Raw genomic sequence first — 240,152 nt, forward strand, 5'->3', positions numbered from 1 at the left:
TATATTCATTACAGTAGTTATCTATACACATCTTGACCTATTATTATGGCCTGGGCTTTACTCTTCAGGCCCCATGAAAATTTATTTTGGGTAGTAGGAGTTGAGAAAATATTTTGTGAGCTCCACTACACCTTGGGCAGTGATGGCTCATGGATTGGACTGGCCAGGAAAGCAGAAGACAGCTCTAAATCTTCACTTGACTACTTGACTGAAGGCAAGCTTTGCCTCTCAGGCATAAAGCATATTGTTATACTAGAATTTCTTCAGTAAGAGAGTTGTTTCTAAGGAATAAGCAGCTAGCTGTTCTCATGAAAATGGAATGAAAATGAAATAAAAAAAGTCAAACTCTTAAAATAAAGGAGGAGAGTACAGTCCTTGTGAGGAGAAACAATGCCAGTATTTATGCCACTATATAAGAATCTATGATTCCTAAATAAGCATTATCATAACACATTAACAGTTTACAAGTATATATATAGTTGTATGGGAGTCCCAGTGTACTTCACAGTCTATTTCTCAATCACAGCTGCAATGCAGTGGGTGGAACATTACAGCTTTCTGCATCCAAGAAGGTACATAGAAAATTTCAAAAGAAAAGGCATGAATGCTGTGAACTAGGAGAAACAAAACAAAGAAAAAAGAAGAAACAAGCTAGCAATGAAAATTGGAAGTTGGCAAGGAAATATGGTTGGGGAAAGGAATAAAATATGTTTTAATTTCTAAATATTAAGGTATAGCTTCATTTCTCCTCTACAAGATAGCAGCATGTCAGCATGACATGCAAATTTCATGTCAGCATACTAGCCTGAGGATCTTCAAGTAGCTAGGTTGTTTGAGGGGGAAGAAAAGGGAAATAGATAAAAGGAGACTGGGGGAGGGGAAATTTGAGATATTCTTAATCCAGGAAAATGTTTGGGAGAATGGTGCACATTGGAAAGTACCTTTCCCCCTTTCCAGGGATGCGTGGGGATTGGGATAAACATCAGATGCAATACAGAGGAGGGAAATTAGAGCCCAGAGGAAGTGGTGTCACTTGAAAGTTGGAAGGAATAACTGGTCCAGAAGGGATAGAGGAGGGAGGAACAAGACGCGATGCCACACGTGAAGGAGAAGATGTTAGTGTTTGGGTTTAGCACTTGGAGAGAGGGTATAGCAAAGTGTAGGGACAGGTAAGGACCTCGAGCTTCATGTAGTGGATCCTCAGAACCCAGTTTATCACAAGAATGTTTTTTTTTAATCTTATTTTTCTTTACAGAAGATTTTTATCAGTTTTCTGTTTGTTATAAATATTTTTGTAGCATTTACTACCATAGAAGTAGTATTAGCAGCAATAACATTTGTATTACACTAGTGCCCAGAAGCTCCAGTTGGTGTTGGAATCTATGTAAATACAAAACTGAACAAACAAACAACAACAACAGAAAACCTACAAGATCTTTGCTCTGAGGAATTTACATAATGAACCTTGTTGCAGCTAAATTATGTTTCATCCGTTCTTCTAAATCCAAATGCTTTAATAATGAGTAAATGAGTTATTCTGTAATTACAAGATCGCTGTACTGCATCACAATCTTTTTCAACTCCTTTCCTCATGTTCTTTTTTTTTTGTACTGTTGAATTTCATTGCTTTTTTCCCAAGAAAACCAGAACCAGTAGGATTCTCTCACCACAGATAATCAGATCAGTACAGAAAAGCAGGGGGTTTGTTTGTTTTCTGTGTGTTTTCCCTGTGAGGTGAATGGAATAATTTCTTACATGTAAACAGCACATTTAATGTAATTCCTACACAGATGACACACTTTCATCTTGATAATCTAACATGGGAATTGCAACAGGAATACTTTGTTCTATTCCCTTTGGCCAGTTTTTGTCTTTGGATATTATCTTATTGTCCTTTGTAATGATGGCTACATATGATGCTGAAGGTCATGCACCCCATATGGTATATGATTACTCTGTAACAAAACATTATTTCACGCAAGATATTTATGCAGGTCTTTTTGTGTCAAAAGCCAATGGTATATAAACACATCAGGCTTTAACAGAGGATTAGCATGGCTGTCACACTGCGTAGAAAAGATTGCTGAATAATGTCAATGTGAACAGTGCATCGGTCCTCCTGCCTCCTAAACTGCCATATAATCAATATTCTCCCAGTACTCTCTACCTTTTCTAATGGCCATTTAATGCAACGCTGTCTGTTCAACTAAGACAGAAGCAGCTAAGCTGCTTCCCTTTGGTGACTTTAACAAGGTGCATCAGGATGATTTTCTTTGGTTAACTGATCTCTTATCTTACTGTATCTACTTGTGGTGAATGTGGGAGTGGCAATTTTCTGGGTCTCTGATCAGCAGTTGTGATTGAAGAACAGGGATAAGGCAGGATAAAGATGAAATTTTAGAATTCTGTAATGAGTACAGGAGTGTTCAAAAAGAATCTCTGACATTTCATTTCTTTTCTGTTCATTTCATTTTCTTTTCAGCTCTGAAGAGGTGCTACAGCAAAGGTGAATGATGCTAGTGGGCAACTACCCATCCCATCCATACGTACCCATATGCATGAATTTCTTACACAAAAATATGCCCATGGAAACCATGACCAAATATGATCAAACTGAAGACAGGAAGGACATCAGTTTGCAAGGAGATGGAAAGATTAGGAGGAACAGCTATTAAGGATGAAGAGCAGCACAGAGAAGCACAGAGTAGTTCTGAGCTGAGGCTCTTAATGAAGCAGAGAAGTTGACTAGGTTAATGAATTGTTTATCATGCAAATAAATACTTTCAGTTAAACTCAAAGACAAGGAAGGAAGGCTTCTCCAGGATTAGTCACACCTCAGCAAACATATGAGTGCCGTTAATGTTAATGACATAACTGTTGGGCTGAGGAGGTTGGGATCAGTGTCCTGATGAGCCTGATGAACTGGTTGGACAGAGGCAAAATCAGAGAATGAACCAGAGCTAGACAAATATAGTCGCTTACTGAGGAACTGCTCAGAGAATTCTAGCAAATAAGCTAGTTCCTGTTAAGCAGGGTGTTTGTATATGAAATTAAATCAGCATGCTATTAGTTTGTTGTTTTCAAGTAAATACTTTGTTTTTAATTTTAGAAATGAACCATATTTGAAAATAGTTCATTTGGAAATGAACCATATGTGAAAAGAGCAGAACCCAGCAGGCACACTAGTTAAGCATAGCAAATGGGCAGGTATTACAGTATCACATCAAGCTGTGTGAGAACTGCACTACTCCAGTCTGGGAAAAGTCATAAGGCTCGACATCAGAGAGCTTCTCTTAGCATGACCAGCCAAAGGAATGAGGAAAATTTGCACCTATACTAGATAAACTAAACGGATGAGTTCTATAGCTATTACATTTTAAAGAGAATGATGTACTTCAATTTTATTTGCATGCCCATCCAAACATCAGCATGACCTTTGCAGCTCCTTGAAACCAGATTTATTTCTGAAAACACCCTTAATTTCTAGTGAATTTGATATGACACTGAGTTCAATATAAGGGGTCACAAGATCATACCCAATACTCTGTCTGTTAAATGAAATTAGGATTCTTTGCGCTGCTTCAGTCATATGTGTTTTTCTTTATTTTTGATTCTTCTGGTTTTTGGGTGGTAGGTAGTCTTTCTAGCACCCTTAGTTCAATGTCTTTCTCTAAAACTACAGGTAAGTATATTTCCAAAACAAGTAAAGCATTTTTACATGTATGCAGTAATATATTATTATTTTTTAAGTTTCTGTTGGAAATATTTGTGGATAGACTATAGTTAGAGATGTCTTTTCTGACAGAAAGATTCTGAAGGAAGTATGACTGGACAGTATTTTATCTTGTTAGTCATACACAAATTTGTTTGGTTGCTATGACAAATGGTCCAAAGCCACATGTGACACTGAGCTTTCATAATATGAATGAGAGAGGGCAAGGTCGAATAAAATGAAGAACAAATAAAATGTTTACTGGTCTTCATTGTCTTTTCAAAGCAGCATATCCTCACTTTGCCTATTTCCTCCATCGTCTAATGTTTCTTCATCTGACCACTGTGGAACAAAACTGGAAAATGTCTGGTGTGCAATACAGAATGAGCCAACATAAATTTGAGTTAATGCATAAAACCAGGCATGCTGTCCTTTCTCTCCGCACAACCTGCTACTTTTTCTTTCCAGTACTGCTGGGGGAAGAATATTTTTTGTACTTCTGAGACACTTCTTGGGCGATTCCTATTTCAAAGTACTAAGAGTATCTTTTCTAATAGGCAAGTGAGTCAACTTGTACAGACAGTTAACCATTTTCTTATTCTCTAAGAAATTTTAGAAAAAGACAGAAGACCACCTTATGTATTCCTATTCTGAACAAACACAAGTTTGTTATATCAATAGAAGATGGACTAAAAAGCCAGTAACTTCATTTAGGAAGAAGGTGGCCTATGACTTTAAATGAAAGTTAGTTGAGGAAAATTGGCTTTCTAGGAGGCAGTCGAAGTTAAGTATGCAGTAGAAATCCTTCACAGTGAATAGATATTCATAGCATTTTTGTGTAAAAAGCATAGTGCTAAAGAAAACAAATCAAAAAACCACTAAGTCGTCAGGTCTATAGGGTTCAAATGTTCCAAATCTTGCAGACCAAGTTGGCAGTTGCTACTCAGAAGGTAACCCAAGAGTGGAATATCATATGGTGTTAACTGTCAGGACTGAAGTGTTTTGGTAGCAATGTGTGTGGGAAGCCTGCACAGAGCCCGCTTGCAATGTGCCTAACAACCAAAATTGTTTTGCATTACATTCACCCGCAAATTAAAAATATATGCAATATTTATTCTAGTATAGCTTTTGGCAAATATTACACCTCTAACACTTTGAACAATTTAAGCAAGCCTGGGGATCTTATAGAGGGCAGTCAATTAGGACATTTTGTTTGTAGAAGAAGGATTTGCTGTACTCCACTGTAAAAGCCAAGCCAAAGTTGAACTATGTCCTTTAAAAAATAAAATAAAACCTTTTCATAGGATAAACCATCTCCATCTAGAAAAGAGTTAAATACTAACCTTACTGACAGCAGCTGAACAAACTTGCCACAGAAAAATGTGTAATTTTCAATGTACTTCAATTATGTTTTTATTCTCATTTTATTACTTTATATAAATATATTTCTATAACATATATAGTCCCTCACTGGCATTTAAAAAAAAATCTTGGAAACATTTTCTAATGATTTCAAGTTTTTCAGAAGTTGCTTTCACAAAACCCAAATTCTGAAGTATATTTGAACATTTCTGTCCTTTTAAAATAATATGTATGTGAAGATACAGACCGTGTTTTTGACTTTGAAAATCAGAAAGATGTTTGTACAAACAGAACCTTCTTGCAGTTTGGGTGGACATGACCACTTGAAACTACTGACAGCAAGAACCACTGCAAGCTTTCGAAATTCCGAGTGAAGTTCTTAAAACAAGGAAATGAAGTTCGACCTACTTCTGAATAAAACACATCAAGGCCTTTGGTGCTATCACAGAAATAGCTGTTTTCTCTACTACGTCTTATCCAAAGAGTTTTCTATCTTCTCTCTACTGTAATTTACATTACTCCCATTCCTTGATGTGCAGATTTTTATGAAGCCCCTGTGAGAAAGAAAAATACCTTTATAATCTCATTATAGGGTAACAGAAGCACTGTAGAGCATTTCCCGATTTTTTGCAATATATTCTGCAGTAGATCAGGAAGCTGACCCAGAATCAGTTAACCCCCAAATGGAGTGAATCAAACATTGCACCATTTATGGTAACTTAAGGAAAAAGCTCTGTTTTCTGGAGGAATACACAAAACTTTTTCATTCAAAACCTTACTTGGTAAGAGTTACTATGATTTTGCAGCAAAAGAGAAAAAAAAAAAAGAAAAGAAAAGAAAAAAAAAAAAAAAGAATAGGAAATAAAACAAACCAAAATAAAATAAAAGCCTAATGCTCAAACATAAATTACCACTTCTGTTGTAGAAATTGTTCATCTATAATGTTGCAATTCATAGCAAAAGCTGGGCAAGCAGAATCTTGAGTGGATCCCAGAGCAGATCAAACTGTCATCATTTGTTCCTGGCAAATAGGCCTTCTCAACTGGAAGCAGACACCCAACACATGAGGTAGTCTTTCATATTTTTATCCTGACCTAAGACTGTGTTAAACTTACATTCTGTGAGAGGAAAAGTTAAACAATGTGAGAGAAAAAGGTTAGTGTGTTCTGTCTTCATCTTCCATTTAAGGAAATATAGTTCACAGAGTTTAGTTATTTAGCATGGTTCTAGAAAGTAATATAAAGACCTATATTCTCTGCATTTGCATTCTGTTAAACAGCTGGTGATATCCAGTGGCAGAAATTTGAGGTTGGGTGTGTTCTCTGTAGCACCCAGAAAAACCTTCATTTTCTACAGATGTTGCTTCCTTTTTTAAATTAAGTTCAGTCAGAAGAAGCAAATGGCAGTGTTTCCCTCCAGTAATATGGAAAACAGGCTGAATACTTCAAATGTATTTGGATTTATTAGATTGCATTTGTTTTGTTTGGTTGAATGGCAATTCCACATAGAAAGCCCGGCAGGACATCACACAGCTCAAAACCATAGTACTTCCCTCTGATTCTAATTTATACTACTACCATTCAGCCATAGGGAATCCTAGCCAGAATGAGGAAAGTACAATGGAGAAATCGCTAGCAGCAAGTTAAACCTGATCTTTCTTTGTATGTATTTATCTAGAGTGCCGTGGAGAAAAATAACTCAAACAGTCTTGTTTAGTTGTCCTTTTCTTTTTGTTTCCAAACATTTGTAAAACATTGTTTGTCTCAATGTTATTACTACGATTAATTGTGCTAATTCAAAAGTAGGTTTAAAGTGCATAGCAAGGAGTGACAGAATTTTGGAAACCGTTGGAGTCAGTATCTATCATTACACTGATGTGTTTTGAGATTTAGAACTGCTTGCAGCTATTGTAAATGGATTATTGAGACAAGATGGCAGCAACTTGGAGAGGTACCCAAGCTGGCTTGACATGAGGTGTCTGAACACCAGCAGCAGCTTGGCTGTGGCATTGCAGTGTTCTGCATGGCCTAATTCATCTTGTTCTTGGCTGCTTTCTTCCTTGCCATCTTCCAGTCTCTTCTGCAATAATCCAGATTTTGTTTTAATGTTCCTGTTAGTCATAATTATTCACCAAATGATTTATACAAACAAATTTCAGCTTTTGGATAGCTTTTTCTGTGCTCACTTACTTGAAATATGGTATCACTCACTGAGTCACATTATTGTTTTTGTCCTCTGAGTTGATACATAACATTGCTACAAGAAAGACTTAATAAATAATGCATAAAAAGACAAAATGCAAACAGAGCTCATTTGTGTAAACTTTTGAATTAGTTTTGGGCCTCAGCACTCTTCAATGAATGAACTACCAATCCTCTGAATAGCACTACACTACAAATAAATAATAAATAAATAACAGCAAAATGTTCTGTTTCAGTTAAATCTTGCCACTTTGAATGATAAAACTCTCACTGATTTCATGGAGGTAATGCTTTTAGTGTTATTTATGACAAATTTGCTAGGACTATTGTATGATACTGCCAACCTGCTGACATGGTGATTCACTGGATTTTTCTGTTTGACGGCATAGTACAACAACATTAGTTATAGTATTTTTATTTTTAATGAAAATTAAGAACATTCTAAGCATCTTTCCATAACTTACAGCTATTAATAATATATAGGACTGTATGTTGCTTTTATTTGCTTACTTAACAATTAGCAGCAGTGACAAAATCACAAAGTAAAGAAAGACTGAGACTGTTTTTGAAACCTCAACAAAGCTCTGCAAGGAATGCTCAGCTGTTTTGTTATGTATAATTGCAGATGTAGGTCTGACACAGTTGAGCATTAGTTATCAAAGCTAGAAAACTCTCTTCTTTCTACTTTTTAAAATGTTCCCATTTGAGCTGTAAAACCACGAGCCAAATTGAGAACCTCTTTTATAGAAATGTAAAACATATTACCAAAAGGATAGGCTTTAACTAACACCTAAGCTAAATCAACATGCTAGGGATTTTCTACCGGCATTATGAGGCCAAGAAGGAAAGGTGGTCCACATTGAAGAGGGAGAAGTGAAGTCCTGGTTTGGAACCAAGCTCAGTCCTCTTGCATATTGTAAATGCTGACAGTTCTGTCTCTGTTCAACATGTGGTTTGGAGATGTGGAGATGTGACTTCACTCCCTCTGCAGAAACCAACATTTCATCAAAAGACATGGGTCAATGTGTCCTTGTTCCCTAGCACCAGGAGCTGGTTGCGTCTTTGAGTGTCCTTTCCTCATTCAGTTAGCAAAGTCAGAAAGGTCCAGATATCTGTACCACAAACTTCCAGGTGAAAATCCAGACATGGCTACCTGATAAAACATAATCACCTTTACTTTTCAGTGCTCTGTGAGGATGGTAGTCAGGAGTCTAAACAAGACAACCACGTACCAGATACTTCTGTTCAGAATGTATTCTGCCACTCCGTCCAAAACAAGAGGTTTACATATAGTCAAAGACATCTCTGAAGGTATAGGTATGTATCTGAATGTTTAAATCCTTCCTATTAGTTGTCTTTATTAGATGAATATAAAAAAATCTATCTTGCTTTGTAAGTTTCCAGGAGATTAAACTAATCAGTCCTAGAGAACCACAGAATATGGTGAAATATTAACATTTCTCAATAGTAAATATAGTTTATATACTAATAGCTTTTAAATTATGGAAAATATGTGGATATAATCTATCTATAGATGCTAGTATTTTCCTGTGTTCTGAGTACTAGGTTTCAGTCACACCAAGTACGATGGTTGGTTTTATGACAACGATTTTAAAAGTGATTAATAAGCAGTAGGTTATGGTTCCAGCAAAATAATTAATGAGGTTGGTTTTTGGCAAAGTGGGTGGTCGTATCTCTGCCCCGATAAAAGTTACACAGTTTAGGTGTTGGAATATCTTTAGTTGTGGATGAATTAGGCACCTAGTCTGACACTTAGAGTAGCCAGTTTCCTAGGCATAGGGAAGCCTATCCTAGGCAAAAATAAATAAATAAATAACCAAGCATAGGGAAGCATCAGAGACAAAGTCTCTTGCATCCACTTAAATATATATTTGAAGTCTGTAGCTAGGCATTTCTGTTGAAGCAGCAGTCTGATTCCTGCTGCAAACAAGCAGACCAATTTCTATGTGCTGAGCTGCAGTTACAGGTTTGAAAGCTCTGCAACTTTTTGTTTGTGGGTTTTACTCACAGATGGTACTCTCCAGGGGAATACCTCCACCCCCAGGCTATGGGGTAGCTTGCCATTCCTTTTGAACTGCATCTTCATGCAGCCAGAATATGAAAAGGTGGGGCTGAAAGGGCAGCACCAGATATCAAAGCCCATCTCCAGCTTTGTGGTCTGAGCACTCAGCCAGGAAGGAAAGGGGCCTGGGATTTTGGTCCCTCCTCTAGCACATGAAGGACTATAACAGACACCATACTTTTCAACCAAATTCAGTGCTATGCCTGTGCCATGTTCTGAGCATACTCAGCAAACTGAACTCTATGGTAAGTTTGGGCAGAGGTGCCTGGCTTTTGATCTACCAAAGACTTTATTTGAAATTCTTAGCACCTCGGGTATTTTTTGTAAATTGCTCATCTGACTTCAGATGCCTAAAATGGTATTTTAGCTTCTCAGCTTACTGTTGGATCTGGCCCTAATGTCTGTTTTGATAATACAACAGTAGGTTCTCACATCTAAGATTGCAATGTACTTAGTATGTTGGCTTGAAAATAGGTCAACAAGATGTAAGTTCTGTAAGAAGCTTGGGAGTAGAGAACTGAAAAAGTCCTTAGGCAATTTGGCTTCAGCATAACCCATTGATTATAATCAAATAAGGAAGAAGTTAACTCATTATTAACATAATGCAGTAACAGATAAGCAAGTAAGTTATAATCAGCCCAGGCATAATCTTAAACAAAAAGTGTTTGGAAAGGGTCATAAACATTTCTTAAGTCTCTGATGTTACAATTTAGTTATTGCTTATTAAAATATGCAAAATAAATGTTAAAATAATTATTTAAAATCACCTGTTAGGAACAGAAGTTAAAGCTGCAGACCATATTTCATCTGCAAAGCCTCTTAAATGGATGAAAAATACTGCAGCAAGGCTTACTCACTGTCTAAAAATCAGCTTGAGAGAAACAAACTGACAAGTATGTGAAATAAAAATCTTCCTAAGTTAACTTGAGGCAGATCTACCAGATCAGTCTAGACCAAAACAAGCGCAGTACTAGTGTTACAAGGGCAGCACTAGTCTTCTTTCCAGCTCTGTAGCCATCACTGCAGAGAGCCTGGCTCCTGCCAAGTCTGTGGTACAGAAATGACACCTGGAGCTTTAAAATGTTCCCTTACTGGTTCAAGTCAAAAGTGCCTCAGGAGCCACTGTGACATTCAGAGTGAAGCATCCTGCCTGTGCACAAGTTTGGCTACACAAGCTGTGAATCAGGCATAACCTGCTTTTAATGTTATGGCTTGCATGTTGCCCAAGGCACCTAAAAATACCTTGAAACTCGCACTCTCCAGGACAAACCTGTAACTCTGGAAAGACCTCTGTGTTCTTGTCATAGCAGTCTTCATATTTTTTCTCAAAGTCTAGAAAGCTTTTGACTGTATCATTATAAATCCAGGATAACCTCGCTAACATTAAGTAGTCTAAATTACCCAAGGCCAAACTAATGTGATGCATGCAACTCTCAGGAACACTGACAGAATTGCAGAGATAAGTCAGACACTGCATACCTTTCCTCCTCATTCTGTTATGTGTGCTGTGAAATTTCTAGGTGTTGTTGTTGTTGTTGTTTGGCATTTGCATACATCCTTTGATTGGAAAAAGATTTATTTATTTATTTATTTATTTAGTCTTGCCCCAAAGAGTGAAGATGACGTTTAGACGTAAGCACAGGTTTTCCTGTTTGGAAATTTACTGTCTGGATATGTAATTTGACTACCATTTTTCTATTGGAACAAACTTGGAAGAGGACAAAAGCGTTTGCTTGTTTTTAGTAACAAAAAAAAAAAATACTTTGTTCAGTTTTATCCTGTGTTAACCTAAGGCTTCTTTTAGATTAGTGTACTGAAACACATGCTTTTCCATCTCTCACCCCAGAGCTCAGTGACATCAGTAGAATAGTTCTGGATTTACAGCAGTATAACTGAGACCAGAGTTTGGATCTGAATCTAGTTCATTCAGTCTTTCATTATAATAAACTTTCAAGTTCATAAATAATCACTGTTGTTCAAATCCTCTTTCACTAATCCTCACAGCTCTGTTTATTGAAGCCTCCAGAACTATACTTAAAACAAAATTAATGGGTGGAATATTACTAATTTTAGATACAACTGAATGAATTAAATTGTGCAAATACATAAAATTAAGCAGTGCTTAAGTAGTCCAGTGTGTCAGATTGTTGGGTGTTGTATGCAAGACTACTTTAAAGTTATCTCTCTGTATTTAAGTGACTGAAAAATAAGATCCTTGACAAATCTGTTAGAGGACTGGATTCAGATACTTTGCAATACCTTTGATCACAATACTTAACATGTACTGTACTTAACAAACTGGAGATTTTAAATAAGGCCAATTTCACAGTATCCATTCACTACTTTAGATCATCTCTTCACCTATGTTTCATAGTAGCACAGTAACTGAAAGTCATGTTATCCTTGGTAGTGTGTTTTTTTCTGTATTCCTTTCTTACGTGCTGTTTGTTACCATTCTCAATAGTTACATTTCATGTTTCTCCTTCTGCTTTATGTGTAAAGTTGCATTTTCTTCTCAAAACTGTAATGCATTTTCTTCTTTGTATTCCTGTATCTTTAGTTATTCTGCCTCTGAATATTATTTCTCTGTCCCTGTAATAGTCATAGTATCTCTCAGTTGTGTCCACTATAAGAAATTTTACATTATCTTCTCTGTTACTTAAATCATTCTTGACTTATTTTTATGCTGCTCTTATTTTAATGTTCCATATCCTTTTAGAATCATAGAAAATCCCATGTTTGAAGGGTCCCACAAGGATCATCTTACTGTAGAGTAAGATTGCCACAATAAAAATGAACTGTCTCTTCCTCTGATATTTTATATTTATATATATCTATTTTTATTAATTAATTTATTTTTTTTTTATTTTATTATTCATTTTTATTAATCATCACCTCATTTGACATGGTTCATGCTGATGTTCTGGCAGTCCTCAGAGCTAGTAAGAGATTCCAAGGTCTGAGCCCCTTCACGAAGGGACAATTTGGTAGATATGGCTCATGGATCTACCTAAGTTGAACAGTTCATAAGACTGGAGGATTAGAACTAATCTCTTCTTCTTTGTCTTTAAAGTACTGTGATTATTAATGACACTGTGATGGTAAGTGATTCTGAAGAGAGACAATAAACAACAGTTATCCACAACATAGATTTTTTTTCTGTCTAGTTTTACATCAGAGGCAAAAAAATGGTTTGCATGTTACACTGAAATAAAAATCACTTCCATTGTACCTTCTGATTTCCAAGAACAAGCATCACTACGTCTCCTTCCCGGAAGTGTTTACCAAATGCTTGGATGTGCAGACCAATATACAGCCCCTAGAAAATCCGGAGCAACTTCTGTTTTCAGTGTTAGAATAAAGAGGTAGGGGCAGGGGCAGTGACTCATTTCAGTACTTATGGGAGCTGATATTGATGGCAATAGAGGAAAAATAGAAAGAAGCACTAAGGAAAGAAAAATCATTTTCACCAGCTGGGAAGAGAGCTTGAACTTTGCACATCACATCACAGTGCTGATGAAATGGAAATGTCCAACTTTTTTTATTACTATTGATGGTGGCAGTTTCCAGCTGTCTCTAATAGTGTCCAAGCACAGCAGAGAATAATCAAAAAAGGCTGGTCACATACTGCAAGAAGCCCTCATAGATATCAGCAAAACGGATCTAGAACTTGTCCTGGATTACTATAGAACTTCAGCAATGCAGGAAGAAAAAAATAATGCAGCAATTAAAAGAGTGAAAAAACTAATTCAGGCAATAATAGGTCCGACAGATCAACATCAATCCTGGGCAAAACAGTGGAAAAGTTGGAATGGAACTCAATTAAAAGAGGCTTATTTAAATGACTAGCAGTCAAAAAGAGTATCTGGACAACAGGCCTTGTCAAAATATTTCTTTTACTGAGCTGCTAAGTTTAGTTTATAAAGCTAAGGTTGATGATTGTGTATACTTAGGTTCCTGTGAAACATGAGTCAGTCCTGAGATAGCACAGTATTTTTTTCTAAGAAATTATGATGCTACAAATTACTGTTTTATCTGCTAAATGTATTAAAACTGAGCAATAGGTGTGTGTTAGATGGAGTTGTAAAACATCTTTTTCATACACTCAATTTTTAAAAAGCATCTATGATTCAAAAAAAAAAAAAAAAGCATGAATTCAAAGAGCTAAAGGGCTTTATGTCAAAATCAGCACAGACTTGTAGCCTGGAGTTTCTGCTTTTGATTTTATGTCTTAACAGTGCATCAGGCACCCTTCCATTCAGATGTATGTCAGATGTGTCCAAAACATACATCTAAATTCATGCAGCACTGTATAAAGGATGAAAAATAAATGACCGCATTTAGTTAGTGCACACAAGGACTACTGCAAAATAATTTGGCCCAGTCATAATTGCTCATCCCTTGCTTTTCTGATTCAGAGAAATTAGACACCATAGTTACTGCTTAATATGTTAGTTACATATGTATACTGAAAATATTTGAGAATGGCCTTCTCTCTTAGTCTTTATGAACTTTTCTGCAATAGTATTACAAGCTGATGAATATACAGTACTATTTTAAGGAGATAAGATTAAATAAATTAAAGATATGTGTCTGAAACAGATAACCCTTCTCATAATGGCCCTCTACTGTCAGTGGGTTCAACTTACTGAAGTACTACTTTTTCCTCAAATCACATAATGAAAAGAAAAAACGTCAGAGGGCAATTCCAAGAACTACAAGCTAGACAGGAACAGATTTAGTCTCTGAACGTTTGCAAATCATCCCTTTCAATGAAAGCAAAAGGCTGCATTTTTCTTTTAGCAGTAAAAGAACTCACAATAAATAGCAGAAAATACACATCAGTACAGCTGTTTCTGTATTCTATAATGATACTGACTTGACTGTGTCTTACATACCATAGTATTCAAAATGATTTACACATCACACAGCACAGGATGCAGCAAATACTGATGTTATGGTGGTGAAGCCAAAGGTAAATCATGCCAAATTTAAGCCAAGTGCCTGGCTTTGCATTGTCTGTTTTGGAAGCAATAAGACACTTTTGATATTAACTCTTGGCAATTGTAGTAACTTTATGTATCACATCACACCTATGATGTAGAAGTCACGCTAGAGAATTTGAGGCCCATCAGATTATAAATACCAGAAATCAGTAACAAGCTTAATGTGCAAAATTACGTTGTTGATTTATTCAAAACATCATAACATCTTCCACAGTCTGCCAGATATTACTTGAAGAGCTATCAGTTAAGGACTTTAAAATGCAACTTCCTGGTCAGAAAGGCCTACATTTATGAAAAGCAGAGGAGTTCAAATACAAAGTGATGAAATATATTCCTCTGTTCTGAATTGATCAAGTTGAAGGGGCTTCAGCACATGCCTATAGCCACTGAATAAATTAACATGCCATTTACTACATAACTAAAGGAAGTAATCCCACATTTTTTCCCAAGATAGGAATGTTGTAGTTATTCTAGACTTTTCTGCACCCAGGTTTGCCTTTGCTTTGAAAGATCTTGGGCAGGAAAAGGTGGAGAATTAAGCTATCAGGAAAGTGACTGACTGCCCATCTTCTAGTCTAGCTGAGACAGCTCCAGGACTGACTGTTGAGCAACTCTGGTTGTTACTTAAACCTGATTTTGTATGGAGACTTTGCAACACTCAGTCTATCACAGCCCTGACAACAGGATGGGAAGAAGTGGCTTCCCACAGGATGGGAAGAAGTGGCTGGGGCAGTATTACCAGCTTGCTGGTCAGGTGCTGGAGGAGCTGGGATAGCACCAAGCTACATTTGAAGAGCCAGAAGCAGACCCCACAGCTACTGTGGTGACTGACACCCTGCCTACAGGGCTGAGGGAACTTGTGCCCATCAACTTTCACTCTCTTCAGAATATAGACAGACAGCTTTTCACTTTCACTATGTTGCACTATGTTTCACTATGTTTTACTTCATATTGCACTCTCCTTCTGTTCTTACATTCATTGCATTCATGTAATTTACATTCCGTAACTAAACATTACATTCTGTAACTAAATAGTTAAGAGTGCTGATTTTTTAAAATACTATTTACATGAGGTAACAGTCTTGCAATGAATGGGGCTGTTCACGCCTCAGAGCATGTTTTTTTTTAATCATTCTGCATATTCAAAAAATTAGTAATGTTGGGTACACTTGGATCTCACTGTAAGTATTTAATTTGAAAACCCAAGAACTAAAAACTTTTTCTTCATTAGTAAAAGCAAGGACAATAGGCAATAATGAAGAGGCTTGTGTATATAATCATTCTGTCCTTTGCCAAACAATGTTCCTTACCCCTTACATGATGTGTAGGGAAAATACTGCAAATTGAGAAAAGTCTGAAAGCAAACAAACAAACAATCAAGAAATGTGATTAAATGAAGGCAATCTATACATTTTGTTGATACAGAAATATATTAAATGTCCAGCAATCATTTGAAAATTGTTAACCAGCCATATTACAGGTTAGATTTCTGTCTCTTCCCCTTAGAGGCTAATTCCAAAAGTCATCATTCGCAGCTACAGTTCAGGACAAGGCAATCATATCTGTCAAACCATAACAACAGGAACACTAAATCCTTAGCTCTTCTCCAGGAAGCAAAGAAATGCTCATTTGAAGTTCTGAAGCTCAGCCAAGTTATGAATATCAAGATTTTATCTGGTAGACAGGCAATGGAGGAATGTTCAAATGTAATCAAAGGCATTTGCTAAAGTCATAAGATTATCTTAGTATGGTTGGTTCTGTTTTTAACTAATCAAACTTAATTTTCAATTTAGAAAACTTTTTGTTTCTCCATCTGAAATACTGAACAACAGTGTTGACAATATTTATGGTGTACTTGCTAGACTCAACAGAAAGCCCAACTGGTATACCCCTGCTGGATTTGCTGGAAATCATTACCTAGAGAGACTCATCCAAAAAAACTATCATGAACTTCATGCTGAAGTAAAGGTACTTGGAAATAAATAGAATTATTCTGAAATATTTGGTCAGAGCATGTTTTAATTGAATGCAAAGTGGGAAAACAATAAAAGTAGGCTAGTACAGTACTATTATTGAGAATTTCTGGTCTTAAACAGTATGAATTATTAGGCAGTCAGCTTATAAGAAATGGTTAGTTTTTTGGTACAAACCTTTGGCAGAGATAAGCATATAGGCCACAAAGTTTGTTTAAAACTTGAGTTTGTAGCTGAAATAAATTTGTGGCATGAAACAGCACATTATACCTATTACTTCTACTAATCTGTAAAGATTATAAGGAGAATAAGGTAGGGTTGTTTGTTGATAAGGTGTTTTCAAACACTCAATGGCCCAGAGTTTCTGAAATTTACAGTTATTAAAAGAAACAATGACTTTAGAACTTGACTTTCCTCTGGAAAATAACAGTTTCTAACATTATGATATGATATGAGTAAAGGGGGAAGGCTTAAGGGGAAAAATGGTATTATGTATTCAAGAAGTAGCCTTACTATTTCTCCTATGAGACTTCATGTCTGGAATGTTAACGTCTGAATATTCAAAACAAAGAATTAAGCAAGATAAGTGGTAAATTTATAACTACACAAAAGCATAACATGAAATCAGCCTAAAGAAAATTTCTTTTAAAAAATGTAGCTGACTAGCAGATTATTGTATTTTAAAGATATATTAAGCCTTAGAAAGGAGTCCAAAAATTCCTTGCATGTTCTTTGTTATGAATAGTTTCATATTCCTATTAGTCCACAGAATAACAGGATATCTCAGACACCATGCTAAGTAATCTATTTACGTTCAGTTTAGTTAATTGATGCACAGAGAACATGCTTAGGTTCAAGTCAGAACTGAGAATGCAGCTCTACCTCTATTGTGAATTACTAGATATTTTACAATGAGCTTCATCGTAAAATAATGGTGTTTGAAACTAAAGAGAATTATTCTGAAATATTTGGTCAGACTAAATTTAAAGCTAATACAAAGTGGAGGAAAAATTACATGAAAGTAAACAAAAAGAAAAAATCAGGTTTAATTTAAGATGGTACTTTTTGTCACATTTAGTATGCAAATGGCAGACATAATGAAAGTTTTTTTTTACTAAAAACAGCTGCTCTGGGTTAGAACAAAGGGCCATCCATCTAAATAAGTACTTTGAAATATAGCAAAGAGTAGCTTGCTGACTGATGCAGGAGTGATTAGTTATGCAACAGGTCTGTAAACGTTGTGAGGCAGAAGAGTTCACCGTCACTTGATCACTGCTATACACTATACTCAAGATACAGTTGTATCTTGAGTTTCTTTAAAACTTTCAAGCAGTACCACCTGGGCCTTGTGATTTGCCAAAATAAGCATTAATAATTTGTTCCATAATCTCATTTAGTGAATTGTAAATCTGAGCCAGATAATCTGATGGGTCTGCCCTGAAAAGATACCTTTCAAAGTGACAACTTTCTTAAGCTCCTCTACAGTGTACCTGGATGCAAACATGAATGACATTAAATAGTGTTTTTTGTTGTTGTTGTTTGTTTTTTTTTGTTTGTTTGTTTGTTTGTGTGGGGTTTTTTGGTTTTTTTTTTGTTTGTTTGTTTGTTTTTGCTATGACTTTGTCTTCTATTAGTACTTTTAGAAGCTTTACAAAAATACTTTTTGGTTACTATTTAACTTTTGCAAGCTGTTTTTCAAGCTGCTTTTTGGCTTGACCATCTCACACCTGAATATGAATCATTCAGTCCCCAAAACATACTGGTATATGGTCTTTTCAGCAGATAGCATAGTGTTCTAAAGCTGTTTGGATATTTATATAATTGTTTGTTTACCATACGTTAATACCTTCTATGGTTTTCATGCACATACATACCATGCGCTATCAACAAGAGGGAGAAGTTTTTCAGCGTATATATTACAAAACACTGGAGAAAAAAAAAAAATACAAAACATGAATCCACTCGATCCAGAAGCTAGAGAGAATGGTTACCATAGAAAAACCTTGTGTCATATCATGGCTATAAACCACTAGCAAATGTCACAAGAAAAAAAGCCAACAGTAAGCCAGACTAATAAATAAGTAAGAATAAACCTAGGTAGTTCATCTTCTCACTTTTCCATTGTTGTTTTTTGATGAACCAGAATGGACCATCCCTTTTCAAGGTCACATTGCCCAGAGAGCTCCACATAAATCACTTTTGTGCATACAGAAAGGTTGTGGTCTTCATCTGGCAAAAATTCTGGTAATTTGGGAATAGAAAGTATTTATATTTCCAGCTGGTCAGCCTGAAAATCTATAAGAATTTGAGACATTAGGAAGGTCATGAGGAGGAGCATGACTGATGTTCTCTCAGCTAACATTAAATCCCACCTAAAGAAATTTTAAATAATGCCAGGCTAAAAAATATTAACCCTTCAATAAGAATTAAATGTCAGTCGTATATTCATTTCAAAATATATACAAACCTAACCTCTACTCTTCATTTCTGTCCATAGGTGTAGACATATTCAGAGGCTCTACCTGTTTGGAGAATTACTTTATTGGAAGCATGTTAGATTTCCAACTTGTAAGCTTTAATTTCAGTTAAAGGCCAAGAGCCTTTGTGTAATACACAATAAGAAGGCAATCCAAGAGATTAAATGTGTTGTCAGAATTTCTGAGTAAACCAAAATGGTTTGAACGACATATGCTACTCTAATCACTAAAAAAAAAATAAAAAAAAAATAAAAAAATATTTCTATTCTTCTGCTGGTGTTGTTGGTGAAATGGTTGAAATTCAATAAATTCTTTGACTTCTTATGAAATGTTTTTTTTTGTGTGTGTTTTTTTGTTTGTTTGTTTGTGGGTTTTTTTTTTTTTTTTTTTTTTTTTTTCTCCTGTCTCCCCCTATATTTCAATTTAGCTAAGAATTTGTTCTGTGTTTAAGAGTAGGCCTTATATTCAGCTGTTTGGGGCTTTTTGTTTCCTCATTTTTATATGTGTTAGAATGTTTTATTTTTTTTAATAATGGTGTTTTGGCTTTCTATCAGTATTTTGCAGACAGATTGATTTCCAATTTTAGTATTTCTTTGTTTGCAACATGTATCACATGTATCATGTCTGTATTGCAAACAATGTTATCTCCTGGACAGACCACCCATCTACATGTCTAACCATGTTCACTATTTTGGATAAATTGCTGTACCACTGTGTCTCTTTCTCAGTCTGTAAAACACAAGACAGTAAGAATGATAATGTTTGAATACAAGCATTTCTTGATAACTTGTAATAAAAACACTATATAAAAGCACTGGGGAAAAAGCATGGAAATATTTAAAAACAGGTATTTAAAACAAGACCGAACACCACAAAGTCAAAACACTACAGAGTATCTCATATTTAGGGATGATCTATGAACATCCACGAGTTCCTAATTGAACTGGTTTTCTTTCTATATTAAGTTGAAACTGGCACTTTGCAATAAGAATCCACTCTCATTGTACTTATTTCTCTAATATGTTAGTTATTTTTTCCTAGGAGCTTTGCTGATTTAACGAAAATGGATTAACTAATTATTTCTCATTGTAAAGATCAACTCAATTCAGCACCTGATAAATCTAATTTATACATAAGAGCATGTCTCAGCATCAGGAACCACAACCTGATGAATTGCAGGCTGACTAGATGGCTTAGGCTATGAGATAAAGAAAGGAAGAATTTCCCTTGTGAATTTCCTCAGGGACAGGATAAAAACATGCGGTTTGCAGCTGTATTCCACAGGCTGTGCTCAGAGTTGCTAATTACAAGGAAGGATTCCTCTGGTGCTGTGGGGATATTCATAAATGCAACTCTAAATTAAAAACACTTGTACAAAAACTCCAGACTTGGTTTTGGAGATCCAGGGGTGGTTGCTTTATGTTGAGACAGCCAGCACATTAGATATAAATGGAAGGATTTATTCACTTTGCCTTAAGAAAAGTGGGTGGAGTCTTTCTTTCCCTCCCTCCCTCCCTCCCTCCCTCCCTTCCTTCCTTCCTTCCTTCCTTCCTTCCTTCCTTCCTTCCTTCCTTCCTTCCTTCCTTCCTTCCTTCCTTCCTCCCTCCCTCCCTCCCTCCCTTCCTCCCTTCCTCCCTTCCTCCCTTCCTCCCTTCCCTCCCTTCTTCCTTCCCTTCTTCCCTTCCTTGATTTTGTTTGTTTTCAGAGGCTTGATTATGGTTATTAACTATTGGACAGCACCTAGGCAATGTCAGTCTGCTCTGTCCAGTGTATAATACATATGGTATTACATGCACAGATGCACAGAAAGGCAGCATCTGCTATCCCATCATCAAAAAAAAAAAAAAAAAAAAAAAAAAAAAAAAAAAAAGTTTACTAGAGTAATGGGAAAACTCTGTGCTCTCTGGTTTGTGTGCCTGTAAGAGAGAAATTTGGTTTGCACATGTGCAATTATTAGAACTATCTAGTCAGCTACATCACAAAGTGGAACAGAAAGAAAAGCCATGGTTATTATCTGACTGTGTTGACTGATCTACTTAGAGCTTTCAGTTGCATTCCTGATATGTGACATGTACTTTTATTAAGGTGCCTGATTCAGCTACAAAGTGTGGTGAAAATAGTTCTGTTTCTAGTTATCTTGAAAGCCTACCCCAAGTAAAACATGTAGTAAAAAATAGAGTCAGGGTTGTATATTAATTAACAAGACTATCTCAGAAATTTGATTGCGTTTCTTGGAAAAAAAAAAAAAAGGAGTTGATCTAATCAGACAATGTCTATAATAATAATAATAATTAAAAAAAAAAAAAAAAACAGGAAGGAAGATCAGTTGACTGTACTGCTCTTGTTGCTCTGTCTAGTGGTTGCCAAGTGTGATTTACTGCACCCATGAAGATGGGTACAATGCATTTGAAAACTGAGCTGCTCTCAGGCAAATCATGCAGTAGCCTGGCACTAGCAAATTTCTGCTAAGTATTCATGCAGCACTCAATTTAAAACTCAGAAATCTCTCAAGGCAATACACAAGACACAACATGAGAACTCTACATGAGTTCCATGAACATACTGGAATCACACAAAGGAGAAAGAGAGAGAGGACACCATTCCAATATCATTTTTTCCTCCCTTACAAAACATGTTTGGAATCTGCATCTTGCAGTTTCCCCTGGCAACTCTCTAGTATCACAGGGTACAATGCCCCAAGGCTACACTCCATTACACTGCACCATCTTTTTTCTTTTCTCTTGCTCTGTGAGCTTTAATGAAGCCCATCAAATTTGCACAAGTGCCCTATTTACTGTACAGAGATTACGTCAAAAGAAATTGTGTTGGCTTCCTTTTAATGCCTGAAGATTGGCAAACGATCATGAAAGTCAATTGCTGTTCAGCTTGCTAAGTGATGGCATGTACTGCTGTCTTGCCTAATTACAGCAAATCAGATGTTTCCTGTTGTGGAAAACAATACTAAGAAATTACTAACTCTTGGTGTTTTAATTAAATAGTATATGTTGAGAATCAATTGAAACCAAGCATTAGAACATTAATTTCTGTTGATGTTTTCTCATCAGCTTATTATATATTTATAGATAGGTAAAGAAGAATTCAGGTGAAATTTTCAGTCTTTCAAATATACATTACTGATCATTTACATCCAGAGCTGAACTTGGACAATTATTTTCAGAAGGCTTTCTCCAAGAATGGTCTGTCAGTGGGTTATAAGGAAAAAGGTATGTCTGGTAAGCAGTGGACTAACATACAGGATGGCAGAGATAATCTACAAAGAATTTGCTGGGTTCACATAGATAGATGGAGTTGACATCACCACAAGAAAACCAACATAAACTTAACCTCTGAGATCTCAGTGCTCCTATTGGAGACATTTCTGTACAGAAACATATTCTCTCAATCTCTGAGACAGTAGTTCCCTATAATGTGTTCTTACACTGAGGGATTGCTGGGACAGCATGATAACTCCTACAGACACTCTTTGTACAACTTCTATATGTAATTTCAGTTGTCCTAGTTTTCCGTCTAACTGTAGTTAGTATGACAGCCTTTGACTCTTTATAAAGGATGCACTGATTTCCTTCACTTGTCATTTCACTAAGAGGAGGGCTGGATCGATCAATCAAATCTTTACAGAGTAACATGAAGAAAATATCTATTGTTTAAGGCTCATTTACAGTGCAGAATTAAGCCTGGAAAAATGCCTTCTAACAAAAACCTAACTGGAAGACTCGACAAGCAAAAAGTCTGCAGCTTTTAATTTCCTGAGAATGAACTGAATTGAATGAGTGAAATTAAAATCATACTTGTGGCTTCGTGTTTGAGAAATTACTTATTAAATCATAGCGTTGCCCACACACCACTGATTTTGCACTTGCAGCTCAGGTAAGGAAAAAATGCCATGACAAAAGCTTCAAGAGACTGTCTTTAATAAATATGCCAGCAGCAAATCTTTGCTAACTATGAATGTGATGAACACTGGTATCAGTGTTTATCAAAATACATACCTGCTCCTGCAGAAGGCTCTAGGCAGAGGTGTCCCCTGGCATCTCTGGAGATTTCCATCCAGATTCAGCAGCAGGTGAGCTGAGGAGAACTTGAGTACATCAGGATTAGCCCTTTACTCATCTTCTGCTGTGCTCTGCTGATCAGAAGCTGTGGAGAGTTTACATGGAAGGCTTCAGGCCTTTTGGGGAGAACTGGATTTAAAAAAAAAAATGGTCTTTGAGCCTAGAATGAAGACTGAGTGGAAGACTGAGTGGAAGCATTTGGAGCACTGGAAAGAAGACTCCTGTAACTGCCATGCAGGCTTATTTGTAGCCAGAACAATGCAAAGTTCCTGGAAGGACTGAGAGATATAGGGTGTATATCCATTGAAAGGGATTTTTAGTGACAAAGTCAGGTCTGTTCAGTTATTTTGTTCCAACCAATTTCCCATTCTGTCTTCTTATTCGTGATCAAGTCCTCTGTGTTTGATCTCAAACACCTGTGGTTTACTCTAAAACCAAAGGATTACAATTTCTTTATATTTTCTTTACAGATTCCATACATAATTTATTTCAGTGACATCAAAATGGAAAAAAAGTTGAAATATCTTCCTGGCTGCTCCTATTTAAGACAGTTTTGACGTAAATATTGTAGACTCTCCTTCCTTCCACTCTGCCTCACATTTCCTTCCTGTGCACTCCCCTTTAATATTTTCTCCTCTCTCCTGTATCCCTATCCTCAATCCAGAGAAGTCAAAGTGTCTCATATCCTGTTCTCTGAATGCTGTTCATTTGCATGACCTCTACCACTCTTGATTACTGTAATGAGTGTCTTTAGTAATTATGATCAACCTTTTCTATTTTTCCAGAGCAATTCCTACTTTACTGAGTTTCAAATTTATAAAACATGTGTTATACTAGCAAAAACTTAAATACTTCCTCTCTTCCAGGGCAATGCTTGTACATGTCTCCTAATAAATCAGTAGCTTTCTACAATGGTCTTGAATAAACTTACAGTTGACCTGATGGAAATGACTCAGCTAAACTCAACACATCAACCAAACAGTGGTGTCTTACCGTCAGAGTGGTTCAGACACATCTGTTGAACTGTTGTACAAGGAATTTCTCTGTCCCTTGCAGCCACTTAATTTCATCAGAACCTCTGCTTTACTTAATAAATATATTCAGTAAAATATTCAAAAGCAAAAGAATTAATAGAGTCTTGAATGTGCATGCTTATTACACTTTCAAATGTTTTCTAACTACTAATTATGGATGAAATTCTCATCCTATCAGGAAGTTCATCATGCAATGAGAGAATGGAGCTATGAAGTCAAGAAAAAATGTCTGCTTGTTCCTTCTGTTAGTTTGTGAGTCATGGCCCAGGATCTTACAGTGATAGGTGCTGAGCAAAAACAAGTAAAATATGCAGCCTTCTGTTTGAGACAGCAAACAGTTTCAAGTTGTTGGCAGTGCTGGTGGGACATACTTTTCTTTTAGAAATATTTTTCAGTATTTTAGCACATTTTAGACAAAAATATTATGAATCTGTTCCAGCCTTTGGCCATTACTAGTATACACTGAGTATTATTGCTGGGTCTAACAGATTTTTTTCCAGAAAGCAGTTGCCTACAGCAATGTGGACACATTGTCTGCAAGAACTTCAAAGGAGCCACTGATTTCCTAGGACCAGCTGTCAGCTGAATCCTGCCTCTGTGGAAGATGGCAGCTCCTGCCGAGCTGCAGCTAGTGCCATTATTCAGAAAAAAAGCCACTCACTCTATAAGCAGCTATACGGTACTGTACAAAGATCTGAACAGCTTGAAGACTTAATGAAGTAAGTCATAAAGTCCCACTTATAACGTTGTGTATAGATCTTGTCTACCTGGACACATTTCTATGATTCTTATGTCTAAGCTTGCTCTTTCAGCAGCAGCATGAAACATGGGCAAAAACAGTGTGGGTGGTATGAATGTCTGTGTTGACATGGCTTATCACACATCACACTATCTCCCCCCCAAACTGTGGGGATTTCTAAATTCCGTTTTTCTACAGATTTCTAAATTCCACTTTTCTATAGATTGGGAATGAGCTAGAACCAGAAAACCTTATGTCTCTGTTAGATAAGGAGACAACAAGCACCATAGTTGGCAAATTGATGGTTTGGAAACCTTGTCTCTGTTTTTTGAGAAACTTCTGGGAACTATCTGTGTGTCAGGTAGCAGAGGTTAGCTCTGATTTCAAATGTATACAAAAAACAGGGAGACCTGGCCACCCACTTCTTCCCACCATATTTTGTTATTTGTCCTCTCTACCCAAATCTATTCTCTATAGAACTCTGGACCTGATGGTGAAAAGGCATTTACAAAGTGGCAAGGACAAATGTGATCAGCAGGCCTCAGAGAGTACAGGAGGTGTTCCACCTGTCCTTCTACAACGTGTGGGAAGCCTGGGAAAGCATCATTGCCTCCTAAAAAAAGAGCACCAAGCAGTGGTAGGAATAGATACGTCTGGTAGCAGTAGGGGAAAAGCAGCATGATGAGCAGACAAGGTGGGATCTTCCTGCAGGCAATAACAAATTCAAGTTCTAGGGTGAATTCATCACACAAGCCAGATTTCTGTTCCTCTGCCTACTGATTGCTCTGCTTGCTCCTCTTCTTTTAGTCTGTTTACTACCAGAAGCAATGACATTTCATTTCCTAGAACAGCAACTGTACCAAAGACTCATTGTATACAATTCAGCTGAAAAGTTCAAGTACAAAACATGAACATACCATCTGATACAGGAATGGTGGCAAACTTGAATAGGTTCTTCTGCTTCTATAGGTCTTTAGTAGGGTAGAGATGTAACATACAGCAAAACTCAGAAATCAGTGTTCCTTCTCTGATATATGCTCATTATTTACAAAGTTGTATCCAAGTTCAGCAAGGCAAGTCTCTGGGCTTTTCATGTTTGGGTAGAAGATGCTTTCTCAGAAGATTTCTAGTGCTTCTGCCCCCAGTGATACTGAAAATTCTTTCTCAACTTTTCAGTTTCAACAAATAAAAAACTTACACTATCTGTTTTTGCTTTTGTGACTAACATATAAGGCCCTGAATCTGGGTACTTATTTTTTTTGTATCGACCTGATTGTCAACTGTTGTCTCTGCGTATTTTGCCCAGTGCCACTTCTATTCCTTAACAGTAGCTCAAAATAAAATTGTAATTGCTTATTGCCCCTATAAATGTTTATTTGGTAATTACAAATCTAATACAGCAATGAAAACAGAAGTTGTAGATAAAGACACATTGTCATAAGAAGTATAACAGCATCTTGTTTTAAAGAATTGCCCCTTCGGTCACCGTCAAACATTTTTAAAGGGAGTTTAATTTTGAACTAATTCTCTTTTGACATGCACTAACTTTGTAGTAAATTATCCTGTCCTCCCGTGACCTTGAAATTCCAGAGATGGGATGGTGTAGCTGATGGTAAACCAAAAACAATGTTTCCAGCAGGCAAGTAGCCCAGATGAAAAGGAGCAGGTAATTTTATCTGTGCCTGACATATTTGTTCTCTCTTTGGAATACATAAAGATCCCTTGGATTATATAATGGTGAATACTGTCATTTTGAACAAGAGTAAGAAATCCATTAGTGTATGTGTTTGTGTGTTTGTGAGTATACAGAGGAACAGTCCAGAGAAGATTTGTGTGTAAGTAGGGAAATCTATGTTGGGACTTCAAAGAATAAAATCATTGTTTGTGTTAAGAAATCAGCCAAACTCATTAGACCAAAGTGTGTTTCATAGTCCTGACCAGATGACTGGATAGCTCATGTATGAAAGAGGTCTGTAATGGTGCTGTTGTTTTAACCAGGCATTGCCTATCAAATCTCTCTTGATCCTTACTGTGTAGCTGAGTTAATCTCTGAGCATTTTTGAGCTCATCTCCTTCTGTGTGGTAGTGCAGGTCATGTGCTCGGTTTTGCCCTTGATCTGGGTCATGTTTAGCCTGTTTACGTATCTCATGCATGAGATATTTTGTGTTTAAGATTAAAAATTAGGCAGACAGCGAAGACTTAGGACTACACATAAAAATGTCTCTCTTCTCCTTAATGCTTGTTCTTTCTCAAATTGCCTCTCTTTACTACTCATTTTTGCTTTTTAGTAGCTTCCATTTATGTCAGTTTTTCCCCTATTAGAGGGAAAAACTTGCTTTGTTTCACTGTACTAGGCAATCCTACTCATGACATTAAAAAAAAAAATCACTTAGAAAAATATCTTAAGGGGCAATTGCAGTAGTTCTCATGACCGGTGTTCTTTAAACATTGCAGTTTCAATTCCTAGTATTTTGATGCCATGTTTTCACTTAGCAGCACAATAACTTGGAGTTTCAGATGCAAACCAAATTATAGGAGGACAGGATATGTATCAATACCTCTTAATTGCATAGAACTGAAATTGCTTTAAACAATCTTTATTTAGCTATTCTTTTAATGTGTTTTTATTAATTTTAAGGATATGGATTCAATTCCCTAGTTTGTCTTGACCTCTGTTCCTAACAGCTACTCCTGGATTATAATCAGAACCATGTACATGTATTGCCATGTATTTAGCAAACCTTGTGACTCTGAAGAGGAAACTCAGACAGTACACCAATGACAGACAAATCAAAAAGAGCTGCACTATACGTACCTTGCCATTGCAAGAATCTGGAAAGGGGACTGAATACTTTAAAGGCACAAAGCTGAGATGCCAAGCATCTGTTTTGTGGGCTGGATCTGCAGAGGTCACAGGGAAAGTTGTCTGCTCACAAAACAAAAATGTGTGTGCAAGAAGAGGGTGAGTCAGTAGCAGTAACAGGGAATATTAACTGAGGTCCTATTTGATTAAAATAATTTAAAATCAGCCTAAATCAACATAAAGCAAAGCTTTTTACTCCAAACTACAGAAGGCCTTGGTAACTGTGTCCTATCTTTAATGTAGTTCAATGGCTAGGTGCCATAGTAAGTTAATAATTACTGATGTGCTAAGAAATGCCTTAATATTTATTAACTAACTAATGTTAGTTAATAGAAATATTCATAATGTCAGATCTGGTGGGCTACTGTAGGAAGAGTTTTTCTACCCTATTTGTGTATATTTTTTTTTCATCGGAGGTTTGCAGTGAAAGTACAATATACTGCATATAGTCCGGAAGAAAATATATTTATTAAGCTATTACTTACAGCTAGTGTTAAATGCTGCCTTTAAATTATTTGAGCTTACTTTTCAAACGTCCTATCAAAATTATCCACTGATAATATTTCTACATGAAAGAATGGAAAAGCTGATTCCTAAAATTTATAGGATTTTATAGGAAAGGAACCAACTTCTCAAATTATCATTTACATTTGTGCTTTCAAGTTTGCAATATATGTGTAAATGAGATAGTATTAAACATAAACAAAACAGAAAGATTTGGTAAGTTAATCAGTGCCTACAAAAGACCAGTGACACATTAAAACAAGTATTTCTATATGTAATGTGTTCAATTAAGTCCTTACATTTGAAAATATGTCTTGCTGTACTGTTTATAATAATATCATAAATGTCTTCTAAACTGTATTCAAATGTTTAAAGGATGTGAGAAACCATTAAACCTTAATCATAGAGAGCCTATGATAAACTGTATTGCAGTCCTCTTGTTAGATTTCTTAGAACTAAGGAACTAAGACATTTCTCACATTAGTTCTACTGGAAGATGCTCCTATTGATTTGCTATGTGCATTGGGACATATTACATTGGAGATGACAATCTGAGGAATCCATTTATTAATCTTATGAAATTTATGGGACTGAAAAATATAATCTCAGATGGATTTCTTTGTTGGATATTAATTTACACAAGTCTGTGAATTTATCTGTCAGCCAAGAGCTCATAATATCAGATAGCATTGTGTTATTTGAAGAGAGAAAAGCAAAATACTTCCTGAAATTAAAATTCAACAGTTAATGAAAACATTTTTATTCCAACTAATACAGGACTCCAGGGTACAGGATGGAAGGTGCTACCAAAGTTGTTTCACTGTAGTCACCAGCAAAAAGATATGTCTAAGAAAAGTTGGATGATGGATGATAGATTCCTTCAGTAGATTCCCAAATTAACTTTTTGTGACAGAATGTCTCATATGAGATGATATAGGGAAGGGCAGTAAAAGAGAGCTCTCTTCTTCCACAGCATTTTCTCCACAATTTCCAGTAACCTAGGTTTTTCTATAACCTGAGTTTTGCATCAACATAATGTATTCATGCATTGAAATCAGTCCACATGATGAGATGCTTTTCACTGTTGTCACATTGAAAAAATAATAATTAATTAATTAATTAATTTAATTATTTAAATTTCAGCTATACAAAGGAGGCAGCCTACAGCTGGTAGCTAGCACCAGGAGCTAAGATGATAATTACTTCCATCATCCAACTTCATATGCTGCCTGCAGTGCTAGGGGAAAGCTTTGGTCTTGGCTAGGGTCTGTAAAGGCATGGATCTGAGTTGTTTGGAGTTAGAGGTTTGACAAAACTGCATATGATTGGCACAACATTGAAGCAACCTGTATTTGTCTTCAGTGGGTCTACCTTTGCAGGAAGGACTGAGCACATACTTATTTTGTGTCTTACCTAATGATTTTGTGTGAAGAAAATGTAAACATTAAGAATGATTGACACAGCTTTACACTGTTAACACTGAATATATTTCCCATAAATGTATCCTTATAAATTTTAGCAGGTATAATCCATTAATGTGAAAGGACTCACATGACTTCAGCCTAACAATTTTTGTCCTTTATGTATCTTCAACACATTCCAACAGTTTTCAAGACTCTTGCCTATCTAACAGGGCATTAATGTCTTTTACATTTCAATGACTTCATTAGCAATTTCAACTACTTCTTTTAAAAAGTTTATAATTATGGTGCCTTTACAGGTTCAAATTGTTTGCATGGAAAAACAACACAAATCACTACTCTTCTTTTAAAGCCACCAATTTATTGCTGCAGAAATGTTATTGATTCTATATTGCTAGATATGCTTTAACTTTGCATATTGTTTTACAACTTTGTGATGGAAGAATAATTACGGATTTTTTTTGCGAAATGCTAAGGAAATGGAATTTTGTGACCCCAACAATGTCTTTCCTCTTCAGTGAAAGATATTGTTTTCCTGGCACTTCAGACAGAACAGCAGTGAGACATGCAGTCTGATAGAGATTAACATTGAGATGATCTACTGAGAAATCATGGTTCTTTTGTGTGCCTGTAAGAGAGAATTTGTCCCTGTAGCTTGCCTTGGGAGCATTTTTGTTTTTCATCTTTTACCACTTGGCTAATTTTAATTAATGGAAAAAAAAAAAAAAAAAAAAAAAAACAAGAACGTTTGGAAGAATTTAGTGAATTCTCCAATATTTGTCAAGAAAACATTTATTTGTGTGTTTATCTGTGTAAAACAATATTTTAGATATTTGGAAAAAAAAAAAAAAAAAAGAAAAAAAGAAAAAAAAAAGAAACTTGGGATGGAAATCACCATATAATAATTTTTCCTGCCTCTCTTTACTTGTTGGCCATAGAATATAAGACACTAGACTGAACAAAAAAGGATTTTTTTTTTTTTCAGTATGCTTCACTGTTTTTGGTATTTCAGTGCAGAATTGCATGTGGTTAGTTTCTCTGTTGCTTCATCTATTGCTTTTGGTTTCTCTCTTCTTTCTGAACTGCCCTAAATGCCAGGAACCACGTTAAAGAATTCCCTGGCTGAAAAGAAAGAGATGAATTAAAATACATATATTTGCAAAGATTAGGGTTGGATAAATCTGGGGACATAACAACAACATCAGCAACATTAAAAATGTTTTTGGATATGCCGATCTTGCTACTTTTTAAGGCTAAAAGATTTTCCTGCATGTTCTGATTTGAGAGGTAATTCATGCCACCCACCTATAAGTGAGCAGAATGCAGTTAAAAGTTCTCATCACTGGTGAAACTAAATTGAAGTTTGTCATCTTTCAGATAAGGAGGAACGGTAAAATTTTCAGCTTTCTGTTATGAGTTTTCCTGGATTTGAAATCAAATGGTATATTAGGACGAAGACAAATGTTTTTTATACTCTCTGGTCACTCTCACTTGTTTTTTTCTCACCCTTCTTTTTTGATGCCTGGGAATTCCAAATCAGCTTCGTAGTTCCAGATAGTGAAGCTTATGTACAGTATCTACAACAACAGTACAAACTGTGCTGCACTTCTGCCAATATGGCTGTACTCGGACAATGGGGGATTTACCACTACTGTGTGCACTACTGGTCAGGAAGCCTACTGCTACAGGAAGAGAGCAAGTTAGTGGCAGCTGTGCTGTGGTCCTTTTTACTGGTAATCCAACTGACACCTTTTGATACTCATGTAAATGTTGTAAAACAGAAACCAGACTATGACTAAACCCTAAATTAGTTTACAGTACTCATGTATGCATTTATTTTTTAAAGTAATTTAGGAGTTATGTCTGCTGAAAATCAAGGTCCATGCTACATTGCAGATCAGTGCCACAAGTTAATGGAAATTTGAAACTCTCTTCCTGATGCTTTCATCATCCTATATTATGCTTGTTGAGCTTACTGAATGTTGTTTATGTGAACTACCCAATGCATAGATTAGAAATTATTTCAACACTTTCACAATGGAATAAAATTCCATTTGATTAGGGATCTTTCCCATCACTAATATCAATGAATAAGTATATAGAAGTAAGTGGAGATGTTTTCTAAAAACTTAGTCACATTACATAACTTCAAAAGTTCTTAGGTTAAATAAAAGGGGAAAAAAAAAAAAAAAAAAAAAAAAAAAAGTTAAAGTTCTGGAACTTTACTCCTTTTCTATAGATTTTAATATAATGGCCCATAAAAAATATAGAGCAGTAATGTGATCTATTAAAACTTTATAAACCACACATGTAGCCTTTTATCTAGGTACTTTCTCCCTGTTCTTGATAGAAAAATTATCACCAATCATACATAAATAGTCATACCTAATTTGCCTATTATTAGGCACTTTCACGCCCCCAGATCAGATAGCACTCCCTACTTCACCTACTGTGTAAATTTCTTTCTTCCTTTAGTACACTGCTTACCTGAATCCTGAGGGTATGTATGCATGGACACCTAAAGCTCTGTATGTGCCTAGTTGTACCTTTCTGCCCTCTGAAATAGGAGGCTATTCACAGATCCACAGAGCTGACCCTCTGCCCAAATGCCCTTATGTACTCTCTTATGAGGGAAATGTCTGAGGCCAGCCCAAATTACCTGGGAATCAACTATAATAGCTGGGCTCAGATCACAACTATTTCCATAACCACCTCCAAAATGAGATTTTTAAACCCTATTTGAGCTGCAGCAAATGTTAGGAACCATTCTTTCTCTATTGCACTATCCAGGAGAAAGTGATAAAGCTAACAGAAACAAAGTTATATATAGAAAGATTTTTACTTTTATTTTTAATTTGGTGTTTCAGATTAAAGCAGATGTTCAATGGAAAGGAGATAGGAAACTCTGCTAGGGCACAGGGGATAGTTAGAGAGAAGTTATTTGACAGAAACAGCTGAATTTCTAGATCATACTGGAAAAGATTTCTGGCAATAGGTAATTAAGACCAAGACTAGAAAGTCAGACAGAATAATGGACAGATGAGTTTGTGGGAGCTGGAGACCATTCCCTTGTTGCTGACACTCAGGAGTGGTGTCATCCTTGTTACAACAGCAGCCAGATGAAGTCAAGCCCTGCTATCTATCATGCACCAACACACCAGCTTTTTGGGTCAGATAAATGAATCCTATGGTCTCATCAGCAATCTGTCTTCTTTTTGATATGACCTTGCTCAGCAACATCATGCCCTCACCTATCTATATGCTTGTCTGAGATGAACTGCCCCCTGCATCCTGCCTGAGTAATCACAGAAAACCCTGAACCTCAGCTGATCACTAGACTACAGCATCTTCAGACATCAGACTGTCTGAATTCACTGAAAAAAATGCACAGATCCCAGGTGAAGAAGAGAAATATAAGGGAGTGTGTTCCACAGATGTCAAACAAGGGGTGCTCAATCATTCATTCCCTCTGTAACAAGGTTAAAAAGCTAACTGAGGGCATTAACTTGTAAACAAGCAGTCATAGGATGTTCTCTTCTAGTCACTATCAAACCGTTCCATGATTCAGTAAGGAGAAATCTATCTTTAAAAGTTTCCTACTGGAAACATACCCAGTGTAGCATATAAACTAATCTGCAAGTGTAGTGTATCCGTCTTCCTAGAGTGGGATAGACATAAACTTTCTTTATGCTACTCTTCCACTGTGGTTGTCCACCCTGTCCTTCTTCTGTTTTCATGACTACAGCAGACTGTGCCTGTACACTAGTTCTTCACCATTACTGTCTCACAACAAAGAAAGCTGCAACAGACAAAGGGCAAGTTTGATCACAGAGTCTTCAGCCTCTTGAGACTTACTTGTTCATGCCCTAAGGAAAAGTAGCAATACCTTTGAGAATTACTATAACATCTACAACCTTGCAATTCAGACCAATTTCAGGACAGCTGAGGCATGTGGAAGGAAAATCAGGCATGAACTCTCTCAGCTATGGCAGCAGGTTACTAAGCATACCTCTTCTTGATGCATGATTCTATGATTCTTCTACTCCTTATTCTCACACTCTGAAACTGCTTAATTCCCTCAGATGTCATTGATAGCAGTGTGAAGAGAATACATGGTCCCATGCTCAAGCCTTTCAAAAAGATGCCCAAGGTAGAAATAAAGGATGGAAGAAAGTGGAAGGTATCTTAGGAAGGAGGCGTCTTTGTCCACGCACAGTGCCAGCCATCCTATTCTGTTCAAACACAGTTGTTACTGGTTCTTGGATGTATTTATTTTCTTTAGGTTTCACGTAGTATGTCTGTCTATAAGAAGTGTGTTTTGGGTGAGGCAGATTAAGCAGCTTCCCTAATAAACAGGTTCCTTTCTAAAGACCATGATGGATGGGTGTGTTAGACTGTTGAGGGTTTGAGAAGAGGAATGCCATCCCATGGTAGGAAATGTCTTGGTGTGCCACCTATGCTGAGAAGGGAGAATCACTAAAGACCTGTAAAGTGCCTCCAGTGCTAAATCAGGACTATAAAAGGAAGGCAAATAAATTACTTAGAAAGGCAGGCACATAAATCTGTTGGATTCCCAAATGTACTCTGAACACTTATTCTAGAGAGAATGAACCAAGGTGTCTGTGCCTAGCTCAGCTCTTTTTTCAAGAGTTGCATGATTAAAATCTCCCCTTATGGCCAAAATTTGTGCGTTAGACTATCCTGTTAATTGCTAAGAAAAAGTGTTATCCACTTGATCTTCCTGGATGTGCTGCAGATCCTCCAACAATGTCTATATTCTTTCCCTTTGTATTATCACTCAGACTTTCAGTACATGTTCTCCCACATTTTGAATACCTATCTGAGTGAGATGCATAGCATAATCTCCTTCACCTTTTTCCCTCCTGTTGTTCCTGAACAAGTTGTGCTCTTTGATATTAGTATTCTGGTCACATATTCACATGACTGTACCCTATCAAGTTTCTGTTATGTCAATTAAGTTGTAATTTTAATCTTGCATTAAGGTTTCCAGCTCCTTCTATTCATATCAATGCATTTTACATTTATATAGAGACATCTAGGCTGAGCATAAGTTGGTTCACTTTATTTTTCTTCTTCTTCTTTTTCTTCTTCTTCTTCTTCTTCTTAGGACCTTTGATAAAAAATCATAGACTTTCCATTTTTTTGCCTAGGCCTCTGTGTGCCAGGTTTATTTGACAGACATGTCACCTGCCTGTCCATATAATTTAGTGCTTATCTGATTGGATTATTAAAACTGTGCTAAAGCGTTTCTCTCTTTCTTTGTGAGATTGAGCCCATGTCTTCTCAACAGTCCTTCCCATCCTATCATGGAAGCATGTAGTTATGCTGATGAAACCAAATTCTTTGTAACACTGTACACAGACATGCATTCTGTTTTTCTGTTTTCCATCACTGCATACATGTACTCATTTGAGATTGTCTTTCTCTAAGTAGACTGCAATCTTAAGTGCAGCCAGGCTACCTTTTCACCCAAGAAGCATCTACGTCACAAAAAACACAGTGGCCACTTTTTGTCAGAGGGCCATATGATTCCCAGAGGCTGTTAAGCTTTAACTTCCATAGGAGAGAGACAGTATCTGTCTAAGACTTTGTGTAGACCTTGAACATACCAGGACCCTGACTCAAAAAAACACAGTGTAATATTAATAATAAGATTGATGCTAAAATGCAGAAGATGAGAAAAAAAAATGTGGGGGGGTGGGGGGGGATTGGAATAGACATTGAGAAATCACCTAGTCTCTATACTTAAAAGTAATACCTAAACCAAAACTGCTTGTGAAAGATGTTTGCTTAACCATACTTTTAAAAATAGCCAGTAATTGGATACTCTGGAGTATCACTGCCTATCTATTTCAGTACTTCAGTCTCCTACCTTTAGTTTTTCCCATGTCCAACAACTTCCCTTTGCTGTATTCTACTTGTTCAAACCACAATGAATATGGCCAAAAAATGATTCCCTTCCTCTTTGCCAATTATCTATGTCTGTACTAGTAAAATAAACATAGCCAGAACACAAGCCTGGATGGTGGACCCCGATTACTTAGAATACCTTATTAAAGCCTTAATAGTAATAATAATGCCTTAATGCTTAAGAGTGGGCCCTAACATAATTTTGGCACTCTCCTAAGCAATGCCCAAACACAGTTTGAGACTTACTATATAGTTACATACATGTTGTCATGAAGCTTCTAAAAGAGATTAAAGGCCAGGTAATGTCTCCAGGCCAAAGAATAAGTGCTATTATTTTTTATGTGCTTGTTGGTTTTGTTTTTAACTTTAAATAGTTAATAACTGTTATCAACTCTACTTTTTTTTAGTCTAAGTGATATCAGCTTATTCAGATCTGATCATTCTCACTGGAACCAACCCACTGAACCATATCATTTTCAGCTGATGTTTCCAAACTAGTCCCTGAAGTGAAATTCCCAAAGTGCAATACTTAGCTGTGCCGTCACCAATGCTGATTGAAGTTAAACATGATCATTTTCTTTGTATTACAGATAGTATTGCTATTTATACATACCAGATTGCTTCATACAGATCTCTAAGTACAGTCAGATGAAGATAATGAGCTCTAATTGATTTTGTAAATCTCTAACATATTTAATACTTTTTAATATGTTATGCCAGAATTTACAGCATGACAACCCTTTGCATTTCTGCTGAAACTGATTACATTAGCAGTGATACCCCAAGCAGACCTTTCTATGAAAATATCATTAAAAAATTTGGTCTTTCCAGTACAAGGTTTGATAGCATCAATTGGTTGTTATGAGTGTATTGTCCTGGAGAAACTTCTGCTACCTCTACTAGTTTTTTACCTGATCTCTCAATCACTGAGTGCTTTTAGTCTATCCACTTTCAAAAGCACTTATATGTATTTTAAAATTAAATGTTAGACTGTTAAGTCAATAGTAGCGAACCATGTCTCATAAGCCAATCTCTTTGAAAAGAATCCCTAGGAAAGCAAATCAATAATATTAAAACGATGAAGATAACTAAACTGTTAGTGTTACCAACCGATTTCCTGTCAATTATCTTGTGCTGGTGTGGCCTCTCTTGCCCGAGCTAATTGACCTTGGCATGCTGCTTGTTTCTTTCCTGCTATTTCAGCTGTATAGCTTCTCTTCTGACAGTGATACAGTGACACAAGAAGCCAGGCTTTACCATTGCCTCTTGCCTTTTGACACAGACTGGTATGCAATAAATCCCCTGGGGTGGTCCACAGCAGAACTGCAAGGAGAGCAGTGCTGGACTGCGACCAGTTGATTGAAAGTGCTGGACTGCGACCAGTTGATCGAACGGATGTTTGCTCAGAGCAACAGACCTTCATTACTCTGACGTAGTAATGAAAGAAGTTTGTTAATTTGCAATCTAGCTAGTGCTGACTGATAAAGGGATGTGTACAGTAGTCTCAGTCTTATCGCTTTTGCCAGGTTTACACTGGTGTAGCAGCACTGAATTTAGACAAGCAGTTCCTGATTTACTTCAGGGAAAGGGCAGAATCAGGTCTGATTTTGCATCATAATCCATACAAATAACAGGCCTCCCTGGGAAATATCTTATATCTTAGGTATATTTAAGAAAACTTCAATTTATGTATGTATATTTATAGCCTATCTCCATTTTGTGTGAATATTTTGGATCTTCCTGGTACCTTTCATTATAAAATATTTCTAAGCTAAATCCAGGACAGATAAATTATGACTCTGGCTTCTTTTAGTAGGGTAGCCTGCCTAAATCACTGCCACATTCTTCCCATAGTAGTCGTTTAAAATTAATAGCACATGCAGAGGAAAAACTAAACCCTTTGACGTCACTCTTGAAATGAGGAAACATAAACAGAAAAGGCTTCACTCCAGCGAGCTGACAGTGCCGAAGCGGATTGGTCTGCTTTCCCTTGCCTGTGGCAGTTGACAGCACCTCCCAGCCGTGCACGGCCTTCTGCTTGCTAACACAGCCAGTCTGACTGCAGCAAGCTCAGCTCTATCCCAGCCCTTACACTGGCAGAAAAGTGCACTCTCTTTCTGATTCTTTTTGCTTCTTAAGGTGGTTTTATTGGCTGGGTTGGGGGACTTGGGGAGGTTTTCCTTTCCTTTTATTTTTCCTTTTTTTTTTTTTTTTTTTTTTTTTTGGTTGCTGTTGTTACTTACTTGTATTCCTAATCCTGGATGCAGTTACTGGATTCTGCAGTACAAGTCTTCATGAACAAGCTGCACCGCTTAGAGATTTCACGGCATTCAAAGGTCACAGAACTGCCACTATGGTTAAATGTCTTGTTTAATGGTTGAGGTATGTACAGCAAATCTAAAAGAGCCAGCATGATGATTTCTGAAGGGGAACTAAAACTGTGAGGGGGAGAGGGAAATAATACTATTATTTATTGGAAAAGATTTTTACTGATGATTGTTACTACAGCAACAGGATTTTGAATTTCCTCCCTTTTTCTCTTTATTCAAACTAGATGAGAATTTTAACTTATGTTGGTTTAACTGTTTGATGGCAAAAAGAGATTGCAGAGAGAATCTGTTATTGTAGTCCTTTCTGATCCGCTGAGGAAAGTGTGATTGTTTTCTCTATGTGTTTTCCGACTGCTCTATGGAAGGAGAGGATACCTGTGACTTGGTTGGCTTAGATGAAGGCAGAAGATAGCAGAAACTTATTCATATCCTGAGGGTGCTGTGAGTTCATCTGAGAGTTAGAGCAGAGAGAGAGAAGGAGTTTGAAATAAACAGATCAAGCAGGAAAGAAAGTCAGTCTCATATTTAGGAGTACATGTACCACATCATTTTTTTTCTACATGCTTATGCTGCTTTACTTGGTTTGGATTCTGAAGTTTAAAATTAAGAAGCTTGAGCTTTGACTTATGAGCAGATCCTCAATGTGAGGGAGGGAGCTGCTCAGCTTATATTAACACCAGTTGTCAAATATCTTTTGCTACTTAACCAGAGAAAAGTGGAAATTAATTGGAAGTTGAAGTAATGAAGCCTGACGTCTGTTTAACAGCATATAAGTTCAATTCATATTTGAGCTACTGATCTGCCTTGAATGAGTATTGCAGCAGCACAGTGGACAGTGTGTGCTGCAGGAAGCGAAAGCAACTGCTAGCATAAAACTAACATTGTTTTCAGGAGTGTGATTCTAACATACAAGAGGAGGAGCCACTTGTCAGAGCTCGTGTGTGTGTGTGTGTGAATGATCTTAAAAACAATTTCAGACAACATAGCCAATGTCCATGATTAATTAGATTAAAATACAAGTTTTCTCAGTGACTAGCAATCTTCGTATTTTCCCAGTTTTTGAAATGAGACAGCTCTGTTTGAGATGTTACTGTAGATATAAACTGTCTACAATGTGAAAATCTTTTAGTTTAACTTTAAAATTTATACCTGATAAAACTATTCATATAACAAAGAACAGAAAATAAGTACATCTACCTCATGCAAGGCACCTCAAAGGGTTACAAAAATTAGGCATACTAGGCTCAAACATGCTAGCTTAAGGACTGCAAAAATATTAGCTCTGAAATGCAGAGGATGTGATATGTGCTGTGAATGGACAATTGCTATTCTGCAGTGCCTAGTGGGAAAACAAGGACTTTGTGTATTGCAAATGCATAACTGCAGCTCCTCCATTTCCTTTGCTGTATCTTCACCGATGGCTGCAGAAACAAAGAAGCTTGTCACAGATAAACTCTTTAGTGCCACATCTGTTTTGAGGTACTTAAAGACAATTTTTTTTCATGTCATCCAACAACCCTAAGTCAAGCTTTGTTAGTTGAGCTATTATTCTGTAATCCCTGTGCCGTTCTGTCCTCTGCAGCCCTCCCCAAAGTCTCATGTGAAATGCCAGCTGTTTTTAAAAACTAAAGCTTTGCTTCTCCAGTTCCAAGTTTAGAAAGGTTAATACAGTATTTGTTCAATGATTAATTAGTAAATTTGATCAAAGGAAAGCCTGAATCTAGAGGGACTGTCTTCAGTTCTGCAAGGAACAACCCTATAGCTACATGAAGATATCCAAGTTTCCAAATAACAGTCTGTAAAACATTGATTTACTCTCACTTCCTAGAATTAAATCATTTACCTTTTTGATAAACAACATCTTCTTTTGAGAGAAGCTTAGCTTTTAACCTCTGAAATCTGTATTTTGTAGCAACAACTACTGGTGATACAAATAGTAAATATGCCAACTGGACTGAGGAAATGACATTGTTTTTGTACTTTACTAATGAAAGTTTCTCTGCAGTGCTTTCTCTGAACATTCTCAGTTCAACATCAAGAGCAAAATACAATTTAAGTTTGGCCTTTCTGTAGCGGATAAGAATCTTAGTATCATTTGGAGTCATATTGTGTCAAAAAGAGTTTGTATTACAAAAGTTTCATGCAATATAAATGGCTGCTATTTCTCAGGTTATTTCTGTAGGGTGGACAAGAATTGTCACCAGTGAAGTTCTAGTGATTCCAGGAGAGCAATGCATATTCTATCGAGTCTAAGTCAGTGTACTGCAGATCACTTTTAAACTGTACAATCTTTAATTCTGTAACCTAGTATATAAATATACAATATAGCAGCAGCTGTTTTCTCCCTTACCTCCCCATTTAAATGCTTTCCCTTCTGAAATCCAGCTCTCAGCTTGCCCTTACCAGACCTCTAGGTAGGTCTTTGAAGCAGACTGGTTTTCCAGTGTCTTCGTTACAATTATCAAGTATAACTGAGACATTCAGTCATACGCAATTCTTCACCCAATGGTTCTTCTACCAATAGTTGAAGCATATTTTAATGAGAAGCCATCTGAAAATTGACATATATATGGTTTTCTTGTAATTTTTCAGTCTCATAGGAAAAAAAATTCTCTTGTATTGGTATTTTCCTTTATAAGAGCTGTCTGAAGCAGAAATGTCAGCTACTAACCAAGTCATTGGTAACAAAAGACTAAGGCCTGATGCCTCTTCATTTCATCATATGAAGTGTTTAAAACCTAATCTGTCATTTAATCTCGTAAATATATGGCCAAAAACTCTAGATGCAGTTTGTCTTGCAGAAAAGCAGGTAATTTGGAGCAGCCAGAGAGACTTCCCATGTAAATGAGCATTTTAGCAACTCACTATTGTTCATTTTTTTTCCATTTTAGTGCTTGAAATTTTACAGCTCACCATGTGTTTGTCACAGGGTGAAAGTGAAAGGGACAGCTGGGGTCTTACCAGCTGCCAGAACAAAATTAAGTGTTTTGTAATGAAATGATGGCTCGGTATTCCTCCTCCCACAACCATATTGGTGGAAGATGGGTCTCTCTGTGTTAGAATTACAGTATTCATTTTTCTTGTTCCTCGGCCAGAAAACAAGCACACCCCTGCAGGAACATCAGTTTTTATACTTTCAGTCAAATCTTGGCTTTACATTCAGTGTGAAAATGGCACTTTCCAGCCATACGCTTCAGGATGTGGAACTGATGTTATTTAGAGTTTATGCCCTGGGGTCACTGGGACACATAGACATGCAGCCTCTGTATCCATAAGCAATTCAATAGTTCTGACGCTTTTTCTTTCTCTGACCAACATGAGGTGTAGCTATCTAGGCAATGATAGCTGTAAAGCCAGGCACCACAAAGGCCCTTATAGGCACTCAGAAAAGTGGGGCTGGTAAACTTATCCTTTGGTTCAGTAAATGAGTGGAAAAGCAAAAAATCTGTCTTCTGATAGTTGCAAGTATTTGACAAGTCTGAAGTCTTAACTTTGTGTAAATACTAAGGAGGTAGGTAGTATTTGTTCTATTTAAGTAAATTTATTTAATTTATTAATGTATCTGAAAGATAATTTAGCAAAAGAATTCTTTTGACATACTGAAAATTGTTTAGAACATTTTAAAATTGTATTTTTACTACCATACCTACTGCAGCAGCATCCCAATAAAATTGCATTAAAAACAGTATTTAATCCTTTGAAATTTTCAGTTCTGTTTTCCTGTAGTAGACTATGTCGGATTCAGAAGGTACACTGCTAGAGTATACAATGCTCAGACCTGGGCTTATTATTATCTGTTTTAAGGCCACCAGTTTTAAAATAGAAAATTAAGAAATCAGAGCCAGATCAGATAGAAGAGAGGGCAGTTCCATAAGCCAAACTTCAACAGCAAATTTCTAAGTGAAAAATTTAGTGCAGGGACAATTCACAAAAAGCAAAGATTAAATGATTTAAGTACTTCTCTTGCACATATTTAATAGTGTGGCATGTGCAGTCCAATGATGCTGTGATTTCAACACACATTTTTCATTTGTTCTGTTCATAGAAAGTGAAAATTCTATAGCTATTATGTAAACAGTGTTGAACTATAGGAATTAAACTAATGAAAGGGCCCAACTGAGTTATTTTCTTATTCCGTTCTTACTCCCAGTGGGAGCTGTGAGTGAGGATGGATGAGAACTGAGTTTAGCTACTTATTTAAGCCACATAGTCTCATGGTGGTATATGATATGCTTCTGCTAGCTTGCTATCCAGCCAAATAAGACATCCAGGTTGCCTGGATGGATAAACATAGCTGATGATCTCTCCCTCTTAGTAGGTGGGGGTTGAGCAGTTAGGATTCTCTCAGTCACATAGAGAGACAAATTTGTTATAGTTTAGGTAAAGAAGACTTGCATGCAGACACAAACAGCAACATTTATTTTTCTTTGGGTATGTTATATTAGAAATAGGAAACAAATATTTAGCAGAAGATAGTTGCAGAGAGATTTTTTTCTGTAGCTGGTAGGTTTATACTAGTTACCCACAAAAATTCCTGGTATGAGAAAACTCACCAACTAATCTCTCACTGCAGCGTGTGTTAATGCCAGCAGTGTAAGGTTTTTAAAAGAACAGCACAGAATCTCCCCTCAAACTAAGTTTAGCTAATTGTCATGGAGGCATAAACACACTTATGGGGCAACTGTTGTCAGGACCTGTATATCATTCTCCATGTGGTCGTTCAGAGCAAAGTTGATGATACTAACCCATCTGGATGTAGCAAAGAGGTTTTGGAAAGGTGTCCTTTCCAAACACTACCTTTCCAAGAATAAAGTGGGAGGTAGGCATGTTTTGACTGAATACACAGCAACTGGTTCAGAGAAATGCACATCTGTAAAAGTGAAATTAAGAAACCTCATGTTTAACTAGAGAACTGAAGGATGATATTGAGCTACCATGTAATTGCTTATGCTGTCTTTGGAAATTAACCATTAGTCCTTCAGAAAGAAAGGGTCTATACACTCACGTTCTTATTCTCTTTCTCTCTCCCATTCCAACCTTTCTCCCATAGCTCAGGTTTTCCAGTGCTTGTGCAGGCTGGCTAAGCTCTGGGGTTTGCCCGTTCTACACTTGCTAATATAGGGTGGCAGAGCTGCCATTAATGTGCAAGTACTTATCCCTTGGAAAGAGAGATGATGATTCCTAGGTGTTTGTTGTGCTTTAGAAAATAACATTTATTGACATGAAATGCCTTAGTACTTTCCCAGGCATTCAGCTGTCAGCCAGAGCATGTAGATGTTTTCCAATTTATGTATTATAAGCCTGGTATAGACTTGAGGGTGCTGCTTAGACAGTCCCAGAGGACAGCATCTGCTTAGTATTTCTGTAGAAGAGCACCACTTTCCACCAGAATCTGAGGGTGTAGCAGTGCTGTGAGCTTCACTATGTATGCAGATGCACACTGAAATATGGGCACATCTGACGTTTGGTTTCACCTTTCACTCAGTTTGCCACTTATGCTTAGCCTTAAGCCTCTGAGAAGGTTAGGTAGAATAAGGACTTCCTGCATATCAGCCTGCTGGGGCAGATGGGGAGAGCTCACACAGACGTCAAGGGAGAGATGAAAGCAGATGCATGACATCTTTGTGAAGGTGGGGTTCTCTGCTTTCCATTAGTCTCCTAGCATACTTCTGGCTTTGTGCTAACTGATAACCATATTGAAACAGGATACTGCCCATTTCTGGTTCAAATGCTAGGATATGACTTGGCTCTGTCTGACTTATTCATAGGCATCTCGGTTTCACACTGCTGTAATATCTGAGTCTCTATTAATAACAATGTTCGAGTGGCATCAGAATGGCCATCATAAATTTAATTAGGCAGTGTATCTCCATTTTAATCAACATGGCCATTAGAAGACTGTAAGACAGCCAGGAAAACAATAATTAGTCCTGATTAAGAAAGGAGAATTTGCACACATCAGCAAAGGATAGGAGGGAGCTTTGCCTTCTTGAGGATTTGAAGCATGGTGAGTTCCTTTCTGCTGTAGTAGATCTGAGGACACAGATACTAAAAAGCCCTTTGTCAGTACATTGAAAATACCCTTACAAGACTAGATGAAGTGGAAAATAATCCACTGTAGAAATAGAATTATTAGAGAATATTTTCAAATTCTATTATTCTGATTTTTGAGGGTTTTTTTTGTTTGTTAAAAAAATCTTTTTTTTTTTTTTTTTTTGAACAAACTAGATGTCCCAGCTGGAAAGATAAAACTGGAATGTATTTATGTACCAAGCAAATTCCTCAGGTTCACAGTTGCTTTGTTTTTGTAGGACTGCTTTAAAAAGCAGAACCACTGAAAGATAAAAAGAAGATTCAAATTGGATTGGAGTGTGAGAGTGTAAAATGGTATAGTTCCACTGAGATTAATAGGACTCCATCAATTTATATCTCTGAAAGATCAGACCCACTGAGCTTTCAGGTCTTATAAACACTCCTCTTCACTAGCTAGATCAAATTTTAGGCTCATTAGCCTTTATAAGAACCTATTTTATACTACTGCTTTCCACAGCTTCCTCACAGTTGAGGTACTGTCTAGCTGCTTTTGATGGCTCCACAGAAACTGTGATGCATTCTTTCCTTCCATCACCTCCTTTCTCTCCTCTTTTCTCATGAGAAAAAAAAAAAAAAAAAAAAAAAAAGTTTACCAGATTTTATCTGAAATCACAACCTCACAGTTAATTTTTAGTTTATGTGTTAGCATCTGCAAAAGTGCATATATTTATAATACAGAGGGAACTGATCTTTTTGCATTCAGTCATTCAGTATAGACCATAATGCTTCAATGACACAGCAATGTAAGTAATAATTTATAATGTTGATAAACCACAGGGAAATGGTAATTTTGCCTAGGGACCAAAATACACTGATCTGTATGTATCACAAGGTATTCTTCATGTAGCAAGGCTGTAAACATCCTGTCTCTTTGAACCATGAAACTATAGCTGTTATAATAATATCCACCGCCAAATATATATCTTCTCTGATAGCATGGTAACAAAAAGCAATGCAACGTGAGTATGTTGACTGAAGTTCATGCTATATATCATCATCAAAGCTGAGAGGCTTGGTCAAGCTTTCAAAACCTTCAGTCCACTCTAGTCTTTAATGAAATGGCCAGGTCTAGAAAACTGCTGTGCACTAGAGCTTTTCTGGGAAGTGTTTTCACCTTCTTCTTCAAAAAGAAATAGCCAACAACCTGTGGTTAGTGCTCTTAAGAGGATATGGGAGAAAAATATTCAAGTTCCCTCTCTGCTTGTGCTGACTTCCCCAGGGTGGATGGCCACAACAGTGGCCCTCTGTATTTGTGGGGCCTGGCAGACTCAAACTACACCCCCTTTGCTCCATGCAGAGATGTGGCTTGAAACTGGAGCTTTGCTATTGCAATAGTGGAAAAGAATGAATTCTGTTTCAGACAGGTCTCCACCTGCAGGTCGATAAACTCTGTCCTGAACCAAAAGACCTTTCTAACTGGTGCTTTGTCCAAATGGGCAATTCCTCATTGGCTTTCATTCCAGCAAATTGTTGATTTTTAGAGAAAAGCACAGGTGTATTTTGAGGGAAAAGAAGAAAAAAAAATCTCACCACTACTGAAGAACTCTGACTTTGCCTGTGAGGACTGAGGGGCACGGGGACTTTTAAAACCCAGTTGCTTGACATGGGTTCCTGTTATCAGGAAAAGGTGGTCAAAAACCTTGTTCCAATCTTGTGATCATTTTGAAAATCTGCTTAAATCTTTTTATTTTATTGAGCCTGAATTAAAAGTTCTAAAGGTCACTGAAGCCTCTGATTTCTTCATCTTTCAGCAATCCTTTTTCACTCTTCCTCCAAAAGGCCTAGTGCTACCGTATTTTTTACTTTGAAAGTGAAAAAATTAACAATACTTCATGCTTTATTTATTTAATAACTGAAGAGCTTACTTCTTCATGTTAAGATTTCCTTGTAGCAGTTGCAGCTTTTCATCTGTGGAAGAAACTTGTTTTAAAAAGAGGCTTGCACATGCACCACAGATGTATTCTCCTTCTTCTTGCCCTTCCCCCAAATGTAGCCCTTTAGGATTTCTGTAGCAGAATAAAGGGGTGTGGGATTCTGTTTTTCTAAACATTTTTATTTTTATTTACTTGCTTTAACACCATAGCAAGCATGATTTTATATCCAATAATGAGAGAAAGGGAGGATTATAATGTTTAAACATGTAGACTGGTCAGAAAACTGCTAGGGGGGGAACCCCATAATCATCTGGACCACCTATTATGCAACAACAATTCAGTTTCTCTGCATTACAATTTTTAATTTGGTTTAGTTTAAAAATATGTAAGGCATCACTTGGCTAATCCTTTTTATTTTTTTTTAATTCTAATCACATTCACTGGTAATGTGAACAAGACAGCTGACTTCTATTGTTTTCTAAGTATTACTAAAAACTATTTCATATTTCATAAAAGCCAAAAGCAGTTAATGTCAACCTGTGTTTGGCGCTGTAGCTTTTTATGATAGCTGATGAAAATCAGTTTGCAAATAAACAATCCATTCTCAAAAAAAAAAAAAAAAAGTCTCAGAAGGTCCAGATGTTTAAAATGTAGAAAACAATTAGCAGAGGGGTTTCAGTATGTTGTAGACACCCCTTAATTGTCAGCTGTTGACAATAATTTGACAGCTGACCTTTCTCAGCTCTGATTTTAGGAGAATTTCAAAACCGCTGAGCTACTCAATTTCTAGAGACATTTTCTGGAGAATTATATTAAAGAAGAATGTTCTCCCTTTTACTCTCTTATCCTCATTTTCTGCTGAGAACACTTGTCTAAAAATTACCTTTTCATCACACTGATTTATAGGTTTTGGCATGGGAACTAATGCTGTTTCTCCCAGTAGCAGACTGAAAATTAGTCACAATCTGATGTTAACAACTTCTTCATTACCTAAACTGTTTTACACTTTATTAAGTTCAACACAGGCAAATCTAATGCCTTTGAACAAACCATGGACTTCTTGTCCATGTTGGAAATATATGGGACAATAATTAATTTATAAAGTCACTACTGTAAGTAAGCCTCTGGCAAACTGGAATCTGAATTCTGATGCCACTGAATTCTGCAGAGAAGTGCCACTTGAGTGCAGCAGAGAGAAAAAAATGTTTTAGCTAATTTACATTAAAAAGTCAAGTATGAATAACCCTGTTGACATAGTTGCTGTAGTGGTTCCTATGGGGAGATAAGATTCAACAAAGTTTACCCTCACATTTGACATACTACAGATTTTTCTGTACCAGCAACAAATAATCTACACTCTAGATAGTGGTGGTTCTGAAGTATAGGGTAGCTGTAGAGTTCAGGAATAGAATTTGAGAAGAGTCCGTCCATCAGATATTTCTACCCAAATCACCAGTGGTGTATTTATTGGCTGGTCACTTAAACTGCCCTCATTTCATTTGTCATGAACATACGCTTATGTTCCTTTGCATCTTTTCCATGAATCTCAAGCAGTCCTTCCACAGTCGCATGGGAATGGAATAGGAACTCATTGGAAAGTCAGTTCAGTCATGCCATAGTCTTAGCGAAGGCAGTCATGAAATTCAGTCAACCGAAGCTGTGACATCATGTACAGTACAAGAAATGCTAAGACTTGTTTCATACATGCAATGACATTCGCTGTTCTAAAAGATTCTGGTATAAAAGGATACATTAATGAAAAAAATAAAATAGTTCAAGGGGGTATTTGTGAACATTTCTGATGAATACAAAGCAAGCAAACAAACAAAAAAAATCTATGGGCTGTTTTTGTTTGTTTTTTGAGAGGCTTTATTATTATTATTTTAAACATAGATGCACACTTTCCCTTCAAATGAAGATTACTTTAAGGACCATATTAAAAATGAAATTGATGCTATTTGCCCTTCATTAGAAGGGGCAGAGTTATCTTCCAATCACCTTCTACTCCATAGAACAACTGTAGGATGCCTGTTGGGGCAAATATTTTACATCCACCACTGTTCAGAAATATAAAACAATTTTCTCTAAGTGGTGTGTATTTATTTATTTATTTATTTATTTTGACTTCATGCCATCTTTCCTCTTATGTCTGTCCTTTAGATTACATTCACAGTAGCTTCTTCTAAAAACATGCTTTTTTTTTTTTTTCTTTTCCTGCTTTTTTCTTTAGGGAGTAAAAAATCAAAATCCAGCAAAATGGACTTATCTTGTTATTTAGTCATTTGTATATTTAAAGGAAAAAAAATATATTTCTAACTATTTTTAAAAAATTTAAATATCAAAGGAAATAGACTATTTTGTCTTCTGATTCTGGAATGTTACATTTACACTGTTCTCTGAGCTCAGCAGATCATTGCAGGAAGTTGATGCACCATCTTAAGGCAGACTTAGGGGCAGGTATAAGGGGCATAACCTATTTCGTAGGTTACCATGAAACATCAGAAACATTTCTAATAGGACAGGATGAAAGAGAGAAAGGCAAGTAGAGGTGATCTCAGAGACTTAAGATCTCAAATAGGAACATGATATCATGTTCAGACTCATACCAAATGAAATGCTAACCTAGGAAAACTTGCATTGAGCTAAGAGATTATTTAAGGCTATTGCTCTATGATGCAAAGCTGTGTGGCATATGAAAATGTTGCACACAACATATTAGTAAGATCAGTAAGATGCAGTTAAGTGAGATATCTCTGCTCCCAAGTAGTAGCACAGAGGCTTAGCAGACTCAAATGTATTAAAGGTTACTTTTTTGAAATGGCTTCCCTATCTGCACATAAGGAACCTATATCTTAACCATTTAAGAGTTGGAGATTCAAGCTTCTGTCATACTAGATTTTCTAACTGAGACAGAAATTAGTTCTTGTTTAAATGTAACATTTATATCTTCTATTCTTTGTGTATGAATTTATTTATTTGACTGCAAAACAACCTAACATTTATATAAGCACTTTATTTTGACAATCTTCTATTACAGAAATTTGGTCATTTCTATTACCTTTTTTAAAATTTATAGTAGTACAAAAATTGTAATTGTGAATCATTCACAAGTTATTAAATATAGAGATGAGGGAAAAATAAGAATATCTAACTGAAATTCACAAAATGAAAAACTGTACTAATAAACTATGACTGGATGTTCCCTGTCAAAGGGTCTTGAAAAAATGCATGATATGGGAAACCTAGTAGATACAAGCCAAACTGCTTTTTCATATGTGCAAGAAGTCTGCTTAGCTCTGTGGTAATATTCCATGTATGGAAGAGGGTTGTATATGTTACAGAAAGAATGTAGCAAGATTTTTAGGATTTGTATTCAGTTTACATCTGAGTCTGATAACGAGAAAAATCCTGCTCTTCTGTTCTATCAACCCAGCCTTGCTGCTTTTGCTTTCTGTATGTTGCAGGTTATTATTCTGACAACTAATGTCTACTGCATTTTATTTTGAAAAGCCAAAACATCTAACAGTTCAAGATTTTCTGGGGTCTACCCCTTTCTTAATTTCTTCTTAATTTCTTCACCTGGTATCTTGTATTCTGATATAACAGATATATTCTGACATAATGCAGCAGTTTTGTAGGCTTCATCATATCTCCCAACATGTTTGTGCACAAACAAATTAGTCCAGCAAAATTATCTTCCTGTCACTAACACATCAGCAAATCAGGCTACACCTCTGTTTAAATTCCTGCTTAATGATCCTGAAGATATCAGTACAAAATTTAAATAAATTTGCCTACAGGCATCTGAAATTATTGGAACCATTGAAAAACGTTCTACAAACTGCAGAAGTTGCTTTGCAGTTGTCACTTAGCTCTTGCTCTAAATACATATATCCCTCAGTCACTGTTGCTGTAGTGTTCCTGTGCTTGTGCTAAATTTTCTGATGGTGTCCTTCACTTTCAATGATTGCCTTTTGTGTATTATTGGCACCAAATGATTTACAGCAAGCTGTATTCACAGTGTTGACAGCCATCCCAGGGAAGCTGGTCTGCTTTGGTGGTATTTGGTACATGGGAATTCCAGAGTAAGGAATAGGCAAAGGTTACCCTATGTTTTACATCGCTGTTAGAAACATCAAACTAGACCACTAGTGTTTGATTACAAACAAAGCATTAAGCCTCTAGGCTTCATGGTCTGATCCTTATTTTCCATGTACTTATACCTCCATTCATAGCAGCCACATTGAAATATCACCTGTGCATTATTCTTGAAATATCATGCTATGTTACAGGACATCTTGGAAATCTTGGCTTAAAACAAAAAACAAAACAAAAAAAAACAAAAAAAAAAAAAAAAAAAAAAAAAGATTTGTGTATTTCTAACCCTGGACTTTTCTAGTCTTTCCTATTCTGAAATTTTAAGAGACTCATTTTCAGCCTTTCAGCCTTGAAGTTATTCTCACTGTATTTTTTAACAGCAGATCTTGTCATTCTTCATAAACAAAATTATCTTATCAAACAGCCACAAATATACAAAATATATATGTGTGTGTATATATATGTTGCTAAAAAAAGGAAGAAAACTCATTTTTCACAATTTCATTTTTATGTTGAAGTTCTAATTATATTTCTGTCCACTGCAAGTTTAACCTACAAGCCTGTTTAGCTGTGTCTTCTGGTGGTTGTTTGTGAATCAAATGTGTTCCCTGATTTGTCTGCCTTTAGACCATTACTTCATGAAAAGTCTCCGTAAATGTGCCTCTGGGTGTATGTAACAAGCCATCAAGCATGCCAAATGTCATTAGTGTATTTTGTTAGCCATTGCTGGCCATCCACAGGAACTGTTCTGCCCATGACACAGTTATAGAAGTCCTTTGATATACTAGGGTATATCATTGTTATTTATTACTAATGTCTACCTAATATTTTTGAGAGATTTTTTTCTCCTGCTGATGAGGAAGATCCTGTAATAGTGAATTAGGATGGCCAGCTGAAGAACATTTTTTGCTGAGTAACCTCAGAGATCAACATTTACTCAAGTGGGGTGGAGAAAGGACTAATTAAATGCCAGGGGAGAATAAGGAAAAATATTGGTGGTGCCATTAGTTCAGACTCTACTTACTAGTCATCTCTGTACAAGCTCAATAGACTTTGATCAGTACCTGACCCTTCTATTTAATACTCAGATACAGAAAATCACAGATCACAATTGTAATTTTAAATGAGAAAAAAATTATGTTCCTCTGATTTCACAACAATGTCTGGAAATTAGGTGTTTGTTTTTTGTTGGTTTTTTGTTGTTGTTTTCTTTTGTTTTTGTTTTGCATTTTTTTTTGTTGTTGTTGCTTTTTTTCCCTAAAACATAAGGTTGTCCAAAAATTGTGTGAAAATATCTTTAAGAAGTAAATACTTACAGCAAGTAAGTCCAAATAAAGATACTGTAGTATAAATATATATACATTTGCATCAATACTAGGATTAGTGAGGCTAGCCTTCCAGACCCACTTAGATTTCTTCTTATTGAATTTTTATGAATTGATTTGTTACTTACAGCAGAAAGATAATTTAGAATGCAAATGGAAATTTTTACATGAATGAACTGATCAGAACTCTTGTAAAACCAGTATCTCTAAACAGAGATTCAATACCACAAGAAATAAATCACTGATCCATAACATCCTTTTCTGTTACGACATTTAGGAAGCCCAAAGTGCTGATTTGCAAGTATGGAGTAAGAAAAGCTTACCAAATCAGACCTATCCATAACATCTTTTTACCTCTGGTCTTATTATATATCATAACCATGTCAAATTAGCATTTCCAATATCCATTCAGGAATGCTGTTCCTGTTAATTCAAACACAAATGTCAGATTGCCACATTCTAGTTATTAGAAGCTTGTTAGAACAACAGTCTGCAGGAGCCATCTATTTCAAAGCCACAACTCTTCTCTGTAGCATCTGGGTTCTGCAGAGCATATTTGTCTTGCTTCAATCCCTTCATTATCTTTAAGGTGAGGAAGTTCTTACTGTGAACAATTTTTTTAGTATAATGTTTTTCTACGTGAAGGATAGACTTGAAAACTAACAGGAAAATGTATAGATTCCAAGTAATTACCATCTGATGATGATTTTGCTACTGGAAATACATGAGAGAAAAGCTGTAATATATTTGTGATATTTGCAAAAGGTAAGGGTAGTAAATTCACAATTGAAAATATGAGTTTGTGTTCCACGAAATCAGAAATAAATTTTCCATTACCAAAACCAACATGTATGACATCAAGATATGAACAGATATCTCACGTGTTTTATCTCTATGTGAATAAATCAAAATTATCTATTCTCAGAAAACAGATATCTGATCTGATGTTTTTGTCATCTGCTGTGGCTTTTCTTAATGTAATTTCTTTATTGGACAGCTTAATGAAACATAGACAAATATTTGTCAGATAAATTAATTCTACTCCTATATTCATCAGTAAAAATCATACAATAGAAATAATCTAATCAACACTTTAGTAAACCAGAGAACCTCTCTATTGTAACAAACTGTTTTCCTTCTTTTTACATCTATTTTATTGAAAGCTGATCTCTAAATTGTTTCAGGATATCATAACAAAGTCTGTCTTTCCTTTAAAATACAAAACTAACAACAGACTTGCATGAAATATAAGGGAATATTTCTTAGCATTACCCATTTTATCTTTTTTTACTCCTTATATATTTACTTGCATTATAGTTGTGCCTGAGTGCTTCCCTCTGACATCTCCATGGTGCCAGATGCTATATAATCAAGGTGCCACACAAAGAAAGACACAATCTTTCAGATGATGAAATCAAACTTTTTCAGAAGTCACATTATTTATCAGTGGTAAAGATGTTAACCTTTATACTTACTTCATAGCAGAAATGTAACTGAGATTATCTCTTTTTGAGGAATTCATGCTGTAGCTTCATTAGAAGTTGATCTTTTCAGTGCATACTTGCTGAGTTAGATGAAGTTGTGAGCCTGACTTTCAATCAGACTTGATTAAATTTAACAAAAAATTTGTAGGCCTTCTTGCTTCTCAAGTCTTAACAATTTTTACTGAGATCATTAGAGGTTAATAGTTTGTTAAAAATCCATGTTATGAGGCCATATCTAGAAAATTGCATTCAGCTTCCCAGTGTAAGACATGAAGTTTCTGAAGTGCCATCAGTGAAGGGCCACAAGGGTGATTAAGGACTGGGATGATCCATCATACAGAGAAAGGTTGAGAGCTGGGATTGTTCATTTCAGAGAACAGAAGGCTTGGTGGAGATTTTATCAGTGTGTATAAAAAGCTGATGGAAAAGTGCTTGAAAGACAGAGACAGACTATGGACCTGGTGATCTCCAGAGGTTTCTTCCAACCTCAACCATCCTGTGACTGATCAATGGACAAGGCACACAAAACCCAGTAGGCTGCCAAGCCCTTCAGACATAATAGGACTGCCAGCACACACCAGCTATAAATGCAAATGGCAATAATATCATTCAGGGAGAGGACAGAAGAAATATCCACCTATTAACAGATTTTCTGTAACAAGGAGGATCAAGCTAACAAATTATTTCAAGAATAGAAATTCACAGAATCAAAGAAACCCAGAATGGTTGAGGTTGGAAGGGATCTCTGGGTGTCATTTGGTCCAACCCCCTGCTCAAGAAGGGACACTCAGGTTGCCCAGGACCATGACCAGATGGCTTCTGAAGATCTCCAAGAAGGGAGACTCCACAACCTCTCTGGGCAAACTGAGCCAGTGCTCTGTCACCCAGTAGAGAAGTGCTTCCTGATGTCTAGATAGAACCTCTTGTGTTCCAGTTTGTGCTCATTGCCTCTTGTCCATGGGCACCACTGAAAAGAAACTGGCTCTGTCTTCTTTGCACCCTTCCTTCAGGTACTTGTAGACATTGATAGGATCCCTCTGAGCCTCCTTCAGGCTGAACAGATCTAACTCTTTCAGCCTCTCCTCATAGGAGAGGTGCTCTAGTCCTTTCATCATTTTCATGGCCCTCCATTGGAGTCTTTCTAGTATGTCCATGTCTCTCTTGTATTGGGGTGCCAAGAACAAGACACAGTATGCCAGGTGCGGCCTCACCAGTGCTGAGTAGAGAGGAAGGATCACCTCTCTTGACCTGCTGCCTATATTTTGCCTAATGCAGCCAAGAATACTGGCAGCCCTCTTAGCAGATGTCATGGTTTTACTCGGTTGGGCAACTGAATTCCAACACAACTGCTCTGTCTCTTCCCCTCCTCAAGGAGAAGAGGGGAGAAAATATGATGGAAAAGGGCTCAAGAGTTGAGATAAGGACAGGGAGATCACTCAACAATTTTCATCATGGGTAAAACGGACTCATCATAGGGAGATTAATATATTTTATTACCTATTACTAACAGGCTATAACAATGAGAAACTAAAAGCAAACTATAAACACCTGCCCCCCCCCATCCACCCTCTTCTACAACTTCCCCCCAAGTGCTGCAGGGGAACGGGGAATGGGGGCTTCAGTCAGTCCCTAATGCTTTGTTTCCATCACGGTCACTCTGCCCCTGCTCCACATGGGGTCCCTCCCACGGAATGCCGTCCTTCCTGAACTGAGCCTGCGGAGACTGTCCACAGGCAGCAGCTCTTCAAGAACAGCTCCAGTGTGGGTCCGTGACATGGGGTCTGTCAGGAGCAAACTGCTCCAGCACGGGTCCCCCACGGGCGGCAGCTCTCCCCAGACCCCTGCTCCTGCGTGGGCTCCTCTCCACGGGCTGCAGCTCCGGCCCGGGGCCTGCTCCTGCGGGGGTTCTCCATGGGCCGCAGCCTCCTCCAGACCACATCCACCTGCTCCACCGGGGGCTCCTCCACCCACGGGGGGGCTGCAGCGTGGAGATCTGCTCCATGTGGGACCCATGGGCTGCAGGGGGACAGCCTGCTCCACCAGGGGCCTCTCCACAGGCCGCAGGGGAACTGCTGCTGCCTGCCTGGAGCACCTCCTGCCCTCCTGCTGCACTGGCCTTAGAATCATAGAATCATAGAATATCCCAAGATGGAAGGGACCCACAAGGATCATCAAGTCCTGCAGGGCTATTTCCACTCTCCTCTCTCTCAGCTGTTGCTGTGCAGCAGTTTATTTTTTCCTTTCTTAAATCTGCTCTCCCAGAGGTCCAACCACCTTCTCATATTGGCTTGGCTCTGGGCAGCGGGGGGTCCCTTTTGGAGCCAGCTGGGGCTGTCTCTTACCTGACGTGGGGCAGCTTCTGGACTCTTCTCACAGAGGCCACTCCTGCAGCCCCCCTGCTACCAAAACCTTGTCATGTAAACTCAATAGCGCAGCCACGGCCCATTGCTGACTCATGTTTTGTTTGGTGTCCGCCAGTACTCCTAGGTTATTTTGCTGCAGAGCTGCTTTCCAGCTTGCTGGCCCCAGCACGTATTGGTGTTTGGGTCTGTTCCTCGCCAAGTGCAGGACTCTGCATTTCTCCTTGTTGGACTTCATGAGATTCTTGTCAGCCCACCTTTCTAGCTTATCAAGGTCCCTCTGAATAGCAGCATGGCCGTCTGGTGAATCAGCCACTCCCACAAGTTTACCATCATCTGCAAATTTACTAAGGGTGCACTCTACTCCATCATCCAGATGATTAATGAAAATGTTAAACAAGACTGGACCCAGTATTGATCCCTGGGGTACTCCACTCATTCCTGGCCTCCAACTAGACTTTGCACCACTGACCTCTACACTCTGGGCTTGGCTGTTCAGCCAGTTTTGGATCCACCTTGCTGTCTATTCATTCAGCCTCTATTGCAGCAGCTTCTCTATGAGGATCTTGTAGAGGACAGTGTCAAAGGCCTTACTGAAGTCCAGGAAGACAATAATTGACACTAGCCCCTCATCCATCAGACTTGTCATCTCATCTTTTGCTTTTTAGCAAAACAATGCAGATAATTTAAAATTTGCTTTCACTTAGCTTCAGAATACTTCCAGGATATTCTGTGATGATTGTTGCTGTTTTTAGTAGTTTGATCAAATTCTGTTTCAGTGCATTTTATCTATTAATTCAAATTCAGGAAGGTACCGTTTTGCTAGTGGGTATTCAAGGCTGTCTGTGCTTTGATATTTTTCTGGCACATCCATTAGTATACTATTAGTGTTCAAAAGTGATAGTAAATGTTTCAAATCAAATATATGCTTTCATTCAGTATTTATGCTTCCGAAAATAAACAGAAATTGCATTTCTTATAGTGTTCTAAATATTTTCTACTACAGTTAGTTTGAGGGCTTGATTTTATTTATGTGCATGTATGTGTGTGTGTACATACCCAGACATTGCTACTTGTGTCTCTTTCAAAAGCAGAGAAATCCACAGGGAAGCCCCATTGTAATCTGCACATATTTTACTTTTACAACTTTTAAATTTTTTTTGGAACATCTGATGTCTGTATTTGCTAGGTTTATTCACAAGGGAGAATATTTCTGAGCCCATTGATTAATATATTGTATTAAAGGGATAAGGCTGTATAAAAGAGGTATAGAGAAGCATCAGCTATATGTTCTGTACTTTAATAGACTACTGTTCCATTTTTTATAACTAATAATGAATCATAACTTATAATTGAGAGATGACATCCCTGACATTTTCTAGAACACTTAACCAATATTATTTGAAATTTAGTACAAGTGAGGAGAAAGGCATGAATAATTTTCAGTTTAGAAACAACCCTGGAAAACATAGTATATTGTCTCATTCAACATGGGTAGAGAAGAAAGCCTTCTTTTGTGTAACAGCGCTGAGTAAAATTCTACATTTAAAGATGATAAGCAACATGTCATTCTGTGAAACTCATCTGACACAACACATTCCAGGTCCCTTGTTACAGTTATCTTTAATTAATATTTTAATTGAAGTGTATCAAATTAATGTAATGAGTTCAGAAATAAATCTCCTGTGAACAACAACAGAGCCAAAATTTCACAATAACCCATGAGGAACTAGCACAATAATAGGAAACAAAACTCCACAGAATTCATGAAATCTTCTGACATGTACCAATCTGTTCTGTTTGATTAACACAATCACCCATGTGATTATCTTGATCAAGAAAGGTCAAAGGATCTTTCAGCAAGATTATTTTACACTCCAGTAAAGTGGAGATCCACTTCTATTATCACAAGGTATCTGAGTCAGATTTGTTATATTCACATGCAAAATTTATTTTTCTCCCTAAATATTTTCTCTTTTCTAAGCTCATTCTTTTACTGTGCTTATTTTCATGGATAGGATTCCTTTAATTTGGCTTCAGTGTGAATAGTCAGCCAAGAAACTTCTTAACAATGTAAGAAGTTATCTGGATGCAGCACTACAAACAGGCCTGTGGAAGTGGTCAAAATGTGGTATTCTGTCACTTCTTTGTTGTGGTGGAGTCATTTTTGGTAGTTATACGCTGAAAATATACCTGCACAAAACATCTGAGGGAAATCACACATCTGGATGATGAACTTACTGCTTAACTTCTTAAACTTTATTACAAGATGTAGATTAATTACATGTCAATGTTTGGCCACCTGCTGGCAATAATTAACTTAGGCTTGGTGTTGATTTTAAGGAATATTTTTGTCTGTAGCACTGGTAGGGGATGCAGCCAATCAGAAGCTGTAAACATATTTCTTTTCTGTTTAGCGATCAAAATTGGTTCAGCATTCAGTTTAATGAAAATGAATAAGTATGCTTTGATTGATGTGTTGTCTTTATGCATATATTCTGCTGAAATTTTAATGTAACACAGACCTATTTGGAATCTTGTCACATTAAGATCAGCTACAACCCGGATTTTGTTATGAAGTATCATGGCTTACTTATATTTTTCTGCCCAATTTCTTACAATGTTCTTTTAGCAATAGAATATTTGAACATGCCATAATTTATGGACAAAGAGCTTATTTTCTCATCTTGAAGGATCTTTAATTATATTACATTTGGAAACTTATGTGGATCTTGTTTATTTCACTGAACTACAGAAATCTGCTGTCACAAATATACAGTATAGTGGTATCCCACTTGTTTGCCAGAGACAGAAGAATACAGTAATGCTACAAAATAGACAAAAGTCATGCCAGAATATGAATATGCACTTTAAAAATTTCTAAGCATTTTTAGTGCATTATACTACGTACTGTTTCTATTTCTTTAAAATTCTTATTCTCAGGTGCAATGTTCTAGGTAATTTAAGGGCAGATCCAAAGCACATTAAAGTACAAGGAAAGTCTCTCCTATACTTCAGTAAACTTTTACTTAAGCCTCTTTCTTCTGGGCATTTCTCACAGGTTCCTGGTAGCAAAAAATTGTCTGCTCAGTGCTTATATTGCTTCTCACTAATAGTTGTCATTTGTAAATGACGTGTAAATATTGTCATTTACCATATTTGCACAACCTAGTAATAATATTTAATGTTGGGCACACCCATTTTATTTGCCACGTGTGGCTGCATTTACACTGACTGTTGCCACGTAACATTTTGTATTTCCGTGTAAGAACTGCAAAGACTGCCTATGCAAGAATGGGCCCTTTACCTATTATTTGAGCCCTTAAGGTCTTACTGGCTTTGTTCTGCATCCTAGCCTCTGTCACATTATGATATCACTGTTTATTTGAAGTAAGACTTGCAGAGGGCAGAAGGAAGGATTGCCATTGCTCTATCATACCTGCTTGCTAGTATTTGAAGTTTTGTGTATATATTTGTACACCTTACCCTAAGCGGGAACAAGAACTTTATCTGGCAGGGGTTTGTGGTCTCACATTTTATCACAACTAGTTATTGCCATCTTTTCCATTTCTCTGTTTCTATGTACTTCAGAGTTTTATTGTGAATATACATATCCTATATATTTACATGTACTAGCTTCTTAATACTAACAGCAGGGCTGCTACCCTGATATATGCACAGACACATTTAACTATAAGCCCGTACTGCAGATTCTTGCCGAGTATAACAAATACTTCTATATGGCAATCAGCATGTGTCAGGTGTCCGTGATTCCATCTCCATCACGTCTTTTACCAGCTATAGCATTTAATATTTTCATTTTTTATTTATACATATAAATATACATATACATTTAATAATATAATATAATATACATATACATTTAATAATTTCACTTTTCAGATTTTATGGAAGTATTCTCCTGTGATTTCTCTGAGATTTGTTTGTTTTTCAGTATTGTTACAATTTATTTATTTATTTATTTTCTGGCAAGCAAAATTCCTTTGTCTTCCTTGTCTTCATTGTGGAATTGCTCTTCTCCTACTTCCTCTTCCATTTTTTAGGTACTTACATCTTCAGTATCCTGCTTGTCTAACATGGCCTGTAGTTTCCTAAGACAGGAAACTGTCTTGCTGTTCAAGGGTAAGCAGATAAGCAAATCAGTAGAACATCACTTATAAAATCTGAATCAAAGCTGAATCCTTCTAAGGTTCAAGCAGCAGAATCTTCAGATCTGACATTCCTTGAATTTGAGCATACTGTGTTGTGGTCTTCCCCGTCTGATATGCCTGGGACTTAAATTTCCAAATTGTTCGTATTATTTAGAACTTCATATCTTAAAAGCTGATTTCAAATCTAGAAGAAAATATTTAGATTTCTTAAAAGAGGGCCCTTCATCTGAATTTGGTCCCTGAGAAAGCAGCTAACATAACTTCGTAACCAACTTTAAAAAATGTGCTTAAGGCATTTGTAAAGCTAATGTATATCTCATCTTGAAATCCCTGTTGGTGCCTATTTGCATCTTCATGAGCCAAAGTAACAATCTGTCCCTGTATTACTCAGTGTAACCCAGGAACTCTGTGGGAGAAGCCGGAACAGAATCCTGGATTTGAGTGCTGGTTAAAACACAGTGCAGTTACTTGTGTGATAAATCAGACAGAGGTCCACCGGGAAATAGACAGGAGGTGGTGAATTAGATATTTCTCAGAATACATTCTCACAGGAGAATGTGGATTTTTTTGTTTTTGTTTTATCAGAATTAAACAGACTACTGGCATTTTTTTCATTTAAATACTTGATTTCACATTCTCAACAGAGAAAGGAGGACAGATTCCTACAACTTTTAAAGAAACAAACTTAATGTAGAGAGTTCCTATCTGCTATGGACATGATTCAGCAAGACAGCAGTGTCTAGACTTCCCATACAGTCAATAGAATAGCTCCTCATTGCATATGAGATCCCCTCCAGACAACAACAAACATCATTTTCAGAAGGCTTGGAAGACATATTTCGTGACAGCAGGAACAAAAATGCAAGGGGGCTTCATAGTTCCACAAGGGGAACCTGAGAGTGGACACCTTCAGCTCATAATTCTAGTTTTACTAGCTGTAGCTCTCAAACCAATCACTGCATCTACATTGCAAAATACCTCCCACACGTACATACACACACAGTGTTTGCACACAATACTTATTTTTTTTCCTTTAATGTGTGGGAATAGATTAGAATCTGAGATCTTACTGTGGAGAAAGCATGTGATGCTTAGTTTAAAGGGGTAAAGATAATACAGCTCCTGTAATTTGATCATGCAAGTCACAAATGGAAGAGGGAATAATGCAAAAAGAACAGTTCCAGCAAATCCAGGTAGAGTTTTACTGCAATCATTGGGTCTACATGACTCTCTACAGAAGATTCTCTTCTTCTTACGTTGCCCAGTGGTATCCATTAATTAGAAAAGAGACTGCATAATCAGAGTTGGATGATATGAGTGAGTACAAATGCTTGTATATTATCATAAGTGAATTGTACAGAAGAAAAAAAAAAAAAAAAAACGAGAGAGAGAGAAGAATCTGAAAATACTTGTAACTTAGCTTTGTTGTGAACTCAGAAGCATGGAATCTTCTTCTCTGCAATCTGAAGAGTTGGCCTAGAGATTTTTCAAGAGAATAGGATTTTCTAATAGTACCTGACATTTTAAGCTGGAAACGTTTTGCAGATGTATGTTGACATTTTCTCATCAAAGTCATTAATCAAATATTTTTCCAAGTATGGCTCCAGTCTAACTCAGTTTTATTTAATTAGCTCCTCCATTGCTACTATCTAAGCACATAACAACTCTAGAGGATGCTTGGACTTTTCACTCTTTCCAGATATGGTACTGTTTATTCCAGTGTAGCTACAAATCCAGTGCAGAATCATGTCTCACAGGCTACTGTGTTTTTATTTCAACTGAAGAAAATGTTCTTTTTCTCAAATCTGACAGCTTTTTTCTTTACAATTTTTGTTGTAGCAACAAGACAAAGTACATATAGTCTACAATTCTTGTTGGATGAACTCCTTTAATAATATTTTATGAAAACAGTTTCAGTGCTAGAAGGATGTTCCCTAAAGATGTTCCAGTATGAAATTTCTGAAGAAATAAATTAACACTTTAGAATAAGTAGTACTCAATGCTTCTTTAGATGGCAAGGAAAACATTTCCTTCTTGATTTTATTAATGCTGTACGGCTGTTTTAAGTAGCATCTAAACAATGTCCATTGTGGATTTAGACTGAGTACAGCATTATGAACTCACCCAGTTCAAAGCAGCAGATCAGAGGAGGTTGCTATTGATTTGCAAGATCCTGGCAAGCATAAATGATTCATGCTCAGTGGTACTTGTCCCACTGTAGGTTGAACAAACAGAACTAAATGTACACTTTTTTAAAGGTATAAATTAATGTTTCTGGGATCCTACTGTGTCAGTCAATGTGACTGGAAACCTTAAATATACAGTAAAGGTACTTTACTCTTGTCTGTTGAAGGAAATGTTGTCACCTTCATTGTATGTGACAGACTGAAGAGACAGTACTTCGACACAGGAATGGAAAGTCAGGTACTGCAGTTTAAACACATCTCTAGGTGACAGAAAGAAACTTAATAATGAGATACACTTAGCTCTGTAGAAATAAGAACAGTTCCTGCTCTTTTAGGGGAAAGAAATAACACAAAATGAGGTGGCATAATCTGGGAACACATGCATTATTCATTGTTCTACTGGGGACAAAGACATCTTTTCCTTTGGAAATCAACCATAGAATTGGAAACAAATTCCTCCGCAAAGGATCTGCATTATATATTACCTTATTCTTGATTGGAAGGCAAACTTAGTTGGAAGATGTGCAGGAAAAAATTGTTTCTTATTATCTTATACTGTAACACTTATTACACCTGAAGTTGATTCAGTTCTCTTAACTTAGCCTTAGCCATGGTGAAGCTGATTGTCATTAACCATGCAGGAGAGTGTCTACACAAAATCAGGGCATCTGCACTTCTCTTAGTGACCTCAGTTGTTTGTGCCATTAGTAGGTACTCAGCATTTTTTGTCTAAATGTTTGGAGGTCTTCACAATATCATGTCAGAAATACAATTCTTTCCTCACAATCAATCTTATATTTATTTATTTATTTATTTACCCCTCTTTTCTCTATTTAGCTACTGAGATCCTAATGCTCTGTTTCAGGAAACTAATCAGGCTATAATTAAAATGAAATCATGTCCTACATGCTGCTCAGTCATTTCAAATTAGAAAGAAATATAATATTTGCTTACATTAAGACTGAAATAATATGTCGTGGAAAATGCCTTGGCATTAAGGTCTTGAAGAACCCATTTGTTCATTGTGATTGTATGAGGCAGCAAGGATTTCACAAAACAAGTGAATTGGTGCCTGAAATATTCTTGCACCATACATAGGTTTTGCACTCACATTTGGAACTGGAAAGACACTGGTTGCATTAACAGATGATCTTTTCCTAAAAATTGTGATAAACGAGTGTTTCCTAAACTGTTCAGGCATCTAAATGTCTTTGATATTGATCAGTTTCTATATTAGAGAAGGATTGTTTCTTCTAGACAAAATACCTTTTGATTTATATGGGAATTTCCTCTGTGAGGGGTATTATAATGTAAAATTATTCAATGTTCATCTTGTCATCCTTTCTGTTCAGCATATACTGGGGTCATTAAGGGGGATCTTTGAGGAGGTGGTCTAAAATGTGAAGTGTGAGTGATATTCAGCATTTTATTTCTGTGTAGTCTTCTTATCCAATTCATATCTTGAATTTCTAGCCTAGTACTTAAAGTCCTCAAGAAAACTAGTTGAGTGAAGTACAGCTGAGTGAGGCTGAAGTGATATTGGTGCAGCATATGGAGCAAAGATTCACCTCACAGAGTGAAGCTAATGTCTTCTGACTCAAGCAGTGCATTCAGTTGTTGTTTACAAATGTGGGATATTGAGTCTTATTGATAGTTACTGATATGGGTTGAAAGTAATCTTTTGCCATCCATGAAGGACTATATATTTATCACTTCCTCTGTTGATATGTTGTTCTGATTCCTACAACTTATTTTTTGTGTAGCCCAAGGGCTACACTCTGGCCAGTTTAAATAGCTGAAGTAGCATCAAAGGGTATGAATTACCCCAGCATTGACTATGGCAGAAGTTGTGGCTGATGTGTGCTCTGCCCTGGCATCCCAATCTATTCTAATTTTGATTTAAGATTCTGTTTTATACTTTCAAATTCTGTTCTGAATACTGATGTTTTTTGAGACCTGCTTCTGTTTAGCTTGTAAAGAGGCTCCAAGTCAGAAAACCTTATATGAAATAACCCAACTATGCTGAAATTCAGTATACAATGACACAAACATTTATCAATAAGGCTGCTCCAGATGTGGAGTTCTGAAGGAAATTAAATGTATAGATTTCAGGAGTAGATAGAAAACTAATTTTTATCAGAAATATATAGAGCTATGAATTTATCTTATTTTACATTTATTTTATACAACTAATTATCTGTTTGGCACAACTAGAAATGTTGCTTTCTAGGTGTTAAATTATACATTAAAAACAAAATACTGAGGTTAATTTATTTCTTGTTTGGTAAGAAGGAAAATCATCACAATAATTACTTCAATAGGACTGGATTAAGAAGAGAGAGTTAAAAATTACAAAACAGCTAGCAGTATAAAGCATGTAACTGTATGCATTTTTTCATAAGGAGCAAAATTTAAAATTAGCCAAGCACAAATGGTCACATCTTATATGGTTTATGATTATTGGCCAGTGGATTTTAACTCGACTACAAACCTTGAAAATTATTTCCTTGAAAAAAGGAAGAAAACAAGATAACAGGTTTAGGTGGCAGCCTGTTAATTTACCTAACTTTCTATGTTCATACTTAAACAGAGAAAGTTTTTTTGGAGTCTATAAACCATTTGTATTATTTGGTCCATTTGCTTTGCCATAATTTTTCTTTGAAGTTGAAGTAACTTTAAATTATTTTACCAGAATGAATTTTCTAGGTCTTAATTCTGGTCTCCTTTAATCTAAACTTATGACATCTTCTCTCTACAGAATTTGAACACGAAACAAGTCTAAATTACAGTAAAGAGTTCTTTTCTTTCTGGTTTAAATATGTTTTTTTCTTTGGATGTCTGAGGCACCTCTGATTGATTAAGCAGCAATTTATTTTTTTTTTTTATTTTGGTTTGGTTTGGTTTGGTTTTTTGTTTTTTGGTTTTTGTTTTTTTTTTTGGCCAGCAGGGACAAATAATTCATTCCATGTAGCAGGAACATTCATATCCATTTAATTTAAGGAAATGCACCAAGAAGTTTATGAGTGAAATATAGGTTCAGCTACAGGTATGCTGCATCTACAGGTATATTTAAATTAAAATTTCTAAACCCCAAATGATAAATTTCATCACACAAATAAATTGAATAATTAATTAAAATATATTAATTGGATAAAATGTTATATAACTAAAGGACATATTTCTAAAACTAGATTCCTGTGGTGACAAAAGATGAAAGAGAAAGTCAAAACAAACAAACAAACAAAAATAATTTTTGAACCTTAAAAGAAAAATGTGAGGTACTTTGGTTTCAGTACTTAGCAATAGAGGAATTAAACACAAATTCTGGGTATGTGTTTAAGAGTATGTTTAATGGTAATTGCAAGTTTAATCACCACCACTTTTTAAATTTCCTTTGCAACGTTGCTTTTCTCTTTTGACTATCCCTATACTGTTGCTTTACAGGGCAGTATCTGTATGACTACACTTCAGATTGCTTTATGCTTCTCGTGTCTCTCCTCTTCATCATCTTCTAGTTTCCAGTGGCTACAAGTGACTGCCAGTCAGATTTTCTGAGAAATGTAGGGAGTTCCTCTTCTCTTAGTTCCAATTTGCTTCTAAGAACTAGCTTTCCTTTTACAAAAGGAAATTCATTTAGAATTCATTTAGAATTTATGATGACTCTGCAGCAGCCTCAAATTTGCCAACATTCTGTTCTCCCATTTTCTGTGTCAAATACCAACCTTATCTGCTTTGTTATAGTCAGCACGTTTTTGCTACTACACTGTTTCTTTTCTGTTAGATTAGTATTCTCAGTATTTTCTTTCTCATCTTTTTCTGCATTCTGAATTCTGCAGTCTGCATCAGTGAGATGTCATTGTCCATGTATTTTGAACTGTAATAAAATAATGTTGTATGTTTGAAGCAACAAGTGGGGCTTTTCTTCACCATCTGTTACTCTTCCAGGTTTCTCCATACCTAGTACCACAGCAGAAAGTTCCTAAAGCTTGGCTTATGGCAACCCTTAGTACTGCTAGGATTAGATCCAGGAAAACATTTTGTTTCCACATCCGTGTGTACTTTAGTGTTACTTTCTTTGAAGTTGATGACAAAGACAGTTCATAATTACTCAGGCCAGTTTTTGTGCAACCAGAAAGAAATGGTTTCAAGATTTGTAGTTGTCGACAATTTCACCCTCTTTCCTGAAACCATGTGTTCCAGAGACGTCAGTAATGTAATTGAAGCATGGATTGTAGCAGAGAACATACTTAAGCAGTTGGTTGTACCTTTTCACATTGGTCTTAGTGATTAATGAACTTCTCTCAAGAGACTCACAAATAGGCCATATTTGTCTGCCTTCCATGCTGTCACAGGAGTGTGTTGACATGGGGGCAAAAGTTCTCTAAATAAACCTTTTTTATGATACACTTGTATAGCTGATGCCAGGAAAGTCATGTAAATCCAGAGGCAAATATTGCTTACAGAAAATTATTTCAAGCCTGTATGAATGAACTGCTATGGTAATTCCTAACAGTCAAAGCTAAAGCAGTGTCTTACCAGGAAGACTTCTTTCTCCTGATTAAAAGGGAAGAGACTTCCCTTCCCCCAGACACCAAATAAGGAACAGACTAGGAGTTTGTTGCTTTGTGGACATTGAAAGATATTATTAAAGTACTATTCCATGGAATTAGGCCTCAGAGGTTGTCCCCCTTTATATTAGATTTTGGTAATATTCTAAAGAAAGAGAGGGAAATGTAATTCTTGATTTCCCCTTCCCTAAACGCTCAGTTAAAAATAAAGGTGAAGTAGTATCTAAGAACCAGACTGCACTGCAGCACTCAAAAGGCAAACCCCTTCTATATGAACCCTCTTTTGTAGAGAGAAGTGGTGATGGACATTAGCATTCTTGTATCTCATAGAAAAATGTGTTAAATAATACATGTAATTTGGCCACATTATTTATTGCCGTGACAGGGTCAGGCAGCCAGTCTGTCATTTTAACCATATTTCAATGCAGTGGGGTTTGTTGACCTGTGTAAATGGATTTGTATTCCAGTTTGGAAAAAGCAATGGAAGGGAAAGAGTGATAAGAGAGAAAGAGAAGGAATCAGCAGGGATCTATAAGTTTCATAAGGTATGGTAATTCAACATTTTTCATAACACAGGAATTAGGAACACAAAATGAAAATGTCAGGCAGCAGAGTTAAATAAAAAGAGAAGTACTTTTTCACACAAGACATAATTAAGATGTGAAACTCATATCCAGAGGATGTCAAGGAGGACAAAAGTACAAACAAGTTCAAAAAGGGATAAGGCAAATTCGTGTTAGATAGACCTATTTAAATGCTGCTGTACAAGATGGCCCAGATGCAGCCACCTCAGGAAATCCCAGTACTGTTGAATTTCAGAAACAGGACATGTACTTACCATGGGGAGATTACTCTGTCTTCTATTTTTTATGGTCTTCACCTAACTATCCACTGCTGGTCATTGCTAAAAATGGATTCCAAAGCAGAAGGATCTTTAATGTGATCCCATTTGGTTTTATTTTTGTTAATTTTGAAAAGAAACTTATTCAGATACCTTGGCACCTTCAGAAGCAGGGACAGGCAGGGATGAACTGCCATGAAGAATGATAACAAACTCCAGGATACCCAAACATTCCTATCTTACAAAGTTTGCAGTAAAATCCTGTGCAGTGCAGCCCTGGTACATCTGTGTTCTGCCCCTAGCTAAACCAAGTATCCCAGTGGGCATGTCAGGAATAGATACTATCCTTTCCTAAAGTCTTTCCCAGCTTCAGATTTTTTATAGAGACAGCCCAAGAGAATATGATGATATCATATGGCTATTTACATATCTGTTTGGGTTGACACTTAACATACATGTGGCATTATCTCAAGAATTTTCCACAACTGGGTTTTACCAAAAGGCAAACTCCTGGAAGCTTGCTTTTTTTTAGGTGGACAGAAGTAGGAAAAAGCAAAGGATCTGTGTCCCATCCATACTGTACCCACTGATCACTCTAGAAGTAGTCTAGATAACCTAAGTGATTACTTGCTAGTTTGCAGGATGTGCTATATTCACTAAATGTTCGTGCTTACTTCTATAGATACATAACTTTATTAACACAAAACTTGCTGAAGAAGTTTTCAGTAGAAATATATCATTTCAACAGTTTACAACCTTTCGCTACTTTCTTTTGATGACAAATTTTATTGGAAAGCGTCCATTCTCTTTGACTGCACTTCATCAGGAAATTGAAAACTAAATGTTTTCTACTACAGGTTGGGGCAAAAACTAATTTTTTCAAAGAAAGCTCAAAGGAGTGCTGTAAGTGAGTTGCCCAGATACAGATATCATGGCCAAGTTGCACCTTTGTCTGAAGCCTGATTATTTTAGTTAGTACTCTTCAGATGTAGATATATTTAGATCCGGCATAAGTGTTTGCAATTCCTTGGAACTCCATGGAGCAGCAGCTGCTTGGAGCATTTCTGAGTAGGTCAGTGCCCTCCAGCACAGCCTATGACCATACCTTCCACAACTTGATTACCTCTTTGTTCACCAGACTTAAAAAGAAGAGACCAGCAAAATAAAATAGTGGTGCAAAATGACGTATACTTTTTTTTTTCTATTTTCATTTTTTTTCCAAACAAGAAAAGAAGACAGCTGTAAGGGAGTGTTATTAAGAGTGGCTGATGTTTTCAAAATTTTTTTCAAAATCTTCTCATAAATTATGATTTTGACCAATGATATTTTTCGTGCAAGAAAGAATCTTCTCTTTTGAAAAAAAAATATATTGCCTAAAAAGATGTATTTATATTGTATAAGACTTTAGTTCTTTTTTTTTTTTCTTTTTTTAATATCTCTCCTTTTCCTAGTTTTCTCTGAAAAAGACAGGAGAAAGAAGCAAAATGTGATAAAGCAAGAAAAATGACTGAAATATTTGCCTCATACATTGTTCTGCTTGGAAGAATCTGGGAAAATTAGTTTATTAGTTTTTGAGCAAGTTTTCTGATGACACCAAACTTGGAGGAGTTGTGGACTCGAATGAGGGTGGAAAGGCCTTGCAGAGGGATCTGGATAGGTTGGAGAGCTGGGCGATCACCAACCGCATGAAGTTCAATAAGAGCAAGTGCCGGGTCCTGCACCTGGGACGGGGAAACCCTGGCTGCACGTGCAGACTGGGCGATGAGACGCTGGAGAGCAGCCTAGAAGAGAGGGATCTGGGGGTCGTGGTAGACAGCAAGTTGAATATGAGCCAGCAGTGTGCCCTGGCAGCCAGGAGGGCCAACCGTGTGCTGGGGTGCATCAAGCACAGCATCGCTAGTAGGTCAAGGGAGGTGATTGTCCCGCTCTACTCTGCGCTGGTGCGGCCTCACCTCGAGTACTGTGTGCAGTTCTGGGCACCATAGTATAAAAAGGACATGAAACTGTTGGAGAGTGTCCAGAGGAGGGCTACGAAGATGGTGAAAGGCCTGGAGGGGAAGACGTACGAGGAACGGCTGAGGTCACTGGGCCTGTTCAGCCTGGAGAAGAGGAGGCTGAGGGGAGACCTCATCACAGTCTACAACTTCCTCATAAGGGGGTGTCGAGAGGCAGGAGACCTTTTCTCCATTAACACCAGTGACAGGACCCGTGGGAACGGGGTTAAGCTGAGGCAGGGGAAATTTAGGCTTGACATCAGGAGGGGGTTCTTGACAGAGAGGGTGGTTGCACACTGGAACAGGCTCCCCAGGGAAGTGGTCACTGCACCGAGCCTGTCTGAATTTAAGAAGAGATTGGACTGTGCACTTAGTCACATGGTCTGAACTTTTGGGTAGACCTGTGCGGTGTCAAGAGTTGGACTTGATGATCCTTAAGGGTCCCTTCCAACTCAGGATATTCTATGATTCTATGATTCTATGATCTGCTTGTTTTAATTTGTGAAGGAAATACCAAAGACGCTTCTTAAAGTCTTTTTAATTTTATTGAGAAAAGACTAAAATCTAGCACCTAGCAAAAAAAAAAATAAAAAAAAAAAATACAGGTGATAAATCCGAAACACATTTTGATATGAAATTGTTTTCTTTCAGAAAATTAATTATTTCAAAAGTTTTGTTTCATGGGAGAAATATTGAAATAATTTTAACATATTTAAATTGTCATCTTTGTTCATTACTTGCCTGGGGATATAGATGGGAAGATCTTAATAGTTTGACAAGCTCTAGACACTAAGTTGTTAACACAGGATGCTTTTCTTTTTATAAATTAACTTTTAAAATATTATATTTTATTTAATCATTTTGATTTTTAACAATTCAGCATGTTTGTATAGTGTTGAAACCAAGCATAAAATTTTGTGCTACTGGAGCAGAACCAGACAGTCAAAGATCCAGAACTGAAACTCATACGTATTTCTTATAGTTGTTTATCTATCAAAGTTTAGTGTAGTGCTTTCTAATAAAATTTCTGTAATATCAAAATAATGCTGGAGGCAGCAGTAATCAGAGTTATTTACATATTGAGCTAAAGAAACACAGACTGTGTTTTTATTTTATTTTTATTATTTTGAAAATGTATGTACATTTTTTGTATTACTTTATAGGGTTGCAATACATTGTCATATTCAAAACTCACAATGGGGTGTCTATGTTTAATATGGACATGGACAAATGCATATCTGAATGTGGTATATAAATGAGATCATAAAAATTAGCTTTCTTTGTTTATAGGCCTGAATAGCAGTCAGCTGTATTGTGTTTCCGCCATTTCCTGAAGTGAAGCTAAGTAGGGTCATTGTGCTATTTTCCAGATCAACAAAGTAATAGTGACACCAAGAGTACTTCTGTTTTGCACAAGAGTGCCATTTGTTTCCTATTTCAATTTATTTCCTATTCTATTTTGTAGGGGAATATATTTTGCATTGTCTTTTCTATTACTGACTTAGAGTTTATAAATTCTAGTATTTTTAATTAGGGGAAGTTCTCCATCTATATGGAGATATAAGTGGCAGAATTATTTTTCACACAAATTCTTAAATGTTAAGAAGTTACAGGAAAGCTCTTGAATCACTAGGCCTCTTACAACCTGGATGACTTCCTATCATGCCTACCAAACCTGTCCTTGAGTATTTTGTGATGACACCTACGATTTCCTTCTCTGGAATTTCTGTCTCAGTGACAGGTCTTTTGGCTGCAAAACACTTCTTCCTGCCTTTACCCTGCTTTTCTTAGGTCTTTAAACAACGGGTTTCTACACTGAGACAGTTTCCCCTGACTTCATGAAGTCAGCAGAGACATCATGTTACAAAGTGTTTCCCTGCTGTGGTGCAATCACATTAAGGAAACATTGGTAGATGAACTCAGTAAGCATTCTCTTATGCCTCTGATAAGCAGCTATTCTCAGCATTACTGTCTTAATATACCCACAGGCTTTTACTGTCATTATAGTGGGCAAGCACATATATTTGGATACTTCATCTCTAAAAGGTTTCACACAGACTAACTATGAATGAGAAAAATGGGCAGGCTTACTTTGATGAAATATATTAACAACAGAAATATCTGGAATACATGCATCTTTAGTACTACCTGTTCTTTGTCAAAATGTTCACCACAAAGTAAAAAAGCTTATTGCATCAGATGTTTAAAACTGCACTGGAAAATATATGGGAGCATGTCTCATAGCGAACTTTCTAATGTTAAATGAAAAATAAACAGGTTTTTACTATTTCTCAATTTGTCCATTTCAAAATTAACCATAACAGATCTTTTGTTTGTTTGTTTGTTTGTTGTTATTTTTTTTGTTTTTGTTTTTGTTTTTGTTTTTTTTTACTGTACTAGTTACTCTGCTTGAGGACTTCTGCTATATTTTGACATTTGCCTACCAAGATGTCTGAAAGAAATTCTTAGTAGTTTTTAACCAAAATGTTAGGCTCAATGATTGCACTTTCCAGTAAAAAGTAAGTTTCCACATATAAAATGTGAGTATTATACACGCATTTGGGGGGTGCAGAGGGGAGCGCCCACCACTTACTTTCTTTACTGTGGAAACACCAGCTCTGTAGCAAAATATTCTGTCCTGTTTCTGCTGATAGAAGGATAAAATAGTCTATTTCAAAAAAGAACAGATATGTTATGATTGATTCTGTTCAAAACTAGATGGGGTATGTCCAAGTTGTATTATGTTTAGGTGGTGAGTGGCTATGTTGAAATGTTGAATATTTTTTCTGGCAGGCTTTCTTCTGCAAATATTTACGATAGAAACTTTTTAGAGCTGAAAAATCAACATTAGTCAATTTCTAACAAACCAAAAGTGTTCCTCTGGCAACAAGAAAACACCAGAATTAGAAAACGTGAAGGTCAGTTGTATGGAGGAGCAGTCCTTGTAGGGCAAGACTGAGAATGTGATTTTTGTGGGGTCATTTTGTGGGGTCATCTTCCTAGCAAAAGTCATCTACCAGCATACTGGGGGAAAAAATTACTACTCTAGAGCACCTTTTTGCCTCTATCATAATATAGCTACTAAAGAACTTCATAGTGTCATAAACAATGGATCAGTTTGGGAATGCCAGGTAGATAAAATCTTAGCACGTTTACATACTGAATATTCAGGGGAGATGCTTTTCTGAATATCAAATTGTTAGGTGTCACTGCTCTTTTTAAGTGAGTAGAGGATTTTCTACAAATTTGGTTCCCAGATTTCAATGTTTTCATTTACATTAAACAAAAAGAGTTTAATTAGGGACAACGGAGAAGGTGAACTGTAATTGTAGGACCACAAGTCAATATTGGTTCTCCTAAATGGGAGAGATCTTGCAAGAAGGAATCTGGAGGCAGTCTAGAGATAGAACATACGTATCAGATGTACAGTGCATGTTATTTTATCTGGTGTGGCTTGTTTAAAGACATCACAAGTACGTTACCTTCACTGTGACAAAATAAATTAAATGTTTATCTTATAACTTTGACTAATAATCAAAGTGATCATGATGTGAAGCTGTTACACCCATAGTGCAATTTGTTCTTACAAGATATAAACAAGGCAGAGAAATGTACAGCACAGAGATAGTTTGGAGGGTTCTGGTGTAGTGTCATGGGCTTCATACTGCAGTATGAAATTTAGTCTGGAAATTGGTGATGACACCATCGCAGCTGTGGAGATTGGTTTATTTCATCTGGTGATAATACCTCACTGAGGAGCACTTTGGAGGACAGAAGTGAAAGGTTTGTTATACACAAAAATAATGCCCTCCTTGGGCAGTCCATCTTTCAAGGAAAAATTCTTTCTTAATCATTCTGATTTCACTTCTGTTCTTAATTCAAATATCACAAGATAAATAGTGAAGTAAAATCTAAACTAAAATGCAAATCTAGGCATGAATTCAATAAAAGTTATCCCCTTTACCATTCTTTTTTTTTTTTTTCAATTTTAATTTTAATTTTGTATCTTGAAGTCTTGAAGTCAACATGAGCTTTGGTCCAAAAAAAAAAAAAAAAAAAAAGTGGATCTGGATTGAGATCAAATATTTTCAGCCTTTTTTTTTTTTTCCATCTGTAAAGAAATGATAGGTACATGGCAGTAAGCATAAATTCATATAAAGAAGAAAAATGGTTCACCATGTCACAGTATGTAAATAGAGACTTGATTCCTTGACTTTTGCAGAATTCTCTGCAAAATATTCTAGACAATAGCAACAAAAATTTTCTTCAGCTGTCTGAAGAAAAAAAAAAGGCCATGAGATTTAAAACTGATAAATTTGCATCTAGTGATTTCTTTAATCTTATCATGTGTATTGTCTTTTTGTTTATCAATATGGTCTGTATTTCTTCTAAAAACCATTGCAGCAACCTGTCAGCAATTTGAAGCCCCTTATGATGTAGTAAATAAGGTTTTTTGAATCTATGGAATATATTTAATCTAAGATTTGTGGTGTTCACATATCAATAATTAATTAAGACTGAGAACATTTCTGGGAGAAATTAGTTTCATCCTAAATGTGTAGACATGAGGACAGAATTGATAATTAGCTGAGCCTCCTGCTTTTAAATTTAGAAGTAGATACTGTACTGCCTTTGCTCTTATGTGTTCTGATTATATATAACTAGTTGCAGCACCAGAGCTCCAATTAACTTTGTCAACAACTGAGTCCAGAAGCAACATACACATATGTATTTCCACATATATTTTTTGACATTCCTCTTGTAACCATAGTTTTAATTTCCATATATGTCATAAGATGTTGTATTTTTTGTTGTTGTTGTTGCTGCTTTTTTTTTTTTTATTATTATTAACTATGTTAAGAGACATTTAAGTTGTAAAGGCAAAGATTTAAACTTAATGTCAATGACAAACTTGACAAGCCTGAAAGCAGTGACATTTCCTTAATAACAAGGTTTAATGTTACCTTAATGCCACTCCATCATGGACATATATTACTTGGACTTTAATGACATCACAAACTTTCTGACATCTTTTTAGCAAAGATTTTTTGTATACTTCATCTCAGCTTTTATAAAAGAAACAAAAATTCCAACCAAAATTGAAATCTGTACAGTCTGCCAGCAGGACTGGGACTTCTTATGGGGGTACAGGTAACCCTAGAGGACTTAGGTTATCTATACAGAATAGCCACAAAAGTTTTATGAAATATTATGCCCAAGGTTTTTGCAGCTATGTTGCTTACATTTTAGGGATGAGTTCAAAGTCAGTGCTTGAAAGTTCTACATGCTCTTACTCTTCCCAGACTGCCTCTTGGTTCTTGGCCTGCATTTTTTTCTATATATGTGAACAAATAAGTTGAGTGATTCTAAGCATTTGTGTCTTCCCTTTATCTTTCTTCTTATTTTTATACTGCTGTTATCATGAAGTAAATCAGGTTGCTTACTCCTTGTCCTCTGCAATATGTTCACTTCCACCTGGATAAATTCTTTATGGGAGAATTATATAACAAATTACACTTGAGCAAGTTGGGAAAGAAAAAAACATTCTATTTAGTAAGTAGGAAAATCTACCTGTTCATGAATAAAAAGTGTCCTTGAGATGAGCACCTCTTTACTTGCATTTTGCTAGGAAAATTATCCCTGCTTTTTAAAACCATCTCAGAAAGCCACGGCAAGAAATTTCCATCAGCATGAGTCTGATGAAATTATATCATTGTGGTATTTTTGTTGAACTTTATATTCTAATAAACAAATCTGTGGTGCCAGTTGCCACAGGACAAAAGTTTTTCTAAAAGTCATTTTCATAAATGGCCCATGTAACTACTTTTCCATTGTTCAGCTTTGATGCTTAACAGTGGATAAAAAGTACAAATACTTTGTGGATAAAAAATTGGATAAAAAGATAAAAATACAGACAAAGTTTGTATCCTGTTTTAAAAGCTCCAATATTTATCATAAATAAAAGAACTGTTGGTCTGGAAGTACTGGTTGTAGCTAGGTATTGTTTGTTTGTTTTGTTTGTTTTGTTTTGTTTTTAATGCATTGGTGACCAAGTGCAACTTGTTCTTTCCCTTCAGCTTGCTTGAAACTCAGCAGTTTTTGCTTAACTGTTACTTATTTGTGCTCATTTCTCTTGATCAATAAATCAGATCAGCTGTTGTGGTAAGAATGAGCAAATGCTACTATGGAAATGAAATTGTTAACTACGATTGCAGAAAAAAGTACATGGTAGAAGCTTGCAAAGTCTTTGTGGTTTATCCCAACAACATAACTGCCTCATGGTTATTGGCATATCTCCCAACTTCCAAGATGTTGTTAGTGGCAAACAAAAGTACAGTGCAGCTTTATTTTGTGAAGCATCTGCCATGTAAACATATTCTCACATACTTTACCCAGTAACACATATGCAGTATGGAAAATGCAAGTAAAATAATACTTTAGCAATAACATTTTAGTTTTATTGAAGAGAATTCCATACAACATCTTTCCAGGGTATAAGAGACTTTACTTGAAAAGCAGAATCAGCTGTCGAATAATTTAAAATATCAGCATTCACCATTAATCTACAGTTAATTTTTACAAAATGTTTTTCACAGGGATCTTGTTACTTATAGGAACTAAGTGCTCATGTATTGTGCAACTGTTCTTTCCCATGATTACTAAGCAAACATTCAGGATTTTTATATTCTAGTAACCTCTTATTTGCTTCTTTCTAAATTATACATCTATCTGCCCCACCAAACTCTTCCTTAAACTATTTCCCCACATGTGCCACCTTAAAAGTTGCTAATTAGCTGTTAATAAGTCTTTGCTGTCCATGATTCTAATGACTCCTTCTGCGTTTTCTTTACCATATATAATAATTATGCATCTGAATCTTCCCAGAGTGTAGACTTCTAGTTGAAAAATATTTGAAAGCATTTCTATATGCTAGCAAAAAGGGGTGATTCTCTTAACACAGTTTTTTCTAGGCTTATATAAACTGAGCCAGTTATGTAAACTGAGACACTGCACTTCCAGATAGCAAGTGGGATACATAACATAAAAAATGTGTCTTGAGTGTCACCCTGTTCATAGACTCACTTGTCTACCTCTCTACAGCAGGCACAACACAATCCCCTTTACTTGTTAGTTTATCCTATCTCTGTTGAGAAACTGAATAACCATATGTCTGTAGAAGCAGTGAAAGACATCTTAACAGCATTGCTTTTTGACTGTAAGCAATGGTATATGATACACTGCTAAGAGCTTACCAATAAGAACATGTCAGAATTCCCTGCCTACCCTTAAAGGCTTCTGCCGAAGGGATTTTTTTCACCTTGCATGTGTGGCATGGTCCCTCTTTCAAGGATTTCTTTACTGTTTCTGCCTCTTGGATAGCATTCAAAAGGTATATTAAGTGTAATTGTTTCTCCACCACTGATTTCAACACTCGTTACGTATAGAGGAAGAGGAGCACATCCTGGGAGGTGTTCGCTGTACAATGATTTTAAGCACCCTGTTGCTCCCAAAAGGCAGTGTTGTCCCTGGAACACTGAAAAAGGCCATGAGCTTTTCAGACTTGGACAGGATGAAAAAGTCTTTTGTTCTGTGGGTGCATCTTCTGAAATATTCAATGTCTCTTTTTCCTGTCAAAACAAAAAGTAAATTTTCTTTTTTTTTTTTTCTTTTTTTTTTTTTTTGACAAAAACTAGATCATTAGAGTAGCAAGACAAGAGTATATCGATACCATTGTAACTGTAACATCCCACAAGTAAGTGGTGACTCCTGAAAACAAGCTTTAAAACCTTCACCACAACTTTTATATCTTATCTAATCATAAATGTACAGACTAGTAGAGCAATACCTAACTAGGATTATCACCTTTTTCCAACACAGCTGAATGTCCTCTGGCACATGTGATATAAGAAAAATTGTATTAAACTCTTCTTACCCTTAAATTCTGACATTCCATTTTTCTTTATTTTCTGTGCCATAAAATTTCCATCCTAGTGCTGGGGGTTGTTACCTTAGGTTAAGGTTACAACACATCCCAAGCAATCCCCATCTCACTAAAAAATATTAACTGTGTTCATCCTGTTTTGGTCTCCTGGTGTCTGGAATTATTTGGCAGTAAAGAGAATGAGTTGAGAATTTTTTTTCTTTTCCTTCAGGCCTTAGCCAATAACACTTCACAAATAACAATGAAAACTGGAGTTCTGTCATTAGCTTTGAAAGGTGCATATATTGGGATGCTGTTGTGATTCAGTCTTCTCAATAAATTTGCACATCTCAGTCTACAAGACATAAGCCTCTAATTCTAAATCAATTATGAATGTATGTAGGAATTAGCAATATAATCAGTATCAGCCTGTGTCATTCACTTTCTTCAACATTGATGATACTTCACAGAGTTTTGGTCCCATCTTCTGCTTAACCAAAGAAAAGAATAATAATTTAGTCTTGTTTGGCATGTGCTTGCAGAATACCTGACTGTAAACTGCACACATATTTTTTTTCAGCATTCTTCCTTGTTATTCTCTTGTATCACCTTCTTTTTCTCCATAAATATATTATCAAAACTCCATCTCATTGAGGATTTCAACCTGAAACTACTCTCATGTTGTGTTGCCAAATACATGCTGGACATTAGGTCGGTTTTCCTTTTTTAAAAAGGCAAAACTTACAGGAAAAGCTCTTAGGTTTGCCTCCAACTGGAATCTGTAAGATATTAGTAGAAAGTGTCTTCTTGGCTAAGTCTGCATGAAGTCTACTCTTAAACTACTCTGGTGAAATGCCAGAGCTTAAACAGTGACCTTTGCTGGTCAATGTCCTCAACTCTGAGATGTGCAAAGCTGCTGTCTGGAGCAATAGTCACACCTTCACTGGTTTTCATGACATTTCTGAGTTCTCCAGACATCATGCTGCCTTTGAACAGTAAACCTTCAGATTTTATTCAGCCTGAGATGCCAAGCACTTCCTTCCACTAAATGGTGGTTAATCGAGAACATGGATTGTATTCTCCACCAGTGAAAATTTTACCTATGAAGCAAATTAACTGCAGCTTTCTCTATGGATATAGTGAATTATTTGTATATATGAACAACGGTTACATGAATGTATTTATAGAGAACATACCTCAAGGGACAGCACCTGTAGGCAGGTAATCTTTCTCTGCTATTATATTTTCATTAATAGCAAATCATTGTCATGGTATACTATTTCTGAACCATGCAGCTCTTCTTTGTTATATACAATTTAAAAATATTGAAGTTTCTATTTTCAAAAATTCAATTTTTCTCTAAATGAGAAAGACATCAACAAATATCAATTTAATTTCAGATCCATTTCTGATATTAGTTGGATTGTTATTCATAAGATTTTTGCAACTACTTTTTTCATTGCAACTACTTTTTTCAGTGCTTCCTTTATGTTAAATATATTATTATTCATAACATTTTTTCTTATTTTTAAAACAAAATTCAGTTTTGACAATAGAAATTCTGGGCATCTGTTAATTTTTCACAATTTTTGTTTTCTAGGAACAAGCTTTTTTTCATGCTTTAAAACTTTTTGTGACTTCTCACATCATGTTCATTCTATCACATTCATATCTACACCTTCACTAGGGACAGCTTGTTCTAACTGTAAATATAACATACTAATGTAGGTATCTTTACAGATTTCAGTAATTGCACAGAATTTCTCATGAACTGTCCCCCCTCTTAAATTTAAAAACTGTGATATCTATAGTCAGTAAGAATTAGTATTCAGGCATCCTTGATGTTTTTGAAGAGTAGAAGTTGAGTTGTTTAACACTATAAGATCAATTAAAGAGAAAGGGAGCTGGGTAAAAGAAGTGTTTTTCAGAGTTTGCATCAATTGTTATTAACTCTATTCACAGAAAATCAAACTAACGTGATACTGGTGCAATTCTGTTAATTAAGGGATGATAAATCCAGTGTGAATTTAGCCTCTCTTTTGTGCCATTTTAGCTACCATCTACAGCTGACTCCTTCCTAAACTCATGAAGGAGTCATAAATCCTTCTCCTTTGCAGCACCTGGCAATGCAGGGAGGCTTCTCCCTGTTGGCCCTTGATGTAACTCACAGTGTAATTCTACCCTGTATTCCACCTTGAAAGTTGGCTATGAGGTACCACTCTCTGACCAGCTAAAACCATTTTGGCTTGCATGAGTCTCTGCCAACGGAAATTGTGCAGAGGATTTAAAAATAGGAATCAGCCACCTCCTGTAGAGTCATCCAGCTGGTTTTAAAGCATAGAAGTCATATCATTATAGCATGGGTAACAAGAAATAACAGAGAAGGCTGCCTTACTTGAGTATTAATGAAATGATAGAGGAGAGTTCAAACCTTATGGATTGCATACATTCAGATCAGATTTGGACCAGTCTCATGTTCCTGTGCTGCACAAGTGCTCAAAGTGCTTCCTGTTTACAAGTGGCAATGGCAGCAACAGGCTAGCTTATTCTAAGACTGAGAGAGCCAAATGGTCTAAATGGGAGATATGCTGGGATTATAACTATGTACCTACTTAGGCTCTCAGGATTCAAAAGCCAGAGACCAGCTTTCTGCAATTCCAACACTTTTAATACATTTGAGCTAATGTAGAGAAGGTAAAATGGAGATTTAAATAGTATGCTTTTTCTCTTTTCTGCAGGGAATGATTAAAGTAACCAATTTTTGTCTCCCACCTTTCTCTGTTCCCCAGGGAGGAGCAGGGTTTTCTGCTGCTTAATGGGCATAGATTTTTCTTGCTGGTATCTCTCAAAGCTGTCAGACAGAAGTGTGCGGTCAGTGGACCGTGATGCTCCTCTAAGACTTCCTCCCAGCTGTCTGTAACAGTAGCAATATTGTGCCCTGGTGAACAGCCACTATTCATGCTAGATACTCTGGCTCTCCCTGCTTTCTGTGAGCACACAGTGAATTCCTCCACACACATGTACAAGTATCACTGTAATAGTCACTGGTAAGGATTGCTACAATTCAGATGAGTATTATTTCCCTTAACGTTTTCACACATGTTTCCTAAGCAGTCTCCTTGGGAGCTTAAACTGTCCAGAGACAGCACTGAGCTGAAAATCCATGCCACTGCCTGTGTGTATGAATGCAGCATCTATGCCAGGAAGTAATATGCAATAGAAAACAGCAGCAACTTGTAAGCCATCTGTAAAAGGTAGTCTACACAGGGGCCCTCAACACAGTTTATACTGAGAAATGACTTAATTCATTGCAAGGCTGAGCTCTCTAAATGTCTGCAGCCACAGTGCAAAAGCTGCCAGAGTGAATTACAAGGTAGGAACCCAGAGTTTGATCTCCTGTTCAGTCTCCACTTCTGTGCCTGGCTCCCTTCCTACTGGCATGTGCCATACAGTGCTCAACAAACATTACTTTGCAAACATTATGTAGGTGGGCCTCACAACATCTCAGTGAGGTAATTAAACACACAAACCTCATGTTGCGAATGGGGAACTTGGCTTTCTTGCCAGGCTTGTGGATAGAAGCAGTCTCCCAGTATTTCAGAATGTTTCATAGTCCATTAGTATGAAATGGTTGATGGGCAATGTTTCTTCTAAGATTTGCTGACCCCCTCTTCACTGGGAGTAAAACTGTTTTTCTGGCAGCCTTTGAAATATCAGTGTTTTGATACAAAGCTTATTGGTGTTCTTTGTTAGTTTTCTCTGCAGGAGGTGCGGTAAGACAGTTCATTTCCTTTTGCCAAGTGACAGATCTTTGTTCTCAAGTCCCCCAGGTGTCAGATGTGAGATACAGGTAGCCAGGATTCAAAAGTATGGTTGTACTACATTTTTCTAGACAGTTAGGAAAAACTTCAGAGGGATACTTTTGGACTGCTGTATCTTGGCTGGTCTAGCTACAGAGGGTTGAGAACTTTTTAATAACTGCTCTCCTTTAAAAAAGAAGGAAAAAAAAAAAAAAAAAAGAAGCCATGAATTTGCACTGTCCTGGTTTTGGTAAAGATAGTTGGAGAACTTCAATTCCTAACAACACACATTCCCCATTATCTCTCTCATGGGTATTTCACAAGTAGTCCTTGCACACTCCTGATTTTACCTTTAAAAATACCATATTAATCCTTTATGTAGCTATCTGGTGGGTGGAGACATCCACGTCCTGGCCACTTGTGGTGAAGGTCAACAGAGTAGACAAGGTTGTGGTATTTTGTGTTTGTTTTGTGGAAACATTCAGGAACAAAATTGTAAAATATTTATTTTATGTATTGTTTCAAGTATTATGCAAAACCAATAAAAGTAAGTTGAAAGAAAACATCAGCATTTCTGATTTTATATATCAAAGGACAGGAAATTCTCCATCCTTGATTTTCCATTGGGGTTTTAGTGATTTACTCTTTTGAAATGCCCTGCTTTATTATGATATAACGTGTGAAGGATAAGCAGGATGACATTGAATTTAAGCTTTGTTTGATTCAAGTCAGAACCCTCATATTTATCACACCATTGTAAGGTGACATCCGTGGACTTCCAAAGATATCACAGCCTAAACACTTTTTGAAACTGGATTAACATCCTTTCCACGGGAGAGATACAATTTTAATCTTTTCCAGGCTTCTGTATTATTACAATAGGCTTTTTTTAATCCTTTCTATATTGCCTCCAGATAAAAATAAACATTGAGTCTAGCAATGTTGGATCACCATGTTGAGAAAAAAAAGTGAGTTTAAGGCAGAGGTTTCCCTCCTAAAGAAGTATAGTGGTTGGAAAAAAAATGTATCTCAAAATACTAACTAGTCTGGCTTATGTCATATTTTAAGATGCTGCTTTTAGTGAGCACTGACAGAGCACTTTATTACTCATTAAACATCTAATGCTCAGTAGAGGTGAACAGTCTTAAATGAGGGGCTATTTCATCACAGTAATGTTGAGAATGCCACCAATGAGTGATGATTTTGATTTTTGATGGACATTCAGCGATGTTAATTAACCTGTTATTTAACTTGCCTGTGGTTAAAACAGCAGAAGACAGTAGTTATGATGGTTTAGGAATTAGGGGTTGTGTGGAAAGCCACCTTTCTGCTCTTGGGATCAGCGCTGATGATGCTGACCAGTCTGCATGTCAGGGATGCAGACTGTTTTCCACATCAGTCCCTTTGGCAATTACTGGTTGTGGAAGTTGGAATTTCTAAGCAACACTAGCCCAGTGTCAGTAGACATCCTAGTTCAGATACAGCATGACTCCCCATAGCCAAAGAAGGCTGTCTGTCATCTAGATTAATTTAACGATGCCTGGAAACACAGCTACTCAAAGAGCCAACTTCTTATGTTACAGGAGTTAGATTTCTGGCAAACAAATTTTCCATTTACAGAATCTAATATTGCAATGGATGTTTCCCAATGTGCTGAGGAAGGGCGCTCTCATTGGTGAAATACCACGCTGAATTAAAATATATATATATTTGAAAACCCACACAATAACTTTGTTGTCCTTTTCTTGGATTACTTAGTCTTACTTAGAGACTTTTTTAACTTAACAATTTGTTGTTTGCCTTTTTGGTGATTGATTTTAAAATTAGAATCTCTTTTGTTTATTATTTTTATACCACGTCTGAAACAGATATTTCAATGGGGTGAAACACTTCTATGTTTCCCCTTGAATGGAAGTACTGAGAAAGCAAATTCCATCTCTATATTCATCCATACTCATCTAGAAGTCCACTTAGCTTCATGTAAGATGAACATGTCAATATTAAACACAGAACAGATGAACTGATAAGCAGAGCTGGCAATGCTCACTCTATTCTTTAAATGTATCACAGTTCCTGTTGCTGCCAATGTGTTATGCTGGCTGATACTCCAGAGATTCAGCCAGTGGCTTTCAGATGTGGAGGGAGAAGCAGGGAGTGATCCAACTTTAGCTAAAGTATCCCTGTTGTTCCAGCCAGGATGTTTATACTCTTCACAGACTGGAGACAAACAGACCCTCTCATACACTCATCAATACTTTACATATATGTGTTGAATTTACTTACATACAGGTTCAAAAGGAAAAACTAGATCGTCAACAAGCATAGGGCTGATTTAGTAACTGTAGTCTTACGTCAAAAAGGTGCCTTATAGAAATAAAATCTTCACAGTGTTTCTGATCTAATGTGAAACATTTTCAAAATATCTCCCCTCAAAGATGATTTTTCTGGCCCAAATTGCTCAGTTGACTCAGGTGAAACTGCTCATCAGTTTGCATGATTAGTTCCTGTATTTACTCATCCATTACTCAACAAGATAAATGTAGTCATAATGTTAATGTAGGAAATGGTACACAGAATTAGAGGCAACTGGAATGTTACTCCCTCTTCTTCCAGTAGGTTGGTGACCTTTAGAAAGTTTGTGTAATCAGTCCTTTCCTCCATTTCCCATCTGTAGAGTATCTAAATGTAAATCTTTGCCTGCCTCAAAGGTGAAGTTAAATAATGTTGCAAAAAAAAATTAACATAAAAATTAAAAGAACTAAGAAATAAGAATTAAATTCACAAGCACAACGAATGTTTGCCACATGCAGAAAACTGTTAAAACTTGTTATGCTTTTTGTATCAGTTTCATCATGAGACTTGCCGCAGTCACATTATTCAGCAGGTTAGCATTGTATGGCCAGCATTCAGATAACAGAAATGCATCTGCATGCATAATACAGATGTGTCTGAACCACAAGAGTTTAGATCCAAATGCAAATTTCCTGTGTTTTCACATAAACAGGAGGTACTTCAAAACCTCTTTTAATTGGGACCAAACACATTTTCACTGCAAAGGTTGTTTGCACTGAATAGAATTTTCACCTTAGTTATTAACCAGCATCATGTGGCATAAAATGAATAGTACCTTTCAGTAAAATAGTCAGCCAAGATAATTAGATATGACCTTATCATTTATGTATTATGTAAATTCTATTTCAAAAGAATTTTGTAAATGCTAGGAAAATCATTTAAACGAAGTTTCTAATTGCTACTGTAAAACACTTCATTGTGCGTGATCTTTCTTCCTCAAATGAGATAGATGTACCACTTGCAATATGTGCAGTTTTATCAGATTCACGTGGCTCAGATACATTGCAATATATGGGAAATCGTGACTCATTTGTTAAAAATGACAAGTGTCATATGTAAACACTACAGATACATAATAGTGTATTAATGTTTTAAAAAGAGAACTTTTACTAAGAGGTGCTTTCAGATTCTGATGTGAAAAGTGCTTCTGCTCCTTTCTCTTGATCACTGCACTTGACAATTTTTAAATGTACCACTGCACCTCACAAAGTAGAATTCACTCAGCAGTCTTTACCCCCTACGGGTTTTAGCTGTCTTTTCTACTTCATTATAATCATTACATGTTAAACACAAAAGTGTGTAACAAAGTAAAATATGAAAACTGGAAGCATTATTTTCCCTACTGTTTTATCATTGTGTGAGAAAATAACAGTATTTAACTGTAACTTCAGAAAAGATAGTCTGTTTACTGTGAAAAAAAAAAAAAAAAAAAAAAAGTATTTTGCTTTAGTTTGCCTTTAGTTTGTGATCCTCACAGCTGTACTGCACAATTCACATTATACTCCTCCAAAGCAGTCCAATAGTCCTAGTAGCTACAACCAGAGGAGTATTAAAGACATATTTTTAATTCCTTCACAAAAATGCTATGAATCCAGAGTTGTTAAAAAAAGCCATGCTGGCCTTGTCCACTATGACAAGTACCTCTATGACCCAACCTTCTAGATATCCCATGGTGACAGCATTCAAAGTTCCCTGTAACATTTCTTCTTATCTGCCAGTCCTGTTGCTGTCTTATGGCAACTGGGAGAACTTTTCATCTGTTGTGCAAATCCAGCTTCTGTCATTCAGGATTAACACTGATTTTAGGGTCCAAATGTACAACAGTTGTTAATGCCCACGGAGTCAGCTAAATCCTTCTAATTATAATTGATTAAAAGTTAGGCATCTAGTCTTTCTCTGTAATCAGGTGGACTGAATCAATCTCTAGGATTTTCCATTTCTCTTTCTTTATGAATTTAAAAATCTTAGATCATTTTCCTCAAGTGAGATTCAAAAGGATAGTTTTAAATATGATACAGATATTGTTCAGGAGTTTTACAGAATGCACATCTTAATTAATTTAGAGAAATAACTAGGCAGGACATTCAATATCTTAGCATTTGTTAAAAAAATATATGAGGGGGAAATATTTTCTTGAAGCCTATCGTGTAAAAATTGGAAAATCAAGAAAAAACTTGAAAAACAATTGTTCTTGGGAATTGTTTTTCAATCCCACCTTCTTTAATATAAATACATAATAACAGTCACACTTAAATAGTACACAACAAAAACAAACACATCCAAAAATAAAATCCTTTGACAAGAAAACACTACATAACACACACAGTTTTACCCTTGAGGGACCAGATAAAGAACAAGCTAAATATGGTAGATATTAGTCAAATTACTTAATACTCCTACTGCAACAAATTCAGACTTATGGTGATAAGGCTGGTAAAAGACACTAAATTGAAACGATGCCATGCATATTAGTCAGAACCAAATTGGTTAACACTGAAAATCAAAGATGTTGACTAGCTTGGTACAGACTAGTAGGGGATATATGATAGAAACTGCACAAGTAAAATGCTCACCATGTTGGCATTGGCTGCTTTGAGTGAAAGATATGAGCACAACATGGCCAAAAACAACATAAGATTATTCCCATGAAATTCCAAGAAACATTATCAGGAGCTTAGTCCTTTCCTTTTGCCAGCTAAAGGATAGGCATTAGGTAAAAGAGGTTATAACCAGCATTTGTTGAGAGGCAAGAGAAAAGAGAAGCTTTGTGCAGCACTTGTAAAAATAAACCTGTTTTGAAGTGATGCTTTCACACATTAAATAGAAAAAGAAAGGGGGGAGAGAGAGAGAGAAGAGGAAGAAAAACTACTCTAAAAGAAAATTTGTGCTTCTGCGAATTATTTTCAGAGAGAAATTTTGTCTTTTTAGCATTTCTCTGAAAGACTGAAACCTTGGAAACTCTGACTAATATGTCCAAAAAAAACCATGAATTTCCATGTATCTGGAAATATCTTCATAATGCATATCGCAAAAGTATCTAAATGTTTTCTGATAATAATGGCTTTTGTATTACTCTAGATATGTTATAAATTGCACTTTGAAAGTTGTTGAAAATATGTTTGCAGCAATGCAGTTTCTTTTCATGCAGAAGATGCTCTTCCCTAATACGACATTGTCTAATATGACAATTTTGAAATACAAATTTTTCTTGTCAAAACAGCACAAGCTGTTTTTTAGCTCCATATGTTCTGCATGCAAAGATTAGCTGTACACTGAGTGTACTTGAAGTTCTAAAGGTCATTTTTGCAGTGCTGAGGTTACTTAGTTATATGAGTCCTTCTAATAGATTGTTTTGACTGTAGAAGGATGTGTTGACAGGCTAAAATGCCACCATAGAGGCTCATTTTTACAGTATGTGTTTGGTCACATGCTGAACAGATGCCCACAAAATTTTTAGTTACGCTATTGGTACAGAACAATTAAAGATAGTTAATATGCAGTTGTATAAAATGTTTTCACTACTTATAGTGGCAAAAAAGTTTAAAATAGTGTATGAAGCAAAAGAGCTCAAACATCTTCAGAAGGATGACCGAAATGAAATATGGGAGTACAGGTGTAAGTGGTTGGTGTTAAACTCAGGAGATACTGTCTGAAGTGAGGATTTTGTGCTGTGACATGTTGATATCATCTATACAACTAATAAGACAAGGACCAAGGCCGTTATTTGGTTGCATCTCTTTTGCACAGCAGCTGGGCCTGGGTTTCCTTTGGACGTCACAGAATGACAGAATTACATGTATAGTATCACAGAATGTTTGTGATTGATAGGCAACTTAAATATCATCTAGTTCTAAGTCCCCTGCCATGGACAGAGACATATCCTACTAGACCAGGTTGCTCAAAGCTCCACCCAGTCTGATGTTCAACACCTCCAGGGATGGGGCATCCACAGCTTCTCTGGGCAACCTGTGCCAGTGCCGCACCACCCTCGAAGCAAAGAATTTCTTCCTAATACCTAGTCTATATCTACCCTCTTTTAGTTTAAAACCAATATCCCTACTCCCTGATAAAGATCCCCTCTCCAGCTTTCCTGTAGGCCCCATTTAAATACTTGAAGGCTGCTAGAAGGTCTCCCTGGAGCCTTCTCTTCTCCAGGCTGGACACCCCCAACTGCCTCAGCCTGTCTTCATAGGAGAGGTGCTCCAGACCTCTGATCATCTTCATGGCCCTACGCTAGACCTTCTCTAATATGTCAATGTCTTTCTTTTGCTGGGGGTCCCAGAGCTGAATACAGTACTCCTGTTTGTGTCTCACAAGAGAGGAATAGAGGGGGAGAATCACCTCCCTCATCCTGCTGGCCATGCTTCGTTTGATGCAGCCTAGGATAAGGTTGGCCTTCTGGGCTGCAAGTACACATTGTCAGCTCATGTTCATTTTTTTTGTCCACCAGTACACCCAAGTCCTTCTCCTCAGGGCTGTTCTCAATCCACTCATTGCCCAGACTGTATTCATGTTTGGGGTTGCATTGTATGATGAAATGGTATTGCAGAAAGAAGTTTGCTTGGACAAGTTTTACTTGCAAAGTCTCTCACAGATGGCAGGCATCAAACACAAAGCTGTCACAGGGAAAGAGCAAGGAGAGAGAGAAAAGAAAGCAGAAATTTCATTTTCAATGAGACAATAAATTTTGCATAGATACCCATGCAACCCTACTACTTCAGGTAAATACAGTGTGGTACACAAGTGAGGCTATCAGTGAAGCAGTTTCCTATCTTCTCCTTATAAGTGCTCTGTTTTCAGTCCTCCAGGTGGCTGCTTCACTAGACTTTCAAAATACATGTTTTGGAGATGTATTTGATTTATTTAACAGTCTGACGAGAATCTTCACACAGTTATTTGTTTCTTGGAAAGAGCAGTATGTCAGTCAGTACTTCTGAGGCTTTGACCCTTCCTTTGATCCAGTACATCAGTGGAAAAAATATGAGAAATACATGTGTTGAAGTGGAGACCTAAATTCTCAGAAATTAACTCTATATTTTCTTCCCATTACATATTTCAATAAAAGTGAAAGTTAAATGGCAGTGACCATAGAAAACAGAAGAACAGCTTAGCTCTGCAGCTCCTAGGAGGAGGAAAGATAATTTTGTGGTCCAGAAAATGTTTAGGTACAGAGAACTTTGATGTTTCACATCAGAGCAACAATAAATAGAGACAACGAATTTGCCTTTTCCCTAGTATCGGTATTTTCCACCCCATCTTTCCTCCCACTTAGAACTGTTTTCATGGTGGGAGGATCCATTACGTAATCTACAGATGTTTTACATTCTTTAAAATATAAGCTTGAAAATGAACAATAATATAAAACCATCCCACGAGGGCAAAATCTAGTCTGCTCTTTAACGTTTCTTGGATGATAGTACCCCTCAGAACAGGCCTACAAGTTATGCTTTGCCTGTTAATGTACACTCAACTATGTCTTACTGCTCATTAAAATCCAACATTGTTATTGCTTAATAATTCTAGATTTGGCTCACAATGCCCATGTTATAAAAACTTAAAAAACAGGGATGCCATATTGAAACACTGACAGATTCTCAGGGGGGTCAGGGCTACTGACGCCTCCCTAATGAAGTCACACATTGTTAAACGTTTTTTTCCTGAACTGAAGAAGAAAACAAAGCAGTTAAACCATTGTACCAATTTTCCAGCAACATTAATCCATTTCAAACCATTCCGAACCATAGTAAATGACAGGTTTGTGAGAAAATGAACTGCCTAAAGGTTTGCTTCAGGCTATTTAGCCCACAAACAAGTTGCTGACTATTGGCAATAGTGGTTGGTTGGAAATTATTGCTCAATTTAGTTATAACTACTTCTATTCACTTCTAATTACTTGGTTTTTGTAATTACATTTTGTGTGTGTGTGTGTGTCTTCTGTTTGCACTCGCTGAGGGTCTGCATCACGGTAAATTCCAGAATAAAATGTATTGCCAAGGTGCTGCTGGGTATTGACACTGACAGTGTTGAAAGGTTATTTGAGCAATGTGTTTTCACTTCCTGGAGGGAAGTGAGTGAAACCTCGTCTTTCACTGGGAAAATTTGTAAGGGGAAAAACTCTCAAAACAAGATTGCCCAGGCATAGTCATTTTACTCTGCAGAAATTCATCCAGATGTTAAAAGGTCCTGAATTTTCAGTTTAAGTATGCCTCAATTCTGATACAAAATAGGGAAGCTAGAACTTTACCCATGAAATATGGTAAAACTGCTATATAATACTGGTGGTAACGTGTAGAGAAGCAAATGTAGTATTCTGGCTGCTAATAGTATTTGAAAGACAGTTGTCAGTATGCTGTGATTGTGCCATATTTATAAATGGGTGGGCATACATGCAGTATATACCAGTTCAAGATAAGCATTCTTTTTTTTCAGCCCAATTTAGTGCAACAATTAACTTGCTAAATGCAGGTCTACATGTTTAGGTAAATATAAGATGTGATCTATAATCATTATGGGAACTGTTAATAAGCCTCAAGGAGGTAATATGCAAAAAATTACAGGTTCTTTTTTTATCAGTCTTGGATAATTTCATTGGCTAAAATATTCTAGTGTTGTTCACTTCCGCTGGAAATATTTATATATAAAATTTTCAACTTGTGTTCATTATACGCATATTTTCACGTAAGAAAGACTAACTAAAGTTCTTGAAGAACTCAGGGATGGAAATTCAAGGTCAGATGAACAGAGTGAGCTTTTTGCAACCACTCACTCCAGAGAAACACGACAAAATGTGGACCTGTTAAATTTAAAATAATGTGTGATGTAGAGAAAAGTAGCTGTTGTCTCTATACAAGTAAAAGCAATTACTTCATTGCCTCCGCTGAGACCAGCATATGTAATAGCTAAGGTTACAGCAAAATTCAGAAGTATTTGGTGTGTAAGTATATCTCAAGAACATGCAGAGTATTGGAAAGGAATTTATTTGTTTTACTTAAACATTAGTTTTAATCTCTACCAGAGATTGTCACAAGGCTTTCATCTGAGGGGAGGTGACTGAGGAAAGTCTGCAGGCAGGGCAGAAAACTCATGTCAGCCTGCTGTAATAGGTCCTGTACTTTCTTTTGCTCCTGTCAGAGAGGGGACATTGGAAATACCACAAGCTTAACAAGGCGTTGGAATTCCTACTGTTCCTACACCCTGATATTGCATCAGCACTCAGGATGAATCCACCTTAAATGTACTTTCAGGAAGCCTGAAGCTGAAGGTCATGAGGACTGACTCCTAATGAAATATTGCCCTTAATTTTCAGCAACCAGTTGTTTTTCTAAAATATTGCTAAAACTTTTGAAGCATTGCTGCATTTCACACTAGCAGACTTTATATATATAAATCATTAAGTAATTAGAATGATGCTTTTAGATACTAGAGAACTTTATTCAAGTACTTTTTAAAGGTGATGGGGAAAGGAATGCAATAGAAAAACAGAAATATGAATAAAAGTAGCACTGTGGTGTTTTTTTCCTCTGAGATCTTCCAGTTTTTGATATAAGCACAGAAGCTCTTTGCTTTGCCTTAATATTTTTTTAATCAGATGTGTTTGTGAGTATAGCTTTTAATTCTGATTTCATAAATTGTATGTAGTACTCTGAGAAGGAAGAAAAAGCTCTTTTACCAAAAAATGTTGTTATGCAGAATACAGTTCCTTCCACCACTGGTAACAACAAACCACATTAATTTAAGATTACTTTTAAACAAGAAATCAAATGAATTCTTGAAAAATATTGGACTTAAAATCAAAGTCTAATTAACATATATTTGGAGATATAGTAATTCCTGTCACTTGCAAAAAGATTATCCACTGATTACTGTAATGTTTGGCTGATGATGTATATTAAGTACCTAATTTTATTATTGCAGAAAGTACCTAATTTTATTATATTGAACACCATATTCAGGACATGATGAACAGAACAGAGTAAAGAAACCTATAAACATCATTCCTACTTGAATAACCTTTTAACTGATGAAGCTGGCTTTTCAAAACTTGGTTGTCTGTAGCTTAAAAAGGTCAAAATTCTTCATATTCAAATTTCATGCCAAAAAAGAATTATTACATTTTTAAAACACTATACACTCTAAAATTACTAAAATAGTTAAATGTTAATTATATGCATTTAATAAGTAGAAAATTAACATGCCACTTATTGCAATTCTAATGACAAACATTTCAGACCTCTACTTGCTGAATTTTGTCATAGTCGAGCCTGTTTATTTATTTCAATTTCTTGATTTGCATCTCTCAGCTTAGAATGTGTAATGCACTAACTTAACTTACAGATAGAAGTTAAATTTAATGACTTCAAAAACTTTTTTTTTTTTTCTTTGCTAGAAATCATTTTCTTCACAGCATAAAAAAAAACTAAGGGCATACAGGGCATACTCTGTCTGGGTATATACACTCTTTATTGCTACATATCTCAAGTACTCAAATGCAGGTGGTGTGACCTCAGGCATGCTGGAAATGGAAACCCAACCTATGAATGATCACATAATACTGGAAAAGTAATATGAGATACATAGCTACATTAGCACAACTGACTAGGGTAGATTTTCCATCCACTCTTGGCGTGAACGTTTTTTTCTACCAGTTGTGTCCTACTTTTCTGCAGTTTTGCTTACACTCCTTTGGCATAGAACTCCCGCAGAAGACTTCCTATATTCATTTGTAGTCCACATAATGTCCTGTAAAGAGGTCATCTTGCCTGAGAGATCCCTCCTCCAGCAGTTTTTTAATACAGAAGATTGTGCCTGTGTAACATGGTATTTCCTTTTTCCAACAGGTGGTACTGGGCCATCAGAGCCAAGCAGGCTGGCTTCAAGCCTTCTAATTTATCTCATCAAAGGAACTGAGTTCATTTCATTTTTTATTTTTTTTTCTGAATATCATGTGCTTTCATCCCTGTTCTCTGACTGCAACTATTTCATTTTTCTCTCTTTGTTTTTTAAGCTCTGTTTTTAGCAGCTCCAAGCTGCTCTTTTTACCATTTCAGTTTACCACTTTTCAGCTTATGTAACAGATTCTACACCAGGGTGTGTATCTTATCTCAGGAAAGGGAGTTGAGAGTAGAAAATCCATTAATTTATTTTCTTATCTAAACATAAGTACTTTCTCACATGTATAATGAATTTGAGGCTGCAATTCTGTGTGGAAATGCATCCATGTTACTGAAAATGCTATACTGAAAATATTAACTGAAAGGGGGGAAAAAGCAACCCACCATCTAGTCCAGAATTCAGTGATTCAAGAGCTATGAAACTATAATGAAGATTTGGAGGGGTTGATTTTACTTGTATTTACCCATTTCTTTGTTAAGAAAAAAAATAATTTGATCGCTTCCAAACACATCAGTATTTTGATTTTCAGCAATAAATCCTCCCTCACAAGAATATATGCTATAGTACTTCAGGGGAAGTGAAAGCTGGTGGTATTATTTACAGCATGGAATCTCCTGTAAAATCAGCAGTCCAGCATCCAGGGCTACTTATAACAGGACCAGTCCCATCACTGCTTAACAGTCCTAACCATGAAGTCCACATTGAGATTTAAAAATTCCCACACTTTGAGATCATTTAGATCCAAGAACATGATTTATCATATTTTAGAGAGAAAAACCTTGCAACTTGAATGTTGTTCAGTTATAGGTTAGGTCTATGAATCCATCTGCATTATACATTTCAAGAAATGAAGTTCAGAGGTTGCTGTCCTGTTTGAGTTTATGCTCTTCCTAACTGGATAATATATTTCATGTTTACAGCTCACTACTGATACTCTTACTTATCCAAAATGGGTAAGGAAAACCGATACTTTCTTCCAGACCTGATTGATACGAGTATCAAAACTGCTGCCTTACAAGCAGTAGCTTTGCAGAAGCACAGGATCGCAGAAGTTGTTCTAGGAGCTGTTTGGCCAGACTTTAGAAGGGAGGTCATATTTTTCTCTCATCTTCCCCTAACAGATATATATGGTGATCTACATGCATGCAATAGGTCTGATATGTCCAGAATTATTCTTCCTTTACTTTCTGACTGAATGAATTTAAAAAGTAGAATAACCAGCATCTAATGTCAAATTCCTATTCTTGCTCTGGTGGGTCCACTGCTGACTCTGCAGACAACTTAGAAGTTTACAGAGGAGAATGAGCGCTGCTTTAGTCCCAGTTTGGAAATGGATAGGGAGTGGAGACACTCTTGGCCTCGTCTCTCAGTACCATCCCGGCATACAAGCAGGTGGAACAAACCCAACCCAGAAAGGGAAGTGAGCTGGGCCAGGAAGAAGCTTATCCAGCCCTGGCAGGAATTCGTAACAGCAGTGACACAGTCTCAGTTTAATCCTGAAAATTAAATCCTGAAGTCGGTCCTTACCCTCTCATTCATGGAAAACATTTGGTAACAGCAAAAATGCCTCAAAACCTCTATTTTTCAGATGAACAAAAATGAGCTCCTACTGCAATTCTGTGCCACTTTACACACCCAAGATCCAAACAAATCTTTTTCAGATGCTTTGAGGAGTTTAGTAACAGCTTATTTTTCATCCTATTTATGCACACCTATGAGCTTTCACTGGCATCAGAAATAAAATTGCTGCAGATTTTTTTTCTTGTGATATTTCTAGCTGCAGGGAAAGGAGTAAAAATCTCTTAATGTAGTTGTTTTTGCATGATTTTCAGTCAATTGTGTGGATTGCAGGGATTGACGGAATTCAGATAAGCCTATGAACTTTTATACACTTATCTGAATCCTACTTGCAAAGTTTTCAAAGTTCATCCATCATTATAATAGATCCTGTGGGATGTTAGTGGACTCTGTAGAACATTAGCTGTTTTCCCAGTTTCCTAATACTAAGACTGATAAGTATTGCTAGATATTGTAAGACACCATTTACCAGCCTGAAATGTGATGTTTATGTAAATATGTCTGGAACATACAATACATCTGAGGGACTAAATCAAAAATAACCACAAGTTTTGAAAGAGTGGCTTAAATTCTGGGCTGAGAAAGACAGTGAATTTTGAAGTGCTTTCTTAAATCTATGTTTGTCAAAATATACTGATGGTCATGAAGAAAACACAGGGAAATGTGGAAAAAAAAAAAAAAAGAAAGAAAAAAAAAAAAGAAAAAAAAAAAAAAAGAGCATATCTCAACACTCTTCCCTGAAGAATAAAAAGCAAATTTCTTTGTCGCCTGAGAAGGAGCCTGTATAAGAGCATTTGTAAAAGTAACTTTGAAATGTTGGATACTGTTTCTTTTTTGTAATATGTATGCTCTCCCACCTGTGAAGGCTAGTACAGATGTCTGTTTTCTCTTTTTAGATGTACTGATATATAGAGAGACTGTGCGTAGGAGATGGGCCTTTGTTTGTTTGTTTGTATTTGTTTCAGTATGAGGGAGGTGAAGGTGATTTTAAAAACAGCGAGTTCCAAGTGTGTTATTCACCTATGAAGCTGTTGTTGAGTTACAACTTCTTTGAATCCCTGTTATTTTTTACTTACCTGTACTTACTTTACTTTAACATTATCTGCTGTAAATGGCACTTTTTTAAACCAAAAATAAATAAATAAATAAATAAATAAATAAATAAATAAATAAATAAATAAATAAAAAAGGATGGGAATAACCATTTTGTCTTACATAAAACAGAAAAGCATAAGTGCAGAAAAACAGAAACTGTGTAGGAATCAAGAGAGAAAAGAAGAGAAATGGAAATGGATATTTCTCAGTGATTTTCCCAAACTTGCATCACTGTTCTTTCATTCCTACTTGGTTATAGGTGCTAAAAGCATAAATGAAAATGAACAAGTATGGACCACTTTTATCTATAGAATATGAAGCTGTCCTATATGAGGCTTTTACCTGTAGAATATGAGGTTAATATTAAGCCTATCACAAACTTTGAGTGTACTGATAAAAAAAAGAACCTTTTTTTGGAGAGCCTGAGGCAACCACTCCTGAACTGAGTGGGTTCTGTATGCTGACTTTAATCGGAGCTGGATCAGACCCATGAGCCACATCAATTATGTTCCTGCTGGCAGCTAAACTGACATATCTGTCTGCATAAAAGACTCACAAATGATGCCTCATCTTTGAAAACAACCAAACGTTTTGTATTCTGACCCTAAATCTAATGATGTTCCTTCACTGGATTTGTATCAGGACAGAACATCAGCCCTGATCAAATATATCTACACCTGTGAATATTGTTTTTTAATATTAATTAATATGACAAAACACATTAGCATAGAATCAGAAATTATTTGCACTTTACAAAAATTGGTTTTACTCACATGTGTTACAGAGAGCTCAAATTCAGCAAAATGACAGTTTTCTTTAATTTTAAGAGCTATGTTTTTAAAATAAGCTAATTCTACGGAAATAAAATTTGTTGAATCAGCTTGGCTGAAGAGATGGTCTCTGACAGGAGGGGTTAAAGAATGGACAGTGGAGTGGACATTGGACCAACCATAGTCAAAGCAACAGTATGGAGTGGAATCCTAAACTTAACTGTTTATACACTGAAAGGCTGTGGCTTCATGCTCCTGTCCCTGTCAGTGGCAGATCTGATATACAGGTGATTCACTGTCCTGATCTGCTTGTTCTCTTCACTTGTCCATGCCAGAGATTGCCACATCCTCTACCTTTCTATCATTTCAGTCCTTCACAAAATGATGCTCTGAATCATGGTTAGGAAATGACTGCATTTTTAAAGCCAGCCAAAATAAAAGATACATTTTTGTTTTGTTTTGTTTTCAGCTGGATCATTTCACAGCTCATGGTTAGGGTGCAGCCATGCGACAACTAAATCAGTGTATGGAGGGGGCTGCAATACCAACCAGTGGTAAATGAGGGCCTCCTGCATATTTTGGACCAATGCTAACAAACAGTAACAGAGATGAGGCAGTTGTTTAAGCCATATGTACCTGGTGAATACCTGGTGAATTCCATAGCGTACAGAGTTGACCCATCTTTATCTATTAACAATGTCCATTTTTCCTCTAACTTTGACTACTTGAAATTATTCTGATTTTTGCATTTTATCATCATGTCTCTGAGCATTTCTAGTGCCAAACATAAAGAGATGTATCAGAGGATGAGGATTTAACTAAATATATATTAACTAAATCTTTTTTTTTTTTTTTCCAGAGGTGCGGAGAAATCTCATTTGATAGTCCTGATCAGAATGCCAAATGTGTTCGCATGCTAGGTAAGAGTCTTTTCTCCTCTTGATAATAAGAAGTGTGTGGAAATATGTTTACTTGGAGATTTCCCCTCAAAAGTACATGATAAGTGTTGCGGCATTTATATAGCTAATCCACATGTAGTCCTCATTAATTTATTCCTTACAGGCAATTTTCTGTTACTTAAAGTATATATATATTCCAGTAGCGCCCATCTACATAGATGAAAATACAGCAATACCACACTATAATTGTGACCTCTGATATACTCAAGCCCAGAACCCATATTAAAAAGCTGAAAATCTCTGTAATAGAGCCAGATTTTTGAAATCACCCTGGGGATAATGTGAACTTTTGTAGACTGCACAGCTTTAATATAATGGAGCATTTATGTGCTTTTAAAAAGACTATTAATTTCACAAATATATATCAAAAGCCTCTAGGTCAGGCCTTCAGCTGCATCAATCAGCAAAATTCGCATCATTGTGATCTTACAGATTTGCGCTGGTGTAGCACTTTGCCCATCATTTGCAAAAATTAATATTGAGCAGAAGTGTCTATTCTTTGGAAACAATACACAAATGTTCTGCTATGCTTCATTAATTTCTGTGACCAATTTTAGTGTATTTGCTTGTTCCATCTACAATGGTAGCACTGAAACATTAATAGCACCATTAGTATCACAGCAAAAGTCAGCAGCAAGTGTCTAAAAAAAATAAAAGATAATTTTTTACTCAGAAAAAAATAAAATCATGGAACATTTGCAGGATTAGACTTTAAATTCTGAGTACCTTTCACCTGCCAGGACTGAGATAAATATATGTGGTAAATTAGAGTATCACAGTTAAAAACACAATGACTGAAATAGTCACAATTACAAAAGCTGCAACTGGCAATGCCTAGGAACGTAATTCCCATCTGGGTGCATAGCTGTGTTCTGTAATAACAGATTATGTGGTTTGTTGTTTATATTCATTAAATCCTATTGTCACAATAGACTATAATTGCTGCAGAGGAAATCTGTCATGCCTGTAGTGCACAGATCCCAACAGATGAACTGACACAATGGACCGTAATGATCTGTTACATCAGTGATCCATGGTTAGAGGTTCTTAATGGCACAAGCTGACAGAAAAGATACACTTTTGATCCTTTATCACGTCAACTATAATCTACAGCTAAAATACCGTTGAGTGCATAATACTGTAGCTCTAAGGAAGTTATATGCATGCAAATGTTATTAACCATTAGAAGAAAGAAAAAAAAAAAAAAAGAAAAAAAGAAAAAAAAAAAAGAGATATCAAGAAGAAAAAAAAAATGCCTACAGCTGAAAGTCTTCACAAGTTGGTTTGTTATTTGGTTTGGCATTTTTATAACATTTTGGTCTGAAACTGGGGAGTTTGTCCTTAGTGCAATTTATTCTTTAGGAAGAGTGAAGAGAACGTGATCTTTTTTCCAGTAGACATATTCTTATCTATGTCATCTAGTACGTACATATGCAAGAATAAGAAGTTATACTGTACTCTATAGGGGAACTGCTAGGAATGTAAAATGACTCTAAGGGGTTACACCAAAAGTCAGACTAGCTAGTGGGACTTTCTCAGAGGTGATATCTCTTGTATTTTAAAGTATTTCTCCTGTTAATTTTATGCATCAGTGTCTAATAAATTAAGGACCTTAGTATCCAATATAATACAGGATATTCTATTTCATCCCAAGGTATTCCAAATCATGTACAGAGCTGAGGTTATTCTAAGAGCAAGGGAATACCCGACAACTGGCTCTGTAAGAGGTATGGGAAGTAAAAACTAAATTTGCTCTGAGGGCAGCTGCTGGAAACTAACTTCACTGTCTTGATTTGCCAGAGAAATGTGTGTGGTTCTGGTAGTGTCACAAAGCCAGAGGGGTCCCATGCTGATACTTCTCCTCAACTCTGTGAGGAAGAGCATGAGCCAGAAAATGTAAAAGACCTCAGACTTTGTGTTGAGTGCGTCATGCAGTATCCAATTTCAGATTTTACAGGGGAATTGAATTTCCAAGAGAATGAAAGAAAAATTTTGTCACTGATCAATGCAAAACTGACATTATAACATCTGTGGGTATAACTAATGAACAAAGCACAACATGCCCTCAGAGAGGGGTATCTTTGTTGACTGCACGGTCTTTGAAATGTGCTGAAATCGTCATGCTGTCATTTACTGTAACATTGGCACAGTACTGAAAAAAATCTAGAAGGGCAAGTCCCAGCAGCTGCAAGAGGATAATTATTTTGTACGAAAAGAAAGACAGGAATCTGGAGCACTGACTCTATTTCTTCAGGGATCTTTGACACAAGACCAGTCCATACTTGCAATGGTATATTATCAAGCAGTATTCTAGAATGGTAATAGATGTTTTTGTCAGAAAAGGTTTATATCTGGTTTACACTAGTATTTCTGAGCTTGCTTCAAATTTAAAGATATTTGGAATAACACTAGGCTTGCTAGCATGATTCCAAACTCCTTGAGATTATGGATTGATATGGGTTATGTGAGTGAGGTTCATTTTCCATAAAGGCTGAGGAAGAGAGGTTTTCAGTGAAAGTCTTATTCTATTCCTATCTTCTCACTGTAAATAAGAGAAATAGTAAATAAAGAAATGTCTAAATGCTTACAACGGCTACAGTGAAAGCAGGTAACTTTTCAATGGACTGAATTGATATTGCTTCACATGAGGTTAAGAGCAAAATAATCAATTTAGTGTCTTGTCTTTTAGTATTGGAGTGATGGATATTTATAATCCAAGTGTGAAAAATGACTTGAACAGATAAATTAAATGATCTTCTTAATTTCTACTTCCTGACGATATAATACGTAATGACTGCATGTTATACCCTGGATATGTTTGTTATCAGTGTAATTACATGAACTCAAGTGTTTAAAGAATATGATGTATTCCCCCTTACACTTTATGAGATACAAGTTTCTTTATACTTCTGCATGTTGTACTAGTTAAAGTAAAACAACTTTTGTAACTGTTGCCGAAGAAAGTTGGTCAGTGGCCCATCTTAGCCTTTTGAAGACCTAAACTATCAGATCCTAAACTATCACAGATTTCTGGGTTTTGGCATTTGGCAGTTGAGAAGAATACCATACTGTCAGTATAATTGTGGTGTCAAAGTTTCCCTGGAAGCTCTGAGTCTCTCCAGAGCCTCCAGTAACTCATCAGCATTTCCAATGAAAGGTAGAAAATCTGTACCATTCTGCTTAAATTGGAGTGGTTATCAAGTTAGTGAAGTTGCTTTACCGTGACAAAATTGCTAGATAATTCTGAAATGGATGTCAAAAATCTTTTGCTTTATTCTGCATTCTAGAAGTTAGAACCCTGGGCTCCTCATGCCCGTTACTTGTAATGATTTTGATTTTTCAAATTTTTTTTAATGGTAATTGGCAAATAAATAAATAAATAAATGAGAAAATAACAGGGTATTCTCTATGTGGTTATTAGTTCAGATATTCATACTGTGAACGGCAGAAGGGAACTATCCCTCTCCCTGGAGGGCCCACTGTTGTTTTCAATGGCACAACCTGCAGTAAATTTTTCCCATATGTAGACAAACATTTTCTGGGCTCAGGCATGACCCAATGACGTATCATGCGGAGATAATTGGGTTAGTTTGCTGTGAAAATTGCTGGTTGGATGCCTAAGCTAATTAACTCTGCTGAGAAGAATTGCATACTAGCTTGGAAGAATCCAAAGTTAAGACAACTTAACTTTGTCAGTCTCTAAGATTGGTACAGAAGGACAATGCTCATTCTGAAATATTTTACAATGGTGAAACTTACATTGTGGTGTCTATGTGAAACTTGTTTTACAGTGTCTGTGGTAATTTTGCATTTTCCTCTTAGTCCTGCTGTACTCTATCCTTTATTGCTCTAATGCTATACTTCTTTTAGAGTGGTGTGAAAACTTAGGACAAGAAGCATGTACCCCAGAAATAATCATTGGGAAAAATTGTCTGAGACTTCTGAGAGATAAACATGATTTTCAAATTGCCTGGACCTATGAATTTATAGCCTACAGAGGTGGTCAGCTACCATACTTGCCTGCAAAACATCCATCTATTATGATGCAGAAGAAAAAATGTAGGTCACATGGCTCTTCCAAAGCATAGTGGTCACCTCAGTCAAAGTCAGTTTGTCACTGATACATGACAGTATATTAACCACTCCGACCTAGTAATCTATTTTTTAACTACTCATATTTCCATTTTGTGTAAATGTCTGCAAACTGGAAGATAAACTTCAGTGTATAAATAAATACCAGTTTATATAAGATAGACAGTTATCTTTATATTTGCTATATAGAAAGCAGGCAGGTACACTCATAATAACACTTACAAAATTACATCATCCCATCAGTTCAAATTTGTTCACCCTTACAATGAAGGAAGTGGGATGGAGGATGAAAGCATAATGAGCATGTTACTCTGGTGGACAGTCTCCCACTACCAAATCTGGTCTTTGCTTCTTACTGGAACACTGGGTAGATTTTGAAGAGGTCATGTCTCTTGCTGGTCAACTCTGCTGTCTACAGCAGGTTTTCCAGGGGAAATGTGAATTGCCATCCTTAAGGAACTAGTTATTAAGATGAACACATAAACCTACCAGATGCCCCACGGCAAAAGTTGAGGTGCTTTCTTTTCATTATTGTTAATTCCATACAGACAGGAATAATGTGGATGAGTTTTGTTTCCCTTTTGGTGTAACATTAATCCTTGCAGAAGTAGACAGATTCCTTGCCTAGGAAAAAAAAAAAAAAAGAGCTCATTTTTTGGTATACTTCTGTTATTAAGTATAAGTATCTATTAAGCATCTAAAGAGACTTACAGATAAAGAAATCAGCATTTGGCCATGAAATGAGTTTCATGGAACCAGCTTCAGTGGTAGTGGCACTTTGCCCACAGCAGAAAACCACCACACATTTGAACAGAGTTGGCAGCTGCAGCTTAAGAGAGAGACGTTACTGGAATAACAACTGTGTTGAAAGCCAGGACTGAGGGGTACTGGCAAGGCTCTGGCTGGCTGGCCTCTAGCTTACATAACTACTGAACTCACCTTTGCTGGGAAAAAAAAAAAAAAATCTATTTATATTTGCTTTGAGAAACCTAATCAGGTGAGTAACCATATTACTGAGTGGAAAAATTAAATATTTAATAGTTAATGTGTCGATTCACCTTGAAATAGAGGGAGAAAAAGAAATGAGACAGCTAATCAAATGGTTCTGCAATGGTCAAAGTTTACAGCTTTGAAAGCTTTCTGTAGTCCGCACTGACATAATGTGAAATGTGACGCTATATCTCTTGTACATGCAAAACTTCTGCTGAAACTGATAGGCATTCATGACCAATGGTGTTCTAAATAGCCAAATACACCAACTATTTATATCCCAGTCATCGAAGACTTACACGTGCACTTGACCTTATGCAGACTAAGTATGCTGTCTATGCAAGTGACTTGAGAATAAGCACATGAATTAATCATTGTAAAATTGCAATATGTTATGGGAAAAAGGCCTCAAATCTTCTCTGACTAGCAAGATATCTTTATTTGTTGCTAAGCTGCCTATTGGGATTAATCAGAACTTTATGTTTGGGGGGGGAGGCTTAGGATGTCTGCTACAAAAAGATATGTTCCTATTCCATGAGCAGTTTTCAACACAGAATGAATGGAAGACATTTTTTCCACTCTAAAGCAATGGTATGAATGTGTACAGAAAGATAAACACAATGTCTCTTTTTGGTATCTTGTTAATGTAGATAAATTCAGAAGTAAACATAAAAGCCCATGCGAAGAGCTCTTCACTTGTATTTTGTACTGTAACTGCCAAGGAAAGTCTCTCTACTAGAAATTTATTAGGATGAGAACAGTACGATGTAGGTACGATCTCTGGAACTGTAGTTCTTCCTCAGTCAAGTAGACAAAAGGTAGAGATTGTCAAATATTGCAGTGTATAAACACACTTAAAAATAACACTTAACTCATGATCCAGCAATTATGTTTGTACACACATTCAAAAAGTGGTATCTCTGTAACCTTACTCCCATCAAAACAGAGGCTAACTGCTTCTCTGTGCCACTTCACTTAAGGCCTCCTCCCTGGTTGATTGTCTCTTCCCGAAATGCAGTATTTTATGAGTCTCACCTGCTTTCTTCAAGAGCACTCATTATTTGTTCACCGCAGTGGTGCAGAGGAGGCTACATGCATCAGGCTGTGCCTTGTCTGGAAGGCCCTAGTCGGGATGCCAGGCTGCCTACGTTTGAGAGTAGCTTGGACACAGAAAGCGGCAAACTGGTGGGCACGAGGCTGCAACAGAGACTCTTTTGTCAAGGGGTTGACAGTGTACACATGCTGTCATGGTGCCACTTCATCACTGTGTTGTGGTTTCATGCTAAACAAGTAGGAACTCTTTGCCTTTATTTATCATGAGTTTTATGCCCCACACCACAAAGAATGTAAATATCAAACCCATCTTCTAGTTTCATGACAATTAGATTAACTTGGTTAAGAAATTATAAAAAATATATATATGTATACAGATAAATTAAATTTTCTGAGGTCCTTAGAATATTTTTTGAAAGTTTTCTAATTCCATGTCAGTATTGCAGTAATTTTGATTTAATTACTATTTTAGGTGATTATATAGCCTGGTAGCTAAGTGACAGCAATCACCTGTTTATCCTGTTCTGTCCTGTAAATCAGGTCAGACTGAAACCACTTGTCTTGACAGTATTACACTTTTCACAAGGGTACTGAAGGAGACAAAAACTGACATTGGCATTTTGTGTAGGCATATAAAATGCTTTTCTAATTTTTTTTTTCCCCAATCACTTAAATACTAACTTGAACAGTTACAGATCTATCCTATGTCTGAGCTTGGTACATTTCTCATGGGGGTGTCAGGGGACCTGGAGGGAACACAGTAATAAGGAAGTCATGCATTAGGATTTGACACTGACTTTAGGATGCAAACATACCACTATGGCCTTCTGTAAAAAGGGGAGTTGCTCTGCTGCTCGTGTCTACAGAAGCCATTCATTGGAACCAGAGGATTCAGCTGAGGTACTAAAGCTCAAGAAATGATCACAAAATTAAAAACATTCCAAAAAAAAACCACAGGACCCACTTTTTTCTTTGATGGGTACACCAAGCTAAAGGCAACACAGCCTGGGGTTAGGCACTGTCTGTTCTACTGTTCTACCTATTGACCCCACACAGGGAAAAATGATGGGTATAGCTCCGGGAAGATAGCAAATAAACCTATGGCTAGCACTCCGCCTGGGGGAGCACATACATGTAACACAAGGAAAATCCCAAGTTTTGCTTCCCAGACCCCCTCCCTTATTATTACCTTTTTTTTTTTTTTAATAGACACTTCTTAGATAGAGTAGAGAAACAGTTGCTTGACTGATTTACAAATGATGATCTCATATCTTATTTCATGGTATTTGTCACATGAGTTACTGCTTATCCCCTGCTGGAAAAAAGATTTCAAGCACCTATTCAGTTTGCTGCTTCACAGTTTGATTTTTTCTCATGCCTAACCTTGTGCCTAAACATGGACTGCATTCACGTAATTTCCCATCTTCTTTGTCCAAACTGTTATGAGTGGGATGTGTTCACCCAAAGTACGTGGTGTACAGAAAAGTGCTGTGACTAATACTGCTGTAATAATTCTCTCTCACAAAATGGGAAAGTGGATAAGAAACAATTTAGAGATGTTAATGGGACCAAACTGGAAAGTAAAACACTTACCCACAGTTTTGCAACCAACTATGCCTTTATGATAGCATAGGTATAATAATATGTCCATATGTAGTATTTCCAAACTTTCATTTAAATTGTTCAAATTCGTATTTTGTGGTTTGAACTCATCTCTAGCAATTAATCTTTGTTTCTTTAATTATTACTTCATGATACCTTGTAATTTCACAGTCTCTGCAATTTCCTACAGATTACTAGGTAGCTACCCTGAGTAAGAGTGATTTATGTCTGAGAAAGCCGTAGAGTTCTTGTGCTCACAAGCTATCAGTCCCTGGTTTTAAATGTTTGTAAGCTTCTCAGCTTGAGAATACATTTTCCCATATTATTCTCTGCTCTATATTATAAAAAATGTCTCATTGTATCTTGGACATAAACAAATTTGCTGTTCTGAAATGATGTTAATAATTTTATCATTCTTGCTAAGAACAGGGAGTATATTATTTGTAGGATTTTTTTTTCACCTTTAATATCATAAAGAAAAAACTACAAAATCAAATGCCTGATATTCTTTGGCCTTGCTAGCTAGGTAACTAGCTTTCCTTGTTGTCTTTAGTTTCCTTTCTCTGTTTTATAAAATTATAATTTCTAATCTATATCTGTTTCTTTCCTATGCATGTCATACTCCTCAAAGCTTTAAGTTGATGTCTTAGATCATCCCTTGATCATCAAACTACTTAAGCAAGTATTTACATATTCTTACTGAAGCCAAAATATGCGTAGGCTGAAAAATGTTCCAGTGCACGGATCAGTCACAGTGTCTAGCACTGTGCTTGCTCAAGCCCTGATCAGATCCAAATACTTAAGGCTCTGGGCTCATGAAATCATGGAGTGTGACTCTGAATATTATGAGAACTCGATTTAGCAACAAGAAATGGAATTTCTGAATCTCAAATGTCCATTTCAAGAGATTACTCTATTTCTTGCAGAAGACTTTGGAGAGTATCACTTTATTACTGTATTTCCCTTATAGGGCATTCTTCTCACTACACAGATGAAATAACGCTAAAGATGGTTGGGATAGTTGTCATCTGACAAATCTATAAATAATATTAATAATTAAAAAAAAAAAAATCTACAGCCAGCATCTGATCTTCCCTTCTGTAGTCAGAAAGAATAGAAAGACAAATTTCCTTAACACTCAGCTCATTGCAAAGCAGATGTCTAAAACTGGTTCGAGGAATCCTGCTGAAAGAGTGCCTGTTTCTCCCTGCTACTGCTAAGGAAGTTTCTAAGTTTTCAGCATATTTGTAGTAATGTAGATAGCAAATTGTATTTATTTATTGAATTATTTTTTTTCTCATTGCTTTTCTGAAGTCTTAGTTTCTCCTTCTCTTGTGTGACGTAGCTGGAGGATCTCCCCTGATATCTGAATAGCTCCTGAATTTTAGTTGAATAAAGTTGAAAGCATGATAAAAGACTTTTCAGAACTCTGAGGGGTGTAAATTGGCCTGATGGTCACAATGTCCTGTGAGTAGAAAACTCAACAGTGTCACAGAATGTTTGGATGTGAAGACTGAATTCAACCAATAATATGTAAAATATGTTTTTGATTTTCACACCATTTCAAACGCAAATGTTATCCCATGGAAACTTTTCTAAGGATGGTACTCCATAGCCTGTTGTAGATGGTGTCTCTACATTTGTGTTTTCAATGTTACCCCAATTTACTTCAGCCTTCTGTTTGTATTGTGGAGCAGTCTCTTTATGCACAAAATGGACTCCTTTCACATGAAATAAAGCAAGCTACATGCTCTAGGAGCGCTTCTAGTGCATTCTAGCTGCTGGTAGATGTTTAGTCCATAGGAATATGTTAGAAATAGGCCAAACTAAATCCTCCAAACCATATACAGCACAGACATTGGGTCTTCAGCACCAGCTGTTTGATTCTGCTCTTGTGTTGTTCTGCTTGTTTCTATGAACCTTGCCAGAGTCGACATCAGTTGTAGCTCTAACCCTTGGCTGCTCTAATACACAGATTCCTGTATCCACACAGTGCTTTCAGGACCATTCACTCCATTCAGCTATGGTTTAACTGAAGATGCAAAGAATGTAGATAAATTGTAATTTAAATGGGCTTTGAGCATGTGTTTTCCTGGATATTGCTTACCTGCTTCCGGTATACATGCCATCAATTTGTGCATGCAACCTAGAACCTAATTAGGTGTTTCTTGTACTCTGAAATGAGGACAAGTTCATGAGGAATGGCAAATGTGATTTAACACAATGTGAAATGCTATCCTTATTAAAACCTAAGGTAAAATGTCTTTTAACTGTAGGTCAGGATTTCACACCAAGTTTATAGATGAATACAGAGCAAATCTAATTTAACACTTAATTCAAATGAATTAATAATATTCCAGGCCTTTGTTTATTGGCATGAACTAATGAAATCCTCACATTTTATGCATGCATATACAAGATGTAAATTAATATTGTAGCATCTTACATATATATATTTATATATAACAAACAGTGCTAATGAAAAGAACTCAGAAATGCTAGCATCATACACTTTATAAGTAGAAATTTCTTGAAAGAAATTTATAGAAAGAAAGCAAGGACTAATGGTCTAGAATTGACATCTCCCTCTGAAAATAGAGTTGGTCATATACTGACATCAAAGTCATATAACATCATCAAAACAAGAAATATATTATCATGGTGATAACAGAAGAGAGATTTATTTTCAGTGTCTTTCAACCAATTAGATAACAGTAGATAAAGATAGGTTCTACAGATATAAGTATTTTTGTCCTGTTGTTGTTATTAAGTACTATTTGAAATCACTGACATCATCTTTAAAGGAAGCTTCTGTATTTTTGCTCCATGAACTGTGTTTCAGGTTTTTACAGAAGTAGAAAGACACATTTATAGTTAAGGTACATGACTGGGCACTTCATCAAGTCTCAGAATGTGCTGGCACTTTGATCATTGAGACAGGCATTTATCAAGAGACAGGTCATTGTTTGTCTAAGGAAAAGACAGAAAATGTACCTCCCTCTGTTCTAACAGCCCTGAAAGGACTTTCTAATGGAAACTAATGTCTTTAACTATAGGTTTCCACAATTTCGTATTTACAGACTTGGGTCAGTATCTGCCATGCAACAAAATCATAGTTAAATTGGTATTATCTTGCTTTGCTATGGAAACCTCAGGTCAAGTTGCCAATACATCCGGACATTCTGTTAATGTTCAAATAAAATTATGGAATGAGTTGGGAGGATAAGAAAGTAAGCAAAGGGGTAGAAAAAATTGAGTTCTCAGTAGCCACACGATGCAGCATCAATAGCAGTCACTGACAGAGCTCTGCTGGAAAAGGAAGATGAATGGGCAGATGCTCCATTGTAATTTCTTCCTATCAGCAGAGAGCATAACACAGGCATTAATCCACTGGTTTAATCAGAGGTAATAACATGTCCAGGGAGCTACCACTTCCAAGATGCAAGTGCAATTGCTGTCATTGTACATTTGTTCTAAAGGGTTCTTTAGGCAAGTGCATGTCACAATATTTTAGAAGCCAAAAGAATCCAAGTTTATGTGACTTTAATTATTAACATATTTCACTTTTCTTAAAAAGAAGGAATGGAAGCATCATAAATCACGATGTCTAATCTCATTTATTTTCTGTTGTTTGAGAACAGCACTCAGGGTGTTTGAAGTCTGTGTATTATTTGTTTCACGGGAGAAAATGACATTATAATAACCCTCAGAACAGTTTGGAGAGAAAATTCTGTTGGTTTTGGATATTTTTTATTTTAATCCAATCCAGTTTCTCTGTGCCAAGAAAGAATCTGTGTTTGGTTTAAGCAGAACCATCTTAGATACCACAGTTGCTTCAAATTGTGCAGCTCATTGAGACAAAACAAAAAGTCTCTTGATAATTGATGACTGAATAAACAAAGAGGAAACTGAAGGCAGATGTGTGCTGGAAAGCTTTTTGAAATCCTACGATGGGATGGGGGAGAGTTTGATTTTGTTTTTAATCAGAAGCACCACAATTCTCTCTTTAGCCTGAACATTTCCTCCTTGACATTTTTTGTTCTTAATCTGTGTTGGGGAGGGCGTTGCTGATGTTTAATTTTAAGTGAATTTCCAGTAGTAAATCTAGAAAGGTTTTAGGCTGGCAGCTGTGCAGATTCAAGCTCTCCCTCTGCAAAACAGGCTCTGAAGAGGGAACAGCATAAATCCTTCTAATACTGTCCTGCCAGAAAGCTTCTTCCTCGACATGGAAAGATCATCTGTAGGAATTACTAAACTACTAGCATCTTCATCTGTCTGTTTTTTATATTCTTTCTGAAACTGCCTGAAAAGTAGTGAGATGTGCTGCAGGATCTCCTATTATGGACACATTGAAATCCCTTGGTAGGAGCAACACCAGAAGGACAGGTCCACATAAGCACAGGCCACGATTCAGCTCCTGTCTTCATTTCTCCTGCCCCTATCCCAGCTTCTCTTCTACTCAAAAACTCCCTTGCCTTTGATACATGTCTAAGCTGTCTGTAAAAAGTTTCTTCAGACATAGTTGACAAAAACTGTCTTCTTGAAATTGGATTGTGTTATTACACTTCAGTAAAAGATGAAAAATTGAGAGCGAAATGCAACAACTTCAAGTGAAAAACCTTTGGCCAGTAACTAGATTCAGACTCAGAAGAGTGCTATGGCATTTTACTGATGTGGTCACTGTTTGGTCTTTTATGTGGGATGTGCATCACCATGTCTGTCAATGAGTTACTCCAGCATATGACAGGAGCCCCTGGTGACACCTCACAGCAGGAACAGCTTGTCTGAATCACATCAGTCACAGAGGAAAACAGGATAATGACATAGACATGCTAAAGTTCACCTGAGGAATTCCGACGGCATCTCTGAGTCAAATTTTACCAGGTGGCAACTGAAATTTTGTCTGTGGGAGTAAATGAGGACTAGCTTTCTCTAAAAAATAGAAACAGTCACTGCAGAGTTCAGAAACTTTTGACTATATATATATATATATATATAGTAGCCAAAAATTCAGTATTCCACCACGTTTCTTGTTTGAGCTTTTTCACAGAGATCTAGTAGGTTGGATCTTTATGCAAATGCAGTGATCCAGCTTTGTGGTAATAATTTACCTGACATTAAGTAAGATGGAGTTGAGTTAACACATGGACATGGATGACATAATGGGAATGATGGAGTTGATTTAGAAAGTGCCCACATCAATGCTAGGTCAGTGCTATTGTGTTGTTTGTGAGTGCCCTACTGATGGAGGAGCTGGCTGCTAGATGAGATAAAAACTTTGCTCTTAGTTCCCTGTGCTCATTGATGACGCTGTGGTATATATTTTGTGAAAGCAGCTATTATGACACTCTAAGAAAGGACTTCTTCAGTTGTAAAATAAGTAACTTGGTCTTTCATTCTCTTTATTTCTTGGTGCAATGTGTGGCAACACATTATTCTAAATCAGATTAAATTGGGCAAGGGACAAGAATGAAGGAGGGTTTTAGTCATCCTACCCCCTCTTCAATTGGCCAATGCAACAGCTGCTCCCATGTTCCTGTGAGTGCTGCTGTACGAACACTTGACAGTTAGCCTTTAATTATAATATATAAAAAAAAAAAATAGGTTGTTTTTAATCAGCTTTCCCAAAGCTAGGCTATCAAAATGAGTGCATCAGCCTTGGTAGAACAGTTTTTATCTGTATTTTCCCCTACCCTCATAAAGCTACCCTAAGGTCTTGGCTGGTATGTAACACAAGACTTTGTGGCAAGATATTTGTAATTTCTCCTAGGGGAATTATCACATCAATTTGTCTCTAAGTCCCAGCGTATCTGAGACATGCAAATGTCAATTCAAAGGGTAAGCTCAAATATGTATCCACCAAGTAAAGTGGCAAAACTGGAATGGGGAATTGGCAGGTTCTGTCTTCTATAGTTACCAAGTATTGAAACAGTCACTCTAGTCACAGCAGGGCTTTGCAAGCATCTGCATATACCTTATCGGCCAATTAGGGAAAGAATATGAAGAAACTAATGACAAACTGTCCCTGTTCACTTGAGGACTCTCACTCCTGCATTTCATTTTGCTCACAAGCACTTGACCAACTGTTAAACCACAGAGAGTTACTGTAAATTCAGTCTAAATTGAAAATAAATAAATAAAATAATCACTTTAAAAGACAAAAAAAAAAAAAATTAATTACGGCATAATCTGTTCCAAATAAAATTCCGTACTACTGAAGAAGCATTTCTACACTATGGTCTCTGAACCTGGAGTCCCCATAAAGTCATGTAATGAAATGCAAGAGCAGCCTGTGAAGTACAGATGAGATACCCATTCTCCCACATCACAACTGTGACACTACAGTCTTCACACTCTTGCACATATGTACAACACAAACTTTGAATTTATGTTACACAATGACACAACATCAGCAGGGAGCAGACAGGGTGGTCCTGCTCAGCTCACTTCACATTTTGGTGGGAGCTACAGGTTGTGGAAGAAGCATTGCCTCAGGCAGAAAGTGAAATTGAATCTGTCCCTCCTCATGGATAACTCATGAAAATCATAGAACAGGGTGGTTTGAGTTGGAAAAGACCTTAAAGACCATTAAATTCCAACCCCTTTGCCACTGGCAGGGACACCTACCACTAGGCCAGGTTGCTCAAAGCCCCATCCAGCCTGGCCTTGAACACTTCTAGGGATGGGGCATCCACAGCTTCTCTGGGCAACCTGTGCCAGTGCCTCACCACCCTCAGAGTAAAGAATTTCTTCCTAATATCTATACTAAATCTCCCCTCTTTTAGTTTAAAACCATTTCCCCTTGTCCTATCACAAAACTGCCTGACAAAGAGTCTCTCCTCAGCTTTTCTGTAGGCCACCTTTAGGCACTGGAAGGTCACAATACGGTCTCCCCAGAGCCTTCTCTTCTCCAGGCTGAACAACCCCAACTCCCTTGGCCTGTCTTCACAGGAGAGGTGCTCCCTTGATCATCTTTGTTGTCCCCCTCTGGACTCATTCTAATATGGGCTGCAGGCCCCAAACCTGGGTGCAGGTAGAGTCTCACAAGAGCAGAGCAGAGGGAATTACCTCCCTTGTTCTGCTGGCCACACTCCTTTTATGCAGCCCAGGATACGGTTGGCTTTCTGGGCTGTAAGCACACATTACCAGCTCATGTTGAGCTCCTCATCAACCAAAACCCCAAAGTTCTTCTCCTAAGGACTTCTCTCAATCCATTCTCTACCCAGCCTGAATTTGTGCTTGAAAATTCTTATCTACTATGTAAATTCCATGCGCAGTTTTATTATTATATAAATGGAACATATTTTTATATACAGAATGTTTGTGGGTTTTTTTTTCCTGATCATATTTTTAATGGCCACCACTGGAGTCCGTGATGAGCTGCAACTTGTACCTGGTGTGCACCAGCCAGGCTGGACTGAACACAAGTAGACTCTGATAGATGAATGCTTCATGGCTGATGCAAGTAGGATGCAAACAGGAAAATAGCAGTATTTTCTGAGATCTGCCCCAATTTGAGATGCTTCTGGGCATACTTATATTCAGATCTTTCAGACACCTACTGGGTTTTATGGTTAAAAGCATGAAAGCAAACAAGAAATTTGTAACAGGCACAGTGATGAAGCATTTTCAATGTCAAACAAAAGCTAAGGGTGAATTTTCAGGGTCTTACCCTTGGATTTAATCACAAAATCTTATCAGGAATTCCTAAGTCCCATTTCAGGAACATTTTTTTTTGATCTAGTCCTTAATATCTTGATGGCCTATTGCATGCTTTCACAGTCAGTAAGAAACAGACAGATAGGTCTCATCTGCAATAACTACACATGGCAGCTGTAGAATGCTACTGATCATCAACAGTCTTCAATTATTAATAAAATTTTTTTTAGCCATTAGTTAAAAGCTTCTTTTTTTCTGGGAAAGGCCTGGGAAGATAATTTTTCTTTCTAGCAGTGGATGTTTTTAAAGTAATAACCCACAATTTAAACCAGATTTAAATATATTAAATGCAAATCCACAGATAATTTGCACATTATATAGCTAAATTGCTAAATAAATAACATATCAAATAACTGTTTCTTTTAAAGAATATCCCAAAAACTTCTGTCAGGATATTCATGCCTTGTTTTTCTACTCTATAAAACTGTTCTTATTCTAACGCAGTACAAAATGTTTCTGGACAAACTTCATTCACGTTATCTGCTAATCCATTCTTAGGAAGTTTTTTAATGATAACACCTGCTGTTATAACAACAATTTTCAGTCTTTATTACTTATGGGATCTAGGGCTAATCAGAAATGTAATGTTTCACTGTATTTGAAAGTGATTGATCCCAGTATATAAAAAGAATTTTTTTCCCCACTGCAAGATATTTCAGCTTTTATACTTTGCAGCTCCTGGTATTAACAAGAACCTGGAATGAAATCAGTGCAAATCAGAAATATGCACTGAAGATTTCCTATATGTATTTGCTGCTTTGTCTCTCACAGGAGAGCCTGCCCCTGCATTCCCCAGCTACATTATCACACACTATAAAGGAAGAAGTGCAATGAATGCAGTCAGCTTATTCCCCCCAGGAGTTCCCTCTGGTAGAGTATGTCAAAGTACTCCCAGCCGTCAGTCTGTCAGGTCTGCTTGGATGTTTTGGAAGACAGCGTGCTCTGAATGAGAATGCAACAATAGCAGGCTGATTTTTCAGCAGCAAGCACTGATAACTCTGATAAACAGTCTTCTTGAGGTAAGAAGTGACGCATATCAGAGGTTCCTGCCTTAGACGCCAAGGTTATTCGTCATGTAATTGGATATTCTCGGAGAAAACCATAATTAACCCAGATTTAAAGGCATAAGGCAGTCTTGTTTATAATATGTGGTCAAAGATAATCATTCTCTGCTGAATCCACTTTCATCTTTCCTATTCATTTATCTTTAAGAGATGTGACCTAACCAGGTCCTACTTAAACAAAGTTGTGATTTACGGGCTTCATGATTATTGCTAAATTACAGACCTGGGACTCTTGGAATTTCATTGCTCTGTCAGGGTAAAAATCAGACTCTGCTAACTCAGAAGTTCAGGAAGTTATCATTTTACAAGAGTGTGGGACATGTACATCCCCCAACAGATGCAGAAGTAGAGTAGCGAGCACTTACTAGTCAGTAGAAGTAGCTGTAGTGAGTACTTGCTATTGCCATCAAGTTCTGCCTACACATTGGCTTATTTCATCCTACAATACAATAAGAACTCCAGATGCCATACAGGTGGAGTCAATCATTAACTGTGACTGAATTTGCCAATTTCATGCGACCCTGGGCTGCCCAAATGCTGGGAAACCTCACAAGACCTGGGGAATCTGTTACTCCTGTCCTCACCTTCCTCTGGTCTCCACTTCAGCTCTCTGGCTGCCCCACTGTCCCTCTGCTGAAATTGTGTTAAAGCTGAGTCCCTAGGGACTGTAATGAAAGTTTTTTTATCACACCACTCATTGGCTGACCCAGGGGATTTCAGGAAGTAGCAGACTAGTCTGCTCTGGTGTGTTGAGGCAATTGGTCATTGGGTGGGAGATCTGCTGCTTCCAGGAAGCAAAGGACTATCACATCACAATAGGTTCTAGCTCCTGCCCCCAAGGGAAACAAACACACAAAAGCTCACAGTTACACCAGACAAAGTAATTCTTCTGACTCCAGCCAGCTGCAAATCCCAGTAGCCTTCTCCTTCACTTCTTTTGGCACCAGAAAATTGATACCTATCTCCTCATTCAATTCTTTGCTGAATCACACGATAGGAAGCCAAATTCCATACTGTGCTCACTTGCTCTCTCTCTCATACGCTAAAACACATTTTGTGTTTCTCACTATAAACATCCGCAAACCATCCATATACGCATTTTGAAACCTTAATGTAAATGCTATATTTTACCTTTAAAGATAGGGCTTTTTTGTTTAAACAGCTTCTTGGTTATTCATTTTCTTTTTCAAATTCTTAGCATGGCAACCATACATATAATACATTCTTCCCTAATGGCTACATAAATAAATGAGGCTTTGGCTTTTCTCCAGATATTTTCCCATTGTTAGAAGGAATATCTGTTTTTAGACCCTTTCCCGTTTTTCCGTAAAGGTAGCCTTATCTTCTTGGTTCATCAGTAACACTTCGTTACTGATGTGGAACTCAGGCTCTTTGAGGTAACCTTTCCTGTAATTACTGTTTCTGTCATCAATTGTCCCCTGAAACTTGGGCTATGTAATTCCTTAGGCTTCACATTAGGATTCAATGTAATTTCTTAGGTTTATATGGGGGGAAAAAAATCTACTAGAGCTCTTAGGAGATATTTCATTTTGTTGTCTTATCGTTATGGAATAGCTGTTAATATTTGTAAGCCCTTTTAACATCATTGTCTGCATGTGGAAATAGATAACCCTGGCTGAAGTTCTAGATTGGTTTTGGTGAGTTAAGTCAGAAAAGAGTTTTAAGAGACTGATACTGAGCCAAAATATCAAGACTCATATGATTCTAGGCTTGTTTAGTCATGTTTATGCATAGATCCAACATACTTTGATGCATATTTTTTCACACATAGATTCAACATATTAAATACACTTACAAAAGAAATTATGGAACTCTGTAATAAAAATCTCCAGTTCTGAAGCCTGAGCTGTATTCTCTCAATTCATTAAATCACTACATAAGAAGGAGAAGGAGAAGGAGAAGGAGAAGGAGAAGGAGAAGGAGAAGGAGAAGGAGAAGGAGAAGGAGAAGGAGAAGGAGAAGGAGAAGGAGAAGGAGAAGGAGAAGGAGAAGGAGAAGGAGAAGGAGAAGGAGAAGGAGAAGGAGAAGGAGAAGGAGAAGGAGAAGGAGAAGGAGAAGGAGAAGGAGAGAAGGCAAAAAGATTTTTAAAACAGGAGAAAATGGGCAAAAAATGACATCAGAAGTTAAAGTATAGTGGTGGAATTAAAGAATACAAATGATGGGTCTCAGCTCTAATCAAAGAATATATATTGCACAATGCTGACAGTAGTAAATTCTGTTCACATTCTGGGCACATAGCATCTTGAGGTGAGCAGCAGGCTTTCTCCTTACCTCTTTTGTACCTCTATATGTCCAGAGTAAGAATGTTTTATCGCTGAGGCTTTCTGACAGCCTACAGAAAGACACAAGAATTTTGAGAGCTCTTTTCAGCTCATAGTATAGCAGTGAAAATACCTCACATAAATCACTGAATTATTTGTGTTTGTTCTATTGGAGCCACAGGTGATTAGCTCAAGAGTTTCTTCTATGAAGAGAAATAGGAATGAGAATAAGAAAGGGTAATAAAAGAGGGTATTAAGAATGTGAGAGGGCTCATATGTGAAGAATCAGATAACTGAAACATTTTTCACTTGTCTGCTCAAAATTTTCTTATGCCAGTCTACTGAGGAGTTGTATTTAAAAACAGCACATCCTAATCATAGGGAAGGAAAAAAAAAAAAAAAAAGAAAAAAAAAAAAAAAGAAAAGTAAAAAATAAAAAAGAGAGTTTAAAATACTTGATTGCAATGGGTGTCCAACATCCAGTTTGTAAAAATAAGCAGAGGTAATTCAGACAGAGGAGTAAAGAGGGAATTTAGTGTTGCCTCATATTTATGGTTTTAATTCTCAATGTCCTACAAGTGCACGTGTAGGATTGAGTGGCTTTTTGCCTTGTCTTTCCATGAGTGCACAACATACATACTGCATATACATGAGCATCAGTAGGGGGATATGTTTTCTAGAAAAAATACAGTTCTCATTGAGCAGTATTGAATGAATAAAAAATGAATAAATGAATGAAGAAAAATCACTCAATTAGACATGCTCTGTGAATGCAGAGACTATTCCATGATGTGGGAGGAATTAGTCCAGCCAAGAAACATAATACTATATATTTAAGGAAATTTGGCTCTTTAAGGAATGATGATGCCTTTTACTCAGCTATTATACCTTTTTCAGCATAACTTAAAACCTCAGGCAATGATTTTATGATACCAATGTGTAACTCCTTAAAAAGATATCCTTCTTAGTCAGATGATAATTATTCATTAGTTCCTGAAAATCAATTAATTTGGGTACTTCAGAATGGGTTGTCTGGAATAGGGACACCCAATTCATCAGTCCTCTTAGAAATTTGCAGCTTCTATATTTTAACATCTATTATCTTATAATGAAAAGGGATTAAATACATTTACATATTTTTTAATGTAGCACAGTTGGAGGATTTCTATGTAAGCTCTCATCAAAATTTAACAATAAAATGAAACAAATATCTTCTGTAATGTGGAAAATATTATACATAAATGCATGAAAATTCTTTATAGATATTTATAATGACAATTTTTCAAGTTCATTAGTATTGCCCAGGAATGAGCCACTGTTGCTGGCTGGAGCAGAATGATCACATACAGGAATTTCTGCCTCTCTACCTTAATGTTTTGCAGCTCTCCATACAGATTAGTTTATGTTGAAAAGTGTATCAGTGTTAGCTTTTCCCAGAGATTTTCCCTTCACTCAGCAAATAGGCTTACCTCAGCATCAGCAACATTTTTTTGGTAGTTAGCTAAGCACAAGAATCAATAGTAGGTAATTTCAGTACTGCAGCACGCAGTGCTTCTGATAGGCCAGGCAGGGTACTTTCTGACAGCATGAGCGGGTCTGGCTTCCAGAGCCTCCAGCCAGGCCTATGGCTTTGCTCAACACAGGCTGAGCTGCAAGTGAGGGCTGTGGCTGCCTTTTCTAACAGCTTCTATTCAGTTGACCTATCAGTCATAATTGGGGCTGAAATAAAAGATGAAGTAGGTAAGCACTCTTCTCTGTGGTAAATTAAGGGAAATGTCTTGTCCCAGACAATACACGGGGCCCTCATTACTTGTCACTATTAAAGATTATTTTTAGAATTGGTCCTTAGCCCACTTCTCTGACCAAAATATTGCTTTGGTCACCATACTATTTTAAAATTTCCCTCAGAATAGAGCCAAGTAACATGGATAAAAATAGCCTTTGTATCCATCTCTTTTCAGTAGTGGCCACTCTGCAGCCATGGGTGGACAGTAGAGCTGGTAGCTATTACCTAATTTGTAACAGCCTCCTCATCTAATAGGCCAGATATTATCGGCAAGACAACACAAAATAATAGAAGAGAAAAAGATGTTCAAGTGCAGAAGGAAAAAAAAAAATATTTAAAATACTTCTTCGGAATAAAAGCAGCCATAGATGTTATTGACTCTTGTCAATAACAAATGGACTGACACCTGGACATACCTAACACCTCTTGTACCTGCTGCTGTGGATTTCAGCAGTGGTTGCAAGCACTCTGTCCCTGTCCACACCTGGCCCAGGAGAAGGCTGCACACATGTCCTGCAGGCTGAGATGCGGGCATGGAGGTCAGCTGGGGATATAACACTTTCAAGGTCATGCAGAGCTGCCACTGCTACCTGTCATGACTCACAGGCATTGCAAAGTGATAAACTCCTACTCAGCTCCCTGAAGAAAACACCACCATTTCTGAAGTGGGCTAACAGTGTTACATTTCAACATGCATTTGTTGTTTGTGCACTCCTTCCAATTACACTTAAACTCTAAGGGTGACCAGATAGCTATAAATCATAATAGTTCAGAATAGCTGTCTGAAAACAGGTCCTTAAAAATATGTCAGCATCTAAGAAGAGTTATAAAGCCTCTGTTACGAAGCTATGTTAAAGGTTTATTGTTCATAGTATATTTATGTTTGCTTTCTTCCTCTGAAGTAATACTATTCCCATGTTAACCATAAGAAAACAGTTACGGCTATACAACATGGTAGGTATAATACTCTATAAGCTGCCTAGTCCTGGTTTCCTAATCAGCCAACATTGTCCAGTGTAGCATGGTGCTTTTGCAGCTTATATCCATGGTCTTCTTCACAGAGAAATCAGGTCAAGAGAGAAGTGAGAAGTAGGCTCCAGATCTCATCACAGTGCTGAGCTATCTCACATCAAACCTGGAAGTTTGGAAGAAACCTCCTGAGTTTAGGCGGCTTAGATATAGCCAGAGGAATTTCTTAGGATCCTGCAAGCAACATGTGACAGAGCCTTGTATCTGATTACTGAAAAAAAAAAAAAAAAAGTACTTGCTGAGGATGTATGTAATGTGTGGCATATCTTTTGGATGCTCTTGTGCTGACATCTATAGGGATGTAAGACCATTAGTAAAGCACACTTCTTTGTCCATTATTTCCCCATAGAGGCTGTCTAAAGGAGAGGGAAAGGCAGTAAATATCATTAATAAAATGAACCCCCCTAAATAAGAGAAATTATTGTGACAACTTCTGAAAACAAGACTGTTTTAGTTTTTCTCTTATGAATATTCATACGGCCATTATCACTGCTGTTTTTTAAAGCTTCGAAGTCTGAGCTTGTTGAATTTATACTTTCATAGAATCACAGAATCGCATACTGGCTTGGGTTGGAAGGATCCTTAAAGATCACCCAGTTGCAACTCCTCTGTCATGGGCAGGAACGCCACCAGCTAGATCAGATTGTCCAGGGCCCCATCCAGCCTGGCTTTGAACACCTCCAGGGATGGGGCATCCACAGCTTCTCCGGGTAGCCTGTGCCAGTGCCTCACCACCCTCTGAATAAATAATTTCTTCCTTACATCTAAATCTCCCCTTTTTTAGTCTAAAACCATCTCATTATCTGCCCAAGTAAAAAGATGTTCTCCATCTTTTTTTACAAGCCCCCTTTAAGTGGGCTTATAGGAACTGAAAGGCCACAATGAAGTCTCCCTGGAGCCCCTTCTGCAGGCTGAACAGCCCCATCTCTCTCAGCCTTTTTTCCTAGGAGAGGTGTTCCAGAAACTCTGATCATTTATGTGGCTCTTATCTGGACCCACTCTGACATGTCCACATTCTTCTTGTGCTTGGGGCCCCAGACCTGGATGCTTAACTCCAAGTGGGGCCTCACGAGGGCAGAGCAGAGGGGCACAATCACCTCCCTTGGCCTTTTGGACACTCCTCTGTTGATGCAGCCCAGGACACAGTTGGTCTTCTGGGTTACAATCACTCTGTGCTGGCTCATGATGAGTTTTTTGTCCACCAGAACCCCCAGGTTCTTCTCTTCAGGGCTGCTCTCAATGAATTCTTCTCCCAGTCTGTGCTCATGTCTGGGATTGCCCTAACCTGGGTGTAGTACCTTGCACTTAGCCTTGTGGAACCTTATTAGGTTCACATGGGCCCACTTCTCAAGCTTGTCCAGGTCCCTTTGTTTGGCATCCCTTCCTTCTGTTGTATTGACCGTACCGTACCACTCAGCTTGGTGTCATATGCAGACTTGCACTCCATCCCATTGTCTATGTCATTAATAAAGATATATAAACAGCACATGTCCCAAAACAAACCCCTGAGGGACAGCACTTGTCACCAGCCTCCACCTGGACATAGAATCATTGACCACAACTCTGGCTGCGGCCATCCAGACAATTCTTCAGCCACTGAATGGTCCACCCTTCAAATCCATCACTCTCCAATTTGGAGATCAGGGTGGCATGTAGGACCATGTCAAAGGTCTTACAGAAGTCCAGGTAGATGACATTGGTTTGTCTCCCCTTGTCAACTGATGCAGTCACTCCATCATAGAAGGCTAACAGATTGGTCAGGCAGGATTTGCCCTTGGTGAAGCCATGCTGGCAGTAGCAGATCACTTCCTTCTCTTACATGTGTCTTCACATTGCTTCTAGGAGGGTCTATTCCATGATCTTCCCAAGCACAGAGGTGAGACTCACTGGTCTGTAGTTCCCCGGGTTTTCCTTTCTACCCTTTTTAAAAATGGGAGCGATGTTTCCCTTTTTCCAGTCACCAGGGACTTCTCCTGACTGCCATGACTTTTCAAATGTGATGAATAATGGCTTGGCAACTACATCGACCAGCTCCCTCAGGATCCTGGGATGCATGTCATCAGGCCCCATAGACTTGTACCTGTTCAGTTTCATCAGGTGGTCTCTTTTCAAGCAGTATCACTGATATGTTTAAGTAGATAACTTGCAAAGCTTCAAAGCTTTGGTGAGTCCATTTTATTCAAAGAAATATTTAAATTTCTGAATGTTTATTGTAATTTATCTTAGCATCTTGGAATTCAGACAGAAAACCTAAGATGAGGATTTTCTCATCAGATTCTTTTGCCTGGAAACAACTGAAGGGTAGCACTTTCCGGACTGTTCTCATCCTTCCGCTTCTGATCTCCACAGAAACTGAGGATCACAGCTGTCTCCAATATTTATTTATTTAGAGAGCAATGGAACATTTTGAACCTCAAAACAAAAAGAAGGAAAGTTTGGTTGTTTGAATTTCTGCCAAAGATGTGATGAATTCTACTAAACAATTGTTAAACAGCAATTGTTATAATTTAGTGCATTTAGTCTGTGCCAAATGCTACTCCACTATGCATTATTGTAATTTAGGGTGCAAGCAGCCTACCCAAATAACAGCACAGAACTTGGCTGGTTATATTATCCAGCTATTTGCACAAGGCTCCTCTTTGAGCCAGACAGAAGACACAAGCTTTGAGATACAGATATGAGTTTGGGTACTTTGAATTGTATCTTCAGTGACCATCCCATTCAAGATTTAAGTGACCAAGCTGGGTATCTAAAGTTGGTGTTGTAAAAGTCTCCCTGTTTCTTACACTGAGTTTTGAACAAAAAGTGGAACCTGTTTAAAACATCTAGTAAAACGAGGCTCTGACCACATAGACATCTGTTACCAAACTGATCTAATCCAAACTGATTTGCACACCTACATACATACTGAAGTATATTGGCATTTAGTAATCAAAATAAATAAATAAATAAATAAATAAATATTTAAAAAAATAATAAACAATTAGGAAAGTTATATTTGTTTAATGCTGCAGGGAAGTCATAAAAATAACTTAAAACTGATGTATATGTTAAATAAAACTTACAGTTGCCTTTGAGATTTAAATTTATAATCTACTAAGAGTTTTTCATTGTCTTCTCCATTAAACAAAAATAATTAACTGTAGTAGACAGCTACAAATCACTGAATGTGGATAGCTCTCTTTTACCTTTCTTTCACTCCTGACCATTTATCTCTCCATAGTTTAAAACTCGTTCAATGTGCAAAATTCTGCTAGTTCCTCTTACCACGGTACATCCCAAGCTATTGGTTGCAGCCACAGGAAAAGGCATTAAATTCAGAGCTGTTAAGTCTGTTGTTTTTTTTTTTTTTTACCACTGTTGGTTCAAAGTTATTTCAGAGCACTACAGAGATGCTATCAGATCTTCCTGTCTCTTCCGTGCTCCATATAGCATACCTGCAAGCCACTGATGTCTTTACCCTGCATTAGCATTGTCCAGTGCTTACCCTTACTTCCATATACTTTCAGATAAAAAATGTTCACTAAGATTGCTAAAGCTAGCTGAAAATTTTTCAGTGGAGTAGTTTTGTATTAGAAAAAGCAGTGTTAGTTTTTTTCAAAAAAAAAAAAAAATATATATATATATATATATATATATATATATATATGCATAAACAACTTTTTCAGGGAGGAAAAGTTGCTTCTCATTTCTCATTTTGTTAAGAAAACAACCAGCACCACATTCTGACCTTTTCTGGTAATTTTTGTTCCCTATTGTTTTGTTAATTTATTTAGTCTTTAATATTCTAACTTGTTTATTCAAATGTTATTCAAATACCAGGTTAAATGTTATTCAAATATCAGGTTATAGAATCTGTTATTCTAATGCAGTGTTTTAAAGCTATCTCAAGAGAATATTTGCTACATCAAAAAGAAAAAATACTTTCTCAGAAGTAATTTACTGAAAGGTTTTTAAATTCTGTCTGATGGACATTTGGTTTTAACTTCTAATTCCTAATAAAAAAGAAAATCTGGCATTTCCATGAAACAAATTCTGCTTTCCAACTTGCTACCATTAATACTGTTTTTATTATGCTAGCGATTGTATTCTGAACTAAGGAACTGTGTTTTTTAAAATGTTAAGGAACCAGCAGGCAGTCTTAGATGAGCATGCACTTCTGTTTGCACTGTGACTAGAAAAGGAAGTACATGTTCATGCAAAAATTAGACTTAAATAAGTATTTCCTATTGGAGTTATACAAGCACATGTGATGGCATAGTTGGAATCCTGAGATTTAGCTGTTAAAAAAGCAGCTGATGCAGATGGCAAATGTCAGCAAAGGAGATTCAGTTCATTTTCCAATTCATTGGCATAGGAAACTAGTGGTTTAATAGGGTGATAGGCCAACTGATGTTTGATTTTTTTTCCACATAGTCACACAATCTGGTAAAAGTTACATCACTTCCTTGCATGCTAGCCCCACTAAATTGTTTCCTGTGCCAACGTTCCAACCGAGGCTGGAAATACCAGAGGATTTCTTTCCCTTTCTGAAAAGCCAAAGTTAATGGTGGTTGAAACCAGTTTCATCTGGTATTACTTCAACATTGATATTATATTTTAAAATAACAGCAAAAACTATGTAATGGGTTTCATTGAAGTGCATAAGAAGTTCCTGATAAAAATAACAGAAATAATTTTACTTCAGTTACTTAATATATGCATAGTATTCCACTAAAAACGAGCCAACATTAGCAAGAAGATAAACTAGACCATCATTTAAACTTTTTTTTTTTTTTTGTCTAGTTTTAGGACACAGTAACAAAGATTCTGTAACATCTTCAACTTCTCAAAATGCTCAGGTTTATGAATAGAGCTAAAAGTGAATACAGAACTGGGGAGTAGGGTTGTCCCTGGCTCCTTTGAGCACTGAAGTTTTCTTTCCTTGGCTAATGGACACACACAATCTTTCAGTAAACTGCTCTGAGTGTGATCGGTACCTTGCAGACTTCAAAAAGTGTGACATTTTGCTAAGTCTGTGCTTATAGAGACAAGACACTGCCTATCATTCTAAGAATCTGAGCTTGGTTTCTGAATAAAGCATCTTCAAAGTGCAAAGGCGAGTAGCTGAAAATGCATGTGGGAAAACACTCTCACATTTAGCTCTTTCATTCCCCCAAAGATTGATGAAAAGTTTACTGTTGTTCTTATTAGAGGTTTTCTGTCAGCAGAGGGCAAGCTAAAGAGAACAACCCAAAAGTCTTAAAATTCTGCGATGAAGTAACTGGCATGTCTTCCAATTGACTTGGCATATGATATTGTGGACCTCAGAAAAACAGATCAAGCAGAGGCAGATGTAGTCCCTGGGCTGGAAAGTACTGAGCAGATAGTTAAAGGGAAATGGAAATTTCTTCCTGATTCTCCCACCTGAAAACTTCTGAAGTCACTTCTTCGCTACTGATGGAAAGAGTTGTTTATGGATGTCAATACTGTGACCAAATCTTACATCTTGATGCCTTGCTGAGGTCTGGAAAAAAAAAAAAAAAAAAAAAAAAAAAAAAAAGGCACAAAGTACAGCATTTGCATGACTGTCTTGTCAGAATAACCTTAATACTTTCTTCTTTTACCACAATTTTGATCAATCAGGCATTTTGTTCAAATAAAGTATCTTACAAGCACTGTGTATCTAGATGTATATTCCTATCATAACAGCTGGGCAGAGCCCTACAAAATGATGTGTGATTGTCTGGACTGAAAAGAAAATTGTAGCAGATATCTTAGGAAACACTGGAAAACATTTATGGTTTTACATATGGTCAGGATATCTTGGAAAGCATACTACAGCTGGAACTACATTATTGAAAGCAGCCTGCCCAAATAAGTCTGAGAGAAACAGATTTTCCAGAAAACCTCCTTTCCATCTGCAAACCTAGTGGATGCCTTTAACCAGTTATAGATACTACCTACACAGTTTTTTTCTTTCTGCAGCATCAAGATTACATTTGGAATGGAAGCTCTAGTGAAGAAAAAGGACCAACACATGTTTGCATGACTATCAATGGGGTTTGATAGCACAGTCATAAAATGCCAGCACAGTTGTGACACCAGAGGTCCAAAGTTGCTAATACTAGTGTAGCTACATTTACACAAATGCATTTGTAAGAAACGCTAAGAGCTTGATTACAGTAAATATGGCCTGATTTTGCAGTCAGGAGAATCTAGGTCAGAGGGAGCTTAGTTTATTCACTGTTTTGTTTGTGCATCAGTTAGACCTTTCCCATGACTTCTCATCTGTATCTCCTCTCCATCCCTGCAGCAAATTGCACACGCTGCTGTTATGCATGATGCAAGCAGGGAAAAGCTAAAAGGAAAAATTTAGTGATCAGATCTTGCAATATCTGATTTACAAGTGAAGAAGCAAGCCCTATTGTTCCTCTGCATTTATCACTTTATTTATGTCCCATTTTTTCTTACTATAATATGCTTTCTTTGACAAAAAATTAAACTAGATAAAATAGATAATGAAGATTTTTTGGCTAATCACTTTATTTTCATAACGGCAAAAGACAAGAAAAGACAAAATCATAGTTGCTAGTGTTTTCCATATACCATAAAGGGCAAGGACACAATAGGCTATACAGCCACTAATACAATCTCATTAAGGTAATAAGCGAAAGAAGAAATATTTCAAATGTGACACATCTCTCATCTTTCACATTGCTGCCATAATTTTTAGATACTTATCTTCTAATTGAGAAAATATGTATGCACATGTTCAACTTTAAAGACAGCAGCAATCCTTTTGAATTCATTGAGACTGTTCAATATTAGTTATGTATTTAAGCGATATGCATCTCTCATCTGGTTAGTCCCCTTTTCTACTCAATCTTTTTTTTAAACTGTTCTCAAAAAGGAATCCTGCAGGATGCTGTAGTTACTACTGTTACAGGATTATTAAAACGATAAATAGCATTTCCACTATCCCATGTAATAAGTTATTATTATTATTTTTAAGCCTACCTGAATTACTATTTTAAGCCTACCTGAATTCTACCTACATTTTCAACTCGATGCAGCTTTCTGAACCTCCCATTCCAATATCCATGTTGATTATTAAGCATCCAATATAAAACCATTACAATGATCGTTGCATAAGAGCTTTCTTTGGGGATGGCAATGAGTTTTTTCTAACTGTTTATAGGTGATGCGACTCTATTATCTCCTATGTCTGTTATTTTCTTTAATGCTCCATAGAATGTGGGAGATTTGAAGCATCATAGTTAATATGCTGAACTTTTAATTCTCCAAAGCAAGCAATGGAAAAATTACACAACCTCACTGTTTCCAATTAGTTATGGACTTCTGTTTATTCCTTTACCACAAACATTTTTGCTTAGTTAGTACAAATTGTTAATCATAAAAATGTGCTATCTCACATGTGCTAAGAATTAAAAAGAAATTGACTCCTTGCCCTACAGAACTCAAGTGATCCTCAGTCTTCCATTTCCAGAACCTTTTCCCAAGGAGTCTGATCAAGTATCCACAATAACTGTAAGATTACCATGAACCTATAGTACTGACTGTGTTTAACATTTCCCACTAGGTGAGACTCTCAAGGAATGATGCTGCATACAGCTCAGGCAATAATAAATAGTGCATCCTACCATTCCATTAGAAATTCATCTCACTACCCTTAACAGTGGGTTGGTAGCAGATAAATGAAATCTCCTACTATGTACTTTGAGTACGCATGAAAATATGTAAGTACATTGTTAAGAATTCATAGTAAAAATAATAGATTAAAATTATGTTAGGGTTGGGGGAAAAAGTTCTGATGCAGAGCTTAGAGAACTTAGCATGTCCAGACTGGAGCAAAGATACAGTAATTGTCTTCAAATAAATACAAAAATATTCATATATAATAAGGTACCAGTAATAACAGAGGGAGGTAGCTAAGAGCAATTGTTTTTATTAATAAGAATAAAATTAAAATTATAAACATCTGGAATGAGACAAATGTGGGGTAAAGAATAAGACAATTATACTAAGATTTTTAAAGCAATGAAGAAGCAGGAGCTCATTTTTAAAGCAGGAGGTCATTAGAAAAATTTGTGTAAGCTCTGCACAGCTCTGCCTGCTTATGTTTCCTCTGTCATAACCTCCAGTCCTCTCCAGCATTCTTTTCCCTTGTCTTTTCTGAATGTTATTTGTTCACACTCTTATGTTCTCTATTGCCCCTTTTATGCTGCCCTACAAAAGTGCAGCACTTTTTTTTTTCTTTATGTGTAACAATGACATACCACAATTTGAAATCTTTTATTTTGTTAAACTCACATCACACCCCTGAAGCCTTCTAAAGCTTGATGCCATTGATGGTATCATCACTTGGTTCTGACCCTAGGCAAATGCCTGTCCTATTGTCTCTGTATGAATCTGTGACCCCAAGGACAGAGGCAAAGACATAGTTTTCATAAGTGACTACTAACTTAAGCTGATTCTGCTAATGAGTGCCATCTAAAGACACATGCTTTACACTTTCTAAAAATCACTATCATAAGATCTTTGAAACTGGTCTCTAAACTTGGAGCACTTAACTAATCACTTCTGAAAAAATTGGCAGTCTGTTTTTCCATTAATTTTAATAATGTACTGTATAAATGGACAATATCAGATCTTTTCAGGTATCTAGTTGGGAATGCACTAACATAAGTTGTGACACAAAGGTGGTGTGGGTTAGCTGATAGACAATTTCTACTAGTGATGAATCTGCTATCCTAACAATTTGTGTGCCATTTTTTCGAACATTGGCTCTCAGATAAAAGTGCCAGGAAAAACAGAATATGACTTGTCCTTTACATTGCTCTTCTAATACAGAAAGGCACAGATGCCTCTACTCTAAGGAAGCTGTCAGCAAAGTTGTAGACCGGAGATCCCAGCATCACTGACAGTACTGGCAAGCAGGAGGTCACTGCTGGGCAGTGAAGCTCGGGGAGGGAAGCAAAAGGAAAAGGCTGGGGGGCTAGAGGGGAGAATCAAGGATCTTTCTTCACCATTCTTTTTTTACAGCTTTTGTGTGTCTGGCCTGATTTGTTGTGGGAGAGCTGCTGGAGACAGTGTATTTGGCACAGGCCAGGGTAGCTCAAAGCCAAAAGGATGGTGCTATTGCCAGTTTAAGCCATGGCTTTTCTTTTCTTTTTCTTTTTTTTTTTTTCCTCTTTCCCCCTCCCTCCTTTTTATTTGAAGAAGGGAAAAGAAAAAAAGGGAAGAAAGGGACTTGCAATGAAAACCAGAGCAGTGGGCTAACGAAGGCCCTGCAGGCTTCAGTAGACTGGAAAGATACACGAAGCATTTCCTCTACCATCTGGCATGCACTTCTGCTGCTGCTGCTCTGGGTGCATAGCTTTGGAGTGAATAAGCAAACAAGTAAAACTTTTTAAGACACACCAATTATGAAACCCCAGCTATTAATCTGTCAGCTTACTCCCTTCCCTTTTCTCCCACCGCAATATTCCTTTCCTCAAGTCTTTTCCAGTTCTCGTGTCTACCTGTGAAAATAAGCACTGCTTTGTCAGGTTTTCAGAGCTGACTTCGATCACCTGTCCACTGGCATTGCTTCTCAAGAGGAAGAAGGCCTGGAGCCAACATATTTATACTACCATTGTTATCACTCATGCTTCTTTGACTCAATAAATGCAGTTAGAAGCAATGAAGTGATCCATCTCTGTTCAAAGATTTCCTTCCAATTTAGCTGGAGTTGAGAAGGCAAAAGAGAAGTTTTAGGTGAGCTAACCTTGTTCAAGGATTGCTTTAAATACAGTCACAAATGGCTGGGTACACTTCTGTGTAGGAGTGTTATGTTTTAATTCTGATGGTTTTTCCCAAGTGCCTTGGGAAAGTGAGAAGTGTTATGGCGAGGTCACATCTTCAAGTTGCATAAATCATTACAGCACAGCTGAAGTCAGAGAAACATAGAACCTGCAAATTCTGATGATTTTGTCTCTTGAAAGTCTCTGAAAGTGATGCTACAGCTGATTTTTGATATCAAAAACTTCATAATCAAATATAGATCTTTCAGGCTTTCTTGTAAGTAGGGCTGATCTGGCTCCACTCTTATCACACACCAAAAAAAAAAGACAAAAGGAAATTCACTTAATCACAGCAGAAATCTTAGATGAGTTAAGGATAATTAATCATTGGATCTTGTACAATTTCAAGGCACAAGTTCAGTAAGAATCAGATGTATTCATTTACAGGTAGACTCATTAATGCCAGACATTTTTTACACAACTTATTTCTTTTATTTGCAACTGCTGATCCTCAAACTGACCAGAAAGCAGGAAGAAAGAAACTACAAGCTATCTAGAGCAGCCACTCTTATTTGACACTATTTGACATCCCCAGAAAAAAAAAAAAAATAGACACACCATCTGCTACATTTATTATGTAGTTTCTTGAAATAATAAATCTATAACAACAGATCATGTTTTCACTTTGGTTTTTTTGACTGGCCTCCTGCTTTGCATCTGTAGACTGTAAATGAAAAAAAGTCTCAACAATTGACTCTTCAGTTCTGACTGCCTGAACGTATCCACAAGGCAGGTATGTGTTCAAGTGACCCAACTACAGTCAACACAAAACTTTCCACAAATTTAAGGATATAAAAAGTAGTGTAGATTTTGAAAACTCAGAAGATTGCTTATTGCTACAGTCAGGAGATTTGGTGGTTAAGTTTGGTTAAGCACCTAAATGTTCAGATATTCATCTAAACATTGGGCTGGGCATGTATCTGTGAATGCATTCTCTTCCAAGATATCTGGTATTTTTTGCATGCAGTCAAGCTGGAAATGCCACAAGGATAGCCTTTCTTTCACGGTATTCTGGCACTTCTGGCACTTCTGCTTCTGTCCCAGCGGGGAGCAGGAAGTGCAGAGGTAAACAAAGATGAAAAACAATAACTGAAGAAAAAAAAAAAAAAAAAGTTAATGGAACTTCTTGTACATCAAAACCAAAATAAAGTAGTTTGGGGATAAGGTCTAACTCGCTCAGTAGGTGAGTCTGTCTTCAAGCAATTTGTACTTCAGTTGCCTAGTTTATCCCTAACAGAAACAATATTGCTTTAAAAAGTAATTGCACAACATGTACCAATATGAAAAACCTAATATATCCTAATAAGCCATATAACATAAAAACAGTAAATTTTGACTTTTCACAAGATTTATAACCATACACTGTATGAATGTGTTTATGCTTCTGCTACTGTATTGTGTATCATCTGTTTGTTTTCTTTGTTCTTAACCCCTTTGTTCCAAGAGTCAGGATATCCTGACGCTAAGGACTCTGCAAAATAACAGTAGGACAACAATGGTATAATTCTTTGGAAGCACTTCACGATTTTCAAGACAGAGTCACCTGCAAGTGTAGTGTGCTAGCAATGCAGCACTGCAGCCTACAGTCAAAATAAGGCTGTTTTTTGGAAAACTAGTATTGGAGTTGCCAGCTTGAGGTGGGAACATTCAGATAAGTGTGGCAGACGGCCCTAGAGCAGAGGAAACACCATGCGTGGAAATATTATAGTGTCCACTAAAATGTAATTAGCTCTCCTGTGAATTTACTGAAAGCTAGGCGCAGGTTCACGAGACCATCTCTCCTGTTGGGAGTAATGGCTTGGGGACAGACCAGCACCAACAGCAACAGCCTGTATAAAGGCAAAATAAAACTTCTGAAAAGAGGAGGCACCTCGGGGTCCCGGGCGACCGTGGTGCTGTCCCGCAGCCCCTCCACCCCGCTGCCTTCCCCCCGCTCTCCTATTCACCCCCTTATCTCTGCCGGCAGGGCCGCCCCGCACAGCCACCGCCGAGCTGCCCGCTCCGGGACGCGACCCCGCGACCCCCCGTGCTGCGCTCGGGAGGCCCAAACCCTCAAGGGCCCCGCAGCCGGGGCGACCCGAGGGGCGACCGCCCGGCCCCGGCCCCGGCCCCGGCCCCGGCCACTGCCGCTTGGGGCTCGGTCCGCGCTGCGCCAGCCCCCGCCGGCAGCAGCGGCCGGAGCCCCCGCCCCCGCCCCCGCCGCGGGGCTCGGCGCTGCGCGGCGCCGGCATGAGCCGCGGCTCCGCGCCTGCCCGGCAGCCGCTTCGCCTGGCGGCGGGCTGAGGGCGCGCACAGGGCGGCCGCAGCAGCGCGGCCGGGGCCGGCGACCCGGGGAGCCGCGGGCAGCCGCGGGGAGCCGCGGGGAGCCGCGGGGAGCCGCGGGGCCGGGGCCGGGCGGCTGCGGGGCGCGCCCCCTGCGCGGGGCGGCGGCGGTGGGCGGCCGGGCGCCCCCGCCCCGCTCTGGATGCCCATCGCGGCTGCTCGGGCCGGGGGGTGGCTGCGGCTCCCCGGCGGGGGGCGCGGGGCAGGATGCCGGTGCTGGAGCGCTTCTTCCCCGCGGCAGAGCCGGGCAGGAGGAGGAGGACGGGGGAAGAGCCGATGCCCCCCTTTCCCATGGGCAGCCTGCCCGGTTATCAGCAGGGGACCCTGGCCTGGGACTTGCCCGAGATGATCAGGATGGTAAAGCTCGTTTGGAAATCCAAGGGGGAGCTGCGCGGGGCGAAGCACAGAGGGGTGCTGGAGAGCGACGATGCCCTGGGCGGCTCGGCAGGTAGGTCTCCCTCGCCCCCCTACAAGGGGGCGCCGGGCTGCCGGGGAGCCGGCCCCGTCCAGCCGTGGGGCAGAGCCCCGGGGGGCTGGAGGGGGCTCAGGGGCGTGCTGCCGGCGGCTGCCTTCCCCCCGGCCCGGGGATGGGTGCCGCGGGGTTGGGGGGGTGCCACCGCCGCTGCCGGAGCGGGGGCGGCCGCAGCCTCCGTGCGCCCAGGGCTTCCCCGGTGCTGCCGCCTCGGCCTCGGCTCCCCACGCCGAGCTGCGGGCGTGCGGGGCTCGTTTCAGGCGAGGCTCCCTCCCCCGGGGGCGTCCCGGGGTCTCGGGGGGGCCCCGCGCCGTGCCGCTGCCTTCCCTGCAACACCTCGCGGGTCGGTGTGCTCCTAACGCGGGACCATATGGCAGCGTGCCGAAGGCTTTACTGAAGTCCCGATCGGACTCTGTGCCTTTGCAGTGGGTACAGACGAGCTGTCAGGTTAGCCTGGCGCCTCTTACTTCCAGTTAGCTGATGCTCTGTTCTTTCCCCGTGCCCTACCACATCTCTCGCGGTTCAAAACCTCATGCCGCCTATTGAAGTCGGGCTCAGAAGCCTGCGACTGTCTCAGCCTCAGTTGATATTTCTTTTATCCTCCTGTCATCACGCCACCTTGACTTAATGGGCCTGCTGAAAGTTTGTGGCTTGTGCCTTCCGAACTCTGGCTTCTCTTATCTCCGCAACCTGGTCACCGACCTCTTCGGGCGCCTTCAGTCTTCAAAGATCACATCTTCATCTTCCTTTGCTGCTCCACTTACCGAGACCTTTATCTTACAGTATTTCATACCAGAATAATTTAAGTTCTTACGTACAATAACATCACTGCAGATATTTCAAAGTGCTTGTGTATGTGTGTGTGTGTATCTAGCGTGTGTGCATGTAACTCTGCTTACAAACTTGAAAAGTAAACCTGCGTTTGTGCATCGCTTTTGGCCAAGGTCGGCCAGTTGGTCGTTGTATGTTCATTATTTTACATGTTTGCAGGTAAACTAAGAAATGCATGGTTTACTTGTATTCTGAAAAAGGGAAGAAAAGTTTTTAGGCTCAAAGGAAAATCCTTGGAGAGAAGGAAAAACCTGCCTCCCTGCTGTGCGGGAATCACTTTGGTTTAAAAGAATAATAAGTGAGATTGTTGTGGATAAAGCAAGGGGAGGTCAAATTGCTCTTTAAGACTTGGAGCAAATCAGCTGGGAATGTTAAGCAGCCAACCAGGGAGATTGAGGTTTGTGTGGTGAATGGTGAGCGTTCAGAGATGGACCCTAATCAAACAGAAGTTGAGAAATGCTGCATTGGTTGCACCTCATGTATGAGTAATAGTGGTTTTTCAGTATGTTTGTGTTATATCTAGTGAAATTAATTTCATTAGGTAACAAATGAGATTCGCCTTCAGATTCCTGGAGGCAACTACAAATGTGCATGAATGTACAGAGACAGATTATTCCACTAGCAGGATATGAGTAACTTGCATTTACTCAAGTGGCTATTACTCGTATCCTGTGAAGGGACAGTCTCCTTCGTGGTGCCAGATCCGATTTCATAACCTCGGTTGACTTGCAGCACTGCAAATCAGAGCAGAAGATGACTGTAGCCCTCAACACTTTAAATACGAATCATCAGACAGTTCGAGTGAACCAGACCTGGGTTGCTGGTTTTTCCTCCTCAGCAACAGTCATCCTAGTAGTTTTCCCTCTTGTGGTTTCATTTTAGTCACTTGAAGTACACTGGAGTACGTGGGAAAACCAGTAAATGCTGAAATCCCGTGTACTTAAGTAAGTGCAAAATCAGAGATTGTAGCAATAGGGGGGGAGAAAATCATTTGGAAGGATCAGTAGTTTGAGGTGCTTAGCTTGGTGGGTGTTTTGTATGCGTTAAGCTCCTTAAAAAAAAAAATATTTAACTTGCATCTTATAAAAAGGTACTGCTTCAGTAGGAGATCAGGTTTTCTTCAGGTGAAGCTAAAGCAAATAACTTCTGCTTGAGGTACTGCTAGTTAGGCAAATAAAGGTTGATTGTTCAGCAGTAGAGTTCACAGCACTTTCCACATCAAGGGCTTTTTCATTTAAGTTTGTAAGTGTTCATGTGATAACTCATGTTCTGTTATCACATGCTCATGAAACTATTTTGCTTACAGTAGAGGAGAAGGAAATAGATATGGATTCTGCAAGGAAACTCTCAGGATTTCTGCCTTTCTTGATCATGTTAATAGAGATTCTTCAATCTTAGCAAAGCAAATTCCTTTGACCTAGCCTGAGTGATTGGACCTGGCTTTGGGCTGGCATTTCAGAAAGGAAAAACCTTCTTAACCATAGGTAGTGAGGGGGAAGGAGAGCTATATCTGGATGTGATATCAGTTCTGTGGATGTCTTGGGGACCCATATAGCCTTATACCACATTCCTATTTCCTGAGGTAGCTATTACAGAGCAGAGCTATCTCTGTGTCCTGGGCTCTCAAATTCAAGAACTGTATCTGGGCTCTTCATCGTATTCAGAACTAAGAATAAGGTACTGAATGTCCCTGAAAAAAAAGTCTTTGCAGTACATCATGCAGTTTATGGTTGGGATAAACGAAGAACCCAGATCTCAGAGAGACTGACTGCCTAGGATTTCTGGTCTTCTTTCTTTTTTCCTTTCCAAAGCAGTAAAATTCACATCTTGAGCCCTCTCTTATTGCTGCATTGCTTTTTAAAGTTAGTGTCAATTAAGACTGCAGACCTTTCTCCTGCTCCTGGCCTGCTGTTGCTTGGTAACTCTTTTCTTTCCCTGTTTCAATCCCTGACCAAATCAGTACAAAAGTGTGGTTTGGTGAGGACTCTCATCAGCTGTGCCACAAGCCATTTAACATTCTCAAATTGGACATGTGATAGTAAGAAAGTGCAGTAATGGAACATAATTAATTTGAAATGCATTGGGTGGGAAATGGGTATAATTTGCTGTCATTCCTTGCGGTGCTTCAAAGATTATTTGCAAACCAATGCTTTTTACCTATATATATATAAATAAAGTCTTGATACTCTTACAACTGAATTATTTAAATATTTCTGCACTGAAACCATGTTGATGCCTAGGAGGGAAATGTGTTCTGTTTATGACCCTAACTTTCTTATCACCTTCCCTTACAGTTCAGCCACAACTTTGCAGATTAAACAAACCCAATCAAGGAACAGGTATAGCTCTGCCTGTAAGACTCTTCCTCATGAAACCTCACAACCTGTTAGATTTACAGCGATCATCCCAGATAACTCCTGTGAGACTTTCTGTACTGTTAGAGCCTTGCACATGTGCAGACTTGCAAGGCTTTCAGAGAAAGTACCGTGGTACTTAGAATTATCGAGGCCATTTGAGACACTGATCTCTGTGGGTTTTTGAAATAACTCTGAATGTTTTTTTCCACCTATCTCTCTCTGTCTGTAGATGTTTTCTCAGAAATGTAGGTTCTGATTCATGCATGCATCACACTCATTGTTAACTGATGAGTCCCTTTGCCATGAGGAGGAAAAACAAGCAGTACCACACATCAGTCCTATCACAGTTTGCTGCTGGGAAAATTTCCCCCAGTTATTGGTGTGTCCAGTTACTACCCCTCTTCAGTCAACTGCCTTCTTCCCTGCTCAGCAATTTATTTGAACTTCTTGCCATCGTCCAAACCTTGCTGCACAACAGGCCTTGCTCTTTCAGATCTTACAGCTGTTTGCTGAGCGACCCTGTGATACACCTGCTAGAGAGGTCAGAGTTAAATCGTGTGTGTGCTTCTTCGGTGACTGCTCAAAGGACTTCCCTAAAGTTGTTCACAAGACCTCCAAAGACTTAGTTCTTCCATGATAACCAAGGAAACCTGCCTTCCGCTTCATTTTTCTTTTGTGGTGAACAACTCTTAATCATGCTGTGCATGTTAAAATAAACTTCATGCTTCCCCATCCTGTCATTACTTGCTGAATCATTTTTAGTAGTGACGTCTTAAAACTCATGCATGCTTTTATAGTCCCATTGCAATAATTAATAACCATAAAATGATTAAATCTGAATCATTTTATGCCAAATGGTGGGTTAGCTTGGAAAGTTCATCATTTTGTGTAGTTGCTGTTGAGCATGTAGGTTCCACAGATGTAGATCCCAGCGATAAATAAAGCACAAAAACTATCAAGTGGCATTGTCTCAGCATCTGACCAGTTTCTTCTGTTATTCCTTAGATCGAAAACAACTTTGTGTCCCACTGAGAGGTGCACAGCAGGCAGAAGGCCTGCTTGCAATGTCTTTCTGAAGTTAGGTTTTCTTTTCTTTTTCTTTTCTTTTTTAAGGCTTATGTTGAGACTTGTTAAATCCATTACACTTAGTAGGGACAAAGAATGTGAATTTGATGGAATCAAGGCTACCTGTGGCAACCTTGATTGCTCTCCAGCTGTTGTGTTGAAATTCCAGCACCCAAGAACAGAAAATGTGCTCTTCTGTATTCTCGTGTAGAGCTGGTTAAATCAGTGGAACCGTGCATGGTGGTCTCACTAAAAACAGGGAAAATTAGATTGTATGGGGTATAGCTATCATGTCGGGTGTGTTTAGACCAAGTGATAAAAGACTTAAAATTCCGACCACATCAGTAGGTTGTGCTGCTCAGACGTAACTCTTCAGTTTACTGGCTGAACACAGGTCAGTAATATACGTAATTTGCGCTTATTTTTGTCCAAAATGCTGTGCTAATTAGAGAATTGTCTTCAAAGATCAAAAAGAAACCCTTTTGAGACATTAAATCATGGTCACTGTTTGAATTCTGGCCCTTTTTTAGCACCTATCTTAGGAGTATTTTAAAAATGCTGTTTAGAATGAAAAATTGAACTGATATTAAGAGACTTTGGTTTTGCATCTGTCAAAATGAGTTGATATGTTTGCCAGCCAAGCTCTGGATGGATTTGTTTTGGAAGTGAAACTTTTCACTGAACTCTACCTTTAAGAGCTTTTTCAAGGATTCTTTCCTACTAAATTGTTATGTAAATTTTCTGTTGTGGATTTGTTTGTGTTTGGGGATATTTGGAAATAAGTGCTAGACCTAAAGTAAACAGAGAAGAAATAATTAAAAATCTCAACAATTTCTGAATGGTCTTTCACTTTGGCCTTGCTGGCACAATTTTTGTTTGCTTTATTGTGAATGTCGGAAAACAAAATTTGTTTGCAGAAATACTTGGAAAAGCTCTTCAAGCAGCTGTTCAGCTATGTACATCCACAACAGAAGGAAGATTACAGTATATAGCTAAAGTTAGCAGATAAAATGTAATTGCCCAAGTTGGATGTTGGCCAGCACGCAGAAAGTAATGCTGCCGGTGTGCTGGGAAAGTGACAGAGTTTTTATTGATATGTCAACTAGAAACAAAGAAGCAGTCTGCTGAAAACTATAAACACAAATAGAGCAAATTCCAGCCAGTTGTAAAATGGTGGAGAAATCTGTTGCTGTCAGTGAAGCTGTGCTAAATATCAGGAGCCAAAAGTAGGGCTTTATATATAAAAAGTATTTCAAAAGGAAAAGCTGCTGCACTGTAATACAAACATGCTTCTGGAATTTTTATTTTTGTGTGCTTCTTTGTTTCACTCTTTTATCTTTGGTAAATTAACTCTCTAGTGCTTTATATGATATGAAGAATTAAACTGATAAATGGCTACCAATAGAAAGCAGCAGTGATATTAGCCATGCCTGGCTAGTGGTGATAATTTTCTGATTGCTTAAATGTCATGAGGGAAACATTTAAAATGCATTGTGGGAGCCTTGGTACTGCATCTAGCTTCCAGTGCTTCTAAGACAGGAATAGAGCACTGTATGCAATGTTTGCTATTTTAGCTCTCCTTCATGATAAACTTACTGCTTGTGGTCTGTCATATTTCTTAAAACTATTTCTTGGAGACATGCATCCCAAACAGCTTTCTGTAGTCCTGCTTCAGGAAGTGCAAGTTTGACTTTCTTGGCAGGACAAGGAAACGGGTGCCCATTTCATCATTTTCTCCACTATTAACTATTATGATTTCCTTCCCAGAGCTCTGCCCTCAGAATGTCCTAAAACATGTTAGTTACGATTGCTAACATGATGCTTTGCTGCTGTCAGATTTCTAAGGGATGTCTTCCCAAATGGACAAACTTGGCTGAGTCAGAGCTGTACTGCAGGAACAGTGCAAGTTTTAGGTAGACTGACAAAACTCACCTGACCTCAGGCTGTTTCTTCACAGCAATTATGCACCCAGTTTGGGCTGTGATGCTGTAAAATATGCTAGTCCTGCTGTCTTCTCAGTCTGGACTAGAAAGTGTAAATATGTAAAAGAAACCCTCTTGAGACTTCCAGCTTGAAACATGCCTTGACATTTGTTAAAAACTATTTAAAGTCCTAACATTTTTCTAAAAAGAGCATTTAAGCCTGGTTAATCATGGGATAAATCACAGTAACTTATGAAGTACTTTTCAAGTTCTTGATGTAAACTTGCAAATGCAAGACAAAAATGTCTCACCTCTTCATTTTGTTTCCTCAGCTTGCAGCACATAATTTCTTATATCACTGTTATGGCTACAAACAAACAAACTCTGCATGACAGAAGGAATAAATCCTTTTTATTGACCTCCTGGATAAAACATTCTTTCTGCTCTTCTGTGGAGAGCCAGCTATGTTTTTCCTTCTCTCCTCCTTATATCACCATAAGATTATACAGTTTCCTCATCTTAACCTGTAACCTGCTAGAAGGAGATGTTCTGTGAAAGTTACTGATGCTGCAATGCTGAACATGGTTTGGTGTCAGGCGTATACAAAGAGGCAGTTCAAAAGCAACAAGGGTTTAGCAGGCTCATCATCAGTAGTATTGCCGTCAGATCCATACATTATTACAGTTAGCAGTTGACAAAGTCCTTCTACTGCTCTTTGAATAGAATATCCTGAAATTCAGGTATCCACAAAGTTCTCCCAGCAAATGAAACCTTTGAAATCGGTTAGCAGAGGCTGCTGGCATTCCCTGTGAGTGCTCCCTGGTCCAGGAACACAAGGACATGGTTCAGCTTTCTCAGACACCAGGGAGAGCCTTTGCACTGAAACATGTGAGTTTTGCTCTATACCAAGATGCTCAGTAGCATGAAGCCTGCAGAAGGCTTCATGGTTTTTACGCATCTCTGTATGGACAGGGGACCTTTTGGAGAAACTGCTGTAAACTTCCCCAGCTGTGATCCTTTCTGAAAGGGAAGTGTGTAAAGTTCTGTTTCCCTCGGGAGAACATGAAATCCTTTCGTGTTTCCACAGCCAGCTCCAGCTCGTACAGAGGCAGTACCCTTTGTATACTGTTAATCTCAGTGTTCTCCTGCTATCACTGACATAAGATACGGGCAAAGCATTACCTTTAAGGCCTACTTAAAAGATTCTCTGTGCAGGTGCAGTTAAAGATGCAGCAGTATCCTGGAGGGTTTTGAGAACACACTGTGCTGTGATGGGCACTGGTTCATTCCCAGTTGCTTAAGCACTGTCTTGGGATTTAATGTTTTGTTTTTAGCTGCTGGAATTACAAATCAGTCAGATTAACTCTTAACTAAGTATGACACGGTAGTGTTTTAACTTTGCTCTTGAAAGTTAAGTTGTAAAGTAGGTTCAGCTAAGTAGAAGGAATTGGTTTGAAGCTTGGTGGAGCTATATACCAAAATCATCAAAAAATAGTGTGCTACACAAATGTGCCATGTAAGTATTTGATTAAAAAGTAAGCAGAATAATTGGAAAATGCAGGCAGAGAATAATTCTTAAATTATCAAAACTTTGAAAGGTGCAGAAAAAATTTTAAGTACACAGTCCACTAGTCTGTTTTTAATAGCTGTTGACTAATTTCTTCACTTTCTAGTGCTTCACTCTAGTGAAGTTCTAGTTCTAGTGCTGTACTCTAGTGCAGAAAAAGTGCTTCTCTGAACAAGCTTTCCATTAGTTAAGGGCAGTAGCATCTATTTCTTTTAGGATTATCTATACCTGTATCTTGATTATCAGTAGAGCTGGTTCAGTGAAGCACTCAGGTGCTTATCCAAATAGCTGTGTGTTTTAAACTTTGTTTGTCTAAACATCTTCCAAACAGTTCATATGTGCAAAACTTAAGCTGGAAATCTTGTAATTATAGGCTTTCATGGAAGATTTTGTAGTTCCTGCTTCCAGCCTGAGTGGATATGCTGCAGGAACAGCTGCTTTCACAGTAATTCAGCAATTGCGTTTCTAATTCCAAATGGAACTGAGAGAATAAAGGAGTAAGAGAGACTGGGCTCCTGTGAAATGCCAAAAAGAGTGATTTGATCCAGCTTGGGTTTTTCATGCAGGTTTGTGTCCCTAAAATGAGGGGGGGGGGAATAATTCTGTACATACTGTTTGCAGATTACTTTGTTCAGATAATGCTCAAGCACATTAGCAGTGAGAAACTGAGAAAACTGCTTTTGAGAGATGCTGAACTTTCTACATACTGTGCAACTAGTCTATTACGCTTGCTTTCTCTTCTTCCTGGAAGCCCTAGTGAGCATACATATCATGCTCTCATTTGGGAGCCGAAGCTAACTGAATAAATTAGTACTGGCAATAGCTCACGGCCTTTCTTGAACTCAAGTTCAGTGTGTGTAAAAGAGGTGTGTTGCTTTCTGTAACCACTGGAAAAGAGACTAAACAGAGAAGAATTTACTGCACAAGGGAGGCCTGCAGCCCTAAAATGGCAAAGGAGGGAGGCTTTAAGGTGAGACAGTGTCAGCACATTTTTCTAAGCAAGGTCAGCCTGAACACACTGCTTAGAATCAGTAAACTTACAGCTATGAAGAAAGCAGGGCAGCGAGGAACAGGGGGCATTTCCAGAAGACTTGCAAAGGGTAGTTGAAAGGATACAAGCGGAATTTTTGTAGTGCTGTACAATACACTAGGACACAGCACTTAAGTTTCATCCTGAGTTCCCTCCTTGTCAGTCTAGAATAAGATAGCTATCACTGCTATGTATCAGTGCTGGCACAGCTTTCCCCCCACTGTCTTTCTGTCAAGTAGTCCTGCCTTCTTACTGGAAACCATAATTGCAGCTGTGGATCAAGGGCAGGGTGACACAGATAAGTGGGGCTTGATGCAGTTGTGCATTGACTCTCAGAGACTTTTTTTTAAAGGAACATCTCGCGAGTTGTGAATTACCAGCTTTTCCTAGCTTCATGCATCTCAGCTGAAGTGACAGAAAAGAGCAAGGATAGCAACTCAAGTTATGGCAGTCTGGGGAGCTCATGTTGAAGACAAGCTGCAGTCAAAATGTTGAAAAGTTAGGGTAGAGGAGCAGTTACAGAAACTACAGTAGCTCAGCTTCATGAGTAATTAGAAGGTTTCAGTATGAGAGCTTCTGTTTCCTCCTCAATGCTAGTTAACTTAGTGTGGTAGAAGTAAAAGGGATGGCAAGATTTAACTGGCTAGTACAGATAACATACTGTGTGCAGGGTGTAGTGCAGCAAATAATATTAAGTATCTTAAAACAGAAGTGTGCTTCAAGACCCTGTTTTGTCTGGAGAAAAAGTAAGAGAATCGTGTGGAAGAGATTTTTCTGTCCTAAGTAGAATGGCGTGAGTGCAGTGGTAGGTCCGCTGTTCTCTTCTGCCTGGCTTACCTACGTGATGTACTCGATAGAAATGTATGATCTTTGACAAGATTTCACAGACCTTTGGTAGGACCTGGATGCTCAGTCTTCACTAATAATTAGGTCTGAAGTTGTGGTTCATTAACATACAGGTCTGACTTTAAGTGTCTGAGAAGCTATCCGATTAATGTCAAATAAATGCTTAAGCCACCTACAGAATCCAGCATTCTGTTTTTCTGACTTGAGAGATCTGTAAAATGGGATCATAAAATGAAAGTGCGTAGCTATTAAATCGTAATTATATTAAAGAAATGGAATTCAGAATAAAGTTATAACTTCTAACTAGGCAGACTCCGCAAATTCATTTAATTTCCCAGTGGAATTACATTAGAATGGATCTTTCCTACCCCCATTGCCAGCAATGTACATCATTAAATATGTACTTAGTCTCTGGCATAACAGACTGAAAGTTAAACTAACTTTGCTAATAATGAGCTGGAATTCTCATAATGAAAATGCAAGGTACCTTATTTAAATGTTGGCCCCTTGACAGAATCTGTAAACACAAGCCTCACAAGACTGTCACTAATCTTTTCTGTAGGTGCCCCGTAGCCAAAAATGTGCTGATGTCTGGCTTTGCACAGACTGGAGACCTGGGAGATTATATGTTTTGAATAGGATCAAATGACTAGAAGAGGAAAGCGCACTATACTTAGCTGTCTTGTCATACAGACAGAAAAATGTTTTGCATGTGACCTTGTTAGCAGCATGAGTTAAGAGCACCACTACAAAGTAGAGGCAGAGCTACTGAAGCTTACTTAGATTGTTATTGTGAATCTATGTTTTTCTGGTCATCTGTTTAACTTTTTTTTTTCCCCTGTAGTCACATTTAATCTTAGTGACTTCGAATTTCATGCTGACTTTAGATCAGATAGAGAGATGAGGGTAAGAACACAGAGGAGAACTAGATGCAATCTCCTGGTCCAGTTCTCCATGTTAGAAAGGCACAGCACCAGTTTGTTACAGGATTCCTTTTTCAGCATCATTAGCAAGTCCTGCTTTTCTCTTAGCAGGCATTTGTTCTCTCCTACTGCAAAGTCTGTCCTGGTGTGCTCGCCAGCTGCCATGCCTTTGAGCATCCTTCCAAATTTCTGTGACTAGGCTGACCATTACAAATTAATTCTCTTCTGTTGCAGTACACACCTCTGTCTCCAGCTTAACTGACTCCCACAGTATCCCTGCAGTCTTATTGCCTCTTCTCTGGTTTAGATATCCTTTTAAATCTTCCTTTCCTGCAGTCTTCATCTCTCTCTAAAGCAGATTTTCACTGATCCCCTTTCAACAGAAGACTGACATCCCTTACACCACCACCACCCCACGCACATCTCTCCCTCCTTGTTACAGACAGAATTTTATTTCCTCATCTTTTCCTTCACTGAAGGATGGCACGTAGTAGAGAAGACTGTCCTGTTGGAGTCTGCAGGCAGTTAATCTCCACAAACACAGCTTTCACTGCCTGTGTAAACAGCTTGTGAATTGCCTCAGAAATATCTGGTCACTCACTCAAGGACCCATATTTTTACCAAAGTATCATTCCACACCTCCTTTTAGTTACAGCAGACAAAGCTACTGGAATGATTGTCAACATGTGAAGGCACTCATGCTAACAGCCAGCAACTATTTAAATTAGATGTCTAACCCCTGCCAGGAGGGGGACATTCTTTTCTGTGGGGGGAGCTTCTCTTTCACCTTTGTCCCCTAGGAGAGAGTAGGTACCTAGACTTAATTTTCTGTGGAAACCTCATTGTATTATGGATCTTGAACTTGGCAACCACCAAAGCCATATGGCTTGTAGGAGTCAGCAGCTTTCCCAAGTGAACTGGTAAGGTGCTGACAGTAGAAGCTTCTTTGGCTTTAATAATGTTGCTCAAAAGTTCTGTTCCTATTCCCAGAAATATTTTTTTTTTTTTATCAAGAGAATGTCCTCAACCTCTTCTGAGCAAGCACAAGTGGAAAACAACAGCAAGACTTTGTGTCTCTCCCATGTTGGTCTTACGGTTTGAGGCCGATAAAATAACACGGGACAGTTTGAGCCACACACAGAGGCAGAAGTGGAAGGAGCAGAGATCAAATAATACGAAGCAGCATGATAGTAAAAAGAAAAGCATGTAAAAATATGAATGCCAGACAGATGTTTTGGGGGAGAGTGCAACTAATCCATGGGAAATTGGAACAGTTGGATGACTATTTTAAAATCTTTTAAAAGGGTTTTAACTTTTAACCCAGCAGTTTGACTATACTGGGTGGAGGAGAAAACAAAAATAATCAGCACTGAAATGAGGAAAGAATGGCTTCTTAAATGTTACCCATGTGTGTTAAAGGACATCACACATCTAAATAGCCTATTTTACTTAAATGCTATATAAATCAAAAACTTCTTTGGAGGGAAGCGTATATCACCTCCACTGTAGGCTCTCATTCTTGAGGATGACATATAAAAATGCTTGATGCAGGTGAATAGGTGTCTCTGGCCTTTTGGAGGAGGAAGAGAGCAGTTTATTCTGAATTTACTGTTTTGGGCAAACTTATGAAAGAAATAGGGGTTGGCAGAAGGTAGGCAGTGTACAGGAGACAACAATGCACAGAAGAGGTGGCATGCTGTCCTTTGGGGACAGCACTACTATTTTTTGTTTGTTGTTTTTTTTTCTTTGGGTGGAAAAATTAAAACTGTTTTCTCTGTTGGTTCTCTCCCTCTGTTATCAAATGTAAAATCTGCAAACACAGAAGTTACAATGGAACCAGGGAAGAGCTGGGCAAATATTTAATTTTGCTGTCTCTGTTTACAGGATGTTTCCACAAATTAAGAAACACGGGGGAAATTATACAAAAAAAATAAAATAAAATAAAAAAGCTGCCTGCCAGGTCCTGTTCTAGAGGCTGGAGTGGTGTATGTATCTTCCTGCCTGATTTGGGTGGAAAGCCACACGCTGCATGGGCAACTGCAAGAGGCAAGAAGTCAGGCTGGCTGAGCCGCAGAGCACGATTATCCTAAATCACCAGTGACAGGCCCCGAAAATGCAACCTGCAAACTGTTACCAGGAGAGCTGCCTTTCAAAGGGCAGCCTCCGCTACTCGAAAAGATAGCTGGGAGAGGAGGGAGGCGAGTGGGTGACCGCTGCAGGTTTTTTTTGCTAGTTTGCCCTCAGATGCAGAGTGGGGGAGGGAACCGACTTTCTTCTGCTTCCTTTTTAGCTGCTGAAGGCATGAACTGGTTTACAGGAAAGGTGCTAGGTTTTTGGGGGGATGGGGAACAAAGACTCTGTGTGTAACTTAATGCCTTGCTGGGGAAGTCAGCTAGTAGTTAGAGCTCTCAGATGCCAGCGTGCAACAGATCAGAAATGAACGTGGAGTGTCAGCCGTCAAAATACACGCAGAAACCACTTTAAGGAAGCATGAATTATGGATGAGGCTCTCAGGAGCTGCTCAGGGCTAGCAGTGTTGACATGTCACAGGTGATCTGTGCCTGGGATCAGTGGTGGTCTGGTGGAGCCTTCTTGCTGTGTGGCACGGGGTTACGTCTCCTGGGCTACAGGAAGACGTGAAGATTGAAAGCAGGCCTGCATCTCCAGCTCAGGCTGCTCGGGTGCATCTCGAATAGGTTTGCACAGAGCTGATTGGGGCTGCAAACGGGGAATCAAAAGGAACAGTCTTCTTTTCGTGCTGATGCAGACCTCTTTGTACAACTTCAGGCAGGAGGGACTTTGAGCTGTGGTGGCACCCTTCCAGGAGCTAATAAGAACTTGAAATAGAGCCCAAGCCTTAAACACACTTTATTTGCTCTCAGAGTGGCGGCTTTTCTTACTTCTGTAATTCAACAAGAAAAAGCCTACAATCTGGTCTTCAAGTTTCTAGCTTTGAAACTTAGAGAGCCTTCATATTAATGAAATGATAAGATGGGGGATATTCCTCCTCATTCTGGACTCCTGTCAGGGCTGCTCTCTGGTGCAGAGGGTAGGCCAACCAGTGAAGTGAAAACAGAGTTTTTCCCATCATGTCCTATGAAGTTCACGTCCAAAACAACGGTGGAGAATGAGGATATTGATGCATAATAACTTTGGAAAACACTGTGGTAGTTTCAAGTTACTGCCCCACAAGTTCCTTAGGTTAAAAAGCTCATTCTGCATTGAGGGAGTTGAGAAGTACTTGCATGTTCCTTCAGCCCAGCAGAGCTGCAGGGTTGGGGCCTTCGGCAGAACAGCAGTTACATCGTAAAACAATATACACTTTGAATACGATCGCCTTATCTTCTTCTGCCTTCAAATAAAAACTTTATCCTTGAAGTTTGGTGTCTGCCAAATTGTGCTATTGAAAGCAGCGGCCTGTTAGGAAGACCAGCTACAGCCACGGTTGTTGTCACAGAACAGATTGGGCCCCATATTTTGTAACTGACTCAACCTAGAAACCTGCCCAATTTCACAGTTTGGCAATTCAACCAGAAGGGAAAGTTTTTCACCATCTGACCCCATTTTGGCTGCTTGAGACCCAGTAAATCATAAAGTAGAGCCAAAGTCGTGGTTAAGAATCACTCAGCTGAAGCTCTGATCCTTCCTTAGAAACACTTAATTTACTGATGTTATAGCAGTAAAGCAAATAACTTTTTTTTTTTTTTTTAATTTTACTTTTGAAAGTTTTAAAACAAGGAAGAGTAAAATGGCAATTGGCCAGAAAAGCTGAGATCTCGGCTAAAACAACACACAAATCATTGTTGAGTTGCTACTGAAGTAATTAATGGTGCTCATCCCCATAAGTTCACATGTATATCTAACTCACTTAATCGAATATTTACAGTATCTCTAGATTGCTCATCTGAAATTTATGATGTTTGTAGAGATGCATCTTATCCTAGAAAACAAGTTCAGAAAAATTGTCAAAGTTCAGGATAATTGTTCAATCTTTCTTTAATAAAGGTTTCTCCCTTTCAGCAGTCTGTTCAGTAAGGCCCACTCTGCTCCACTTCACGCTAGCAAATGAGGCACAGAGAAGAGCGGAGCCTGCCAGGGCCTCTTGGAGTTTCATGAGGAACCGAGGCATGATTAGAAAGTGGAAAAAGGAGAGACCGGGAACTTTTATGTGTCAGTGAGAAAGGATGGGAGTTTTAGAGACGCGTGTGTGTGGAACTCGAGCCAAGAAAAAAAAAAAAAAAAAGGGTTTAAGCTTTTGAAGATCTAGCTTCTGTTCTTAGGCATGATAGAAATAAAAAACCTAATTGAGCAATAAAACGTGCTTATTGGAGTTGGCTGGGGTGTGATCTGTTGTAAAAGATTACTGACAAAAAGATGAGGGTTTTTTCTTCAGTGGCAAAGGAAACTACAGGAATGTAAAATAGGCATCGTAATACAGTCACAAGCATTTGAAATGCATGTGTATGTAATATCCTCTTTTGTACCCTTTACCTTCTTTCTGACTTTTGATATCATAAAACATATCCACAAATATGGTGAAGAAGGGAGAAACAAAACCTCAGCTTTTGGGACAAGCAGTAACTTCACTGTCACTTCTGTGTGTCAGTGTTGCCTTGGGTGTTTTCAATCAGTGGTCTTGTTTCTGAAAAGCTGATAAATTGTGTCAGGCGGGACTTTTTGATCTGTGACAATCTTATAGCTAAGGATAACATCCAAAGTGAATAGTATTCCTCATCCCTTACAGTTCATATTGCTGTAAAACCTGGTTATGGATATTGCTCTGTAGTGCATCCTATATATTCCTATGTATGCATGCTCTATCATGCTAGCACAGGTGGAAAAAAAAAAGTTACTAGGTTCAGAAGACTGAAAAGAAAATCTAAATTAACAAATGTAATCAATGGATGTGTTTTGAACTGTTCTGAAATAACAGTTATGATTTGTAATACTAACCACTTTGCTGAGCAGTAAGTAGTTGCAGAACTGGATTTTAAGGAAAGACTGAAGGAAACCAAATTGCTCGACTGCCACAAATATCCTGCTCTGTTCCTGTAAGAGAACATAAACCAACAACTAATAATAATAATAAAAAAAGTTTTATTAACTGTTGGAAGAATTATTTCTATCAGTGTTTCCCAGTAAAATTGAAGTGACTTAATTCCCAAACTTTCTTTCAAAAAAGGCATTTTTTCAGACTGTTGGAAGTTGGCCACTATGTGTGTCTGTAACACATTAGGCACTGTTTTTCAAAACACCTTGTGGACTAATTGGGGTTTGCATAATACCGCAAAATTGCAGGCATTCCTTTGAAATAAGTAGGAATGAAAACTGCTTTTCTGGAGTAAAAGAAAAAGGAATTTTGTATTTTTAACAAAAAGCCCTGACAAAAATTCTTTGTTCAAATATATCATAATTATTGTTTGTTTTTGTTTCCTGAAGAAATAAGAATCATTTGAGGAAAAGTTTCTAAGCAATTTTGAGTTAACACAAGTTCAAGGGGGCCTTGTACATACAGTACTACTGTTCAGGCCAAACGGTAAACAATTATGAAATGCCTTTGAAATGCAGGGTTGGTGAGGCTTTTCAAGGTTATGTATTTTGTCACTGAACACAACAGTAAGTTGTTGAGAGCAATCATAAGTGATACTTATTTATGCACAGATGTGTAAATTAAAAAGTTATGAAATTTAATAGATAGGGGTCCAAATTCCTGTTATAACACTCTGTTGTAGATTTGACTTACCCTACAGTAATCAGATTTGACTGGAGCAGGATTTTTTTTTTTACATTTATTTTTATTATTTTAATTAGAGCGATAGACTTGCTTGGTCAAAATTCAGACTTAGTCTGCTGTTCAGTTGGTGAAATCATGTGCATATCAGGCACATCCCTACTGCTGATTTAGGGCTGTACTGGGTTTGGGCTTGAAGGTGATTTTATGGTAGAAAGGGACTGAAGCATAGCTGACACAAAAAAGCACCAGGCTGCATTCTCTACTTCTGTCCTTTCTAATTATCTGGTCACTTTCAGCTGTGGATCCTTTAAATGTCTTTGAATTTTCAAAATGTAAGCCCAAGCAAGCTGATTTTGGTTGTTTCCTAAGTGTCAAGCAATTCAGTGTTACAGGACAGCAGTGGCAATTCTTAGGAAGGAGAAGCTGGAGAAAGCCGGTGTTGAACATTGCCGGAGAGGAGAGTACTGGGCTTGAGCAACACCTGCTACTGGAGTCATACCCCTCAAAGGCCGTTTAGAGCAACTACCAAGCAAGCCAGGTGAAGTCCCACTTGGTGTACTGCATCCAGGTCTGGGGTCCCCAGCACAAGAAGGACATGAGTTTGAGTGGGTCCAGAGGAGGGCCACAAAGATGATCAGAGGGCTGGAGCACCTCTCCTATGAAGAAGGGCTGAGAGAGCTGGGGATGTCCTCATCTCCCAAGCTGCCTCTTTTGAACCTGGCACTATGCAGAGCCTCCAGTTTTGCAAGCCACATCAGTGATGTCTCTTGCTGACTGCACAAGAGAGAGTCCTATCCAATTAACTCATTTCTCTCCTGAAATCCTAAAAATGCATTTGCAACATCTCATCATGCTCTGGGTGATGTACCCAGCCTGAAAGCCTGAGCATTTATTTCCAAATCTGTTTCACCTCACTGTATGATTCTGTGTTAAATGAAAGAAACAAAAGCTTTTAGGCAAGCAGATGTGCTGGATACAAATAGAATTGGAAATTTAAACTGCATTTGCTAACTAGAACAGTCTTTTATGGTCAGAAGCATGGTACAGTAAATAATGTTCTAGCTTGGAGAGCAGAGAGGTGCAGGGTAAAGGAGAATTCTTTGTTCTGAGTGTCAGGTTTGACAGTACTTCGCTTTATATCTAATAAATACGTAATGCTGATATCTAAACCATGGTATTTCAGATTTTCATAAAGAAGGTTTTAAATGAAAAGTACACATCCTTCGCGTTAATCAGTTACACAAAAATAAGGAGAGAAAATTACCTTTTGATATATGTGGAGCACAGGAGGAGGCGGCAAGGATAGATTAGTAGGGTTTTGTTCAGCAGTGCCTGTGTTTGAAATAAACAACTTTTGACAGGAAGATTACAAAAAATGAAATCATGGAAAGAATCTGTTGCTAAATGGTAAGCATGAATTTCTTTTATTTACCCACCGTTTTCCTTCTGTTTAAACAGAGATACATTCAAGTTCTCAGAGATTTTAGTCATCTATGAGCTGTTGAAAACTTTGTCACTGGCATAGTAAACACGTATTTTATTTAGCTTGAATATGGAGGATGCAGTGATAAATGTAATGATTATCAAAACCTTGCCTGTCCTTTTGCAGTATGCCATAAACTGCACTGTACCAGTGATGCCGTGGTGCGGGATTTGTGCACAAAGATGGCTGGCAGCACTAAACAGGTAGCACGAAGTATCTGATGCTGTACATTTTTAACTCTGTACAACTCTCTTGATAAGAGAGAGGTGAACAAAGGAAGTACAAGAGGCCAGAAGTGGATGAGAGAGAGATAAAATCCTTCTTCTAATGCAAGTTTTTGTTACTGAGCCACTGAACTCAGAAATAACACTGTAAGTGCTCATAGATATCTACTAAGCATAGAGTTTGCTTTAGATTAAAAACAAAAGCAAGAAGAGTTAAAAAGTCTCTCCAGAAAAGCACAGCATGTACCTGTCTCTTTGCAGCACTGATGAGGAACTAATGAACCTCTCCACAGAGAGGTCGATTTCTCGTAAGTGTAAAGATGCGAATCACAGAAAATATTCATGTAATGACTTAAGCTTTCCTTTCTTACAAGTGTCTTATATTCTCTCATCCTGATATAACAGTATAACGAATAAATTATGTAATAAAAATACACAGGAGGTAAAGTACTTTTGTTCATTCACTTACTCTTTCCATAGAAATGTATCTGCTAAGAATTACAAATAGGGCAGATGCTAACAATTTTAATTAACTGGAGATATTATGCCAGTATTATGTCAGTATGTCTGCACTTTTTAAAAACTGCCATTTCTATCAATTTACTATAGAATGACAAGAAAAAAAAAAAAGCCTAGAAAAAAATTAGAAAATTAGATGAATTTGTTTGCTATCCAAAGAGGTGTATTTTGCAAAATTTATATTCCAGTGCAGTTTCCAGTTGCAGATGCACCCATGCTTCAAAAATACTCTGATATATTCTTTCTTATTTTAGACCCATCTCTTGAAAATTGTAGGGGGGACCCCAAAACACTGATAAACCATACAGAGAACAGCATCTTCTAAGGCCTGAAAGAAAGCGTTGTTGGTTTTTTTTGTTTTGTTTTGTTTGTTTGATTGTTTGTTTGTTTGTTTTTTATGTTTTGTTGTTGTTGTTGTTGTTGTTGTTGTTGTTCTTTTTTTTCCTAGTGTTTTCATATTTCCCCTACAGTTTCTGGGCTTCGCCCACACTAGTTTAAATGTATACTTACACAAAAATCTGCAAAGTCCTATCTCAATATTACTTTGAGGACATGAAGGCTGCTGATCATGCAAGGACTGATTATGTGGCTCTTGACTTGATTTGGACCAAACTAAGTGGTCTGCATATATATATTGCATATATATATATATAAATAGGTCTGCATAGAGTCACAGCCATAGATGTTAATTTGCATGCTTGTAGAGAAATGTCTTTAAGTAATTTTACTGCTGACCCAAAGGTGGTAAGTTTGTTTAATTTATCAGAGTAAATTAAAGTTCTTTACCTAAAAAACAGTGGAAGCTGAGCAAAAATGCTGTGAGATGGAGTTTTCTCAGTATTTCCAATCTAGCCAACGTGCAATTTAACTTTCTTTGTGACTATTTGCCAAGACCAAAAACATCACCTTTCTGTTAGCATACTAAAGGCGTGAAATTAAAGCAAAACCTTATCTCCACCGATGAAAGCTGCTCATTCTAACACTAATTCAATTATGCAAGCAGGACTTCGTATATATATATATGAAAATTCACTGAACACTGCCTAACCTTTGTAGCATTCTTCAGTTGGCTGTAAATGTCATGCTGACTCAAATCACACTTTGCCTCCCCCTCCCCCCCCACAACTACATTACTGCATTTTGAAGATCCCTTTTTCATTCGTGTATTGCTGAAAATTCTCAGTTTCTCCTGTTGCATATGGGTGATGTGCGGGTGCTGTGAATTAGAAGTATTAGAAATTCACGAGTGGTGATTTTTACATTACATTGTGGGACTGAATTTGGAAAGACAACAGGAGCCTTTAAATTAGTATTCAGTAGTTTCAGACAACAATGATTTATAGATGTAGTCTAGCTGACAAAGGATGTTTTCCTGTCTTGTAATGGGTTTGTACAGCCTGAAAGTATCTCAAATACTGCTATTCAGGAATGTATGAGGGTGTAGTTAATGAACTGTGGTAAGCTGTAAGTTAGTAAATATTCAGATATGGGCATCATACTGTGTAGTTCAATGAATTTGACCACAATTACAATTACTGTGGTCATGACCAGTTTCTGAGTATTGACTTCACAAAGCATAGTTGTGTAGTTTTAGTATTTGGTTGCTAGGGTTTAAGTTAATTAGTCAGGTTTAAGCATAGCTTGCTATGAAAAGCAGCGTTTTTATGATCTTACGGTTTTCCTGAGTTGAGACTGGGAAAGTAAGAATTTGCAGTAAGATAGCACAGTGCAAACTAAAATGTTCTTGGGTAATATTCAGAAAATAGGTTTCTGCTGAAAGCCTATTGAAATGTCTTCTTTTCCCTTGATACTGTTGAATTAATAGCCTTTAAATCAGGTTAGTTTTGTGTCAGATATCATTTGAAAATATTTCATCACATCCTTTCCCCAAACAATAAGGTGCACTAACAGAATTTTCGCATTATTATAAATTACCCCCAGCATTTAACATAGTTATTTCCTTTCTACATGATTTGTTCCAGAGTTGTAGTCCTAGAGAATTTTGTTCCTGGTCAGTAGGGGTCGGTGAGTCAGCTCCAAGTAAAGATGCTTAAAGGTGTTGTAGTTAGGTATGTCAGCTCCTGTTACAGCTGGTGGAAATCTAGTCAACTGGACATTTTTCTGGGCACCACTACCTGTAATGGATAGCATGTAAATGCCTGCATTTCAATATTTGAGGTAGTTGAAGTCTCTCTCAGACTCCGCTACGCTGCAGCGAGGTTACTTTCTGATGGTCTGATCTAGGGCCAGCTCAAGGTTTCTCAATGGAGAGGGCAAAACTGGATTTTGCACTCCGGGAACAATGATATGGGAACTCATATTTTGTCCTTACCTTTGATGGCAGCAGAGCTCAGTTTTTTGTTGCTGGTAAAAGAAATTCAGCACAAGGAAAGTTGAGAAAGACTAGTGGAAGTTGCTAGGCCTTACAAAGGAGTGGAAACTGAGAGAAGCAGATAACTATGTAGGAAAAGGGGCTAGGAATGCTCAGTGGGATGTATGGGCTGTGAATGAGCTTCTTTCCCTGGAATTGACCTCCCCCAGAGATTTCATTGGAAGGCTGGGGTGGGAACCTGGAAGCTCTCACCTTGATGGCAGGACAAGGCATGGATCAGACACACAAGAGGAACTTACATCTTAGCTCCTTACTCTGCCCTCTTCCCAAGCCCTCTTCCATTTCTTACATTGCCAGGGTAAGAGCACCCTGGAGCTCTTGCATACCCACAGATGCCTGGCCCCCAGCCTGCTCGCCTGCTCTGTTGCCAGTGCCCAGCAGCTCTGAAAGCACAGAGAACCAGGCAGAGAAACAGCAAATACAGCCCTTGTCGCTTACCCCAGATCCCTTCCATTGCAGTCACGGGGAAGGGGAACAGCCTACTTGTGTAGCTCTGTGGGATAGGCCTAAATCTGCCTGTCCCCTCGTCTGCCTAAAAGCTTATGGAGTTTTTGTTAAGGATTTTTGCCAAAATAATCTTTGGTAAAGTTCACAGAATTAGGATTTGCTCTTTTGCCAATGCTCTTAGCTCTTCATTTGTGCAACTGTCTTTACTTTAGTGTGATGTTAAACAGTAAAAATAGGAAAAGTTTTTAAAAAAAAAAAGTTGAAATTTCCCCTCAACTGAGTGATGCCTGTGTGTCACTTAACTTGTTATGTAGTAAAGGTTAGCAATTAAAGCATGCTTTTGATGTCTCTCCTAAATATTTACTGTGTGGAAATGTAGACCACAATCTTGAAGTGTTTCCTCATTCCAAATAAATGATATTATCCTTCCATATGCTAAATCGCTAAGGAAACATCTCTGCTGTGCTAGAGCTTTATACATACTTTTGTTTTGGGGAAATTTGGCGGGGGTTTTGTTTGTTTGTTTGTTTGTTTGGGACGGGGAGGAAGGAGGTTGGTGTTTTATTTGCTTGGTTTTGGTTTTATTGGTTGTTCTTTTAATTTGTAATGAATTACAATCTAAAACAGTTCTAGCCTTCTACATTTCTCATTGTCCCCCTCCTCAGCAAGGAAACAGTCTCACAGTATTTTCTCTGCTTACTTTGGCTGATAGGGACATATCTTGTGTTTCATGTAGTCTGAAACCTCCAAGAATTGTTGTTTTTTTTTTTTAATTTTATTTGAAAAATTTCTACTTGGCATTTCTTTTCTTTCAAGTAGGATGTTCTACCCTTGACTGGTTGTTATGGACAGCATGGAGCCATTAGGAGTGAATTGCTCCATTCAGTCATGGCATGGCCACTGGTTACTGCAGCTGCTCCCTTTTAGCTCCCTCTGCGTGATTCTGTCCTGATCCACAGTGTGATCCTTGGAAATAACAGTTCTGAGAGCCCTCACAACTCCCTACTAATCTCTCTGAGAAGTTGACCCAATAGTGTAAATGGTAACAGTTGTTTTATGACATGAAGACTTGGCTACAGAGATATGAATGCAAACAAACTTATTTTTAATTACTTTTTAAAGGAAAACAGATTTCCTCTATAGTGATAATCAAGGGGATTTATGTTTGGAAGCAAGATGGGTTATTCAAAATGAAAATGAATCTGCCTAGGACAGTTTTCCTATGGATCTTTCTCCTATTTATGTCCCTTTATGTTTTTATAAGTATTTCCTGAATAATCTTCTCTAAATGTAAATTGAAGACACACCCATACTAAAAATATCAGCCAAGGTCTACATTTACTTTAGGAATAGTTTTATAAGCAGTAGTCTGGTTGTGTCAGCCAATGCCTTCTTCTTGCCTTATATTATTTTCCAGAGTGTTCCGTTTCCATATCTAAATGGCAATATGAAGGACTTCCTTATGTATTTCTTTTAAACTCTTGATCTTTCTGATTAGACATCAGCACCATTTTTAACTACACTTGTCAATAATGCAGCACATAGGCTGGGTCTCTGGGCTCTGAGAGGACACTCTTAAAAAATCTGTTGCAAGCACCAGCATAATCAGCTTCATTAGCTGATCATCACCGACTGAAGCTTTTTCGGCAGCCTGGGTTCTTGTACTCACCAAGCTCAAGGTTATGCCATGTAATCTACAAGAGCTCCTTTAATATCAGGATGCTTATTCTGAATCTTTTTTTTGGTCCACTGCCACGCAGGGTTGGGTACAGCCAGGACACTTTAGCTCCAGCGTTTGCTTCTTCTCTAGGCTTGCAGCTGGAAACTGGAGGCACTCATGATCTATTCTCTTCCTGGCAGCTTTGAGGCCTTCAAAAACTTAAAGCCAGTTTTGGTACGTAATCCTCAGAAGTGCGTTTTCTGAAGATAAACTTTGGGATTTTTTGAGATGCACCGAAGCTGCAGGAATTAAAAACATCACGTTACTGACTTTCCGAGTGGAGTGACAGATTGTTCCGCCCTGTCCTGGTGCCATTGTCTGATACAAAAATCGAATTCTTCACTCCTCACGACATTACTTTGGGTGCAAAAAGAAATAGAAAGTCTTCATAGCTAGAGCTGATTAATGTCAATTCTGTAATGACAAGATATTTTGAAATTGCGGTCTCATGCCCTTTAGGTGTTTTTTTTCTGTTTAGCAGTCTCCTCTGTTAGAACATGTTTACGGTAGGTACTCTTTTAAACTTGAATTTCTAAAAGGATTCAAAGAAAGAAAACAGGGAAATTGCCTTGACATTCAGTGACAGCTGTAATATCATGCAAATCTTTACTAATGGAGAACAATTATGAAGTGCTCAGAGACGACTGTAATAGATTTTTCACACAAAGGAGAAGGGATGTTGGACCTGCTGTAGAACTATGAAGAAGTAATTACATATCATCTTTCGTACCTAACAAATGAGATATTTTTAAAGATGTCACACTAGCCGTGACACACCAAAGAACATCGTGTTCTAGGCAGTGGGGTGTTTTGTTTGTATTTACATCTTTCAGAGCAGCCATCTGTACTGCAGCGTTTGTGTGCCCGCAAATTTTGGGTGTGTGTCTCTGTTGCCGTTTTCATTTTGTGCAGTTGTTTGGTAGCCTGTTCTTGGGTACATTGTAGCCATTTCGGATCTGTACTGGCTATTGTCTTGCCTCAGCCAATGTGCGAGTTCTTTTTCAAAGCCATTCCTGTTCTGCTTAGCAATGTGACCTCCTTGGGACCAGTATCTCCTATAAAGACTTCCTGTGAAGTTCATCCTAAGTTCTGAGAAGGTTTCACAAAATGTATTAATCTGAGGTTCAAAACTCTAGTGATAGGTAATTATCCATATCTTACGATGATGGAGTAGAAGTTATTTAATGCTTTCCTGGTTCAAGAACGTAATGCAGCTTTCTTCTAGCTATTCTGTTAATTTACGTCTGATTTTCAGTTCTCTGAATCAGCACTTCCCTTAGTTAGGAGTGGATTTTGGTTAATACCATTTGTCTCCTGCTTCTGCCGTACTGATTATGAAAAATTACTCTAGGGCAGTGTGCATTGTCCTGACAGATAGAGGGCTTCAATTGCACCTGACTCACCTTCTACTGCATCCAAGTAGGGGAAAAAAAAAAAAAAAAAGGCATGGTGTGTACTCTGTGAATCTGTGGCCTTGTGCCCAGAATCAGGAGCCACCCCTCCCTTAGGCTGCATTAGGCGAATCTCAAAACTTGGGCCAAGCCCACATCGGTCCATACCACCTTGCTCAGTATGTTGTAGTGATGTTTAGTGCCATGGAATCTCTTCAAAACAAGTCACACTGGACAAGAGTGGTGGTTTTCATTTGCTTGTCTGCTGCGATCATCTGAGTGCATCTTTTCACTTATCTGCCTATTGTAGGGATGACAGGTACTGAACGCCTGAGATGCCACCCTGTTCTCCACCTTGGTCCTGAGGTGCAGAAATCTCTTGGAGACTGAAATATCTTAATTTAGGACAAATCTTCTAATTAATAAATGGGTAAATGATTGGTCATGTTTGACTTGAAGGAGTTTTTAAACCTGATTGTTGAAAAAACTTAGATTCTCAGAAACCAGTTTCAGTTTCCAGCATCAGTTTCCCACCTGTGAAGTGGATTTTATATTTCACAGCAACTTGAGTGTTTCTTGCTATGTTTTGGACCAGACAGAATCCACCTGACCATTGTAGAAGGCTTTGTGGAAAGTAACCCTTAACAATACTAGTTGAAAAACTTGTTTTGTAGCCTTGTATATTTTTCCATCTTACTCACTAGTCACATAAGAAATCTTCAGTATTTGTTGGAGACGTAACAGTGTCAGGACCTATGTGTTTTCTTTCAGTTTTTCCTCAAACATCTGTTTTCCCAGTGAATAAAAATGTAAACAGGAGAGTAAGAGGATGGGTGTTTTCCTGATTTCAATCCTTTTCTCAAAGTTCTTCATCTCAGAATCACACTGTACAACGAAATTTTGGGAACAAGACCTGTTCCTGAAATATTTGCAGTGTTTAAATCTTTGTTTCCCTTGATAAACAACATTCACTGGATCAGTCTTGACTAGCTCAGTTCACTGCTGTGGGAGACATCACATCTTAAAGATCTTTAATGTGTGGTTATACACATTTACATTTCATTTTTCTTTGTGGTCAGCTTTTGTTCCTATTGGAGGGTTGTTCAGGCACTTAGCTGCTCTAATGCTACACCAGCCTGCTTTAGTTCATGGCCAAATTAAGCCACTTGTTGCTCTGCCAATATAGCCTTTAGACAAGTTCTGCATCATGTATTAATTGTTTATCCTTAGAATAATTAATGTGTGTGATCTATGGTCAAAAGATAAATAAATAAAAACAAGGACAAAGTACTTGAATTTTAGTCCTATACAGAAGTTCCATGTAAACGTTTCTAGTGGCAATGTTCATGTAATTGCTTTCCATCTCTGTGCTGATGCTGAGTGATAACTGGGAAACTAATGTGCCTGAGAGAACCCAATTTGTACTGGACTGCTTTTATTTCTTTTCAGATGAGTCAGTTTTTGTCATGGCTGCCGCACAAATATTTGCAGCAGTAAAACATGGGAAGCATTTCAGGGACAACTTTTGGATAGTATAGACAAATGTGGAGATGACATAGCCAAGCTGAGTAAAATACGTTAGTTCAGTACCTTTCTCTCCAGATGGCACCTTGAGTTGTAGTGACCTATAATGAGACTACTATGATTGTCTTTATTGTTTTTGGCATTGGGTAGCTCACATGTATTTTCAATTTCAGTGTTTTAAAATATGTATTTTTAACTGAGAGGAACAAATGATCATGTGCACTCTGAAGCAATTGCATTCTAAAAATCAATTAATACATGGGAAACTTCAAAGATCAAAGCATGGTATAATGTCTTATGATGGCATGTTGTCTGAAAGATGCCAAATGCCCAACTAGAACCTGACAATGTTTTACATTTTAAGCTCTTAAAAATTACTGATGTAAATCTGCCAAGCTGAACAGCTCCAGTAATAAAACATGGCTTCAGTGTCATGCAATTGAGACAATGAGTAGAAGAAGGAACTTTTCCCACAAGATTTAAAATATTTCTGCAAACATATGTAGCGCCTTTCGTTAGTTGCATTGATTAGGGAAACTGTTTATCAAAACTTTGTTCTACTGGTGGTTAGCTGCAGTATAGATACCTTTAGGTGAGAAATATCGGGGAAACGAGGTGCATGCATCTATATAGCAAGAGTTTGCATCCACCTCAGCAGATGAGTGCATACAAGAGGCTGTGGGAAAGCTGTTACAAAATCAAAATATAAATTAAAAAAGCAAACAATTAGTGGGTAAGAGGGGCTTAGAGTTGGAACACCACCACCCACCCACCTGCACTTTGCTGAAGGTCTAATGCATCGTGGAGCCAAAGAAAATGTTCATTGGCTCTGAGTACATGAGGCTAAACTGCAGTGTGAAATATGTCCCCCAGACTAGCAATTACAGAACTTCAAGTGAGGTCTTGTAGCTGAGAAGATCAGCTTTTAATAACAACCATATTCTTGTCAGGGATTTGGCAGCCTAATAGTTCAACAGCTCTGAACAGAGGTTAACACTTAAGCAAGACTTCTTACAGGATTTCAAGCCTATTCCGTTCCTAATGCAGTTACATTGATATTACAGTGGCATTTTTCAGTACTATCTGAACCCACAGTGTACAAGGATGTATTAAAAAAAAGAAAGAAAAGAAAAAAAAAAAGAAAGAAAAAAAAAAAGGGGGAACAGCTGCGGAAGTGAAGAGGGGCATTGATTTTTTGTGATGGAGAGAAAAATGGGTTAGATGGTACAGAGTGCTACACCCTGGCTGTCTGCAACCTGCAGACCTGCCTGTGATGAATGGGGGGTGGGAGAATTGGCTTCAGAGGAGGCTTTGTAAAGCAGTTTCACTGGAAAAAAATCAGAGTGAGAACTTTAACTTACAGCAGATGAGGTCTGTAAAGTTCAAGATGTTGTTCTATTTTCTGCCAAAGCAAAGAAAAATAAATTGACATTGCCATAAGAGGTGGGCTTCACTGGTTAGTCTCAGAAATGAGCTCTCAAAATCTTCAGTGGAAATGAGATTTGATGGGATTAAAGCTGATGTAGAAAAAATGATTAGTAGAGTCAGAGACCTGGAGAATTAGGAGAAACCCCTCGTTTAGGAGCAGAATTTTCAAAAAATATGGGGGACATACACATCCATGAAGGAACATAATGGAGTTCTCCCACAGAGGAGAGGGGAGATCCTGCTAAACATTTGAAACAAGATGTCTTCTCCGTTCCTGGAGGAACAGCTCTAGTGGTAAAGAATCACCCGGAGCTGCCTGCAAGTTTGCCATCCTCTACTCTCAAACAAGCCCAGAATCATAGAATCATTTAGGCGGGAAAAGACCTATAAGTTCATCAAGTCCAACTGCTAATGATGTTGTGACATCGAGTTAAAATCCCCAGAACCATGCAGGTGGAAATGCCCTTCGAAGATCTGCAGTCCAGCCTGCTGCTCAGAGCAGGTTCTTCTGTGAGCTCAGACCAGGTCACCCAGGGCTTTGCCCAGTCAGGTCTTAGAAACTCCGAGGATGGAGATGGTACAGCCTCAGCGGGCAACCTGTTCTTGAATTCAAGAAAATTCAAGAGAACTAGAGTCTTCCAATTTGCGTGGGAAGACATGAGAGTGTTTCAGGCAGTGTCCCAGACAACTTTGGCAAAACATAGGCTGAACAAAACAAATGTAAATAGCCTGAATAAGATTATTGTTTGTTTTAAAGGAACAGGTCTGTCATACAGGATATGATGAGGACAAAAGAGGAATACTGAATTACAAACTGTTCTTTTTAACTTTTGAAAGTATAAAAATTCTGGGAGGAAGAATAACAAAAAATGGTGCTACGCTGGATCGGAGAGGTAGTAATATTTGAAATAATAAGTACAAGAAAAAGTAGTTGGAAGTTGGATTGTAAAGACAACAATAAAGGGAATTGTGTATTATGAAGCATACAATGGGGAAAGGCTAAAATACAGCTCTGAACAACTGATCTCTCCTCCTCTGTGCCCTGGTAACAGTCTGTGGCAACTGCAGTGCATCGCTGGTCTCCCAGTGTAGCTGCCCAAAACTATCTTAAAAAGAGACCATTGCTTGGGTGAGGAGAGGTTAAACAACCCACAGTCAACAAGCTGGGGTGAATTTCCACATGTTGGGGACAGTGGAAAAAAAAGAAAAGACAAAAGGCACCCAGGCGGGTGGGATGTACAACTGAATGGTTAACAAAGGTGGGAGCTGACCGGACCTTCCTTTAAAGGCTAAAACAGAGAAAAGATGAGGCCTTACTAAAAAGACTGGAAAAATAATGAGGGTAATGATTGCCTCTTACTTCAGAGAAATAGTAGTTTTCATCAATGAGCTTCCTACTACAGTTGGTGATATTCAGCAGGTTATAAAAGCATTAGCCAGGGTTTATGTTTGTGAGAGGGATGTATTTGTGTCCTCAAGATGAAGAGATTAAAAGTGTAGAGGCTTAGGAAATTATGGTGAAAAGGTCAGCCAATAAAAATTATTTCAGTAAGTGTTAGAGGGATGAAGTCTTGTCCAAAGTGTATTTTATATGGAGCAAAGATAGATGTATCATCATGCCATTATAAGACATGCATTTATTGAGTGGTCTGAAAGAGACATCTGAGAACACGAGAACTGCTGTTGTGCACAGTCCCCAGATGCTGGAGGGATATATTTATGCAGCAGTCTGTGCTGGGGTAGAGGCAGTAGGCAGGTTACAAGTCTAACCCTTCATGGATCAAAATGATAGCTACACAAAGCAGCAAACAGAAAAGTTAGCAAACTCATTACAAGCCTTGTTTAATCAATGCTCCTTAGGAGGAGAAACTCCTCCTCCTGAAAGAAAGTAGAGATATTTGTGAAGCCATTAAAGAAAAGAAGAGACTGATTGTCATCTGTATTTCATTCTAGTGAATTGACAGTTCTCACTCCCCCATATTGACAGACTGGTAACATAGCATGTGTGTCTGTATACCCAGCACAGCATACACACAGCAGGGGATGAATTTCACGTCATAACAGAAAAGCTTCACTATGAGCTATACAGTGCAGAACAATAAGTTAGTTATCTGGTAACAGTAAAATATCTGGTGGTCTCTTGACAGAGAAAATGCCACTGAGCAGGTAGAGTGGATGTAGAGGAACACTGCTTTTAGGAAAGTGTCTTTGTAGATAAGTTGCAAGCTCATGTTTCTGCTGTGCAAAAGGGTTATTAGGTTTTTGAATTAGGGGCTGGAACGTGGAACGTCTTTAAGCTGCTAATTAACATGGCAGGAGCCTCCGTGGTGTCTACAGCTACAGCAGGGGAACATCTGTCTGCAGCAATTAGGCAGGAGCTTCCAGACTAAAGGGCCGCTCACAGATGGAGTGGATAGCTTGCCAGGCAAATGATGTAGGGCTGTTTATACAAACCCACTTTCCCTCTTAAAAGCAATAGAATAGCAAAAACATACCCTTGGCAGTCTTTGGGCATAAAAATAATTATGATAAATCTGAAATGTTAAGTGGCTGCTATATTGGAAAAAAATATATATAGTGGTAGGGGAAAACCCCTCAAATTCATTGAGCAGGGCAAGAACTCATACAAATCTGACACACAACAAAAATAATAATGCAAGGTCTTATTAAAATTTTATTATATTGTACAAACTAAGAAAACTCTTTGAAGAGTAGGTAGAGATGGTGCTTTTTTGGATGTGCAGAATAGTTTTCAGTGAAATGAATATATTCCTGCTACCTGTCTTATTTATTACTTTTGTTAAGATTAGAGAGTTAAGAGAGTTAAAAATTTCTTTCCAGAATCAATCAAATGTATAAGCTTGTTTTGGTCAAGAAATAGTCCTGCAAGGACTAAGATATGAAATCGTCTTAAGATATTTGAAGATAGCCTATGGAGTAGGGTTTGTTGGTGGTGTGTTTTTGTTTTTTTTGTGTGTCCGTGTGTGTGTGTGTTTTTTCCAGTATGTTTATTTTTACTGTATGTAATGTTAATATTTATAAAAAGTTCTCATAATGCTACATGCACCACTGCTGAGTAGATGACATATGATTGCAAGGGAGCTAAAATCTGTTTGATTTCAACAGAAAATAAAGACTTAGCAAAAGTAAATAAAATCTTGAAGAAAATAAATAACTTAAAAAAAAAAAAAAAAAAAAGGAAAGAACTTATAACTGGATAGTGAGGAAAGATGTAGAATAGTTGCCCTTTGTCTCCCTTCTCCCTCAGCCCCATCCTAAATGTACTCCAAAGAAAATATTTGTACTCTATCATTACTACTTCCCTTCGCAGTCATGCATATTTTCTGACGATGGTACAGAGGAAAGGCACTGTTGTAGGGAATGGAACTTCTTTTTCTAGTACCTAGTAGTTGTGTAGTAGCGTAACAGTTCCTGTTATATTCTGGTTTAGCTACCTACACTTTTCTGTGAGAAACTTAGAGACAGAAAATCTGATATCTTACCTTTCATGACTGCTAGACAACTATTGCCCAAAGCAGTAATTTACTACCCTACCAAACCTGTGATTTTTTAAAAAGTATTTCAGTTTTTCCATCATGTATCTCATTAGATTAGACCAATCAAAAAAATAAAATAGGTGACCTGTTTTTTATTTACTCGAATAACTGAAGGATAATCATTCTGTAGCCATAACCTTCTGAATTCCAGTAGATATCATTGTATGATGTAGCATTTTCCTTTCTATGTGTTAATATTGATGATGGATACAAGGCTTGCTTCTTACTAGCAGTTAAATATATTGTATTTTATAAAGCTAATATTAACCTCAATTTCTTGAAATTTCTGCCTGTTCCACTCCAGGTTTTTACCTGACTGGAAAAAAGATAAGATAATAAAGAAATTATTTTTAAATGTATTTTGTTGAAAGTGTATTGGTCATTGCTAAATTGCCCTTGCAGCCTGACATGACTGCCGTAGGAGTGCATGGTGTCACTGCTGGCTTTGAGGAGCAAAGTCCTGTGACTGCTGAATCAAGGTCTTGAATATTAAAAAAAATCAAGTTGTAATTTCCAGATCTTTTTCTGATCAGAAGTCAACACTCCTCAGGAATATGCAAAGAGAATACCATGCCTTTATAATTATGATAGGGTACTGTTTGACTGAGGCTTTTTCCTCCCCCAGCAACTTGTATTTCTTCTTGCACTGACCCCCATGATTCCTCAGACTCCACAGCATCTGAATGCAAGTGCAGCCACTCAGTTTCTGACAAAAGGGAAAAATCAGGAGCAGTGACTGCTGCCCCTGCCCAGGGGCCTGGTGGAGCACTGGCTGTGCCGATTCTTCAGTGGAAGGCTTGGGGCAACCTGTCCCTTCCTTCTTGTTCCTCCAACTCTAGAGCAACACATCTGTATCGTCAGGGGCCCCAGTGATGATGTCAGTTTCTGAGGTAGGAAAATGTGGTCACAGAGAAGATCAAGATACAGGAGGACCTGGGTCACATCCAGAACCCCTTTCCACTTGCCACAGGGGTTGAAAACTTTTTCCCTTTTTATGTGTAAATGGAAAGTTGGTTCAGGAAACTGAGATGTATCTTTACAGATGAAAAAACAGAACAGCCTGTTCAACTCCCTTGTGGGGAGTAACCACTTGTAGGCACTTCCACTGGCCCTTGTGCAAGAGGTCTCTGCCCAGCAGCCAGCTGCAGCCAGGGCTGCTGAGGCACCTGGCGATGGGCTGACAGCTCTTCTCAGAGCAATCACAAGAGCCAACATGAGGACAGAATGCCTTAATTGTGCACCAGTACCTGATATCTCAGCTCTAGGAAAAAACATTTGCTGAGCTCTATTTTAGAAAAACAGAGAATAGGAACATCTTATGCCGAAAAAACAAACCTGAACCGGGAGCTCACTGCTGCTGTGTACTTGCCATACAAATAACCTGGTGCTGGAAGAAGTGATTTATTTTTTTCTACAACAATCCCTTTATGTTATGATGGTTCCTGTTATATTCTGAAGAGAGAATTACTCAGGCATGAGGTTTTGGGGATGGATAAAAAAGGAAGCTTAGTTTAAGGAGAAATGGAATATACATGTTTTGACAGGATTTTAGGCACACTCCTGCCTGTTGACAGAATTCTAGACAACCTTTTTCTCCATGTAGTTGATACCTGGATCTGTGTTCGAACATCCATGAATACAGTATACATTACTTTGCTACGCTTGTGTGGGGACTAACAGAGTATAGCAATATGCATCTTGTGTTATAGCCTGGTACAAAATATTAGTCAGTTTTACAATGATGGGCAGAATTTTCTGACATTCTTCACTAATGTGATAATAATGAGCTGATTCATACTGATCATCGTGGACTTTCGTGTCAGCATGGAACCACATTAGAATTTGACTTTTTTGAAATTCTTAACGTGTTTAGGTTAGTGTTTCACAGGTTTGGTGAGACCTAGCCAAACACCTGAGGAGGGAAGGTTCTTGTGGGGTTTCTAGCAAGAGTTTCTGAATAGCTTTTCTAAATCTAATTTCTAAATTCTAAATCTAATTTGCAGAACCTTGGCATTATATATCAGTTGAAAGTAGAGTCTCACCAATCAAGATTTTCTTTCATTCAGTTCCTGAATTTTCCTTGGTAATTGTTAGCTACTGAATATACGATTAAGGTAGAGTCTAGGAAAAGCACAGTGTTTTCTGGATGTTACTTTAAGACATACTCAGTGTTTATTCAAGCAGATCTGTTTTGAAGAAAAAGACAATCTTACTGATTTTTCTGTGTTATGTCTTGCAGTTCCCAGAATAATAATAAAAAAGATAAAATCTCTGCTTAGTATGAATTGCACAAGCATATGAAGAGTCGAGAAATACTTCTTATATGCCTTCACACACACATGCCAAAAAAGTCCTCGCCAGAGTTATTCTCTCTTGGAATTTACAGAGGTTTGTGAAGAGCAAATACAGAATCACTGTCTCACTCTTTCTCCTTTAAAATACTATGTGAGGAGGAGCCTGTGGATTTGGATTGCTGTGGAAGGGATCAGTTCAATGAATCTCTGAACTCTTGGGTTGCTAAATGGTAATTTAAAGGTAAATTTTGAGACAAAATTAAGTTATTGTCTGTACAGTCTATTGTTCCTTCGGGATTTATAAAAACATCCCAGTGTTTTTTGCCTCCACCCAAAAAAGTCTGTTTGTTGTATTCAAAGTTTTAGATTGCAATTTCCTCCTCTTTCTGAAGGACTTTAGCAATTATTTGAATTCCCTAAGAACATGTTAAAACAAGAGACAAAAACCTCAGCTTCTGTTTTCATCCCTCGTTGTGGAGAAAGGCAGTGTTGCAGTGCAGGCTGCCAGCAAGAGGACCTGGCATTTCTAATGTAAAATTGTTAGGGCAAGGCAGGTTGTCCGTTCCTCTAGGACGCCTGGCCTTCCCTCCCAAAGGCTGGTGTTTGGTGCAGGGCCGTAACATGACACTGCTATTCATTACTTCAATGTCAAACCCAAGTCTAAATTAGGTGTACATAATTATGGGATGAGGGAAGAAGATGGTGGTGTAAAGGATCACTGAAAGGGGCTCTGGTTACACTGAGCTATGCTGAATCCTCTCTGCATATCTTGGTGGTTGCTCTCCCTTTCAGATACTAATTTTTTGCAGTTTCTGGAATAAGGAGCTGAGCTAGAAAGAACTGTATACCACAACAAGGGAAACAAGGGTCTGCAGAATACGAGCCTTTGCAAGCACCTAATTAGATTTGTTGGTCAACAGTTTTCTAATTACAGAAATATGTAATTGATGTGTAAGTTTTTGATGTAATTGATATGTAAGTTTTTAGATGTTGGATGCTTATGTATGTAGCGTTCACAGAAGATGGTCCACATCAGCAATCTGTTGAAGCCTAGTGGTCGTTTTCCAGCTTTGATATATACAAACTGCCTCAGAGGGGGCTGTGAGAAACACGAGAGGGGGCTTCCATGAAATATCCTGGCCACAGAAAGTTTGTATTAATTTCCCCAAGCTACAGAATAGTTCAGTATTGATAATGTCTGAATATCTTTAATGACCCGGTAGTATTGTTGAAAAATGGCCCTCTTTTTTTTTTTCTTTCTAAATTTTGAAAAACTTGATGATTGTGTTTGTTAAAATAGGCATTGATTTTTATTTACTGAAAATGCAGGTTTCAATAAATGAAAAATACTGGTTTTGTATTTAAATTAGTATTATCACAGTATTAATAACATCATAATATTGTTTATTTTTATAAATTAATATGGCTGTAAATGCATTCCCTCACATTCATGTTTATAGGGAGGCTTCTCTTGGTACATATAGGTTTATATATAGGCATACATGCTCAGTCCTTCAGTTTGGACTGCAATACACAGAAGAACAAAACAGTAAAAGCATTAGTTTTAGTTTCTCCTAGCCAAAAAAAAAAAAAAAAAAAAAAAAAAAGACTGAGGCAGAATCAATCTAATTTCATTAACATAGAGTGTTAGAAACAGTTTGTGGTAACCAACCTGAACTTTCCCTTTCTTAGTAAGTAAATTCAAGGTTATCCATGTTAGAAATGGAAATGTTTGCAAGAGATAGCATATTGGATAAATTCTAGCCAGGCTAGGATTCTGGTGTTTTTATGTTTTTGTTTTCAAGATCTAATTGATAATAAACAAGGTATACATGTTTAAAAAAAATACAGTGTAAAAACAGGAAGAGAGAGGCATTTTCCAAGCTGTAGAACAGCCAAGATCTGCTTCCACTTTATGCAGTTTTATTCCTGTGTCTAGCATCAAAATGAAAAAGGTTCCACTCCAAATATTTGTATTATCTACATATGTCATTTTTATTGTTTTCTATCAGAAAAACATTCTTATAAGAAAAAGGCTTTTTTACCAAAATAATATTTTCTGATGAAGAAATATTACATGATAAAATGTGGGCTAGTTCAGGAAATACTCGTCTGGAATAAGCAAATGATACAGGGGTCCAAAACACCTTATTTTGGACAAAGTTCTCTTGCCTTATTGTTCAATAATTCACTGAGTTATGGAGTTATTTGTATCACAGAGAAACTAAATCAGATTCAAAACAAAATGAAAGAAGGTTTGCAGCTGTTGGCCACAGATAATGGTTTTGAATACAAAGAAAATAAATAAATAAAGTCAATGATGATGGACAAACAAAAGTTGAATAAAAGACCTTCATTAATCTCAAACATTTGTTGGTGCAGTCTCAGGTGTACGGTACAACTCTCATTCAAAGCAAAGCTTCAGGCATTGTGCAAAGTTTTCTCCTGCAAGACATTACAGGCATCTTCTTGTGCTGCCAAGACAACACGCAGCACTTCCTTCCCCACCTCCTGGTGAGAGCCCCATCTCCTGGGAGATGGGGCTCTCTGCTGATGAGACTCCTGGGGGAGCCCCATCAGCAGGGCTAAGTAGTGGCCAATGCTGATGAACATACCATGCTCCAGCCTCAGGAGGAAACAGTAAGTTGTGGGGAGGCTGAATTACCACTGAGGCAAAGAGAAGGGGAGGAAGAAAAGTCACGCCAGAGATTGGAATATATATATTTACGTACAGTGCAGAAGGGGGGTGGAAAAGAGGAGATGAAGAACGTGTTGCAGCTGATGAGTTAGGATGATCCTGTGGTTAATGCACAAGACTGAGATGTTTACTTTAGTGTCTCACTTGATTATCTCTATAAAGTTGATTCCGTACTGATGTACCTTGAAGTGTTGTGCAAGCATCATATGATCTTGAGACAGAAAGATACAGCAAGACTGTCTGAATCAATAGTAAATCTCTTCTTGTGTGCAGTGAATTGGCAGCCAAGCAATTCTAGTACAACATAAAAAGGGAGTAAATCCTAAATTCATACTCAATTCTTCCACAGGCAAGGCTGCCATTGTGTAAAAACTATTAAGAGACACTCAGATTTGGATGATGTTAAGCATTACAGGAGTAGGCGATGTGTTGTTGCAATTGTAATTACTGCATTACTACTTACAGTTTTGAATATATATCTGTTGTAGTTTTACTGGAGATAGAAAGCATAGAAATCTTGTGGGCAAAGCCATGGAAAAAGAGAGGAATTTTCTTGAATGTCCTCTCAGAGTTGAATATGGTTTGTGGTTTTTTTTGACAGTATGAGCAAAAACTTCTACACTGAATTTCTTTGGATGTTGTATGACTTAACTGTTGCTAGTATGGAAAACAAAGATAAGTAGTGTTTGTGTAATGGTGATGTAGAAACCATAACCTGGACTACAGGCACACAATACTGCTGGACCACTGTTGCCCTGCATCAGAGAGCTTAGTGTCTACACAGGACAAACAAAACACAGAAGCGGAAAAGCAAGGCATGGAAAGGACATTATTTGTTCCATAGGAAACCAGGAAATGAGCTGAGGACTTATAATTGTCATCCTGTGTTTAAAGTTCAGGAGTGTCCCCTCTTTTTCTTTCACAGAAATGTTATTCTCAGATTATTGAATGTTTCCCAAAAGCAAGCTCCAATTTTTATATTCTGCTTCGGAGTTATAATTCTTCTATTCATTAATTATTAATAACATTTTATCAATTATTATTTTATACAAGTATATCAAATATATCAAATTTTAATCATTGACTATGTTAGATACATGTGGACTGTAGCATCAAATGGTTTCTGCTTATCTACCTAATAGTGCCTGACCAGCAAATGAGAACGATGCCTTGTGGCTCAAGTAACCCATCATTGCAACCAACCCATAAAATGCATGTACTTGCAAACAGTTCTTCATGAGGAACTTGTAGAATGAAAAAAGATTCCATTAACAATGTACAATAAAAAAATCATTTAATAAATATTATAGATAGGTAAGCAATGAGAATGAAGACCAGTAAAGCAAACTTAGTGGAACATATGATTACCTCAACTTTCTGCAGAAAAAAGAAACTATTTTTCCACTGTAAAACCTGCATTGGCAGATTCAGGGAGTCACGTTGTGTTCTTACAGTGGAATCATTATAAGCATTGATAATGCTCAAATCAGAAATCCTTATAGTAGAGAGAGAGAGCCGCCATATGCAAAGGGGTTTCTGAAAGAGCAGCCATCTCTAGAACATTAATTCTGGTAAGGAAATGATTTATAGTTTGAATGGCTTAGGGTCTGGGTGTAACTGTGAGTGAAGAAAACTCTTATCTTTGGGGCACTGGCAGTACAAGTATTTTGGCCTAATGCACTTCACCTATAGATCAGAACTCTAGACCTGTTTTTAGCATTGGTCTTAGACAAAACACAAATTCCTTGTGATTTTTATTTTACACAGAATCAAAGTCATTATATTAAACTACTTAACCTATTTTGGCAAATTCGCGCATATAGTATTGGAAGTGTACAAGTCTTAGAAGTTTGTTATTAAATGCATGTTTATTTTAGTAGTTCAGAGTCTGGCAGAAGACTACAAGAAGTACAATTTAAACAATTAATGATGTGTTTATGCTATATTTTATTTGGGAGAGAGATAAAAGTAACATGACAGTAAGATATTATCTTCAAAGTTGCCATGGCAATGCAGCCTACCTGTTGCTAAGATCATGCTGTAGCTGATGTTATTACCTTTATTACAGCTCTTAACATTTCAGAACATACCCTTTAGTTTTTAAGGCATTATTTGAGATTTAACATAATGTGTGAGAAAACCAGTATGTCTTGCCACTTCCCAGAAGGGCTCTCGTGCAGCAGTAATGGTAGCAATAGGAATACCTGAGTCTGCTTACATAGCTTCCATCCTGCAGCACAGAGTAATTTGCAAGCTATCTAACAGTGTAGAAAGACAAGAATTATCTAGATAGTTCAGTGCCCTAGCTATATTAATATCATCTTTCTCTGGAAAGTCAGTAATCAATGTCTGGAGACAGAAGACACTAACGGGATAATAATAATGAAATATAAAAACCTCAAAATACAGACAGATGGTTCTTAGCACTAGAGCTAGAAATGATAACATTCAGATTATGAAAAGGAGCCTGTCCACAGCAAGTCTGGTTTCCTGATCCAGCAGAGTGCTCTGGGACCTCTTTTACTACTCTGAGTGCTGATGCTATTCTGGACCACAGCAGCAGTGAGACTCTCAAGATGCCATCAGTGAAAGGCTGCTGCTTGTGAGTGCTATAAGCTTCAGGCAAGAATGGGAATTATAAATGGATCACTCAAAAAAGCAGAATCACATCTCCTCCTAGCTTCTTGTTCTCACAGGCTTCCATTTTCAGCTTTCAGTAGTGCGTTCAGCCCTCTACATAGCAAATGCTAGATGTTTACGATATAGGAGAAGCAAAATGTTTACCATGGTTGTCTGTGCCGTCTCCTTCAGGAACAGAGGTGGAGATAGATGATTTCTGCCTTTTGCATTTATTACACAATAATTACACAAGTCTCTGGGCTTTCTGTCTTTTTTTTTTTTCTTTTTTTTTTCTTTTTTTTTTTTTCCTTTTTTTTTTTTTTTTCAGGACCTGCCTCATGCTTTTAGTTCTGTAACTTTGTTCTTTGCTGCCAGGTACCAGAGTCTGTCTGTCTTTTCTTTTGTATACAAAAGCCATTGGCTGAATTTTGCAAAATTCCTGCTGGCAAACTCCAATGTCTCAATTTTTCATTTCTCCAAACTAAAAAGTTTGCTTGTGAATAAGCAGTCTGTGTGATTTACCCATGTTCTTATGCTCCCTTTCTGTCTTTGTATTCTGTGGTTCAGCACTTCATGTAAACTCTATATGTAAACTTTTGTATGTGGGGCTAGAAAATACTGAACGTTAAGTATCACACTGTAGTATCAAGGACCTAGTTATTTCAGTAGTCCAATTACTGTTGCTTAACAAGTGCTATTTTTCTTTAACTGAGCTGTGGGATTATAGGGCACAGATGAGATTACACTGTATTTATTTGAGGGTGTGCCTTCACACATTGGTGGGAACTGAAGGTGTGTGTATCTATTGCATTTATTACAAAATAAGTCTTAGCAGCCACAGGGCTAATCATAGTTCAAAGCCTTCTCACAGATAGGAGGCTTGGTGTGGCTTCAGCTGCCTGAACACGATCTTCATAGACAAAGTCTTGGATTCTTCCCTCATCGTGCTGCGCTTATAGCTGTGGCACCAAATTTAGGAGCAGAGGTGTCCTAGACTCAATCTGCAGTAAAAATCAAAAACATGCGGTTTTAAAGGCAATCAGTCTCTTAAGCATTAGTCACTGGGCGGAGGCACCTATTCCTCTTCACTGACTTACACCTAAGGTTACATGAAATACATCTGACCTTAAGGCAATAATTCATAGTGCATTATCAAGCTCATAAAAATTGTAAGCATTTCCAATGCAACATAACAATTTGGAAATATGACATTTTGAAAAGTTACCTTCTTTAGAACATGTAGGATTATCTGTTGTAATCGTCTCTCACTATTATTTCAGTTGTATGTAGCTACTTATTTCTGCAAGCTCTGGGTTTGCTCAAGCAAGAACCAACAGGTATGGGAAGAGGACAGTATGGGTGCTGCTCAAGTATCTGAGTTTCTGATGACTGCTGTTACCTGGCTCTCTACGGCAGCTTCTTCATCCCCTTGGATGTCAGTTCAAAGGCTGCATGCTGTAATAATTTTGCCTCAAGATATTTCAGTTCAAAATCTTTTCTCCTGAGTTACTGATACAGTTTAAGGAAGGATTTCAAAGGTGTCTGTGAAATACTTTAGTTACATTTACTCTAGATGTCCATTTGCCAGACTGGACGAGCTGTTAAAGGCATGCCTGTGGACCTGAGTGTCTTCCTCTGGCTATATATATAGGCAGTGCATCAGTGTGTAAGTGATCTCACCAGGACACTTTTAGTACGGAGGAGGGTTCTACAAGCAGATTTCTGTTCCAGCATGTGTCCAGACTGGCAGAAACAGCTCTGATAGCATTAAGAAAATAAGATACAGCAGGTGTACAGATTCTGGTCAGTAAAGGAGGGCAGAAGTTACAGCTACCTGGTACAGTCAGGCAGTGCAAGTTGTTCATGCTTGACATAAGAGCCACAATTTACTTCAAACAGAGTTTTGTAAGAAAACAGAGGATGAGTAAAATGTTTCATTTGCAACTGTTGCTGGTCTGGAGATGGAGTTTTGAAAAGCTGAAACTCAAGTAACTGACAGGTTAAAAATAATAATAATAGTAGCCCAAAATATTTGTTATCTAACTGACTTTTTCCTTGAAATTGAAATCTCCACAGAGAATGCCTGTTTTCACAGATTTCAAGTTTAAGTTTATCCTTTGTAAAAGGAAACAGGCAAAACTTTTCAAACTTTAATTGAAGCTTCAAGAAAGCTGCAGTACTAGTACAAGTATTAGTCTATTCATTTATTTACTTATCAGCCTCTGAAGCTTGTGTGTTCACAAGGTAGACCACTGCGAGGGGAATTAAGTGATTTTCTGTGTCAGGTTCTACTCCACCATTTTATCCCCTTTTGGTAAAAAGGGACTAACAACAGTTGTCTTCCTTTGTAAAACCTTCTGAAACAAAGCTGCAGAATGCATTGAGTGAGTACACTACTTGAGAACTAATTAGGACGGTAACCAGAAATGGCAGAGCCATGCATCATATGGTTCAGAAAACTTCATGGTTGGGAACATTCAGGTGCTTAAAACTTTGGTACATACAAGTGGAGTGAGGTGGCTTCCCCAGTTTCTCCCACTGGAAAGGAGAGTCGTCCTGACTCCTAAAGGTCTAATGTCAGTCATTGTATCTGCTCAGAGTAAATGTCCTTGTTCACTTTCAATCTTATGCACATGAGGAAATCAGCAAAAAGTACTTTCTGCAGACAGGAATTTACAATTATAATCCTTACAACACTAGGAGAACCAAAGGAAAATAATCCAAACAAGTAAAAGTACAAATCACCATAAACAAGCAATAAACATCTTCAAATTAAAAATAATTCAGTAATTCTGCTACTTGTTCTTAATCTAACTTTTATTTGCAGCTTGCCAACTTTTTACGCAGCAACACTTTCCTCTTTTAGAAAAGTTTCCACCCAAACCAGAATGATGTTTAAAACATTACCAGCTCATCTTCCTCCATCTGAGAAATCCCAAACCTTTTCATAACTGAAACAGTGAAAGAGCCAGGGACTCTGTGGAGTCCACTAGAGGCCTTATTACTGCCCCTCTGTTTTCCATGGAGAGCGCTCAGCAACTGCAGGATGTGTCCTAAAACAGTCATCTTAAGAAATATTTGGATGAAAATTGTAGAAAAGTCTGACTAGAATAAATACTTGTAACCTCCTGTGAATTTTCTGTGGTATTCTGACTTACCACATGGAGCTGTATACTAAATAAAATCAATAATTAGATGGCTCGTCCCTACTTCTGCTGCTGCATGAAGCTGCTTAGTTGTTTTGTCCCAGCTTCAGCCCTGTTTTCTCTCTTAATTTGTTGTGCTTGCTCAGTGAAATTGAATCCCACGTCATTTCAGGCAAGCCTTGGAGAAGTTGTTTTCCTCGGTGCAGATGGCTCTTTTCTCCAGATGTACGAGGCGGCTCAGAGCTGCCTCCTTCTTCTCTTAACCCTTTTGCCCGTCTTGAAGCCACGCTGCCCTGTTGGTGCCGTAGCCCTGTGGCTCTTGCCCCTTATCTGATTTTCCCGTGACTGCAGGCTGCCATGCGTGTCAGTCACATGCCATCAGTTACCTAATGTGCCACACAGGCTCCTGTTACCTAACACAGCTTTCTTCGTTTTGTTTGCTTTGTTTTCTTATCTGTTTGTTTTAACGAGGACAAAGTAAAACCGAAGTGTGCCGCAGCCACTGGGAGATCTCTCCGCTGGAAGCTCTCGTGGTGGCTTGGCTGCACAGCTCTTTGTGTTTGTGACTGTAAATGTTCCAGCCACACAACTCCAGCCCAGAGGAGCCAGAGAGGACCTGTACCCTTGCCGTTTCCCTTCACCCTGTTTGTTTCACTTGGGAACACAATGAGCTGTCAAAATTTCCTGCCTTGTTTCCACAGAATCCTTCCTTTTGCTCCAAAAAGGATTATTTATCTAAAGCTGCTAATTGTATAAATTGTCAGAACAATTGCTTAGCTTGATTTTAAGGTGGAGAGCAAAGACATGTAAAGGTCTGGTGACCTAATGAAAGTTCCCCTCAAAGGTCATCTGTCAAAGAGCAAAAGTCTGGTGTGTTGCCGCTAACGGCCCTTGCCTCTCAGAAATTAAAAACCATGTGGTGTGGTACACATCTGGTGCAATCCCTACTTTTAGTATCTCTGCTGAGTGTACTTATGTGTAATTAAAAGCAATAGAGAAGAATATAAAAGTTTTCCAAATCAGTGCGCCAAGACAAAATAGAGGAAGGCAGGTGTGGTTGATTTAGCCCACCACCACTTCCTAACTAATCTTTCTCTAATGATGTAGAAAGAGACTAGGTGGCACCTGGCGAGGTATTTTGAAATAACAGATTGATGAGGTAGAGCTACTTGATAACATCTTTGACTCATCAGAAACTTGCCTTTCCTGAGGGTAAAGTTAATGATCCTGGAATATCAGGGTTTTAGTGGCTTTGACTATGCCAGTGGGGATACAGATTTATTCTGCATATAGATTCCTGTAATGCTAGACACAATACAGACTTCTATTGTCTAAAAAATGTAAAAGGACAAAAATAGTTGATAGGAAACATAAGTAATTTTCCATGACTTCAGGTACCTCAGGTTTGCTGGTTAAAACTCATTCCCATTTTCTTAGTTTGAAGAGCATGGGTCTGATAGCAAATTGATTGGTCATCATGCATAGCCCTTAACTATTTCAGGTCATCTTTCAAAAATTTTCATTAGTTCTCTCCTGCTTCTATGCTAAGATCATTAGTAACATTTAAGACTGTTCCCAATATGAATCATTTAAAGACCATGTAATAATTGTTCACAAGCAGAAGTTTCCTTTCAGTTTTCCTTTCCTTTTCACCTTGTTATCTTCTTGCCTTTAGTCTTTTTCCAGCTTACACTTTTTGTACTTATCTCTTGCCTTCTCTCATGTGCTTGATGAAGTCCATATGGCTGAAATACACTGTAGTGTTGTTGTTTTTCTCTCTTGCCTAACAGTTAGCTATTTTATTTGAGGTAATTCAATATCAGATTTTATCTTACATGGTCTACCTTTGGCAAGCCCACACTGTGTTTTCTTCTGCATTCCAGTTGTCTCCCTACCTTTAACATTCTCCTCATCAAAATTTGGAATCATACTGTTAAGATGAGAGTTAGGCAGATTTCCCATACGTAACCATGTATGATTTTGTTATTCCCCAGTACTCACTCTCTTTCATGTCCAGAGAGAAAATCATCCTTTCTGGGTTTATGGTATTGTATGGTTGTTAGAGGTGTTTTTTTTTCATATTTTTGGAGTTGGACTTTCTCTTTTTTCTTTCAAAGTATTTGTTGATTTAGTCAGGAGTGACATGTTTATCAGGCTGTTAATGCAGGGAGTTATTTGCAGTTCCCTGTTAATTCATTGGTGCATACAGAAAAACAAAATCCTCAATCAAGGCATGCTCTGAATTTACACCCGTTCTTAATTTGCTGATGCTTGCATTAGTGACAGGCTCAAGCCTGTCTGATTTTTATTTTTTTTTTTTATTCGTATAATGTGCACCATATGCTTGCCGTTATTACTTTTTACCTGCATGAATCAGCCAATCTGATGGGTCTACCTGTGGTAGTGAGCAGTGCTTTTAGATAAGGGTGCTGGTTTGGGAGCTCTGATTCACAAGTGTTGATGGATCTCACTTCAGCATTTTATAAACCCCATTTGCCCCACCCTTCTGCCCTTTAAGACTCAGGAATAGGTTTATATGCCTTTGTTACCACAGTTGCAAGTGATTTGAAACTGCTGATGAAGGTAGACCCCTGCTGTTTTCATACCTTTGAACTGCAACAGCTGAAGAGCAGGCAGAGGTTTGCAACTCCTGACATCAGAAGGGATAAGTTGGGTCAATAGCAGCTTAGAGAGTTTGGGGCTGGTTCCTCAGCTAGCAAGGGAGCTGCAGGTTGGCAGGCGGCAGCTGGATGCAGGGAGCACGTGTTCTGTTTCTAGAAACAAAACAACAAAACAAAAATAAGGATCAGAGAAAATACATTCGTATTTTTAATCCAAAGTGACTGTGTTTGATGTATTCTTAATTTGAGTGCACACTCTTGTCTTTTGTACCTCTAAGGACCCCTAGAGGGCACAGAAGTTTTTCTCCACCTCAGATAGGCAACTTAATCATTCTGCTTGGCTTTCTTCCCTTATGCATAATTGTAAGCACATTTTAAGTGAGCATTAGATAGAAAAAATAACAGCATATAACTAGATCCTTCTTTCATGCTGGAAGATGTTTTCTTGTTTTTAAATATAAGCAGTAGAAGCTTGCACTAGCAGCCAAATTCTTCAATAATTTTTGTTTATATTAGTCAGATACCATATTTGTATCCCAAAGGAAGCTCAATTCAAAATAACTAATAATTCATAATTTTGTGAACTTCTGAGAGAGAGGCCTGCAGAGTGAGCTGTCTGGAAGTACTGTGGGTACATTTTCAACATGATGGTCTGTGCTCCTGTGGAGGAGCAATTGGTATTAAAAGAACTACAGTACTCTGATATAAATCCCTAAAATATACAAACTTAATCTTATTTAAGAATATTTAAGGTGTTGGTCTGATGAATTTTCACACAAAGAAATGGGGAAATTACTGTACAAGATATTTAAAGTTAGAGAAATGTAAAAGTGACATCTGCTTCTGCTACTTCCTATCTACTTCGAAAGAGATTTTTGTACTGCTTTTACATGCTGAGTGGTGTTTTGCTTTCTCAAATGATTTTTTTCATTTCATCAATGCTACATGGCAAGTCAGGTATTAATCAACATGAATTACACAAGGATATTAATTTGTATCATCGTATTGTCACTTCATAATGCTACATACTAAATTTGTAGAATAATGCTGGGAACATCAGGTTTTGGTTAAATAAGGCAGCTTCTGTGTATAAGGAGAAGGCAGATGATGTTTTCCAGAATGCTCAAGGAGCAGAAAGTAAAACAAAAACAAACAAAATGGAGGAAAAAAAAAATCATACTTTGGGTCTATTTTTTTTCATTATCTAATGATTTTGAGACCAGTCCCACAGCTTTGGAGGTCTGCTGGCCCGTAAGTCTAGTCCAAGTTTTAACCTTTCATGTGTGATGCCGTTACAGTGAACGTTCAACTGGTCTTTGGACAAGAATACTAGATATCTACTGTACTCCTGAAATGCTGAGAGTGTTCTCAGTGCGCAAGAAGCTGTTCCATAGGAAGAACATGTTTTTTCTTGTGGCTTTTTCTGATAAGAGGATCAGCTGTACCGCTTTACTCAATTACCCAGGGATGTCATGGGAGATGATTTTTTTTGGTCCTTAGTTTTCCCACTGGAGGAGCATCACGTCATCATGTTGAACAGAAAATAGATCTAGCTCTAAACAGTGGAGGAAAGCAGCTGCCCTTTCTAACGTCTCTGGGGATCTTGTGTTTTGCAGGAGATGCACGGGTGAGAGGTCAGACAGGGGTTCTCTCCGAGCGCCGCGGCTCCTACCCGTTCATAGACTTCCGTCTTCTTAACAGTAAGTGCAACCCTTCCTTTGCAACTGAATTTAAAAAACATCTGTAATTTTTTTTTAAATCAGTATTGAAAGTACATGAATGGAAGTATCTCATTTCATACATATCTGTTGTTCAGCTGTCTTCATGCAGTCAGCATTAATAATTCTGTTATTTCCACGTAGTGTTTGACTGTGAAATGTTTTGATTACATGAACAGTGTCCATAACGCAGAGTATGTCAAGTGAATACCGTAGTGCCATGGAGCATGTTTGGGGGGGGGGGGGGGGCAGGGGGGTGTTTCAGAATTAAAAAGATAAATCCCTATGTCCTTTAGCCTCTTAGCCAACAGTTGGAACAGATTTATGCGAGTCTGTTATCCGGTCATATAGAATTGGCACAGAAGGGGAGCATGTGACAGTGCTGACCAGTGGTTTACAATAACATTAATTTTTCCAACAATTAGAACCCAATCCAAAGCCCCATGGAGTCTTCTCATTGACGTCAATAGATTTTGGGTCAGGCCAGCAGTGAACATCTGTTAAAAATAATCTTAACCTCATTTTGATTGAAGTTATTTTGCCACTGTTGTAAATAAAAGAGGGTAAATTTAAAAGGGGGAAAAAAAATCAGGATACAGTTTTTTGTTTTGGTTTGTTTTTTTTCACCTGATGAATTCTCTATAATGATGCAAGCCAAGTAGCCAGTGTGTAAATAAATAAAATAGAAAACAGAGAGCTCTTAGTCTTGGGCCTTACAGCATTGTCTGGATGCTGTACTAACTCCCGTGTTCAGACACAAGTAAATTGCAATGTGTCCCCATATACAGTACAGATCACTCCATTTAACCTCTGAAACAAAAGTTATTCACGGTCTTCATCAAAACAGACTGAAACTCCAACAGTTTGTTTAGTGATTACAGTTTTAATCTTCCAGCGATTATGTTTTTCATTAAAAAGCAATTATGAAAACAAAGTTTTAAATCTTCTTTCTGTAACTGCTTTCCAGAATAACTGGGAAGAGAAAGGAGGTAGGTGGCTGGAAAGGGGAAGAAGAAGACCAGCTGTGAAGGGAAAGGTCTGGCTGGAGATCAGGAGAAGGAGCAGCTGATAGGAAGGGGAGGACTTGGGCTCCGATCTGCTGCATTCACACGAGCTGGCGAGAAAGTACTGCAGTTTGGCAAAGTGTTTGCTTTCAGTCTTGCTCATAAAAGGTGTTTTCTAGGTCATAAGTCCATCAGAGTGCTTGCTATGGCTGTGGTAGAAAGGCATAACGGATAACATGTGTCCAGAAAATTTCCCAGGACAAACAGGGAACAACACACTGGTTGAGCAGACCTCTGAGGATAATTTAGTCCTGGTTTGCCAATGAAAAATGGAAGAAAAAACTGTTTTAGGCTAGCTGGAAATATTGCTGATGCCCTTATAAAGACTAAGAGAAAACAAAAACAATTCTCATTCATGAAGTAGAAGTGAATTTATATTCACGTTTCAGTGTGACTAAATGCATTCATTATTTCCTTTCTATTTTGAATACATGCACATTATTTAAAATTCTCATTATATGTTCTTTCCCTGGTTAAAGAAACCAAAGAAACTTTCAGCTTTCTTTTTTTCCTGGAAACAGGGCTTTTGCTTTTATCCCTTGTAGATGAGTCCTGCCATTCTCCAGGTCCTGCCAGCTTGAGGGAAGTGCTCGTGCTGCTCAGGGGTAGTCTGGGGAGAGGCCCAGGAGGAGAGAGGACTGGTGAATTCTCTGCCTTTGATCATACGAGCAGCAGGGCACTCTGCCGAACTCTTCTGCTCTGGCTGCCGAGCTTAAAAAGAGATGCCTCTCTCTGCAGGCACCTCTGTTCCTACGTGGGCAGGGCAGCCAGGTTTTTTATGTAGCTTTGTTCTTTCTTCTTATTGCTTGTCCTTCACCTGAAAGAAGCCACTAAGTCTGATCAGGATCTCTGCAAGAAAAACTAGTGATCCTGATTTTGGATTTCTCATTTTGTTCAGATTTTTCTGTACTTACTGTTTTCTGCCTGGGGAGTGGTAGTAGCTTAATTTTTCACTCCAAAATGAAGTGGGATTTCTAGGCAGAAGGCTACCATCTTTGTAGATGCTCACTGTGCCTGGCTCACTTGGTGGCCTACAGGTAAATGAAGATCCTCGCTGTCAGAGTGCACAGATGTGTTTTGCCAGGACGTAAACAGGCTTCTATATTATTTGTTCATATATATCCATCTATCAAATCAATTTCTTCTGTGCATATCCTACAAGCATAAAAAAAACATGGTAATACACATCCTAACGAAATATGCATAAATGTCACTACTGCATTTTTTTAACAGTATCTAATACTTACAGTGAATTTTTGGCACAATGTTATATTTGTTTGGGGGCAATAACTGATAGGCAGCAACTAACTGTATATTGAAAGCTGCTACAGTAAGGGAGGGATGAGGCAGAGAAAATTTTATGGTAGATATCCTCAGAAGTTATAAAGAAGTGGATCATAAATATTATTCCAGCTTCTCACCAACTCAGACAAATGCAGTTTAAATAGTTCCCTATACCATGTGAAATATTATTCCAAGTAACAGTACTGCCCTTGTTTTAAAGTACAAGAAAACACTGAAGCTCACTCTTAAATGAAGACAAAGTTTTCTTAAAAGATTTCAGGACATTGCAGTCGGGTCTTGCACAGTATTACTTACATGTAACCTTTTGAACATGCTTACAGATTCAAACTGGTGGATTTTTCCCTACTTTGGCTAGCAAGGGTTAACACCAAATAGACCATATCTGTTGTTTTTTCTGGATTCCTGTAGTAAAGTCTCTGTGTAATTTAAGACGCTGTTAAGTCTTTTTGGATAGGAAAACTTCCTGTGTTCTCAAAATGTGATCTTCTATAGCCATAATCAAAGCCAACTGGATTAATGCTAGCTTCTTGCTGTTTGAGCTAACGTCTGTGATGCCATCTAAATGTTCCTCCAGTGCCTCCCTGTAATATATAGAAACTTGGTGGGCATTATTTCACCTTGTCAGTGCCACACTGTGAGGACCATGAGTATTTTACAGCATCCTATTTGGAGGAGATGCAAGGCTTTAGCATCCTCTCTTTACTGGACCTAGTTACAAGCTTTCCTTGAGATGTAGTTGCACCCATGGCTCTTGGGGACTGTAACATAATTCTGGAATTCAAAACTGCATGTGAAATATCTCCTCGCCACAAGATCATCTGCTGTGTTCTGTGTTGGGGGGAACCACAGCCACCTGAGTAAGTGCCTGTGATGTGTGGAGACCTGCATGGCCAACCAGATACATGTATGCACTGACAGTGTTGAGGCAGAAGCTTTGGGGGAAGCTATGTAGCAGCTCCACTCTCCAGTAAAGCTGCAGCAGATGGTGCTCATTAGCCAGCACCACATGAAGAGGAGGCTTTCCATTTTCCCATCCTGCCACAGTAAGGCAAGGGGACGACCTGATGGCCACGGCTATGCCCCAGGAAAAAAATAAATAAATAAATAAAAATAAAAAGCTGAATGTGGCAGACCTGAGGTTCGTTGCTCACAAGAGAGCTTATGAAATATTCAGACTTCACAAACTTCTCCTAAATGGAAAGATACAAGCTTTGCACAACCTTGTAGGCTTATAGGAAAATGGAGAAAGAGCTTTCTTTTCATGCAAGTAAGACATGTCTTAAAATGGATGCAGTGGAGAAAGAAAAGACAAACTCTTATTTTCTGAAGGAGAAATAGGTTGGAATAAGCAAGTATTAAGTGCCATATAACAGGTGAATATAATGTATAAATTGTGTAATACTGACTTCAAACCAAAACTTCAAAAATTTGCAGAGAATTTAACTCTGAATTTGGTACAATTCAGAATTTTTCTAGCTTGTAACTGAAACTAACGCAGTTGAAATTAATGATGGCCATTTATTGGCATTTTTTCCATTTCTGTAAATTAAATGAACTTTTGTGCATTCACTTGACAAAAGAGTGGTTAATCTGAATATGTGCAACATAATTTAGAATTTGAACTACCTCTGCAGTGAAAACTTAACTTGATCCAGTTTTCCTTTTAGCAAAGCATGGTTTGGATTTCAGAAATAAAGGGTCATAGTAGTAAGGCAGCTGTAATTCAGTTCTCTGACTGAGAAAGTTGCTCAGTGAGTCATTGAACCAGATCCCTCCAGTGACTAACGTACATTGATTAAGAGAGATTTCATTATCCCATGATGAGTTGTGCTGGTGACTGCAATGGTACATTTCTTCATTGCATTAATTAAAAGTTTGAGGGAATTCCCTGTGATAAGCCTAGAGCTGTAGGTGAGCATGCAGAAATAACCAAGCAGACCTTGCCATGTTCTAGTTAGATTAGATGCTTTGTTTTATTGCCAAATTAAATTAAACAGAGTAACAAAATAGCAAGTTACATAGCAGATGAATAACTTTTCATTTATTAATTTGCTTGTCATTCTTTATCAAAAGACAAGGAAATTCTTAAGACTTGCACAGTGATTCTCCAGTTTCTATCTTCTTACTAAGTTTTTCTCTGTATCAAATTGAGAAATATTAAAACTGTTTCTGCTCACATTTTTAACTTTTCCTGAAAAATTCTGCATTAGGGACACTTTGGTTTTGTCCCAGTGTCAGTTCTCTCTTTCATTACCCACAGTGTATCTCCACAGTATCAAAGTGTCTGACAGCACTTACATCTGTGTATTGATATAGGAGGGATTACAGGGAAAGGATGTAGTACGTGACTTATGACCTCCAAAAAAAACCCTGCACATTTTAAGCTTTGCTTAAAGTTAATATAGATTGTATGTTTGTAGTAACAGATCATGATTAGTAGTGGTGATGATTACTATTAAGTCTCTGTCTACTATTAAGTCTGTCCTTGATTTGCAGTCTGATTTAAGTCAAGCCCAATCCTCTGTTTTTCAGTTCGTTTGTACATAAGGTGATGCCAGCATGTGATGAACTAGGTATTACAGAAATGAAAAGTGTTGTCAAGGTTAGTAAGGAAAGATATGAACTCATGAAAAAGTCTCCATCTCAAAGAACCAACGTCTGTGGACGTTTGAATCTGTGGTTTCTGCTTGTCTACTGAAAGATCCATTTGCAAAATTTACATTCATTTTTGGTTTTGGATTTCGAACAACTCCAAGACTTTCAGGTAGGGCCCATCTCCAGGGAAAATAAAACTTAACCACAGCCACCAACCCAAAACTGAACCATCAAGTAACTTGAACCCAAATGAATGAGGTTAAAAAAAGTTTGGTTAACTGTCTTGTTTTGTTGCCTTTGGCTAGAAAAGGAAGTGGGAGTGAGAGATGCCTTTTTAGATATTTCTGACCCGGGTTAAATTAGGACACTAAAAGTCTTGTGAGGAAGTTTAAAGGACTGATTGGATTACTCGGATCCCAACCCAGCCTGTGGAGATGAGTCCAAAGTTCCAGATGGTTATTAAATTAGAAAGTGAGAGATCTCATGAGGTCTGCATCATTTCTACATAATACCTCCCTTAGTTCCTCGTGGATAAGCACATCCAAAAGATACTCGTCAACATCCTGAAGGCACACAGGCCTCTTAATCTGGTTAGCTTGCGTCTGTTTTGAATGACAAGAATATTTCCAGAACTGAAGTCAGCCTATGGCCTTGCTTTCAGTTTCCTATTCAAGAAAGAGGAATTGAGTTTCTGTTAATACTGTGGCAGCATGGAGATTGTTTACTCTTTTCTAGTAATACTTCACACTCAAAATTTCTTCATGTCTCTAGAAATCATCCCAGTCTTTCCTTGCCTTTCCCCCATCCTCCTTCAATCAAATAACAAAGTTTTTTTTTGATTTGGGGTGGATTTTTTGATCTTTGTTGTCGGTTTTGTTTTTTTGTTTTTCAGAGTTCTTGTTGGCAAAACTTAATAAAAAGGTAGTCTGAAAAGTATATTCTGCTTCCTGCCATTCGTGTTGCTTGTTTAGCTTTTGCTTTTCATTTATAGAATATGAAAGCCAGAATGTAAAACTGATTGACGTATGTGTTTTCATGTGCTAACAAAATGCCGTAGTTGGGGTTATGAATGCTTCAGAAGAACTCATGAGAGCAAGCAGAACAACTGCAACAAAAAAGCAGCACAGCAAACATAAAGCCTTAGTGAACACTGGCATGATTATGCAGGTTTGTAACATTTTTAATACAGATTTAGGATTCAATTCAACCAAGAATGTCCCTTTAAAATTTTCCAAATGATGCGTGACCCATTCTACCACCCCACCTTCTTTTCCCTGATTAGCAAAGGGAAAGGGTGTACTGAAGATAACACTGAGGATACTTTCCAAATGACCAGAGGAAAAGAAAGAACAAGGAGAAGGGATCATTAAGATGATAAATGAAAGTTAGGTTTGCTGTTATTACAGGTTATGTTGCTTTTTCTCAAGGGGAGGGAAAGGAGAGGGGATGTACCATTTCCTGCTAGAGAAACTATAATCAGCTATAGAACATTTTCAGTTTTAGGAAAATAAAAAAAAAAAAAGTTAAAAAAAAAAAAAAAGGTTCCAACTGTACTCCTGTACAAAGATTGAAGTGACAAAGTGGAGGTTCATATTGAATTGATAAAGACTTTGTGGTGAAACAGAACACAACATACCATTTCCTAAGTGCTTGTAGGAGGCTTAGTAAGAGATGCCAAAATGTTTGTTTGCATAAAGATGATTGATGACCCCCAATAAAGGCTGTAAAATGTGAGGAGAAACATTCATCTTAAATTTGGATATAATCTATTCCTCTTCCTGTTGTTAAGACTAATATTCTGTTACTTAATTGGCCTCTGAAAGCCTGGCTTCTCCAGGAGTTGGTGTAGTAGGATAATTTTTATAATAGTTCTTAAGTTCTGTAGTCTCTTGCAAACACTCTCAAAAGTTTTGGGGCAGAGGGAAGCTATATGACTAGTGTTTTTCAAGATGCCAGCAATTGTGCAGGAACTTTGATTTGGAAACTGACAAGTTACAAGCCACCATTACCTGAGGCACAATGTTTGAAGAGGAGGAAACCCCATAGCGAAGTGACCTAGAAAATTGGTGTCCCGGAACCCCTCACATTTCATTAACCATGTTTTCCAAAGAAGCATACAAGCACCTCTTCTGTAAACGGGGCACTTCACTGATTTTGTGCAATCGTGCAGGTAGTTGAAGAATGGAATCTTGACTCAGCTTGGATTTTTTTTTTCTGCTGATTTTTTTGTTTTTCTCTGCATTCAGAATCCCACTCTTTCTCACAGCCTCTTCCTAGTTGAAAGACTGTTTACCCATTCAAAGAGAATTAATACAATTGTAACCCATACAAACAATGGCAGCTAACAGAAAGCACTTGACCTCTAAAATTGAATTTTATCAAAAGTCAAGGAGGAGAGAACACAATTTGCTCATACTTCCTTATAAAAGTTTTGATACATTCTGTTTTGTTTATTTACTACAAGGATAAAGAAGACAGTGAATGAAATAATTTATTTTACTTGGTCATTACTCACCTACATTTACATATTTTGAATATTAGTATAATTAACAATTATACTACAGTAGCAAAAAAAGGCTTGGGCAGGATACTTTAAAAAAAAAATACAAAAGGACAAATAAGTCCTGCCCCTAGAATCTAATTGTTACTTAGACTCAATGTCTTTGAAAATCTTTGCAATACTATGTGCATTGTTAGCTTCTAAGACATTTCACAGAGGATTTGGTACATCCTCCACTCTAGCTTTTTTCAATTTTTAAGTGTGTTTGAGGAACAGGTGAAAACACAATGTTTATAAAAACTTTTTGTATGCCTCTCTAGTTTGAGGAAGTCTCTTTAGGATTTCTAAATAGCTTTCAGTACAACACTTTATCCGTAGACACTACATGTACATAGTAAGGTGTTTATATACTTTTTATATATATATATATAGTATAGATATATATACATACATATATATACTACATAGCAAGGTGTTCATCTCTGCTGTCTTAGTTGTGGTGACCAACGTAAGTTCAGATGATCAGTTTGGTACTGGTATAATCTTACCATTTTTAAATCAAATCTGTTTACCAGTTTCTCACACAAGCCTTTTCTCTATCTTCAGTGCTACACACTCATCTTTATAAGAAAAGATTAGTAACCAAATCATGCATTGGGTATGCCAAACAAGACTTCAGTAAAGGTGATCTAAATGCCTGGCATGATTAGTCCAGAAAAACAACCAAAAAAATAAGGGACAAATACCAACTATTCCTCAAAAGTCAATTAAATGTATCTTGAGTTCTAAATGCATGGATTACTAGTCAGCTGTCAGACAAGGAACCAGTGCAGGAAATTGCCTCCCCAGTGCATAGGACCAGAGACAAATCCCTTTGCAGGGCCCTCTCTATTTGCAAACGTTCTGGGCAGTAAATTGCTGGCCTGATCCTCCAGCTTTCTTCCAGATATTTCAGCACTTTTGCTGGCAATCCTACCTGTTTCTTCAGGCATATATATATATACACACACATATGTGAAGAGCAGTGGATGAGTACTGTATGTCTTTACATCCTCAGAAGAGGGGACAGGGTATTGTAAATAATATGAGTCAAAAGCAGATGTTTGAGGACCTGATTTGTATATACTGGTTTTATTTTGCATCCTTTTAGAAAGAAGAGAAAAAACATTTTCTGTTTCTGAATCAGTTGGCTTTTGAAAATTAATAAGCCTGTTGTTATCCACTCATACTGCTGAGTGACCTGCTTTTATTGTGCACTGAGGTGCAATAAAATAAAAAAGGAGATGCTGTGAAAGAGAACTTAGAGGCATTATTTGAATGCGTAACCAAGTTTGTTTACTTGAAAAGAACAATAACACTGTAATGAATGTCTGGTGTAGAGTTAAGTACATCCTTGTCCAAATTTGATTTATGTGATCGTTTCTGGATGTTAACTCAACCATTGTTAACATAACCTCTGTAATTTTTATGTTCATTCTGCCTGCGGGCACATGCAGCACAGCAATATGAAAGAAATCTGAAAGAAAACTCGTAGCAGTTCCTACTGCAGGAAACCTCTTTCCCTGAAATAACAGAGTTCGGGGTGTAGTGAGCTGTAGATTGTGGTAGAGCAAGCAGATCTATGTAACTGGAGGAGCTGTGTTAGAAAGTAGAATGGAAACATTGATTCCTAGAGCATATTAACCTCTTGAAGTCTATATGCAGTATCCAGAAATTGTCCATGATCCGGTAGCAAGTACACATGATATGGATGTCAAATGACCTAACAAAGAGTGCAGCTACTCTTGCTGCCTGCTAAAACACATCAGGAGATGCACTGTGAGCACAGGCAAGCTGTGTTTTTGAAAGTAGATGTTAAGTTTTGTGACAAAAGCTTATATGGACGCTTCTGTAGATGTATAGGTGCATGTAGGTACAATCCCTACAATGACTTTGTTCAGTATACAAAGATGAGATTCTCCAACCACCATGCTAGGCAGTAACTCAACAGGATAAGAAGATGTGCATCTTTGAGAGAGACATGTGATGCTTTTTTGGGTAAACAAAACATTCAGAAGTTGCAACAATGATTAAAGATAAACACAGTTCTCAAGAGAAGTTTTATGGGTATAAACAAAAGATGCTCTTGCTTGTCTTTCATGTTCATTTCAAAATTGCACATAATTACTACATCTTTCCCATGTGAGCCTTGCAGCTTGTTTTCCTGAGCCAGACAACATAGCATATGTTTTAGTACCCCTAGTTCCACAGCTGAAGTTGAATGCTATCTGTGAAGACATTTTTGATTCACTTACTTGTAATTCATTTTAATCTAATTAGAAATAGCTTTTAATAAACCCGTAAGTTTCAAAGTCATTGCATGACTTAAATCAGGTGTAATCATCAAAATTTTATATTTACAATTTAAATTGAAATTTAGAATTGTCAATTAGGATGTGGTATGTTCAGAGTGTAACTGTTATTCACATAAACCTTTAACTTAATCTTAAGGCTGCATCTCAATTTTTCTGTCAGCTGCTGGATCCCGTACATTAGGAATGGCTCTTCACTACTGGGAGATTCTGTCCCAGTTGTTGAGCTGAAAGACAGAATTTCAGCATTCGCTCTGAACTGCTTCAATGTTTGCTCTTGTGTTTTAAGCATCCTTTTTGTCTCTGTTTCATATGGTTGTATTTTTTGTTTGTTTGTTTAATATTGATTCAGAGAGGGCTGATGAGATGGTAATGATTGGGTGTTGTGCTTGGAGAGGGGCAGAGTGTTAGACCAATGTTATGTAAGGCCCCATCATAATGAGATATGTTACTGAGGCTGGTGTAGTAACCCGATAAAGGTCACAGCAATAATTTGACAAGTCCTATGACTCATAGACAAATCAATTATTGCTGGAATGACCATGGGCATGGTTTTAGCACGATAGCCCTTAAGCATGTGGATAGAATGCAGTGCAGGATTTGGACTGTTCTGTCAAGAGCCCAATTTGAAAATACACTTCCTATAATTCTCAATCAATAACATGAGTTCCTTCTCATAAGAATGGAAATACAGGACAACAGATTATTGTGGGTAATCTTTTTTGCATAACATATTGTAATATAGTGCTCATCTGAAGCAGCAGGTCCTGTTTCAGAGGTGCTGTCTGCTGGTGGTCCACAGATTACATTTCATTTGAGATCTGTGACAAACTTATGGAACAATATAACAAAGCAGCAGCAACAAATTTAACGGTTCAATTCAGAAAGTGTGTTCACAATAAGAAATTATTTATTTCAACCTGAGGTGTTAGTGTTTTGGTAAGTATTGTCTGCTCTACTGAAATAGCCTGGCAATACACAGAATAAAATATGCACTTCTTCAAGTGTACAGCTGCTTGTTGGGACTCTGCCCAAACCTTCATCTCTAGATCATCCATAGGAACTCCACATCTGAGTTTTAAAGGAAGTGTAAAGGAAAATAGGTGGTAATTTCAGTCATCCGTGTTTAACTGAGAAAACAGATGTAAACTTAGATAAAAATTAGTTGGAGCAACTACCTGTTTTTAATGCACAAAATGGAAGTTTTCCATACATTAAAATACAAACTCATTACCTGGAAGCAGTGACTGGTTTTAGGCAAAGTTGAGAAGTCAAGAAACAGCTGACAAAAGTTTTAAAAGGGAATTAATTTTAAGAGGGTTTTGGTATTTGGGAATTAAACTGAATGCCAGCAACTTCTTAGAAGTTCACTTCTAAGTGAAAGGAAATGCAAAAGAATAAATAAATAAATAAATAAATAAATAAATAAATAAAGTCTAACAGTTCTTCCACATGTCACTGTATAACTAGGCACCTATGTTAATCACCCTTTCAATAAGCCATAAAATTGTTCCAGTATTTAAAATGTGAGAGAGAGTTAAGGCAGGTACTGGCACAGGATAAGTGAAAATCTAACCTTCTGGCTATTACAGTAGTGACATTGTTACTGTCTGCATTCTTGGTTTTTCAAGTTGTAATAAAATTATTGTGTGCTTTTGTGTTACGAACACAATGGGGACCCACAAGAAGCCTGCAACAGGTCTAAGAAAATACTTTAGCTATTGTTACTCAGTTTTGTTAGTACACTTTTCGTGGTTGTTACTGACTTTCTATCACTCAGTAGCGGTGATGTTTGATAGCAGTTGGATTACATACAGAAGACACTTGCTACAGAAACTGCTCACATCTGGTCTTGGGGAAATCAAGCACTGACCCATCTAAGGTTCAAACAAACTAATAACTTCTCTGAAAAAAAAAAAAAAAAAAACTATCAGAATAGTAAAACTCATAACAGTAGCATACAAAGTCATATTTTAATTTCATAGCAGAAAAAAGGTTCAGCATTTATATATAAAATGAAATAGCAGAACAGAGATAGACATCTTCAGTTCATGGGCGTTTTTTCCGGAGCTCTTATTTAAACCTGAAATCCAGTGAATTACTGTGTGGCATCTTATCTTAAGCAATCATTACTGTTCTCTGAAAGGAGTGCTTAACCTTCAGTTTCTTACAATGTTCCTCTCATCAACAAAACTCTGTTGAATCTTAATAGCCTTTAACAAATGTCCAGTTTGTCCTCTCTTTTTCCAAAACTTATACCAGACTACAAAATGAAAACACTGCAACTGTATGTGAGGTTCTGTTAAAAGTTCAAGTGAAATAACCTAAACCACTATCAGCTTTAGGAAGCCTGCATATTGTTCTTACTAACAATAAAGTAATTTAATTACTCTAACTACAGATTTAATCACTGTGTAAAAACTACCTTGGTTTTTGTGGCACATTTAGCCAGATATGAAAATTTCCTAGTATTAGGAAATTTCAGCATTAGGGAATTAAAATTATCCTGATACTGAGTGAGAACAATGTATTCTTTTGTGTAACTAAAAAATGAAGGAATTGCCTTTATATGCTTCCTTTCCTAAGTGGAGGACTGAAATATATATTTTTTTTTAATTTATAATTTGCTTTACTATGTAAGAAGGATAATTATTAACCTATTATTGCTTCTTTTTCTCTTTTCTGTCTTCTTCCAAAACCGGTTCATGCATTTGTGATTTCAGACTGTATTTTGAGGTCTTTTTTGGTGTGGTTGGTTTTCTGGTGTTTGATTTTTTGTGAATTTAACATGAGAGTAGGAAACTACCCTGTGTAAGGAAGTGCTCTTAACTTCTTGCAAGCTCTGTCTGTAGAGAGAAGCCTCCTGCCTGCATGCCTGCAAAAAGGAGTATCATTTTATTACAGATCATAAAAAATTATTTCTATTTGTTCACCAGCAACCACTCATGGTGCTGTGTCAGTGGCATAGATGCCTGTCCTTTGTCTCATTTGCTATCTGTAGCTTCATATTAATTCCCTCATCACATGCTGTAAGAGACCATTCAGAAGGATAAGATGTTCAAACAGCCATATGGGTGTTTTCTACTTCGTCCCATTCACCTCCCTCTCACTGTACCTTGGTTTTAGCATACGCATTTTCCAGAAGATTTGAAACAAAAAGTACTTACTGTTTTCAGTCCTCCTGCTATGTACTCCATTAAGGTTTAAGTTGATCGTTCTGTATGCTAGTGCCCTGCAATGCTGATGTATTCTCACGACCCTTCTGTGAAGTAGCAAGGTAATGCTATTTTCAGTTTTTATAGATACAGAACAGAGGCACAGAAGAGTGAGAGCAGGTTTCCCATGCCTGACTCTGCCTTGTCACTTAGGTTTCCTCTGCACATCTACGGTTAGGTGATATATTACATAATAATGATATATTACACCCCTGGTGATTTAGCCTGGATCACATTAAAGGCTGTGGCAGGCAGTCTCTTGAGCTCAGACTTTCCAAGTCCTACATTATTGCTCTGTCTACTGGGACATATTTTCTTTCTGAACTAAACAAATATACTGCGCTGAAGTATAGGAATTTGAATACTGCCCCTCCATAAGGATTGGCAAGAAACATGAACTTGATGACTTCTGTTATCATTATCACAGCCTTTTTGCTATTTCTCTTTATTTAAATAATTGAGACTGTCATCCTTGATCTTGGGTTTCATGGTTTCTGTACTGATTCTTTTTCACAGATACAACACTCTCAGGGGAAATTGGCACCAAGAAAAAGGTGAAAAGACTGTTAAGTTTTCAGAGGTATTTCCATGCATCCCGGTTACTGCGTGGAATTGTACCGCAAGCCTCTCTGTACCTGCTGGATGAGGACTACCTTGGGCAAGCAAGGGTAAGAAAGGTCTCCAGACCTCCATGTCTTTTAATAGTATTCCAGAGTGTCAGTTCTGTCTCAGTGTTTAGGTACGCAAGTGTATGGTTGATGTTTCTTAAATGACCCGTGTTACTTGCCTGTCTTACAGAAAATGTACTGTCCATTCCTCTTTCATATTTAGAACTTGAAAGACTTAATCTCAAGGCAACAAGAAAATGTCTGAATTTGTTCCGCAATTTCAGGTTCTCTCAATTGAAATTATAATCTGGATTTATTAAATGAAGTATCCCTTACTGAGTAACTGATTTAAATACATACAACATCAATGCAAGATTTATTTTATCTGCTCAGAAAAGAAGAAAACAAGGAAAAAAGAAAAAAGAAAAAAAAAGCCCCTGTCTCACAGCTGGTCCAGAGCAACTGTTAGGCAACCTACAAGAAAACCCATAATGGCAAAGTTGGCAAAATGGCAAACAGGGAACAATCACTGCATAGAACTTCATGATAGTCATAATATTATAATTTTGCAGCTCTTATGCTTCCTGTTAAAGACATTGCTAACAAAACTGATGGCACTGAGATTACGTGCCTAGAAAATTTTTACTCTCTGCAGGAAAAGGTTACGTATGAGGTGTTAGGAAATAATTAAGAATCCAGAACTAGTTTGAATATAGACAAAGCAATTGGAGTGAACACCCATTTGCCATTCATATATGTATACGTCATACCGTTTGTTCAGTCTTGATCTCTTAGCTGAACTGATGCAGCTGTAAAAATGCTACATATGGTAGCAATAATGGATCCTTCTGCATGGCTGAGTGTGTTTCACAGAAACACCCTAAGTTCATAAAAATTGTACTTGGGTTACCTGTTTATCAAAATGTAATTCATATTCTCCATGAGATCTAAAGTTGTATTTTACTGTAATAAAATCCTAAGACAGTTTGTAATGAATTGATTTGGGGACATGAAAGAATGTTAAAAAAGTTGTGCAGTAAAAGTAATTGTTTTCATAATATTTTATGTTATTCCATGTTTTGCGCTCCATTTGAGGCCTTTTTAAGTGTCAAGTTTGAAACCTCGTCAGTTAAAAGTGCAAGTGATACTTTTATGCAGTGTAACTAAATTTGTTTCCTGGCTTCTGATAACTTCAAATACATGTCTATACCTTTCCAGAACAAAGTTTTAAAGTTGTGGCAACCAATTCTGTGATTAATATGGAATAATAATTTAAATCTGCTTTACAGTTTGATATATCCATCATTTGCCTCTTTGAATTTGTTTTTCTAGCATATGCTATCCAAAGTGGGAATGTGGGATTTTGACATTTTCTTGTTTGACCGCTTGACAAATGGTAAGTAATTTCAAAAGAAATGTGTGTATATATTTAAGATCTTTTTATATACAACTATCCTAAAAATTCCTAAGTAATAATTTGCTAAACTTTTCAAGTTTAGATTATTGAAAAAAAATTGATACAATTAACTCCTTTTAAAATCATACCCTTGAACATTTCAGGCTTTTCCCAGAATATTCAGAACTATAGGATAATGTTTATAAAGTGTATTTTTTGTATTAATGTAATCTCTTACATTTATTATGATCACCTTTTGCTTGTTTATTATGAATTGTTTGTTAGTTTCAAGGAAGTATTTCAGTTCCCTTTATGGGAAACTCCAAAGCTACTTTAAGATAGACCTATAAGATACATTGGTTGGTATGTTGATAATCAGGCAATTTCCGTCAATATAAAGTACCTTTAACCAAACATATCCTTGCTTTGTGTTTATTCTGGATAGAAAAATAGTAAAAGTCAATGAAAAACTAAAACTTTGTGAAACTTTTTATCTAAATACATGCCTATAACAGCACATCCTCACTGATGTCTATGCAGTGCCTCTTAGTCAGGTAGCTGCTGAAGAGAACACAATCACACCATTGGCCTTTCTGAATTGCTTAAAGAAATTAGGTTCCCCAGTCCTCACCCCTCAATTCAGGTAGACTCAGCTGCAGCAGATGATGTAGGAGGAGTTGGTTTAGAGGTTAATTTAGCTGAATGACTGGCAGGGAAGAGTGGAAAGGATGGCAAATAGCAAGGGAGGTAAAAACATAATTCTTCTAAATTACCTTTCTACTTTCTATGCCCTTAGTCAGTAGCTAAGGCCAAGTAAGTTTCCATGTCTTCTTCATACATATGTTTGTTTTCTTTCCCAAGTCATATTAAATGAGAAAAGACTCCTTTCAGACATTGCTTAAACTTTGTATGGGTTGGTTGGGGTTTTTTCTGAACTTTTCTGGAAACATTGGTACTGAATTATACAGTGCAAACTGTTCTAAACATTGTGTGTATGTCTAGTATAGTATAGTTGATATATAATTGATATCTAGGCTCAATTTTGTCAATGTTGCCAGTATAGAATTCACAGTAAGACTAATATTACAGTGGGACTTGAGACTGTAAATGCAGTAACTAATTTTTTCCTGTTTGCATCATCATTGTGAGATGCAGGTGTAGGTGAGAAAGGTATGTAGATTGTGTACATGTTTGTACAGCCATTAAAAAAAAAAAAAAAACCTTTAATTACAAGCTGCAGAATTCTCATTAATTAATTACTTAGTACAATACAGCAAGCCGAAAAGGCAGAAGAGCCATTCACTCTTTCTTTCATTTCTGGAGGTAACCTGGATTATGAAGATGATGTGGTTCTCAAACAATCTTGTCAAAAGATTTCTAGTTGATGCTATGTTAATTGGTGTCCTGTGTCATGCTGAAATAGCAAGCACGACTTCATGGCAACTAGACACCAGAATGGCACTGACACAGCCATGCTGTCAAGTCTTTATTGTATAAGGGAGTAATTTAGATAAACTACTTTGTGAGTGTCATCTAATCAGATGTGAATAGAGCTAAGGTGATAGGAGCTGACTAATAGTTAGAAAACTACCAAAATTTTTAGTCTTGCGTGGTTGGTAACTCCATGTTAAAGGAATCTGAGAGTTGTTCCTCTCTGCTTTTAGGAAACAGTCTCGTAACACTGCTCTGTCACCTCTTCAACGTGCATGGACTTATTCACCATTTCCAGCTAGATATGGTTACGTTACATAGGTTTTTAGGTAAGTGGTCACCTCCAAATTGTTGTTAAATGCAGGTTACAGCTTAAGTAGGGCCACAAAAAAGGTCTTGTCTTGTTCTGCCTATCTATGTAAAATCACAGTGTTGTTACAATAACTTCAGTAAAATATTTCTGTGATATATATAAGTGTACAATTGACAGGTACCTGGACTCTCAGTTCAGTACCTGTTAAGTCAGTGGAGAAACTTAAAAGACTTTGTATCGGACTTAAAAATCCCAGTACTACAGTTTCATTGATGATTAAAAAAAAAAATGTATGTCGTGCAGAGATGTGGCAGGCGGAGGAGGCCCACACAGGCAGACACACATTGCAGAACCTACCCGTGCACAATACAATTGTGGTACAGCAACATTATTTTAGTGACTAATAGACCACTGAGACCCAGGGCAGTTAAAAGCTTATGTGCAAAATTTAACAAATTATATCAAGCTGTCTACACTGAACAGTGTTGATGAAAGCCCCTGCTGCTGTTACTGCCAACAGAAATATTAGCCCCATGCTGTCAGCAAACCAAAAGAAGAAATTGGCCAAAATCAATTGCTTTCTGCATCATGTTTTGAATGCAGCTGAATGCCGTTTTGTTTGACTGTCAGACAACATTTCAAAGGCAGGATCTCTTCTTTACTAACACACGACTGGAAGCTTTCCTTCTGGAAGGCTTTCCTCCAGTGTGGAGAGAGACGACTTCTCCTTGCCTTTGCTAGCTCCTGACATGAGGTGGATGTTCAGATAATTAGAGCCAGAATTAGTTAGGGTTTAAAGAGTTACTGACTGTAACTTCAAATGAGCTGAAAACAAATTGAAGGCTAGGACTCCTCTGGAACGGCCCATGCTGAAGGTGAGCACTGTAGTAATTTTGCCCATTGCCTTTCTGTCTCATCAATTTGATGGTGTCAAGGACAGCATTTTGGGCAAGGCCGCATGCGGCTTCCACCATTCAAGTTGTGTTGCCCCAAGATCCCCTGACGGTGCAGGCACTGCTGCAAGGAGAAGATGAGCTTGAAGCACAAACCTCAGTGGTTTTCTGTACTAGTGCAAGATGAGAGTTGAGTGGCACTCAGTCTTCAGATGGTACACTTAAAGCTCCACAAACTGACACAAAAAGGACAGGTATTTTAAAATGGAAGCGTCGTGTGGTTGTCACAGAAGATTTTGATTCAAATAACCAAATGCCCTATCTTTTGATTTTCAGTGGGAATGCCTTGAACTGTAGTCCTTGAACAGCGAATGGTGCCAGGATGTCAGGGCCTCTCCCCCTGCTGCTGTAAAATAGGCAGTACTGCTGTAATGACATATTACTCCCCTATGACAGCAGCCTAAATAATTACACTCCGTTGTGGATAAATTTGCCTTTCTTCCTTATTTATTTTACTCCTGAATGAGAGCCTTCACTAAAGCAAGAAAGAGTTGATTTATGAACTAGACCCAGTGTATCCCCATGGGCCTCACAAACCCTTTCATGCATTTTTGTTTTTCTGAAAGTATCCCAATAAGAGCACCAGTCTAAGTAAGCTACAAGTATTTGAAGAAACCTCATAGGTAGCTGACTGAAAAACCCCAAATTGTATTTTAAGTCCAGTTGCCAGTTGTGGGCATGGAATCCAGAGACAAAAGGGTCTTTGTTTTCTGTTTTGGTTCCCAGTTATGGTTCAAGAAGATTATCACAGCCAAAACCCATACCACAATGCTGTCCATGCTGCTGACGTCACACAAGCTATGCACTGCTATCTAAGGGAGCCCAAGGTAATGACAGCCTTTCATGCTGATGTTGCTTTCAGATAATTCTCAAATTGCTTTCTCAGGATTAAAAAACGAGCAAATGTCAACAACAACAATAAAAAACTATTTTTAGATAGCAGAAAATGACTGTGTACTTGAAGTCACCAACAAGTCAGTAGCAAAGTCAGCTACAGCTTCCAGACACTCCAAGCAAGCTACTGAAATCACTTCCCATAGTGCAGATGATGTATCTGAGCTCTATTAAATGAGCTCTGGCAAGTTTTGCTGTGGCAGTGTGCACCAGCCCTCCACCTGGGGTAGCAGTGCTCCCAGCAAAGCCAGTAGAAGACAATGTCTGCCCATGCGTCAGCCACTTCAGGGAATAAGCCCCTCACATCAATATTTCAAAGTACTGAATATGGCATTGGAACACCAAAAGTGGGCACGCATTTTAGTGTATGCTACTATACACCGACCTGCCTGTACACTTACTTCCTTTTTTTAAACTGAATCTTCTAGACTAAGCTCAAACACTTGTATAACAAGCCATATCTTGTCCTGAAAAATAAAAGGATAAGGAATACAAGCTGTTGTAACATGTGAATGTAGTCTGATATACTTTATAGTTTTTTTTCAATAATGGCTTCAAAAAGATTGAGCATGATTAATTTTAGTTTTGACATCTGTGTACTCCTACAAAACTGAGCAGTGCCATGATGTCAGCTTGTTTGTTTATCTGCCAAAGGGGGTGGGGGGGCAGGGGGAAGTGTTTACTGTTTGTGTTCTTGTTGTGATTAATGTGTGATTCAGCTTGCCAACTTCCTCACCCCATCGGACATCATGCTTGGACTGCTAGCTGCCGCAGCTCATGATGTGGATCATCCAGGGGTCAACCAGCCCTTTTTGATCAAAACTAAACACCACCTTGCCAGCCTGTACCAGGTAAAAACACTCTTCAGACTGGTAATATGTAAAATAATGTCAAGGAGGGTCTAAGCAACTTGCAGTGAGCTTTCACAATCATGAATGACCTACATTGTAAGTCTGAACAATTTCAGCTATGCTTCTCACTGGGCATCTTTTCTTATAGCAAAGCTGCTGGACATGAGAAAGAAATTAGAAATATGCAATTTTGTTGAGGACATTTAAGCCAAATCAGTTGCTTTGGTTATTTCTAATGTAGATTATCTGGGTTAAGGAGCTCTGGGTAGGAGATTTAAAATCAGAGAAACGGTTTGTTTCATTTTCCTTCAGCGTAGAAGTAAACAACAAGAATGTCTTAAATTGGCATTTTGTTAAAAGAAACTTTAGCTTCATGTGGCTCTAGGAAAACTGAACGTTTCATGAATGTTGCAATTAAAAAAAAAATAGAAGATAGTGGGGAAAAAATAGTTGTAGATATTTACACAACCATGCCTAGAGATATAAAGAAAAAACTTATAAGCAGCCACCATAGGTCATTCCACAGGCTGTTTAGACCTGTATCCTGTTTCTAAGAGCAGACAGTAAAGCATCTCAGAGAGAAATACAAGCCTGGGGTAAGTATAGTGTTGTCCTTCACCTGGTATTTATCCTCTTGTTCAAATAACTATCAGTGAATTCATCCTCTGCTGAATTTTGTGGTCCTTCCTGAACATATTTCTAGCTTTGGTCCATGGCAATTACTGTAGCTCTGGATTTTATCTATAATTATCATATATGTACTATCAAGCTATCTTCGTGTACATGTGTGCTTTATTGTATATGCACATCTTTATTCTTTACATTATGTTTATATATACACACTTGGGCAATGCCATAAATCATTTTGGTTGCACTAACTGTAATTCGTAGTTAACAAATGGAGATTGTAGTGATTTCTATCCTTTGGAAGAATTGGCTTCAGCCTTTTTAAAAAGGTGTCAGAATCAGAATATCCTCAGTTAAAAATAAATCTAACTGAGGAAGACTCACTAATAGCTGGGTGCCTTTCTATACATAGTTAGTAAATGAAGAGTTTGCTGTGATTTGCTAAGTACTTGTAAGGAGTCTGTCTTGTTTTGCCCTGCTCAAGCAGCACTGGTGTTTAACAGAAGTTGGATATGTAAGGGTTCGGTTTTCCTTCAGCCCTGGGAACAAGGCTGAGCCATGGGAGCCCCAGCCAGGACGTGGTAATGCTCAGAGACTCCAAACCTTGTGACTGGCCTAGTCACAGATTGGAGATCTTTTAATAGTCTTAAGTAAAAAATAAAATAAAATAAAATAATAGGATTTTTTTCTTTCCCAGTCTTGGGAAACCCTGTTTTAGGGTTCAATCCTCTGATACGACAGAGACTTCCTAGCATTCAGTCTTTAAAATAAATCTGTGCTACTCATGGTTTTTCAAAAAATAAGAAGTGGTGAAGCAACCTCTCTCAAAATCACAGTTGAAAACACCAGTCTGTAAGCCATCACATAGTTTTTTTTCCCTGCATGGTTTATCTCCTATCCCCCAGCCTAAGCCATCAGATAACTAATGGCAATTAGACTTAATAAGGCAGTAGAGTGTTCCTGGGTGGAATAGCTGACTACTAATTGTTGGCAACATCTTCAGGGATTCTGGCTGCTTACATTTAACAGGGGAGTCATATGACTTCATGCTCAGTTGTCACTTGTTAACTTGACCTCTCCTTTTCCCTGCTCCCTGTACTTTAAACATGAGATACTAGACACTGTAGCAACTTCGATTTAAGTTCTCATATAGCAGCAGGCAAAGATCAGAAATTTACAGGAGTGGAAATATTCTGGAACGGATACCCAAGTGTGGTTTTTTGTTTGTTTGTTTGTTTGTTTTCTGAGTAACTATTAGTTGGATGCAAGGAAGTTCTTGGATACCTACACACTCAGTCCTGTTCTGGCTGGCCTTCAGTGTGGCCAAACTTTAGGCAAGCAGGCTTTCCATACAGAGTTTGGGAGAGCTCTAGGCCAGTACAGCAAGGTAAGACAGCCCAGAGGCTGGCAGTCTCTCAAGCTCAGCTGTGAGTCAGTTAGAGAGAAAACTGAAAAAGAGCCTCTTGCCATGCAAATAAAGCATTTGTTTGACAAAGATGGGCGATGCTCCAAAGTGGGAATTAAGTGTGTGCAGGGACCAGCAAGCAACAGCGTGCTTCTTCCTTCCCAGGGGAGCAGTGTTGAGATGGTAGACGCTGGCAGGTCCTCCTCTTCACGAGTACAGCAGTTCCAGACCACTTGTGGGGAAACAGGGGAGATGATAAAGCAGGTACAAATTTGGGCTGGAAAATGAGTTTCCAGGAACAAAATGAGGTCTGTCAGGGAGGAGGCCAATGAGCCCCAGCTCTCAATGTGCTCTGCGAAGGTGGCTAGAAGTGAATACTGCCAATAGAGGTGTGGAGACAACAAAATCCAAGACACCTCTTTTGGGGTTCCTCTTGTAGTTGAGGACGGATAGGAGAATAAACAGGAAAAATCATCCAATAAACAGTAAGGGAGGTAGGGTTTGGGGGGGGGGGGAAGCACACAACAACATAGGCACTTAACACATAAAACTACAGTGTTTTGATTTGAAGTTAACTTTATTCCATATTTTTCCTCAGCTAGCCAGGTGTGATCTGTTTCACAGACAAGCTTGCTCTGCATTCTCTACCCAGAGAACTTTCTGTAATCATCTTGTTAGGTTTCTTTTGAGAAATTGCTTGCACACTTATGCTGACAACCAGGTATATCAGGCCCCTAAGCATAACGTGTAAGTCATACATCTTATAGTCAACAAACCCCAGCTCAAAAGACTACTCGTCACTATGAAAGGCCTATAGCTTGCATGGTTGGCTGAATCTGAGACTGAGGTCCCAGAAAATCACAATGTTTGCAGGGAAGTTGACTGAATCAGTCAACTTGAATCAGTCAGTTGTAAACTCTTTAACCATGCTGTCTTCTGAAGCACAGAAGGGAAGGATGTATCTGAAGGATCACAGACTGGTAGAAGAGAAATGAAGACAACCCAGTGGGGATTGTTGAGCTCTATCCCACTGCAGCTCTGGAAAGGATGTGGGGGCGTGGGATGCTCTGCAGGGAACCTCGGCTGAGAGGAGGTTTCAGGGGCTGGGGACATCAGATGGGAGCTGCAGGAACTGTGCATGCAGTCATGGTCTGCAGCAAGCATCAGCCTTCCCAAAGGTGACAGCCAGGCAGGGTTTGCCTACTTTACCTTAGGGTAGGAAAACGGCAGCCCATGAACCTGGAGCAACCACTGGTACCAGGATTCAGCTCTGAGATTAGGAAGGTGAAAGAAGAAAAAAGATATCGTGTCCTACTGTAGTCCCTTGTTTTTCTTGGTCAGGGTAAAGGGTTGCAAAAGTCCATCCTGATGTATTTAGGCAAAACGAGAAGGATATTTAAGTTGGCTGGTGAACAGAGTTGCTGTCAAAAGTAATTTAGACATTGCCTCGCTTGTTCTGATGGTTGGAAAATTGTTTTTTGTTGTTTGTTTTTGTTTTTTGTTTTTTTTTTTGTATCGGTAATTTCTATTAGGGAAGCAATAATTCAAAAAGCAGCAGAGCGTAGTGCAGAAAATATTGTAATGGCAAATCAATCAAATTTGTGTGCTGTCAACTTTGCAGTAATTTTGAGCACTAAATGTCAAGAAAATTTTGGAAAGATGGTCAAAATGCAAACTGGATCTGGTTACTGGCAATCTTTTCTGTTTCAGTGGTCGTTCCATATAGTAGGATAACAACGAAGGAAAGGGAAACCTTAAGGTGAACATAATGCTGAGTCCTTCTTGGAGCAGTGGAGCTGTGCATCACATCCAACAGGAAAAAGCAGCACCACTTCAGCTACAGCTCAGAGTTGTGTGACTGTGTAGAAAGGAGACAAAGACCAACAGTGGCCAGAGAGAGGGATGCTGATGCTAGTTTCCTAGAAGGTAGCAACAAGGTGGAGTCCTTGTTCTGCTACCTGCCCAAAAGGTTGGGTTGTTTGTTGTTTGCTTGTTTGAATCTAGTGCTCATCTACTGAAAAAGCCACAGATGGTACCCAAAAGATGTTGCAACTCTCCCAAGAGTGTCCCCATTGCTGGGGACACTCATTTGTACTGTGTGCTTTTTGTGTGTGTTCAGGGACTGAGTAGTTCATTTGAGTGTCTTTTTTTGAGCTGTGCCACTGCAGCAAACAGATTTGAGTTGTAAAAATTGTGCTAGAGGTTTCTGAAAAAGTTACATTGCTGAACTGTTCAGTGGTAGAAAGCATTCTGTGGACTAAATGGCTGATGATTGATAAGTGCATTGTGTGTTAGGACAGTAATATGAAATCATCAGACACAAGATACCCAATTTGTTATAATTTGCAGACGACCTATAAAGCTGTGTTTCTGTTCCCTGGGATTATTGTTTTTCCTGTCTAACTTTGTTTCCACTTAGTTGGAAGCAAACAAACAAGGACTCAAAATTTGTTGCAGACTCTGTTGCTGAATCCTGCAGATGCTTAGTGATGCTGGTATCTTGTTTTCACTGAGCAACTGCCAGGAGCTTCCAGTTCCCTGACTTCAGGGGAAGTTTGGCAGTCCAGTTTTCTTTTACTTGTCTGCTCTACATTCAGACTGTAGAACCTGAAAAGTCAGCTTGGGATTGGTACAAGGTAAACCATAAGCTAGATAAGATTTTGCAATCATGATTTAATTATTTTGTTAGTAGATCTTTTAGAATGTGAGCTACCTTGCACTCAGATGTGATTAACTCCTCTGTTCACAGCAGGGCTCGAAAAATGCAGAGTAGGACTCCAGGGTTGACCGTAGCTAGGAAACCTAGAAGCACAACGTCCTTAACTCTAGAAATCCAGAGCACTTCCTCATACCCAAAAGTGGCTAAAAAGCACACATTTTAGGCTCAAACTCTTTCATTTTGTTACAGAAAACAATTTCCAACCAGCTCTAGGCATCAAGTGATATGGCAAATGTGTATGTGTGCCATGTGCACTTACCTAATCCTTTATGTATTCCTTTTATTCATCCCAGAATGTTTCAGTGCTAGAAAATCATCACTGGAGATCTACGATAGGCATGCTTCGAGAATCACGGCTCCTCGCCCACCTGCCCAAGGAGGTGACGTAAGTGTCAGCTAGAGGAAAGAAATCATCACTGAAAAATTAATCCTTGGTTTCCTTCGCTCTTCTCAAAAGGACACAGGCAGAGAAGTCAGACTTCAGAGTAGGCTAAACATCCTGCTCTCTCTTGGTGCCAGTATGAAATCACGAGACTAAGTTAAACTGCAGAAGTATTTTCTAAGAATTTGCCTCTTCTGCAGCATGAGGATGGACAGGGTCAGTGGAAACATTGGGCATCCCAGCCAGAGCAGACCTTTTCAGATCCATTGTCATTTTTCTTTTACACAGCACCAACCAGACATGGAAAGATTTAATGACTAAAAAGCATGTGGTAGAAAAATCAAGGAGTTGGTTAAGTAGCTTAGAGGTTGCTAAGGAATCCCAGATATTGCAGAGGAGGTGTGGGGTTCCGTTTTCACCTTCTCTGGGTGAAGTGAGGGGGAAAAAAAAAAGCAACTTCATCACCTAGGCCAAGGTGATGCTCGTTTTCTACCTGCTGGTATTGTTCAGTGCTTTTCCCACCGAGGAAAGGAGATGGAGCCAATGAACAGCCTGCAATACTAGGGTTTAATCACAGGTGACCTTGCCAAGAATGTAAACAAGTTGCCTGGAAGCAATAAGCTCCGTATTCCTCCAGAAATCCCTCACATCAGACTGACAACTTCTGTTCAGGCCTACTATAGAGTTGCAGTATTCAGCACTCCGCTCCGAGCAGCTGAAGTAAAACATGACCGTTTTTCTAGATGCCCCATCCTGTTTATTTTTCCTTTCCTAGAGCTTTTTGGAAGCTGTCAGAACCACCTATACAAACTTTTTTTTTTCCATGTTATCCTTTCCTTCTGAAGCCCTTTAGGCAGCTAGAGCAGTTTTACCCTACCCACCCCATAAGAGAATGACCACGCAGACGAGATCAGATCCATGAAGAACGAGGAAACTTTGTGCTAGCTATGGCCCATAGCAGGTTGCTTTGCACTGTTAGTGTTCAGTGGTATCATGACTAAAGGGGCTTGTTTTCCTTAATTGCAGACAGGACATCGAGCAGCAGCTCGGCTCCCTGATCTTGGCAACAGACATCAACAGACAGAACGAGTTCTTGATCCGCCTGAAATCTCACCTTGACAATCAGGATTTGAGACTGGAGGATGCACAAGACAGACATTTTATGCTTCAGGTAACTTTTAAAATGATTTTTTTCCACTATTGTTTTCTTACTCATTTTTCAACTCATGCTATTTCCCAGTACACGTTAGAATAACATAGGGATAGTGTTTCTGAAAAACAGCACTGCCTTACCTAGTGTCATAATCACTTTGCTTCTGCCACCTGGCATGTCAGACAAGCATAAGGTGCCTCTCATGTTTCCTTATGTGAGCTCCTTGAGTTAAAAAGCTGGCAATGCAACAGACGGAGGAGAGTGCCATATGCTGAGAAATGATGATAAGCCACTAATTTATTTCCAGAACACTACATTTCTTCCCAGGTAATGCCTCGATTTTATTCTCCCTATGACAAGTGTCACTTCAGTGGTGTTATTTCCTAGTGATGGGCAGGAGAGCAGCACCCTTCTTGGTGCTCTTCCAAGGCAGGCTGACACCAGGTGCCCAAGCCCTGGTCCTGCGACTGATGTTCAGAAAGTGCTGCTGCAGAGGCAGCTGTTGCCATGGCAGCAGGGGCTTCGCCATTGAATTGTAGCTAATGAAGAAACCATGTTTTATTTAAAAATCAAATGGATTCTCCCAGCTAAGCTGCAGTCATTAACAGGCCCTTCAGAGTAAACCTCTACCTATTAAAGCATTATTGGGATTAAAGTAGCTGTATATACATGCTTCTGGGGAGAACTGACATCAATTTGCCTCTTAAGTGCACAAAGGAGTTAAAGTGAGCGTTGTCATTTACAAAACAAACATCTACACGTTATCACTTTGTTGAGGTTACGGGAAAGGTGACAGCTGCAGGGAAAGAAGTGCTGATCTGTTAATTCTTCCCCCTCCAGAAGCGTGGGAAATGTAGCAATCTGCTCGTCTGTCCTCCAAGAAACACGGCCTTCTGTCAGATTCCTGCACGGCCTGTGCAGGGCAGGACGATGGGTTTATCATATTTCTGGACAGATTAGGCAAGAAAGTTGTGCAAATGCCAGAGGCACAGGGATTACAGATCTCAACTATGGCAAAAAAAATTCCTTGTGCACTTTCTTGAAGACAGATAAAAACTCGGACAGAGACATAGTGAGATTTACTTGTTTGGTGGATTATTTGTGAAAGAAAAAAAAAAATCAAGAATTCTAGACTGGTCAGGATAGGTTAAGAATGGTTGGAATGCTCTTTTAAGTACACAGTAACATTAAGGCTAATCAATTTAATCCAGAAAGAAAAGTTACTTTGGAGACTTCTCTCCTCCAGTTCACAGGTCTGAATTTATACAGGAAATATTTCTTATGTTTTCCTCTCCAGGTGCCAGAATGAATTCTGTCCTCTGTCAAACTAACTGACTGTGTTCAGTCTATCTAGGAAGAAGTGAGGTACACAACATCTTGTTCCAAGGCAGTAATGGATGGACCATTACATAGCTCGCTTTATGAAGCAGTTACATGATTTTAAAATTCTTCTGCCCTCCTGTACTCATTCCCCTACAAAGCACTTAATAGCCCTGGTTAACTAAGTGAAACCAAGCCAGAGGCGGTGCACAGGGCCCTGTGCTTTGTAAGGAAAAGCACGTGGACATTAAAATGAAGTGTAGCTGAAGCGAGATGCAAGGTCACTCACTGAGACCACAGAGGAACAACGCCCAAACAGCCTTACACCAGCTTGGCTCTTCCTTCCCTCATCATCACTCACGGATGCTGAGCCAGGCAATCGGCAGGAGCCAACCTGAAGCTTTTGTTGGCTTACTCCTTTCAAGGGATATCCAAAAGACTTTGCCATCTTGGAATTTGGCCCTCCTCTTGTTCTCACTACAGTAAAGCAGAGGGCTGAATGAAAGGTTTGTTTGCAGCTTAAGTAAATGCTCTTTCCTCAAAAGGCAGCTTTGGGTGAGGCTCAGTATCCCAAAGGTGATCTTAACCCTTCCCACCATCACTGGTGAGGCCTGAGAGTTTCACGACTGTTGGAAGCCCTGCTAGATAATTTCTTGTCTCACCTCTGCTTTTCCCCTTTGCTTTCAGATTGCGCTCAAGTGTGCTGACATCTGCAACCCGTGCCGGCTGTGGGACCTGAGCAAACAGTGGAGCGAGCGAGTCTGCGAGGAGTTCTACCGGCAAGGTCAGCCCCTTCCCCGCCTGCTCTCAGGCACGGTGTGCAGCAGGACAGAGGGCTGACCCTGGCAGGGAGCATTCAGCCCTTTGCCTTGAAATCTTCCTCAAGGACAAGCAGTTGCACGGACACACTGCCTCATCTGGAAAGGAAGGCGGAGCAGAGGAGCAGTGAGGATTTACGTGACCCAGCTGCTCTTCTAGCAGGAGGGAGGCAGAGCTGTGCCGTGCCTCAGCTCTTGAATTTTGCTGAAGAGCCCACGGCTTGGTTCCTCGCTGAGAACCCTACAGCCGTCGTTAGCTCTTGTGAGCTGAAACTGCGCCAGCATCATACCGCTAGCGACTGCATTTTATCTCACTTTTCAGACTCTCACAACTCCTACAAGAGGCTCAGCCTCCGTGTTTCCCAGATATGACACACTCTTCTGCATAGAAACACAGAGAAAGAGTTCAAATTCAGTTCCCAGCACAGTAAGCTTCCCTAACATGTTTCAAATGGCCAAAGTAGGCAAGCCAACGCTCTGCTAGAACCTATTGCAAATGCTTTCAGACCCCTGCGGAGAACTCAGTCATGCAGGGCCTTTTTTAAACACAGTAATTGCACCATTTGGCTCTATCTGCAAAGGCAAGGTCATGCTGTGCTACAACACGGACAGGGTGCAGCAGAGTTTAATCACTGCTAAATTCTTTGTTTGCAGCATCCTGAGAGCCTAAGGCAAGTGGTACAAACACTGGAAGAGCACACAATGAAGTACTCAATTCACTTAAAACTCTGCAGTACTGAGTTAAGCCACATTTGGGCTGGTACCTAGTACAGTTAGTCCGGAACATTAACGAACAAGGACAAATAGTTCAACAAGTTAATTTTTAGCCAGCATCAGTTCAAGCTGGTGAAACGTCTTTGATGCTTTTGAAGCAACATAAGCAACTTGCAAGATGCAGGTTTATTTAGTCAGATGTATAGCCAAGGCATAATCAATATCTAACATGAGGACAGGGTCCCAGTTGTCTGAAATCTCACCATTGGGGAGTACTGAGGGACAATGCTGTGAAAGACAGCAATCTCAGCTCTTACAAACTTAAGCTTTTTCCCTAAGACTCAAGATGCATTAGTAAAACTTTTATAACATACCTCTGAAAGGGGACATGAGCATACAAGACCAGCTAGAGCTGTAACAAGGGGGAAAAGGGCAATTATGTGGGAGAACCTACAGAAGCAATGGTTTGACTGTCACTGGTGGCTGTGTAATCTTGGTGATACAAAAAAAAAAAAAAAAAAAAAAAACAATAAATATTGTATTTAGATACCATTACCACTTAAAAACATATTCTTGTAGACCTCGTTACCCCCTTACACACAATGCTGAGGCACAGAGGTATTTTTTTGTCACTAAGGTTGGTATTTGGAAACCATAGCTCATGGTCAGAATTTTAACTGTAGATGAGGCAGATAATTAATGCATTGATTAATCTTCCTGCTGTATACAGAAGTTTGAATTTTTTTTTGTATGAAATGTTTCTAATGCCATTTAAATAGACTTAAACCCTGATTTTCCAATCATCTGGTGCATCTACACATGTCAGTAAATAAAATATACACCTCAGTTAGATTTGTAGGGATCAGCTGTTCCCTGAACAATTCCTAATGCAAACCTTTCATAGAAAAATAGCTTAAACTGATCCTAATAAATTCAAGGATCTCTGTACAGCAAAAAGCTTAAAAGTGGATCATTTGAATGGGCATTTCAAAAGTCAGTTAGGAACAGAGGGAACATAATGCAACTTGATTTGTTTATATAAAGCTGGAATTGGCAAGGAACAAGATTCAAGAAAATGGCTCATGTTTAAACGATATTCATGCTCAGTTTCTCTAGAGGTTGTAACATTGGTTGAAAGGTTTTCCCCAGCGTGAGAGTTCTCAGCAACCAATTCATGCAGTTACTTTTCTAGCAACTTGGAACACACACAAAAAAAAAAAAAAAAAAAAAAAAAAAAAAAGGACCATCCTTTAAGTAAGTTCTTACCATGCTAAGAAAAATCTTGTCTTTCTCAATTAAATGGCTTGTCAAAGACAAGATGTTGGTACAGTTTGAGCCATACATGCAAACCATTTGGAACCCAGTATACTTACATCACTGGAGTTCTCTTTTATCTGTCAAAGATTTCTTGAAGTGGGTAGAAGGGAAGAAGAGAACAAACAAGCTGCACATTTGGAAACATAAACTCACTTTGTCTCAGTGTTGATGAATAGTTCCTTTTGATTGTTTGTGAAGCTCAAAACATTTCCCTGGTATTTCCTAAGTATCTAGTTAAAACTGAAAATACGCCCCTCACTTACATTTAAGAAGCTATTTCATGCTGCAGGGAGGAGAAGGGGAAAGCTTAAAAATGCACATAGTGTGTACTGGGCTATAGAGGCCAACCAGCACTAAACCATTTAAGTCAAAAATCAGAGGGGACAATTAAAAAAAGCTTTTAAACAAAATCAGTGGATTTGAAGCAAAATGTTTATTTTGAGGTTGAATGTAATGTTTTGTCTGATTTATGGGAATGTTTCTTCTAAACAGCACTCACAACATCCTTATTATTAAATATATTAGTAAATAAAAAGGACAAGCAGCACAGCTTAGCTTATAGGTAGCAGGTCTCATCACTACCATACTGTGGCTAGGAAAGAGTCTGTACTTCCAGGCTCCATTGAGCTGGCCTTTAACAGCAATTTTCACAAGCACACAAGAGCAACTCACACAACCATACTAACCAAGATGAGGATTTTTTTTCTAGAATATGTTTTCTGAAGTTTTCTAGTAGGAAGTGAGAGGGGCTATTTTTAAAATGAAGGTCCTCAGAACACTTAAGTGTTCACATTTAAAGTTCTTTCAAAACTCACCTTTCCTTAGAGATATTTTTCTTTCTATGCTTGCTTAGTTTCTCTGATGCTTAAAAAAAAAGTCCAAAAAATGAAAGTACTTAGACATCTAACATGGTTTTCATTGGTGCAAGACTACAACTGATTAAATCCACATAGTTGCAGTCACCATACAAGTCTGATGTAGGTATGGAGAACAGACATAAGTGGCAGCAAATTATTTTCTTTTTACATTGTAGGTGACCTGGAACAAAAATTTGAACTGGAAATAAGTCCTCTTTGTAATCAGCAGAAGGATACAATACCAAGCATACAAATAGGTAAGTTTTAGCTTCATCCTGTTCTCTTCATGTTTATCACAGTATGGCACAAGCTCAAACAGAAACTGAAACACGATATGCAATAAAATCCATCTGTGACATAAACCCAGTGAATCAACAGCCAAGGTCAACTTTGTGAATCCTGAACACTTGATCTAGGATTGACTTCATGAGATGACACATGACCTTACCTCGAGGATGATCAGCCAGGTGCAAGCTTATTTCAACGGAGCAGTTTTGTTATTTGCGATGATGAGAGAAAGCATCCCCACAACAGTCGAGCATACTGAGAAGCATTCCAGTTTAAAGTGGTGTCACCATAATTTTTCTGTCCAGTTTCCCACAGATTCTTCATGAACACTCCATATCACAATGCTCCTGCAGTAGCAGGTTGCTGCAGAATCGGGAGCAGGAGGTGAAAAGATGACTGATTCATTAAGAGCCTTCAGACCATATTCATTGTTCCCCTAGTAGCAGTTCTCTGGAGATTTAGGGGCAAGAAGTCAGGACACAAGTTTCTCCATCTTCCCATCTTTTTTCAACACTTTAACTTGTCCTCCACAAACCCTGTAGAGCACTGAGCAATTTTCACTTCTTCCCTCTTGTTGCACCTTGACATCCCCACAGCCTCCCTGTGCAGGACAGCAGATTGATCTCAAGCAGGGAGCATGACCCCAGGGCAGTGTTTGCAGAAAACTCTCAGCAGCCCAGTGGTTAGCTTGCAGTTGGTGTTCCCATAAATGTATCTGCAGTTTCACACCATATGCACAGGATGCTAAGTAGACAGCTGTGTAGCTATGCAATACTACCTGTCTCACAGCTGCTAAGGTGTCTCACAAGTGCTGCTAAGGTGTTCATCTTCCTTTCCCCCTGCCAGAAAAAAAACATGAGGCAGAAACAATTATTTAAAATAAATTGTCTGATAATAGACAATACTGGTGGGCTTTTTCTCTCACATAATTGCTTGGGCAAAGCTGATTCACTTTACTAGAGAGATCAGGTTCAGCTTAACTGATGTAAAAACTTTACTGCAGCTAGGTTCAAACACCCAATAAAACTTAAACAGGGCTCATCCACATAAATAATTCATTTAGGAGCAGCAAAAAAAAAAATAATATATGTATATATACAGCAAAGTTAGCCACAGCTTACAGTTTAGAGCCACCTCAGGTCACAGCTACCCACCCTGAGCTTCCCCCAGTCCCACCTGCACTGCTCACTCCCCATGAAGCTGCACAGTTTCTCTTCCATTCATGCTGGCAACTCGGCTAACAGTCCTGACATGGATGTCAATGTTCTTTAACTAGAAGAACCCGGCAGACCTCAGACACCAACCACAGGGTTTGCAGCAAGCCCCAGATAGCAATTTCATTTTGTGTCAGGCCTGTCCAGCCATTTCACAATTATAAACCCAACCATATAAAGGTTACAGCAGCCTACAGACACGTAAGACATGATGTGCAAATAAACCTACTACATTTTCTCTGTACCCATACAACAAGAAAACAGCTGTTTTTAAAACATTTGTTTTTTTTCTGAGCTCCTTTTTGTTGGAATCAAACTGCAGTTTAAATCTTAAAAGCGTTTGCATTTGTTTTCTTCTATCAAAGAGATTTTGTAACAACTCACTTAAATACAAGCCACCCCTGCATAGAGTAGGTGTTGTCGGCTGTACTCGTACAAAAGCCATCCCAAAGTTAAAGCCATTCCCCTGTGGGTCAGAATAGACAAACCTTTCTGACGCAGAGAAGCTGTGGCATAGTCTTCCCATGTGACAGTAAAGGTCAGCGCACAAATTTCAAGCACTGTCCTTGTCTGCACTCTGCAGTACAAAAGGCATCTATGACATACAGCGTAGCATACAGAAGCCCTCAAGTTAATACACGCCCGGAAAGCTCTGGAATGGGAAGCAGAATAGCCACAGCAGCACTCACTGCTTTTGTAGTGATGACCTCAGGTACATGATGGTGCCCAGACACCACTACAGCCCATTCTCAGCTCTCTCAACCTAAATAAAAAAGAAACCTGTCCAAACCAACCATTCAATAAAAAGAATCATTACATAGGAAAAAAGAGGTCATTCTAATATGTATGGAAAAAAATCACAACCATCACATGTGATTGTACGTAGGTTACTTTCTAATTTGAAATCTCAGAGTAGGATTGTCTCTGACTTTATTTACACATACAGATAGATCCAGACCTTCATTATAAGTGTTGGTCAGAAGTTGCCAGTTTCAAGAGAAGCTGACAACTGCTGGAGGGTTTATTGTTACTTCTCTTCAAGGTTTTTGCTACTTGTATTGCTGTATTCTCTTGAGGCACTCTCTGGGGAAATGCCCTCAGGGAATGAATTTGTTCCTCACCTGCTGTACTTTCTTTCCCCAGGGTTCATGACGTACATTGTAGAGCCACTCTTTGAGAGGTGGGCCCAGTTTACAGGAGATACCCCCTTATCTGAAAATATGCTAAACCATCTCAGGAGGAACAAGGCCAAGTGGAGGAGTTTGCTCCATAAGCAACACAGCAGTAGTAGGAGCAATGACCACTCAGGTCAAGTGACTGGCAGCCAGGAACAGACTTTAAATGAAGAAGAGACTCCTTAGTGGCAGCTTTGCACTTTTCCTTATAGCACTGCTATCTCTGTCTTGATCACAGCAGCAAGCAAAACCCCGGGGAGCTAAGAGCCTGTTGTCAAGACCATGGAAAGGGAAGAAACAGCAAAGCAGAAGCTGTAAGGGTCCTCATGAACAAACCCACGGTTCTGCTGGGTTCCTTTCTGGATCTCCTTCATCTTCCTCTCCCCCTCTTCGTTCTGCGCATGCCTGATGCCATTCGTCACTTCTGATCACGAACTGCCTGAATGCGGAGTCCCAGCCAGCAGTACTGAAGCCGGGCCAGTTACTGCTGCCATGAAGCAGGGAAGATTACTGAGAAAACAGAGGAGATAGTGGCACTCTTGGTTATGTATTCATTTACCATGAGTCATACTGTGACATATGTATATAGGCCCAGAGCACCATACACTTTCCAGTCTGGCAGCTGGGCTGCACATTAAACCACCAGCATCTTCAGAACCCAGAGGACACTGGTTGAGTGAGACAGCGCTCACAGAGGGCAGAGAGAATCTGGTTATTTTAGTAATTAAAATAAAAACCTTTTTAACTTTTGTATTCTGTGCACTAAACAGATCTATAAACCTTGGACTGAAGTTACTCTCCATATACACAACTCCAGTGTAACAAGGCTCATTTTGGTAATCATTTTTATGCCACTTTGGATAAAAGACAGGCATCTTCTCATTGCAAGGAACAGTATTCCCTCGCAAATGAAAGGGAAGGTGTTGTACAGTCTAAACCTTTAAAACATGAACAGATCTATCTTTTGAGTACTGTTTCAAGTAACATGTTTATATTCATACGTGTACATTTTCTGTAAATACGAAGCGCTACTGATTCCCATGCCAAAATACTGGAGTACTGTGGGATTGCTACCTGTAAAAACATTGGCACTGTGAACAGAATACTGTTAGTTTTAATACAAGAGAAAGCATTTGTAAATATGGTATAGAGTTTATTAATATACACCATTGTTTGTGGATAAAAGCCTTAACTTTTAGCATCCTTCATTTTCTGATAGCTGCCAAAACCATACGATTATGATTCTGAACTGCCTTTCCACTATCAAAGGTGTATCAAAGGTCATTAAGGAATGAAGTCTGGGAGGATAACTTCTTGAAAACTTCAAACACATTCCATATGGGTCCGTGCTGTTAATTCATGGCACCTTGCACATTCAGTCTAGGCAAATGCTTCACAGAGCCTGAAGTTTAAGTTCAAAAAACAAACAAACAGAAAGGTAAAAGCCAAAACCCCACAGCAACACCACATAATATGACAATTCAACACAACTAACATTTATTCTAGAGTGTGAATTTCTATTAAATAGCATAGTGATCTACAAAGCACGACATTCTAGTAATTCTGGAGTCCGATTGTTTTCTCGAGTGATGTTGTAGTGTAGCTGATATTCTCCCCCACATTCCCTACTTAGATAGCTGGCATCTAAATGCATTTATATTTTTTTTTAATTTATAAAATAAAACAAAAAATCTTCAACAGACTGCTAGATCTGTCTCACTCACTGAAGGAAATAAAATACTTTCCAGGCAATCTGTTAAGAAAAATCCTTTTACCTACCGTAATAGCTGAGGAATTCTATGAACCCTATGTTCTCTTTGTTTTTGAAAGATACATGGCCTTATCTATGTCATAACCTCAGATCAGATATTCTTCTGTAAAGCTTTCCTTAAGCTTCAATCGTTTCAATGAGATTGCATTCTTGGACACTACTGTATTGCACCAAAGTGATTGCCCTCTCCCCTGCCCCCAGAAAAAACTAATTGTATTCAGTCAAAGTGCAATGTTGTTGTAAGCCCCCAGTACATCAAATCAGTATAACTCTTTTACAAAATATCTGTCCATATAATCATGTTTGGACACGATTACTTTGGACAGGCCAACAAAGAAAGCACTTAAATAGGCACTAGAAGGTGTTTGAGAAGATAATGCTCACTTAAAGAAGTGCAAGGGAGATGTAGAATTTTTTTTCCATTGCAGGGAACATTGACTTTGTTAGACAAAAATTTTGTGCACATAAGGTGACTAATATGTTTAAAGGAAAACAAAAAGCATAAGGTTTAGTAAGGGATGATTTAGCCTACTAATTAATTGGACATGTATCTTCAGAGAAAGGGACTGAAATCCAGTGAAATAGGAAGGTGAAATCACTAACTATGAGAAAACAAAGCATCTTGGGAGAGATGCTTTTCTTCTCCTCTACCATTTTATAAGCTGTAAGTGGTAGAAAACATTCTCCTTCCTCCCTCTTCTAAATGGGACTCACATATTAGAAGTACGATAACCATCAAAGAGAGGGAGTTGTTGTAGAATAAAATTATTTCTAACTATAGGACATAAACGCCTTTTTAACCACCTGATGGTGGGGGTGGGAGTATCACCGCTTTATGGCTTTTTAGATATATCTTTCCTTCTGACAGATTTAGGACAATTATTAGGACATTATACAAGCAGTATAATGTGCTGCCTACAAGCACTTAAGTACCTACAAAAGAATATCATTTCCCTTGTTTTGCCTTTTTACTAAGAAATTGAAGCCATTTTCCATCTAGTTCAAAGAATTTTTAAAAATGTTCTGAGGTTTAGTTAAATAAACCTGGCATCTAGCAGCATAAAAAGCTCTTGACAGACACATTGTTGTGCTGTTCCTGAGGAGCTTCCAAAAAATAGGTCCAACAGGAGAGCTTAGTGCACATCAAGATCTGCTATAGCTACAGTACAACCAAGACCTTTTCTGTAATTAGAGCCTATGGGGCCTATTACGAGACTGCTCTCACCAAGTTAAAGCTTCCTAATAAACTTTGAAAAGCTGCTCTTAAAATGAACAGGGTTTTTTGTTGTTGTCGTTGGTTTGGTTGGTTGGGGGGTTGGGGGTTTGTTGGCTTCAGTTTTTGTGGGGTTTTTTGGTTTTTCTTTTGTTTGTTTGGGGGTGAGGGTTTGGGTACACCAAGCATACTTGCTAGATTTCAATCACCTTGTCTAATGAAACAACATTTGAAATAGGTTCAGGGTGCCTCCAGAAATGCTTCTGTAGTTGTAAGCCAAACCCATTACACAAGACTGGGTCTGGACCAATTTGCCTCAGGTGCTCTAAACAGAAGTGAGCTGAAAAATTAGGCTCTGGCAGCAGATGTCTGGCAATGAGATTCATTGGGGTCTGTAAGGCAAAATGCTATTGTTTGATTTCCCACAGACGACGGCAAATCAGACCTGATATGGCCAATTCAACAGCACCAGTGCTCAGTATATGCTGTTGTGATACATGCTTGGTATTCCCTGGTTTGGAGGATATTTCGGTGCTGGGATTTCTCCCCAGAATATCAACAGAATGCTGGATGAACTGAGTGGAAAAATTTATATGCAGATATATCAAGTATATGGATGTTTGTGCTGTCAGCCCTATTAGCCATTTTACCGAAAGGCCATGTAAATTATTTCTCTTTCTTACTGGGACAGTGCAGCTAAAAGGTTCTGCAGTTTTAAAATAGTTAGGCTTTTCATATATGTAATGAAGGAAGCAGAGAATCAGTAAAAACAAGAGCTTAACACACTAACTAAGCCACACAAATACAATTCACTTGATTAAAACTCGGTTTCTTTAAATGCGGAGTTTGTTTCATCAGAGACAAATTCTGTGTAAATAATTATTTTATTTTTCTTTTAAAAAAGAGTGGTGATAAGTGAATTTTTTAGCATGGTTAAAATAATGCATACGTATGCACTTTCATTAAGTAAAGGTTTGACCAGCCTTTGCATTTCTAAGGGTCAACATTCTGGCCACCAACCAAAACAGGGAAAAAAAAAAGGAGTATGAAAAATGTGTGCTTTTGAAAAACACAGACAGAGGAATAGGTGCCATTAAGTAGAGTCTATGGAGGATCTGCAGTTCTGTCTAACCTAGTATTGAACACATTGATATTTTTTGTATGAAGTATCGGTTTTTGTGGGGAAAAAAAAAAAAAGCAAAGTCACAGTATGATCAGTGAGAAGGCTGCTACCACAGTAAATGTAATAAACCAGTTTTCAAACTGCATAGTTATCTCACCAGCTTTTCTAAGCTCTGATTGAACTATTAGAAGTTTGCAGCAAAACAGACAGAATGCATGTGAGCCCTTCCGAATTGACTCTCTTGAAAAGGAGAAACACTCAAGTAGTCACTTTTTTATTTTCAGGTATCAGTCAGGATAACATACATAATTTATAGCCTTACATTCTAAGTTACTCAGCTAAGCTGTCCATAAGGTTCTCCCATTCCCCTCCTGATGCCACCACCCCCAGCTCATGGTCTACAGAGCTAATACTTAAATTTGAATTAAGATCCTGCAAATCCAAAAAAAAAAAAAAGACATGCCAAAACCCAAATAAAATAATAATAAAATAATAATATTAAAAAACACACACACGGCAAGCTTCATGCCATGAATATCATGAATATGTATCCAAAATACCTTGATTGGTGCAAACTATTATTGTATTATTTGTTTCTATAATCCATCCAATATTTTAGGTACATAAACTTTAAGTGCAGAGCATAAGTTTGACTTGGATGTAAAATATATTCTGCTTATCTTTGAATTCAAGATTGTATATGTCATGTTTATTGTAAAGCATTTTATATATACATATTCACATATCTTGTACAACTCTACGGGCCAAACACTGGTCCCACCAACTTCACTGGGACCAAGAATCAGCCCCCATATGTGCGTATATATGCCATATGCATCATTCTGAAAGGAAGCACTAGATTGTGTGAAAATGCTGTGACTGCTATGCAGTGATGCCAAGAGACTTAACTGTACCTTTTTTAACATACTGCTGTAAGTATTCATCATGTCAAAGAATGACAACTAATAAATAAATAAACAAAAAAGAAAGTGTCCAAAGTTCTTTGGTATAACCAGTTGATTAGAAAGCATGTCCTTAATTTGCTGAAGACACTGGATTGTCAAGACAGCAAAACTTCTGTTGCCATCCTCCCACTGCCTCGCCTTCCTACCAACAGAGAAATCATGTCTGTTGCACTGTTTCTGAAATGAACTTCTGTCTAAATTCACCCTTAGCTTTGCTCTAGGGATGGAGTGCAAATGGATTTACCACTAAAGAAAGTATTTCTGTATCTTTCTCTTAAATGTACAGTGGAAGGATTTTCAAACCTCAGGAAAACATTTCCCTGTTTAAGTATTTAAATAACAGGGAGTTGTCTTTTACTATTGTTTCGGTCAGCATGGATTCACCAAGGGGAAATCATTCCTGACCAACCTCATAAGCTTCTATAATGAAATCACCAGCCTGATGAACAAGGGGGTAGCCGTGAATACTGTCTTCCTGGACTTCAGTAAGTTTGGACTTTCCCCTGTAGGATCCTCATAGAGAAGCTGCTGATGTATGGGCTGGATGAGCAAACAGGGAGGTGGATCCAAAACTCTGAACAGCCAGGCTCAGAGCATAGTAGTCAGTGGTGCAAAGTCTAGTTGGAGGCCAGAAACGAGTACCCCAGTGATCAATATGGGCTCTAGTCCTGTTTAACATCTCCATTAATGATCTGGACAATGTAAGAGTGCACCCTCAGCATATTCACACAAACGACCCAAAGTCAGACATGGGAGACTGACAAGAGGGCTGTGCAACCATCCACCGGGACTTTGACAGTCTGAAGAGGTGGGCTGACAAGAATCTCATGAAGTTCAACAGGGAGACGCACAGAGTCCTGAACCTGGGGAGGAACAAACCCAGCACCAGAACATGCTGAGGGCAACCCAATTCTGCAGTAAAGGAGCTGGGAGTCCTGGGAGTCACCAGGTTGCATGAGTCAACAGCGGGCCCTTGCTGCCAGTATTCTTGGCTGCGTTAGGCAAAGTATAGGCAGCAGGTCAAGAGAAGTGATCCTTCCCCTCTACTTAGCATTGGTGAGGCCACACCTAGCATACTGTCTCATTCTGGGCCACCCAATACAAAAGAGACGTGGACATACTGGGAAGAGTCCCCCAGAGGGCTACTAAGATACCAAGGGACTTCAGCATCTCTCCTATGTTGAGTGTCAGGAAGAATTGGATCTGTTTAGTCTGGAAAAGAGGAGGCTCAGGGGAAGAATCTTATTAGTGTGTATAAATACCTGAAGGGAGGGAGCAATGAAGACAGAGCCAGGCTCTTTTCAGTGACGCCCAGTGCCAGGAGAAGACGCTGTGGGTACAAACTGAAACACAGGAGGTTCCATATGAACACCAGGCAGCACGTCTTCACCTTGCGGGTGATGGACCACTGGCACAGGTTGCCCAGAAATGTTGTGGAGTCTCCCTCCTTGGAGATCTTCAGAAGCTGCCTGGACAGTACTGGGCACCCTGTTCTGGGTGTCTCTGCTTGAGCAGGGGGGTTGATCCAGAAGGCCTCCAGAGGGTCTTCCAGCCTCAGCCATTCTTTTCATAGAATGGCCTGCATTGGATGGTACCTTAAAGATCATCTATTTCCCACCCCACTGCCACAGGCAGGGATGCCACCCACTGGATCAGGTTGACCAAGGCCCCATCCAGCCTGGCTTTGAATTCTGCGATTCTCTGGTTCAGTTCCAGTATCTAGTTCTCCTTAATATCACTGCTCAGTTTTAATTTCACTTCTCATTTGTGGACCGTGTTATTTATGATACATGCAACATATATGAGCTTTGTGAACTTTTACTGAAAATATTAAAAGCATTGACATTCTCCACAGGTGCATGCTTCTAAGTGAAAAATGTTATTGCTGATAGACATTTTGCCACTGCTGGGACTCTTCTTGTTGATTTTGATACGCTTCTAAAGCCAGAATTTATCCATTACCTCAAAGTCTTTAGAAACAATGCTCACAGTTTGTGCAGAGCATATGCCACAACAGAGTCAAATATAGGACCAGGAAATACCTTTGGTTTCAGTGTTATTTAGACAGTATTTTAAATGCACTCTCTGGAAGGAAAAGAAAAAGAAAAAGAAAAAAAGAGAGAGAGAGAAAAAAAAAAAAAAAGAAAGAAATCCTTCAGAATCATAAGAAAAAGCATTTCCATATGTCCCTGAATGCAAGCTGGATTGCAGAACAGATTCTAGAAGGAAACCCCTTGGAGATCTGTCCTATATATGGATGGAGTTGTGATGGTTTCTCCAGAAGTTTTACATTGTCAGCATTGGAAAACCACTCAGAATGTTCCAGAATGGATTTTAGCAGTGTTAGTTTCAACAACAGCTAAGTCAATACATCTTCCTACTGTGCATAGCCACTGTCTGTACAGATGTTGATGTTTAATGGTTCATTACAAATATAACGTAGGCTAGCATGTTGAAATGAATCACCAAACTTAACAGCAAAAGAAAAATTAATAATATGACTAAAAAAATAAAAATAATTGAACAGACAGATTGAGAGCTTCTGTTTCCCAAATCCAAGCAAGGGAAAACAAAGTAAAAAAAAAAAGTCGCTGCGACAAAAAAACATTTAAATTCGGCTATGTGTTTAAAGGTTAAAGGGTGCTGAACATTTACATAAACAAAAAGAAAATCCATGGATAAAAACAAGTATTACTAAAATCATAACCTTGTAGAAAATGTACTGTACATAAATCAAGCTTTGGTCTAGAGCAAAACTTTCATGCCCTACTAATGCAGGTCAGGAACTGTTACAGTCCAAATCCAAAGCTTTTACTTGTATATTCAGAGAATTCCTGTGAACTTAGTTCATGCATAAGCATGCTCATGAAAGAAATGTAGCTCCAAAGAAAATAAAACTAGCGTTGGATCTATACATGTATTTGATACCTGGCCTCGTTTCTATAACAGGACCTATCAACACCTGGAGGCAAACTCAGGGCTACTCACTGCAGGCAATCAAAATCCAAAGAAAATAGGAAGTACTAAAACATACGGTAGATTCAGGGTCAGATTCAAGAAGACAGATTACTTTTTCCCCAAAGACCACTTTATTTGTATCTTGCACATTTTGTATTGGATAAATATATTTCAATGCAATTATTAGAAAGCAAAAAGCTTAGGAAGAAGTGTTTGCTTAGGAAAAAGTGTAGGAAGAGAGCCTGAATTTAATCTTTCTTTGCCACACCTTTCCTCTGCACGAGATTTAAACATACCAGTACGTAACCTTGCATTACCAACAGCCTTTATTTTCTTTCTGAGCAGTTCCGCTATGTAAGCCTACATGTTTACAGAACCTGGCCTTTCAAATATAGGATGCTTACAAAACAATCAACCATTTTTTGCTATTATAGCTCAAAAGTCACGTTGTACATGAAATGCTAGCTAAAGATGGGCTCTATTTATTTTCACTTTGGTAACGTTTTGGAGCACTCTACTACTAGACCAGAACCCTACAAGAGATATGAACAATACTGCTATGCTGCTTCTACCACAAGTCTTCACAAAACATGCAATTTAATAACAAATTCATGTTACTTCAAAACTCAAAAGAAAACCACCACAGGTCCTGTGGAGAACTAGATCTGAAAGGAAAGCATTTATTTTAATGATAAAGTAGTTAATCTCCTTCAACTTTGTGGAAAAAGTGAACTGATCAGACATAAGTATGTTTAAAAATGTATATACATTTTGCTGTTTTCTTCTGGGAAAGAGTTTACTCCTTCGCTAGTCCAACTACAGTTCATTCTTTCTGGTACCTCAGTATCATTAATTTAAAGGGAGAACTTACATCATCACTCTTGAGTTACTTGACAGCTTAGAGTTTTGCCTGTGGGTGTTATATTGCTCTCAGGAACATCTTATATAATAATGCAGATGTCATTTTTCAGCTGGCACAGCACATCTACAAACTTAAATTTTACTGAGATCCATCAGAGTATGGATTCTTCTTAAAGCTCTGCAAATGAGCAGAGTTGCACTTTCAGAAGTAGCACAGACTCCTCCCTCTGAAACTGAAAGTACTTTTAAAGTGTAAAAGATACAAATACCTTTAATAAAAAGCTGGTCTCTTTGTGAAATAAACTATGATAAATACATTAGAAAATAAACATACTTCAGAGCTTCCTGCAGGAAGTAACATAAGGAACTCCTAATTCGACTGAGAAAAAGGAAAGAGAAATAACTTCTCATTTTCTGAGAGGTAACTCAGCCAAGAAAAATCTCTTAGAAAGTTCACCTAACAGATTCATATACCTGAGACCTGAGCTTTTAAATGTAATAAGTTTTGATCGTCTAGAACTCATAGGGAGTTTTGGTGTGGTTTTTTTGTTTTGTTTTGTTTTTTGGGGGGGGAGGGAGAAAACAAGGTGTTGTTTATGTTTCTGTACTCTGTAGAGAATTTACTTTAAAACTACTTTTTAGGCTATAGTATAGAGAACAAGTAATGAAAAGTCATCACTTCCTATTGTAGGTGTCATGCTCACTGTTGAAATGAACTCTCACTTAAATTATTCTAGCTTTCACTTCCTGCTACTGGTTACTATTATGTTTCTCTCTGTCAGAAAGAGTTTTTTAGTACCTTATTTATTATTATTTCTCTTCATGCATTCACAGCCATATCATTTCAATGTAAACAGAAACAGACATTCTGTTTCTGAAAAATACCAGGCACAAATTATTAGTTCATAGAATCATAGAATCATAGAATATCCTGAGTTGGAAGGGACCCTCAAGGATCATCAAGTCCAACTCTTGACACCGCACAGGTCTACCCAAAAGTTCAGACCATGTGACTAAGTGCACAGTCCAATCTCTTCTTAAATTCAGACAGGCTCGGTGCAGTGACCACTTCCCTGGGGAGCCTGTTCCAGTGTGCAACCACCCTCTCTGTGAAGAACCCCCTCCTGACGTCCAGCCTAAATTTCCCCTGCCTCAGCTTAACCCCGTTCCCGCGGGTCCTGTCACTGGTGTTAATGGAGAAAAGGTCTCCTGCCTCTCGACACCCCCTTACGAGGAAGTTGTAGACTGTGATGCACAATTGTGCACAAATGTGTCTTCGCACAATTTGAAGAGAACTCCTTTATCGCTTTCCATCCAGCTGTACTAGAACGTACTCTGTTTCCGAGGACCTAATTTACTACAGTATTATCATTTGCCATCACTCCCATCTTCACTATTTCTCAAAATTAAAATATTATTATTTTTTTAATTATCCACAAATTCATTACTAAAAGCATGTTAATCTAGGTTAATCTCATTAACCTAGAAGAATTCCCTATAATCCTAGCAGAAACACTTCCTTACTTGCTATTATGTGGCATTTAATCAGTTCTACATCTATTTAACATGTATTTTATGGATAATATGAATGCTATATTTTAATTAACAATACACTTTATATTACAGCTATTTTTTGTCAAACATAATTTAAAATATCTATTTCCTAACAAAGATACATTAGATTAATCCAGTAATTACCTAGACATTTCCAAAGCTGCAATAGGATCTCACCATACATATTCAATCTTTTTGCCTAGAACTAGACACATGTTAATTGACTTAAAGTTACCCATTTTACTCTACTTAAAAAGAAAATTTAGATACCACAATAGTTTTCCAAGGTTTATTCAAAACGAACATACAAGGCCAGAAGCCTCCTTCAGCCAACTTCTTTAGAAATTTCATATTCACATTGTTTAAGCATCCACAGTTCAAGGTTTGTTTGTCTTTTTATTTCACTCCTAACTATCAAGATTTAACTTATTCCTCCATTAGAAAAGAATTACTTAAAGAAGAATTGCTTAAAAAGTGACTTTTTTTTTTTGAAGTAAATACTTTTTTTTTCCCCCCTAAAATCTATGCAATTAGTAAGACTTCAATTCTTGTTTAATCATCTGATCAGCAATAACTTTCAAATTAAAGCACAAGTGACCATTACCACACGTGATGTTCATGACCCTCAACTCACACCAGATCAGCTCTTCACAATTAATTTTGCTCAGTGAAGGTCTGACCACACATCACTGGTCTTGATTGTAATGGAGATCTGTATGCTAGAGAATAAGGACTTGGTCCTATGATCACAATGCAACCTCCTTCCTCCATAGCTCTTATTATGCTAGAAGGAGGACTATGGGAAAGAAAAAGATAGCAAATTTGTACAGCTGTGTAGAAGTAGAGCAAGTTTCTGTGGGTTCCTCAGGCAACTACTAGCTTAGGGTATTCTCAAGCTCAGGCTATTCTCCTAGCAACAGCTCTACTAGCTCACAAAGCACGTAGTGGGATCTCCCTAATTCTGTTTGTTTAGCTTACCAGATGTTAATATTCCTTTATTTGTGACCTCAAAATTCTAATTCAACATTGTAAGAAACATAATACTGACAAATTAAGTTATAGAGCAAACTATTTTGTAGAGATCAGTTTCACTAGCAGCCTTTTTGTTCTAACATACAAAACACAAAGTACATGTATACTCTTCACAGCTTTAAAAAGTCTATGCCATTACTGAGAAATAACTAAAGGACTGAAGACATACTAGAAGATTTGGAGAAAAAAAAATAGACCTTTGTAGAACCACAACAAGCAAAACCTTATTATAATCTGTATAAACACAGACAGGGAATACAAGAGGAATAGAAGCAAACACAACCATTTCAAAAACATTTGAATGGTCAAAAGGGCAGATAAGGAACAGGAGCTGCTGATAATGCTCACATTTCACCTGAGTCAAATCAAAGTAAAACTTCAAACTAGATATTTTTATTATTACAAAACACACTGACTTTCAGATTACTTTCCCACTATACATGCTGGTACAGTAGCTCCTAACTTAACAAAATTAAAAACAAGAACATTGAGTTTGACCTTTATTCAGAAACACTTCCTCACAAGCAAAGAGCGTAACAAAAACAGCCTGGTTTATCAAGTCTGCCTCAGTAGATGGCAGTCAAATACGGTATACAATTCAAGCAATATAATTGCTAGAAAAAGGGTAATGGAAGAAAGACAACTAAAATACCATCTGGGCAAAGTAAGTAACAAACTGTGGAATGCACATACAGAATAACAGCAATCTGAAAGACAAAGAAAAAACTCACCAGTAGTAGCACAGACAACCACCCTCAATGACAACTACTGTGGTTTTGTAACTTTTAAAGGATATTTCTACAGTTCTCACTACCTTAAAAAGTAAAAAAAAAAAAGGAACAAATACAGTCTGTGTACTATAAGATCACAGTGCATCAAACAATCATAAGGCAACAACACAATGTGAAGAAACTAAAACTAAGCTTACTTTGAATTTCTCTGTACTCCTTTTACCCAGCAGCTGTTGCTCAGTGGCTTGCTCTGCATTACAGCAGGTGGCTCTAATTCTGAAACACAAGGCAGAAACAGACACCTTCACTTAAATGTTGCAGCCAAGCTAAAAGCTTTATTTTATTTCTAGATTATGTTCTACAAATTCAGCGAATTATCATAAAACTAACTTCAGGAAGATGAAATCTTTCTGTTTTCAGCTTAGTCTCTTGCAGCAGACCGATGGACCATATCCCAAGTTCTTCATAGTTCAAGGTGAACTATGGTATGGTACAGGTTAGGTATGCTTATTTAATCTGGAGACAAATGCTGTGTTAAGTTCCACTGCAGCAACTCTGATGAAATCAATAGTGATGCAGAAGCATCAGTGAAAGTTAACACTTTCTGCAAACTTACTGCAAACTTACTCTTACTTAGTCTTAAGATTGCACCTAAATTTGTTCAAATCATTATTTACACATAAAGAGCAAAGGGCGTACATACTGATAGGAGCAAAGTATAATCTTTCATCTGAAAAAAAAAATGTAATTTTTTTTATGCCAGATGGTCCCTTTGATATTGAATCAGAAAGTAGCAACATATTTTCTCTAGTAGAATCTAAAAGTTATTCATAAAAATCCATTCAATTCAGGGGCAATTCTCATTACTTATGTACCACATCACAGACAGAAATTTTCTCCGAGTCTTTTTAACATGGGATATGAGAGGATATTTCTTCAGGAAAAGCTTTCTGCTAGAAAAGCTCTTTAATTCACCATATAAAATTTTCTGTCTGTTCTAGATGCTAAACATGGAGGGAAACGAAGTAGCAAGTTTATTTTGTGCATAAGAATAAATTAGCCTGATGTTGAGTTTTTATTAATCCAAGTACAATAAATATAGTTCATTTACACTAAATGAACTATAAGAAAAACACTAGTAAATTAGAAACATGTGCCTCTACAATCTAGTGAGAATCGCTAAAAGATAAAAATATAAAGGGATTTACTGTTAGACCTATTACCAACAAAATAAAATTATTTAAATTTAAGATTTACAGCATAGATCTGGTAAAACACTGCTCTCTTGTGGTTAAGTACGTACAGTTCAGCCACAGCATATATGAAAGATTTTCATCAAATATTTTCAGAAACTTCAGAAACTTTCAGAAACTTCAAAGTTGTTTTACTCTAAGGTGTTTTTTGCTGGTAAGGGAGTTTACCACAGCCAGTTCCAACTCCACCCCTGCACGCCATGTTACTGCTGCCTAAATACGGCAATTCAGGCTCCTGCTTTTGGTTCTCTGACCCATGGAAATTAAATACTTCTATTAGTCTTAAACAAGAAGTTTGAGTATTTCTATTCCAATATCAACAAAAATGAAAGTCTGAATGCTTCTGCTCACACATATAAATAACCTGCTCTTAGAGCCTTCTTCAGCCTTTCAGGCAAACAACCTGAACAAAAATGTAAAGAGGACTACATATATAGCTGGAACAAATGGACTCCATTGTTCTTCTTTCAACAAACAAATCAAATCCCCATTGCAGAAGGAACAATCCTGCTGACAGGATTATTGGGAAAAATAATGAATATAAGAAGAATGGTCTTTTGATTATTATAAGTAGTTGTTAGAACTAATTCTCTAAATAAATAATGCTCTGGAAACTAACGTCTAGCACAATCAAGAATGTCTCTCAGCTGAGTAGCTAGATAATAGCTAGCTAAAACAAAGCTGTGATATTGCAAGTCAGACAACTACTCCAAACTCCAACTGCAAAACATTAACATTTGAATTTAAAGAAAAAGCTCTCTTAAACAACACAGGTTTTAGAAACCTCATTTATGCTAGGAAGGCAAGTTCAAATTTTAGGTGTTTCCTAAAATTTGAATGAATTAGGATTCATATTCACAATTAAGTGCCCAAATTTCCCAAATAGGTTCATCAAGTCTTCTGAATTAGAAACTACTCTTGACAAATTAAGTTATCTGGTTTTCAGTCAATTATTTTCTAGTTCTGTTAAACATAGGCCAAATGATTTTATTTATTTGTAACTGAATTAAGGATACATTGGTTAGTATCAGTTATCTTATACTAATATATAGAAGATAAACGCTCTTCTATCTTTATATGTTGTGTATTATATATAATAAATAGTTATTTTATAAACACATGCCCACAGATGAACAGACAAAACAGTCCTTTGCCAAATAATTATAGATACAAAAAATTCATTATAAAATGGATGATAAATAGAAATTATTTTTTTCAGTGACTGGTATTAAAGGGACGTATTTATACGTCTTACCCATAAGAAGGCATAGGACAAGGGGGAATGGTCTTAAACCAGAAGAGGATAGACATTATAGAGAAGAGGATAAACCAGAAGAGGATAGACATTTCCTCCTTCATTAGGAGGAAATTCTTCACTGTAGAAGGGTGGTGAGGCACAGGTTGCCCAGAGAAGCTGTGGATGCCCCATCCCTGGAGGTGTTCAAGGCCAGGCTGGATGGGGCCTTGGCCAAGCTGATCTGGTGGGTGACATCCCTGCCTATGGCAGGGCAGGGTTGGAGTTAGATGATCCTTAAGGTCCCTTCCAACCCGAGCTGATCTTGGAGGCCAGTGTCCCCCAGGGGTCAGTACTGGGTCCAGTCTTGTTCAACTTATTCATCAGTGATCTGGATGATGGAAAGGATGTGCACCTTCAGCAAGTTTGCTGACAACACAAAGCTCGGAAGAGTGGATAATACTCCAGAGGGCTGTGCTGCCATTCAGAGGGACCTCAACAGGCTGGAAAGTTGGGCGGAGGGGAACCTCATCAGGTTCAACAAGGGCAAGTGAAGGGTCCTGCACTGAGGGAGGAATAACCCCGAGCACCAGTACAGGCCGGGGGCTGACCTGATGTGGGGTTAATTGTGGACAGCAGGCTGACCATGGGCCAGCAACGTGCCCTTGTGGACAGGAAAGCCAACGGTATCCTGGGCTACATTCAGAAGAGTGTTGCCAGAAGGTCAAGGGAGGTGATCCTCCCCCTCTACTCAGCCCTGGTGAGGCCGCACCTGGAGTATGTCCAGTTCTGGGCTCCCCAGTACAAGAGGGACATGGAACTACTGGAGCGAGTCCAGAGGAGGGCTACTAAGATGATGAGAGGACTGGAGCACCTGTTGTACGAGGACAGACCTGTTTCCAGGCCTGTTTAGCCTGAAAAAAGAGAAAACTGAGGAGAGATCTCATTAATGTATATCTGAGGGTGGAGCCAGTCTCTTTTCAGTTGTGCCCAGGAACAGGACAACAGGCAACGGGCACAGACTGAAGCTACAGGAAGTTCCAGCTGAATACAAGAGGGCACTTCTTTACTGTGAGGGTGACAGAGCACTGGCACAGGCTGCCCAGAGAGGCTGTGGAGCCTCCTTCTCTGGAGATATTCAAAACCCTCCTGGATGCCATCCTGCAAAATGTACTCTAGGTGATCCTGCTCACCATTATTGGACGAGGTGATCTTCAGAGGTCCCTTCCAACCTCAACCATTCTGTGTTTCTTTGATGTGTCAGTCAAACTGCAAGAAACAAAACCAGAATTATTTATATAAACAGGTAAATGTAACAAGACATAGTGCATGTCTTTCTTCTTTTTATAACTTGAGTTTTTCAATCCCACAACATGTCCATTATTTTTGATAACTTTTTTAGATTCTTCATTTTCTTACAAAATCTCTTCTATGCTTACTTTCTGATACTTGTCCGTTTTTATTATGCAATTTACAGTAGCTTCAGCTTCATACTTCAACAACATTTGAAAAATGAAAGTTTCTCTCTATATACATTGGTGATTTACAGCAGGTACCCTATTCCTTCTAGTTAAGCTACATACTTCCAACACAAATCTTTGAAATTAAATTGGATAATTTTAAGTACAGTGAGGGTCTCTGAGGGAAGCTCATATATTTATCACTATGAAATTTACCTATTTCCAGTTTCTCAGAGGCAGAACTATTTTTGTTAATTAAAGCCAGCATACTTGCTGATGAAACTGATGGTTTCAGTGTGCCTTTTTTATAATAGATGCTCTCTTCTTACTTTTAACATGTTTCTTTTATCCCCTGAGCATTAATATTCTCTTTTAATAATCCATATAGTTTAGAAACAGTAAATCTTGAAGGAGACAGTGTCCAAGGTAGACAGTCTGACTGTGTTAACCCAGGAAGAAATATTGAGACAAGAGGTTGGTCAGTTATCTGAATGGGATATAACTAGAAAATGTATATTCTACAAAACATGTGCCGTTGCATGCAAGCAGTAGTGTAACAAAGGAAAAAAATTTAGTACCTTTGTTGCAGAAACATGACAATGACTTCATTTCTAAATTATACTAAATTATGTAAGTACAGCAAAAACATAACTGAATAAGAAGCACACACCCACCTTGTGTAGATTTTATCCATGAAAAAAAGATTTTCAAAAGTTTTTGAAAAAGAAACAAAAGTTTGAGCTTTAAAATAGAACTGAGAAAGGATAGTGTGTTCCTTTAAAATACCTCCAAAAATATGAATCAGTTCAGTAGTTTGGAACTCAAACAGAATCACAAAATCAATTAGTGTCCTTTTAGTCCTATAAATCTTTTAACTACCATTTAGCCTCTACAAAGTCAATTATGAAAAGTTCACTTTAAAGGTAGTTTGAAAGAATTTGGTAATTAATGCCTAGACTTACACTTCAAAAGTTTCAAGAAGCATTTTCTGTATCTGGCAAAAATTTTCCTAAACAAGATAAAAGGGAAAAGAATGAGCTGTGGGCTGACACATGAAGAAAAATTTATGAAATGTCAGGCATATAAAGAATATAAAGCAGGATAAATAATACATATATGTGAAAACCTGCTTGGTTTTACAGTCTTGAACCCTGTCAGTTTCCAAATTCTAGAGGTTTGTCATTAAAACTTTAAGAGAACCATCAAGCCTTCAAGCCTAAATCAAATCCCTAAAGGAACTGTTGTTCATATCAGTTCTTTTCAAAAACCTTAGCACAATTGTCAAGATGTTTCACCTGAAGCTAGCTGACCTTGTATATTGAGTAACTTACTCTGTGATTCTATAATAAGTTATTATTAAATTATGTTGAAGAACATTTTTTATATTTTATAACAAATCTTATATTTACAACATAAATTGATTTATTATAAAGTCTCAATGCCTAAATGAACAGATAAAAAATAAAGTTATTATTTATTAATACTCATTAAACTATAAATTAGACTGTACATAGCAATACACTCTCAATGCCAAACTGTTCAGCATCATGAATACTAATGCCTGAGAAAGAAAAAAAAAATAATTACTAATATTAAGGACAATACTGTTTAGGAAAACAACAGTATTTTCTCACTTAGAGTTGTAATAATAAGGTCTTGCATCTTAAAACAACTCTTTAGCCACAAGTTGCTGAATCAAATCATGCCAATGACTGAGGATAATCTGAATCTCAAATTCTCACTCGTTTCTCTCATCCCAGTGGGGTTATAATGCCTATTTTGGCCACTAGCACTGTTACTAACCGGTTATTTGCCTGCAGGGCTTACCCCAGATGAGGAAGGCAAAGTGTAACCTTTTTAACAAGATACCTTTGTCAATTAGGTTTTTGCAAGAGCCCTGTATATAATTATTTTAGTAGGACTAAAGAACAATGTAATCAGTTCCTGAAAAGAGGAGTAGACTGAGGGCAGCAGATACTGTTGCATATTCTCAGCTGTGCTTTTCCCCCATACTCTGTAGCTAAAAAGGCAGACATAACAAGTTACATTTAAGTTGTTTGTCACAGGTAATAAGTATCAAGACAGGTCTTCTATTTTATGGGAATTTGTCAGCAAAAGTGATATTCTTACAGTTCAGGTAATTTAATTCTATTTGTGAGTCTCCTCACCCAACTCCTGTATTGCCAGGAGTTGCATTGCCATTGAGCAGTTCATCCAGGGACCACGTGTAGACAAGTTTATTTGTAGGTAAGCAGGGCACGGATAACTTTAGACAACATCAAGTTGCTTCCAAGCTGCTGATACGGATGTTCTGGTCAAAAAAAAATAAGATGATAAATAAGATGATTAATTCTGAAAGAGAAAAAAATCTCCTCTGCAAGGGGTGCTTACATTTTCATTACTGAACATCACTGTAAATTTTGCAACTTCTTGGTATTGAAAACTGTTAGATGTTAGCAGATATCTCTCCCAAACTTCTCGAGGTATGCCAGGGTTCATCGCCTCATCAAATTTACAGGTAGAACTATTTAAAACAAAGAATCTGTTCTCTTAACATACATAGGCAGTACATAGCTGGGGAACAAAAAATCCAACACAGGGCCATGACTTTCCCCCACAGCTCTAAGGAAGCATATCAGCTATACAGACTACTTTGTAGTAGCACAATTCACTTTGACACAAAAATCAGAGATACTACCCAATAACCTGGAGGGCCAAACAGCTCATTAAAATTTCTAGATGCTTCTGAAGTCTGGCACTAGGTACTTGGCTTAAGTGACATCAAGAGAAATTGTGGAGAGAATTCCTTTCTAAAGTTCTGGGAATCCACTTTCAAATCCAAAATCCCTGCTGTGAACTGCAGTCTGGAGAGAACAGAAGATATACACACAGAGTCTGAAATAATAGTTCTTCCCAAAGAAAAGAAACTACTGATCACATAAAGCAATTGACATAGAAAAGACTACACTGTCCAGAGCTTTCCAGATTTACAAAGCCTCTCAGCAGGAATTCCACCTTAGCATTTGTCAGTCTCAAGAGAATGGTCACAAATGCAGGGAGCCTCTGGCTCTACGAAGGCTGGCATAGCAGAAGAGGGAGCTTGCTCCACCTCTTCACACTTCATATGCTGAAAAAAAGGGAGCTCTTTCACAAGCTTTACTCTCAACAGGACCCCCTTGCCCTCATATCCTTTTTTGCAGGTGCCCACGGACTTCCTTCACAGTTGTTCCCTGCTGCCCTAGTATTTCAGAGACCAGAGCAGCAGACAAAAGACAACTGAGAGCTTTGATAGAAGAGGTTAAGATCACTAAGCAGAGGGCCAAGCTGGCTATTCTGTGAGGATTTCACAGCAGTTCTGAGGCTTAGGTAGAGAATGTAGAAAATGTGTATTTTAAAAGCAGAGAGAAAGGTAAGGTCAGGCTGTTATGGAGTGCGAAAGGAATGAGAGAACGTAATGAAGTATAAAAATCACTAAATTCAAGAAAAAACATCTAGGACACATGATTTAAGAAATGAAGTATTTGTTGTGGTTAAGCACCCAGCCTCACAGCTGAAAACAGGACAACAGTTAAATCATGAGCTCCAATTTTAGTCAAAAGGTAACTTCTGGAATTAAAACAAAAGTATGGGATTTGAACAGTTGCCTCTAGTAATTGTACAAATAAGACTTGGCAGTAACAGGGAATCCAGATGTCTATTCTGTGTAAGGGGGTAGGGATATAGAAGGCACACGGTACATACAAGGGACACAATCCACAGTTCAATTGATAATGGATCACTAGACAAAAAAATAAGTGAAGGCAGCTATTGTAAGCAGTGGATCACAACAAATTTGTAAATAAGAGATTCCAAGTCTTCTAACAGGAAAAAAGTAAGCTCTTTATTTTATCTAAAATAAAGTAGTCTTCTAATATGGTCAGCTCTTAAGATACAAGACTCCACAACACAAAATGTCACTATCACACACATCTGTGATACAAAGGAAATTTTATTTTATAGACTCTGTGAACGAAACAGACTTTATACAGAAAAGCCAGAAAGATGATACAATTAATGTTCATTTACATGCGGAATTTGGACTATGTGCTAACAGATGTCTCTACAAGGTCTTTTTTTGTCTCAAAAGAAAAACTCCTCCACACGATAAGCATTTAACAGACAGCGTGTAGCATACTTACAGCAAGACAAAATTTCACAAACATGAAAGTTTCTCTACTGACTCAAGACAAATTAGAACACTGCTTGCACATGAAATAAGGAGTCGCATTAGCAGACTGCAAAGAAAACTGAGGAAACTTTATCACAGTATTAGCTACCATTAGTTATATACAGTCAGCTATACACAATACAGTCCAGAAGTTTATACATCTTCAGTATTTACAGTGAAGTACAGAGACAGTGCTCACCTAAGCTGCCACAAAATAATTACTTTTCTTTCACAAACATTTCTTTCCTGTATTTCTCAGTTTCCCAGGTTTCAGACACAGTGCTCCACAGTAACAAAACCCTTTTTTTGGTTGTGTGCTTCTCACAAAGCATCACATTCATGAGTTTGGCTGCTGGGAAACTAAAGAGAAGGAAGAGGCAGTTTTACAAGCCCTACAACCCAAACATTAACAGCATAAGACAGATACATTCTAGAACATATTACAGCAGTTTCACAGAGTGGGCCTGCCACTTACACACACACTACGAAGTTTCCTCAGAAATCTCCATCAGTTAAATATGAGCTCTCACTTTCCACGTTGATACTTTAACTTCATCAGTTCTCACGAGGCTAGAATTTGCACTTGATTTCAGGCTGCAATGTCCAACCTGGCCAGGAGGGATGGAATTAGATAAAATTATATCCAAGACAACTGAATGAGAAGCTGTTTACGATAAAGGCAGTTTGGGAGAATTTATGCACTTCACTTAATCTAGGAAGAATAACATAAACACAATAAATTGCTTTACATTAGTTTTTCTTCAGAACACTCAAGGATAAACAATTAAAATAAGCATGATCTTGCAATCAAGCCCCTGTTTCAACCAGAAAAGCCCATCTTCCTTCATCTGCTCCTGAACATGCTGGCCTTAATCAGTCCCTCTTCCAGACTATAATTTAACTTAGAACTTGGAACAAAAGAAGATTCATAAACACGCCCTTCCAGGATCTAACTTCAATCTTCATATCTAGAATCAGGTATGTTTGCTACACAATGCAATGGTCTGTTGCATCCAAAACACAAGCCTGGCTGTTTTGTTTCCTTGCTTTTTACAAGTTTCAGATTTTTCCTTAAAAAAAAAATTTTAAAAATTAAAAATCACAGGGAAATTTATATAGGCTGTACAAGAAAGGATGATTCATTACAGTGCAGAAGATAAAAGCTACATTTTCCTTGCAAAAATCTTTGTGCCAGCTGAAGTTTTTCAAAGAATTGTTATAGCAGGAAAAAGAAACACACATCTTAGTTTTCTTTAAATTTTCAGTCATGCAACTAGCCATGAGTATAGCTGCAGCCTTCAGCCTTCAAAGAATGTCTGGATTTCCACCACATGCTTTCCAATACTATTTTTCTCCATTAGGCTAAAACAAACAAACAAACAAACAAACAAACCACAGTGCCAAATAAGATTCTGTATCTCGCTCATTTCACAGATGAAAAGATGTAATTGCTAAGCAGAGAGAGATGCTTTAAATTACTTCCACCTATTTCTGTCTGTCTCATCTAAGCAGCTCTGGGGTTTACAGATGTCTCTAGCAAATAACCACCAGTACCTGCTGGACTGCAGAAGTTAAAGTAGCTTGCAGACTGCTCTACAGAAACCAGCATCTTGTTCATAGCAAAGAACTGGATTTTCCAGGGGCTCTGCAACAATGTTCAGAATAAAAGATGTAGAGCATGTGGAAATGATGCTTGCACAAGAGGGAAGATACTAAACCCAATGCTTTAATTTTGTTTTCTGAACACTCAGCACATGCTAGGCAGACCTCTGTTACCTTCCTGGCATCTCAACTTGTAAAAATAGTTAACAAATTAATAGTCAGTATTACTAACTGCACATACAGTTTCTACATGCAAATGCCTGTTAGTTACTATCGAGCCAATGTCCACAGTTTAACCAATGATGAGCTGAATTTTTAGAGTCAGTCTAACTTTTTTCCTTTTGGTGTATCTAGAAAAGCATTTCCCAGCTGAAATCCATTCATAATAAGTTGTTGGGATTCTCTGCCTTGATTACACTTGAAAGAAACAACTAAGCTGATGGCTTAAAATCATTGTAGAAAAGTTGTCGACTCCAAAACCTTGCTACTATCCATGAAAACTGCAGTCATTTCAAGAATATAAAAACACATTATTATATAAAAACATACCAGTGGGATCTCTGGACTAGAAAACGGGGAGCTATCAAAGGATCTATTTTCTTTGTCCAGTGAATCATCATCGTCTTCAAATTTATGTGCAAATTTCTGTTTTAGTGCATGAGTCAGTATAGCAACTGGATCCCAATCTGAACTTAGCCTTTTTTTGGGTTTAGAAAGAGGAGTGCCTCCAGGCGACCTACAAAGAAAGAAAATTTATTATCTTCCACCCTTAATCTTGTGTTTAGCGATCTAAAGTCCAATAAGACAACTTTTGTATACATCTTCATCCTATAAACCCTTGATTGCACAAATAATGCTGCTTTTGTTGTTTTAACGCAATTAACCAGACAGGGCTAATAACAGTACACCTAAAAACTCGTCAGCCAGATTCTTAGTTCAAAAATAAAACTTGATGCTGTTCCTTAAAGAAAAGTGGTAATAAATCAACAGAAAGTGCTAAAGTAATGCGAAAGAAAAAAAAAAGTACAGTTTGCATAGCAAGTTTCATTCATAAGGTATATTAAGGCATATTAGTTGGAGATTCCTACTAACATAATTCATAACCTTTTACAACATAATTTGACTTAAATTTCATTAATTTTCAGTTCAGAACAGTATGCCTTTCTGTGGTCTTAGAAGAAAGAAAAAGAATTACAAAATTTCTCGGAGTAATTACGTTTAAAAATGATAATGACAGGACAAGAGGGAATGTTTTTAAACTAAAAGAGGGAAGATTTACATTAGAGGTTAGAAGGAAATTCTTCACTCAGAGAGTGGTGAGGCACTGGCACAGGTTGCCCAGAAAGGTTGTAGATGCCCCATCCCTGCAGGTGTTCAAGACCTGGTTAGACTCAAGACTGAGCAACCTGATCTACTGGGTGGCATCCCTGCCCATGGCAGGAGGGTTGGAACTCCATGATCTTTGAGGTCCCTTCCAACCCAAGACATTCCATGATTCTATTTTAATTTATAAAAAAGCGTTCTCAACAAAATCAAGACAGCAAAACCCACAAAATCAAAACAGCATCTAGCACCCCAAAGCCTAACATAAAGATAGAAATTAGTGACTAATCCAAGAAAATAATCATAAAAAAACATCCTAAGCACTGAGATATTTGAAACAACTCTAGATATATGCACACTTGTGCTAGCAGAAAGTGTGATTTCCAGACCAAAGAGTTGAGCTTACTGCTGTCATTGTGCATTAGCAGCAAGTCTGGCAGTGAAGTTCTACCTTCAGTATTCGGGTAGATGTCTAAATCCTGGAGCATTTCAGATGCACACCTATCATTTCCAACTCAACTTGCCCCTGCTAACATGATGGCGGTTAAAACTGTCATTACAAATGTTTCACTCTCTTCTTTCACCATACATGGAAGGAAACATCAAGAAATAGTTTTTCCTTAGTGCAGTTTGTATTTGCTTTATTTACTGTATAAATATATCATCAAAAGCATGAAGGTATGCTCCAGGATTGCATATAGATAATTTGTCCAAGACTTGTGCTAAGTATTTTCAGGGATAAAACTCACACTTAAGAAAGTACTGAAATAAGAGTGCAATCATTTTTGGTGACATTCTTCCCACATTAAGAGCTCCTATTATTCAGTAGAGATTCGATTGTTCTTGCATGCTTTTCCAGCTCCACAAGTTCAGAAAAGACATCTGACAACTTCTATCACATCTAGTATAGCAGACCAACACTGACACAAAGAGGTATTACAGTCTTTACTAAAGCATTTTTGTAAGGTCAACTGCTCTTAAAATCAAAATGGCATACTATGAAAAATATCACAATCCAATTTAAATTCAGGAAACGCTTTCAGTAAGATACAGCACATATTTGTTTTAACAGTTTGAATGTAGTACCAGAATATTCTGGACACATTAAGACACTTTTTCAGTCCTTTCACAGTGAATGAGAAAAGGGTATTTGTTCAGATCAGTTTCCTGTGACAGACCCAGTCTCAACAAAAAAAGGGATACAAAAGTCACACACACACACAGATGCAAACAACCTGAGATTCGTATACTAGTGCAGCAGAGAAGTTTTAAATGCTATATTCAGCATTTTTCAAATGCATCTAAAAGCCATGTCACATTCCAAGCCGTGAACGTAAACGCTGCCAACTTCAGTCTGTCAGCAGTAGCTGCGTGTTAAATGATTTGTTTCATCGTGGTGTTCTCTGCTTATACGTAAACGCTGTAACGGTTACATGGCCTTAGATAGCTCAGACACGCATTGAATTCCAACCTACCTCTCAGTAGCACGCAACTGAACTTTGTTTAGGTCTTTCAAAACATCCATCATACTAGGAACGTTCTTTGTCCTCTGGTGATCAGCAGCATCAGCTGCAGTCAAAGCACTGTTTCTTGCAGCACGGCGTTGTTTGATGAGTTCAATCGCTGAGTTACTAGCATCAACAGCAGATGGTGCACCAGAAGGGAGCGGAGGCGGCGAGGGAATTACAAAGTGATTGTGAGAGACGGACAATGGCGTAGAAGTCATGGCTGGCACTGGGTAAGACCCATCTGGAATGCTGAATGTCTTAAAGGCTTCTGGATGCAGTCAGAAGAAAAATAGGGATTTTATTCTCAACAGTCTGTAGTACCTTAGCAATTAATAATTCTAAGCAACATCTTGCATGACTCTGTTTTAAGATAAGACGGCCCTCTAAAAGCACTTCCTTACACACCACACATAACACCACAGAAGAAAATAATTACATTTAAAACTAAAACCAATTTTGGTTTCAAAGCCACAGACTCAGAACACATGAAATAATGGATTTGAGGTGGTCTGGGCTGCTCTGATGTGTCTTTGATCCATGCACTAGGTAAATCAGAAACCTGCAACAGAAAGCAGCCTGCAACTACACATAGATCATTCTCAATGGTCTGAAGGTTAGAATAACCCAGATGAAGCAACAGCAAAGAAAACCACAAAGCACATAAAACAGACTACAAAATGCATAGAGTGCAATGGAGAAGAGACAAAAAGTGACAACAGAACAACAAGTCAAAGCACAGAGAGAGGCCCCTGAACCGTCTCGTATCAGTTCAAATGTTTCAACAACCACATTGGGGTTAGCGTACAAGACAACTGTGACCTCAAAACTTAAGGAAAAAAAAAAATCACAAGATTGAAGTTCATATTGGAGACTAACTACCTTCGGTACTCCAGTGATGGTTACACATTAGACTATTTGTAGCATTCCTTTCTCTTAAATCTTGAGCTTCAATTCCATATATTTTTATTCAGTATTTTGATAACTTGTCAGAAATGGTACATAAGTCTAAGGTTATATATATATATTTTTAAACAAAACCAGTAATTGGTGGTTTATTAATAGTGTTGTTACTAAGTTCCTTCACAAACATGGAAAAGAATATGAAGATCACTTAGGATCAACTGCATTCAAAATCAGAAAGTTGGCATTAAAAAAAAAAAAGTGAAAGCAAAGGCGGGAAACAAAGGGCACAAACGGTGAAAAAAAATACATTCAGTAAATTTTGTTGGTATAACCAGGTGAAGAAGTTAGAGATGTTCTATATCAGTATCAGAGACGTGGTTAGATGTGAACAAGACCTCTGACGCAGTAAAGGAAAATTGGTTTACTTCAAACCAGAAAGGCTTACGCGATGGAATGTTTCCCAGGGTATGTGCTGCAACAATAGTGGCAATCTGAGCACGAAGAAAAGTCAGCTCATCTTCAAGCGCAGAAATTTTCTGAAGTGCTGCTCGATCAACAAGACTGTCTTTCTGTATACTGTTTTTTGGAACACTTGGTATAGAATCTGTAGATGGATGTAAGTCATGATAAGCTGTACTTTTTTCTTTTCTCCATAATTCAGTCCTAGAAAGAAACAGAAAACACAGTTTAAAAGGTTCAGCCAGCAAAAGAAATCTCAAGGTTTCTTCAGGGTCTGTCCAAGCAAGTTACCAACGTTCAGCAAGACATAAAATTCGCAAACTATTTAAGAAAACAATTTGCTATTCATAACGTTAAGAAAATGTTTTAAGTCTTCTTCAGTTCAAGTAAGATAAAAAATCCTGAACAGTCACAATCAAAATAGATAACTTACTCAGGGATAAATTAGACATTGCAAGGTCATGGTACAGGATTGAGCTGTTACTATTCAATTTGACTGGGGTGCCTTTCCCTCCTCTCTACATGAAACAGTAAGTATAAAAGGCAGGAAAGAGTCAGATAACAATGATCTCTTAACTAGACTTCACACATTCTAGTCATTTATCAAACTCTGCAAGTGACAAAGAAGTTGCAATCTTTCAGAAAACACATTGGAGAATAATCATGAATTTTAATACTGACAGAGTAAGAACCTTATCTTTCAATACAGAATGAGTGTAAACTCAAACTATCAGAATGAGACTGTGAAAGGAAAAAATTAAGTTCACTTTATTTGTTCCAAATCCACTAACCTTTGACTGAAACAAAAGCAGACTTTTTTTTTTTTGCTACACTCATCCTTTTACTTCAAACCACACCTGCAACAGTTTTCTGATTTGCAAAAAAAAAAATTAAAAAAAAAATCTCACTGTCTCAGAAGGAAGAGATACAGATTACAACACTTGTCCTTGAAAAACATCCCACTGAGTCAGAAAAGAAGGAGGAAGAAGAAAAAATGGAAACAACAGAAAACTGAAGTTCCATCAGTCTTTGAGTTAGACTTGCTATAAGCAGCACCAAGCAGGATAAAACAGGCCAGAGTTCCTTTTAACAATACACTTATGTTTTTAAGATTTTGCAGCTGCTACAAAAGACTTAGGTAATTTGACAGTAACAGCTGAGGAGTCCTGAAATGAAACACAACCATATCACAAGTTCTCTAACAAATTCAGATGACGCACTTTTTATTAAAGTCTTGTAATTTCATTACCAGCAAGCAGTACACAACGATCATGGACAAACACACACCAGTATGAAGTACAATTACATTATCCAACATAGACACAAACACAAAAGTATCCAAATCTTAATCTTGCTTTTAGCTCTCCAACTAATCCTCTGACTTTGAACATATCCTGTAGAAGAACAGTAAAACTACTTTCTATTTTTTCCCTAGAGGAATGGAAAGGGGCAGAGGAGAAGACTTCTATACCTCTATAAGACTTCTATATACGACATGCATGCAAAGTTAAACACAAGTTAAAATACCAGTAACGCATCTGACACGCTATCGGGAAGAGGAAAGGCAATACCCAGCATCAGAAATCTTTCAGGTGAGAATATTCTGCGCTATAAGAACTTCCAGGTGAGCAGGAACTCCCTAAAAACAAAGTTTGCAGGGCTGGTTTAACTAGAGCGTTGAAAAGGCTGAAGGAGGGGAAAAGCACTGATGACACAAGTTACTGCTATTACCCCTTTCTGCGCACGTACTTGTACTTACCTGAATCTAGCAAATACTTGCCCCTCATCATGTGCCACCCACAAGACATCAGCAAGCGATGGAGCTACAGGAGCTGTGCTTCGCTCATCATAATCTGGAGGACACGGGTCTTGAACAAGCTAAGAACAAATAAGCAAATATACACGCGTGTGGAGAAACTGGATTTAGTACGCATTAAAAATCTTGCCTTCGCAAAAAAGTTGTAAAGTGCTGTGAGGAAGCTGAAAATAGCGAGCATCAGGTAAGCAAAACGTTAGTTATTTTTGCTAAAAATTAGACAAAAAAAAAGAGAGGAAAAGCACAGGCAAGTTGTTACTACATTAAGGAGCTGGGAAACGTAAATCCATGTGAAGGATACGTATAGCAGTAAATCACTTACTTGGAAATAAGGCCTGGGGTAGGGCTCTAGGGAAAGCATCGTGCCAAGCCTCCGGACCACGCTCCGCGTGGGGCCGTACTCCTTCTTTCGCCACACCGCTGCGATCTGGGAACCAGAGCAGCCGTTAACCCCGGGAGCGCAGCCGAGCCCCCGGGTTTCTGCGAGAAACGCTGCCGGATAACTTCGAGCTACGTGCGCCGGAGCGTGAGGCAGCCTCCCGCTCCCCTCCCCCGGCTGAGGTGCCCCGACGCACCTTGAGGCGGACAGAGCGCGGGGCGGGCGCGGCGGCCGTTAACGGCTGCCCGGAGCCGTTAGGCGCCCCCCCCCTTCTCCTTCTCCTTCCCCTCCCCCCGCCCCTCACCTGCCCCGGCGGCCAGCCCAGGTGCGCCAGCAGCCGCCGCAGGAGCTGCAGCAGCACCGCCATGGCCGCGCGCCCGCCGGCACCCGCTCTGCGCTGGGGGGGGTGGGGGGAGAGCGCAGCCAATCGGCGCGCGGGGGCGGGGCGAGGAGGGGAGCGCGCCAGGGCGCAGCCAATCGGTGCGCGGGGGCGGGCCGCGCGCGCGGGGGGCCTCGGGAGGGAGGCGCGTTTGAATGCCGCCCTGAGGGGAGCGCGCGGAGGGAGCGGTTGAGGCTGAAGGGGCGCTGAGGGGAGGGGAGGGCTGGGGGCAGCGCCCCGCCGCCCTCAGGGCACCAACTGGATTGAAGTGTCACACCTCAAGCAGTCAGTTTGCATTAAAGCACAAACACTGGTTGATTCCTTTTAACCTCACCGAGATTGCTGCTGTGTTCCTGGAGATCTACCTTAATGAGGCTTTTAAATAAATAGTACTGATAATAAAAGCTGCAGTAGCAGCACGAAACTTCCAGAGGATTATGAGGGTTTGAGAAAACGATGGACTTCTTACTTAGTACTTTTTAAAAAAATCAGTACTACAATACTGTTCTTCAGAAAATATACTTACCCAACTGCTCCAACACTTCCTTATCCGAGAAGGAAAAACGTCAACATGGAAAGATACAAGGAACCAAAAGCACTTCACCTCAAAGCTGGTTAAGGGCAGGCACCTCAAATATAAACCGAACTGCCTCCCTCCCGTAGTGCAGTTAACTGCATCAGCACCAGCAACACACAGCTTTGGAACTGCAGGTTCCAGCTGGGAACGTGAACTTGCCAACTCGAAGCATTTCTGTGCAACTCCGGAGTACGGATGGGACCTGCAGGATCCGCTCACTAGAGGGCTTAGTGGAAGCACTGCTTTCAGAAATGAGAAGTGGCACTGAGCTTAAGACTTGATGCTGCAGCCTGTACTTCTGGAGCGAATTCAAAACTATGTAATGACAACTCTTCTGCATGCTCAGTAAGTGCCAGCACAGCAGCTAAAGCAGGAAAGCTTTAATCAAATGTAGGTCTAGACCAGCAGCCTCGCTACTGCATTCCCACCCCCTGCCACTGAAACAAACACGTCTGATTTTCCCTGAACTGCAAGGGTAACCTTGAACTTGATAGCCACACCACGAAGAGGTAAAGCAGATTCAGAAACTGTCTCAGTGCTGGAGAGAAAGTCAGAATCAATCACTTAACTCTAAATTTAATTTAAACATTTCATACAAGTGGAAGGATTGATAGACTCTGACATTGTTGCCAGATCGTTTTGCTCCCTTTCTTGCTTCATCTGATTTACCATACACAAAGTATATGCGAGCTTTATTTAAAAAAAGAATAAGTTCTACATTTCAAACATCTATTAAAAGATGTACTGCACATGTAAAAGCAAATCCTGCAGAAAGGGAGCCTGCCTAAAATGTAAGGCAGGAATCACCCTTTATAACCACCACTGAAGGGCAAATACTAATCCTATTTCCCTTTCTACACAGATGCTGGCAAACTAGTGCAATCTGAAATCCAATTTCTTCTAATAGAGGTAAGAGAACACTGTTCTGCCTTCTACCAGCTACTAGGGATAGGTTAGACGGTTAACTACTAACATTAAGCTAGTAGGAGAGCACA

The 240,152-nt window shown here is 38.1% G+C and overlaps 2 protein-coding genes across 4 annotated transcripts; one reads left to right on the forward strand and one right to left on the reverse strand.

The window, feature by feature from the left end:
* Window positions 1-37,400: 37,400 nt before the first annotated feature.
* On the forward strand, window positions 37,401-214,916 carry PDE7B (phosphodiesterase 7B). 3 transcript variants are annotated; one of them, XM_084284883.1, is made up of 14 exons: window positions 37,429-37,519; window positions 37,648-37,762; window positions 95,973-96,033; window positions 176,283-176,366; window positions 189,931-190,082; window positions 191,355-191,418; window positions 193,083-193,178; window positions 194,842-194,942; window positions 195,729-195,860; window positions 200,905-200,996; window positions 202,020-202,164; window positions 204,154-204,250; window positions 207,349-207,429; window positions 209,818-214,916. In XM_084284883.1, exons 2-14 carry the CDS (start codon window positions 37,742-37,744, stop codon window positions 210,033-210,035), a joined length of 1,344 nt encoding a protein of 447 aa, XP_084141009.1. In that variant the 5' UTR covers window positions 37,429-37,519; window positions 37,648-37,741; the 3' UTR covers window positions 210,036-214,916. The 3 variants fall into 3 exon arrangements, with proteins under 3 accessions (XP_084141010.1, XP_084141009.1, XP_084141008.1); XM_084284884.1 differs by having other exon boundaries at window positions 37,401-37,762; XM_084284882.1 differs by lacking the exons at window positions 37,429-37,519; window positions 37,648-37,762; window positions 95,973-96,033 and adding an exon at window positions 130,049-130,304.
* Window positions 214,917-230,597: 15,681 nt separating this feature from the next.
* On the reverse strand, window positions 230,598-238,568 carry MTFR2 (mitochondrial fission regulator 2; the record flags this gene model as incomplete). Its single annotated transcript, XM_084284457.1, has 7 exons — window positions 230,598-230,819; window positions 232,363-232,549; window positions 234,612-234,912; window positions 235,993-236,210; window positions 237,766-237,884; window positions 238,145-238,249; window positions 238,506-238,568. 7 exons carry the CDS (start codon window positions 238,566-238,568, stop codon window positions 230,724-230,726), a joined length of 1,089 nt encoding a protein of 362 aa, XP_084140583.1. The 3' UTR covers window positions 230,598-230,723.
* Window positions 238,569-240,152: the final 1,584 nt, after the last annotated feature.

This window comes from Netta rufina (genome assembly GCF_964035555.1).
Source record: "Netta rufina genome assembly, chromosome: 3".
NCBI lineage: Eukaryota > Metazoa > Chordata > Aves > Anseriformes > Anatidae > Netta > Netta rufina.

Coding starts and splice junctions, on each gene's coding strand:
- PDE7B (XM_084284882.1), top strand. CDS start 130,064: ATGCCGGTGCTGGAGCGCTTCTTCCCCGCGGCAGAGCCGGGCAGGAGG. Junction 176,367..189,930: donor AGACTTCCGTCTTCTTAACA/GTAAGTGCAACC, acceptor TCTTTTTCACAG/ATACAACACTCTCAGGGGAA. Junction 195,861..200,904: donor ACCTTGCCAGCCTGTACCAG/GTAAAAACACTC, acceptor TATTCATCCCAG/AATGTTTCAGTGCTAGAAAA.